Source organism: Anastrepha ludens, chromosome 5 (genome assembly GCF_028408465.1).
Source record: "Anastrepha ludens isolate Willacy chromosome 5, idAnaLude1.1, whole genome shotgun sequence".
NCBI lineage: Eukaryota > Metazoa > Arthropoda > Insecta > Diptera > Tephritidae > Anastrepha > Anastrepha ludens.
The window spans coordinates 99,527,421-99,815,778 of NC_071501.1; the positions used below are offsets into that span (position 1 = coordinate 99,527,421).

At 35.5% G+C, this 288,358-nt stretch overlaps 2 protein-coding genes across 2 annotated transcripts; one reads left to right on the top strand and one right to left on the bottom strand.

Annotated features, from left to right (window-relative positions):
- Nucleotides 1-98,559: 98,559 nt before the first annotated feature.
- LOC128863888 (neural-cadherin) lies at nt 98,560-240,218 on the top strand (the record flags this gene model as incomplete). The annotated part of the gene is made up of 11 exons (XM_054103292.1): nt 98,560-98,713; nt 99,200-99,315; nt 124,799-124,963; nt 139,656-139,793; nt 160,788-162,111; nt 171,491-173,792; nt 174,007-174,177; nt 185,229-185,470; nt 219,457-219,669; nt 226,864-227,034; nt 239,977-240,218. Coding segments are annotated over 11 exons (5,121 nt in total), but the record flags the coding sequence as incomplete, so codon positions are not given.
- Nucleotides 240,219-270,577: 30,359 nt separating this feature from the next.
- LOC128864821 (piggyBac transposable element-derived protein 3-like) lies at nt 270,578-274,381 on the bottom strand. The gene is made up of 3 exons (XM_054104577.1): nt 274,045-274,381; nt 273,600-273,947; nt 270,578-270,681 (listed from the first exon to the last, which is right to left on the bottom strand). Exons 1-3 carry the CDS (start codon nt 274,379-274,381, stop codon nt 270,578-270,580), a joined length of 789 nt encoding a protein of 262 aa, XP_053960552.1.
- Nucleotides 274,382-288,358: the final 13,977 nt, after the last annotated feature.

Below are 288,358 nucleotides of genomic sequence, written 5' to 3' on the forward strand. Positions count from 1 at the left end.
AATTCAAAAGTGCGATGAAACGTCGGAGTTCGAAGGCTTTTTCAGGTTTTTTGAACGTTTTGATAACTTCAACTTTGTCAGACAGTGGTATGCTTCCATTTTTTTTGATTAAATGTCCCAAAAAATTTATTTCGCTTTTACCGAAGGTGCATTTTGCTAGATTGATTTTAATATTTACTTCGCGTAAGCGTTCAAAAACTAAGCGTATATGATTTTTGTGCTCCTCGGTGTCTCTAGAGGCGATGCAAATATCGTCGATGTAGACTACTACGAAAGGTAAATCATGGAATAAATTATTCATGAAACGTTGAAAAGTTTGAGATGCGTTTCTCAAACCAAATGTCATTACATTGAATTCGAAGAGACCAAAAGGGGTAATAATTGCTGTTTTTTCTTTGTCTTCTTCGGCAATTGGAATTTGATTGTAAGCACTTACGAGATCAATCTTTGAGAAAATTTCCTTATTAGCACAAATGTGTGTCACATCTTGAATGTGAGGTAAAGGGTATCGATCAGGCGTGGTGATAGCATTGAGCATGCGATAATCGCCACAAAGGCGCCACTGTCCTGTCTTTTTTTGAACCATATGCAAGGGGCTTGCCCAAGGACTTTTGCTTGGTTGACAAATACCAGCTTTGATCATCAGTTCGAATTCCTTTTTTGCTATTGCTAGCTTTTCTGGATTAAGACGCCGAGCACGGGAGAAGACTGGTTGTCCACTTGTAATAATCTGATGTTTGACTGAACTTTGTTTCAGATTATTCCCTTTATTGAAAGTAGGGGGAAGCGTAAGATCTTTGAATTGTTGCAATAACTCGCTAAAAATCGAGTTGTCGTCAATAGTGTTGACTCTTTCATATTGAATTAATTGAGAATTGCATTTGGTGCGTAACTTAGTTTTCGCATCGATTAATTGCTTGTTCTTGATGTCAACTAAGAGGCCAAATTCATTGAGAAAATCTGCACCTAATATTGGCTTTGCTACATCGGCGATGAGAAATGACCACGTGAAATTACGTCGAAGTCCAAGGTCGACTGAAGAAGTGAAATAACCGAAAGTAGCTATGGGTGTGCCATTTGCGGCGAAAAGTTTATAGCTATCGGGAATTTTTAATTTATTGAACAAATTTCGAGGTAAAACGGAGAAATCTGCTCCGGTGTCAACTAAGTATTTGCGGAAATTTGAACGATCTGTGACAAATAAGCGGCGAGAATAATTCAGACCCACTTCGTCTACCGCAAATGACGAGGTGGAATTTAGTTTTTTGAATGTTCATCACTTTTATCGTCGGGCTTTTTGAATGCGCATGGCTGTTCACACCTGCGTGCCATGGCCCCAAAACGATAATGAACTCGACAATACGGTCTTTTATTACGAGATTTGGAACGTGGACGACTCGAATTGTGTGGCTTCTGGGATTTATTTGGACTATTGTTTCTGCTCGCTCTAAATTCGCGAAAAGATTTGGCTAATTCATCGATACGAGCGTTCAATTGAAGGAGTGTGTTATCCGATTTGATCTCCGAAATTAGTTTTGGGGCAGTCAATTCGACAACTTTATCTGCTAAGGTAGCACAGGTGTTGAGGTCGTCGTTTGAAATTGCTACGACGGCACGAACGTTTTCCGGTAAACGTTCAATCCAAAGGGACTTGATTGCCTCATCGGTGAGAGCATTTTTGGCTAAATCACGCATTTTGCGTAGCAAATGTGACGGTTTGTCATCACCAAGTTCGATTTCAGTGAGTAAAACTCTGAGTTTCCTTTGATCAGATTGAGTATATTCACTAATTAGACGGTTTTTAAGTGATTCATATTTCATATTATGAAACTTAACCATTTGTAACCATTTTGGAAGCGCAATGACTCCAACCCAGAACGAAAGTATTAGTGCCATATAGTAAAATTCCTAATTCTTTTGCATATTCGGGTAAATATTTGTTATAGATTAACTCATTTTTAAATTACGTACTTGAATGCTTTGCGAAAAAGTGGAAAAGTGGTTAAAATATTTTTTATTTTTCCATATGACTCCCTCTAGGCTTATACAATTCGGCCAATGCTGTTCTAGTTTGTTGGTTCCTTCCGATTAATAGGATTTGTGCAAGTCTGAAAAATAGCCATTCGTTTCTGCAATCACCTTCTTGTTTCAATAAATATACCGATCTGGCTAAAACTTGGTGTGTGTTCTTCCAAGGGATGCTACTAACTGAACATAACACTGATACGCGCCAATAGTAAAATCTCTCTGAGTTTGCACGGACTTTTCAAATTACCCTCGTACTTGGCATATGAGATTTCAGAACACTTGTTTCTAGAATGTGGCGCCATTTCAAGTAGATGAGAAAAGTATTTACTTTGGCTCACCTCGGCTTGACTTTCAGTTCGCTTTTACCAAACATTCTCATAGTTACATTTTAAAGTTTACGTGTACGTGAAGCACTTTGAAAAGTAAGTGCATAATAACTTTAAGATCGCACTGTACGACTCTTTTCCCTACAAGTCGTTAAGCGATTCAGATGGTAGCGAAACTCGGTCATCGAAGTAATGTCACATGATGTGAAGTAGATAACTAAGTAGTAATGGTCTATAAATCTGGCAGCCAAATGGTCAACTATTCCCTGCATAGAATTAAATTCAAAGTAAGCCTACTATTGAATTTATTTGGCGCATTTAAAATGGCAACACTCCCTATTAGAGTTACTGTAAACACAAATCAAACCAATTTTTGTAGCCTGAATAAATTATTCGATGTTCTGCTCTCTGGGTTTCATAGAAAGGCTAGATATATTCATAGATAGCGCACGAATACAGTTCGAACACATTTTCAAATAAATTTAATACTGCTCTAATGGACATTTGAGGTTCTTAAATTTCCTGTACATAAAACTACTACTCCTGCTTAATTTCCCATAAATAAGTGGCTATACTTTAATTCTGTGCTAAAGAAAGTCAGCTCTATTTCTAAACATACATGCAGACATAAATTTGATGAGCGTATCCTCATCAACGCTCATCAGTTCTCGTTTTAAAGTATTTAGTTTGACGTATACAGCATAAAAAATGTTTGGTAATAAAATAAGAATAATAAAGCACTAACAATTGAAATTTTTATTCTTGTGCATAAATTTTTAAAAATTTAACAATCTAAGTATTCTCCCTTTGTTTTATTATCGCATACTTCGCAAGTAACTTGTGGAATTATATTTTATTACAACTACAAAGAGTCCAGTAGTATTATCCCTGCACCACAACTATGCTGTAAGAGCCTTTTGCTGTATTTTCGCGCCACTGCCGCTAAACTATTCGCACCATTGCCATCACTGCCGCACACTCTGCCACTCCATTACTTGCTCACTACGCACATCAATCACGCATTACAATGTTGAGTAGTTTATTGACAATCACGGAAAGTAAGTATAAAGTAAAATAGTGGGGCATAAAAAGGCTACTAAAAACAAACTGCTATATCACTAAACTGGTGATAAAGACCTAGCAAAGCGCTATCGCTATCAGGCGCCTAAGTATATGCAACACAATCGTAGTTCATGTTTTTACTTGCTACCTTCAGTTGTTCGGTTGCGGTTCACTTTATAGCTTGTTTACAGTTTTAGATGTTTTCTTTTTCTTCTTGTTGTTGTTTTCTTTCTGTTTTCTTTCTCGCTCGATAAATTGTTTTGTGGGAAGTGATAAATTAATGATAGAAGTTGATTGATGGTAGCCATACTAGACCCCATTGACTTACGCACACATATATATGTATATACATAACCGCATGTACATATGTATGTGTGAATAAAAACATTAAATAGTGTTTTGCAAGCAAATAAAAGTGCAAGTGCTTCGTAAAATTTTTATTTTCTTATGCAACTAAGTAACTGCAGCTAGAAGCAGTCGATTGGCTGCTCACCAGTGTAACAAAATTTAAGTAGATAAGCATTTATTCCCACAGCCAAATGGCAATCAGAGCGCTGTGCTCGCTAATGATGCGCTGTAAACCGGTTGGGAAATGCCTCGCTCTTCTTTTAGTTGCATTAGCATACTTCGATATCAAGCTCATGCGCGTACAAAGTTACAGAAGTATTGCAGGAAACCACGTGGCTTACGAGCAGGCTTGGCAGAGGGCTTGCGTGGTTGCTTACCTCCCTATAAAAAGAGGGACTAGGTGTTTTCTTAGGTTCCCTATCATACTTGTGAAAACTGGCTCAGGTATTAACTCAGTCAAGAACACTCACAATTGAGCGCTCGAGTTCCTTTTGTGTAGATAGGAGGCGTTTGGGACATCTCTTAAGGCTAATAAAGTTACAGACATCGATAATGATAAGGAGCTTAATCGCATAATGTCCATTACTTATATCTTCGCATAACCCCACGTAAAAATGCTTTTCAACATGGTCTACGATTTGGGTGAAATGTTGCTTCTTCTTCTTCTTAATTGGCGCTATAACCGCTTACGCGATTTTGGCCGTGCTTTCTCGTGCTAACCGGCGTGCTCTTTCTCGTGCTAACCGGCATCAGTTGGACACACCAAGAGAAGCCAAGTCCTTCTCCACCTGATCTTTCCAACGCAGAGGAGGCCGCCCTCTTCCTCTGCTACCACCAGCTGGTACCGCATCGAATACTTTCAAAGCCGGAGCGTTTGTATCCATTCGGACGACATGACCCAGCCAACGTAGCCGCTGGATCTTTATTCGCTGCGCTATGTCTATGTCGTCGCAAAGCTCATACAGCTCATCGTTCCATCGTCTGCGATATTCGCTGTTGCCAACGTGCAATGGTCCAAAAATCTTACGCAGAATCTTTCTCTCGAACACTCCAAGCGTCGCTTCATCGGATGTTGTCATCGTCCAAGCTTCTGCGCCATACGTTAGGACGGGCATGATGAGAGTCTTGTAGAGTGTTAGTTTTGTTCGTCGAAAGAGGACTTTACTACTCAGTTGCCTACTTAGTCCAAAGTAGCACTTGTTGGCAAGAGAGATTCTACGTTGGATTTCAAGGCTGGCATTGTTATCGGTGTTAATGCTGGTTCCTAAATAAACGAAGTCTTTTACAACCTCGAAATTGTAACTGTCAACAGCGACGTGGGTGCCGATACGCGAGTGCGCCGACTGTTTGTTTGAAGACAGGAGGTACTTCGCTTTGTCCTCGTTCACCACCAGACCCATTCGCTTTGCCTCTTTATCCAGTTTGGAGAAGGCAGAACTAACAGCGCGGTTGTTAAGGCCGATGATGTCAATATCATTGGCATACGCCAGCAATTGTACGAGGAGGTAACAATCAGAAGAGTCCCTAACAAGCGACAATAAAACCTTATCGAAATCAACATTTTGATATCCGACTGGCAGAAGTTTGATATCGCTGAAATGATTATAAGTCTGACAGTATTTCAAATTGATTATCTCTATAATTTTGTCTACGAAATAACTTTTTAAAAGGGTCTAATTTTTAATTTTCGTGCTATACTCCAAAGCTAAAGTCATTAAAACTATTGCAAAATTGCATTTTAAATAAGATATTTTCCAAAATAGAGTCTCAAGGTGAGGTTAGGTTAGCCTGGTTGGCATCAAGCCACGCATAGACCTTATGGTACCTAGCGATACCAGATGAAGGCCGACCTCTATGAACACCGAAAGCACAGATCATGTAGGATGCCAACGCTTTTGGCGAATCTAAGCAGAGCTGGGAGATCCGCTTTTGAGATGTCCTCCAGACTCTCCAGCAATGGGGCTCCCACGCATTTTAAAAGCGTTTTTATCTATGCCGGACAGACGCACAGAAGGTGTTCTAAAGTTTCCTCAACATCCTCTCTGCATTTGTCCGTGTTATCAATCCCTATCTTGTACGCATGTGCAGCCAATAGATTATGACCTGTTAGCATACCTATAATAGTTCTGCAGTCCTTTCGCGAGAGCGTAAGTACGAATTGAGTCAGTTTTTTGTCGTTAGTTCTACTCATAACTTTTGCTGTTTTCCATGTGGTAAGATTAGTCCACTTAGCTTCCACTCGCTTATTCATAGAGTCTCAAAGTCTTCCGAAATTGTGTATGAATGTACATTTATTTAGAACCACAGTTCAGTCTATAAATGCAATTTTTGGCTCTACTTGTGCGCCACCTAGTAACATAGCAGGATGCTTCACTCTCCACAAAAAGGAAATGTACAGGAAACGTACAGGAAAGGTACTGTTTTTACAGCGAAATTATACAATTAACTTTATCTGAAGACTTGTGCCAAAATCCTTCGGAAAAATATTAAAATTTACTTTAAGACTTAAGACTCTTTATATCCACTAGGGTCGTTTCAAAGATTCGTGCAAAGTCAGAGAAATGAATAATTAGTAGTATCTCTCGGAGGAATACAGATCAAGTTTCAGCCAGATCGATGTATTTCTTTGTGTTTGGCATTGGTTTGAAGCGAGGAAGTCGAGTGGTTTTCTTTTTCCATCACGCCAACACAGCAGTCCACGCATTAGCAGTTGTGGCCGCAAGTTAAGGGGGGAGCCTGCTTTAGAGGCTTCAAAAAATCGATTTTTTTTTTGCATAAATGTCTTTCCAAACTATCCAAGAATGTGCCCTCAAAATGCCAGAAGCAAATTCAAAATATTTTCGGAGTTACAGAAGAAATTGTGAGCAAGCGTCGAGCACGTATACTAGCGGCCGGATCGCTCGAAGTGCGATTTCTCGATGTTTCCTAATTGGCGGGAAAGATAGGGAAAAAGTTAAACATCCTATCGAAACGAGATAACAATGATTGTATTCGGAATTAAATTCTCTTCTAGTTGAACCTAAAAAACATTAAGAAAGTTATGATTAACCCACTTTGTAAACAATCTAAAATGAATTTGTTTTTCCAAAAAAATGAGTTTTTTTCTTTAATTAGCGAAAAATTGTTGAACTTCTCTCTTTTTGTTTAATTTTCTTGGTTTAACTAGAAGCTATACTATTTTTTTGGGGTTTTGGTTTCTGATGAAAATTCCGACCTGCATCTTTCCCGCCGCACGACACATCCACTTTCGAGGCGCCTCGGCAAAATGCTTGTACCAGGCATAATATTACATATATTTTAATGAAAAAATTTGAGAAGACTACCGAAATAAATAACAATAAAACCTGAAAGTTTCGTTTCAATCGAATATTTCTTTCCTTCCCAAAAAAATCCACGAAAAAATCGATTTTTTGAAGCCTCTAATGCAGGCTGCCCCCTTAATGGAAATAGGGTTCGAACTCATTTCACATGCACTCTATACACCTTGTACGAATGACTATTTTTGAGTCTTAAATAAATCCTATTATTTGGAAGAGATCAACAAACTAGAAGAGCGTAGGGCGAAGTGTGTCAGCCTAAAAGGAGACCACGTTGAAAAATAGAAAAAGGTTTATCCTAAACAATTAAGTAGTTTTGATTTTTGCACGGACTTTTCAAACGGCTCTAGTACATAAATAAAGTTAGATTTTAAATTTTTTGTTTTCCAAAATATCACCTAATGAAGTAGCTTAAAAAGAATTTTTTATTGTATTGTTTTGTAGATAGGTTTAAGGAATTTTAACCCTCGAGAACACGCGCCTCGTAAGATAGCACGGATTCTCGCGCATGAGCATTTTGCTCACTTCATGTAAGAATGTAACTTTTTAATAGATTACGATTTTTAAACATTTCATTTTTAACATAGTTATAATACCAAGTCATTTTTTTGCAATTATGTGTTTATTTAAGAAATTCACACTGTAAAATTATATAAATACAATCAATCAAGACATAACCAAAAATTGCACATTCATACTTTAGTATATTAACAGAAAAAACTCCTTGTAACAAAATAAATAAATAAAAGACAAAAATCAGTCTTCGGTAAGATTGACATTTACGTTGCTTTCGAAGCAGGATGGGCACATATACTTAACATGTTCCGTGCAAAGTAATTTTCCACATAAAGTGCAGCCTTTTTTCGATCGTCTGTTTTTACTCCTGGGGCAAAGCTCGCAAAAGCCCGGTTGTAGGTGTTGGCTTTCAGGTTCTTTTGCTGGTACAATGCGATCCATAGTATTTCTTAAATCACGAGGTAAAGTTTTTATGGCCTGCCCATTAGAAATATGTGGCTTTATTAGCTCCAGTGCAATTTCCTTTAGAAACGTCCTCCTCTGGGTTAAATTGCCTGTATTTGATTTGTAAATAATTTGTGCGTTTATGCCAGTAATGTCACTAAGCGTGAAAAAGAGGCGCATTGGCCACCTGCAGGTTGTCCTGGAAACTGAATATGTGCCTTTCATTTGATCAACAGTGTCTACACCCCCTTTCGTCTGGTTGTAAAAGGTTATTACTTCGGGTTTGTTCTCAGATGTTTCATCATTAGCTTGGCCATCGGCATGAAGTGATGATAGCATAAGTACACCTTTTTTCGTTTTTTTCACTGGAACGTAAGAGACAAGAACCTTATTTTCGGCAAATGCAGTCATTGTATGTGGTTGCGGCCTTCCTTTTGCTGAAATAAATTGAGGTGGAATATCCTTTTTATTTTTTCTTATTGTTACCACAATGGTCGTTTTTATATTGTTTGTATAGTTCATCTGCTAAAGGTATTGAAGTAAAATAATTATCCATGGTAATGTTTCTGCCACTATTCAAAATTGGGGCAGCAACCCTTTTCACAACCCGAGGTTTTCAACAAAAAAGATAAATCAAGAAATACTTACATTGTTTCTCGCGCAATGAGCAAAATGCCGCTCTCAAAAATCAACCGTCTGCCTACACGTCCGATCGAGCACTAATCGAAAGAAATGCTCGTCAAAGTACGAAGGACAACTACTAGCGAAGGTACTCACCACAATTAGTGCCAGAATTAAATAGAACATAATAGGTCTATTTATAAGTTCGTGCGGTTTTACAACAGATGGCGTAACTTGATTATTATTCCATCGATCCACATTTCCAAACATTCATTGGAGAGCTACTGTCGTAAGGCACAAACGTCAGTATAAGTTTTTTATTTGAAGCGTAAACAACAATATTTTTACCACACTTGAAAATGTCGAATTTCGTGCCAAATAATGTGTTTTTGCGGGGAATTCTTCTTCATTATTTTAATATGAAGAAAAAAGCAGCCGAAAGTCATCGTATCTTGGTGGAAGTTTATGGTGAGCATGCTCTATCTGAGCGAACGTGCCAGAAGTGGTTTGCACGCTTTAAAAGTGGTGATTTTGGCTTGGAAGACGAAGAACGCGAGGGTGCGCCGCCAAAGTTCATGGATACCGAATTGGAGGAATTGCTCGATCAAGATCCGGCTCAAACGCAAGAAGAGGTTGCAAAAACTTTGGGAGTTGATCAATCAACCATTTCCAAACGTTTAAAAGCCATGGGAATGATCCGAAAGGTAGGCCATTGGGTGCCGTATGAATTGAAGCCAAGAGACGTTGAACGCCGTTTTATGGCATGCGAACAACTGCTTCAACGGCACAAAAGAAAGGGTTTTTTGCATCGAATTGTGACTGGCGATGAAAAGTGGGTCCATTACGACAATCCAAAACGTCGGGCAACGTATGGATACCCTGGCCATGCTTCAACATCGACGTCGGCGCAGAATATTCATGGCCTGAAGGTTATGCTGTGTATCTGGTGGGACCAGCTGGGTGTTGTGTATTATGAGCTACTGAAACCGAATGAAACGATTACGGGGGATGTCTACCGACGACAATTGATGCGTTTGAGCCGAGCACTGCGAGAAAAACGGCCGCAATACGCCGATAGACACGACAAAGTTATTTTGCAACATGACAATGCTCGGCCACATGTTGCACAAGTGGTCAAAACATACTTAGAAACGCTCAAATGGGATGTCCTACCCCACCCGCCGTATAGTCCAGACCTTGCGCCATCCGATTACTATCTCTTCCGATCGATGCAACATGGCCTGGCTGACCAGCACTTCCGTAATTACGACGAAGCCAAAAAATGGATCGATTCGTGGATTGCGGCAAAACCAACCGAATTTTTCACAAAGGGAATCCGTGAATTGCCAGAAAGATGGGAAAAAGTAGTAGTAAGCGATGGACAATATTTTGAATATTAAATTTGTAACCATTTTACGTCAATAAAGTTTCAAATTTCGAAAAAAACCGCACGAACTTATTCATAGTCCTATTAACAGCTAAATGGTGGCTGACTTAAACTTCTAGGATAGCATTGGAAGGGTGTTCCAGCAGGTTCTGTTATTCTCGTCAGAGTGAATTTCATTGACTTGATTTTGAAATCTCCCACTCTTGATTACCTGACACTTTTCATCTTTTGGAAAATTAACCCTACAAAATTCACGTTTCAAATTCTCATTTCGCAAATATCACTATTTTGATTCTGTTATTAAACCTTTTTAAATAATTTTGTGCGACGTTTTTAAACTTTAAATTTTCAATAACTTAAGCTGAAACTTTTCAATAAAATAAGATCATTTTTTTTTACAAAAAAAAATATAATTTCCCTCATAATCAGTTGATTTTTGGAAGTATATGCAAATCGCTTCTGTTCACTTATGTCTTAAATTTTTCTGAAATTTTGCAGCAAGGTTTTAGATTAAAAAAATCTCATGATTTCGGTGGAAAAACTGCTACTTTTGTGGTCCGGTACCTCAATGGTTCTAAAATGCTAGTACTTAACATATCTTACGTTGATCTGCTTTATTATAGATTATTGTATCTCGATATTAATTGAAAAAAAAAAATTAATTGAATTTTACATTTAAATAATGACAAAAAAACAGTGTTCAAATCTTTTCTCTATACATACATACAAACCTACACCTTATTATTAAAAATAAGTACATAATTATTCCACTATTGAATTAAATTTGCATACTAAATATATTTCTGTGAGGGCAGCCTCAAAAAATCGCTATAGCCATTCGCCTTCCATACTTGTCAGACATCCCCTTCACTATACACCCAGACACAACGCCCTTCTCAGCGTAAAAGAAAAAGCAATTTATCGCCTGATTGCAGCCTAACTGCGCTTTGAAAATCAGTGTGGGCGCAGCATTGATGTCAAGTGTCACGCCTCGTACGGTGTCACACTTTTCAGTCGACAGCTCTCCTTCCAACAGACATTACTTATTGAGGCATCCAATCAACCGCATTGATAGTACTTCGCATGACCACATCGCAAAAAAAACAACTAGAGAAAACAACAAAATGTATGTACACCATTCGAAAATAAAAAAACTCAATCACCGCTTGGGCACACTTTCATTCAATATATTCTAGATATACTCTATTAGTGTTTGTACGTACATATATATCTGTATTATATTTCTACACTTGACACTCTTCCAACTCATTTTGGTTACAACCACATTAATACACATCCCCAGCGCTGTTTGTTGTTTTTGTATTTTTTTTTTGTTTTGCAGGTTAGAATTTTATTTTCACTTTTCTATTCACGCTTTGTTCGTAAGTTAATAAAACGAAAGTTAGCAATCATTATGCTAAGTCAAGTGTCGGCAAACCTTTAGATGCGCGTACAATTTCCCCGCATTCAGCTGTTGCTTCGCCAACATGTTGAACGAAGTTTTTGTTTACCCTCTTTAGAAGCTCCCCTTTGTGTACGCTTAGCTCCACTGAAGTGCCATTAAAAGTTTAACAAAGTTTCGTTCATATTTTATACGCCACCAGCATACCGCCGACGGGCAACGTCAAAGCCAACGGAGGCTAGCATATGTCAAAGAGCAACAAGGGCTATGCGCTACCTCATTTTCCTCCAGCAGGTCGCAGTACGTAACCTGAGTTTCCCTGCAGTAGGTATCTGTATTGTTGCAAATTATTGAAGTGGCGTCAGTCGCTGTTGGTGCTTTGGCAGCCAACCCCGAAAATGACCTATTCTACTTGATTAGTTATCGAAGCATTCAACTGAGATTGCGGGCTAGAACAAAAATAGCAATAAAAGTTTGTGAGAAAAAAGGAAAATAAAAACTATCTACTTAGCAATCTGATATCAATGTATAGCATCAGCTAGCTTTAGGGCAAACTCTCATCATACATTTTGCCTTGCATTCGGATTAAGTAGCGAGTGTTGTTGTAGGGAAAATTTTACTGATGACTAGGAGTGCTGCTGGTTATTGGCCAGACCACCGCATTGGCAGTGCAATAACTGCCCTACGAACGAGCTACGGTGGCATGCACAAATATTGAGCCATGTGTGTATGTATGGGGGTGCACATTTTGAAGCTTAAAGCTTGTTGCCAGCATTCTTGTTGGCTATTTGTGTTTGCTTTGATGATATGGTATTTTGTAGCAAAATACTCAATTTCCCATCAAGCTGGTTTATTTCGTCCGGTAGAGTTTTGCCGGGATATGTATAGCTTCCTGTGTACAACAGTAACTATGCATCCACATTAGGGGAGACCAATTTTTTTTTCGACACCGTTCCTGACAGATTCGGATGCTATATAAAATTTTAAGAAACAAGTCAAGTAGAGCTTACTTAGCTCAAAACTCCATATCGAATAGTAATAAAAAAATATTTTTTTTTCTCGTATACGATTTTGCATTTTTTTTTTCATATAAACCAAATATCGGAAAATTTAAAACAATCATCGACATTTTTAATCGGCCTTAAGCCCTCTGTTGATTGCTTAAACAAGATAGACTATGAAACTAATATATATACGCAGAAGATTTTTTTAAAAACTGTTAAAACTTTGATGAAAATTTTCGAAATTTATTAAATTTTTGTGAATTTTTCACAATGTGTGGAACTTCGGTTCATTAGGTTTTAATTATAGAATGAATCATATTTTAATTGAAATTTAACAAAAAAAAAGAAAGCAGTATGAAAAAGTTTGTGAATATTGTAAAGAGATGAAGTGACTTAATTATGTTAGCACAAGTGTAGGTAGGTAGAAGTGATAGCCGCCCTCCAGACCAACTCATTTATACCGTTGCCAATCCATTGTGATACCACAGTAGCAGTTTATCTGCTACTACTTCCAAACGATTTTGCTTTTAATGCAAACCCATTGATCTGGCTGACATTTATATCCGTAAGATCATCAGTATCATTTAGAAACACTGAGCCAAAGTATCTAAAACTAGTGGCACGCCATGCGGGACAGTAACAGAGAAGGTGTCTAACGTACACATCCTCCTCCTCCTTATTGCAGCTTCTCCAATAGTTGAAATGAGGTACTTTGAATATTTAAGCATGTCGACCTATGATCTGTGATTAAAGCAAAAGCACAAGCTTCTTCTTTCAAAGTTTGTGCGATTGAAAATTATCTTTAGACTTGTGCTTTGGTGGACTTTGTTTCTTACTAATTTTCGTAAAATCCAAGCCGTTCCTAGCAGCGGAAAAAAATTGTTCCGCACAAATTGACCCGCCCTAATCTACATTTATACTTTGCCGTTTATGCATGATATGCAGACAATGGATGCTGGAATAGTTGAAAGTAAACAACAAAATAAAATAAAAGGTTTTCTACTAATAGAGGTCGCCCCTCTGCATAACCAATAGTAACCTCCGAGGATACTTATTGTATGCCATTGAAAAACTTCTCATAAAAGCTTTTTGGCATTCTTGTGGGATATAAAACTGATATAAAAAACTAATAAAGGGACTACTTTAGAGAAAAATCAAGAAGTATACCATACATTTTAAATAAAGTTCGGTCAGTCGCCGCAGGCAAACGGGTTTGTGCAAGATTAACATTCGGTAGGGCCCAGGTTCCGTATCCATTGTGAGCAAAGAATGAGTGAAGGGAACGGTTGTTTTTTTCCAATTGTGCTCGCCCATCGGCATAAAACTGCAAGTTCTTCCATTTCTATTAAGGTATACATATAGGGTTTTTCAGTAAGAGCGCTTCAACTTGTTTTTTGAATAAAACACAAACGGTTTGACTTTTTTAACTATTTTTTTTTTATTATCGAGTTTGAACATATACATTTAAGTATGAAATTCGATTTCTTTTGCATGACCACCGCGTGCACGTTTTACGAAGTCCAATCGTTGAACCCAATTTTCGACTACTCTTTTGCATAAATCGGCCGAAATTCCAGCAATTTCGCGTTCAATATTGGCTCTGAGCTCACAAATCGTCGCCGGCTTGTTACTGTAGACCAATGACTTCACATAACCCCAAAGAAAATAGTCTAGAGGCGTCAAATCATACGAGCGCGGCGGCCATTCGACCGGTCCATTTCTGGAAATAATGCGCTCATCGAACTTACTCTTCAACAAATCAATTGTAGCGTGTGCTGTGTGGCTTGTGGCCCCGTCCTGTTGAAACCACATGTCGTCTAAGTCCATACCATTCAATTGCGGCCAAAAATAATCGTTTATCATGTCGCGGTATCGATTTCCATTCACAGTAACGTGGCGATCGTTCTCGTTAACGAAAAAATATGGGCCAATTACGCCGCCGGCATGTAAACCGCACCAAACAGTGATTTTTTCGGTATGCAACGGTGCCTCATGAATCACGTGTGGATTGCTTTCTGCCCAGTAACGCATATTTTGCTTGTTGACAAAGCCATTGAGCCAAAAGTGAGCTTCATCACTGAAGATGATTTTTTGGAATTATTTGGATTTAAAGTAGCAGCAACAGAACGATTATTTTCATAAAAAATTTGCACGATTTGCAATCGTTGCTTAAGTGTGTAGCGTTCCATGATGAAATGTATACTAATGAAGTTTACAAATGACAAGCGAAAAATAAAAAATATTGCGTCGTTCGCCCTCCCTATCGGAAAAAAGTTGAAGCGCACCTATTGAAAAACGCCTTATTTTTATTGGTAACTTGGGCGAGCTGATGTCATTAAATAAATTTTATTTTATTAAAGACTGTTCACTGAAAAAAAAGTGTATTCTAATTTTACTGTCGTGCGCTGTTGCCGTTTCCATTAGAAGCATAACAAGCTTTAAATGCAAAAGCAATTTTGAATTACTCAACAACAAAAAACGAATTAGAACCATAGCTACGCCTGCGGCGGTCGTTAATAAAGTAATAGAGACAGACTCTATTAAATGGTTGTGGAATGCTTTTTAAATTATTTTTTGGGGGGTTAGTAAGAATTTTGGTCTCTGCTTTAATGATATAACTTAAAGTGATATTATCTTTAAGGTCTTCAATACTTTTGTATGCAAGAGTTTGTAACTCTTCATCTAAGAAAAATTTAATGAAAACACTCATCGATGTGCTTAAAATTTGCGGTATTTCGGCATGCCCTCTGAGCACAGCTGGTGTCTTCTTATCCTTCGAATTTATCATGAACTGTGGAAGCCTCAGCACAGCTGGTATATTTTTACTTACAAATATTAGCAATAAGCTGATGCCTGCGACTCCAAATGCTTGATTTAGAACATTAACCTTATAGGGGGTATTTTACTTACATTTCATTGAGCAGTAAATGGCAAACTGCTCAATGAAATGTAAGTAAAATATTTAGGTATTTTATGACTAAGCCCAGAATGGTATTGTGCTTGAAATTGAAACATATTTGAGAAATATTAATCAGAATTTTGAAAGATATCAAATCTATGATCTCTCTTGGGCTAAGTGCCTTTAAGTCTGTTGAGCTTTTACTTCAAATAAAAATATGTTTCATATGGAAGAAAACGCGCAATAAAACAACAAAGAAAAATGTTAAAAATCAATGCGAATTTTGAATTACTTCAAACTTTCACTTTATCATATTAAAATTTATTGTACTGCAAAATTGTATACTCAAAAGTTTTCTAAAAGTTCTAATCAAAAAAAGTGAAATTTTGAAAACTGGAGTTTGCAAACTTGATAATTGTTTTTTTTTGAATTTTATGCAAGGTTTGGAACTTTGATTCATATGGCTTTTATTACAGAATGAACCCTTTTTTCATTAAACATTAGTTAGAATTGAATTGAGAAAAGTTAAACGTCAAAATTTAACACACGGGGTTCGTGGACTGTTTTTTCGTCAAGGTGGCGCAAAATTAATCACCATATTGGAAGATTTATAATTAAATTTTTTTTTTTTGCAAATGCCTTATATGTATGAGCGACCTCGGTGGTCTAGCGTAAGTGCCTTCCATTCCGGAGGTTGTGGGTTCGAATCCCACGTAAAGCGTGATCCTCGCACTTTTCCAAACTCACCTACTTTCCCTGTTTCTAAAAAACAAATATAAAAAAAATCTCATTCTTCAATTTCAAAACCCTATCCATTCCATCCTTACTCCCACACAATAGTCAGCGCATTATTTCGCATTGTGGCTGCTAAAACAAACAAAAAGAAACAGGCAACCGCGGTAATAGCGCAGACACACCAAATTTAGCAAAGTCCTCAACCATCTGTGCAAACCTTCTGCTAGAAAAATGTGACACACAGATGGCGCTTCAAGCAGTAAAGAAGGCGTTGCTTTTAAGCAACGACAGGTGGCATTTCCAACACTTAGTACTGGTAGCGGAGAGCTTATCAGCTACCCTGTCAGAAAACAAATAGATTAACGAAACCAACGCAAGACAAGTCTTAGCGAGGCCCTATGCTCCCGAGAGGAGTGAACAAGGAAAAAAATATGTAAATGAATATCGAGATTCAACCAATTAAAGGAGAAAACTCAAATGTGAAATGTTCCTAAAAAATGGTGAAAAACATAATACAAAAACAAAATTAAATCACCGTATCAAAAGATTTATGAATATTTGGCAAATGGCGTCGTACGTCAATCATATTTGACACCTGTGGACTATACAGCTTCAGTATACAAACAGATGAGCGTTCGAGCGCATAAAGGTCAAAATAAAAATTCCAGCACTCAATATCATTTGATTTTTTATCAGGTGAAGAGGTTGTTAAAAAAATCGATGATTAATTTTGCGCCACCTTGTACACAGGCATTGGCATTAAAAACGACCATGCAGCGTAAAATAAAAATAGTTTTTTTTTACTATAAAGTATTAAGTAATCAAGCATGTGAAAAATTATTATTTTTTTTCATAAACACACTTTTTTTTTTTTTTAATATGACTCATTCAAGTTGCTCAAGTTATTGGCGCTTGAAAATTTTTTTCCATCTATTAATTTTCAATATTTTTCTCTCAATATTTGTTTAATGGAAGACCTACAATTTTGCGGGTCACTTGCGGATTATAATGCCAGCGTTGTGCACTCATAATTCATACGCGTAGCTCATTGTTGGTTGCCACATGCACATGGGCAAATATACACATATACATACATACCTTACATACACACCAACATAAATTCACGCACGTCCTGATTAATTGCACCAATTAAACCAATATTGCCACTAAGCGTTGCCTCAAGCGGCTTATCGATGTACTCGTAAGCGATATACGGTATTTTTCTGCGCATGTAATTAAATATTTTGATACATTGATATGTGCGGTTGGCAACCCTACTTAATACTAAAGTGGCACCTGCATGGCAATATATACATTTTTAATATCTGCATTTATTATTTCACGTAGCTTTACAGAAATATTTAAATAAATATTTGTAACACTCATTAGCTATGTAGTGAAAATAATACCCAGTACAACCAAAAGTGAAATTTCGCAAAGCGAGAAATCAAAGTAGCCTGCGTTTGATATGATTCTGTATCAGTAGCGCAGATTTGTTGCTTTTTGCACCACGCGATTACTCACTGTGGAACAGAAATGGATATAATAGGTAGAATATCCAGGCTCTTGCGAAAATGATAGTGAAATTTTGTATTCATTCTGATTAGTAGGCGATTCGTTTGTCAACTAGGGACTAAAATGGTCGTTTGCTAAAATGGGGACTAACTAAAAATACTCCCACCCTAAGTTCCTCATTGTCAAAAAACTGAAAATAATAATTAATTTCAATGAATTTACCAGGAAATTTTAATTAAATTCACTCGGAGTTGTATTAAAAAAGTACCCAAATAACTCAAAAAACACAATTAAATAGTAAATAAGTTTTTGCAGAGGTTCTTAAATTACATTTTGTCAATAAATATAAAGGGTCTTACAATAACAGGTGTATTTTATTGCTATCGAGAGATGATTAACGATTTTTTAGAGCCGGAATTGGATGGTATAGATCTGGACAACGTTTATTTTCAACAAGACGGCGCTACGTGCCACACAAGCAACGAAACCATTGATCTTTAACGGGAAAAGTTTCCGGACCTTCTTATCTCTCGAAGAGGTGATCACAATTGGCCACCGAGATCTTGTGATTTAACACCTTGTGACTTTTTTCTTTGGTGCCACGTGAAAGAGAAGCTCTACGCTAACAGCCCAGAGTCGATTCAAGACCTCAAAGATGGAATTCGTGAGGCTATCGAGGACATAGGGCAGCCACTTTGCAATTCGGTTATGGAAAATTTCATGAAAAGGATATTCTCTTGTAAGCGTAGTCGTGGTGGTCATTTGCATGATGTTATTTTCCACTCATAACGACATACCTTCCTCTTTATAATGAAATAAACATCCGATCATTTATATTAAATAATAGCATTTTTCTTTGAATGTCAAAATAACACTTCTTATGGGAAAACTCTTTATTTATCATTAAATCTATAAAAAAAGATGCTTTAAAATGCGTTCTATTTTCTTGGAAATCCGTTTAATCAGCGTACCCGAAAATTATTTTTGTAGAAAAGCAGAACATTTTACTGATCAAAATTGTTTCTTTTTACCGCTTCGGGTTTTGATCTTAAATATCTTTACAATTTTACAACCTTTACCAAAATTTTTATATTTGCCAATTTAGCTTCATTAACTCTATACGCCGTAGCCGAATGGGTTGGTGCGTGACTACCATTCGGAATTCAGAGAGAGAAGCTCGGCGAAACACCAAAATTAAGAAAACGTTTTTTCTAATAGCGGTCGTCCCTCGGCAGGCAATGGCAAACCTCCGAGTGTATTTCTGCCATGAAAAAGCTCCTCATAAAAAAAATATCTGCCGTTCGAAGTCGGCTTGAAGCTGTAGGTCCCTCGAGTTGTGGAACAACATCAAGACGCACGCAACAAATAGGAGAAGGAGCTCGGCCAAACACCCAAAAAGGGTGTACGCGCCAATCGGATTTATATATAACTCTATTAAATACGAACAAGACTTATTCTGGACTTATAGTATACCCAGTTTTTACTAATTGTTGTTTAAGATTTGAATAAAATTGGACAAATTGTGAAACACTTTTTCTTAAGTTTTGTTTAACCCTTTAAGAGCTCTGCAGTTAAAAAATAGTACAATTTTTTTATTAATTTTTGTTTAACCCATTAGGGGCCGTGCAAGCTTTAAAACATTTGGGCAAGGTGTAAAATATTTTTTATTAAATTTTGTTTAGCCTTTTGAGGAGTCTGTAAGCTATAAAAATGTTGGACGAATTGTATATTAAAAAAAAAAATATCTTTTTGTTTAACCCCCCTTTATGTGCAATCTATAAACAAATTGAACAAATGGTAAAATATTTTTTATTAATTTTTGCATAACCCTTTAACGACTCCGCAAACTTGAAAAAAGTTAAACAAATGCTATAGTATTTGTATTGATTTTTTTTAGCCCTTTGAGGACTCTGCAAACTACAAAAAAGACGGAAGAAATGTAAAATATTGTTGCTCAATTTGTTCACTATTTAACTGCTCTAACTGCTCTGCAAGCTTTTAAAAATTTCAACACATTCTAAAATATTTTTTATTCATTTTTCTTTAACGCTTTAAGTGCTCCGCAAACTATAAACAAGTTAGACAAATGGTGCAATATTTTTTATTAATTTTCATTATTTGTGCTCAGAAACGTCGATGCAAATCTGAGTTTTCAAAATAACAGAGGTATAAAACTTTATTAGTTTAGGGAGTGTGAAATGACCGAGAATGGCGCTCTGAACTGTCGGGTGAGATTATCTCACATTTTCTCTCGCAGAACTTGTTAAAAAAGACTAAAGGGTTGCAGCTACCTACCTTTTATAAAATTTATATAGCCTTGCGGCACGGAAAATCTTGTAATGAGTTTTGCTCCTAGTTCAAAGGCCTGATGGAAAACATGAGTGAAGAATGCGAGGAATGTCCAGGCTTTTAATTTACCATTTCATCAGACATTCGAGAAATGCAGATATTATTTACATCTAATCTGGCATCTAAATGGGCCGCCGGCCTTAACCAAATAAAATGGCAAGCAAAATGCGACATATACTGCATAAATTACTGCGAAGAATATTACATAAACAGAGTGTTATCCCCGCAGTGGAATAATCCAGCGTTACCCATACGATGGTTCCAAGTTCTGTTGGGTATTTACCTATACATTTTACATATAAGTTCTTATACAGTTTTCTACTTAAAATATACCAAATGTGCACTGTATATTCACTGAAATGATTGCATACATACAAGTGCGTCCATACATACAAGTGCGTACAGTAGCTCCACCAGTCCATTTTGCTTTCACCTATTCATCGCATTACAATGTCACATGATTAATTAAATTTGTCTACGGTTTCAATATCCACCAATTACGCGCTGACGTAGTTTTTATAATGGAAAGAAGAAAATTCTTTTAAAATACGTGCATTAATTACGCGATGCGCAGCTTATTGTTACTGTAATATCATTTGGAAAGTTAAATGATTGAATTTTACGTTTCCGTCGAAATTCATACAGTGAAAATTTATGGCGCTAAAAAGCAGACCAGCAGGAGTCAAGCTAGGAATATCGTATAATACACCGTGCAACAGTAAAATTTATGTAGGACAAATTGTATATGTACGTAAAAATATAGATTGTATACAGTAATTTGCATACTTAGTTTTTTTTTAGTTTCCTGATGAATTAAATTTTTTAAGGGACTCAAAGTTTTCAAAAAATGGTTTTAAATACTTACATTCTCTCCATGATGTTAATATGGATACCAAAAGGGAATAAAACCAGCTTTAAAAAAAAGTTTTGGTTTACTGTTTGCCAGGAAAAGTATGGTACCATAATGCCCTTTGAAAATTTTATTTGTAAATATTATTGAAAATTTCTAATGAATTATTTGAAAACAAAAAAATATATTTGTATATATATATGTATATATATATATGTATATTAAGGGTATTCACATACAGTTTGTCAAGAATATCTGTGCATAGTGAAGAAAAATTTAAAATTTTAGCTTTGATCGAGAATTCCAACAACAAATAAAAAAGCAAACAAAAAAAAAAAACACACATTACAAAAACAACAACAAAAAAAGATGTTTAGTCTATTTAAAAAGTGTCAAAAAAATCTTTGCATAACTGATGAAAACAACAAAAAATGTAGTTATTTTCCGCGAATTTCATTCATTTGGGTTTTTTTGCAAATGGTATGGAAAGTGAAAGGGGTAAGAAATTATTTAGTTATAAAGTGATTGTCTTCAGTGCTACAAGTGATCTAAGATTTGAATAAAAAAGTGCCAGAAAAACGAGTTTCAAAAAATATTATTCAATTAGTGTATTTCAATCACTACAAAGGCAAGTCAGCCAGAGAAATCGCCGATATGTTCTCCCTCAAAATTAGAACTGTAATATCATAAACCGTGCTGAAAATGAAGGAAGACTCGAGTTGAAACGATCTTCAAAAAAAGTGACGCAGCGAATTGAATGTAAAATTATAAAACTATTTAATAATAGCCCGCAAAGCAGTACAAGAGGATTAGCTCTTCAAGTGCAGAAGGACTACTGGTTAAAAGTTTCTCATAAAACTTTTCAAAAAGTGTTGCAAAAACACAAATATTCTTCAGGAGTGGCTAGGAAAAACCCCCTGTAATCAGCACAAAACGCTGATAAAAGATTGCGATTTGCCACCGAGCACGTATCACTTCCCACAGAGTACTGGGATGACGTTATTTTCTCAGATGAGACGAAAATGATGCTCTACTGCCATGATGGACCACAGACAGTTTGGCGTAAGCCTCTTACAGCACTTCAAAACAAAAATATTATCCCTATCGTAAAGTTTGGAAAACTGTCAGTAATGGTTTGGGGTTGTATATCAACCAAGGGAGTGGGTGAAATCAAAAGTTTGGTCGAAATAATGACCAAGAAAGTATAGCTTGATATTCTAAAAAACGAATTGACTTCCAGTATTAGAAAATTCGGCTTTATTGACCCGGAAAATTCGAACAAATTTAAATACAAATACTATCAAGATAATGATCCCAAACATAAATCTTATTTATGCAGGACCTGGTTACTCTACAACTGCACACAAAGTTTCTGATACTCCCGCCCAAAGTCTCGACATTAACCCAATCGAAAGTTTGTGGGTTCATTTAAAAAGAAAAGTAGGAAAAATATTGCCAACTAATACAACTGAATTAATAAGATTCATTAGAAATGAGTGGGAAAAAATACCATTGGAGTATGATACTCGTATTCCGAAACTAATTAAATCAATGCGAGTTCGTTTTCAAGCGGTAATTGATGCCTAAGGAGGACATACAAAATATTAACCCAAAAAGACCAAAAATTCCACCGAACTTGATTTTCAAACAACTGTGCAAACACTTTTTTGACAGCAGAGAAATTGAACTGTTTTTATATTTTAGTATAACATATATTATATTAGCATATTATTATCGCCTTAGAAGTTTTTATTTTAATATATTGGAAAACATGTTTTTGTTAAGGCCGGCGGGCCAATTAAAAGGTCAAAAAAATCGATTTTTGTTTTTCCTGAAATCAATAGCTTAGATATTCAAGAACATGAGACGCAAATTTTCAGAGTTAAATTCCAAGTATTTGCAGAGCTACAGAGCCGAGCGTAGTGCGGCGTCGAGCAACCGTGCGCTTATTGTTGAAGTTTGAAGCGCGTTTTCTCGGCTTCTCATTTTCACGATTTTACCTAATTTATGTACACGATTGCAAAAAAACTAAACGAGCTATCCATTTCATTCAAAATGCGTTATCTTCAGTATTGTTTTCTCTTCTATGTGAACTAAAAAAACATCCAAAAACTTTTTTTAAGGGACTTTTTTACCCAGTTGAAGAGTTTTTTTTTTTCCTTGAAAAACCACTTTTTTTTCTACCTTCCCCAAAAATTCGAATTTACGTGTTTCTCCCAATTTTCTTAGTTCACATCGAAGATAATTACATCAAAATTAATAATCTTTTTTTTTTTGTTTTCAGATGAAAATTGCAAGTTGTATCTTGTACAGAAGTTGGATACTTCAGTGGCAAGGCGCTCTGGGAATCTATTGATAACTCGGCTTACAATATATTGTTGGAGATTGTGCAAATTTTTTTTTTTTTAGTTCAAATATATATTAAACTATCCCCAAAACTTCATTTGGCTAATTGTTTTTTTTCTCATCCTACAACGCTTCGCGAAAACTACTGAATTTAGGACATCTAATTGGCCCGCCGGCCTTAAGCATTGTTAAAAAAAAAAAAATAAAAACAAGTTGTTATTTCAACGTAAATCCAATACATCTTTTGATTTTTTATTTTTTTTATTTTCATATGCAAAGAGTTTTTTGACAAACTGTATAAGTATTTACATATCTCAATATCTCAACTTCGTTATATTTGGTGTTGAAGTTTCCTCATATGAAATAAAGTATACGCCGTGGACGCCTCTATTTATGATTTCCCTGTTGAAATTGTAAAGCCTTTAAAAGATTCAATTGATAAGAAAATGAAAAATTTGGTATGCCAGATTACTGAATAAAATCTATAGTTACACGCGCAGTAGCAAGTTTGTCTGGATAACAAAAAAAGTTGATTATTGTCGCATAGTGTTTTTCATATATGCGCATATTTTTTTTATATAAATTCTCAATACAGGTAAGGACACTATTTTTTTAAGCGCATCAAATATTTTGACAAATTTTTTACCCATAGCCAAATTTTGGCTCAACACAGGGCAGCAAACCTTTACTGGAAATAAATCAAAATATCGAGTTCTAATGAAAAAACTTAATATTCAGATGATAAAATAATATGAAATTAATTTGAAAATCTAAATTAAAATTAAAAAAAACTATTACTGAAAATAAATCAAAATATCGAGTTCTTACGAAAAAACTTAATATTCAGATGATAAAATAATATACAATTAATTTTAAAATCTAAATTAAAATGGAAAAAAACATCGTTATCTGAAACTTTTAAAGGTATATACAACTGAAAAGGCTCATTGTATTTAGGTCAAATTTTTTAAAATTATAAAATATATGCAAGTATATCACAAATTTATAATTCTAGTAAAAAAGCGCAATTTTTTTTAAATGAAGCCTTAATGTGCATGGGGATGCCAGTCTGCATTGCATTAATTCTTGGTATTACTAATTAAATTTGCCATTGTTGCCGCTTTTCAAAAGTTAAAAGAGGTTTTTTTTGAGATTGTGATTAAAGTTTTCTGCCAATTGAATAGTAAATGTGTATGACAGGTGCTGTTTAAACAATTTCCTATCACAGCGAACGCATGTGCGTATTTAGGCGAAAATTGGAATGGACATAAAACTTGGGTGAACCCAAAAAAAAGGCGAGAAAAAAACAACATGCACGAACTTTAAATGCATCTCTGTTGTAATCGGCAGGAAGAGAAATAGTCGGCAAGGTATTTCGGCCAAAAAAGTGCGAAAATGAAATGTACTAACAATGTGTTTCTGTTGATAACGACCGAATGATGACTGAGTTACATTGGTATTAACCGATTCGCACTGCAGATGAAGCTCAGCAAGCTTTTAATATCAAGGCCTGCCATTTCAGTAGGCTGAAAGAAAAAATTAGAATCAAGATGTCTAAATTTTAGCACCGCAAAGGGAAAACAGCTAAGGAAAAGGTGCTAAGCTGATTCCACCTCATCCTCTATGCAGCTGACGCAAAAAGTACTCGAAGTGTTGTCACGTCTCACGACATGCGTACCTTGCGAACAATGTCATGTAAGAGCGACCACGAAATTCGAGAGCTGAAATTTTGTTAACCTCAGAAGCGCCTGTGTTTCATACGTGGCCAGAAAGATTTTGTGACCTTACGCTAAATTTTTGTACTTGTCCAGCCCTCGCTGAGTTGGCACAAAGCCACCTCTCTAAGAACACACCGCAGTTATTCAACGGTATCCTAATTCTCTCCTTTCGCGGAAAAACTATATCTCAGGTCTTTTGTCTAGTCAGCTCATCCCCTTCTCAGCTTCTTGTAATATCGCTATGATCAGGTACCCAGATGAGCCTTAAATCAAAGAATTTGGGGATTCAATCGAAAGGGAAGTCAGGCATTCCCTATCTATTTTCGAGCGCATCAACCTCGAATGCTGGGCTTTGATTACCACTTAGCTATCAGAGTAGATATTTACTTCCGCGGCGGTTGTGACACAAGTGAATAGCCAATCTGCTGCTTCTTTAATTGCCTCCGCCTCTGCTTGGAGTACGCTGTGTTTCGCATTTTCCCCATGTAGGTTAGGTTAGGTGATTGTGATGCTGCGTGCGGGAACTAGCCCCTATCCCTTCTGAAACCAATGTGTGCTATTCAAAAAATTCGCAAGATCCTTAATTTCGACAGAGCCGAGGTCTACGTCTGGGTAGAGCAGGACAGTGACACAGAAGGTGCGGGATCGTCTCTTCCTCTTCCTCGTCTAGACACTTTCTGCAGAAGTCATGTGTTTCCACACCCATTCTCTGAGCGTGCCTACCGATTAGGCAGTGCCCCGTAATAACTGACATCAGTGTGTTAAGACTACGTTTATCTCTTCTTAGTAGAAATTCTGTGCGTTTAGCATTGAGAGTCGGCCACATCTGTCGGGCTATTTTGCAAGTGGCTTCGTTACGCCAACTTTCGTTCGCTACTCTAGCAATTTCCTCGCGGACACGTAGTCTACATGTTTGCAAGGGTATACCTATATCGTTGTCTTTGTACTCATTAGTCAATTTGGTACCGATTTTCGCTAGTACATCGGCTCTGCAGTTCCCCTCAATGTCGCAATGGCCAGGAACCCATGCTATCATTAGGTGAAATGACTTAGCCATTTCGTTAAGACATGTGCGGCATTTCATGGCTACCTTGGAGATTGGCGACTGTTTTGTGAGGGATTTTATCGCCGCCTGGCTATCAGTGAAAATGTAGATATCATCTCCAGATATCGTATCACACTGTACTAGTGTCACGGCTTTCATTATTGCCATCAGTTCAGCCTGAAAAACACTAAAGTAGTCGGGGAGCCGAAAACTGAAGGAGATCCCAAGATGTTCGGAATATACACCTCCGCCCACCTCCGCCCACCCGCCCATGTGAGCCATCTGTGTATATTTCCCCATGTAACGAAAGTGCACGTAGAATCGTGACAAAAAGTTTGTAGAATTTTTCTAATTTTTATAGACAGTTTGAAGCTTGAATTTATATAGTTTCTGTTCGAAAATTAGCTGTACTTGTATTAAAAAATAATAAGCCTAAAACTGTGAGACAATAAGATAAATTGAGGTGTTAGCATCTGCAAATTTAAAAATAAATACTTTAGTATGGCCTCGGCAGTCGTATTACTTTTTTTATTTTTATCAAAAAACTAAAGAAATCTTATAGCACTTTTTCTTTTTATTAACCAAACGCTATATAATGAATCATTTTATAATCCCTCTATGCCTTGTTTGTCTGGCACTTCAACCATTTCACCTACCCATCTACCTATGCCTTGTTTGCTAAATGAATAAAATAAAAAATCGAATAAATTCACCTAAAATGTGTGTATCAAATCGGGCAAATCTGTGCTTTTTGAAGACAGTTTACTTATTTTTGCACAAAAGAAGAGGAGGGGAACAAAAATATGAAGTACCCTGAATCGCATTTCTTTAACGTACAAAAAGTACCGCAGCTGCGCAGCAACCAAAGCCGAGTTTTTTCTAATCTATAACCATTTGAATAAAAAAATTCTAAATATTTGTGTGCTACCAAATGTTTCCTTCAAAGCCATTGAGCCATTACTTAGCATAGCCAGGGTGTTTCTTTGCATTTGATTGCGCATTTCTTAAGCACAAAAAAAAAAGGAAAACGGAAGTTACTCATACCCAACTACTCAAGCAGAAAAAATGCGAGAATGAGAATTTAATGGTACAAATTTTCTTTGCAATTTAAAGATAAGCCGATATATGCAAATAAAAATATATACTGGGAATTTTTTATTTTTTATTTAGTATAAGTATGAACATAAAATACGAGTACACATATGAGCACATATGAGCACATACAAGGTGCCGCAAAATTAAGCACTCTACCGGAAGATTTGTAATTTTTGCAAATGGTGCCGAATGTCAATCATATTTGTGCACTAGCAGTTGCTGATACAAACGGACTAGCAATGGAGAGCGTAAAGGTCGAGATAAAGAGTTTAATCACTTAAAATCTTTTTCTTTTTATTTAGTTAAATAGTTGTACACAAACAAAATAGGATGATGAATTTTGCACCACCTTCCAATTTTTTTTTTTTATAACATTGTTGAACGCTGCATCTGATTGCTAAGCCAGATACGTTAGAATACCTAAGTATGTACCCAAAAAATTCACCTCTCTGTGAATTCCGAATGGTAATCACGCACCAACCCATTCAGCTACGGCGGCCGCCTAACCTAACCTAAATTAACCTAAACCAAATTTCAAAGGTGCTTATTTGGTGAAAATTATCCATAAGAGGCATTGGTACATTTTTTATTGGTTTGGGGAGAAAGAAATCCATTATTTTTAACTGTAGTAGACATTGATTCATTTTTGCCAGTACCTTGCTTTTGATGAAGAGCATACGACCTAAGGTGCACTCTGTTTCGTTGTATTAAAATCAAGTGAAGTTTCTCGAGCTCAAAGATTTTACAGTTCATCATCATTCACTAATGAGTTAAATGTTTCATATTTTTTCCGAGTTTCCATGCCAACATTTTTTGCAACTGATCTTTGAGAGTATAGAAGCTCTGAGTATAGAAGCGTGCTTTATTGAAGAATTTTGAAGAAAAATTGGGCAAAGTATATTTTTTCTCATTATTCTCATTCTCTTTTTATATATTTTTCGACCATTTTTCTTATTATTCTCATTTTCTTTTTATATATTTTTCGACCATCTCACTCTCAAAGCGCAAAGAAGAGAGGAACCTCGGCTGGCAATTTAAGTTTCTAATGGGTATTTATTTCTAACGACATTTTCGCAAATACTAAGTTGCCTCTGCTTATCAGTATCAGCTCATCTTTCTAATGTCAATGAATTTTAAAACCTCGGTGTCGTTCTTGATTCAGCTTTTTATTCATTAACCCTAAGAGCTTTATTGTACCGAACACCTGTTCTAGCTTTTCAGCAAATAATTATATTAGAAACACGCTTTACAATTCACTGATTACTTCATATTTGGAAGATGCATCAGTACTGTGAAATCCAAATTATTCCACGTATTCTCACAGAATCGAGAGAGTTTAGCGTAGATCCATTCATAGCATCTCTCGATGCATTGGTCACATTACTTTTGCGAAGTGGTCTATTGCTTTGAAGACCTCTTACCTTATCTCTAATTGTCGTCTGTGATCGGTTGGTGAATCTTTGGACTTATGAGTTACTTGATTGACACAAAGTTCACTTTTACTAGTCATTTTAATTATGTATATCATTTAGAAGCCTTGTGCTATATTAGCGCTTGTACAGTGCAGAATTTGCTTGCCTTTATACCCTTAAATTACTCTCATTCATTCATCATTTGCTCGTTCTAAACTGGAACATGCATCCTTTATCTGGATATTTTATCATGCCTGCCTGCTTGAACGTATACAAAAAGTTTTCTGTGGCTTCGATCTACCTTGCCTTTATTTTCATGACCCCATATCCTCAAACAATTCCAAATGTTTACTCATCAATTTGAAATCTCTGCAGCCTCGGCTATTCATTTCGTCTTCATCTTTCGTCTTGGATATTTTTCAAGCTATTGTGGATTTTGCCTACTTTCTTGAGTGAATCTATCTTAAAACCCTATCTAGAGCATTCCACAGTTTAAATTTTTTTCTCTATTATAAGAAACATCCAAAGATCGAACCCATCATGAGAACTCGGATGGAATTTAGTACATATTATCTACAAACCTCTTGAGATTAACTTTGCTTCGCCCAAATATTGCTCAATTAATTTTATGTTATAAATAGTTGTCTTATAAGTTTTTTTTAGTCTGTAGGGTACTTTGTACTGCAGATTATTAAAATAATGTAGATTTTTTAACAAAAAATGTTAATAATCTTAATAAGTAAGACGAATAAGTAGTTTTACTCATTAAGATTATTCATATTTTTTGTTAAAAAATCTACATCATTTTAAATTATTTTAATAATCTGCAGTACAGAGTACCCTACAGACCAAACAAAAATGTAAAGAAATCCATCCAAATGTGGCAACAAATATTAACTATCAATAAAAATGCAATATTAAGCAACTAAATTTAAAATTTTCACAAAATTAGGTCTACCATAGATAAAGCGAAATCAAGAAAGCAGGAATTGGATAATGAATTTTAGTCTCAAAGTGCGTGCGCAATAGGTGCATTACTAGCAAATTTAGTCTTTAAGCTTTCCCCATAAAAAAGAGAAAAATTCCAAAGACTTCTTTGTGAAACATTAAGGAGACAGATACCTGTAAACTGCCATATTTGCCCTGATTTTCATTAAAATTATTTAAAATGAAGAAGTCAATATATTTTTTTCAAAATTGGCGTACAGTTTATTTATGCATTAAAATAATATACAATTTTTTTTTTTTATTTTAATAATTTAAAATGGCGGATGCACACTCAATTCTTCCAGGGAAGTCGCAGCGGGGCTCCTCAATCGGCGGGCATTGTAGCATCGACGTCAGTGGCAAAAAAAACCAAACATTTTTTTGTTTATTAATGTCATAATTTCTATATGAATTAATTAAAATGGAAAAAAAATTAAAAAAGGAAAAAAAAATCGGGGAAAAAATGTTTAAAAAAAGAATTTTGGGGCGAATTTTTTCACTATTTTTGCTTCGAGAAAAATATTTTTTCGAAAAATTTTCGAAAACTTGTAAATTTACATAGAAAATAATATCATAGAAAAGATGTGTGCAAAATTTCGTATATAGTAGGTTTGAGAAAAACGCGTCTAAACTTTGAATACATGAAATTTCAACCTCTACCAGCGCTCGAACACAAAGAATAGAGTCGTCACAGTTGACGATCTATGATATAAGAAATACTTAAATTTACGTTCTAAAATTTGTTTGACATATTCTTAAAGAATTATATTAACATTTTATGAAAAACAAAAAAAAATTGTTTTTCGAAATTTTACAGGTATCTGTCCCCTCAAAGCTTTTCCGCTCAAGTAAAACTGGATAGTCGACGATGCCATTAACGGCACTCAAAATAAATGAATGTGAAAGGAGTGTCCTTCTGTTTTCTACAGATTTAAGATTAATTAGCTTTAGTCGAGTATTATAGGATGAAAAAGGAGCTATTAAGCCCTACGGGATCTAATGCGTGCTCAATTATATTTATCGAAAGTTTGTCGTAACGTCTCCAAACGTAAGGGACTCTCAGTAAGAACGAACAAGAGCCGTCAACAGCAGTTTAAAAAGATTACACGAATCAGAAAATTCGGATGTTTTGCAACGAATGAAGCCTAGAATCGACCACAAATTTTGAAGACTGAAATTAATGTGACCATTGAAGGAAAACTTCGAATCGAATAAGAATTCAAAATCCTTAAACTCTGTTACACAGGCCCGACGAGAGGGGGTGGATCGGATACTTTTTCCCCCGGGGCCGTATTTATATGAATTAGACATTATTGGAAAGGGCCGGCATTTGCAATTTTCCCCCGGGGCCCCGAATTTTCCCCCGGGGCCCGGATATGCTCTCTACGGCCCTGCTGTTACATAATTAGAAATGGTAGACTGTGTTAGGAAACTTTCTAATGGTTTGAAAATGTTAAATGAAAACATTTTTTTAATTTTCACTGGCAGACGTAACCATCGATTGAGATTATTCTAGTCGATTTTAAGCTTCTAAGCATGCACTGGGTTCTCAAAAGATGAGAAAAATATTTTTTTTATTAGCCTGTGAGACATTTTGTTTTACTGTTGGTTTTTCTTCAGTAATTAAAAATATACATTCCGCCAACAATATTAAAAAGTCTCCCACCGAATATGCTAGGACTGAAGGGCCAAATCAAATGCGTACTATTTTCTATCTGATGGCTCCATATAGGTTCTGTAGCTTTGAACGTCGTTCAATTGGAAAATTTTGATTTTCTGCAATGTATTCCCTTGCAGTAGCGAATTGAACGGCTGAGAACTGAATTGAACGGCTGAGAATTTAATTGAATGGCTAAAAATTGAATCGAATAGCTGAATCAACCGTTCACTATTGTTTTTATATCTGATGCCGAACCAAATTGCTTAAAATTTTCGATTAACTTGTTTTTATTCCCCGCGCTGCTGGGCGATTATAACAATCGACTGAGTACACAATTTTGCGAAACTGCAAGTTTTCTTAAATCCACTATTTTCGTAGTGAATTTTGTAATTATTTTCATGTGGAACGCATTTTGGCTCAACTTCATTTCGTCTTTCTAACATCTTAACATCTGTCAACAGCTGCATAAATCAAAAAAAAAAACTAAAACACTCGCATTTGAAACACCCTGTATATATACACCTGGCCATAACTTATTTATTTTATTAAACCTTCCTCTGAGCTCTTTGTGCTTTCGATTACAATTATGCACTACACACACACACATATATATATATGTATGTCTTTACATTTGAGTATGCCCATGTAAATCTAGAACTCTGTAGACAAATTCGCCATTATGGAATTTTCTATTGTCGGCTGATGTTGAAGTGCGTGTGTTTGTTACAGAAGCAGCAGCGGCTCAGCGCTTGAATATAGTTTTGACGTCGTTATTGCCGTACATTAAATTTTATTTGTGTACGTATTCAGTCATGTGCTATATGTACAATTGATATCAATTTGCCTTAGAATGTATAGAAACGCCTACAAAAAACATAGACGAAAAAAACCACACACACGAAAAAGTTACCTGCCTGCTACGTGTCAAGCGAAAAGGGAGCGGCGATTGAATGCGCAATATGAGATTCACAGAAACTTTTGCTATTATCGAAGATTGTGTGTTTTGCTTTACTTGCTCTACATGTATGCCTTTCATCGTATTTTTGCCAACTTACATACATGCATACATACATACATATAAGCATACCATACATGCTTATTCTGCATATTTTCCTCGTTACATTTTAGCCGCACCGTCAGTCAAGCATATGATTGCTTGTTTACTTAACTTGCCAAATTCTTGTTTACTCGTTGGCAAGGCATCACTTTTGGGGTGCAGGCGTAATAGTTATTGGCGAATTAGTTTGAATGAGTTATACAACACACAACCGCATATTTCAGGAATCATACACATATGCACATATACAATATTTGTGAAGGTATATGTGCGGTTGTGAATTACTTACAATAAATGAGCATCCATTTTTTTCGGATTAGTTGCCAAGCCAAACACCTTTATCAACAACTTACGATATGCATTGGTCTAATTTACAGTATTTTTCCACCACACTGGTTGGCCAACAAATGACAGCAATACTTTTCTATTTAATCTCGCTAACAACTAAAACATATTCGGAATTACACTGTGTTTAAGGGGGTAGTATGGTATTTTTTTTTTTTTCATTTTTTTTTTTTTTTTTTTTTTTAAATTATTCTATAAGATCTTAAGATTATTGTGTGAAAGTTTGAAGTGCATTAGAGTAAAATTGACAAAGACACAAAGGATTAAGTATCTACCTCTCCAACCGGATTTCACGCTGCCGAAAATCTTCACAAATCTTTAAACGCGTTTTTCTCACACTTGCCTTTTTTACGGTCGGTGTCCACTGTAGATTCATATCTACTGCACCGATTCTTTTCAAATTTGGTTTTTTTGTTTCTTTACTTTATTCACGAGGTAATGACGTCGAGTTTTTTTTTTTTTTTAATTTTGTCATATTTTAAAACAACAAAGTTTTCAAGTTTTTTTTATGAAAAATCGGTGTTTTGACTTCAAAGCGCTTTAAAAAATTAAAAAAAAAAAAAAAAAAAAAAAAAAATTCGACGTTGTTACCTGCGAAACTTTATTAGCTGATGAAATCAATTTGGTTGTTTGATTTTAGTTGATCCAGTAATGAGTTCTGAGGGACACCGCAATAAAACTTTTTTATGAGACGTCCGCGAAGATTCGCTGCCACCAACTCATTTCTTCACAAAAATCAATGAAAATTTCACACAATATTCTTTAAATATGACTTTATAATGAAGTAATTTTAAAATTTTGAATAAATCAACTGTGTCGACAACAAAAATTTCGAAAAATATGCTTGTTTTACACCGAATTAACCAAACTACCCCCTTAATAAGACACTTATTCATAAGTTTTTGCAATTTATTTGTTTCTAATATTTAATAATAATTTTTTATGAAAATATAGTTCCTTCTACTGCCAGGGAACATATAAATGTAAGTGCAAATTTGAAGAAAATTTGACAAATTTTAGACAAAATATCAAAATTTATATTTTGAGAAAAGTTATAGGTTGTCAAAAAAGTCTTGCGGTATTTCCGCAAGTTTGTCTTTGCAAGCGCGTAGTTCTAGTTGTATTCGTCGCATCGGTTCACGCTAGAGCTTTTTGGAAAGCTCTTTTCATGTGCTAACACGTGTTTGATTAATTGTTGTTTGCTTTTAGTCGTTCGTGAGTTATAGCGTCGCAAACATGGAGCAAAATAAAGAGAAAATACGGCATATTTTACAGTACTACTACGATAAAGGCAAAAATGCATCTCATGCTGTCAATAAAATTTGTGCAGTTTATGGACCCAATACAGTTTCCATTTCCACCGCACAACGATGGTTTCAACGTTTTCGTTCTGGTGCAGAGGTGATCGAAGATGCGCCACGGTCCGGAAGGCCTGTCGTCGAAAATTGCGATAAAATCGCTGAATTGATCGAAAGAGTCTGGCATAGTAGGAGCCGTAGCATCGGCCAAGAGCTGGGCATGAGTCATCAAACCGTTAAAAACCATTTGAAGAAGCTTGGATTCAAAAAGAAGCTCGATGTATGGGTGCCACACGACTTGACGCAAAAAAACATTTTTGCCCGTATGGATGCATGCGAATCGCTTCTGAATCGCAACAAAATCGACCCGTTTTTGAAGCGGATGGTGACTGGCGATGAAAAGTGGGTCACTTACGACAACGTGAAGCGCAAACGGTCGTGGTCGAAAAGCGGTGAAGCTGCCCAGATGGTGGCCAAGCCTGGATTGACGGTCAGGAAGGTTCTTCTGTGTGTTTGGTGGGATTGGCAGGGAATCATCTACTATGAGCTGCTCCCCTATGGCCAAACGCTCAATTCGGACCTGTACTGCCAACAACTGGACCGCTTGAATGCAGCACTCATGCAGAAGAGGCCATCTTTGATCAACAGAGGCCGAATTGTCTTCCATCAGGACAACGCCAGGCCACACACATCTTTGGTGACGCGCCAGAAGCTCCGGGAGCTCGGATGGGAGGTTCTTTTGCATCCACCGTATAGTCCGGATCTCGCACCAAGTGATTACCACCTATTTCTGTCCATGGCGAACGAGCTTGGTAGTCGGAAGTTGTCCACAAGAGAGTCCTGTGAAATTGGCTCTCCGAGTTTTTTGACAATAGGGAAGCGGGCTTCTATAAGAGGGGCATTATGAAGTTGACATCTCGTTGGGAACAATTGAAAATTCAATAAAAATACCGCAAGACTTTTTTGACAACCTTTATTTTGAAAATACGAGTACGCAGTTTTATAGCTCATTAAAATTTGTTTAATCAAACTTCTAAAAAAAAATACGAGAACGCAGTTTTATAGCTCATTAAAATTTATTAAAAATTATTTTTATTTTAAAATTATTTTATTAAAAATTTAAAATTTTTTAATCGAAATTCAAAAAAATAAAAAAAATACGAGTACGCAGTTTTATAGCTCATCAAAATTTATTAAAAAATATTTTTATTTAAAAATGATTTAATTAAAAATTTAAAATTTTTTAACCGACCAGTTTTAACCAGTTTTATAGCTCAATAAAATTTATTTAAAATTTAATTAAAAATTATTTTATTAAAATTTTAAACTTTTTTAATCTAAATACAAAAAAAAAATACGAGTATGCAGCTTTATTTTATAATTTTTATGTACAATTTTTAATTTTCATTTAAAAATTATTTACCCAAAATTTAAATTTTTTAATGAGAACTTAAAAAAAGTACGATTATGCAGTTGTCTAATCCATTAAAATTTATTATTATTTTTTAGTATTATTTTTTATCAGTTGCAATCATGAAGCGATCCAAAAATTGCGCTGATTTTTGATACTTTTTTTCCTAGTGGTTTTATGCAGTTTCTTTATAAAGTAAATGCTTGTAATTTTTATGGAAGAAAACATTAAATGTGGAAAGAAACAGCTAACACCGTAGGTAAAAAATAAGTTTTCAAGTTACTTCAAACTTGCACTTCGATGAATCAAAATTTAATAGACTACAACCCTGCATACCACAATTTTTCTAGAAATTCTGAAAAAATCGGAATTCTGATGAAAATTTAATCAGTTTTGTTGAACTCGCACAAAGTTTGAAGTATGAATTAATACCTCAAAGAATTACGTATACGTGCAAGGATATTTTCACGTGAAAGGCTATAAAGAAGCAGGAGAAAGGTTCAACCAATAATTGTATAATATATATTTAGGAAAAATAGGAACAACAAATTATACAACAAAAATTCAACTTGAGAAATTCAACAATGAGAACGTCCTCTAATATTTCAACACAGTATTCTGCGTTGGTTCTTGTCGGAATAAAACAAATTGGAGACTTTCCACCATGACCGAAAGCGGCCCAAATCATCAAAGACCCGCCACCGTGGTTCCACTTATGGCGCGTTTGCCGTGGTTGACTAAGGTCCCGCCAATATTTCTGGCAACCATCTGGACCATCTAAGTTGAACTTTTTTTCTTCCGAAAATGCAACGTTTCGGAAGTCGTTAGTCCAAAATTTATATTTTTCGGCAAATGCTAAACGAGCCTTATGTGGCGTGCGTGCTAATAGTCTTGGTACCGGCTCCCGTGGCCAATCCACTGGTCCTAGACGAGATATAAATTGCCCACCGAAACGACGACGCAGGGAATCCATTGCTTCACGGGCTGTATGACAAGTAGCGCCATCTTATGGGAACTAAATTGGAAATATTGTGAATATGACGGAAATTAATTTCCGGCATCAAAAAGTCATTTATCATGGCGCGATAGCTTTCGCCATTCACTGCTATATTGGTATCAGCCTCGTCTTTGAAGAAATATGTGCCGATAATTCCTTCAGCCAATAGGCCGCACCAAACGGTTATTTTCAATGGACGCAATGGCTGTTCTTGAATGACTTCGGGTTGCTCTTCAGCCCAAATTCGGTAACTTTACTTATTGACGTAACCATTAAGTCAAAAGCGAGCCTCATAGCTGAACATCGTAAGTTGGTCTAAGCACTCGATGAACACTTTGCACAGAGCGTCAGTTTTCGTAATACATTTCTACGTTTTGTAAACTTTGCTGAGTTGTCCATGAATGAAATGTATACAAAAAAAAAAAAAAAATGAATACAAAAAAAAAATTATGTATTCAGTTTAACAGTAGTCACGCATATTCTGTCAAAAAAAGCCAATTGGAAAAGTACGTCCAACCTGATCACCCTTTACACACACATGAAACATAGTTACCCTTGTTTTTGGTTTACAGGAGCTCCTACTCCAATTCGTTGCGTTCGTTTTGATTGTGTCCGACAAACGTTGTTTGCTAGAGTTTCATATAAACTTAAGAAGGCAGACATTTATATGAGAAGTTTTTGCCATGACAAAAATGTGCACAAAGCTTTGTCTTTATTGATCGAGGGACAACAGCGCTGAGGGAAAACATTTTTCTATAATTTCATGCTTCTCGAGTGATGGTCACATGCAAACCCACTAGGCTGTGGCAGCCGTCTATCCAACAATCATTCGTGAATCCTGGCACGACTCGTAAAATGCTGATACATTAAGGCAACATTTTTTGTTGCTATGGCACTGCTATTATATTCTCTTTTTCCATACATACCTACTATGTACTTTACTGTCCCTCCTTGTACCCGACGATCCTGGAAGGGCAACATTTTCCTCATTTGGCTATGTTTGTATGACAATTTAATGTCATTTGGTCCCTTGCCTGAAAGCTGCTTGTTGTCCATTTCCGTGCGAGTGTAACATTTTCTATTGTCCGTTTGACAAAATCTGGTTGTGGCCAGCAAAAGTTTTATTACGCTGCACGAAAGTTAACACTTCGTATATAAATATGTACATGTATGTGAGTTTGCACATGTGCTTGTGGCATACAAGTTAGTGTTTCTTTTATTGCACACAATGTTAGGTGAGTTTGCGCTTTTTGTAGCTAAGTAATTTTAAAGTGATTTTCACTTTTGTAACAAATAAACAATCTGCAACTTTCGAATTTATGGTTGCAGTTTGCGGTACTGAGGGATTTCATCGGTTGTTTAGGAATTCAACAAATTGACTTAAGGCTTAAGGGGATACACTTATATAATATAAAATGTATGCATACATACATATGTGTTATGTGAAGTTTGACGATGAAATCAATATAGTTGGGATAATCCAATTTATATAAAAAAATACAGTTCGCAAGCAAAGAAAGAAGTACTCACGTGGCGGCCTGCATTATGTGATCAACACTCTTAAAGGTTGTTCTACCAGAATGGAATCATTGGAACCCGTTTTGCTATGGCATAAGTTAATGTATTTGGGTCCATAAATAGCAAACTTATTCTTTTCGCCCACTCTAAACTTTCACTTTGATCGCAGTGGCACCGAAGAATATGAAAAGTTTCAATTTTTTATATTTATTTCCGAACATTGTTAAACACAACTGATTTCTTCAAACACATTCTTCTTCTTCTTCTTTCTTAGCTTTTGCCAACCTTGTCAAGGTTAACATCCACGTCTTCGAGCCATCTCTTTCTGTGGCGCCTTCTTCTTCGGCCTCTCAATAGGGCGTAACTCAACTGCCTTTCGAGTAGTTTCCTCCAGCCATCTTATAAATCTTATCACAATCTCTTTTTTTTGCTCGTATTTATATCTAATTCAATATATACCGCCTTGCAGTCTTACAGGTTCCTAATATATATTTTTCGCAATATTTTTCTTGCAAATATCATTAGCTGTCAGTAGTTTTTAGCGCCCATAGTTCGCAACCAAAGGTAAGCACGGGGCGGATCAAGGTTTTGTATATCCTCAGCTTTTGGTCGCGAGATCAAAATTTAGACTTAAACAGCTTCAAATAAGTAAAGTAAGACTTATTTGCTGTTAAGACGCTATCATTTATTGTCAATGATGTATCCTTATTGGCTGCTATTTTGATACCCAGTTATGTAAATTCTTGTACAGTCTCGAATGTATAGTCTTCGATAAGCAGGTCATCATGCCTTAAACCGGGGCTGGATCGGACCATAAACTCCGTTTTCTCTGAAGCACATTATGAACTAAATTGTCATATATGAGTCGTTCCACGTCAAGTGATCCAAGTATTTTGAAAACTGTCATCTATTGTTCGGGAAATTGTTTTATTTGTCGGCTTAAGTATAAAGAGAAGTGAATTGAAAAACTTTTGAAAAAAATTATATCATTTTCTGCATTATTCAATGTTGAGAGTTTAAATATAGAGTTCTTTTTCACTGTTTTATAAATTTTTATGATAAATTATTTGTTCTAAATTTTTGGGAGAACATTTTTTTATCATTTTTGAAAAACATACTCTCAGATTTTTTCTATTTTTTTTATTTTTCGTTTGATTATATCTTAGGAATGCTTAGCAACTCTGTAAAATTGTTCTAGTTATATGGTATTCAAATGCATGAAAGGGCATCTGCAATCGTAAATGAGCACCAAAACTTATTTCGTCCTTTTGTAGCCGCTCTGATGCTACTCAAGACTCGTTTTAAAGTAGAAATAAAAAATATACGGGTAGTTGTATCTACATGCATTTTCAAATATTCCGAAATAAATAAATACGATTGAGATTGGCCTAGGTATATTTGTATACCCAATATTCCACCAAAGAAAGTCTAAGTTAGAGGTTCCATGCTTCTCAAGCCCATACTAAAACTGGTAAGCGGAATTATTCATGAAACAAATCACTTGCTTAGTGTCGTCCACTGACCCAGATTCGACTAACAAAAGTTAGATTACTCTAAGGTGAATAAGCGTGATTAAAATATTTGCTTCTAAGTTCAAACATTAGAAGTTCAAATGGAATATAGCGCTGTTGGACTAAGGGATATAGCGCTGTTGGCGGAAATGGTATTATCAGTTTTTTAGAGAAGTACGTAGCCATTTTTCTCAATACCTCTCAATTTTTCAAGTAGCATCAGTTATTTGGAGGCTCAATGATTCTTACTCAGAATGAAAGCATTAGAACCTTAGAGTAAATCCCCCCAAAGAATTGTGTTCTTAGGTACAATTTTTATAGGTTAATTAAAGTGTGTGGAAAAGTGGAAAAATACTTAACTGTGTGAAATACCTAATTTGTGCGTTTACGTAGAATTTGTCGAGGAATATTTTTGTGAAATATTTTAAGCTCATAATTCCTCGAAATAAAGCCATTTGACCCTTTTTTGAAGAGATTTAAGAAATACTGCATTCTTAAGGCCGCTAGAGGATTGATAGATCTGGAAAATTACTCCTCAGAAAATTGCACTAGAGATCTTCTCAGACATTTTCTTCTTCTTCTTCTTAATTGGCGCTATAACCTCTTACGCGATTTTGGCCGAGTTTAGCAAAGCGCGCCAGTCGTTTCTTTCTCGTGCTAACCGGCGCCAGTTGGACACACCAAGTGAAGCCAAGTCCTTCTCCACCTGATCTTTCCAACGCAGAGGAGGCCGCCCTCTTCCTCTGCTACCACCAGCTGGTACCGCATCGAATACTTTCAAAGCCGAAGCGTTTGTATCCATTCGGACGACATGACCCAGCCAACGTAGCCGCTGGATCTTTATTCGCTGCGCTATGTCTATGTCGTCGTAAAGCTCATACAGCTCATCGTTCCATCGTCTGCGATATTCGCCATTGCCAACGTGCAAAGGTCCAAAAATCTTACGCAGAATCTTTCTCTCGAACACTCCAAGCGTCGCTTCATCGGATGTTGTCATCGTCCAAGCTTCTGCGCCATACGTTAGGACGGGCATGATGAGAGTCTTGTAGAGTGTTAGTTTTGTTCGTCGAGAGAGGACTTTACTGCTCAGTTGCCTACTTAGTCCAAAGTAGCACTTGTTGGCAAGAGAGATTCTACGTTGGATTTCAAGGCTGACATTGTTATCGGTGTTAATGCTGGTTCCTAAATAGACGAAGTCTTTTACAACCTCGAAATTATAACTGTCTACAGTGAAGTGGGTGCCGATACGCGAGTGCGCCGACTGTTTGTTTGAAGACAGGAGGTACTTCGTTTTGACCTCGTTCACCACCAAACCCATTCGCTTTGCCTCTTTGTCCAGTTTGGAGAAGGCAGAACTAACAGCGCGGTTGTTAAGGCCGATGATGTCAATATCAATGCCAATTTCAATTATCGCAGCCTATTCAGCACAACTGTAGGATCACTGAAATATTTCCTGTTGCTATGCTGCGATATCCAGTCCTTTTTTTAACTGTTGTAGCCTTGTTTTGTTGTGGACGTGTCTAATTTGTAGAAATGATATTTACCTTGCATGTTTCTTCGCGTAATTAACACCAAGTTTTTTAGCAGAGATAAAATGAATGATGATTTTCGATATGAATACCTCGGTATAAAAGCAAGTAGCGAATCGACTTTAATTTCCTTAATCGTGACCTTTAATGGTCAACTAGCTTCCGATTTTTGAGTACCAAATCTTTGACATCCCTGAGTGTGTTACTGCTATGAACAAATTCCTCAAAAAATTATTTGCCATTCGGAAGCGGTGTAAAACTAGGGGCCAACTTCAAGAGGTATGCCAGAAAAAGGAACATAGAGGGGAAATGAAATTGCTGATAAGCTTGCCAAGAAGGGGACTGAATTGGCCTCAGAGACCTCCTATCCGGTCATTGGCATCCCCTGACAGTTGTTAAAGGGAAAGCGCAGAAAAGATGGAGCACCATTTCTTCATGCGAAAACCCATTGGCCCCAGTACAATATACGAAGGGCCCTTTGGACTCCTTGCCTTTCAATTTCCAAACTCGTAGCTATGTTTACCGGTCACTGGACAATCGGTGCATACGCGAAAAAGCTAGGGTTACCATTTAACCCCCATTGCAGAAGCAGTGAGGACCTTTAAGAGAAGAAGACGCCAATCTAAATCCCAACAATCGACTCCATTATATCAACAGCTCTGGCTGAGTGTAGATATCTGCCTGTTGGAGGTCTCATAATGGTATCAAAACGGCGCTTCAGTGCTACTTGAGCAGAGCCAGACTGAGACTTCAACTATTTTACCTACCTACCTACAGCAGAAATAGGACGAGGAGCTCGGCCGAACGCGTAACAAAGGATGTAAGATCCAATTATTTTTATTATCACCATCACTCCTTATAATTGTTTTTAATAAAATCTAGTTTTTGAAGATTTTCTCCAACATTTTCAAAGTTTGTGCACTAGAAATCTTATTTCGGAAAGAAAATTTAGTGCAAAATCATTTCATTCTTCATGCAACTTTTTGTGCACAACCCTGTAACATTTTTCTTTTATTGACATAAAATTTGGCAGACGTCGATGACTGCATTAGCAACACATAGAAAAGCAGTGCCTGAATTGACAAGCCTGCCTTTATAAATTTAAAATTCACCTGAATTTCTAGATACGAAATGAGCCTCATAAGAGAAACACAGATCCATGTTGAGTAGTTTCAAATACTTGAAATTTTTTTCGCGAGATTTTGTAATGATGCAGATACTTGATTGGCATATACCCAATTTCTAATTATTTTCCGCAGGTGTCTTTTTCTGCTGCTTAACAGCTTAATTAACTTCGATGTGCTCTAATAATAGATGCTGAACGGCAGCAGTTATTTTCACCTTTCATTTATGGCAACACGAGTGTGTTGTTGTACATACATAAAGGATTTTATTGTACTGAACGACCACTGCAAGTGCGCAACTTAGATAATAAACAACCTTTTCGAGCTAAATTAACCACTATGCAAATTAGTAGATTTCCAATTTAGTAATAAATTCTCAACATTCTTCTCATTTGAATGCTCATTACAGCGATTTGTATTAAACATAATATCATTTCATTATGATTTTCGTAAATGTTGTAATATGTAACTGTATTTATATATATATATGTATGCTACTTGCGGTAGGAAATAACACAAAATATGACTTAATACGTATTTTACGTACTTTTTTTTGTTTGAATTTCAGAAATTAATTAAATTTTGTGTCCGCACACACGTATCTATTTTCATTTGTGGCATGAAATGGACATGTGTCAAGAGTGGAGAGGAAATATTTTAATGCAAGATTCCAACAAAAGTGTGTACACTTAACCACAAGCACAACAAGACTAAGCCAAAACAATATAATTAACAAGAATTTCCCATAAATCATTCAAAACCCTAAACTTGTGTGCAAACAAATATTCAACCGAACTGTTATTAACATTGGCGCGCATCACAGCATTTGCGCCTCAAATCATACATCATTTCGGCCGCAAAGCATAAACACGAGTGGGTCGGTTGTGTGCATGAGAAAACATTTGAAAATTCCCAAAGAATTTATAATTCATAGCTAAAACTGCACAAGTTTGATTTGGTAACAAAAGTTGCCGCCGCTCTGGAAACTTTGCAACTGCGTGTTCAAGTGGTAGAGAATTTCGTCGCGTTCAAAATGTGAAATGAGCGATTGTGATGTAGATAGTAAAGAATTTCTTAAAATCTACTAACTGTAGTCGACTGGAGACTAGCATTCGGTGGATTAAGGGCTCAATGCCCAATGCGGACAGAACAAAATATCAAATGATGTATACCACAAATTGCAGGAGAGGCTTCTTACTGCTTGGCAATACAATTTCCTGGCCACAGTCGTGCGTGGATTACAAAACAGAGCTTTTATGAAAATATATATATTTTTTTTTTTTTTTTTGTACGTAAATAATTTTAAAAATATTTCGATGCTTGGGTACCTGGAGAATAATATTTGGTTTAAAATTTTGATTCCAATTTCGATTCCGGCGTTCTCTCCGGAAAGTCACAACAGATTTACATCACGAAGAGAGAAGTCTATGTTTACTCCGATAGCCAAGCGGCGATTAAATTTCTTGGTTGGGTTGCCACTTATTCTATCATTGTTCGCTAATGCCGAGCGATTTTTAACGAGATGGCGGAATTATTCCGCATCCATTTGATATGAGTGCCAGAGTATAATGACACAGCATGGAATTGTAAGGCAAACAAATTAACAGGAGAGCGCACAACCACGCGCCTCCCTCTTGGCATAGAGATTGTAGATATGCCGCTCTCAACCTACAAACTGCGTGGTACAAGTGACCAACACGAGATGAGTCGTTAGTCTGCACAAAAACAGCTGATTAAATTTGTAAACAAAAAATCAGTTCGTATAAGTTCTATATTTTTTCAGGAATATTTCTCTTTTCGTTGGTGGATTGGTATAGGTGTTGTCTGAGCGACACAGTTCAGACCTAATTAGCACAAAATATGCCATTTTGATGCACCACTTGTAGAACCATTTTTTTTTTATTAGTCGAACCATCTTGAATTGACTATGAATCTACCCATATCGGCAATTTCCTTTTCTGCCATTTCTTTCAAGTTGACCATCGTGAATTCCCTCTGCATTCTATATCATAGAGCACCCATCCTTGGCGCTCATACAGAGAGTGAAAAACTGTTTGTTTAGATTCTTCTTGATTGCAGCTTTTACAATAATTCTTGTACGTCCACTCCATCTTCCTGGCATGGTCTCCCAAAGGCCAGTGGCCGGCTATTGTTGGCGTAATTCTGAATATGTGGGCGTAATTCTGCTCGTGGTTTTCCTAGGATTTCGTCAGTTCTGGATTTGTTGAAGTTGGGCCACGTTTGTTTTGTAATCGTGCATCTGTTTACGGCCTGTTTCTGGAATAGCGAGAAGATATCCCTATTGTGCACGCCTTGAGGATAGCCTACTTCTACAGCTTCGGACTCGTTATAGGATGTCCCGTGTCTTGCCAGTTCATCAACTTTTTCATTTCCTTCCATGAGATTATTGCCAGGTACTCAGATAAGAGAGATGCCTGTCGCGTGCGCTTAAATAAATAAGTTCTTCTTTACCTTATCTGTCTGTCTTTTTGGGTTGGTTGTAGATGACTTTAAAGCTAAGATGGCTGCTTGACTATCTGAAAAAATGCATGCTTCCGATAGTTGTTGCGGATGGTTTTATCCGTCAAGCTTCTCTTATCCCGAAAACTTCTGCTTGAAACATACTATTCTAATTCCCCAGGTGAAAGGACTTGGAAGTTTCGAGGTGGCTCGAATATACAGCGGTGCCAACACCGCATACCATCTTGGATCCGCCAGTGTAAAGTGCAGTTGTATTTTCTTTGACTACTGAAATCAAATCCCATTCACATTTCGTATCTCTCTTGTTTTTGTGCATGAAATACTGAAACTGAAATTTGAATTGGTCGAGCCAGGAGATTTGGTGGCTCCTAAAACACTTAGGCTAAAAAGCCCATTGTATTTAAAGCTCTGGAAAGATGGTAAATAGTCAAGGAGGGAAGAAGAAAAGTATCAGAGAAAGAGATAGGAAAGAATAGAGACAGAGAGAGAAGTAGATAGTCCTGTGAGAACTTTCCAGATTCTATAGGAAATCTGTAAATATTCTCCAGTTTTAGAGAGTGAATATTACTCATTATCACGACATTAGAACCCAAAACTCGTAGCCCTGCTCTAGCAAAGGCAGGGCACTCACAGAGAAAGTGCTCAGTCTCAGTGCTTCGCCTCCTCCAAACAAGACAGACACATTGGGTCCTCAATGATTCCAATGGTTGTCGTATGCTGACCCCGTGGGTTGTGTCCTGTAATAATACCGACCATCAACCGAACGTCTTTTCTTCCAAGTTTTAGTAGAAAGTTTGACAGTTTTCTGTTCGGACTTGTCACAAAACACTTTGCAGTTTTGCAGCGTTCTTTTTATGTAAATTGCCTACATAATCGCTAATCCAATTCATGGTTCCTGCGGAACTGATTCCGATTATTGGCTTTGGCCCTTGTGGAGGAACCGCTAATCCACGGTTGGCCAATTCATCGACAATTCCGTTTCCTTGAACAGCAGAGTGTCCTGGAACCCATATAAGTATCATACAAGGCTGTTCTGTCTTGCGACAGAATTGAGCTTCTTCTTACATGAACAATCATTGAGGTTTTCCTCGCGTTCTGCAGGGACTTCAGTGCAACCTGCTTGTTACTGACAACTCCAATCTGTTTCCCGCTCCATCTTCTCTCGATTATCTATTCGGCTACTTTGAGGATGGCATAAATTTCCGTTTGGAAAACAGTTGCCATTTCCCCATAGCAGTTAGAAATACTACTTCCCTAACCAATAATTTTTTTTCAGAACTCGTCGACTTTGAAGCTTCAATATACCCATCGCCATATGATTTTTGGGTTTGTTTTTAGTTTACAGTATAGGTGGTTTTCTTCCTGAATTTTAACATAAAATTCATCACATTTTTAACACACTTTTATTAGGTCGGGTTGTATGTATGTATGTATGTATGTATGTATGTAACGGAATCTTTGAGCTTAATTTTCACTGGCTTCTAAAAATCTGATCGACTTGGAATTTTGCACACCTATCAAGGACCGATGACAATTTGATAAAAGTTTTCCATTATCCTTATTAGGATTGCCAGGATTAATATTTTCTTTTTTTACCTGTGGGCAAAAAGTAAGGTGAATTTGGTTGTAAAATGAGAAATCTTTATTTATTCTTGTAAATCAATTTCATCCCCTTCAAAATAATCCCCTCTCTATGAAATACACTTATGCCAACGATTTTTCCAATCGCCGAAACATCCCAAATAGTCCATTCCCGGTATAGCCATCAGCACCTTCTTCGATTCAGCGTTTATCTCCTCAATCGACTCGAAACGCGTTCCCTGGAGTGGTCTCTTGAGTTTTGGGAATAGCCAGAAGTCACATGGAGCCAAATCAGGCGAATACGGTGGTTGCGGAACGGTATGCGTGGAATTTTTGGCGAAATGGTCACGAAGAACGAGTGCAATGTGAGACGGTGCATTATCGTGATGCAAAAACCAAGAGTTGTTGGCCCATAATTCTGGTCTTTTTAAACGAATTGCTCCACGCAAACGAAGAATAACGCTCAAATAATATTCCTTATTAACAGTTTGGCCAGGTGGAAGGAATTCATAGTGCACCACACCACGAAAATCGAAAAAAACTGGCCAATGGAGTGGGGTAGCCGTTTCTCAGGCTCCCTCCACGAAATAAGTTTTTCATCCCGATAACTTCTTTATCACGGCCGATAACTGCATAGCTTTCGACTCACAGTCGATAAGAAAGGAATTAAATATAACACGAATATATCGAATCATTAATTCACTGACTGCAATGATAACAATAATTTTCATTCATAATAAAAAATAGTTAAAAAAAAAACTAAAAAACAAGCCTTTTTTGCTAATCGAACTAAAAAGTAGAAAATAAAAAATAGTTTAAAAAAACTAAAAAACACGCTTTTATAGCCAATCGAACTAAAAACTATAAAATAAATTTTAATGGCAAAGAGACCTATAATGAAGTAATAGCAAATCGAACGATCAGTCATAGTCAACTACCTCAGAACAGAATTATAACAAAAATTAAGATACAAATAGAGTAATTCAAATTAGAGTTAAAAGCGTGGCAATAAAAGCGTGTTTTTTAGTTTTTTTAAACTATTTTTTATTTTATAATAAGGAATTTTTATATTTTTCTAATGTATTTTTATACTGATGATATCTTCCTATACAAATAAAATTTGGCTATTTCTTTAAATATAACTCAGCACATACTTTAATTATTAATTTAATTAGTATAAAATATTATGAGTAGCTAGCAAAGACGCCAAATACAACCCAGCCCGTATGCACTTTATCTGCGAGCAAGGATTTCCGTATAAAGTTTGCTTCGTATCGACTGCATAACCACATTTGCATTCACACAGCTGCATCTGCGTGCATACAAATTATCATATGTATAGGTATTTGTAATAAATAACTACATTCATAAGTTGTGAAGGTTGGGTCATTGCCTCTTGAATAGCAATTTGTATGCCTGCCATTCAAGTTTGATGTTGAATGTTTTACTGCAGTTACAGCCTTGTAATTACTGTATACCGGAAATATGCCGCAATATCCTTTATTTACTTATTATCGGTTTACTGCCAGTAATGACACAACTGCCAACCGAATAAAACATACTCTCGCAAATGCAGGTAAACTAATGCATGCATACATGCGTATGCCATACACTCAACAGTAATCAATGGCGCCGTTGACAAGTGTAATCATTCAGCTGCATTTTGTGAAGCTTGTTAATGTTTCATACTTCACACACACGAATAAATATGTACACATCAATGCACCTTGTTTACATGTGACAGATCTATGCCATACGCTATTGTAACTGTAAGTATGTGAATGGCTGCATCGTACAATGATCGATTGCGTACGAAGCCACATGACTGCGGCAATTTACTGATGTATGAAGTCAAGCTCATACGAGTAGTTAGTTAGCTTTCCATAGCTACTTATGCAAATACATTGTGTGTATATGTGTACATGTATGCATGTCTGTACGAAATTGTCCCAGTGGAAAAAAGAGTATTAAAAAGCCATTACAGCAGCACTTCTCTAGAATGTAGAGGGTCTTACTATCTGCATATTTTGCTTAACTACATTTTATACGAGTTGAGCGGCCGACGCAGCCGAATGCGTTGGCACGTGATTAACACTCGGAAGCGCACGGGTTCGAAACTTCGGTCGTGAATAATAATAATAATAATAATAATAATAGATATACAAAATTTTAGAAAAACATTTTTCTAATACCGGTCGCTCCTCTGCCAGTTGAAAAATATCTGCCGTTCGGAGGTGGCTTTAAACTGTTTTCCCATTTCTGGGAAAATATCAAGCCGCGCACCACAAATAAAAGAAAAAGCTCAGTCAAGTATCAAAAAAAGGTGTAAGCGCCAATTATATAATATATATATATTACAATATATATATTCACTTTATGGCACATTTTTCACAAGGAGTTCGGAATGATATTGTACTAAATCTAGCTAAGAATAGAGCGGAATTTCTTCTCTTCTTCTTAATTGGCGCTATAACCGCATACGCAATTTTGGCTGAGTTTAACAAAGCACGCCAGTCATTTCTTTCTCGTGCCAATCGGTGCCAGTTGGATACACCAAGTGAAGCCACAACCTTCTCCACCTGATCTTTCCAACGCAGAGGAGGTCTTCCTCTTCTTCTGCTACCACCAGCTGGTACCGCATCGAATACTTTCAGAGCCGTTTGTATCCATTTGGATGACATGAACCAGCCAAATTTTACCAAATAGAGGTACTTCTTCTTCTTCTTAGCTTCACAATCCGTGTTGGACCATAGCTTCATCAACAATTTTTCTCCACTTTATTCTATCCATGCTTCAGTTGTGTACGTTCATTTGCTTAAGATATGATTCGACGTCATCTAACCATCGCTTTCGTGGGCGCCCTCTTTTTCTTCCTCCAATGGGTGTTAAGATAAAAGCTTTCCTAGCATTTCGCTCTTTCGGCATGCGGCTTTGATAAAACGAATAGAGGTACAAAATGACTTAAATATAGCACAAGGGGGCGCAAAATCCCATTCAAATTAACCATTCAATTTTGTGTTGAATAAATTCTGTACTAAATATATTAAAAAAAATGATTTTGAGTGAGGGAAATTTTTATTTTCACTTTTCGCACTCCATTGATTCATTGATTTCAAACTGAAGCTGTCTAGTTCACAAGTTAATAGAAATGAATAGTTCCCAGATGTTGGCTTTAGCTCAGGTACCCAACGCTACCATAGACTCAGGCGTGCAAAATCACAGGAAGTTTCATATTCTTGCTGAACTAATGCTTGAGATTTCAACGTCTCTGAGTCCAATTTCCTAAATTTTGATTTTTCCTGTTTTAATGAGTTTTTTTGCTCCTCTGGTAAAACGTGTTTGCCCAGGTGTTTGTCATGTTGTTGGACCAGTGCTGGGCAGTCTTGGAACGTTTGATCGATCAGTAGCTAGTTTTACCAGAGGAGCAAAAAAACTCATTAAAACAGGAAAAATCAAAATTTAGGAAATTGGACTCAGAGAAATACTCAGAATCTATAAACGAGGCACTATAGAGCTTTTAGGTCGGAAAGCTATTTTAGGTTATGCTAGATTATCCAGGTTGCTTGTCTAAGACAAGAAACGCAGTGGCTCTAAGCGCCATTGTAATACCTGCATTTGATTTCCATCCCCTAACTAAATTGCTCACAGCACTTAGATCGTTTTAAGAGGGTTACTATTTAGTCCCTCCAGTGAGACATTTTGCAAATTTCCCAGATCTTCAAAGAAATAATCGCTAAAATATGTGGCACGGCTTCTTTGAAGTGCAGGACATTAACAAAGGAGGTATTGTACAGACCCAATTTCTACTTCATCTCCACAACTCCTGCATAAGTCATTGCGAGGTACACCCATTCGATTGGCTAGGGTGGCAATAGTGCAGTGATGCACTATATCCCCTGTGAGGAGGCTGGCAGTTGATCTATTGAATCAAAGCAGACATTTTGTCCTTTTAAGATTCAGTTTTAGCCAGAGCGCTTTGGAGACTGCAGCTTGAAGTCAGAGACCATCTTCTACTGGTTTCCGCGATCGCGCTCAAGGCAAGCGCAGTGTAGAGTTCCTTTAAAGGAATGCTTATGTCGTCTACCACTCGCTAAAGATCAAGCTCAGAGCCTTTCCTTGCACTCTCATCAGCTCTTTAATTTTCCTCCACTACAGAGTGGCCGGGGGCCAAACAAAGTGTGGTGTTGTGTTGTTTCGTTTAAGCGACAACTTACGCATTGATGCGCGTTGAGGCCAGTGATTTGATCGTTGCTTGACTATCAACAAAAATATTAGGGCTTTCTGGAGGCAAACCCATTAGTCTTTTAGTTTTTGCTGCTTTGTCTATAGCAAAGATCTCAGCTTGGAAGACGCTGCACTAGCCTGGGAGTCTAATGGAACAATTTAAGGATATTTGTTCAGATTGCACACACGATCCAATATCCGCATTTGCAGAGCAAAATCGCCTCATAAAAATAATAATACTGTTCACGGACTTTGACACCTTCACTGGCTCGTCAGATGCGTGCTGCAGTCCAGTTGGGGGAAAGAGATGTTTTTTCGTTGATAAATGAAATATATGTTGATTCTAATAAAATCTTAAACTTCTAATCAAATCTTAATTTGACAATAAACAAATTTTCATACCGCATATGCGCCAATTTTAGAAAAAAATTTCCGATGCATTTTTCTTTTACTTTTATTTTGAAAGTAAAACCATTACAAATATTTCTACTGTAATTTCGTATAATTCATTTCGTCTGCAGTCATTGAAAATCCAGGTTATATTAAGCATTTCTAGAATCAATCAAATTAGATTAGAAATATATTAGACTTGCAAACTCGGCCCCCTTCGCTGGGCACACTAAAATAGAATAGATATGGTTTAGAACAGAAAATATATGATTTTCATATCATTTATTTCTTTATTCTTTATTCAAGCGCTTTGGCATAAACAATATTTTTTGTTTTTCTATTTGTTTTTTAGTAAATATAAAATATAAATTGAAAATCAGGAAAAAAGAAGATTGTTTTTAAATTTCAAATCAACGCATATGAATAAACAATCGTCTTTTTTCCTGATCATCCATGAATTTTTCGTTTCAATTTATATGTTTTGTTAAGCATTGGAGCTTTTTTAACCATTATCCATTTATATTTTTCAAAAAAAAAAAAAACGAAAAAAATTGTTTTTTCCACGAACACATAATTTCATTCGGATTTCACATTAAATTCTCAAATTTCGTAAGAAATTATTCACTGTTCCAAAATCCACTCCAAAAAAATTCACAAACAATTTTTACATGTTGCACTTACGTTTTTTCCTTATGACATCCAAATCAGAAAGAAATATTGACACATTGTAACTCACACTGTCAATTTGACAGTTCAGTTCCGCCCCAAGCGTTAAAAAAGTAAGCGACATTATGGCTGGTTCAAAAGAACGCTGTACCCGTTGCCAATGCTCCGAATTACAACGAAACTTTACGAAACCCATTTTCAATACTTACTTAACAATGTGCGTAAGTTTGGTTTAATTCAGTGCAAAGACACGGCGGGTCCACGTTTTGGCATATATTTCGAGACCCTAGTCATCAATAGGTATGAAAATGACCCCGTATTAAAGCACTTATCAACAGCTTTCATTTGATACCCATATTGTACATACACAACCAAAGGTTACCCGGGTCCACGTTTTGACCTATATCTCGAGACCCTAGTCACGGAGCGGATGGAAATACTCTGAACTAAAGCATTCACCAACAGCTTCCATTTGATACCCATATTGTACAAACACATTCTAGGGTCCACGTTTTGGTCTCTATCTCGAGACCCTAGTCACGGAGCGGATGGAAATACTCTGAACTAAAGCATTCACCAACAGCTTCCATTTGATACCCATATTGTACATACACATCCGAAGGTTACCCGGGTCCACGTTTTGACCTATATCTTGAGCCCTATTTCCAAAATAAAATATAATCCATGTTACTCGTGGATGATGTAGCTTTCGAATGGTGAAAGAATTTTTAAAATCGGTCCAGTAGTTTTTGAGCCTATTCATTACAACCAAACAAACAAAGTTTTCCTCTTTATAATATTAGTGTAGGCAAATAAATGTGCCGGTATTTCTCTCAAACTGCATTAAAAACATTAGTCAAACAAATCTGAAGTATACAGGCGCCACACCACTTAGTTTCCAAGTAGAAGTGAAATTAGTTTAACCTCCTTTTAGAAACCCCTCTACTATTATTTCTAAAAACCTGCTAAGATCCGTTATTTCATTTCATCATTGCACTCAAACAGCTCCTCCAATGTAGCTAAAGCATCGCCTTAAAGCCGCAAACGCTTGTGGTTCGAAGTTGATAGCCATGAATTTCTAGCATCTGCTGAAACTTATGAAATTTCCGATAAGCGAATGTGTATTTTATTCAATTTTGCCTTTATGTATATCTTTTACAAATATGCATGTGTGCGTGTGCCTAGTGCGCTCTGTTTAAGAACATTATGTTATCCATGTCTGGTTTAGGCAAAAGTGGCAGATTAAATCTAATGAAATCCATTGTCAAAGTTACTGTTTATTTGCCTAATTCCTTAGTGACGGCATCGAAGTTGTCTCAATGCCATATGCGCAATGTCGCAGCTGTAGTCTCCTGCACTAATAATAATACAATAATACAGCAAACTTTTGGTAATGCATTTAAGGCTCTCCACTTTTGTTGTTTATTCTCAAACACGGGTATATGGGTGTATATATGCTGGCATAACATAAGCCATTCATGTTTATTAATTTAACACATTCATTTATATTATACGGGCATATACCTACTCGTATGTGCATCAGTGGCTTTCTCAATAATTTACACTTGCAAACATTTCTCTGTTCATTTCAAGTTTATTTCATTATACGGCGGCATATTATTCTGTGCGTATATTACACTGTGGTTATTTAGAATAAGGTTCATATGCACGTGAGAGTATAATAACTTTATATAGTAATGCTGCATACTTGGGTTTTTTTTATAATATTAGTATCAGTTTCATTTTTAAACGACTTTATAATTTTAAAGAATAAACATTTTCAAAAAATTGTTTTAATTATTTGTTCTCTCTCTCTATGATATTAATATGGATATCAAACAAATCAAGACGTATCCAGCTATTAAGAAAATATCGATGATTTTCGAGAAAAGTGACATAATTCAAAAATACAAAATACTGAGGTAGGTCAGTTTTCTAGATAATTGACGCGCCAATCCGATCACCTGACAAAACGACACTAACGCCATCTCTCAGAATTGCTTCAAGATTCGCTTATTTCGCTTTTCCAAATGAAAATATATAAACTCTGTAGTTGATTTTTGCTTTTAACGGCAGAACTCCGAATTTGAGTTAATTTTGAGTTGTGGCGCTTTTCTCGAAAACCATCGATATATTGTTTACCTTTCAACTTAGTTCTCCTTGCGCAAAAAAAGTTGAAGTTCTATTTAAAACAAAAAATATGGTAGTTGAGCTTGAATCCTATGAAATAAGACATATGCAATGGAGCTAAAAAAAAACTGCATTTGTTACTGCGAAAAGTAAAAAAAATGTTAAATAGCTGGATATATCCGCTTTCGTTTGATATCTATAAAAAGAGCGAGTATACATAAGTGCTTAAAATAATTCTTTGAAAATTTAGTCTTTCGAAACTTTAAATTCCTTTAAAAAATTGAATTTACGAGAAAATCAAAAACTGAATATACAACATTACCAAATAAAATCTGTAGTTTCACAGACATATGACATTTCTACTGGCTAACAAAACTAATTCAATTATATTGCACTGTGTTGTATATAGCATAAGCGTGCATAAGTAGCTGAATGTATGAACATATCCTGCAGGAAAGCGTGAACTAGTAGGATTACTCCAATTCACTTCCAGCAACAAACATAAGTCACTGAATTCACAATCAACATTTGTCTTACACTGTCAATATCACTGCCTAGCAGCCAAACCCATTACTTCTGAACTACTTTACTACCAGTTTGCTTTAAAATTGAAGAGCTTCGTCCTCAATATTCCCTCTCTAAACTGCTGTTATTTATTTTGAAATGGTGTTGTTCTACGAAATGTAATTAACATTGAAGTTATTAGTCCAACTAGTAAGCCTATATACTTATAAGCATTATACCAGTTACCAAAGTAAAGGGTGGTTAAGTTTCAAGTGGCGGTGTTGATTTTGAATAAAATACAATTGTTTTACAAAATTATTGTTATTTCTCCTCATTATGATAATATTGGTATGACTCAATTACGCAGAAAGCAAAATATTGGCCAAATAAACGTCGCGGCCTCGGCGACACACCTCCATCCAATGGTCCAAATTTTCGATGACGCTGAGGCATAATTGAGGTTATATGCCGTTAATGTGCCGAATTATCTCATCCTTTAGCTCTTGAATTGTTGCTGGCTTATCAACGTACACCTTTTCTCTGAAATAACCTCAAAGAAAGAAGTCCAACGGTGTCAAATCACATGATCTTGGCGGCCAATTGACATCGCCGCAACGTGAGATTATTCGGTCATCAAATTTTTCGCGCAAAAGAGCCATTGTTTCGTTAGCTGTGTGACAAGTGGCACCGTCCTGTTGAAACCACATATCGTCCACATCCATATCTTCCAAGTCGGGCCATAAAAAGTTCGTTATCATCTCACGATAGCGAACACTATTCACAGTAACTGCCTGACCGGCCTCATTTTGGAAAGAATACGGCCCAATAATGCCGCCGGCCCATAAACCGCACCAAACAGTCACTCTTTGTGGGTGCATTGGTTTTTCGGCAATCACTCTTGCCCAAATGCGGCAATTCTGCTTATTGACGAATCCACTGAGGTGAAAATGTGCCTCATCACGAATCGCGAAGTGCGCGATATGCATATTGATTTGAACGTTTTCATAATAAGCCTTAATAACTTTAACGCGTTGCTCGATTACGCATCTTTCCATGGTTCAAATTGAGTAAGTCTGAAATTGAAAAATGTTAAATGAAGTGCAAAAAAAAGCTTGATATTTACGTGTAGTTTACGTTCAACATCGGCCCTTTAAATTTAACCACTCTTTAGTTCATATTGAATAAATATAACTCATGATTGACTCCATCAATATATTTTTTCGTCTAATCCTCATGTCGGGCATTTTTAATGTTAGAATAACTATTTTTCATAGCAATTATTCTTCTTTCTTTTGCATACTGCTTTAATTGACCTACGAAGGGGTAATTGACTATTCTGTAACTGGTAGTCACTTCCATTCATCATTTTAATTTTGGAACCAGAATGAATTCCTACATCAAACACCAATTCTTGAGCAGGAATTTTGCTGAGTAAAATGACAACTGTGAACTATGAACAAAACTATGATTTAAAGCATAGAAGGCTGTTACACCATACAGGACGTCTCAGCTTGATTTTGGGCAGACAAATCAGTATTTTTTTTAATAATTAAATTGTGAGACTCAAAGTCCGCGGAGTGAAACTTCTTTGCAGAGGCGTGGCAATGGTAGCGTAAATCAAGAACCCCACAGGGTTCGATCAAGTGTATGTAGTACAAGCATTTGTGGAAATATTAAAAAAAAATGTATATAATATAAAATAAATATAATTTTTTTTTAATTTTACTTATTTTTATGTGGCATGGGAATAAGTTTCTGCCCTCGTAAACAAGAAGTGTCGCTGCTGATACTATTTTGGTGTTCGCTCTAGTAATACACTGGTGTATATGTGAAGTCTCGATCGCAGTAGTTGGCATTTGTTTGAAGTGTAAGGAACCGAAAATGTGTTTGATTATTTTCTGAAGAATTGAATCTGTGACACTTGATTGTTTTGCAGGGGCAAAATTAATCACGCCATTTTATTTTTAAATAAATTTTTCATTATATTGTATAAAAAAATTATTTTAAGCTATGAAAATCTTCATTTTGGTCTTCATGCACTCTATTGCTTATTTGACGTACGATGCCATTTGCAAAAATTATAAATCTACTGATTGGATGACTAATTTTACGCCACCTGTACCAAAGCTCGATTTTAAGCCTGGTTCTGATCTATCTAAAAAGTGATGCAAAGTGTACTAGTGTACAATTATCAAATTTAGTACTAGTGCCGAGCTACATATCATACATAAGTATGTACACATATAAAAAGCCATGTCGCATTTGAAAATCTGTACATCCTAAGGCATTATTGTGGTATCCCAACGGGCCTTAGGGCCATCGGGTGTCTTGTGTTAAACAAACAACCTCCCTAACCTAACCCTAAGGCAATATTGTATAAATTTCCTAGTTGCATCTACTTATTTAAAAACGAAGCAAGCTGAACTATTTGAGTTCCCTGCAGGGCATCCACTCCATCCAGTCACTTGCAAAATTGTTTATCAGCCATGTTAGCTTGCGGCAAAAGTTTCCAGACTTTTGAGATTATAGGCTTGAATAAGCAGTAGATTAATTTGCAAACATATACTAGTATATGCACATATACTTGTATGCTTTCATATGTTTTACAAATGCATGTTGCAGTTATAGACTTACAATCGCTTGTAGGCAAAGCATTTGCTTACTTATCTGTTCTAAATTAGATAACTTTAATTAAATTTAATTCTGTGAATACGGTGGATTGTCAAAGTGAACGAAATTTTAAGTTGTCTCACTTGCGGGTAAGATTACGCTCAATGGGAAGTAGATGAAAGTTGATTCACTAGCAAGAAATAATTTATGACAGATATACGCCCATCTTAACAGAGGGTCTTCAGAGTGGTCCATGGTTGAGAGAATAAAAAGGTTACGCATTTACGGAAGTGTTACATGACTCTCAGTGAATTTGATAGAATGAGGGCACACAACCTTATGAAGTATCTATCTATCTAGAATGAGCTGTAGACCTGATGTAGTTACACAGTTTTGTTAATGTTTTATGTATAATGGCTCTATTGACTATGCATATACCAACGACTTACTGCTGTTTAGCACCTCTGCTAACAAGTCGTTAAAACCACAGGTTTCGTTGGCATCAAAGCTGTTTCTTCGTTTCAGAGAATAAAATAAATAAAGCTTGCAAAAACGTTTGTGCTGACAAATTTAATTGCATTAAAAGTTCGGAAATGATATGACGTATACTGTTATATATTCGCAAATCGATCGAAGCGTAGCTAGGTACATAAGTAACTATTTACTAGTATGGACGATGGGGTGCACTAATTCGCTTGTAAGTATTTGCATATAACTCGAAAAATGGAAATTCCATGATGAAAATTGCGGAACTACTGACAAAGTATTAGCTCTTATTAAAAAAAAAAAAGGGGAAAAAATTGGAGGAGGATGGGAGTTTCTTTTTGTGTTGAAAAAAAAAAATTCTCTATACTAATTTTTAACAAAGAAATAAATATAAAAAAAAGTTTTTGTAAAGTATATTTAATCTTAAAACTACTACTACCACTGAGCATAAACTCAGCTCTGAATGTAAACAATAATCAAAAAATCTGAGGGAGGGCTGTTTACAAAAAATTTTTTTCAAAAAGACACAAAATATTTTTTTCAAAAAATTTTTGGAAAAAAAATAAATTGCGAAAAATTTTTTTCCAAAAAATTTTCTAAAAACCAAAATTCCAAAAATTTTTTGCGAACAATTTTTTTTCAATTATTTAATATTATCCTTAAAAATTACAAAAAAAGATTAAATGCGATAAACAGCCGAAAGTGTTTTACTTTAAAAAGCTCTGTACCAAGATTTTCACCATTGAATAAATATTATATTAAAATTATAAATAAATAAATATAAATATAAATATAAATATAAATATAAATATAAATATAAATATAAATATAAATATAAATATAAATATAAATATAAATATAAATATAAATATAAATATAAATATAAATATAAATATAAATATAAATATAAATATAAATATAAATATAAATATAAATATAAATATAAATATAAATATAAATATAAATATAAATATAAATATAAATATAAATATAAATATAAATATAAATATAAATATAAATATAAATATAAATATAAATATACATTTTTTTAATTGTTTCGTAAAAATATGGCAAAAAATTTCAACTGGTTTTTCGCTCTATTTCCAGGATGAAATTAGCACAGTATTAATTTCTCTTTTTTCATTTTCTTCTTGTTTTTAATTAATTGAAGCTTTTATCCTTTATAACAAAATAGATACATTTTCATGTGTACTAATCTTTAAAAAAAAAAATAAATGTTTAATTCTTTTGTTAACAATTTTAGCGAGGAATGGTTTTTCCAAAACAAATAAAAAGCACACACCCACCACCAATTATTTTTCCTATTGATTAATTAACACTCTTGCGGGCTTCTTTTTCACACTAATTTTTTTCATCCTCTTGTAATCCAGCAGGTGTTAATTTCATCCTCAACAAAATATAAATATTTTTATTACTTAGTGTACCAAACACTTTTTTTTCACAATTAACTATTAACTTTTGTGGAGAATATATACACTACGTTGAATAATTATAGTATCACGTCTTATTGACACGCTCCGACCATTTATTAGGTTGTAATTTATTTTTAATAATTTTTTATGACTACTAAAACCGCAAAAATACAAACTCGAAATTTAGTGCAAATTAAAAAAAAATTAAAAAAGCATCCAACAAAAATTAAAACTTTTTTAAAAAACAATATTATAGATATTTAAAGTACGGCCGCCGTAGCCGAAAGGGCTGGTGCGTGATTACCATTCGGATTTCACAGAGAGATCGTTGGTTCGAACCTCGGTGAAAGCAAAATTAATAAAAACATTTTTCTAATAGCGGTCGCCCCACGGCAGGCAATGGCAAACCTCCGAGTGTATTTCTGCCATGAAAAAGCTCCTCATAAAAATATCTGCCGTTCGGAGTCGGCTTGAAACTGTAGGTCCCTCCATTTGTGGAACAACATCAACACGCACACCACAAATAGGAGAGGGAGCTTGGCCAAGCACCTAACAGAAGTATACGCGCCAATTATTTTTTTTTTTTTAAAGTACGCAAGATTATAGCCCAATGAATTTTGGTGTACTAGAACTCAAGTTGAAATTTTTCTAAAAACCACATTGATTTTTGATAGATTTTTTTGACGGTTTTGGGTTTTTTCTTCCATATAAAAAAATGCCACGCATTCGTTAGATGGAGAGACGGCACAAGACCGCCAGCAAAAAGAAAAGAAATCTCAAAAATCAAAGCAATTCGTTAGCCACTTGAAACTAGCACTTTATTACATCAAAATTCAACGGGCTATAATCGGGAATTCTTGAAATGAACTGAATCAAGTTTGAAGTATTATAGAACATTTTTTAACTTTTTTTTTGTAATTTGCACAAAGTATGAAACTAGGATTTATATGGGTTTTGTGAGAGCATAAATTATAGTTTTACATGAGAAAATTAAATTAAAAACATGATTAGGTTAAATAGTGCTGGGCGATCTAAAAAAAGATCTCACTTAGACCCCTACGGTCCATGGTGTTACAAGTGATATAAATTTGGAGTCGAAGATATTATTTTATGTAATTCTTAATCCAAGTCTTCGCGAGTTTTAACAACCCGGTTACCCTTTCGTCAGCAATATCATACAAGGATGAAAGATAGTACATCTGAGGCACATTTGTCGAGTCCTATAAAGTGCAGGGCAACAACAGAGTAGGTACTCCAACATATAGTGTGCAGTCTTTCTTAGATAAGGATAAAATAATTATTTTGCAATATTTCCTAGATGAGCATAAAATAAAGTTTGCAGTTTTCGTATTCCAAGTCCTTAGCATAATTTTGGCGATTTTGTAAGAGGTTGAGTGTGCCCATATCGACTGCGTTTCCAGAGCTAGTTCCTATTTAGTTCTGTTTTCAGAAAAGAGAGTGATGGGTCTATGTCTGACATGTTCAATCTCGACAAGTGAGCGCATCGGCTCTATCATTTCCCTATTTTAATTTGTGTCTTGGTATCCAGTAAATAGTGGGCTGCCCATTTCCGCAGAGTTCATACATTTTGGATCTGCAGGGTTGAGCGTATTCCGAGTTAGTGAAGAGAGCCAAATAGCTTGGCTATCAATGCCAATGTTTGTCCGAGAACTAAGGGGAGTTAATTACAGAGCCAATTCAGCTGCTTTTGTTGCGGCATAGATCTTAGCTTGAAATATACTACAGTATTTTGGGTGTATGAAAGACTTTTGGAGATCAAATTCTCGACAAAAGACAGACGCTCCTACTCCTTCCGCCATTTGGTAATTGTTTGACTGGTATGCAAATTCTAGCCCTTTTCCATTTATTTTACTCTAGAGGGACGCTAGGATTTTTGCCAAATTCGCAGCAAAAATTGTCAATAAGTCCTACAGCTAAAGTTATTTGATGCAGTGCACTTGTGTGTATAATTTTGTGTTAATACTAGTCCACACATTTTAAAACCCAAAACTTTCTTTTTACTGCCCCTAATATGTAAAAAAATTACCCTTTCCTTCCGTTACTGCAGAAAAATGCAGGCTATTATTATTTTATTGTATTTTATTTTCTTTTACTTGTGACTATCGCAAATGGCTAATGAAATGCATGCTAAAGAGCCAAATGTAGTTTGAGAATTCAAGAAATTAAAAACTTTTGCTGCTTCTTTTCGACCCCAGCATTAAGCACTCGGAAATGACAATTTTCCAACAGATAATGAAAGTGTTGTTGTATAATTTACAAGCAGCAACAAATACGCATCATTACATTGGTTTCGCCATTTGGGTTGTTCGAATTTTTTTTAATTAAAAAAATTTATGACTGATTAATTGCGCAAACGAATACGTAGAATTGCGCTCCACACCGAACAGCGGGCAATTGCCTGACTGCCTGCCAGAACCGTTCAGCAGCTGGCGTTACTTTGGTGATTGCTCCCAGAGCCACAACGAATATATGCATATATGAATGCATGTGTATGTGTGTGCATACATACCTACAAAGAGCATATGGTGTATATATGCAAGTAGATGTAGCCGCTGATAGCTCGTCTTTTGCGTTTATTTACTACCACATGCACAGTTCGTTTGCTGCAATTATGCAGATACAAATACATACAAATGCGTGCGTGTACATATATTTTGGCATGCCACATTTTGTGCCTTATTTTTCTCGTTTTGTTTTTGGAATGCTTGTTAATTTATACACACCCACACGCACACACAAGCACGCTCGCGCAAAACTGCGAGTGGTAATGGCGGGAGGCACACTCGAGCGTGGTCGGATAATGAATTCTTGAAATGCTTGTTTGTTACGCATACGACACGTTGTCACCGTTATAGCTGTTACTGGCACTTAATGCTTTTGTTGGGGCTTTTGTTGTTGTTGCTGTTATTTTCGTGTCGCTTTAATATTAATTTCAATTTCTCCATACATCTGTTGTGAGCATATTTATGGACAAATGTATGTATGTATGTATGTATGCTTCACAAATATCCTCGTTTGTCTGCACATATGGATTTACATATACAGCTTTGTTCACAATAATGGCAGTGCGACATAATGCATATTTCGAGTATTTATTTAGGTTTATGTAATTAAAATTTTGTATAAATTTTATACTACAACAAAAACCATACAAATCAAAGTTTCAAATTTTAAACAAATTTTAAACTAAATTCATCAAAATTTCAGCCATTTTAATCAGAATTTTTAGAAAAATTTCGAGTTTGCAGTTGTATAGCCCATTGAATTTTAGTATGATACAGTCTTAGTTTCAATTAGCTGAATATTCTCGTAAGCTTCTGATATTTCTTTTGTTGACTGCGTTATGCACTTTTTTCCACACAAGGACTGCTGAAACTTTTTTTATATGCAGAAAATTCACAAAATCATTTTTAAATGCTTGACACGAATTACGCACGTAATGCTCCGATAGACTTTTCGCTGTCAAAGAATCAATTTTATAATTTTCTAAGGTCTGCAAAAACTATAATTACGTTTTACACTTCAAATAAACGAAAAAAAGTTATACAAATAAATTAGCAAAAATCAATGCGATTTTTGAACCACTTTAAACTTGCACTTTATTTTGCCAAAATTTAATAGTGTAAAAAACTGCATACTAGAAATTTGTTTTAGAAATTCTGGTAACAAAGTTTTTAAATTTTGATAGCAGTCAAAACTTTATAAAAATTAACTTTATTTATCAACGTAATTTCCATCAAGAACAACGAACGCAATCATTCCAGCGCCGCTCTAACATTTCAATACCAGTTTTATAGAAAGAACGATTTTGCCTCAAAATAGGCCTCAGTTTCAGCGGTAACCTCTTCATTTGAACGAAGTTTCTTAGCAGGGAACATTTTTTTAGGTCTGCGCACAGCTAGCAGTCGCTGAGAGCCATATATGGTGAATACGGTGGATGTGGAAGAAATTTAATTCATGTAGTTTTACCATTGTGTTGATTGACTTGTAACTGACTTGTTTCTGGTCCAGAGTGAGCAAACCCGGCACGCACTTCGAATGAAACTTTCTCATAGTCAAATGCTCATGCTTTGCTCAACACGTTTTGATATACCTGCCAGCCGATGTCAGCTGTTATATAACTAGACACTGCCTAATAGGGGGTTTTTCAAAAGACGCTCCTAGATGTTGTTTTAAAATAAATCATGTAAAAATTTAGATTCTTTGAGGTTTCAAAATACGGCTCTTAAAAATAATATGTGAAAAATTACATAATTTAAATTCCCACCGGCCTCGGAAGTCTAGTGTAAGTGCACTAGCCTGCCATATTAGAGGTTGTGGGTTCGAATCCCACGTAAAGCACGGTCGCACTTTTCCAAACTTACCTAATTTTCCTTCTAAAAAAGGCAAAAAAATTTCACTCCTCAAACCCTAAGTGGCGCTAGCAAGAGGAAGCGGGCAATCGCGGTAATAGTACAGACCCACCAAAATTTAGCGAAGTCCCCAACCATTTGTGTGACCCTTCTGACAGAAAAATGTGAAACATAGATGGCGCTCTAAACAGTTAGAAGTCGTTCTTCCTAAACAACGGCAGATGGGCATTCCCACTAGTTAGGACTGGTAGCGGCAGGCTAAATAGATTAAAGAAAGCAAAATAGATTAATGAAACCAACGCAATACTGAGTCTTGTCGAGGCCCTATGCTCCCGATTGAAGTGAACGAGCATACAAAAAATCACCACATGAATATGTCCGTCGCCAAAAAGTAAATTCATGAACGCCTAATTGATGAGAACGTCCAGATATCGATCAACGGAACGTCCAGCTTTTTTCTTGTCCTGCCTGTCAGTCCCTTTTCTATCCAATGTGAAACAGTTTCTTGAAACTTTTTCACCAACCTTTGAGTTTTTGACTCATTTGGATGACGAATTCTATTACGAATTTTTCGGAATGTTGTTCTCAAAGGTCAAATATTTTCATAATAAGTTTCACTTATTTTAAAGGATTGTTCAATCGAGTAAAATTGTGCATATCTGTACTTCATAAATGTCCACGATGCCATAAAAAAGGTACCATCGAGAAGTTATTCACTACTGACTTTTGAAAGACCTTTTGGACAGACACATCAAGAGGATGAGCGTGCAAACACATGACTTCTGTCTGGATGAGGAAGAAGAAGGGGTTCAAATCTGCATACATAGAATTTCGTCAAAGATTCTGACTAAAAGTTGAAATTTTTTAAATTTGGTTTCAATTTTGCACAAAGTTTAAAACTTTAAAAACTTTTGCTGGAGTCTGAACTATAATTTTATTATTAGGTGACCAATGCAAAAAATCATGTCCAGGGAAATGAATGTATCAGATCAGATCAGATCAGCTCCTAGACTAATTAGGGATGCTCTCCACATGATAGTCTGCCCTCGCCGAACTGGTTATCTTTTGACAACGAGCTTGAAGAAAATTAGACTCGACAGATATAAGCAGCTTCTTCGGTGGCACGCGGTCAACGACCATGAAAATATTAGGTGCGCAACTAAGTTCCCGCTGTTTGCCAATAGATGCCGCCAGCAGTGTGTGCTGGGCGATTCTAATATATATTAACATAACTTAAACATCATAAACCAAACTTAGACATATGGTAAACAAACTGCTTCGACACATTAGTGATTTTATTTTGGTATCATACACTTTTGGTTTTGTGAAAATGTCCGATTTTGTGCTGAATAATCGTCACTTGCGGGAAGTGTTGATTTTCCTCTTACATTCGCAAAAAACGGCGGCTGAAGCGCATCGAGAGCTACAAAAAGTTTATGGAGATGCCGCTTCAAATGAACAAAGTACCGAGATTAGTTCCGTCGCTTCAAAGACAGTGATTTTAATGTTGACGAACGTCCGTGTGAAGGAAGACCAAAAACCTTGGGAGACGCTGAATGGGAGACATTGCTCAATGAGGATCCGTGTCAAAGGCAAGAAGAGCTTGCTTGAGTACTAGGAGTTACCCCCCACTCCATTTCCAAGCGATTGCATGCTTTGGGAATGATTCAGAAACAGGGGGCTTGCGTTCCTTATGAGTTAAAACCAAGGGATGTTGAACGTCGTTTTTTCACCTGTGAACAACTACTCCAACGGCAAAAAAGAAAGGGTTTTCTTCATCGCATCGTAGTGGATGATGAAATTGGATTAATTACAGCAATCCAAAGAAAAGAAAGTCATGGTGACTGCCCAGTCATGCTGCTACGTCGTCGTATCGGCCGAATATTCACGCTGCGAAAGTTATGCTATGTATTTTGTGGGACCAAGTTGGTATTATTTATTAACAGTTCATCAAAACCAAGCGAAACCATCATTGGGGATCGGTATCGACTTCAATTGATGCGATTGAGCCGAGTACTGCGCACACCGAGAGGCATGAAAAAGTGATTCCACTGCATGACAACTCTCGGCCTCACGTTGCCAAGCCCATTAAAACCTACCTGGAAGCACTGAAATGGGAAATCCTACCCCACCCGCCAAGTTCTCCAGATATTGAGTCGTTCGATTATCATCTGCTCCGATACATGGCACATGGTCTAGCTGACCAGCAGTTCCATTCATATGAAGACATCAAAAAATGGCTTGATCCGTGGAGTGTCTGAGAAGATGAACAGTTTTACCGCGAGTGTATACGAGATCTACCAGAAAGATGGGAAAAAGTAGAAGCCAGCGATGGGCACTACTGTCAATGATTCACTTGTAACTATATATCTGAATAAAGTTGTATTTCCATCAAAAAAAAAAACAGCGAGAACTTATTTACGCACCTAATAAAAACAGTAAAAAAAATTTTAAGTCAAATAAACTTTTGCCATGCGCCGCGCTGCTATTATTATGAACTCAAGTGTATATGTACGTACCTATGTATGTATGCATACACGCAGAATTTGGGATTACAGCTGTTCGCAAGAATTAAATGTTAAATAACCAAAAACCCCACGCATTCTGAAATATTAATTAACGCTATGAAATGTAAGTCATGTAAACTGATGTGAAATCGCTATTTTTCATTAAGTATGCAGATGTAACAGAAATGTATGAACAGTGAAAAAATCTCCATGTAAATGCGGAGTTAACCCTTTTTGGGTGTTATTAACCTGCGTCTGGAATTTTTTTAATGTAATTTCGAAGTGCTCGAAAGCAGCAGTATTATCGATAAAGTGGCATTATTAATGGCTCGTGAGCATTGGCTTTTTCTTACTTTATAATTCTTCATTAGCCAAATGTGCGCATACATATTTTTGTGGGTATAACTTTTCCATCGATCTGTCCTACCGGCAATGCAAAAAATGTTGTTCTAGTGCGTCGTGGAACTCTTGTAAGTAGATATAGAAACACACACATTTCTTATCTTCCCACTTAGTTGAGTTAAACACACCACAAACATACACAAAAAGAGAATTTTTAATTTTTTTAATTTCGTTTTTTGTTTTCAAAATTTACATACAAAAAAAAAATAATTGGCGCGTACACTTCTGTTAGGTGTTTGACCGAGCTCCTCCTCCTATTTGTGGTGTGCGTCTTGATGTTGTTCAACAAATGGAGGGACCTACAGTTTCAAGCCGACTCCGAACGGCAGATATTTTTATGAGGAGCTTTTTCATGGCAGAAATACACTCGGAGGTTTGCCATTGCCTGTCGAGGGGCGACCGCTATTAGAAAAATATTTTTATTAATTTTGCTTTCACCGAGATTCGAACCAACGACCTCTCTGTGAATTCCGAATGGTAATCACACACCAACCCATTCGGCCACGGCGGCCGCCAAAATTTACATAGTAATAGGAAATAATTGATAAATTTAATGAATACAAAATGATAACAAACCTTTAAAAGTTTTACAGCAGGAAGACAGTAAAACAATCCGTTGACTCATTTTGATTTTATTGCAGTTTGAAAATGAATTTTATGATTTTTCACCACATTTTGTCACATGAACACGCCTCTTTAGTAAGTTTACGCATTTCACGTCAAAACGAACCTTCTCGAAGGTATTCGCTTCAAAATACAAAAAACCCAATGCAAATCGAAGTATTCTGTACATAGTTATTTGCATACATACAGACATATTTTGGAACTTTATTTTATAGGAAGTAGAGATGTACCAGTTATTATAAATTTTTATATGCAAAAGCAAATATATTGCACAAATATCCACATCTGCGTAAAAAAATACTTCTTAGACATGCATATATGTATGAATGTGTGTAGTAGCTACACTTAAGTAACATTTTCATCGCTTCATTTATTACTCGTACTCTTACTCGTATTTTAGCCTTCCTCGCATTCTTCTTCCTACCTATTTACATCTCTATTGCCACTCATGGAAATTGTCTGTAAGTGGCAAAAGTTTATCGCTGAAATTTCCACTCGAATGCATCGCAAAAGTAATAAATAGTCGTGTTTTTTTATAGGCAGTATGGTATCTTTCTTTTATTTCAATGCTTATTGCTTAACAATTTCCTTTTACAATGCTAAGGCGTTTCGTGGCGCTGACATTGTCGTGGTTGGTGTAATATTTTCCAAACAGTTATTGGCCGTTTGCCAATTTATTGTCAACCGCAGTAATCGTCGTATTCGCCGGCACACGGGATTGCAATGAAAATTTTTGCGCCAAGCCGCAAGCGTTGAAGCGTGTATGTAGGTATGCCTACACATCCACACAAACATACACAGCAAGCAAATACAGTAGACAACATGAATTTTCAACCCGAACTTGTACGATTTTCTTCCTTCTTATTTCTAGTTCTTAGTTCGATCTCCAAGTCGCAAAAATTAATCAGAGTAAGGAATTTGGGGATGGAAATCAAATGCAGGTATTACAATTGGTCTTAGGGCCGCCGAGTGTATTCTCTTAGACAAGCAACCTGGCTAACTTAATCTAAGGAATTTTTGCGTGAATTGCAAATAAAAAAAATTTGTATTATTTAGTAGGCATCCCAATATTTTTATCCATATCTAAAGCCGAGTTTAATGATTCGGATGACTAATATGTCCACCGACAGGATTTATATTAGCCTTCAACAATTTTCTTCAATAATAAGCCCTGAATAATTTAGATGCAATAGCTGATATTAAGTAGTTTGGCGAAATTTTTACCTTTTTGCTTCAAATAAAATGAAAAAAAAGATTAGTTTTTTTAAATTGCAAATTATTTTTTTTTAATTACAAAATAAATTTTTTTGAATATTTCAAAATATTCGTTACATATACAGGGTGACAAAAAATAACTGTATACAAACTTCTCTGTGCAATTAGATGAATGTAAAATTTTTTTAGCGAATGCTCTTATTTTGTGATTGTTGTGTGTGTTCTGAAGTACAAAAAAAGTATTCGTTTCTGTTCCAGCTTTTTTTAAATACTTTGTGCAACGATGTCAAGTAGTCATTCAGCTATTATAGCCCTGCATCAGCTAAGAGCACGCAACTGCGAAATAGCACGGAAGCTTGGAATTGCACGTTCATTGGTTTCTCGTGCAATCAAACGATTTAAGGAGCTTGGTAATGAAGGAGGAAGAAAACGAACTGTTAACACTTCCAACAATCGAAAAATCATCAAAAAAAGAGTTCAACGAAATTCTATGGTCTCATGAGGAAAATTGCTCGTGAGACAGTCATCAATCGTGAACCAGTTCGCCTTATAACTAGCAAAAAAAGAACTTGGACTTAAGCCTTATAAATTACAAAAATGCCAGCTGCTCACCGATGAAAACAAGAAAGTAAGACTCGAAAGATGTCGCTCACTCCAACGTCGGGCCGCAGGTATGGGCTGGGAAAAAGTCGTCTTTACGGATGAGAAGCTGTTTACCGTTGAACAAGCTCACAATCATGAAAAGGACAAAAATTGGTATACAGAAGCCCCTGGACCTTCGTCCATTGTTTCAACAGGACTCGGCACCAGTCCACAGAGCAAAAACAACCCAAAAGTGGTGCAAAGCTAATTTCCCCTCTTTCATTACTTCCCAAGAATGGCCACCAACTCACCGGATCTAAATGCGCTAGATTACGAGTACAGCGTATGGTCGATTTTAGAAGCAAGGGCCTGTGCAAAACGAAACAAAACTTTGGAGTCCCTGAAGCAAGCGTTGCATCGAGAGTGGGATCGCATAACGGTAGACGAACTACGGCCTATAGCCCAAAATTTTTTGAAACATTTGGGCTTGTGTATTCGTCGTTTTTGTCTATTTCCTTTATCACCCTTTGGAGCCTAGGGAAAGTCGCAGTGAAGTTTTTTAGTTGCACCAAACTGCTTATAAATCCTGAGTGCCCTTGATTCCCCTAACGTCCTGGCACGCGTTTTGGTGCCATTTAATAAACATAAACAGTGCTGCTAATAATATAAGTCTTTATGCATAGTTAGTATCTACATGAGTCGGTAGGCTTATGTCGTACGCACGGTAACGAAGGAGTACCTGTAGTGTCCATAGACTTACGAGAAGTCTACTACCAATATGCGCTTAGTCATTCAAGGTTGGTAGTTCCTTAATGCTTAAACATATCGCGTGAAATCCATGAACTTGGATAAGAGTTAATTTCAACATGAATCAAAATGTCTAGATTGGAAGGTCTTCAGGGTACAACTGCGTATCGAGCAACCATCTTGCTTAGGCAGCGTGCATATCATACTTGGAGGTGAAAAATTCATGAGGCATTAACAAGTTCATCTATAGCAAAAATTTTATATTTAAGATGGGCGGAGTTATTACTCAATTTTGATTAATTCCGATTTTTCTGGTACCAAAAGATGCTCTGATTGGGGTATTTGGATACTTTTATTTAAAAGTAAAATTTTTAAAGCACATCCCTCCATGAATTTATCACACTTGGCCGAAAAGAAGGTTCAAAAGTCCTTCCCTTACATTGAAAGGATTTCGACACCATTTTTTAGGATTTCCACAAACCGCCGAAATGTTATTTGTTAACCGAGTTCCGTTTTCTAAAAATTGATACTCTTCAAATTGAATCTCTAATCGACGGGTAGCTGACGCAACTATGTGAAAACAGCTTCAATCAGAGAACATTAAACTGAAAAATAGAACTCCGCCAGGAATAAATAATAAGAGAAACCAATGATAAAGTTAGTCAGTTGGCGGCCGCTGTGGCCGAATGAGTTGGTGCGTGACTAGCATTCGGAGTTGAGAGACGTTCAGACCGACGTTCTCGGTTCGAATCTCGGTGAAATATCAAAATTAAGAAAACGTTTTTTCTAATGGCGGTCGCCCCTCGACAGGCAATGGCAAGCCTCCGAGTATATTTCTGCCATGAAAACACTCCTCATAAAAAATATCTGGCGTTCGGAGTCGGCTTGAAACTGTAGGTCTCTCCATTGTTCCAAAAAACATCAAGGCGCACGTCACATAAAGGAGAAGGAACTCGACCAAACACACAAAACGAGTGTACGCGCCAATTATATATATATATATATAATGATCAAGTTATAATAAATAAAACCATTTCGGCGGTTTTTAGGAGGACCCAAAAATCCTCTCAACTAAGTAAAATCCTTTCAACTAAGCCTTAAATACATTTTTTTTTGTATTGCGACAGACACATTCTAATTTATTATAGTTGAATATACTTTCCTATACAGGTAAAGAATTGTTGGTTTTATTTTAATTTATTAAAAATAAAAAAAAAATTACAAATATTTACCCATTGCACTTGAAGTTTTACAACAAGATTTTGCGATGAATTTGCGGTTACAGCATAGGGACCAGAGCCAATAATCGGAATCAGTTCTACAGGAATCATGAATTGAATCAGCGATTATGGATGTATGGAATTTACATAAAGAGCGATGATTCAGTCAAGAATGCTGCAGAACTGCAAGGTGTTTTGGACAAGCCCGAATCTTGGTGGAAAAGAGGTTCGCTTGCTGATCGGTATTATTGCAGAACACAACCCGTGGGGTTAGCATATGATCACCATTGGAATTGTTGAGGACCCGATTTGCCTGCCTTGCTTAAAGCAGCCGGATTGCACTGAGCATTTTCTTTGTGAGACTACAAATTTTGGGTTCCGATGTCATGAGAATGAGTAAAATTCGTTTTTCCACACTGGAGGACATTTTTAGATTCTCCAAAGTATTTGGAAAATTGTTACAGAACTAACTGTGTCTGCCTCTATTCTATCCTATCTCATTTCCTGTGTCACTTGTCTCCTTTTCTCCTTGACTATCAACCCTTTTATTTTACAAAGCTTCGAATACACTGCGTGCCTCGATGCTTCTTGGCGCGCCTGTTTCAAATTTCAATTTCTCAAGGAGAGAAAACTGGTTCAGGCATGATTTAAATTCTTTTATTATACCTGTCAAACGACATTTTAATCATCACAATCAGTTAAGCTCCGCCTAAGCCATGACCATATAAAATGAGTCAACTCCTTAGAACAACGAAATAATTTGAAAAGAATTAAAAAAAAAATTCCTGGCAAAAAATCTTACCACTGAATCTGATATTTTTTTTACTGATTTTCAAGATTTTTTTATGCAAATTTTATAAGGAGCAAATAATGGCATTGCCTGTTGAAATTTCTTCTTCGTTTTGTTGCCCGGTGTTCTGTGCATACATTTGTATGTGCGGATACAATAAATAAGTGGAGTTGGCATTTGGCCCGGAGTAGTGTTGATTTCTAATTGAACAGATTTGCTGCAAACGAAGCTAGATAAAATTTGTACACAAACAAACACATTTGTTTGCTTTTTGTCGTTTGTTTTTGTTTTATTTTTTTTTTGGTTTGCTGCAAATTGTAGGTAATTTTTGCCAGAAACTTGGTATGATTCCAAAAAATTTTAAACGTTCGAGAACAAAACTTGTTGTTGTTGCCAACACATTTGCAGTCGTCAATTAAAAAGAGAAGCAAAGGCGTAAAAATGCATTCTGAACTTTATTATCAGAAGTCAAGAAAAAATATTTATTTGCTCAATTTCACATGTCATATGAATTGAAATTCATGATTTTAACCTTTTCTGCTTTGGCAACAGTATTCTTATCTTTCAAATTGCCATTCATTTGTTCTTTGTCACTTTGTTATTGACTGTCCATTAGCATTTGATAGGTGAAACGTGATTTTTGCTTTGACAGCAACTTTTGCTGTCATATATTTTTTTTTGTGTTTTTTTTTACTTTTATTTTTGTTCTTTGCATCGTTGCCCAACACTTTTATTTATTCTTAATTGAAGATCATTAGCGTGCGCTGGCTTTTTTTTGTCTTTTTGCTCTTCTTGTTGTTTTTTGTTCTTTTTATTTTTCGCTCTTTTTGTGTTTGGTTGTTTTTTTGTTTTACTGTAGGGCACGTTTGTGCTGTGCTGTAGTAGAAATCATGCAAATGACAATGCATCAATGTGCTGACGTGTTTCCTCTTCATTGCACTGAAATTTTCACAACTCTTTCACTTTAATTGTATGCTTTTGTTATACCCTTACAAAGTTTGAAGTTTTTACAATCGCAGTTCTTTTCTATGTCCACACATACATATATGGTGCGCTTGTTGCTACAAAATCACTTAAAAAAACGAATATATACATTAGGGTGGGCTGACAGTTTGGAGTGTCCGATCATAAAACAATTATGTAACCTTTTCTGAGCAAGCGAGCCTCCTGACTTAAGTCAATGGTCAATTGTCAAATTTTAAATAAATTTTTAGAATAAAAAATTATTATTTTAAATTCAATTAAAAATTCAATTTAAATTCAAAATATAAATAAAAAATGTGAGCCGTCATGGGACGCCTGGCAGATGTGAAACATCGTGTGTGTACAAGTAATATGCATAAAAGATAATATTTTTTACAGGAATTAAATATAGGCTAATGAAAAAATTAAGTATTACGAATTTCTTACAGAAAATGGTAACTTTATTTAATAAACATTTATTTACACGTGATATCAAAATTCGATATTAATATCAAGCCACAATTTAAATATTTTCATCTGTGACTTTCGTAATAGTTATATTCGATGTTTCCTCTGCCGGTATTACTGTGACGATTGGTCGATGATAACTAAAGTACGATACAAAACTATTGGATGAAATATTAATATATCAAGATATCTCACAAATACAGCATCTATTGTTGTTCCATATTTGGTAGTAGATTCTCTTGGATTGTTGTTGATTTGCAATTGAAATTCTTTTTGAAGTGTGCTTTGAGTGCTGAAATTTAAGGTGGCGCAAAATTAATCATCCAGTTTTGTATTTGAAAATTATTAAATAAAATTAAAAAAATATTAAATAAAAAAATGACTTTGAGTGCTGAAATTTTTTGAATTTTCAGGTGGCGCAAAATTAATCATCCAGTTTTGTATTTGAAAATTATTAAATAAAATTAAAAAAAAAATTAAATAAAAAAATGACTTTGAGAGCTGAAATTTCTTGAATTTTCAGGTGGCGCAAAATTAATCATCCAGTTTTGTATTTGAAAATTATTAAATAAAATTAAAAAAATATTAAATAAAAAAATGATTTTGAGTGATGGAATTTTTGACTTTTCAGGTGGCGCAAAATTAATCATCCAGATTTGTATTTGAAAATTATTAAATAAAAATTAAAAAAATAATAAATAAAGAAATTATATTGAGTGATGGAATTTTTGAATTTTCAGGTGGCGCAAAATTAATCATCCAGATTTGCATTTGAAAATTATTAAATAAAAATTAAAAAAATAATAAATAAAGAAATTATACTGAGTGATGACTTTTGACCTTTACGCCCGCCATTGCTTGTCTGTTTTTATACAGCAGCTCTACACTTCACAAATTTCAATTATGATTGACGTACCGCACTATTTGTAAAAAATATAAATAATCCGATAGCATGATTAATTTTGTGTCACTTTGTATGATAATCAAAATGTGTCTTTAAAATATACCTTCCTCCATAGGCTTAAACTTTTTATTCAATTTCAACTTTTGCTCATTACGAGCTGGCATATCTCGAATTTACTATTAAATAAGTTTACACTTTTCATTTCGAATTAATAAAGCAATAAATTTGGCATTGCAAAATAGTTCGACTTGGTTTAAATAATTGAGTAATGAAACTTCTTTCTGCTGTGGCTCTGCTTTCTGTGACCTTTTGATATTTTTCAACTCAAACACTGACCTTCGTCATTTCTTCGCACAGAGAGCGCGCCTCAAAGGTGCCCACTCTAGCCAGCCTTCCAGTTTCCCATGAATTCTCTGTAATCGAATTCCTATTATCTACAAAATTTACAAATTACCGAACACGTTCAAAAACACATAACGCACCAACATTTACTAAGCACTCACGAGCATCCAACTTGCCGCTCTTTAGCAACTCTACATTTGTCTCTCTAACATAGCACACATACTAACACACTTTAACCCACATCATTTGTGAGTTGTTCCTTTGAAATTGGCTTAGCACTTCTCATACTACTACACATAAAATATATATATGTATGTATACCTTAGTATAGCGTGGCGACCTGTCGCCACGGCAAGCGTCGCCACGCCAACGATTCGGTTTACAAGTGAGCCTATACATGTTTCACATCAATAAATTTTGAAACCATCGATCTTATTTAATGTTTCCATTTAATACAAGAATCTTCAGTTTTCATTGTTAGAATTGCATTTTTCTTTAGCTTTATATTTTTGGGAGATATCAAATAGTTCCGATAGTGTTAAACCGACTGCAGTGATTTATTTGGTGTGGCAAACCTTTCTTACACTTTTTCGCCAATATTTTGTAACATACAACAAAAAATTTCAAATTTGGAATTTCTTGATTTTTTTCATAACTTTTGAAGAAACGAATATTCAGTTAATAAATTGCTACATAAAATTTATACCACTTTTTCTTAGTTAACAACTTTCTCGTTTTCTCTTGACAAATCGGGTTTTTAATAAGAAACTCTAGAAATTTTGAGTAAAGTGGAGGACAAATTTCGTTTTCAGGAATTGGCTTCACATGCCATATTCATTCTGACTTAAATCAGATGATAACGAGCATTTTTCGGTGCATTGCGCGCGAAAGGTGGCCTTTTTGTTATTCTGAGCCCAATGCATTCCAAATATTGCTTACGCAAGTACTTAAATAAAAAATAAAAATAAATAATTGGCGCATACACTTCTGTTAGGTGTTTGGCCGAGCTCCTCCTCCTATTTGTGGTATGCGTCTTGATGTTGTTCCACAAATGGAGGGACCTACAGTTTCAAGCCGATTCCGAACGGCAGATATTTTTATGAGGAGCTTTTTCATGGCAGAAATACACTCGGAGGTTTGCCATTGCCTGCCGAGGGGCGACCGCTATTAGAGAAATGTTTTTATTAATTTTGCTTTCACCGAGATTCGAACCAACGACCTCTCTGTGAATTCCGAATGGTAATCACGCACCAACCCATTCGGCTACGGCAGCCACTTAAATACTAGGCTAAAATTGCATGAGTTACGAACAAGAATTCGCTTGGCAATATGTAATTAAACACAGTTCGCACGCAACCTTCGTGGTAACAAGCAAACAGATGAAGCTGAGTGACTTTGCCTAAGTGACGCATCAGTGGAGAATTTAAAAAAAATGTTGATGGTGAGAAGATTTTGAATAAAATCACATTTCGCAAGAAGCCACGACAGGGAGAAGAGTTGGGTAGTCTTCACGAAGACAAAACATGTTTCCAATGAGGCTACCTTCTCACGTGTAAGTGAAATGTTCAAAGGTGGCTTAACAAAGCCCAGTACCAGCTTTTACTTTTTTGCTACTATTTTTACTAAAAGGGATTTAATGTTTTCCACTTTTTCAATCTATCTTTAGTAAGGGAGTGTCAAAAGTATAATGTCACACGTGAGGAAACTTTTTATCATTGAATCATGCATTCAATATACATGGCTGAACGAGCTTCTCCAATTCATTTGGTCTCTAAACTATCAAACTTTGATTACATTTACATTTCAATGCATGAGATGTTGTTTATATACGGGTGCGTACGATATTTGGGGACAACTTGAGAATAAAATTAGTAAGTTTTTATTTTGAAAAAAAATTAAATCAAACTTCGCAAATTTTCTAGACAATATTAACTTATGATATATCTACAAAATGATTCAATGAAATTTCCATTAACTGCAATAGACCTCTCGATCGGAGACCGGACACAATTGTATACTGGAATCAAATGCTACTTATTCAAATTGACCCTAGCGGTATTAATTATAGCCGGTGTTATGGGAATAATTTGTGATTTCACGCTAAACTGCGACCCATACGTAGTAATACAGGCGGCTATAAGTGCGGTGTTAAGGGGGGAGCCTGGTTTATGAGGTCTAAAAATTGCATCTCTTTGCGATTTTTTTTTTTTAAGGAAAAAATTAATTTAGCACTGAAAAGTTTTTTCTATCTTTTAATGAACATTTAAAAAGTATACAAAATTTTTGTACTGGTTAAAATAAGTTGAAAAAAAATGTTTAACATAGAAATTAGTAGAGCGCTGCAACGCTGGAGTTTCCAACTGGCGTACAAGATACAGCTCGTAATTATTATCTAAAGCAAAAAATTCAAATGGATTTCTAATTATCAAGATTTTTTATTCTAGATGAACTAAGAAAACTGAGAGAAATTCCAAAATTTCAACTTTTTGGAAGTTTTAAAGAAAAAAATGCCTTTCAATAAACAAAAATTCACTCCAACTGGGTATAAAAATCTTGAAAAATTTTTTTTATCTATTTTGTTAGTTCAAATAGAAGAGAATTTAATACTGAAGGGAACAAGCTATGATTTATTTCAAAAGGTTCATTAGTTTTTTTTCATTCATGTACGCCAATTCAAAGAAATCATAAAAATGAAAAGTCGAGAAAAGAAGATAAAGTTTGTACTATAGCTGTCCGGTCACAGCGTAACTACCTAACGCTCGCCTACCTTTGGCTTTGTATCGACGGAAATATTGAGAATTAGGATCTGCAACTTTGTGTGAATATTCTGAAATATATTAGGAATCGCTTAAAATGAAAAAAAAAATTGAATTTGATTTTGACCTTATAAACCAGGCTCCCCCCTTAAGTGGTCATGGAAATTTTCAGCCATCCAATCTTATGTCGCCAACGCTTTGTATGAAGAAGCAGAGTCTTGCGGAAAGATGTACGGACTATCATCACGTACACTATCAATCTAGGGCTTCACTAGTGTCTCATGAACCTGATATGTGCAGCAGAATTGACTCAAAATACTTGAGTAAAGAAATGTGGTGGCATGTCCTTTGTTGCCCACAACACCTAAAAACTGACTCGAAATTTCGTACGCACGACAACAGGAACCTCTGTAGGTTTGGGACATAGGCATCTGTTATTTCTGTGGTTGGTCTTTTGGTCGCCGTAAAATTTTCTCTGCTAGTGTAAGCGCAAGAGTGTACAAGTATTTTCAACCACTGAGCTCTTTTTTGCACTTATTTTTGGCTATAGACTCTTACTTTACCTTGAACAAGTAAAAATATCTACTCCGCCTTTTGACTGGACTGGGTATTTACGCTTAAATTATTTTTTTTTTTTGTATTGGGTATTAATCCTTATTTTATTATTTATTTTTCGTTGTGGTACTCAAAACAAAAATTTTTTGTACTTGAATTACATAAACGAATATTACATTTTGAACAAAATGCCTGAGTTCCAGACATGCAACCGCTCATTTTGCAGCGTTTTTTGTCCGATCGATATAACATTTTACACCAGTGGTCAATCTGGTCGTAATCAACACCGTTTGTTGGAAAATAGGTTTTCTTCAACACCGATCGCTGTGATACAGGATCTGTATTTCAAGACAAGAACTGTTTAATACCAATATAAGAAGATACCAAACGCACTGTTCTTGTATTGCGCCATAGAACATTTGATATGTCAACACCGAAAGTTGTACCCACAAATTCTTCGGAATAGCCACGCAAAGCATTTCTTGTAGTAAGTGCAGCATCAGTAGATAGGATTTACTCGCACAGTCCCAAAACTGCAGATACCGCAGCTCCGAAGGTAGATAACCAAGCCGAGCGAAGTGAAAAATATCATTAAACATCGTCAGGGAAGAAAATACTAAAATTTGGCGAGAATTTTGGTATACTTCAAAGTTTCACTTTAATGCACTAAAATTGAATTGGCTACAAAGTAGAGCAACAAAAGTTTACTTAAAAGTTCTAATTAAAAAGTTTAAAGCGTTGAGTAAAATTTTTCGAGTCTTCGTAAATATTGAAACTTGGTTCAATATGGACTTTTTTTATAGAATGAACTTTATTTTTATACGAAAATAATTTAAATTAAAAAAGCTAAATAAACGAGTACTCAAAACACGTCATTATGTGGTTTTTGATTTATAATTTTTGTAACTATTTCTGCCGAGGAAAGCAAACCACCCTGATAAACACAATTACTACTCACGACGGTAGTTAAGGTAATTAGTGAGAAAGAAAATCAGATAATGCGTACAGCTTCCAATATATATCAGTATATTTTGTGATTTAGAAATTGTTGAGCTGAATGCTTTGTTGTTTCTTGTCAAACGATACAAATCGACCTGCTCTAATGCATGCAAATACTCGTACATTGTGCAGATGCATGCATAGTTAATGTTGTTAGTTGTAGTTGTGGTAATTAGTGGAAGAACAAATTAGATTTCTAAAATCGTAACATTTGTTTAGTCAGAAATTGTCAAGCTTTTCATTTTGTTATTCTTTGACATTCAATAAACAGCATCTGATAACTACAAGCTCTTAATCACGTAATTACTTAGTGGCAGTAAAGATGCTCGTTAATATCTCATTAGTAAAACTGGCATCATTATAAAACTTAAATTTATTGCAAGCAATAATTCGATGAAGATTTTGCATATAAAAAATTATCTGAAAATAATGTAGGATATGGTCGGAATTGTTCGGGTAAATAAAATTTCCTCTTAAGGGATCTTTCAGATGCAGGTATCTTTTTGAATCATGTGATACTTTCACGTTCATAACTCTTTTCTGCTCAAAATCTCAGCTGAAAACTATTTTTATATTATATATATATATATAATTGGCGCGTACGCCCTTTTTGAGTGTTTGGCCGAGCTCCTCCTCCTATTTGTGGTGTGCGTCTTGATGTTTTTCCACAAATGGAGGGACCTACAGTTTCAAGCCAACTGTAAAAGACAGATATTTTTATGAGGAGCTTTTTCATGGCAGAAATACACTCGGAGGTTTGCCATTGCCTGCCGAGGGGTGACCGCTATTAGAAAAATGTTTTTCTTTATTTTGGTGTTTTCACCGAGATTTGAACCAACGTTCTCTCTGTGAATTCCGAATGGTAGTCACGCACCAACCCATTCGGCTTCGGCGGACGACGTAGTAAAGTAAAGTGAAGTAAAAAACTCTAAGCGTTAATTATTGTTTCTTTATTTCTATAAAAAAGCAAATACGATTCTCATGATTTTATCGCCGATTGACTTACCAGAAAGTGCTTTACGACGAAATTTTTGGAATTAATGCTTTGTTGTTGCACTCGAAATCGCATTAGGTCCATAAAAAACACATATTTTCCGGACCGCCTGTTCCGTCTATTCACTTTGGAGGTAAGGCACTAAAGAAAGTGATGCAAGTATTTGGGACTTATTGATTTATTTGTAGGCTTGCGTATAATGAGAAGTAAACCGAAAATTTTTGAAAATAAAATTTACTTATTTTGAGATTCAATGTTCCAAATTTTATTATACAGTTTCTTAAAGTGAAATATTAGTTAGGGGAAAAATAAATCCATAATTTGCTCGTTAGGTGGCTGTAGCGATCGATATCGTGTAAAGTATTGATAAAAAAATTTAAAGTTTATGCTCGTTGTCAAGCTGACATTTTACATTAAAAAAATTCGATTGCTGTTTTTCGTTCCTTCCATTGAGTTGTGAGTTACAGGGTGTTAACAATGGAAGTTAAAAAAGAGAAAATTCAGTACATTTTACAGTTTTTTTGATAAAGGCGAAAATGCAAGCCAGACCGCTGAAATTGTGAATGGTGGCGACACTGTAATAGCTAAATGCGTTCAATTTTGATTTTGTTGATGCCATTCAGGCATTTTTGATGTTAAAGATGCACCTCGCATAGGCAGGCCTGTCGTCGAAAATCACCGAAATAATCGTAGTTGGCCGGCATGTTAGTAGTCGTAGGATCGCCCAAGAGCTGAAGGTCAATCATAAACCAGTTTTAAGGCATTCTCTTGATAAAATAAAAATAATGGATTTTTAATACTTTTTTAATCTTTTAGCATAAAATGTAATTTTAGGAGAAAAAATAAGAATTTTTGATAAATTAAAAATTTTTGGAAAACAAAACTTTTTTTTTAGTTTTTTAGCATCAAATATAGTTTTAGGAGAAAAAATTTTAAATTTAACCAATTAAAAATTTTTGCAAAACAAAATTTTTTTTATTTTTTAGCATAAAATGTAATTTTAGGAGAAAAAATTAGAATTTTTAATACATTAAAAATTTTTGGGAAAAACATATTTTATTTTAATTTTTGGTATAAAATATAGTTTTAGGAGAACAAATTTAATTCTTTTGATAAATATCAAAATTTTTGGTAAAAACTATTTCTTTTTATAATTTTGTAGCATAAAATATAATTCTAGGAAAAAAGAATTAGAATTTTTTGCTAATTTCAAAATTTTTGCAAACAATTTTTTTTTTAATTTTTGGCATGAAATATAATTTTAGCAGAAAAAATTAGAGTTTTTGATAAATATTAAAATTTTTGGTAAAAACTATTTCTTTTTTTATTTTCAGTATAAAATATAATTTTAAGAGAAAAAATTAGAATTTTTGATAAAATAAAAATTTTTGCATAAAAAAAATTTTGAATTTTTAGCATAAAATATAATTTTAGGAGAAAAAATTAGAGTTTTTAATAAATTAAAAATTTTTGGAAAAACATTTTTTATTTTAATTTTTGGCATAAAATATAATTTTAGGAGAAAAAATTAGAGTTTTTAATAAATATCAAAATTTTTGGTAGAAACTATTTCTTTTTTTTAATTTTTAGCATAAACTATTCAACGCTAAAAGAGCTAACATGGCCCTCACGTTAAACAAAAAGAGCATCCGCACTCTCACAGGCGCCCTCACGGGTCACTTCACCTGCAATAAACACCTACATAAATTAGGCATAACTAACACCAGCACCTGCAGAGTTTGCTGCGAAGATGAGGAGTCTATAGAATTATCGAATGTCCGGGGTTGACGCATAGAAGGAAAAGGTTTTTAAACAAGTGCATGCTTACAGATGAAGACCTTCAATCACTCCCTCAGAAGGAGCTGGTACAATTCATAAGCATACCTACTTAACAGTCAATAGACAGCATAGAGTGCACAATAGATCAATATGGTCGCAGTGCTAAAGAGCCATACCCTAACCCTTTACTACCATTAACCATTAACCATTAGCATAAACTACCTATAATATTATATTAGGAGAAAAAATTAGAATTTTGGATAATTTCAAAATTTTTGGAAAAAAACCTCTTTTTATCCTTTCTGAAAAAAAAACTCGTTGTAAATTTGTTTTCTATTTTTACAAGTCTCATAATGGTATGGCCGTAACTTTTCGTATTATATTCAAATACATACAGCAACAATCAGTGCAGAGCCAGTGTCAGTGTCAGTACCCAAATTCGATTTGTGCAGATGCAAATGTGGTAATTTACAACCGACGAGAAAACCTGTGAGCATTCTGAAGTCAGGATGTCAGTCGCGAGATCGCGCGATTTCGATATTCACTAAAAAAAATTTTAAAGTAATAGTGTTTTTAAATCAAACAATGCAATTTTTCTATCTCCATTTAAAATGCTTCGTAAGAAATTACATATCCCGAAAATATCTGGATTGTTGGAAAATTCCGAAATTATTTAAAGTTTTTTTTTTGGTAAATATTATTGTAATTTAACTCTAGGTTGTCTCAACCATCCATTATTTGCATAAGTAACTAAATGTTTAGATGTAGAAAGTACACTGGCATCTTTTCGGGCTCTTTTCGTTTCTTGCGTGGCAGCCGATTAGGTAGAGCGAGAGTAAAAAAATCGAGTATTATTTCAGAAATCCCATCGTAAAAAAGTCCAATAACAATATACAGGTATGACGTGTGCACTCCACTACTCCTTTGCTAAATAATATGCGTGCAAAATGCTTTCAACGAGAAATAAAATTTCTACTAAAACGAGCACCGCTGTATCGACTGCTGTCACCGATGTGCCATCTATTGCCGTGGAAATTGCTGCTGAAAAATTGACCGCTTATTAAATTGTCGAAAATACCATTGATGCTCCTAATGTAGGTGATAACTTACGACCCTGTAAGCTATGCCACCGCTGCCGTACGACATTTTACAGCTTAAAAGGCAACACAACTTAAACTGTTTAGGAAATATAGAGAACTTAGAATGATTTTGTTTCTTTTTCATTATGTAAGTATGCTTCTGTAAAAAGTTACGCTGACTCACTTTATTTTTTATTCTAACGTAAATGAATATAGTCACATAGCAATGCTTCTACTACAAGCAACACTCACTTCCTTACTCGTTCTCTTCTTACCTCTCCTACCTATATTCTCCCATCTCTCTTCACGTAACCTTGGATATCATGGATAAAGTTACGTGCGAAAAGAGCGGATTATTATTATACGTATTCAAGCCTACCTCTTTCCGCTTATTTCGCTTGAATTGTACGAGATTAGAAAATCAGATAGGTTTGCGCTAAACTATTACCAAATTTGTATACATTCAACTAAATCTTTTGGTTTGTTACTACAGAAATAATTTTCACTTTAAATAAAAAATTATATTTCAACCCATCTATTTATGGTAGGAGGGATTTTTAGGGAATATTGATAAAATTTTTTGGAATTAAGTTGTTGCAAAATAATAAATATTTAAATCCCGTAAATCCCGCGACCGTAAAAGTTTAAACATTTTTTTCCTTGGTACAAATGAATCGATTTACGACATTCCTATCAGAGTGATATCCAAAAAGTTTGATTATCTTACATTTCGCCTGGATTTAACGTCACGAAGAAAGAAAGAGTTGCATAAAATGTACTTGAAAGAGTACTTAATAATAACATTAGTTTGTTTATTAAAATATTTTCACGTAAATTATTCCTTCATTTGCTTTAGTTAGTATTCAAATCATCAAACAGCAGAAATCCTTCCCCAAGCAACACTCAAATAGTTCAAGATATCATACATTTCTCAATAGTTTCGAATCCCTTTGAAGAGTTGAATAGAAGCTTAGTTTGCTTAAGCCGAAAACGCTTAAATGCTTACTCTTTGTTTAGTGCTAATACTTTAATTAAAACGAGCTTATACGTAAGTGTATGAGTGCATGTGTGAGTTTGTGCTAGCGATCGTCCTCCAAATGACTACTTCCAATTTGACCTAGATTTACGGTAAAGCACAAACAAAAACATTAGCACAAACACATAATGAAACAGGCATTTGCAAGCCTTAGAAAGCGCACCGACACACATTCACACACACACACACACACACACACACACACACACACACACACACACACACACACACACACACACACACACACACACGGAGAATGCAAATACAAACACTAATTTTACCCGAGGGGAAATCAAGTTAAACTAGTAGAGCAAACAACTCAAGCGATCCGGTTATCTAATTGCCACAACAGGACTTAATGCAAATATAATTCAAATTAAAACATAATCACAAGAATGCAAACATATTGGTGAATGGGATGTTTTGTGTGAGTTGTGTTATTTGGTCCACATATATCTACGTGCATATACTACATAGTGTAAACATACAATCCCATAATACATACGAACATATATTTGTATGCTATGGATATTTTCATGGTAATTCCTTGAAATTTACATATGACCAAGTGCAGGCAATTCTGCAGTAAATTTAACTCCGTTCATAATAGCACAGAACTAGCCTGTTTATGGGCAGCACTAGTCCTCGCTTAGTGCTAGTAACTGTCTGTTTTCGCTGGGCTTGGCCATTAGTAACACAAGCTCCACCAATCTTGTGCTGATACTCACTAACCTCCCACGCTTAGCGTTCTTCGCTTCTTCACAACTGTTTTTCAAGAAATCGAATGGTTATCTACCTTAAGTTGACAGGTAATTCTTTGCAGCTGTGTTTAAAAAAAAAAAATTTAATTAAAAAAAATATATTTATCGTTTGCGTGTTTTCAGCATCCCTACAATGAATTAAGTAATTAACAATCTTGATTTTTGTAGGGAAATTAGAAGAAGAGAATAAATTATTATTTTTTGTTGACTCTACTTGGGAGCACCTAAACAAGCTATGAGGAGGCCTAAACAAGACGCAGTCTTGCGTTGGTTTCGTTAATCTATTTTGCTTTTTCTGGCAGGGCAGCTGATTAGCCCGCCGCTACCAGTTCCAAATAGCGGGAATGCCCGCCTGTCGTTGCTTAGGAACAACGCCTTCTAACTGTTTAGAGGGCCATCTGTGTTTCATATTTTTCTCTCAGAAAGATCACACAAAAAGGATGAGAACTTCGCTAAATTTTGGTGTGTCTGCGCTATTACCACGATTGCCCGCTTAATAAAAAAATTTTAAAAAAATTTGGGCGGAGGGGTTTTAAAATATATCCAAAAACAACAATATTTTGAATGTAGGTAGGTCGGTAAGATGGCAAGAGTTCGCCAGGTACACTACAAGTAGCACTTACGCGCTGTTTTGATGCCTTAATGTGGGCAGAGAAAACCTTTTACAGCCATCCAGTGCTGTTGATGTAGTGGAGGAGAGAAAAGGGATCTGGGCTGAAGAATTAATTCAAGTCATCCCCAAAGGGCACGCTAAGGAATCTCAAGCGTCTAGCCGCCAGAGCCGGACATTTGCAGAGAAAGTGTTCAACAGTCTCTTTCTAGGATCTAGGATCCCCACAGCTTCTGCAATAGGGGTTGTACGAAATTTCAAGCCTCTCCGCATGAGTAGCGATCACCCAGTGACCAGTGAATACCGCAATGAGTTTGGAAATTAAATGGCGGTGGATTCCAAGGAAAAAATATATATTTTTTGGGAAAAAATTTGATTTTTTATTTATTTATTAAAAGAGTAACAATTATAAATAACTATTCCACTTAGAGAGCTAAAGCACTGGCTACTATGGCCTTCGGCTATTAGTATAACAAAGATGACAGCGTGTCTTATAACCTTAACTTACATCTAGATAATATACATAGTCACAAATCTTATTTAAATTGTATACCGTTGTCTGTTTGAGGAGTTCCGATGGTTTGATGCTTGAGAAAAAGGATGTTCTGATATTTTGTAGGGAAGGACAAAAATTATAATAGTTTTTTTTAAAGTATATTTTATCTTCAAGCATAAAAATAAAATTTAAAAAAATAAAGAAAACCGAACTTAATTTTACTTTGAAAAAATCTACGCCTCAATTTTCAACATTCAAGATATGTCAAAATTATTTATGAAAAAATTTTAAAATTATTTCACATAACTTTTTTATATATTCAACCTAACAAATAAACTTATTTTTAAAAGATTTGGCGACAACGTCGAAACAATGGAATCTAATGAGATGAAATGGCTCATTAATGTAAAAATTCGAAGTTTTGTTGAGCAACAATAACTGAACTTTTTAATAAATATACTATTATATATAATACTATTTGACAACAATATACAAACTTCTACTACTCGATTTAGAATAAAAACTTATAATAATCATTTATAACTATCAAGCTCTATTTATTTGGACCAGTTGAGGGTCAGCCAGGAAATGGGTATGCAAGCACTACTCAATTAGAGTTCTACCTTTTTGTTACTGCACGAAAACCAAGTAATGACCGCACACGGATAAACGGACAAGCTGACAAACGCACACACTCAAATGCAACCACTTACACACAAACACATACAACCGTATGCCCATTCACTTCAATGCAAACACAAATTGTAAACTATTTAAGTCTTAAGTACGATTTGCTAAGGGCGTAATACAGAGCAAGAAACAAATAAGACAAACAAAGCAAAAAAGAGAACAAAAACAAAGCACAAAACACAAAACAAGACTAATGCAACAATGCGAGTAGCAGTAACAAAAACATTGACACTTCGAATGTGCGTTCAACTTTGGCTTTCACTTGCATAAGTATACGTAATTCGAATTTATTTACATTTGAGTGGAGAGTGTTGCAACAATTGTAGCACACGAAACTTTACAGATGCAACTCCACCAACACCATGTTGCATGACTTTAGCAGTTGCCTTGGTGATATTTTAATAGTTAAGAAAACGATAAACAAGTCAACTGCACAAAAGTATACAGTACATTGGGTATGCATACATGTGTGTGTGTGTGTGTGTTTGTACGTAGGCTGGTAGTTGTGTAAATAAAATATGCCCAATTTACCAGTCCCCCTGGGCCGACACGCCATTACCATTGAACTGCTCTGTATCCTTCCACTCGGAGCGGTTATCTCAGGCGAGGCAATCATGACAATACGGAGAATATTCGTATATCGCAAAGCTCATAATTCACTTTCGTTCTTTGCTTACTTGCCTGCACTCCTGCCAGCCAGCTAGCCTGTTTGTGGTAGCTGCCATTTGCAACTTGCAACATTACTTACACAGCAGCAGTAGCTAGTATGCACTTATTTATATTGTATGTATGTGTTTTTATATGTATGTGTGTGCTCGGTGTGTGGTTTATTGTTTATGTGTATTTGCAATTCAGTAAAAACATCCACGCCAGAGGATATGCAAAGCCAGCGTCTGACCTTTTTAATTTATTCCTCTTTTGTTTTTTTTTTTTTTTGGTTTTTGAAAATATGAAAAATAGAAATACGTCATCTTTTATATTTTTTTTTCTTAAATATACATACACACATATTTTCATATGCATATCAGAGCAAATTTAGCACAATTGACTTTGCTGACTTTAAATCGGTGACCTTTTAGTTGATGCTCCTCCATGCGAAGAGTAAACGGAATGGAACTAAAGCAAAACTTAAATTTTTTTTATATAAAATAAAGCCGTGCCCAAGTGCATATTTTCCCACACATGTAAGGTATAGGGTGTTTTCTTAAGAGAATAAGAACTCAAAATGATAATTATCATCATCTATTAGCGTTACAGCTCGGGGAGGGCTTTAGCTGTCTCAGCAATCTTCCGCCTTTCAAACCGATCGAGCGCTGGAGATTTCCAGTTTTTGACGCTTAATTTTTTCAAGTCCTCGATGACGTTATGCAGCCAAGTTGTTTTTAGTCTGCTACGGGCTGTTGAGCATAAAGGATTGTGGTCCAGCAGAAGTTTTTGTGATCTACCGTCATCCATGCGGATGATGTGACCTGTCCACCTGATGCGTAGCGACTTGATAAATCTTGAAATATCTGAAATATTCTCAGGCGCTCCTCATCTGCAAGATTCATGCTCCAAATTTTTGGGCCGTAGGGCAATATGAGTCTGATGAGCGATTTATAAATAACCAGTTTTCACCTACGTGTGAGAGATCTTGATTTCAGGAGATTTATGTTAGCGAAGTATGCACGATTCGCCGGTGCTGTTGTCGTTACTTATTAGTGTCATATTCCGAGACATGTAAATTTGGACAAGCTCGCAAAACTGAAGTCTTCGATGTCAATAACGCCAGGCGCTTTCCTTTTCACTTTTGACATCCTCATATATTTAGTTTTGTTTATGTTTATTGCCGATCTTACCAATCTCGAATTTTTTTTCTATCGCTAGGTAGCGTCTACTACGGCCGACAATCGCTATATCGTCTGCGTATGCCATAGTCAGAGCGGACCTGAAAATATATAGTCTTTAAAAGTCTATAAAGTCTTTAAAAGCAAAATGCAAAACTAGATTAAAGATAGTTATTGAAAGGGCATTCATCACCTTGTTTTACACAGCTATCACTATTAAATGACATTGCAAAACGGAAATTTTGTTGAAATCAATTTTGTTGAAATCAAATGAGCCTAACCACCAAAAATGCGACGCAAGCGAAGTTCCATTTGGCTTTAATTCGAGCTATGTTTTATAGATGTGTAAATCAATATTTTTACCTAAAATTGTCCACGTACATGAAGGACAAAGGCAAGAAAGTTGAGAATGGCGAAGATTCGATATTGCGGTGTCTTCTTCAATACTTCGCTCTATGAACATCAAATTTCCACAATTTCAAAGCGTTGTTTTGGCGTTAAACGTTTCATGACGACTTGCCAAATATTACTGAGCAGAAATGTCAACACAGTTTGCCATTGCTCAGCTGTAAAACCATAGTTATCGATATCGACTTTTCTCACGCAGCTAAAAAAACACCCAATATGCGTGCCCCAAAAGCGATGAAGAATAGAGCGGCACTTAAATTTTGGGTATTTATTTCTCATCAGTTCATATCGAGAAAATTTTCAATAAACGACCTGTTTCTTTTTTTTTTTAATGCGCTAAAAATACGAAATATCGTGAGGAAAAAACTTATCAAAAACCAGGGAAAGTTTTGAGCTTTTATGGGCTCTAAAACTGCGTACCTGAATTAAGAAAAAATAAAAAAATATTATTGAAAATTTTTCGAATTTTTATAAATCTTTTACAAGGGTTTGAAACTTGAGTGCACTATATTTTAATAAAAAAATAAATGATAAATAAGTAAATAGTCAAAACTTGTCAATAAATGGTGTGTTTATAATTAAGGGTGGTTAAGTTTCAATGGCTGGTGTTGATTTTGAATAAAATAAATTTTTTTTAGGAAATTATTACCATTTTTTCTTTATTATGATAATATTGGTATAGTTCAATTACGTATGGAACAAAATATTAGCCAAATGGCCGCCGAAGCCTGGGCGGCATACCTCCAAAGACCACCAAATGCAAGGAGATCCTTATCTGAAGGGTGGTTAAATTTCGTATCTGCTGAGATATGCTTTCTTTCAATGTTATGTACAATAATACATTGGGAAATTGATATTCATTTTACTGGTGATGATAGATGCTTTACCACTTTTTATTTCCATCAACTAACTCGCTTTCAAGTGTCGACCCAGACGGGTCATGCTTTATATAGGTAGCTGCTGCTGTTCGAAATATATTTGTGGTATAAAGCTTTGTTATAAAATGGAATGGAAATGGGATGGTTTGGAGTTTGACCCTAAGGTCTTTTGCACTTTGTTATACCATAAAATATTGACGATTTAAGTTTGTGGAATTTTATGTTTGCTTTCCTTATTCATAAATGAGTTCAATTTATTGTCTTACTAAATATATTACATGAAATACAATATATTTTAACAAAAACAAAGGCCCTTAATTTCGGCATAGTTCCGGAATCTCCTCACTACAAAACAAACAAAATCCTGAAAATTCTGGATTTTGAATATTGTGAAATTTAAAAAGGTCTAAATGTTCTTTCCGGCGACAAAAAATGTACTGAAATTAACTCGAAGTCAATCGAAAGAAGATAATTGGTACTTTTAATATGTTTTGTATGGTTTAGAGAAAAAAATCGCGTTTCTTGCCTTTGTAGTTTAAAATATCTAGGAAGCTACCAAAGCATCCTAGATTTTGATTCAGCAAAACATACACCGGTTTCTGGTAAAATACTTTAGGCCATATAATTTATGATTACCCTACAAAAATTTTCTGCTAGGAATGATTATGAAGAAAATTAAAGGCTGTTTATAAACTTAAAGAGAACAAGTAAAGAAGAGTCCAGCAAATGTATTAAGTGAAGTTTTATAATCTTAAAGTATTCACTTATGTACATACTTACTCTTTCAAGTTCGAGGTAGGGAGAAACCCTTAAGCTGAAATCGAGCACATTTCTTACGGTTAATTTATCTACTTATTCACATGTAAATATATGTACATACAAATGGGCATCGAAATAGATTTGCGCTTTCATTATGCCTCTCTTAGAAACCCTCGTCACTATTGGCAAAAAAAAAACAATGGCAGTCGATATTTACAAGCTTCTGTGAAGGGAAATTTGTTATCAACAAAATCATAAAGTAATCATCATAATGGTTGCTTATAAAAAACTCCTATCAAGACTCCCAGGGCTTCTAGCGAGGCGCTATCGTTGAGTGCAACTTATCTTTTTCCATCGGCCTACTCCTGTCACTAATTCAGACCAAGCAATCGTTGCTCCATACCCAAATGGGGCAGCTTACTTCAGATAATTCGCCACAAATTTCACTACACAAACAGCAAAGCCACCTGTCGTCAATTACTTTTTTGGCCACCGTTTGTGCTGGTTCACCGCAATTCGAAATCAATCGCGTTTACTTGACGTTGTGGATGGCGACCCGTCTTTCTTCACTTGGAAAAGTGGGGATATTTTCTCTTTGTAGGTCTCTTTTTTAGGCAGGTACGCAATACTGACTTCACTACTTTTGTGTCCCGAGCTTTGATTTAAGGCTCAATCCAATAGAAAACTTTTCAGGGGGCAAGTTTCGAAGCAGGAGTGCAGCAAAAATACTCAGTTAAATAAAAGCTATGTTTCGAAGGTGAAATTACTTCAGGTTAATTCATAAGAATTATAATATGGGATGAAATTTACAAGATTTGGCTTTGCGAAGGAAAATTATTTGAGAAACTTTTCCTGCTGTGTCATACCGAACTTGACAGCACAGCTGTGCGCTCGCGCGTATTCTTACGCTTATCCAAGCAGTCGTTGTTTAGACGATTCGTGTATGACCAACACAATTTCAGTTCTTATCGACCTCTGTCATATCCCATTATACGTCAGCAAATCAGTAGATTCCTTTAAATTCTCCGATAGTCGATTAACAGTTTGACGTTAGCCACACCTTGGCTTTCTATACTTCGCGCCTCATTCTTATAATATCTATCTTTGAGATGAGCACTCTCAAAATACTCCAAGGGCGTTTAATCGGGCAATCGATGGAGCTTAACGGCTAAAAGCGATATTAGACTTCCAGATAATATCGCTTACAATATATTGATTTTTTCGTTGACTGTGCTGCGTATTGCGTTGTCTTTATCGCCAATCGCCAAGACTCAATCGCCTCGAAAAAAGTATTAGCATGGGCACACTACTTTTCAATGACATTCAGTTGAAGTTTGTTGTCCTTCTTCAATGCATTACAGCAAAAATACTTTGAATTGAACCGCCGGATCGAACAAATACAAGTTTTTTTATGTCTTGCGAAATTGCGAACTGCCACAGATGCACCATTTTCCTTGTGGATTTTAATTAATTTTATATGGATCTCTTACTAAAATGTAAATGTAAAAGTGAATTGTAATTATTTTTCTGTTTAAGATTTGTCAAAAGCGACTATATTGAAGAATGTATGGCTCAGCAGCAAAATGCGGCTAAAAAAATATATGTATATATACATATATATATATATATTCACTTAAGCTCGATATGTTCACCTTTTGCATTGACTATAGCCTTCAAACGGTCAAAAAATTAGTTGCATGCTGCACGAATGTGATCTTGAGGTATTTTGGCCCATTCTCGTATAATCGTTTTTTTCAGCGCATCCATACTGGCATATTTTTAGTTCTCACCTTGCTCTCCAACATGGACCAGATGGAATAGTCCATCGGATTTGCGTCTGGCGAATTCGAAAGCCATTTTGTGGGCGAAATGAAGTGTGGAACATAATATTTTAACTATACTTGGTTCACACGAGCTTTATGAGACGGTGCCGAGTCCTGTTGGAACGTCCATGCTCTACGACCGAAATGTTTGCGTGTCTCTATACCAGCTTCTAAATTATTTTTCCGATAATAAGTCGCATTCACTTTGACACCAGGCTCGATAAAAACGATTGGAGAGCGTCAATCAGCGATCACTGCGGCCCAAACCATTACTTGCGATTGGAAATTGCTTCGAGGCCATACGTAGGCTCAAATTCTCGTATGAGCGTTCGGTCAAGTAAACACGATCGTTTTGAGTGTTTATGAATTGGCATTTTTTTTCAGGGGGCAAGTTTCGAAGCAGGAGTGCAGCAAAAATACTCAGTTAAATAAAAGCTATGTTTCGAAGGTGAAATTACTTCAGGTTAATTCATAAGAATTATAATATGGGATGAAATTTACAAGATTTGGCTTTGCGAAGGAAAATTATTTGAGAAACTTTTCCTGCTGTGTCATACCGAACTTGACAGCACAGCTGTGCGCTCGCGCGTATTCTTACGCTTATCCAAGCAGTCGTTGTTTAGACGATTCGTGTATGACCAACACAATTTCAGTTCTTATCGACCTCTGTCATATCCCATTATACGTCAGCAAATCAGTAGATTCCTTTAAATTCTCCGATAGTCGATTAACAGTTTGACGTTAGCCACACCTTGGCTTTCTATACTTCGCGCCTCATTCTTATAATATCTATCTTTGAGATGAGCACTCTCAAAATACTCCAAGGGCGTTTAATCGGGCAATCGATGGAGCTTAACGGCTAAAAGCGATATTAGACTTCCAGATAATATCGCTTACAATATATTGATTTTTTCGTTGACTGTGCTGCGTATTGCGTTGTCTTTATCGCCAATCGCCAAGACTCAATCGCCTCGAAAAAAGTATTAGCATGGGCACACTACTTTTCAATGACATTCAGTTGAAGTTTGTTGTCCTTCTTCAATGCATTACAGCAAAAATACTTTGAATTGAACCGCCGGATCGAACAAATACAAGTTTTTTTATGTCTTGCGAAATTGCGAACTGCCACAGATGCACCATTTTCCTTGTGGATTTTAATTAATTTTATATGGATCTCTTACTAAAATGTAAATGTAAAAGTGAATTGTAATTATTTTTCTGTTTAAGATTTGTCAAAAGCGACTATATTGAAGAATGTATGGCTCAGCAGCAAAATGCGGCTAAAAAAATATATGTATATATACATATATATATATATATTCACTTAAGCTCGATATGTTCACCTTTTGCATTGACTATAGCCTTCAAACGGTCAAAAAATTAGTTGCATGCTGCACGAATGTGATCTTGAGGTATTTTGGCCCATTCTCGTATAATCGTTTTTTTCAGCGCATCCATACTGGCATATTTTTAGTTCTCACCTTGCTCTCCAACATGGACCAGATGGAATAGTCCATCGGATTTGCGTCTGGCGAATTCGAAAGCCATTTTGTGGGCGAAATGAAGTGTGGAACATAATATTTTAACTATACTTGGTTCACACGAGCTTTATGAGACGGTGCCGAGTCCTGTTGGAACGTCCATGCTCTACGACCGAAATGTTTGCGTGTCTCTATACCAGCTTCTAAATTATTTTTCCGATAATAAGTCGCATTCACTTTGACACCAGGCTCGATAAAAACGATTGGAGAGCGTCAATCAGCGATCACTGCGGCCCAAACCATTACTTGCGATTGGAAATTGCTTCGAGGCCATACGTAGGCTCAAATTCTCGTATGAGCGTTCGGTCAAGTAAACACGATCGTTTTGAGTGTTTATGAATTGGCATTTTTTTTCATCAGAAAACACAGTGTTAGGAAATTCGCCTTTGTGCAAGCGCAAAAACTCCTTTGCTCTTTCGCACCGAACTTTTTTTGCTGGGGTGAAAGATCGTGTGCTTTTTGGAACTTGTAAGCCTTGACCTTGAGCTCATTTTTCAATATGCGTCGAATGCTGTCTTGCAATATTTTCAGTTCTTTGGGCATTTTTCTTCCACTTCGCCGTGGATTTCGTTCCAGTCGAGCCTTTACTTTCCGAACCATTTCTGGCGTTGTTGCGGTTTTTTTTGGTTCACCTCCATAGCGTTTTGCAATGCTACCAGTATCATTGTAACGTTTTACAATGCGATACACCAACATTTTATTCACTTTGAGGTGACTGAGCTCACGAACAATGGCTGGTTGTGATTTTCCAGCCAAATATAACGCAATCACACTATTACGTTTGAGTTCCATTACAGAAAAAAAAAAATTCAACAAAACTGAAAACTGAGGCGCAAATGCTTTTGATGGCTTATAAACAATATATTGAACTGTCATTAGATCAATTTTGACGTTGATGTCATCAGCTGTTTTACAGATACAAGCAGTGGAAAGTTGGTAACACTTCATATCGGTCACTTCATAGTATCTACCCGCACTTCTTACTTACTTATATATATATACCTATATATATAAAAAAAAAAAAAATCTTACTTACCTAGACTTGATATTTCTTTTATGCATAGCCAATTTTTTCAGTGTATGTAAAGTGTATTGCCTACGCAGCTTCTGTATCAGACAATTGTAATGAAAAGCAAATGACTTTTTTCCATTGTTTTTTTAAAGTACTCTAAAATCTGAAAGGCCTTCTGAGGCTGATATTTTTGATTTAATTTAATTTGGAAATTTTATGTTATTACATGAAAATATTTCTCAGTGTCGTATTTGTATTATTTTCATGTTGCAGTTAAATTTAATTAACCATACATTTTTATCATACAAATGCCGCTTCGCTTTGTCATATAAATTATGGCATATCAAATTCTGCCGGAATTATTCAATAAAATTACAAACACAAAATCAAAATCAAGCGGATTGTGACATTTTTTTTTGTCTATGTGTCATTTTTCACAATACACCCTGCCATCTTTGTACACTTTGTACTGTGCATATGAATGGTTGTGTGTGTGTGTATGCATGTACATTGCCACAATTTCATTTGATATCAATTTTTTATTTGCCTTAAATGCCAAATGTTTTCGTACACTTGTACATAAATGATGTATATTTTATTATCTCCATTAATATTGATGTAAAAATATTTATATGTATATGTATGCATACCTACAAATAAATATGGGTTTGAAAAATATGATTTTAAGCGAAACCGATTTCACTTTTATTTCTGCTCTGTTTTTAGAAAAAAAACAACACAAAGCGTCTAAAATATTTATTTGAAATATGAATAAACGCAAAAGTTTGTTGTGTAGTATAATTTTTCATGAAAATCCATAAGGGAAGGTATTTTTAATAAGAAGGGGACATGCGGCAAGAGAAATAATTTCCAAATGATTTATTTGAACATTGCAATTACTTTAAACAAGATTTTATGTTTGCCTGTATGCCACTGCAGATGTGCATGGATTCGTGAATATTTGAGGGGAAAATAGCAATTTTTTTGGTTACAAATAGCGCCGTCCGCGATGAAAATTTTGTCCAAGTTGAACCACACCTTTCTCTTATAGCACTCAATATAAATCACTTTACTAAAACCTCAAACATTTTAATCAGAATCTTTAGAAAAATTTCGAGTATGCAGTTTCACAGACCATTGAATTTTGGTATAATATTGTGTTTGAAAATTCGGGCTGATTTTTTATAATTTGTTTTTTTTTTTGCTGGCGGTATTGCGATGTTTCATCATACAACGAATGCCCGATTTTTTTTTTTTTTTGTGGAAGAAAATGCATTACACCGCCAATGAAACAAAAAGTCATCAAGCATCAATGTTATTCACGAAATAGAGTGTCCAAGGAATAAAACACACGACCGTCTCGTTTAAACAATTTTAATTGTGTAAAAAATGCAATATTTTTCAATGACAATATACAATAGGAATACTTGAAAAGTAGCTAAGTAGTTCTGTAGTTGAGTTTTAATACAGAAAACTAAGGATTACATTAAACTTGAGTTATATTATTTAAATACCTGTATGAAAATTGAGTGGACGAAAGAGCTGCATACTCAATATTGAATGGGATATAAAACTGCATACCCAGAATATTTTTGAAAATTCTAACTGAAAAGCTTGGAATTTTGATGGAAATGCTTTTATTGAATTTGGAACTATTGCAAGTGCTGAATGCTGAGATTTTATTTTATAAATTCTGCTTATTTGAAAACTTTAAACTTTACAACGCACAATGACTCGTTTCCACCCGTTCAAACCAATGACTGGAGCGACAATCAGAAAACGATGCGCATCAAAACACAAAAAAAAAAAAAAAAAAATATTTATAAACAGTAGGTATATTTCATTTTTGTTCTCTTTAGCGAGACATTTGCGAAGCTTCAACTTTTTTCCTTCCGCAAGCTCCTTCCCACTGCCTTCCATTTCTTAGTTTGGTGATGGCAAATGGCTTACAAGCTTACAATTATAAGAACTTATAGGAAAATATATTAGTTGCCATTTAATTAAAATACTCTTCAGTGCATTACATTTTTTTTATCTATTTATTTATTTATTATTTTTTTATTAAAGTCTTATGCAACAATTTTTCACCTGTACCTAAACTGCAAAAATTTATGCAACACTAAAACTAGAACTTCACAACTTGGAAATAAATGCTTTTACGTATTGAGGCCATCTGATACAAATTAGCTGCAAAAATTATTTAAGAGTATTAGAATTTTAAACATGGAAGAAAATAAGTCAAAGACTAAAGACTGAACAAAGAAAAGAGGGCAAAGAAGTATTTGACTTTTCTCAAAGCTTTAGACTCGTAACCCATTACCCATAACCCATTCTTTTATAAAAAAAAAATGGTTTTTTTTTTATTTAAAAAAAAACTTCGAAACTTTGCAAACTTTCGCAGTGCTTTTATTGCGACCACCTCTGAATATGTAGCCTAAGTTCTTTCTCAAGTCAATTTAAGCTACTTTTGCTTGTAAACGCTTGTACTACCTTAACAACCGCGAAATGCTGCTAGCAAAATTAAAGGTCAATGGAGAAGAAGCGTCAAATTTATGAGTATCGCCCCAGATGTAATAGGCAAATTTTGGTAAGAAAAGTGTTTTTCGACAAAATTAACACACATACATGCATAAATCTACATAATATATATTGACACAAAAAATATGAAAAAGTTTTACTTACAGTCATTGCGAAGACGTTTCGTTTAAAAATGACATGACTTTGTAGTTTTCGAACTCAGACGCTAGTCAGTTCTCGTTCAAATTTAAATGTCTTATGCAAATTAAATAAGTGTCCAAACATGCTGCTGACATCATGTTGCTAGAATGTTGCGCGGTGTTTTCACGGCGCGAGCTGAGTACTAACTTTGCAGTGAGATACAGCAGTGCAATTTGTATGGATGTTTTGGCCATTTCACGTGAAATGCGATATATTTTTATTATATTCGATTTATTTTTTTTTACATTGACATATTTATTTTTTTTTGGATTTGATTTTATTGTTTATAAAATAATAGGCATGTGCAGCATACCTTCTTACAAGCTTGGGTACATAGAATATGTGCAGCCTGCGAAAAAAAGCTAGTATCTGAATATTTTCACAAGTTTTCACAATTTATTTATTTATATGTTTTTTAATTTAAATTATTTTTTTTTTTTTATGAATATATAACTAACTCAATTGTATAATGAAGGAGGCCCTATGTTTCCTCTAGGAACTATGGGATGTATATATATATAATGAAGATCATATTACGCCAAGTTTGAAACTTTGTACAAACTTTTAAAAATTGAAAAAAAAAGTTGATAAACATTTTAAAATTTTTTAACACAATTAAAAAAAATTTGGTATGGACTTTTATAGGCTATTAAATTATAGTATAATAAAGTGTAAGTTTAAAGTAGCTTAAAATTCTCGTTGATTTTGGATAAAAGTTTTTACTGGCAACGTTGCCTATTTTCTTCAAATAAAAAAAAAAACAAAAAAACATTTGTTGGATTTGTTATATGAAAAAAATACGCAACACCGGGAAAGAAAGATTTAATAAAATCAACGGGCTTTTCTAGCAACTTCAAACATGCACTTTAATAGACTATAAATGAACGGGCCATAGAACTGCGTACCCATTTTTTTGTTTGTTTCTTAATACCGATTTAAAATTCTGAAATTAAAAATTTTTGATGAAAATCCGTCCAATTGTTCAAATTTTCTGATTCGTTTTTTTTTTAATTAATTAATTTTTTGAACTTTTAATTAATTTTTTTTCATTAGAAAAAAATGCGCACATACCATTGCTCCGACGGCAGCTTTGATGATGCATGAGGCATTTTATATCCTCTCATTCTCAAAAATATGAAATTAGACACAGTTTGTTGTCTTATGAAAAAGTAATGAATATTAAAAGAAAAGAGAAATAATCAAAATTGTTGCAAATGTTGAGGTGCTAAAGATTGTACATATAATGGGTTTTCAAATAAGAGATGTTATTTTCATAAAAGATCAATGGTTTCACCGCTTATGTGGCACGTAGTGTCGTTTTGTTGAAAATTAATCCATCTGTCATGCAATTCCAGCCGTAAAAAATTGTTAATCATCTCTCGATAGCGCAAAGCATTCACCGTAACTGTTGCTCCTGCTTCATTTTCGAAAACATAAGGTCCAACGACTCCACCGGACCATAAACTGCACAAAACAGTCACACGTTGAGTATAGAGAGGATTTGCAACAATAACTCTGGGATTTTCTGAGCCTCAGATCCCACAATTTTGCTTGTTGACGAAGCCACTGAAGTGGAAATGGACCTCACCACTCAAGATGATTTTTCGATGGAATTCCGTATCATTCTCATGCATTTCAACGACCCAATCAGCAAAGACACGACGATGTTGATGATTGGCCGGCTTGAGTTCTTGTGTTAACTGGACTTTATAAGCCTTAACACCCAAATCTTTATGCAAAATACGGTGTAATGACGTTTGTGGAATGCCTAATTCCAAAGAACGACGAAGAATGGACAAACCTGGGTTCTCTTCAACACTTGCGGCTACAACAGCAATATTTCTTGCTGCTCTTGAGCGACGTGCACGGGTTTTATTCTTCACATCACTAACTTGTCCCAGCAGCTCAGCAATTTCTGTATTGCGGTCCGACAAGGTGCTTCACGATGACCCAAAACTGTTCGAGTTTTACGAACCCTCTCTGCCGTCTCTGAATTGTAATAATTTCAATGCATTGTTTAAGCGAAGTATATCGTTCCATTTTTATTAATGGTGTAGTTTCTACTTGTCAGATATCAAAAAATGGCAGCTTCAAAGGTGACATCAACCGAAATAGCGGGCTATTCAAAATAACACCAGTTATTGGAAGACTCTTTATATTAAGGCAGCTGTCTATTATTACACATTTGTTAACTAGATCCAGAAGCGTTCATAGCTGCCAAGTATTATTTTCTTAGATGAGTGCAGCGCGCGTTGGTGCACTCTAAACAGTTTGATTTCCCGCCATTTATCTTATTACTGCACAAACTTATCTTCTTCTACCTTTTGCTCTTCATTCGACTTTATTTACAGTGACAAAATTCATACGCATTGGCATCGCCGATAAGAACGACAATCCGCCCTACTTCGACAAGTCACTCTATGAGGCGGAAGTGGACGAAAACGAAGATATCCAACATACTGTATTAACCGTTACAGCGAAGGATCACGATGAATGTAAGTACACACTTAAGAGGTTATGCATATACACATACATACATACATATGGTACATTTGTATTTATACGCTCACTAGCGCACATTGTATGTGAGCGCATAAGAAAATGATAAGAAGATGAAAAGTAAAATTACTATAAAAATTATTATTTCTTTCCACGAATTATCTCTTACACTCCTTTACTCGTACACATGTACAATAACAACAAAAAAACACATGAATGATTCGCTGGTTTGCGTCTTGTTGGCGCTGAATATAATGGAACTTCAACTGCTGCTGCTGCTTGCTGCCCCTTGAAATATGTGTTAATGTGTTTGTGCGTGGCTTACTGGCGCGCTCACGCGTGGACTGTCACATGCGTATTAAAATATCACATGAAATTAAAAATGTCAACATCAAACACCAACAACTACAATTTTTTACATTACTGCCACTGTTGTTTACGCTCCTGCTGCTGCTGTTGACTTTGGCTTTGTTTGTGTATAGCATCACGTATACGTTACGAAATTACGAGTGGCAACATTGGTGGCGCTTTTGCGGTTAAAAATATGACTGGTGCCATTTATGTGGCGGGTGCGCTTGATTACGAAACGCGACGCAGGGTAAGTTGACAACTTCCAATTATTTATGCATAGAATTTTTTTGGAATTTTATATGATTTTTGATTTTTTAAGATACTATTTAGAAGCTATAAAAGTGATTTTATGAATTATGACATACAAAGTGAGTGAAGTAATGGTAAAGTCACCAGATATTGACCGATTTTCCACTAGTCCTTTTTTGATTTTTGTACTAAATTATTTTTTATAAAAATATAGTTCATTCTAGAAGTGTAAAAAAATAGCTTAAATTAATTTCACTTCATTTCATCGAAATTTCAAGATTTTTTAACAGAATTAAAAAAAAATGATGGGCCAACGACTGCAGGAATACATTTTTTATATGGAGAAAATCCGCAACAGCGTCAGGAAAAAATTATAGAAAATCAACCAGAATTTGGAAATAGCACTTTATTATATGAGAATTAAATAAGCTATAAAACTGCATAGGTAGGAGGTACGTTAGATGGCAAGAGTACGCCAGGTACACTACATGTAACATTTACGTGCCGTTTTGATACCATACCTGCGAAAAATTTAGAGAAGGGAAACCATCTACAGCCATCCAGTGCTGTTGATGTAATAGAGGAGAGAAAAGGGATCTGGGCTGGAGAATTTTCTCAGGCCATCCCCCAAGGGCACGCTAAGGAATCTCAAGCGCCTAGCCGCCAGAGTCGGACGTTTGCAAAGAAAGCGCTCAACAGTTTCTTTCTCTGCAGGATCCCCACAGCTTCAGCAACGGAAGTCCAAGCTTCTCCACATGAATTCCGATCACCCAATGACCAGAGAACACCGTATTGAGCTTGGATATTGAATGGTGGCAGATTCCCATCACCTTAAGCGTCCTCTTTTTGTCGTTTTGAGGCCATAGTGCTATTGAGATAGCACACGATGAGACAGACCTCCATCTGTCTTGCACTTTTTTGAGGAAAAAATTGTGGAGTTTCCCTCTAACAACGGTCAAGGGGACACCGAAGTCTGGGATGGGGACAACTGAGACCGGTTCTGTCGACCCCTTCCTGGCAGGCTAATCGGCAATTTCTTTTCCCTTTATATTCCTGAGCCCAGGAACCCAGATAAGGGAATGTTTCTTCCACGTTCAAGACGTTTGAGATCCTCCTTGAAGGAGTTGACCAGAAGAGAACTGCAATACGGCGGCGACAGAACCTCAATCGCAGCTTGAATATCGGAAAATATACTAATGTCGCCCTTCCAACAGCGATCCCTAACCATTTTGCATGCTTGCAGGATTGCGAAGACCTCTGCTTGAAGACGCTTCCCAGCAGCTTAAAGAAGACTGAAATATTGGCGGATTTAGAGAAAACGCCCGCTTCGTAGGTTCAATCTTGGATCCGTCAGTGAAAAGAGAGGTACCTATATCCGTGCCTACTCTCCCCTCCTTTCAATCTAGCCTACTCTGAAAGATAGCCTTAGCGCAACCCTCAAATCCAGTTTGCGCATGGAGAGATCTATACGAAGTACAGAGAAGGAAGGGAAGATCTGCTTCAAGAAGCTTCCATATTGTAAAGGAAGTTCCTTCCAGAGGCCAATCTCCTTCAACCTAAAAGCGTTCTGAGCAGCATTGGATTTAACTTGAAGATCTACGCGAAATAAGTGCAGTATGACGTTGAAGGCAGCGGTGGGAAAAGTTCTACATGTCCCAGTTATGCCTCCACAGGCAGTTCGCTACACTCTCTCCAATTTAGTGGTGTTGTAGACCTTCTGAAGAGCTACCCTAAAAACTAGGCAACCATATGTCAAACCCATAGGCAGAACCACTAAGTTGTACATCCAGAGTACGACATGTGGCTTGAGACCCCATTTTTAGCCGAACATAGATTTACAGGGGTAGAAAACTATACTGGCCTGCTTAACTCGATATTCTATGTGCAGCTTCCAGTGGAGCTTTCGGTCAAGTAGTACACTGAGATACTTGACTTCCGACGAGAAAAACTGCATGTCCAAAATTAAGTTTTTTGATATAAGTTTTATTATTTTTTTCTTCAAAAATTTTGAAATTTGGATGAAATTTTTTTGAATTTTTATAAATTCTCCACAACGTGAGATACAGGCGTGTATGTGTGTTTTTGTAGTGGAAGAAATATTTATATTTTTATAAAAAAAGTAATTAAAATTAATTTGAAAAAAATACGGTCAAATATACTCTGACTCCATCATTATTCCACTCACTTTATTTTCATACATTGGAGGCTGTATTTTTATATTATTTAAAAAAATATATACCTACGCACTTACTTTATAAAAATAGCTTTAGGTTAAAAAATAATAGCATAATCATCATAATCATCGCCAAAACTCGCCCGCCTTGCCAATATGTTGCAATTTACGAGTACTCGGAATGGCTACTTAACTCTAGTCAGAAAGCCACAAAAAGTTTACTGATCTATTATTATTGTTATTATCTCTAGTTATGTACTACTTTATAAGTTATCTTATGGGTGAGCACTAAAAGGTTTATTCACATTTTTTATGCAATGTTTTTATTACGATTTAATGTCGGGTTGTGAAATGAAAGCATACAAAGAACAACTGAAGCTTGCCATCAGAGCAGCTAATCTCACAAACTCCAGTATAATTCGCATTAAACTTCATTTTACTGATTGCTAAACTACGTTTTTAAGAATTCCATTAATGACACCTCTTATGTCCCCATAAAACTAGAATATCTTCTTCTTATGACCACCCACCAAATAGGGCTGAATTGAAGGATAATTTCAATGCAGTAACAACGCGCATACTTTCCACACAAAGTGTAGGGCATATTTGCAGTAAAATTGTATTGTAAAAAAATTCAAATTTATCCAAGATATAGAATTTCCGCCTTTTGATGTGCCAGAACCCGCTAAATTGGAAAAATGTGCGCTTATTATATTGATGATGAAAGTAATATCAGATAGATGAGATATCGTCCGTGTACACCAACAGCATTGTGCGGGTTGGTTGAAAAGTAAGCAACCAAAATTAAAAGAATAAAAAGTTGTAAATGAAATAAGTTTTTTATTTAATATAACCCCACCAATCTTCAGTTAATTGTATACCATCTCTGTATATAAGCGCGTTTGTTCTACAGAAAATGCTTTACACGAAGAAATTGCTTCAACTTTCTGAAGAGGCAGTGATCGGTGTGAGCCAAATCTGCTGGGAAAATTCGTGCTCTATGTAACGCATTCAATATTAAATAAATATATACAATATAAATGAACACTCCATGGCAAAAATATACTAAGAAATTTGCTTCCACTCTCGATTCGCTTTTTGCTGAATTGTTTACGAATGCGGCACTAATTTTCCGAGCAGTTCTAGCGTATGAATCTTTTCATGTAAAATACGGAATACCTGTTCATTTGAGTTCGCAATGGTACCAAAAACTTCACAACTAGCCATACCTGGATCTTCACAAATAATATCATATACTTGATTTCAATTATTGATCTCAATGACTTCTAGTCAAGGAAATATGTCACAACATCATATTCGGTTCTTTCTATAGAAAAAAATATGCTAAGTTTTTCTATGAGTTTTGCGGTTCGATAAGAAAGTCACAATTTCATGATTTGAAATGCACTTTACTATTCAACATAGTCTGCCTGAGCATCAATACATTTGTTCCAACGAGATCCCAATTTATGAATACCATCCCTGAAGTGAGAATCTGGAAGGGCTGCAAAATACGTTTCCACAGCTGTTATGACCTCATCATTTGATGAAAAGCGCTTTCCATGCATGAATTTTTTTAGATTTGGAAACAAATTGCAAGGTGCTAGGGACCAAATCTGATGGATACGGCGTATGCGCCAACAATTCAAACTTTAACTCGTGGACTTTAGCCATTGTCAAAATGCTCTTGTGATACGGTGCGTTTTCCTAATGAAAAATATTATTTTCTTTTGCTATTGGATCTTTTTCACGATTTTTTCCTTCAGCTGGTCTAAAAGGTTCAGAATTTATTGTCTTACCAGCATACAAATAATCCACACACAAAATTTCTTTCGCTTCTAAAAAACTGATTCTAACTCCTTCTTGGCCGATTTCTGGACACGAACTCGTTTCGGTGCCGAAGAACCAGGATCACCCTTTAGCCACTTGTTTTGATTTATAATCATGGTAATGTATGCAAGTCTCATCCACAGTGACCAATCGATGCACAAAATCTACTTTATCCTTTCGAAAATGCTCTAAATGTTGCTGGGAAAGTTGCCTTTGAATTTGTTTTTGTTCCACTGTGTGCGAATAAGGCATCAAATATGCTTTCACACAGCTTTCGAAACCCAATACTTCGGTGAACATATTACTTACACTGCCCAGTGAGAAGGCTGGGGCTCCTACTAAATCTTTGTCAGTCACTCGACGATTTTGCAGTCAATCCTGTATTTTTTCTACGATTTATGGTGTTGTTGCTGTTTTTGGAAGTTCTTGAAGTAGATCGTCTTCAAGGCTTATACGACCAAGTTTATATTCAGGAACTTCCCTTCCAAAAATAAAAATTCAATCACTGGGTTTTTCTATTGAAGAAAATACTGTGATATGTCGATACTAATTGGCTTGTAAACAAAGAATGAATTGGCAGATTGAAGTGAAACTTCGCATAAGTTCATTTGGGAAGGTGTAACAACATAACAGAAAAAAATTTGGGCTATTAATATAACGCTTTCAAACTTCAAATGAAAAAAATGCATGACAGAGAATGTACTTGTCTAAAACCTTGCTTGGTATCCAAGTTTCGCTGGCACCGAAAAGCTTGTTCGAAAATTTTATGAAGCTGAAATGGCGCTTCTGGGCCAACGCCTTTCCTGTAAATTCAAAACTTGCGTTGTGTCATAGTAGATGAAGTAAAGGGTTTTTCAGTAAGGGTGGGTAGATGTTGAAATGGAATAACGTGGCGTTTGCTGTGTGGCACGTAGCGCGGTCCTGCTGGAACCACATGTCGTCTAGGTCCATATGGTTCAATATGGGCCATAAGAAATTGGTTATCATCGTTGTGTAGCGCTCGCTGTTGACGGTGACCGCCTCACCAACGTCGTTTTCAAAAAACGTCGGCCCGAAATCCACACCAAACGGTAACTTTTTGAGGATGCATTATCACTTGGTGAACCTCGTGTGGATTGGTGTCGTCCCATATACGGCAATTTTGTTTGTTAACCCAGCCATTCATCCAAAAATGCGCCTCGTCACTAAAGATGATTTTTCGCCCAAAACTGGGGTTCTCTTCCAAACGATTCGAAGCCCAGTCAGCGAACAAACGGCGTTGTCTATGGTCATCAACTTTGAGCTCCTGGGTCAGTTGGATCTTGTACGGGTATAGGCCCAAGTACCGACGCAAAATTCCGCACGTTGAAGTCTGCGAAAGGCCAAGTTCTTGTGCACGGCGAGGAAAAGACTGCCTCGGGTTCTGCTGTACACTTTCACGGACTGCGGCAATGTTCTCGGCTGATCTTGCGTTCCTTGAACGTACGGGTGTTGGCTGATTGTTTACTGACCCGGTCGTCTCAAATTTGGCCACCAAACGTTGAAGAGTTGACTTTGAAGGGCCACCACGTCTACTGAAAAATGGGCGCAATGCGCGCAACGTTTGCGTTAATGAACACTCATTTTGATAAAAAAGTTGTATCATTTGAACGTGCTGTTCAATCGTGTAACTTGACATGATGATTTGGCATAAAAAACTGAATAATAAACAAAAGATATGACAGATGTCACCAAAACAAAATGGCTGCCACAGGGCGCCAAAATCGACACGCGCCAATTAAAAAACCCTTTAGATGAAATATTTCCCGCATCAACAATAACAATTGAAATAAAACAATTGGTGGCTTAAACTACACAGAATAATGATTAAATCCTTCTCCCAAAACAAAATCGAAATCAAAACCCCTATGGTTATGAATAAAAATTTAGTATCTATAGGGGGCTTAATGAGGTTCTAAACCCCATCGTTATTGGCGGTATCTACGCCGCACTCGTCTTCAAAAGACAATAAAATAATAAAGGAATAATATCTTCCGACAAATTTTATTAATTATTTTTCTAACAATACGCAATCACCAGTGGAAAAGTTAAGTAATTTTTGAAAACAAAATGCGGATTTGTCCCAATAAATGTAGCTTAAACAAATAATATAAATATACGAATTAACAAACTTTAGGTTTACTTTCCTTTCGTAAAATATGGTATACATATAAAAATTTAAAAAATTCTATATAAATTCGGTTTTCCTATTTCGCCTCTCAATGGGCTACAGAGAGTTGAACAGATCAAGGTTAAGTTCTTCCAAAATTTCCTTACAATTTTAGTTCTAAAGCAACTCCCACCTTTAATTGAATACATGCCATGAACACTCGAACCAAAAGTGCAATAAAAATCAAGCTCTCTCAAATCAAACTAAATGCTATTTTAAATGTGCACTTTTAGATATTTGATGTGTATGTATATTTTTTTTTTTTTTTTTTTTTTTAAATTTAAACAATAACCTCACACAACCCATCAATCGATCAGTTCGACAATTTCAAAACTTTAAATTACCTATCAGAAAACTTTTTATATTAAACCGCAAGCCAAAGCGCGTCCAAAGCGTGCATTATAACACCAACAAAAACTGTGTGAAATTTAATTACTACCAATTTATAAGCGACATGTCATATCACCAGGGTTACAAAATGAGAATTTAATACAAAAGTCTGCGCAAATTGAAAGCGCTTTATTTCTGCGGAGTGTTGGCTAGACAACAACGGAATGAGAAATTTGTTCAAAAGAATTGAAATTTTTGGCTATTCAAAGAAATATTCACGTTTGGTTCAAATTAAATTTTCAGAAATATAAAAGCGGCAACATATTCAACACATGTATGTACCACAACACCACTCATATCACTTGCACACACTCACAATCATAGTAGAGCATACCTTTAGGAAATGTAAGCAGCGTATAACGAAAACAATTCACGGAATGAAAGAAACATGAGCGGTTCCATGTTAAGAGATCCAATTATCTTGAACCAATCTTAAATTTAAGGCTTGAGTATAATAAGAAGTAAATTGAAATTTGGAAAAAAAATTAATGTTATAATTCCATAGTTTTCCCAATTCAAATAGCTTTAAACATTTTATTTGTTTTTTTTTTTTATTTTCAAAGATAAAATTAACTTTGTAAAACATTTTTTATTTTTTTTGTTTAAAGTTTTTGGGAACATTTTTTTGACATTTGTGAAAAACACTCCCCCTCAGATTTTCTTTAATTTTTTTTTCATTAATAATAGGTCTATTTATAAGTTCGTGCGGTTTTACAACAGATGGCGTAACTTGATTATTATTCCATCGATCCACATTTCCAAACATTCATTGGAGAGCTACTGTCGTAAGGCACAAACGTCAGTATAAGTTTTTTATTTGAAGCGTAAACAACAATATTTTTACCACACTTGAAAATGTCGAATTTCGTGCCAAATAATGTGTTTTTGCGGGGAATTCTTCTTCATTATTTTAATATGAAGAAAAAAGCAGCCGAAAGTCATCGTATCTTGGTGGAAGTTTATGGTGAGCATGCTCTATCTGAGCGAACGTGCCAGAAGTGGTTTGCACGCTTTAAAAGTGGTGATTTTGGCTTGGAAGACGAAGAACGCGAGGGTGCGCCGCCAAAGTTCATGGATACCGAATTGGAGGAATTGCTCGATCAAGATCCGGCTCAAACGCAAGAAGAGGTTGCAAAAACTTTGGGAGTTGATCAATCAACCATTTCCAAACGTTTAAAAGCCATGGGAATGATCCGAAAGGTAGGCCATTGGGTGCCGTATGAATTGAAGCCAAGAGACGTTGAACGCCGTTTTATGGCATGCGAACAACTGCTTCAACGGCACAAAAGAAAGGGTTTTTTGCATCGAATTGTGACTGGCGATGAAAAGTGGGTCCATTACGACAATCCAAAACGTCGGGCAACGTATGGATACCCTGGCCATGCTTCAACATCGACGTCGGCGCAGAATATTCATGGCCTGAAGGTTATGCTGTGTATCTGGTGGGACCAGCTGGGTGTTGTGTATTATGAGCTACTGAAACCGAATGAAACGATTACGGGGGATGTCTACCGACGACAATTGATGCGTTTGAGCCGAGCACTGCGAGAAAAACGGCCGCAATACGCCGATAGACACGACAAAGTTATTTTGCAACATGACAATGCTCGGCCACATGTTGCACAAGTGGTCAAAACATACTTAGAAACGCTCAAATGGGATGTCCTACCCCACCCGCCGTATAGTCCAGACCTTGCGCCATCCGATTACTATCTCTTCCGATCGATGCAACATGGCCTGGCTGACCAGCACTTCCGTAATTACGATGAAGTCAAAAAATGGATCGATTCGTGGATTGCGGCAAAACCGACCGAATTTTTCACAAAGGGAATCCGTGAATTGCCAGAAAGATGGGAAAAAGTAGTAGTAAGCGATGGACAATATTTTGAATATTAAATTTGTAACCATTTTACGTCAATAAAGTTTCAAATTTCGAAAAAAAACCGCACGAACTTATTCATAGTCCTATTAGCTGAAACGTTGTTTGTTAGCGAGGCTTCGATCGATTTGCAGAGGGATGTAATGAGTAAGTGTACATGCCAGCACTTCAACAGAGCAGAATTTTGCACAGATTTTTTCACATAGAACCCCACTATGCAACTTTCTGGGCTTAATGAGCATAGTTTCAGCTGATAACAAAAGAAATAAGAAACAAATTTAAAAGCGAGTAGTTTTCACAAAATTCTCAAAAATATTTAACCAAACAAAGTTTTGGAAAAAAAAAATTTGGGAAAAAAAATTTTAGAAAAAGAAATGTTGAAAACAAATTTGGAAAAAAAATTAGAAAAAAAACTTGAAAAAAAAATGTCAAAAAAAATTTTGGGAGAAATAAAAATCCGCAAAATAATTAAATATAAATAATAATAGTTTTGAAAAAAAAAAAAATTTGGAAAAAAAATTTGAAAAAGAACTCTTACCAGAATTTGCGAATAAATCTAAATTTTTACAAACTTGGTTAGTCTGCCTAATGATCATGAAATTGCTCTTGTGACAAGGTACCTGAAACATGTCGCAGAATCTAAGATCCCGCGTAGGACAATAGAAAAGAATTAGCTCAACTAAGAAGTGAGAATTGATACGACTCATATCGGGGTACCTCAAACACACAACCAAAAAAATTTTTCTACGCATTTCTAATGTCAGCAATGCCAACTGAAATTACCTACCTTTATAATCAGTCATACCACAATTACAAAGAAGAGAGTGAAGATATGACATTAACGTAAAGTAAAAGACATTAAGACATTTCAGAATCTTTTGTACACTTAAGGTGGAGCCAGCATAGATAGGATTCCAAATGATGCTGTAATACTCAAGATTTGAGCTTACAAAAGAAAACTATAAACTCCTGAGTGTGGAAATGTACCAGCATTCATTTGAATTCCTTTTTAGGAAGCCAGGCATAGACCTAGACTTAGAAATCATAAAATCATAATACTTGATTACATGCCATGAAATCGTTCGCGTTCTTCTTTGTTGGCCAATCCATTTCTTTTTAACACACGATACCTTTGGAAGAAAGTATTCCCACTCGCTAAATACAGGAAGTATACGGAAGCATTCCGAAAAGCAACTCACAATTAGTGCTTAATTCTTCCACACAGTTTCTTTCAGAATGAATATGGAAACATTTCCGAAACCTTCTAATGGAGTGTATACGAAAGCATTCTAGTTAGAATTTAGTTAAATAATATTGTAACACATAGGCTGAAAAGCCCCGGGTTTAACAAAGTAAACGTTGTTGTTTTTTTTTTTTGTAAGAAACTAGCTTTATTCATCAATGGAATATCCATCAAGAACAACGCAATTACTCGAACGCCGCTCTAACATTTAAATACCATTTTTGTATCTTCATTTGAGCGAAATTTCTTAGCGGTGAGAATTTTTTTAGATCTGCGAGCAGTCAAGGGAGCCAAATCCTACGAATACGGTGGAAGACAGAGCAATTAGAAGCTCATTTCATTGGGGGTTTTCCATTATTTTGCCATCATAAACACGTTCTCGTTCTAGGTCAACAGTGAACAAACGCGGCACCCACTTTGAACAGTGCTTCTTCAAATGCTCATGCAATACAAAACCAACCCGTTCTTTTGATTCTTTCCGCGACTACCTTTGAAGTCAGCAAAGCATCGTTTTATTATTGTTTCTGATGGAGCGGAGTACCCATAATAAAGGGTGGCAGCCATTTTGTTTTGGTGGCATCTGTCAAATCTTTTGTTTATTATTCAGTTGTTTATACCAAATCATCGTGGTAAGTTACACGATTGAACAGCACGTTCAAATGATACAACTTTATTTCAAAATGAGTGTTCATTAACGCAAACGTTGCGTGCATTGCGCCCATTTTTCGGTAGACGTGGTGGCCCTTCCAATTTCTTATGGTCCATATTGAACCATATGGACCTAGACGACATTTGGTTCCAGCAGGACGGCGCTACGTGCCACACAGCAAACGCCATTTTATTCCATTTCAACATCTACCCGCCGTTATTGAAAAACCCTTTACTTTTCAACCCTTTACTTTTCAAGTCATTGCTTTGCTTCAACGGTATTTTTTTCCATTTTCCCATTAAGAAGCAGTGTAAAAATAAAAAACGAAATTCTTTTTGATCCGTAGTTTTGAAATTAACAAAAGCAACCTCACTATTAGCACAATAACTCACGAACTAATAAATAGAATATCATGGAATTTTTTCAACTGCATTTTAAGGCTTTTACTGAATAAAAAGAGGTGAATGTAATAAAACTAGGTGCTACGTCCGGCTCCTTTCAGCCCATGTGTTATTTTAGGTGGATACATTTTTTTCATTGTTCATTTATTCAATAATTATGAAAGATGACGCCTCCCACACCAACTTTGCCGAAGATAGTATTAACCTCGAGGGTCGAATTTTTTTTCCACAGAGGTAACAAATCTAAACGACTTCAAATAAAATGCCTATAGATCTATTGTACATTTAACCCTCTAAATCGCAATTAAAGAAGCAGCTGACTGGCCACTTACTTGTCTAATAACTGTTAAGAAGGTAAATAATTACTCCGATAGCCAAGCGGCTATTAGGGCCCTAAGCTCTATTATGGTGCATTCGAAACTAGTCAGGGATCTGGCCTGATCTCTCTCTCGATTGCATCAGAATTCTTCGATATAAAGATAATTTGGGTACCTGGTCACAATGACATTGCTGGAAACTGCGAAGCCAACGAGCTGGCTAGACAAGGGACCTGTGAGGCGGTGTGCCCGCGAAAGGAGAGGAACGGGATCCCCTTAACAACCTAGGCTCTACTCCTGGAAGGATGGGCTTTATACCAACTCAGCGAGCGCTGGGTAAGTTCATGAACGTATAGGGTTGCGAAGTCTTTCTGGCCACGTTTGGATAGGAGGCGGTCGAGGAATATTCTGAGGATGACAAAATCTCATCTCTCTAATTTCGTGGGCATCCTCACGGGACACTGCCCGTGGGGTACACATGCCATGAGACTTGCTGACATAGCAGGTCTTGATAACAAAAATCTGATGAACTTCATCAGCAGCATAAAGAGGTTAACACAACCGCAGACCAGTCACCGTTCATAGTCCACAAACACTCAACCCTCCCCATCCCTTTCTCCTTTCGTCCTAGCGTCCTTTTCCTTCACCTCTTTTCCCCCTCTTGCAATGGTATCACAAAGGATGAACCAAACTTCTTTCGTCCAAGTGGGCCCACTCTCTGGGCAACCATCACTACCTACCTACCTACCTACTCTCTAAATCCTACTTAAGTGTGCTTTTTTGACCCATTCTTACAATAGTGATGAAGAAAACTGTAAGCAGGCGCATTTATGGGGGGTTTGCCGAAGATTTAAATCTCATGCGGATTAAGATAAATGCATAAAAACTTAGTCCCAGCAAATGCTCAACTATCCGGCATAGATGCATTGCGGACACTTATACTTACGAGCATTAGAGCGAATCGATTTCTAATGACATGCAATTTTTACATTTTCTTCACCGTATAGAGTGAATTAAAAATGAATTTGAAGTAAATTTACTAAATAAATAGCAGATAGTAAATGAAGTACAAACAGATAGATATCAGTACTTCTTGGTATGGGCGAGTAACTTTTCGAATAGGAGTTTCCGCAAAAAAATTATAAAAAAAAATTTCCATTCCACTCATTTCCAAGTGGAGGCATTCCCACATTTTCCCAGCGGGATATGCCTCATCCCCTGCTTATAGGTATGAGTGTATATAGGTATGCATGGATATGTGCAGGTCTATTGATTACATATACCAGTTGATTGCTCCAAGTTTTCTCGACCTATTCGATAATTGAATTGTAGTCATTCACGTTAGTTGTGGCTTGTGCGCACACCTACGCATGCACCTAGCCACATACACAAGTACAATAGCACATAGAACGCCCGTAATTGTTTATATAAAAATTTCACAAACGTGACCCACTCCAACAAAGCGGAATATAAAACAATTGAAGCCAGTACGTGACACACATTTTTCTAATATTTCTAAACAGTGACATTTGAGGTGGACATACAGTGATGGCGAAAATGCAAGCAACACCTTAGCACTTTTTTCGAAAAACACAATTTTTATGAAATTTATGTTTTTCAATTATATTCAAAGCTACTGTTTTATCTGAAATATTACAATAGTTGTTGACAAACAAACACTTTTTATACTGGGTTTTATAAACACAAAATTGCATTTGGATAAATATTTGAAAATTCGTTATTAAACGCAAAAAAGCTGAGGCAACGCCTAAAATGTTGTTCCAAATTTTGAGGTGACTGCCGCTGCCAGGAGTTTTATGTGCGACTAACTTTTAATTGGCTTCAAAATGTTGCTGAAATAATGTGGAGCTCAATAAAAGTCAAAACTGCATACAAATACAAGAAAAAAAAAACAGAATGTGTATATTTTCGTTAGGATTCTGTTCGTTTAATTATTGAATAGCAAAGCTCGTGTAAATTAAAAAAAAAAAAATATTAAAATATGTGTGCTGTTATTGGCAGTGAAATGTTGATGTGCCACTTATAAAATATAAGTTTATGCAAACTCAATACTCCCAATTAATTAGGCTGAGCTTAAGTGCCTTTCGACCGGCCGCATCTTTTGCTCTTTCATAAAGATTCAAATATAATTCGTAATCTTGTGCTTCTGGGCGTTATAGTTCAGATTGGGGAAAAAGTCATATCATGCAGTTGTTTGGCTCTGGTAGAAGAGACATCACACCCTTTTACGCAGCCATCCTGTTATATATCCTAAACTGTTCTCTTCCCATATCATCTATCGCATTCAAGTGAGAACTAAAATGGAAAGTAGTTGCAGTACTTGGGAAGCCTATTGAGAGCACACAAAACAAAAAACTCTGCAATTTGATAAATCGAACCATCACCTCCTATCGCCTCTATGGGTATATTTTCACCAAATGAATGAGTAAGATTAGACCGTAACAAGGGCTTTTCTTAATTTCTTCACTGCAGCCCCACCTATCGGGTACACTTTCTTCAGAAACATTTTCGTTAAAATGGTTAGGGAGCAGCCTGCGATAATTAATACGCACGTCAACACTTCCACCAGTTTTGACTATTTTTATTTTATTTTTTTTTAATGTGCCTTATTTATATATAAAAGTATAGTTCATTATCTAATAAAAACCTCGTAAACCGAAATTTAAAATTTTACACACAATTTGGAAAATTTCCTCAAAATTTGCATGCCAATTCCTTGACTTTTAATTAAAATTTCAAAAATTTTATTTGTATGCAGTTTTCATCATCATAAATTCCTAAAGTTCTAGTGTGCAACATAGGACCACAACGAATTCCTTCTATTTGGGTCTGTTTTGCAGAAATCTCTTAACTTCATTCCAGCTAAGCTGCATGGCTAGGTACGCCTAAAGGATGGGGTGCAAGAACATGACTACTGTAGAAGTTGTCTTGATGAGGAAGAGGAAGAGACAATCTTGAACCTTTTGTGCGATTGTTCTGCTGTATCCAGACGGAGATTTGCTATTCTAGGCAGACAATTTTTAAATAAATAAAAATATGTCCCACAGGACAACCTAATCTAAGCTGCATGGCGCGGTTTTCTGACTCCAGCCGTCGTCTCCTGGTATTCGCTGGTGTTTGCCGGCTGCGTCTTCCTTATAGGTTTCAGTCAATGACGACCCTTGTTAGGTCACCATGGCTGATCCAGCCCCATTCTCTTTTTCGGATCTTTAATAATATGGGCTTATCGCTGGGTTCTGATCCATAAGTCAACATTCGAGATAATATTTGACCAGAATATTTTGAGAGTTTTTCGAAGCCATCTGTTTACAAAAACTTGTGTCAGCTGACGTCGCATTCCACGTTTCACAACCAAAAAATTAAGTCGACCGTACATTGGAGTTCAAAATTCGCAGTTTTGTGCGCCGTGTAGTGTGTGATGCGTTCCAAATTGCTTACAGATAGCCAAATGTTGTCACAGCTTTCTTTATTCGGCTATTGATATCATCGCTCGAACCTCGAGAGACTGATATTTTCTTTTCCTTGTTCACTCCTCTAGGGAGCATAGGGCCTCGGCAAGACTTATCTTGCGTTGGTTTAGTAAATCTATTTGATTTCTGACAAGATAGGTGATAAGCCTGCCGCTACCAGTCGTAAGTAATGGGAATGCCCACCTGGCGTTGCTTAGGAACAACACTTTCCTACTGCTTCGAGCGCCATCTGTGTTTCACTTTTTCTGGCAGAAGGATCACGCAGATGTTTGAGGACTTCGCTAAATTTCGTTTGTCAGCCCTGTTGCCGCGATTGCCCGCTTCTTGCTGGCGCCACTGACGCAATGTGTAACTGTGTGTTTATCTTTGTTGTTGTTTGTTTTAGCAGCCACAATGCAAGTAATGCGCTGACTATTTTGTGCGGGACTGAGGATGGAAAGGAAGGATAAGTTTTTGGGTTTGAGGAATGAGATTTTTTTTTAGAAACAGGGAAAGTAGGTAAATTTGGAAAAGTGCGAGGTCCGTGCCTTACATGGGATGCGAACCCACAATCTCTGAGATGGCAGCGTAGTGAATTTTCGCTAGAATACCGAGGCCAGAGACTGATATAACGCAGCCCAAATAGCAGAAAGACTGAACATCTTCGAGATCGCGACCATCAATTGAAAAATTTTGCATATTTCCTATGTTTATACACATGACTTTGGTACTCTGGATATTGATCTTCATGCCATATGCAGTTCTAAATTCTATTAAATTTTTATTTACTAAGGTGCGAGTTTTAAGTTGTTAAAAAATTCCGTTAATTTTTTATAATTATTCCTTGACGGTGGTTCGTATTTTCTGTAATATTGTCTTGTAAAAAAATGTTTGTTTAGATAAGAAAACGAGAAAACGCGCAAACAACACCAGAGAAAATTTGTTAAAAATTAACTAGTATTTCGAGACAAGTCAAAGTTAGACTCTGTTTACTAGGATTTTTGTTTCAATTTTAATTTTTAATTAATAATATTTTTTTAAATTCTGATTAAAAACTTAAAACGTTGATGAATTTTTGTAAATCTTGTACAAGGCTTTAAACTTTGAGTTATTTGATATTTATTGTAGAATGAACTATATTTTTATAAAACAAATTTAAATTAAATGTCAAACAAATTTATCGTAAAAACTTGTTGATAAGTCCCTGTGCTATATTTTTTTAACAAAACCGCTTTGTTGAAAATTTTTTTTTTTTTTAATTTGAATTAAAACTAACAAAGTAAAAAAATAAAAATAAAATGAAATTTTTGCTGATTTTTTTTTTTTTAATTTAGCTTAAAACTAACAAAGTAAAAAAATAAAGATAAAACGTAAAATCAAATTAAAAAACATAAACAAAAATAAAAATTGTTCAAACTTTGAAAAAAATGGTATTATACGATACAAAGTAACCAATTTATGAGCGTTTAATTTTGGCTAGTACTGTATTTGGCGACACATGAATACAAATAAATTTGTCGGTTTTGTAACACCCCACAAATTCAATGCTGCGCGTTTCTTCTCCCATTTTAGTACTGGATATTTGTTCCAGCAAATTGCATTTCAGTTACTTTTTAGTTTTATTTATTCACAATTTCGTTTACCAGTCTATTTCGAATGATTTGCATACATGTGTTTGTGCGCATGTATGTGTACGTGCCCAAGTATCTGCCTGCAAAATAGTAACTTGTACAGTTCCAATATAAAGCTGATGATATTTTATGCAACAACCAAAAGTGAACCACCAGTAAGTTCTCGCTATTGTCATGACCATCAGTAAGGAGGCACAGTGGTACAACAAAGCTAAATGTGCAACGAATATTTCAAAAAACTACCACTTAATTAAAAAGTTTCCCTATATAGTAACAGCTCTCATTAATTGTAGACTTTTCACTAAATTGTCTGGTAGCAGTTCGGGCGTTTCTCAGGTTCGCATATATTGAACTTTTTCCTCGCGTGGAGAATTGTGAAATATTGCTTACGTGAGACAGTTCGTGCAGCAGTACTATCTGAGCACATCAGCCGCAGTGACGAATCTGCTAATGACTGCTGCGATGCCATCGAGCTTTCCATGTGATGCTAAAAGTAATACTTTGCAGTCCAAAGGTGTGAGCAGATTATGATTGTAACAAACTAGTCATTCTAGAGGTTATTTGCTCTTCAAGACGTCTATGTATCTTAACTGCTACAAGCGCGCCTTCTGCTTATAGCTACGTGAACGTCTGGATTCATATTTCTCAATCAGAGGATATCCAATGTAGATTGACAAAACTTTTAATGCCTGCACCTGTTGCAGAGAACATTATTTTTTTTGGGTCTTTGTTTATCGATCTAAGCCCGTTAAAGAAGGTTTTATCGGTAGGCTACATGTCCTTCCTGTCCACTTCCTTGCCTACCTGTTGCATAGAGCCCTATTTTGTTTGGGTCTTAGTTTATCGAACTAAGCCCATTAAAAAGGGTTTTATCGGTAGGCTGCATGTCCCACTTCCTTGTGATTCATCCTTCTTTCAAGGCGCGTAGTGAATACAAATAAGTGAGACGGAGAAGAGTCTCGTTTTAATGGAGATTGCGGCCAGATGCTTCTCTATACTCATGAACCGAGGTACATGGCGCCAAAAACTCTCTTGCATCACTAATCTAGAAACAGATTTGTGCTGCTTTACATTGCAGCTGCACTACAAGTGATAAGTTCGGATGATCTTCTTACCTTTCTTATATATAATCGCTTGGGTGGTAATAGTTTTACGAAAACTTTCTAGTTTCTGCACAAAACTAAACTTTCAGAAATCCAAGGGATACAACCTGGGATCTCTATGAGAAACTCTTGCAGAAAAATCTGGGTAAAGGCTTACGGATCCCTTACAGTGATCTAATGCCGAAATATGAATAGAATTCTACGGCAATTCAAGTTTACCATAATGGCCAGAATGAAAAACTATGAATATATGCTGGAACAAGCCTACCGATAAACCAAGAATAATGAGAAATGATTTAATTAAACTCAAGGAATTGAATGATTCTGATGAATGCTAGTATGAGTACAAAACCCTGCCATCTCAATCTGAGAAATAGGGGAGCCAAGGGAAGATATTTGTAGGCCTTCTGTGCATTGACAAGACTTCTTCAGCATCCATACCGCGAAAGATTTTTGATAAGTCCTCCACGATCTTTTAACTCATTCAAAAAGTGAGCGGTGAATGGATTAAATATAGCAAAGAAATACTAAAGACACACTTTTGGAAAGTATAAATTGTACTCGAACTTTAGATGACTGGGCCAGCATAAGCAATTGGACAAGCGAGTGTTTAAAAACCATATTGAAACCTTATTGATTCAAATATGCTCTAAGATCGTTTGACCCGTGAATGACCACGGACTCTTATGGCATCTGACAGCATTTATTTTTACGAGGATATTTAATCTAGAAGGAGGCAGCTAGCTGCCTCATTATGATGCTCTATTTCCATGTATTCAAATGATAGTCCGTAAAGTATTTACCGCTTTCATCATCACATAGAGAGTGGTGTTTTATTCAAGGCTTTGTGAAATCTTTTATTTTTACTTGATGGGTGGTGAGCGCGTAAGCCGAATACGTTAGATTGGACACACCAAAGTTCTTTTAGCTCATAACTGATCGATGTCTTCAGTTGTGAGCTGTTTAATCATCGTTTTTGGCTACTCCAAAACTGCATGCCATTATCCTCACTAGTGCGAACTTTTACCCACGATACCATCCTCCATTCTAATGTTTACTCTCCTTTTTTTTTTTGATTTGCTTCCAAAAGCACACTGTAATTCGAAAACAGTGCAATGTGAGACTGTTGGACATCAATTTGCTTGCCTTTCACAAACAATGTGCTAACAAAGGGAAAATGTCAATGGACGTCATGGGATCGACATCAGCCATCAAACATCCGCTGTCACGTATAATAGTGTTCTACTCGTACATAAGTAAGGGCGAGTGGCAACGCAAACTATAGTGACGCACATGTTTTCGCACCATTTTTTAAACGTCACACTCCGTTGGAAATGAAAGGCGAGTGAGACTGGCGCAGAGTGCATGACAGTTAGTAGTAGTTTATTATATGCCAGGCAATAAAGAGCTGCGTTCGTATTAGTGTACAGTGACTGCGGCGTGAAATGTTATATTGTGAATGTACTCGTACAACAAATGGCTTCCATGTGGAAGTTAGCTGAAAATATTAGCGCGTGTGTGTTGGATGTTTCAGTAAATATTTGCATATTAAGCAGAGAAATTTATTTCAATTACTGTTGCCCTGCGTTGGCCGTGGCATAGGAAACCAATGGCTATAATTTTTTGTTTTTTTCAGTACATTTTTTTTAATTTTTTATTGGCTATACGGCGGGCGATGCGGCGAAAATGATTTGATGAATTGTTGTTATGTATTTCACTACTATGAAATTCATTGAATGTTAGATTATAATTATTCTATATTAAATTTGAACATATATTTATTGTAGTATAAGCTAGAAAATATTAAATTCCGTTGGGTATTAAAAAAGCGAATATTCTTATAATTTTAGTAATTTAAAATAAATTTTAATAAATCTGAATAACAAATATAGAACTTTACAGCTGAGGTGTGTTCCTTGTACTGTTTCTGTGTACCGACATACAGTCTTGCGCAAAATTTTAAGGCCACAGTAGTTTATATAACTGCATGCATGCAACAACTCAGAAAATTTTTATCATATTCAAAATGTAATACTATTGTAATTCTTAAAAGTAAAGTACATTAGACTTGAAGCCGATAACCCCTGCTGCACATTTTATATAAATAAAAAAATGAATAAATAAAAAAGCATTCAAAGAATTTTTTTTCTTGTTTTTCTGAATTCACACGTACTTGGATTCACCAACAAAATACATATTTGATATTTTTAGCCCTGCGCAAAAGTGTTCGGCCCTATTTTAATTAAAAATAACTTCGTGAATTTACTATTTAAAATATGGCCTTTATGCAGAAAAACACGATTTAACGTTTTGGGGAATGGGATAGACCAAAATTTCGGTTCCTCTTTGAGTCACTCTTTTCCTCTATTTAACTAAAAATTGTTTCAATTGAAAAATATTCATGAGGTTCAGCATCGCAATCACCAAAATCTTTCCCGCATTTTGCAATAATAAATATTTAGCTTTAGTACACAGGGAATTATGTGGTTTTGCCTTGTGCTGCTCAAGGCATTTCCTCTTTAACAAACGGCTGTGGGAAATTATGGGGATTTTCGGCAGATGTTTCGTAGCTAAGCGTCCGGTGATTAATGCGTAGGTCGAAGAAACCAATAAAAAGATTTTAACTACCCAAACAGTAAACTTCCTTTCTACATCTTCCGATTTACGGTAGATACCTAGGAAATGAGACTATTTCTTTCAATTTCAAACGTTTATTAACAAAAAATGGTTACAAATTTAATCTTCAAAATAATAGCCATCGCTAGCGACACATTTTTCCCATCTCTCAGGCAATTTGTGGATGTCGCGCCAAAAAAATTGGCCTTTTTGGCCGCAAACCAATCATCGAGCCATTTTTTGGCTTCTTCGTGAGAATTGAAGCGCTGCTCGGAAAGTGCGTGGCCCATCGATGCAAACAAATGATAATCGGAAGGCGCCAAGTCTGGTGAGTAAGCCGCATGCAGCAGCGGTTCCCAATCGTACGTCTCCACCAATTCCTGGGTCGCTCTTGTTCGATGTGGCGGTGCATTGTCATGAAGAAAAATTACTTTGTGACGCCGATCGACATATTCTGGGCGTTTTCGGTGTATAGCGCTGTTCAAATCGGCCAATTATCGTTGTTAGCGTGCACCGTCAACTGTTTCACCTGGTTTTAATAGCTCGTACCAAATCATACCACGCTGATCCCAGAAAACACACAGCATTGCCTTGCGGCCGAAGCGATTTGGTTTGGCCGTTGTTTTTGGCTTGTGGCCGGGCGGACCATACGATCGTTTACGCTTTGGATTGGAGAAATACTCCCATTTTTCATCACTCGTAACGACTCGATGCAAAAAATACTTTCTTTTGAATCGGGAGAGCAGCATTTCACATATGGTTTTTTGGTTCTCTTGCTGCCTTTCAGTCAGTTCATGCGGCACCCAACTTCCGACCTTTAAAATGATGCCCATGTCTTTCACACGTTTGGAAATGGTTTTTGGGTCACTCCCAACTGCTCTGCCATTATTTCTTGCGTTTGACCATCATCTGCATCCAACAATGCTTGCAATTCGGTGTCCTCAAACTTTTTCGGTGACCGGCCACGGTCCTCGTTCTCTACGCTAAAATCACCACTTCGGAGAATCAAACCACTTGAAGCACTGTACTCTACTTAGAGCATGTCCACCATAAGCTTCTATAAGCATTTGATGAGCTTGAGAAGCGTTTTTCTTCAATTGATAACAGAAAATCAACGATGTCCACAAATCGTAGTTTGAAGGCACGAAATTCAACATTTTTAAGAGCGACAAAAATACATTGTTGTATGAAACGTAACAAACAATAAACTGAATGTTGTTGAAAGATGACAGACGAAAAAAACAAGACATTTGAGAAGGTTTAAAAATACTCCTAGCGACACATATAGACTAATAGCGGAAAGTCTCATTTCATCCGGCGCACTTCGGATGGAATCAATCAACCTGCGAACAGCGCACTTTCTTTCATTAGGGGTAGGCCCAAAAATGTGATTTCGTCTGATCAAAGAAGTTCTATTGATTAAGTTGCGAGTGGCGCTGCTGTCTAGGATCTATGATCGTTTTATTTTTATTAAAAAAAAATTTGTCACTTTTTTGCAGCAGAACGGCAGAATGGCAGTTTTTGAAGGTGAACAACGAAAATTGATTTTTGAGAGAATGAGAAAGTGAAAGCACCATTTGTATTTGATTACATGTCATTACATATTTCTCCTCAACTCGCAAAATTCAGCACCTATACTGTTCTCTAAGTGTTGTCTATCATCCTGAACGCGAGTTTTAATGCAGTGATTCCATGGACTACTTACGTACTTCAAGTTATTTGAGAATATTCTTTGGGAAATATAATATTGCATACAGGTTTTTTTGTGCAGCACCAGAATCCAATTCTTCAACGACAAATATCGATAAATATCATTACAACAATAAAAAAAACATACCCGAAATTGCTTGCCTGCTAAAGAATGCCTCTGTGGCAAAAGACTACAGATAGAGTTGCCCAAAAATGTTATGCTTTACTATGTAGCGAATAAATTGTGCAAAGGAGGGAGAGGAAATAATGAGTAGTTGTCGAGATGTAGAATTTAAAAATTTTCCTGCTTCTGTCTTTTTTCTTTGAATTGTAAGTCAAATCATTGTCGGTCTAAGGGAGAACAAAATATATTTTTTTTATAGGATTTTCTCTCAGTTTTCCTATTAAATTAGGAAAAAATTAAAAAAATTTTTTTTTGGTTAAAACATTTCCCTTTTAGTTTTTATTTCTTTAATTTCAACCTATTTGATGTTTTTCAATTAAAAATTAAAATTAAATTTGTTTAATGTTTTGTTTTATTAGTTTATTTTGTTTTGTTATTTTTGGTGATTATGCGCGTATATTGGACTGGAATGTTTCCATAAAAATGGTATTTATTTTTTTATGGAGAGAAACGGTTTCACGATTGAGTTTTGATCTTAAACAAACTCTTCCGCCACAGTGCGGTGTAAACGATTGGCGAAGAGTGTTTGGAAAAAATTAAGAAAATCAAGAAAGTGTCCAATAGTTTCTTATAAATTTTTTTATTTGTTTTTGTTTTTTTTTTGTTTTTAATGACTAGACGTTGGTTGATTGCACGGTGCCGTGGCGGAAGTGTGCGCTTGATACCAAAATCCAGTCATAAAAATGTTTCACTTCATTCCTTCATTTTAAAGAAGAAATTTCTTGAAGGCCTTAGCAGTCAGCGCCTGTTATTTTGTTTTCTCTTATAAGGGGAATAATTATTTATAATTCTTTCTCTTTTCAATATTGTAAATAAATAAAAAATTATTGTAAAAATTTAAGTCTTCATCTGAGCTTAATTAAAAAATATCAAATATGCTGATTTATTAGAAAATTTAAAAGGAAAATGTTTTTTAATTTTTCTTTTTCTTTTTTTTAATTAAAAATTGGAAAAGTCTTTTAAATAACAAAAAAAAAATTAAATAAAATAAAATATACAAGATAATTAAAAGAAAAAATTAAAGGTAATTAAAAAAAAAAATTCTGGTTTTTCAAGAATTTTAGAAGACTCCTACAGATTACATTTGTTTTGGTTTTTCTTACAATAGATATATGGCTACTCGACTTCTAATTCAATGAAAAATACATGCACAAAATTTTTAACCTCTACAACTCAGCAACCACTCATTATTTTCTTCCTCTCCGCTTGCAAAATTTATGCTAATCTGTAGTAAAGCATCCTCATCAAATTCATCAAAATTATGTGGAAGTGTTACGGTGTTCTACCCAGTATGTCTATTGATCTACGAACCACAGCTCCACAACTTTTGATAAAACTAGCTCCTGCTTGTGGGTACTTGCTTTCCAACTGATAAAAATATATGGGCCGAAAGTTAATTTGAATAAACGCTTACAGATTAATAAAACTTTTTGTAATTCTGCATAGTAAAGTAAAGAGAGAAATAAAGCAATAAATAATTGATGGATGCTGGTTTCTACAGTTGTATTCTTTCGTACCAGTATTGAATTTGTTATTGTTTTTTTTTTTGTTTATTAATGCATCTTGGTTAATGGTTAATGCTAGTAAAGGGTTAAGGTATGGCCCTTTAGCACTGCGACCATATTGATCTATTGTGCACCCTATGCTGTCTATTGACTATTAAGTATGCTTATGAATTGTACCAGCTCCTTCTGAGGGAGTGATTGAAGGTCTTCATCTGTAAGCACGAACTTGTTTAAAAACCTTTTCCTTCTATGCGTCAACCCCGCACATTCGATGAGGAGATGTTCTATAGACTCCTCATCTTCGCAGCAAAATCTGCAGGTGCTGGTGTTAGTTATGCCTAATTTATGTAGGTGTTTGTTGCAGGTGAAGTGACCCGTGAGGGCGCCTTTGAGAGTGCGGATGCTCTTTTTGTTTAACGTGAGGGCCATGTTAGCTCTTTTAGCGTTGAAACTTAGGAACTTTTTGGAGTATCTAAGACCCTCTACGTTGTTCCAATGCTTATTTAATGGAGTTTTGGCCCAGTATTTTACTTTTTGTTTTAGGCTGTTTTTATTGAATCCAAACATAGGACTAGGTCCGATGAAGTGTACATCTGCCCCTTTTTTTGGCTTGAAAGTCTGCCTTTTCGTTGCCGTCATATCCCTCATGTCCTGATACCCAAATTAATGAGACATTGTTTTTGGGTGCCAGGTTATTGAGTGCCTTGTGGCATTCTAAGAGAGTTTTTGAGTTGTTGGTATAGCTATCTACAGCTTTTAGAACTTATTGGCTGTCCGAGAGTATTTTGAGCTTTACTCTCTTGTGGTTTCTACGTTGCAGGCTGTTTGCTGCTTCTATTATTACGTATAGTTGCGCTTGGAAGATGGTGGTGTCCCTGGTGAGAGTGAATGATTTGTGGATTCTGGGCCCACTACTCCTGCTCTTAAGGAGACCGTTGAGCATTTTCTCTGTAAATGTCCAGGTTTGGCAGCTCGAAGACTAAGGTCACTGGGAGCTCCTTTCTTCGACAGCCTGGGGCAGTGCGCCAACCTAAATCCAATCAATCTTCTCCATTATATCAACAGCTCTGGTTGGCTGTAGATATCTGCCTGTTGGAGGTCTCATAATGGTATCAAAACAGCGCTTTAGTGCTACTTGAGGAGTGCCAGGTGCACTTCAACCATTTCACCTACCTACCTACCTACGCATCTTAAAGTATAAACAGAATAACGTTTAGAAATTACAACTAGTACAACTAAATAAAAATACTAACGAGCAATTTTTATTGAACATATATAGTATATTAAAAAAGGAAAAACTAAGATGCCTCAATATTCATAAATTCATTATGAATGTAAAAATACGAGTATATGAGGTACAGCTGCTACTGGGTGCCCATCTGGTCTAAAACTGTTTTACGCTTGAGCCGCCGACGACGAGTATTTGGCCAATGCTTCAGCTTTGAAATGTGTACTTAAACGTTGTCTGTGAGCCATGGCATACTTTTTCGCCACGTCAGTGACGAGTCGCATACCAAGATCACGATGAAGGTCGAGATTTCTCACATAGTACGGGGAATTGACGATGTTGCGCAACACTTTATTTTGGAACCGTTGGATTATAGTCAAGCAAGATTCGCTTGAGCATCCCCATAGCTGAATGCCATACGTCCAGACCGGTTTACGAATTTGATTATATAACAGTAGTTTCTTGTTTGTTGACAGAATAGAGTGTCTACGAATAAGATATAAAAGGTTTTTTGTTTTTAATTGATTGGATTGAATGCTTATTGAAAAAGTATAAAAAAAAAATATTTTGGTATATTAAATTAAATATTTTTCACTTCAACTCTGGTGTTCTTAAACTTATGCGCAAGACTGTACATACTTTTATAAGCCCCTATTCGCTTAGCACCCCAATTTATTGTATTTATTTTTTCATAGACAAATACATAAGTGTGACTCGAAGAGATTTCTGCATATATTTATATACATACATACCATGCGATACGCTCAAATAAATATATTTTACTTCTAACTACATAATTTTATGCACTTTATTTGTGAGTGTTATCAAATAAATAAGTTTATAATAATTTAAATTTTTTATGTAAAAATTGTACTGCCCTCTTCTAATATGTAAAATAAGAAAATATAAAATTCAAATCTCTTTCGCCCAATGATCCTCTACCCAAAATAAAAATACCTCCACATCCATGTACACACACATTTAGTATGAGCTACGTTTAGCCGCCTCTGATAACTTGAAGGAAAACTATACGACCGTTATAATTCACGTCAAGGATGTCAACGATAATCCACCGGTTTTTGAGCGTCCCACCTATCGCACGCAAATCACCGAAGAGGATGACCGCAATTTGCCGAAACGTGTGCTTCAGGTTATTGTCCACTTAACCGAAATTCAGATGTATATGTATATGCACACAAACACACACGCACACTTATAGATGTGCAGCTAAATATTAGTAATCAATATGCAATGCTTGTTTTTGAACTCTGCTCCTTTCGCAAAGAAAAAAAAAAGTAGAATTTAATAGTTCAGTTTAGTTGAAGCTTTCGTGCTTCGTTTAGTAAGCATCATTTTAGTTCTTGTTCTTGTTGTTTTTGTTCCTGTTCCACTTGTTGTTAATGTAACTTTCGTTAGTTTTTGCTCCACTCGTTTGCACGTTTGACATCGTTTTCCTGTCACTTACTGACCTTGCTCCTCAAATACTTTGCTCTATTGTTGTTTTTTTTTTTTATAATTTGATTTCCATTAAGGACTAAAATTTATTGCATGAATTAATTTACAGACATTTGCAGTTTAAGTTACATATAATGGGCGCGATTTTTACATTTATGAGAATATTGCATAGAATAACTTTAGTATATCTGGAGCAGTTAAAATAAGAGCTATGAACCATTCAGTAGGAGAACCTTTTCCTAATAAGAAAAATAGTATTTAAGTTGCCTTAAAGCTTACTTAGGCAATGATCTGTTTATAATCACCTTAAAGTTATATTTATTTCCAGTACGCTGACTTCTATTCAATAGCCAAATAAAGTCTTAAAAAATCTTTGAAGAATTCTCAAAATAAATATAAATTTTAAACTTAGTACCTAGTAACACAGCCTTAATATGTTTAGTGGCTACATTTTTGCATATTTATTTTTTTTCAAAGTACGCCAGAAATTAAAATAAGCTGGCGCAAAATTAATCAATCGCAAGATTTATGATTTTTGCGAATCTCGCCGTATGTCAATGATATTCGATAAATGTCAACTGGACAGCCCCAGTAAGTGAGCGCGCAAAGGTCAAAATAAAAATTTCCATCACTCAAAATCTTTTTTTGTTTTATGTAGTAAAAAAGTTCTCGAGAAATAAAGGTCAACATACAAATTTCCATCACTCAAAATCTTTTTTTGTTTTATGTAGTAAAAAAGTTCTCGAGAAACAAATTTGTGCGCCACTAGCATACATTTAATAGCTTCCGAAAAGGATTAATTAAAACTTATCGTAAATCTGCAATTACACCGCTGGCTTTACAAGGCAGGCTTGACTGCGTAAAGAGCTAATTGCCGTAGCCTATTAACGTTGACGCATTTATTATATAAACAATTTTTTATAATGCAATTTTTTATAATACAATTTTTTATTGTATATTATATGCAATTTTTTATAATAGAATACAATTTTTTATACAATACACCTTTTATCTTTAGCTTATTTATTGATTATTTCTACTTTAATGAAGTTCATACGTGTATACCATTTTTGATATGATTTATGATTTATTTACTCTTATGTACACTTTCATATTTTACGTACGAGTTTTTATTTTGCTTCCTTTTGTTTGGTTTTGTTTTTCTTACTTTTTCCCGCTTTTTTAAAGTACGATTTAAAATTGGTTGCCTCCGATAGTTTGAATGAGAATTCAACCACAATTGTGATTTATGTACGCGACGTTAATGATCTGCCGCCCGTTTTTCCGCAAACTCTGTATGAGCGCACGCTGGACGAGGAGCTGAAAGCGCCATTTACGATAATGCAGGTCTCTAAATTTTTGCAAAAAATAAAAAAAAAAAAATGGTTTAAGAATTTAATTTTAATTAAAATGATGTACAAAATTCATTTATAGTTTTAGTTTACTTTTTTAACATAATTTCTATTTTTTCTCCAAAAACTTTCTTGCTGTACAAACGCATTTTGTAAATAACTAATTTTCAGAGACCGTAGAACTTACAAGCTGTAGTTTTAGATTAGTTCAAAAAAGATGTTTAGAACTCAAATTTATAAAACATAGTTTAATCTCTGTCATAGTCAGATTAAAGTGCATTCGACCGCAAAACGAAATTTTAACTTTAAAAGGGGGAGGACGTGATTTGAAATGTTAAAGTAAGGTTCTAAGTTCTTTCTTAGTAGCTTTTGGCTTCTCCGTTTTTAAATTTAAATACAAATCAACTGACACAAGTGCACGAATGTAGTCATATTTCTTTTGATACTACCGAGCCAATTTTTCCTGTTCATATGGATCTCATTTTTATTTGGTACTCTCTTTAATCTCTCTCATTTTAGCTAGAAAATAGTTTTAGCATAACAATGAAATCGAATAAGTTAAAAAAAACTGATTTTAAATTAGAATTGAGTTTTAACTAAAATGTGTTTTAACATTGGACCATGACCACGAGCCTATAAGTTTTATTTCGAAAATTAATACTATTTAATATTGATAAATAACATTTACTCAGCAAGCACAAACAAAAAAACAACTCAAAAAATAACTTTTGCAACAAAATTCATAAATAAAGCTTATTTTCAAAAAATTAAATAAATGGAAATAACTTATTTTACTAGCAAAAAATTAAATAAGTGAATGTAACTTATTTTCTGAGTAACAAAATAAATTGAGAAACAATTTTAATTTTCTGAACTCCAAATAAAATTCAAAACAAAAATTTTGTTTCTGCAGGAAAAATTTTATTTAAAAATATAATTTTTGTTATCTCACTAAAAAATGAAGGTAAAATGTAATATTTACTTTCGAGCAAAAATTTAAAAACTTATAAACTTTATTTTATTTTTGTAGCAAAAAGTAAAATGAAAAAATTTTTTTATTTCTCCACCAAATAATAAAATTCGAAATTCACTTTCCGATTAAAAAATACAACCAAAAAGTAACTTATATTTTCGAAGCAAAAATTTAGAAATTTATAAACTTTATTTTAACTTTAATGCAAAAACCAAATTCTAAACAAGTTTTATTTCTCGACCACGATTAGATTAGATTAGATTTGCGTGGGGTTGGACAAGTCCAAGCACTCAGTCAGTAGACCATTAAACTACACGCGGATAGATATCAGTAGAAAGAATAGAAATAGGAAAGATAAAAAGTGGATGGTAAAACGGATAAATTAGTTTGAGGTCATTATTCCAAAAATGTCTTGGATTCATTGATGAATTTTAAGAATTTTAAGCACTTTGTCCACACTCAGTGTATCGCAACACAATATCCTAAGTCTGATTCTGGCAAATGCCGGGCAGCTACAGAGAAACTGTTCTGTAGTGTCGTCATCTTCAAGACGGGATAAACATATCGGGCTGTCTACGACCCCCATGGTAGCCATATGCTGACCACAGACGTTGTGCCCAGTGATTACACCCACCAGTACTCTCAGGTCCTTCCTGCTGAGTTTTAGGAGAAAGGTCGCTGTTTTCCTGTTTGGTTATTTCACAAAGCACTTGGCTACTCTGCACGAGTTCAACTCAGACCAACGACCTATATGGGTAGAACCTCTGTGGGTAGACCTCATGAAGTCGTCAATTCGTAGTTGAATCGATGCCGAATTAACACCTAGAAAGGGTTCAGCGCCTAGTGGCATACTTGCAGAGCCTCCATTTGCCAATTTATCAGCTAACTCGTTCCTTGCAATACGACAATGTCCAGGCACCCAAATAAGACTAACTTTGTTGTGTTTTGCCACACTGTTCAGTTTTGTCTTACATTCACCGACTAACATCGAAGAGCACCGTGGGTTAGCAAGGGCTTTCACTACAAATTCCAATACTGTTGCCCCGCCACTTTTTTCAATTAGCCAGTACGCCACATTCAAGATGGCATAGACTTCCGTAAGGAATACCGTGGCCATCTGTCCTGTGGCGTAGGAATACTTAGTGTCTTCGTCTAAGTACCATCCAGATCCGCTTCCATCACTGGTTTTGGATCCGTCGGTGTAGAAAGTGTGCTGGTATCCCATTAATAGGTTCTCATGACTTAACCATTTATCTGGGATCAAAACATTATACTTCCTACCGAAGCCAACGACAGGCACCCGATTTTTCACCGGCATCGAGAACAGTGTGCACCACTCCAACCATTGGTGGTATGTCTGACAGTGGTCAGTGCTTACTTTATTTCCCCAGACTCCGTTTAAATTGAGCCTGTACACCACCTTCATTGCTTCCTTTCGAATTTGAAGATCTAGAGGTTGCAAGTTCAGAATGACATTAAGGGCATCACCAGATATCGTACTCATGGCACCTGTGATAACCAAGGGCGACAAACTAATAAAATTAACAAAAAACATATCTTTCGTTTTTTGATGTAAAAATACAGCCAAACAGTCGCCTTTAGTTTCGAAGCAAAAATAAAAGTAAATAAAAGTAAAAAAATTTTATTTTCCGGGCAAAAATAAATTCAAAAAATTACTTTTATTACCTTAGTAAATTAAAAACAAAATAAGTTTACATCTCTATGCAGGCAAAATTTTTAATTCAAAACTTAACTTTTATTTCATAAATAAAAATAGCTCAAGAATTTTTAATTAATTTGTGAGCAGAAATTTGGTAAAAAATGTCATTTATTTTCGGAACAAAAAATAAAATCCACATGTAATTTTCATTTGCCAGGCGAAAATTAAATTGAAAAACTATCTTTTATGTTTGGAGTAAATAATAAATTAAAAAAAAATCTATTTTCCATGCCAAAAAAAAAAAATGAAAAATAACTCATTTCGTTAGTAAAAAAATCAGGAAATAGCTTCGAAGTAAATACTCAACAAAGATCCAATAATAAAATTCAGAACATAAATTTTATTTTCTAAGCATTCAATCAAATAAAAAAACGTGTTAAGCCACAATTAAAATTCCAAACTTTATTTATAACAAAAAATATAAATAAAAGCATTTTATAAAAAAAATATAAATAATAAAAAATAAAGGTTAAGAAATAAGTTTTGATTTATGAGTAAGCAATTTTTTTTGAAAAAGGATGTTTTATCTTCGGAACAAACAAACAAAAATAAATAAAAAATTACTTTTAATTTCTGTTCCATAAAACTAAAAAAGTAATTCTCATTTTCTGGTCGAATAATAAAATGCAAAAATTAACCATAACTGCCTGAAAAAAACTTAATTCAAAAAATTAATTTTATTTACTGATCGGACAATAAAACTAGAGAAATAGCTTTAATTTCCTCAGAAGAAAAATACGAGTATAAAAGAAAATTTTCCTTAACCAAAAATTGATAAAAAATAACCAAAGAAAAACTTTAATTTTCGAAGCGACCGAGAGAGAGTGAGAAAATAGTTTGTATTTCTTAAGCACAAAATATAGTTCAAGTACAGCTTTAATAATGCAACTTTCCTAAAAATTCTTACTTAAAGACAAAACACGCAAATGTGCCTGCCAAAAATGTTTATTCCTTCTTTTATTGAAATTTGGTGAAGGTGCTCTACCACATAGTGGCAAAAATTGTGGGAATGTGGGAGGAAATAATGAGTGGTTGCCGAGATATAGAGATGAAAATTTTGATATTTCTTCTGCAAGTCTTTTTCCTTTGAACTGTGGATCCAATAAATAACATACATTTTTTCTGTACTCTTCAATAAATAAAGTAAAAAAAAATCGAACAAGTCTTGAAACTCTTTTTTTTAATTCCGACTTTGCCAATTAAGCTCAACTCAAAGCTCATTGAACAGGGAGCATCAGTAGAATTAGCTACTCTTTGGTTTTTTTTCGTTTTATTTGGTATAAAAGTTGTCAAATTTTGTTCAAATTGTTCTCAATTGGCCATTTTGGTTTATTGATTTAGAGGTTCAAAGGCCCAAAAATAAAAACAAAGTGCATAGATTTTGTTATTTTTGCTTAGAGTAAAAGAAAAAATATTTTTCGGGCAAAAATCAAGTTCAAATAATAACTTTTATTTCCTAAGTAAAACAAATATAAAAAACTTTAAATCTCTGAGTAAAAATAATAAAATAAAAGCCATTTTCGCTACTACTTGTTGAATACACATAGACCCAAATTGTGACTCGGAATTTTTCCTTTCAATAATATCTATTATAACTTTTTATGAAGAACAAAATTTCATGACAGAAATTTTATCTGAAAAGCGCTCCTCCACCACGATGCAGGAAACGTCTGCATGTAAATTAAAAAAAAGAAATCGTGATCAAGAAATAAAACTAGAAAAAAAAGTTATTTTCTGAACGCAAAATAAAATTGGTGACTGTTTTTTTTCTCGTTTTTTTTTTTGTTTTTTTAATCAAAAAACAAAACTGAAAAACTAATTTGCAGCGTTGACTTTTTTTAGTATAACTTAGCTAATTAAAAAATAAATGCCGCTACAGGCATAATTCAGCATAATTTTTTCAATTGAAATTTGAAAAATAATCATTATTTGCGGTCTCTGCTAATTTCTATTTAAACAATATTTCATCGCAATTATTTTAAACATTTTAATCAGCTAAACACTTTATGTAAATAAGTATAATAAAAGTAGTTGGTGGCGTAGGTCGCTGTTTAACAATTGCTTCGGCCATATGAGCAATACTTGCTCTCATAACATTCCATCTATGTACAATATGAGTTATGTTACATTAATTTTTAATTAATTAAATCGTTTATATTGGTGTGAAAATTGAATTTTCGTCAAATACTTTATTGTTTTTAGAGTTGTGGTTTACTGTTTAGGCTTGCGAAAATTTGCATGCAAAGTCCAAAATATTCATGCCCTTTGCACGTCGACAATCTCATTAACTAAATGACTTTAAATTGTGTGCTAAATTTTAATTAATTTATTATCATGGAACATAGTACACTTCAGCTCACACAATCCCACATATACATCTATGTATGGATAGTTTTAAATAGGAAGTGACACCATGAAATGCTTAGGTATACGATTAAATCTGAACTCTTTACACGAACTTTTGGTTATGGATTTATTGGCACGGTAGCCACACTCTGTTAATATCGCAAATTGTAATCCTGTTGCTTTTCTATTGTATTTAATTCTAACTTGATAACATTTAATTAAGTGGTTGTTGCGTTGTTACATTTATATCAACCACTTCCATACATGTAATTCCAATAAATGTACTTTACTTCATAATTCCATTTTACTTGATATCAATGCTTGACTTTTGCTCTTTTGTATTATATTGTCACGGAAGTTGCATACTTCACTAACACTAACACTCTTTTGCGTTCTCCCTGCAGGAAAAAAATAGTAGGTAATTGTGAAGTAGAATAATGCCAGTTGATTTTTCAGCTCAACCAGTTCATGTCCTATCTTTTTTCCCATATTAGGAAGTGATATTTTTAACACGGCGATATCCTAGGGAATGGAAATTGTCTGGCCATGCATTGGCAAAATATCAGTTCTTACTAGCCAAAAAGAAGTATACTCCAATGGGTTTCTAAAGTAACCAGTTTTAGCCTAGTTAGAATATGAAAAAATACCAATCTTTTAAAATATTCTACTTTATTTTCATAAACCAAAACAAAAAATTTTACTCCAATATGTTTCTAAAGTAACTAGTTTTAGACTAGTTAAAATATGAAAAAACCTCCAATGTTTTAAAATATTTTGTTTCATTTTTATTTGCCAAAAAAACAAATTCTACTCCAATATGGTTCTAAAGTAACTAGTTTTAGACTAGTTGAAACGTGATTAAATACCAATCTTTTAAAATATTCTATTTCATTTTGATTAGCCAAAAACAAATTCTACTCCAATATGTTTCTTAAGTAACTAGTTTTCGACTAGTTAAAATATGAAAAAATTCCAATGTTTTAAAATATTTTATTTCATTTTTGTTTGCCAAAAAAAAAAAAAAACTACTCCAACATGTTTCCAAAGTAACTAGTTTTTGACTAGTTAAAATATGACAAAACTTCCAATAAATTAAAATATTCTATTTCATTTTGATTAGCTAAAAACAAATTCTACTCCAAAATGTATCTAAAGTAACTAGTTTTAGCCTAGTTAAAATATGAAAAAACTTCGAATGTTTTAAAATATTTTATTTCATTTTTATTTGCCGAAAAAAACAAACTCTACTCGAATATGGTTCTGAAGTAACTAGTTTTCGACTAGTTAAAATGTGACAAAACTTCCAATAAATTAAAATATTTTATTTCATTTTTATTTGCCAAAAAAAAAAAAACTACTCCAACATGTTTCCAAAGTAACTAGTTTTTGACTAGTTAAAATATGACAAATCTTCCAATAAATTAAAATATTTCATTTCCTTTTTATTTGCCAAAAAAAAAATTCTACTCCAATATGGTTCTGAAGAAACGAGTTTTAGACTAGTTAAAATATGACAAAACTTCCAAAATTTCAAAAAAAAATTCTACTCCAATATGTTTCTAATGTAACTAGTTTTAGACCACTTGAAACATGAAAAATATATATTCCACTCTATTCATTCCACCGTGTTAAAATATTTTAGTTATTTCATATTAAGAAGCGTATGCAGAACTTATTTATTTTTGTAATTAAATGAAACCTCTTTCAGGTACAGTATCTGATAAAAAATTCAAAAATGGTTCAAACCTTCATTGTAAACAAGTACTAAAAAAAGGATTCTTTAAAAAAAGTAATAAAATTTCAGGTATTTACTTTAAGAACATAAATAAAACTAATTCCAGCATAATTTTGGGTTAATTCTTTTATATTCGGTTGCTGGGAAGATAATTCAGCGAATACTATTTTTTTAGAAAATCCACTTACTTTGATATTATCTAAAAGTTCATAACACAAAAGGAACTTTTCAACCCGCCCTCGTACTAAAAGCCTTTGAAGTAGCTCCAAACTCGACCTTTTCATGCTTATACCTTCTGCTCAAATATGAACGAGACGTTATCAATAAAACGGTCCGCGGATGACATATGGCAAAAATAAATTTTTTGTTTTTTGGTAGGACTGTTATAAGCTTACATGGCAAATTTCAGCGTGATATGTCACATAGTTTGTTTTCTGTGCTACTGTAAACAAGTCAAGCTCGAGTGTGTTCTTCGAATTTAACGATGGAAATTCAAGTTGAACAAAGAATTTGTTTGAAATTTTGTTATTCCAACAAAATGTAGGCTTCAGACGCCTTAAAAATGTTGCAGACAACCTATGGGGACTCTGCTCTATCGCGTGCATGTGTTTTCCAGTGGTACAAATCGTTCAAAGAGGGCCGTACATCGGTTGAAAACTTGCTTCATGAACGTCGTCCAGCAACATCGGAAAAGTAAAGGAAATTGTGCTTGAAAATTGTACAAATCGCAAAATCAGTTAACGCTGAATATTATTTAGACGTTTTAAAGCGTTTGCGCTAGAACATTCGTCTTAAAAGAAAGGAATTGTGGGACAACAAGTCATGGTTCTTGCATCACGATAATGCACCAGCTCACAAATCACGTCTTGTTCGCGATTATTTGAAGAAAAATAATGTTAATATCGTTCCGTAAGCACCGTACTCGCCTGATATGGCTCCATGTGACTTTTTCCTGTTTCCCAAGCTCAAGTTGCCGCTCTGTGGAAAACATTTTGAGACAATTGAAGTCATAAAAGAGAATTCGAAGAATACACTCGAGCTTGACTTGTTTACAGTAGCACAAAAAACAAACTATGTGACATATCACGCTGAAATTTGCCATGTAAGCTTATAACAGTCCTACCAAAAAACAAAAAAATTATTTTTGCCATATGTCATCCGCGCACCGTTTTATTGATAACGTCTCGTTCATATTTGAGCAGAAGGTACATAGGTCGTAGGCTCACATCTTCCTTCAAATGGATCACTGCTTTTTTACCTTTTTATACAATTTTAAGAATTTGTAAAGTAAAGTAAGCTCTGATAAGGTATATTAAATTGTTTCAATACCTAATATACCATTTCCAAGCAGCTCCGACTTCCAATTTCGATTTAGAATAAAATTCTAACAATAAGGCTGCCAATTTTTACAAAGTCACAAACTTCACTGTGACCAGAGTTGAGATTGTAATTACAGCTGGTATTTTTACAAAAGCCGAAATCATCACACCTGAGAGCAGAGACACATTAATAAAAGCAGCTATGAAAATTCACAAAAATAGAATAAAGTTAGCCTTCATTTAAAGGATTTCAAACAAAACAAAAATGTATATTATATGTCTGGTTAGTATGGCATGTTTGGTTTAGTAAAACGGCCGATCTGGCTTTTGCTTTGCGCCATGACAGTGGTACGTTTGCTATCCCCAAGAGTGTTTTTATTCAAAATTTTCATATTAACAAATTGCTTGACCAAGCGACGATTTAGCAATTGGACGGCTTCATATCAAGTGATACAAGTTATTTGGGCATTGTCTTGCTGTCCTGCTTTTAAAAAATTTTATATTCGCAATCCTGAGTAAAATAAAAAGTAAATTGCAAATGTTTTGAAAAAGTTTAATAATTTTGAAATTTATTCCGTGTTGAAAATTTTGATACATAGTTAAAGCGAAATATCATTTTAATATTTTTATTGATTTTATTTTTGATTTTTAGAATAAAATATACTTTTGAAAATTTTCTGTTAAAAAATGTTTGCTTGTCATTTTTTGAAAAAAAAAAATTCTTCAGATTTGTCTTATTTATTTTTTAATATTTGCTTAGAATATGCTCTGTAATAACTGCAAGTTTCATATTGGGACTCCTATAACTTCACGAGTTATATTCAAATATGTACAGCAAACGATCAAAGATATTTATGGTTAACAGATATTCATCGTTCATTTACTCTTCTACTCTTGTATCGCACCCCACGTCAAAAGTCCCTTTTTCCTTTTTTCACAAGTAGAAGAGGAAGTAGAACAGTTGTCATATAGCATTGTTGAGAGAATATATTGTAGAAGGTGAGGTTTATAGCTCTGAGGCTCTCAATGTATTTGGCAGGCTTTGCTTTTGAGCTGACGTAGTTCTAGTTTAGAATTTTTTGTTTCAAAAAACAACTTCATTCTTTTTATTCTCTCTTCCACTATTTTCCTTGCTAATACTAAGCTGATCTAGATTTTCATTCTTGCCTAGAATTTTTGCCTATTTGATACCTTCTTCTTAGTTCTTCCACACATCTCATCTAAAATTACGTAATAGCAAAGTTACGCTAATTTTTTCAATTCAGTCTGCGTAAGGAAACGTTCTATAATATTTAGGTTTATATCAAAGAACTACTCACCCTGTTGTGGTGAACTTAATAGGGTTTTAACGAAGCTTTTCGAGAATAAAAACATACAAATTATTTTAAGAAAAATCTCGATGTCCGTATACCATTCCACAGTGATGCCAGTGTCTTCCAATTATCTCATCCTGCATCCCTTGTGGGACCAGTTACAAGATGGTCAACAAGTAACTACTATAGAAGTAGTACGATTTTCTTCAGACCACAATGCATAATCAGAACTGTAAAATAGTTGGTGTACTATATACATGTACTAGTGCAAATATAAAATAGTTAAAGCGTAATTCGATAAATTACTAGGTAATTGATGTAAATTGGTGCGAAAGCAAAATAGTCATTCGGTCAATTATGAATCGAATTAAATATAAATTTTATTAACAGCTGAAAGACAGATATTTATTAAATAAAACTATATAAACGCCCAATATTTAGCAACATTGATTTAAACAAGCTTCCACAGGGTAGACCAAACATTGAATCGTTTGTGAATAATGCACACAACATAGTTGCTTAACAGCACTTCCACAAAAACATCTAACGGGGTCTAAAAGAGAACTGCTGAGGATTATAGGGTATATGACAAAGCGCGACTTCGAGTGGAGATCAAAAATATTCCAAATTCATTTCTTTAATAAATACCCCAAATATATTCCGCTCCAAAGGTGGTTACTCGAAGTATTAGTTTCCCCACAATCACATGCAGACTTTCCGATCCCCATATTGGGCTTTTTTTCATTGTTATATTTAGAAAAATTCGGGATCGAATTGGTGTTGTTGAAAGGTCCAGACTAACAAGCGATAACGAAGCTGCTAATCGTTTGTCTTAAACTTTTGAGTCAACTATACCTTCAAAGATAATAAGTAGAGGTTCTTGTGCAAAATTCGTATCAATGTTCCTATGAGAGCTGCTCACCAGCTTTCTAGTCCCACGAACTTTTAGCAAAAATACAAAGTTTGAGCAAAACAAATTACCAACCTTAAGTTAGTTATTAGTTATGATGATACCTGACAGTCAATATTTCGAACGTGAAATAGCTGCTATAGTCAAAATTACAATTGATACCGATATTGGGATCACCTGGCATATATACCTGGGAGAACCTGTAATAAATATATACATATGGTTTGTTTTTTAATTGAGTTCCCTAGAATTTGTGCTATGAGAAAATTTAAGCTTGATTAAATCGTTAAAAAAAGCGCACCTTTACGCCTCAGGCTCAACGGAAAATTCTCAAATCCTGCTCACTCGAACTTTTGAGTTGAGTACAGAAATATTTTAATGAAAATAGACAACAATGTAAATAATTACAGTGGGCAGTGAGCTAACAATGGAGTCAGGGTTACTGCAATGAAAGTTAGATATCTAAAGGTTGAGGAAATGTAATCCCATGCTGATGGTTTAGTTGAATCAATATAATCCTGCCTAAGAGGGAACAAATGTAGATATTTATGAGTAAAAGTATGTTGTATTACCGCAAGTTTGAGAATAAAAGATTGCGCAAATTGTACTGAAAAAATCAAATTAACTTTGATATAGCGTAATTGTAGATTTTGTTTTTAATATCACTAAGACGAGAATATCGAAATATTCATATTTTGTTAACTAAATAATTATTATTAAATTAATCGAAAATAATAGAAAGAGAAAGAACAAAGTTGTTTGTAACAGAAAAAATGGTAATAAATATCTGCAATTTTGTCAGCTCAACAGCTGATTCTGCCACGTCTATTAAGAACTGAGTGGCGGTACTATGTTATGCTAATCTTTGGCATACTCTCTACCCTGTAACAGAGGAAATCAGGGCTTATCTGAAGGCTCGTATCAAGAGCGTTTCATGCTTTCATATCCTCAAAATTGTATCCTTTCAACTCTATGAAAACTATTTTTTCACACACAGTTCCAGCAAATGACTTTCAGTCACTTTTTAAACTCCATGTACCTTCTGTTGACAGCAAACCCAACAAAACAATTAATAGCTGCCACGTCAAAATTGAGGTTACTATTTTAAAACATTTTTCTAATAGCGGTCGCCCCTCGGCAGGCAATGGCAAACCTCCGAGTGTATTTCTGCCTTGAAAAAGCTCCTCATAAAAATACCTGCCGTTCGGAGTCGGCTTGAAACTGTAGGTCCCTCCATTTGTGGAACCACATCAAGACGCATACCACAAATAGGATAGACAATTTTTAGCGGTAATACGTTTTGCTCACTTTTTAAAGTGCCTATACATGAATTAGGTTTGGTCATCCGAAGCCAAACTGTGAGAGTAACTTTGAATGCTATGTCATGGGAGACTTGTCAGCACAATAATGCCCTTTAATTTCACACGCATTCTTACACTCTTCCAATCAGTAGTTGTTTAGACTACAACGAAGTAACATAGGCAGTGGCTGCATTGATTATTTCGCACATGACGAATTATAAATTCAGTTTTCGCCTACCTTTGTAAGACAACCAATCCGCTGATTCCTTCCAATTCGCTGAGAGCCGATTACCGATTTAATGAGCGCCACATTATTGCACTCTGTACTATCGTATTGTACTTCGCCTTAACTTTCATTGAATGATGTGCGTGGTCGGTATCTTGCAATTGCGTTCGTTTTACATTTTTTATATCTCAGAAATGTTTAATTTAAAATAAAAAGCAACATTTTTTATTTTTTTGTAATTTTGTATACATGTAACATACATATGTAACTATTTATTTAGCCATTTGACTATTACTCCGGTATTTTCGTCACATGCACAAAACGTGATTGCATGAGTTTATCCAGCACTGTTGTAGAGACGAGTGATAGGCATTGCTTGGCTCTCTTAGCGCTCTTTCATTCACCTACATATATTTGATTCGGAGAGGCGAAGATCATTGAAAGTAGTGTATGACCAAAGAGCAAGCGAGAAAGAAATATTTGAATGCATTGATTGGCGAGATCATTGCTCTGGTTCAAGAAATTATTTTTACAAATCAATATAACAGTAATTAAGTTGCCTGTTAACATGAGAAAGGTAGCTCATGGGTATTATGCTGCTACTCACATAGAGAGATTTAGATTGTAAATTTAAAATTTAATTTTTTCATTTCTCTGCAACTCCTAATTGCTCAGTACTGAAATATTAACAGTGACCTTAACTAGCTACAACTATTTTAATTAATTTAATTATTTAGCAAAATATTATATTCACAAATATATTAAACTTTCATAATCACTTACATTTGTATGCATTTCTTGTGTAAATAAATCAATACCACGATTTTTAGTAGACTCTAGAAAAATAAATATACAAATGTGCATGTTCTCTGCTTACTAAAATAAATTAAATTAAATGCATTTCCTTTTATAGTGATTGTAATGAATATACAATAATAATGTCAGAAGCATAACAAGTATTAATTAATATGTTCACTGCATGCAAGTAGCTATGTTACATATGTGTCAACATAAATATAATTTTGTTTCATATACAATTGAGCTTCATAAATGATTGATGCACTTTGCCCTTTTAATATAATAAAATATATTTATTAAATTATCTTCATAAGAATTTCTATATTAATAAAAAATCATTTTTTTTTATTTTTCTCACCGCCGTGAACTGCCTTTGATTCGGACTGCATAACAGGTGACCGCCACCGATGGCGATAAGGATCGTCCGCAGAATATTGTTTACTTTTTGACAGGTCAAGGCATTGATCCAGATAATCCTGCCAATAGCAAATTCGATATAAATCGTACCACAGGCGAAATATTTGTACTGAAGGTGAGTACAGGAAAATTTAATTAATATTTTAAGTGTCAATGAAAGGCCATTTATGCAGATATTTATTTCATGTTGCATTGAATTTAGAGTTAATAAAGTGAATTTTGCTACAATAATGATAATGAATAGACTACCGAGCGTGAAGAGTGGATGATTAAGCAGAGTGGAACGGCTGGTATTAATTTATTCTCTGATGTGGGTAATGGATAATGAGTGAATAATGAGCAATGAAACCTGCATGATTGAATTCTCTGCTTTGGATAAAGATTCTTGTTTGTGGCAAATGAAATGTAAGGAAGTTTAGAGCAATGAATTCTCTATCAATTATAATGTCAATGTGAATTATGAATAAATGATTGATAGTAAATTGCAATTGATGGCTTTTGACAGAGAAATATTGTGTCGATAAAAATATGGTAATATTGATGAATGGTGAGGCATGAGTGATGTATAATGGAGCTAACAAAAACAAAAAAAATATTTTGGCTTTTGCATATTATCTGACCGGGGCAACTAAAGACATCGTTGGCATTTCACACCGGGACTGTAGATGTCAAGAAGTCTCAATGCAATAGTTTTCAAAAATTCGCATGTCTTGTAAATTTAAAAACTTTAAACGTTAATGATTTTTAAACAATTCTCTGAATATAATTTCCTCATGAGCTTTTTTATACTCTTATTTCTCTAATTTACTTCAATAGTACAAATAATGGGGGAAAAAATAAAAAAATTTAATTTAAATAAAACCTTCGATTTTTAAATATCTCGTAATACTTGGTACTCAAAACCCGATTTTCGCAAAGAAAAATCGGCAAATTTGTTATTACAAGTTTAGTTTTAATTAAACAAAAAAAACAATAAAGTATTCCTGATGTACCCTATGATCAAAAAGTACCGGGAATGTTTAATTTAAACGAACCGCGCACATGGGAACCGGTCCATATTTTTTTCTTATGTTGGTAGGACTGTAAGACACAAATATATCACTTTTAGCGCCATCGGATCCTTAGTGTCTGCCAGGCGTTTGTTTATATCAGTCAACTTTTTTCAATTTGTCGCCTTTTACCATGGATAATTTTGTTGAACAAAGAGTTGTTTTGAAATTTTGTATTTCAAACGAAATTTCGTGTGCAAAAAGCATTTAACGTCGCTCTATCAAGAGGAAGAGCACCCGAGCAGTATATAGACTTTAAAAGTGGTCATACAGTGGTAGAAGATTTGCCTCGTTCCGGACGCCCCTCGACGTCGAACACCGATGAAAACGTGAAGAAAATGAAAGAAATCGTGCTCGAAAATCGTCATATCACGGCGCAACACATTGCGGTTGATGTTTTGGGTATGAGACGCATTACAGCCAGGAGTACAAAGAGAATGCGATGAAGGAGCTGAAGACCATCCGCGTGCGACCTACCAGGGGTGCATGGCGGACTGGTTTAATCATTGACACATGAGATAAAATGAATTTGCCTGAAATTTAACTCCATTTTGTTTTATTTAAACATTTCCGTTACTTCCTGATCATAGGGTATTATGTGGGGTATTATTGTCTGGGCAAAATTTAAAAATTTGGTACAATCGATTACGAATTATGACGTGCACGGGCTTCAAAAATAACAAGTTTCAGAAAAACGCTTTAAAATCCTGCAGGTTTAGAAATCTGGCCTGGCCTAATCTTAACTTGGTATATTTTGATTCGATTGACTTTACATTTTAGCGCAAAACTGAACTGTGATGCAAACAACTTTCAAGCTAATTCATTAATTTAAAAGCGTTTTTAAGTAAAACATCTGCAATTCTTCTCCAGTCCTGGTTAATGTGTTGTTCTTCTGCTATTAAACACAATTGAATTTTTCAATCGACCAGCACCAATTTTTGGAACATTTCTTTTATCGGGTATTTGCTTCAGTCGCTACTGACTGTTGCCTTCAAGCCCTTCATAGCCCAACACATGTTTTTTTTTTTTAATTTTACCGTTGCGTGTGGCAATGTTGAATTCTCTAGAAAGGATGACATTTAAAAAGAAAATAAACGTCATATATCTATTTTTAACTAGAAAATTAATTTCCGTGGAAATAAATTTGTGTGCTAAAATTTCCAGCCTTCGTTAGCATTTTTTTATTATTTTTTGTCCGGACAGACTAGCAAGTACAGCACTCAGACAACATTAAGTCCTTTGCACTGCACACTGGTTCCCTTTTGAATTTTCTTTAAATCTAACCGACTTCCGAAGAAATCTGAGTAAATCTTTTGGTGCCAAGGAACTAAGTTGGTCGCTTCCTTACTTATCAGTGCCAAGGACCTCAAACCTGATTCGAGCGATGGCCAGGCAGATGCACAGAGAGAGCTCCGCTGCATCAACCACCTCTCCACATGCTTGGCAGAGTGCATAGTCTGAGTTGCCTACCTTTTCCCTCTGCTCCGCCCATACAAAAATGGCCCGTCATTAGACCAAGTGGGTGTCTACAGTACCTTCTGCTTAATGAAAAGAGGATCTGCTACAGTCAGTCGGATATAGCATAGTGTTTTTGCTTGTTCCTTGGATAACTCAACCAAATAAAAATGGTAGTGCTATTTATACCTATTAGTACAGGAATTGTTTGCTGTTTTCCACAGCAAGAGAATCAGAAAGCACTAAGCACCTGAAAATATAACTCCATACCAAACGTTCCAGCCGCTATGGCCTTCAACACTTCATTCAGTTGGCAAATCTTAAAGCTGTATGAGGCACTGAACCCACATCACCTGTACGCTTGATATGAAGTTCTAGCTTTCTAGCTCGCAAAATTATCAGCAACTTCTCGCACTTACCTGAATTAGTTTTTCATGAAATTTTTAGTTTGACCTCTTTTACTTGACCTCTTATTCGGCTCATGAATTATATAAATTCTATCGGTTAAGTTTGAACACTCATAACTCAGACTAATTTGATACATTTTTCTTTGCCATTAATCGTGGTAATGTTGTTCTCAAACTTCCCTGCCCCGCTACTGAGCTTCAATTTCCGACCAGCCTTCATTTATGCGCGCATCATTCACCTAAAGATTTACGATAAGTACATATACATGCACTTATGTACTCTTCTTAATCAGGCATTCATTACTTTTGAAAATAAACGTTTTTCTTTCGTATCATTTTAATCGCGCTCCTTCCTGCACTGTGATTGATTGATTCATGAATGCAATTATAAGAAATGAGCGTGCATGCCTACGAGAAGCGCTGTAGAATCGTGGGTTTTGCCAACTGCTTAAAATAAGTGAAAATCTCATTAAAAGCAAGATTAAGCGCGCACGAAAGTAGACTATAAAATTGTACACACGCATGTATATATGTATGCACGTGTGTGTGTGGGGTGATTTTTGTGTGTGGGCAAGTCAAATGCCTTGAATGCTTGCAATACACGAAAACCATTCACTCTTACAGATAATTAAGTAGAAAAGGAGAATGCAATGGAGTGTGCGCGTGCAGTAAGCAAGCCACAGCAGATGATTGCCCGATTATCCAGGGCTATAAAGGCCTACAATAAAATAATTGCAGGCGGTAATGGAAGAACGCAAAAATAAATTGTGAAAATTGTACTGCAGTTTGTCTTTCAAGAAGGATGAGCGCTTAAAATGCAATGAAATATAAAGAAGTATTGGGCAAGCAAGAGCATGTATGGAGGCGTGTGTACGTACACCTGTGTTTACAATAATAGCAGCTAGGCATATTGGAAAGCTTCGCTTATTTTTTTTTAATATTTTAAAATAAATAAATGAAATTTTTAAAACAAATAAATTCTACAATATAAAAATTTTGAAATGATTTTTAAAAATTTTCTTAAAAATTCCAAAACCTTGTAATTAACAATTCTAAAAAATTTTGTGTAAAAATATAGTTACACTACAACGAAAAACGATTCCATTCAAAGTTTATAATTATATACAAAAGTTAAAAAAAAAATTTTAAAATTTCAAAACTTTTAATCAGTAGTGAAGGCCAGTTTTTAAAGTGGTTAAATTTTAAGGGCCGATGTTGATGTGAACCACACCTAAACGTCAACGACACCGTTGGACTTCTTTCATTGGGGCTATTTGAACGTACGTCCATAAGCCAGTAACAATTCAAGAGCTAAAATATGAGATAATTCAGCACATTAACGGCATAGAACCTCAATTATGCCTCAGCGTCATCGAAAATTTGGATGGAGGAGTGCAGCGGTGGCCATTTGGCCAATATTTTGTTCCATACGTAATTGAGCCATACCAATATTATCATAATAAAGAGAAATGATAATAGTTTTCTAAAAAAATTGTATTTTATTTAAAATCAACACCGGCCCTTAAAACTTAACCACCCTTTATTATCATGAGACCTCCAGCGGACAGATATCTACAGGCAACCAGAGCTGTTGACATAATGAAGAAGATTGATGGGATTTAGTTTGGCGCAGGCTATCGAAAAAAGTGACCTTAGTCGTCTAGCTGCCAAACCCGGACATTTACAGAGAAAGTGCTTTACAATCTCCTTCTCTGAAAGGTCCCCACAGCTTCTGCAATGCGGTCAAATGGTAACCTTAGCTTTTCCGCGTGTGTGCCGATCGACAATGACCGGTAAACACAGCTACAAGTTTGGAAATTGAATGGCGAGGAGTCCAAAATACCCTCTGAGTCCTTCGTCTATTGTACTGGGGCCAAAGGATTTTCGAAATAGCATATTAAGGAAAAGAGTTCTATCTTTTCTGCGCTTTCCTGAGAAATAATTTGTGCAGTTCCCCTTTAATTGCTGCCAGGGGATGCCGATGACCGGGTAGGAGGTCTCTGAGGCCAATTCAGTCCCCTTCCTGGCAAGCTCATCAGCAATTTCATTTCCCGCTATGTTCCTATGTCCTGGAATCCAGATCAGAGAATGTTACCGGCACACCCAAGAGATTTGATCTTCTCCTTACAGGAGTTCACTAATTTCATTCTGCACCATGGCGTCGTCAGAGCTTTGATCGCGGCATGACTATCGGGGAAAATGTTAATATCTCGCCAGCGCGTTCCCTACGCATTTTGCATGCTTGCAAAACACTACCAGTATCTGCTTGAAAAACACTACCAGTATTCGGAATAGAAATATAGTTTAAACAAAAACAAACATGTAATTGAAAGTTTCAAATTTTATACAAAATTTAAAAAATGTTCATAAAAATTTCCAATCTTTTAATCAGAGTTTCTAGAAAAGTTCTAGGCCAACAGTTTTGTAGCCCATTAAGTTTCTGGCTGCCTGTTTAAAGTGGCACAAAATTCGGGTTGATTTTTGAGATTTTTTTTCTTGACCTTGACATGCATTTTCTTTCATAAAACGAATGCGTGAAACCCATGGTAGAAAGAAATAGATAATGAAATGGCGCCTATCGTGGTCCCGTTACTTTGCTCTCAGCGAATTTGACAACGAGTTACGTGATTTTAGCACCAGTATGGCCAGATTACCATTTTCGTAACTTGATTTAGCTTTTTTGTTTTTGTTATATAGTCTCGTAGTTTTAGTTCTTTCTTCACCACATTTTTCCAGCCTCTTCTAATTAAAATATAATGTTTATAATTTTGTAAAATACATATTTTTTAATAATTAGTTAAATAGTTCACTCAGTTTTATTAAGCTTTACTTTTTTCTTAACATCTGGTGGCATCGCCCGCGATTGCAGGTGTTGTTGGTGTTCTACTGCTTTCGGCAGTCAAATCTCTCTCTTGCTACTGCAGTGTTGCCTAGCTTTGGATATAAAAACGCACTAAAATGCCCATTTAAAGAAAATAAAACACCAAGTTTTTATTGAATCACTTAAAGAACTTTGTATGCGTGACAAATTGTTTTTAGAATGTGAGTTTTTTTTTTAAAAAATGTGTTATGTAATTTAATTTATGAGTTAAGGGAACGACTTATTTGCTATATTTGAGGTTGTGTAACTAGATAAGGTACTCTTTTTGTAAAAATGTCAGTATGGTTTCTTTAGTATTTTCTGGTATTTTGTGGCTTATTTTTACAATGAATACACCTCTTGAAGCCCTATGTCCCACTAAGGATTGATGGCCGGAGGAAACGATTACACCTCTATGGTTTTAATCCACATTCAATAAATTCAAACGCCTTTTAAATTGTGTAGAAAGGTTTTCAATCTTAAGAAGAGTTGAGAGAAGGGCATCTAATATTCTTGCATAACCTTAAAAGGAGCAAAAAATAAAATTCACACTTTCAAAATATCAAATTTTATAAGAACCAACTAATTTTCATTAGCACTAAAACCTTCTCAGAGTGGCCTTTTTTAACCTTCTTTTGTACAATAATACAGTTTTTTTTAACTTAAGGGGTTACATGGGTTTCGTCGGGTAAAAAAAGGCCTATTTTCAATATTTTTTTGTCTATGTAAAAAATTATTTATTTAATTCTAACTTTTTTCTGTCTTATAATATAGAAACATATGTATTTAAAAAATAATTTCTGAAATTTTCAAAAAAAAAAATTTAAACTCCTCCCTTGTGACGTCATTTCCGGTGACCTCCCGAAAAAAAGGTGCGTCCTCGTTGTCAGCATAACTCCTGGCAGGCTCATCAAAAATGAAAAAACAAAAATAAGTGCTTTAGTTAAGACCATAAACTCGTGATTGAACGAAGGAAAGAAAAAAAAAGTAAAAATTGGAATTTTGGCAGACATTTTTGCACAAAAATGAAAATTTCGGTGAAATTTGCTAGACATCTTGTTTTTTTTTAAATAGTTGTAATTGAAAAAAAAAACAAAATCCTTCGTTCAAGCACGAGTAAATTGTATTTCGAACACCTGTGTAAAATTTCATCAAGATCGGTTTAGTATATTAGTTTGCGAGAACAAACGCGTTTAAAGTTTTGAGTAACAATAAAAGTGGCATGGAGCGCACACATTCCAAAGGCTGTATCTCCGAATTTATTATTAATTGGAATCGACTTGAAAATTTTGGATAATATTCCTGAAAAGTTGTAAAAATTAATAAGCAAAAAAAAAAAAATAAATCGATTTTTTTAACCGTCCGTTGTGTGATATGGCCTACGCAGGAAATTCCGAATTTTATAGGGGTATATTTTTTTTGTTTCGTTAAGTTTTCAAAACACGGCGAAAATATACCATACCGGTCTGTTAGATGAATCTTCTGAAAATTTTATAACCATTTCCAGCGAAGTGATTATGAAAAAAAAATACATTTTACACGAAAACTTCATATGTTAGGGTAAATGGCCTGCACAGGCCACCACTGCAATTTTAGTATAGTCATGCACCGTACTTGGTCTTCTGACTAATTAGAGTACAAGACAGAGTGAATACGGTTCTCTCTCACTTAGAAGTTGAAACTTTAGTCGCTCTTTTGCTCTCACCGCATTTTCGACAGTTTTACTAGTTTTAGTAAAAAAAAAACACGAGAACAGGCGCCAGATATATGCCGTTCGAATTGAATTTGGTTCTATTTATTACAGGTGCACATTTTATTGTGTATGATTGATTTTGCTTTTTCCAATCATTTTTGTTTGAGTGGAGAAAAGTAAGTATTTATTAACAATTGAAATAGTGATCTGTATTATTCATAAGGTGTTTTGTGCCGGAACAGAAATGTCACTTTCAAACGAAGTAGATAGGGCTCTGTTAGCTATCGGTAGAAGAAGTAATCGTCTATCAAGTGAGCAAATGCGCCATCACGAGGAAGTGTTGAGCAAATTTATTGCAGCGGAGGATGAGGAAGATGATCCGTTTGTCACCGACGACGATAATGATGAGGATTATGTTCGTGTTGATGACGGAGAGGTGTCCGATATTGAGAATGAGCTTGAGGTTGAAGAAGAATTGCCTGAAAACGAAGAAATTTATGAAGTTGAATGGGATGAAGTAATCGAACCAGAGTCTAGTGTCTCAAATCTTGCAAGTGGAGTGAATCGATTACTAGGTGAAAAAGAGCAATGTTACGAGTGCAAGATTGACAATATGTTTTGGAAAACGAAACCGCCAGCACCATTGGAACCGATTTACCAGTAACAGCACCAGACCAGTGGGACCTGCTCATCGATTTCTGCCAAATCCAGTGTCTATTTTTCGTGACATAATGTCACCTGAAATAGTCGATATAATTGTTCGTCAGCAGGAAAGCAGGAGAAATGATAAAGGCCTGGAACGAGGCTAATCCAGCATGTAAACCAAAAGAGTGGAAGCCCACAGACGAAATGGAAATGTATGCTTGGTTTGGATTGCTATTATTTTCCGGTGTGTTACTGTAATAATATGCAAGCAAAGGATCTATGGCATTCTCGGCATTTTGATATTTATAGTGCAACAATGTCGTTAGATCGATTCAAAATGTTGCTTCGATTTGTTCGTTTTGATGGAGCTAATAATCGTTCTGAACGTATGCTGTTGAGATTATCTGCACCAATCGACGACATTTGGGCTATGATGAACCGCATGATAAATTTCTTTTAACACAAATCAATCTGTTTTTTTTATTAATCGGTATTACACTTAAATTTATTACAGACATAATTTTCGTACCAGCCTATAAATAAAGCACGTGTTCTCATAGGTGGCCTGGCCAGGCCATTTTAAACAACGAAAGAATATAAAACTTTCACACAACGGACGGTTAACCAACGAAACCCATGTAACCCCTTAAAGTTTCGATAGCTTCAAATTAAAAAAAGAAAAGAAACAAACACAAAACTTCAAAATTTTCGCATTTTCGGTATATAAAAGCGCTAAATTTATTGCGAAGAGCAAATGTTTGGCAATACTGCACAACTTGGAAAAACGTGACGTCACGCACTCTCTGATGGGCGCAATCTTCTTTCTATCATTCTTGCGTGAAACCGAATGCAAAAATAAAATTTTCAAAAATCAACACGATTTTTGAGCTACTTCAAACTTACACAATATTTTACCAAAATTCAGTGGGTTAAAAACTGCATATCTGGAATATATTTTAGAAGCTCCGATTAGAAGGTGTGAAGTTTTAATGATTTTTTTTTTTTTTGATTCTTTTATAAAATTTGAAACTTTGAGTTATATTCTTTTCGTTTTATAAAATATGTTTTTACACAGAATTCTGCTAGAAATCCTAATTAAAGGATTTGAAATTTTCGAGATTTTTTTTTTATTTTTTCTAATTTTTTTATAAAATTTTAAGCTTTGAATAATTATAGGTATATTGTTTTTGTTACCGTATGAACTAAATTTTTATGAAAAATTAAACAAAAATAAATAAATAGCTAAACCCTTCCAGAACGTCGTGCTGCTGTTATTTTGAACATAGGTATATGTATGTATGTACGCACGTATGTATGAATATTGAATATGCCGCAATACGCGAGATTTGCGTGTGAATTGCAGTAATATATTACCGTTGTAAACGGAGAAGAATAATTAAAAGTATGCCTTCTCTTCTCAGGTGAAAAGCGTAAATATTGGTAAAAAAACACAACTTACCGCTTGTTATCTATAAGACAGAGCAAGACCAGCAAGGAAGTGCAGCCTGCCACCATTCAGTTGGCATCGGTGAAAAATGTTCATTAAATTTAATCGGCTGACGCAACCGGCATGCAACAACCCATATCATATTTCGGTTTAAACTGTATGCCAAGAATTTCATAAATTAACAGGACTGCAACATTAATACCTGCATACCACATTTATGAACGTCCTTAAGTTTGCACTAAATATACCAAAGGGAATATTTTCGTGCATCTAATAAATTGAGCCCGAAAATCCGCAGCTGGCATGCCTCTGCTGCTGTCCGCATACCCTCTATTTATGAACGCCTTCTCCGTCGGCAAGTCAGCGTGATGTATACCAGGTACATACATACGCGGTATACATATCCAACTGCTATATAATACTTACAATGTGCATAAGTGTATTTGGCGTAACCCAGTGCTCGCTTGCCACAGCTGCAGCGCTGTTGTCAATTCAGTCGTGTAGATTGCGGTTGGCAAATTTATGCGTTCCAAACGTTGCACAGACATTCTGCGCTGTGTCTTATTTATGTGTGTGTTAGCACAAAGTTTGTATGTGCCTGTTTGTATGTGTGTGCGTGCCACACTAAAACTCGCATAAAATTAAATTCAGCTACCAAGGCAATGAGACGAGGCACTGCTTGAAATCTTGTTGTAGTAAGAGCCTGAAATTTATCAAACGGCAGTTCCTTTGCCGACATTGCAGTTAGTCAACAAATAAAGCAAAAATTGGTACAACAAGAAAAAATAGAAAAAAAAAACACAATCACAGAAAAAAAATTCTCTTCCACCTACATTTCAAATTGCTTTTGAGTAATATGAGCAATGCAAATGTTTGTATCTGCACACATATGAACACCCATAAATACGTGCATATGTGTTAGCAGAGATTTGTCAAGTAAATTATCACGTCAGCAACAGTCAGCAAAGCGGTAATCCTTTATGTTTTACCGGCGCATATCCTCTTTCATCAACTGCCATTGACTGTCATACTGGGTACTACTCGTACAGCACAGTGCCACTAATTTACTTGCTTATGCACTTACTCGCATATGTAGATGTGTATATAGGTATGTGCATATGTATATCGAAATCAAAGCATTGGTCTGCTTATTCTCCAAATGAGCTTTACAGGTCGCAAAAGCTCCAGCTTATGGGCATGTATAATAAATGTAACAGTGCATACAGAGTGCGACAAATTCATCTGGTCAGTTAAATGCTCAATAGATTTAGAAACTTGGCAGTTTTTTATTAACTCTTCCAGGTTCAAGCGGAAGTAAGTCGAAAAACGCAAATTTTTTTTAAATTAAGTTCTATGTGCAGTAGGGCGGGTCGATTTAAAAATCGCTCATTTTTCTGTGAAAATCGTATTCTAAGGATCAAAATAAGAAACTTTGCCGAAGGAACCATACCTCTAAAACGAATTCTGATGTCCCCCAATTTGGGTCGAACGAAAAATCCCACTTTGACCCATTTAGAGTGCTCCAATCGAGTCCAAATGTATGACCGACCCCCACTAACTTTGGACGGCCGATCCACCCATGCCAGTGGTACACCCCCTGGAACTCCCCTGGGAGGCTCCCCATACAATCATTTCAAAATATCACCATTTTTGGCCTTTACATGAGAAAAGAAATTAAAAAGTTCGACCCAAATTGGGGGACCTCAGAATTCGATTTAGAGGTATGGTTCCTTCGGCAAAGTTTCTTATTTTGATCCCTAGAATATGATTTTCACAGAGCAATTGGCGATTTTTTTGCCTCCCAACAAATAAACCCGGCCTAATGTGCAGATATCTTAGTTTGATATCAAAAAGTAAAGGAATAAAAATTTACTTTATTTAACACATTTTTTTTTAAATTTTGTTGCAAAATAGTAAAAATGTAAAACAAATAGAAGAGAAATTTCGCTTTTTTACGAAAATTAAAAAAATTATTGTATCAAATGTCTTTTATGGCATATGAATTTTTACCAACACTGTTAAGACTGTTTTTTTCTTTTTTAACAATAAAAAAAGGCAATGATTTTCAACGTATTCGCCATTTTTGTTCAATAATTACACCAGTGTCGAATTATTGACAACTTCTACATTTCTTAACCGAAACGAATTATTTTCGTATGGTGGCAAAAAAAAAATTCAGGTACCAATTCGTTGAACGAAGTTGTAGGCGAAAGGTCGTTAAAGGTCGTGGCACTATGACAAGAAAGAAGTGAATTATTTATTTAAAACAAATTGCGCACTTTCTTGTTATTTATGTCTTATTAATATTATTATAAATGGCTCTTTGTGCACTGCGACCTAAAAAGATGTATCGTGCAGCCATGTAGCCTAGGCTAATAATATATCGTAAAACTGCGGTGGCGCAGAAGCGTGGACAATGGCAATATCCGTTGAAGCGACGCTCGGAGTGTTTGAGAGAAAAATTCTGCGTAAGATTTTTGGACCTTTGCACGTTGGCCAGGGCGACTATCGCAGGCGATGGAACGATGAGCTATATGAGCTTTACGACGACATAGACATAGCGCAGCGAATAAAGATCCAGCGACTACGTTAGCTGGGTCATGTCGTCCGAATACAAACAAACGCTCCGGCTCTACAAGTATTCGATGCGGTACCAGCTGGTGGTAGCAGAGGAAGAGGTTAGCCTTCTCTACGTTGGAAAGATCAGGTGGAGGGTTTCACTTGGTGGGTCCAACTGGCGCCGTTTAGCATGAGAAATAAACGACTGGCGCGCTTTGTTAAACTCGCCCAAAATCGCATAAGCGGTTAAGAAGAAGAAGAAGAAAATTGCGTTAAGCTTAATTTCTGCCACGAGGTTTGGATCTATAACGCCGCTACGGAGGTAATTTAGTCTGCCTCGTATCACTGCTGGGTAGTGCTATAGAACATGGTCTGTTGTTCCTCGTGCTTCTCTACAGAGTCTACAGAATTATTTTCTATCACACAAACTTTTTTCATGTGGTAATTATGTTGACAATGTCCTGTTATTATTATTATTTATCAAAACGGCGCTTTAGTGCTATTTGAAGGTACTGGCACTTCAACTATTTCACCTATTTGTTACTAGTTCATTGTCCAGTTACATGTACTTTCCGCTGAGGTTTAGGTTTGCCTTTACCTTTATACGTTCTGGATCAATGTGTCTTTTTGATTGCCGTATGCCCGTTAGAGCTCTTCAAAACTCGATAAAGCCTCGTTGCTCCCGCTCACGTAGAAAAGCAATTTTGAAACTGTTAGTTACCTCGCAGAAAGGTTCAGAACATATGAAGGGCGTGTTTGCACCCTTTTTTGCTAAAGTGTCCGCAATTTCACTACCTTCATGCCCCTTGTGTGCCGGTACACCCGCATCAGAGTAATACATTTCCTTGATGCTAGTGTATCGAACTAAACATTCCCAGGCCTTGATTGGAATAAGAAGCTACCTAGCAATTTTAGAGCTTCCTGACTATCAGAGAGAATATTGATATTTGGCAATACCTCTGCAAAGATATTCTCTGACACCCTCTAAGGCGGCGACCTCCAACTGAAAAGTAGAAGTTCGCTTTTCTTATATGTATATGAAAAGTTTTTTAAATTTAAATTTATTAACAAATTTCAATTGTCAAATTACAAATGTAAATAATACGTTTCGTTATTTAATTTTGAGCAGACATCTGCATATACCTGGCGAAAGAAAATACAGATCAGCTGGTTTACTGATGTCACCATTAAAGATTCGCCTTGATGTAGGGAGTTGAAAGTGAGTTTAATAAATATTTTTCTATTAAAAAAATAGATGTAAGGAAAGGGGCATAAAAGGTATGTCAACGCATTTTATAGGCTACAATTACTTTGTATTGAAAAAAGTTACTTAGACACTCGTCAACTGTGCGTGACACTGGGAATTCATGGTTTAAATATACTATTTTACCTATGAGGTGGTTTACGCGCGAAGAGGATTGAGGTTCTCTTGGCCTCTATTTACCTCTATTCCAGCGAATCGAAGTTCGTTCGAGAAGACTTCTAGGGCTAAAAAAGCCAGTCACAGCTCCCGATTGTTGTCGGAATTCTATCCAAGCATTGTCCGTTAATCAGCCATTATTTGAAGTTCCTTTCGTGGTAACTATCTGGAAATTGAAATTGGACAGCACATTTTTTCAGCCATCCTGCTCTCGTGAGACTAAGATTTTTACATCTTGTCTCTCAGGGTATTCCTATGCCTGTCAAAATTGCAGGTTTGAATATCATCATCAGAGTTTCATACGCATCGCGTATCGGTTAACACAGCTGCAAATAATAATCGTTCATTATTTCACCTTCTTATCTATTCCTCTGTCACATTGTAAAGACATCTCAGCGGTGAATAAAATTATGGTCCAAATTAGGTCTCGCAACCTTGGTGGCAACCATATAAAATGCTGTTACTATTTATATATTCTCAACAAGTTTCTAAGAAGAATATTGATTAAGTGAACGCCGAGTTCTTTTTTTTTTTGGCGCTTTCCATCACTTATGCCTTTGATCTTCAGCTGATTAGCTTAAACTTTATTCATTAAGTAAAAAAGTCTGATGGTGTCTAATTCGGAGGCCTTGGTGGCCAGTAGATATTGCTTTGCTTTTGTTACACACGTCTCGAGAACTTCCGTCGCAAAGGGTCCATGTTATCCTACGGTGCAGAGCATCACAACATCTAGTTTGCACCATCAGTTTTCCATAAGCTTTTCACACATTTACGGTAAACGAGATATGATAATATCCATATACATCTATCACAGTTTGATTTTTTATTGAAAAATCAGGCTATGCGGCTTGTCTATTGTCAATAATCTTAGGGTTAATTGCACTTCGCATTGGCGGAACACCTGATGACTTTGCTTCAGAATATTTCTTAGAGCGGTTCTACTGAGGTATACCTGCTGAACACGGCGGCGATATAAGATACTTGGATTTTTCCTAGCAGCTTCAATATATTCATTGGAATAAAGAGGGCATTACCATATTGTTGAAGATCTGTAGTAGACCTCTTCTCGATAAACTGACTGATAAATTTCTCGAAAAAAGAATATTATTTCGATGAATTATTCCGATGTATGTATGTCTATAAATGGTTGAAATTGTACTGAAATATCATTTGCTATGAGTAATTCATGACACCGATCGGTTCAGAGCTGTCAATGTAATTAAATTATTCCACTAACCGAATTGAGGTGGCACACCCTGTATCTAAGTGGTCATGTATGAAAACGAATATGTAATTCCTCGTACACTTCCATACTTTGTTCATATCTATTTGTCGGAAGTGAGCAACATACATTTCTGTTGGTTAACATTAGAGTGATATTTTGTTGAAAATTTATTAGCAAATCTTAGCAATGCCAACAAGCAGATTATAAACAACTCAAAATCTAGATACTGAATGAACTACATTCAGAAGCACTTTCCATCATGCCATGGCTAGTAAGCTGACAAGTTAGTCCAGTACAGTGGATAGTATCAGTTAGAATACACTGTACTTTTGGTAAGATTTAAATTTGAAGAAAAGAGGAATTACCCAAAATAGCTTATGGAGAAAGAGGCAGAGGTGGAGAGGAAAGAGGAAGAGAAATTTCGAATATACAGGCAAAGGTATAGAGTTGAGAAAAAGAGAGTTTCGAAGATGCAAAAGTTACCCAAAATAGCTTAAGGAGAAAGGGGAAGGGGTGGAGAGGAGAGAGAAAGAGAAATTTACATCTACTATGGAGTTTGATTAACTTTTCTGAGAGTGGTCGCCAAGGTAGAGAGATAAGGAAAGAGAGAGATGGAGAGAGATAAAGGATGAGGGAGATAGAAAGTGAGAGAAATAGAGTTAGAAAGAGATAGAGAAAGGTATAGAGCTGGAAATGATGAGAGAGAAAGGGAATGGCGTTTGAATTGATTACCTTTCAAAAAAAAATTTAGCAACACTCAAGAAATTTGATTAGCTTAGTGAGAATGGAGGTTAAGAAGGAAAGGAGAAAGAGAGAGAGAGAGAGAGAGAGAGAGAGAGAAACAGGGGAAAAATGTAATGGTATTTCAACTATTAAATTAAGAAATTGAACCAAAAAAAAAATTGGCTTTTTCGAGTGCAAAAGAGAAAGGGAAAGAGAAAGCAGTACTTACGTTGATTCCCTCTAGTTGTGAGTTTATTCGTTGACTCCGAGATGAGTGCATCTGTTCTGTAGACTCATTCTTGTCTACAAGATTGCAGTCATCAGAAAGGCGTGGCATTATACTGATGCAGTTGCGTGAGAGAAATGTGAAAATGCAAGAATAAGAGGAAACTACACAAACAACCCACGAATAAATTTCGCGAGTGTGTGTGTGAGAGCCTGATGGCGGTACGAGATGGGTGGAACGTTTTTATTCTGAACATCGTTGCTTGGAGGTCTGAATGATAGATTACAAGATAACGATATCCGCGTGAGTATTTTTCGCTATGACGTAAAAATTTAATAAACGAGAAAGAGAACGGCGTTTTAGAGGAAATTTACCTATGAATAATAATAATAAAAAAAATGCAAATATTCAATTATTACGTCAGTAAACTCATTGAGAGCGGGAACTTTTTGTATTCTCTCTTACGGATTTCTGTTACGCCTTGTCTTGTGATAGGGAAGGGGAAAGATGGAGAGAGGAAGATAGCAGTCTTTGAGTTGATTACACCACAGTTACTCATTTATTTACCGCACTCAGAGAGGAGTTCATGCTATTGTAGACACATACCAAGTCAGCAATGCATTTCGTAAGCCTGGTGAGAATTTGATGCATGAAAGCGCACTAATGAAACACTTTTCTAATTAATTTATTGCTCCAGCGGTGTAACGTAGAAGTCGAATGGAAGAATTTTCGCTCCTATCGGTAAAGATAAGCTCCAGTTACCGTTGAATGCTATATAATGCCCGAAACAAAATAGCAGCGGACAGAGGGAGACAGTTTGATCTACGCCTGTCGGAAAATTTGATTGGTTAAATATAATTGCGATGGAACAGTTTTTAGCTAATATTTTGTTTGAAGTCAATTTTGTAGAGGAATTTTTTTCGTTTTTTATATTTGTGAAGCAACTCATTAAAGCTCATTGTAACAAACAAAAAACAGATTCTCTTTAAATTTTTCGATATTTTGTGGGTTTTCTTGTGCAAAACGTATATTATTTACTATATTATTTGCTTAATATTTGCCAGCTGTTGCTAGTTTACACAAATTACAAATTATCATCAAATTATATGAAAAGAAACCCTTAGTCTTCAACACGGCTGGGTTGTTAATATCTAAATATTTTCCTGCCGTAAATATAGCAGATGGCAAGAAGCACCAAAGCAATTCTGTGTAATTTCATGCGATTAAAATTTATTGGTTGGTTGGTTGGTAAGAGTGGTGATTCATCCAGAATCCAGCTAGCGCTTCCGCACCATTTTGTTGACACATCCTCGTTACCAACTTGTTTAACAGTTATTTACAGCAAGACTATATCCAGTATGTGCAGTTTAGGAACCTTATTAGGCTGTTCACGCCCAAGCCAGACAGTTGCTTGAGACTCTCGAACAGCGGTTTGCCCAGGGTTAACATTCTGTCCTTCCATGGGGCATGGTATGCACAGAAGAAATGGAAGATTGTTCCCTTTACAACTATGACAGTATGAGTTTTGAGAGATGCCCATTTGGGGGGCTTGCTCTCCGATAGACCAAAAGCTAGTTATGACTTTCATTAGTCTCTACGCATCCCGTCGTTTCATGTTTATCAATGTCGACGATTGTTTGAAGTTGCAGGTGACCCTAATGTCCTGCTGATTTTGCATTTCGTCTGGTCTCTCCATCAACAATCTGCCATTCGAAAGTAATTTAGGGAAATTGCATTCTTGACTGTACCTAATGGTGCGAATACCGGTACTGAAAGAACGTTATTCATGGCAGATCCCCCTCTTGCCAGTTCATTTGCCTTTTCATTACCTTCAATGTTCTGGTGTTCCGGGACCCAGATTAAGGATACTTTATGGTTTTCACTCAAGGTGGTAAGGCTATTTCTCCCTTACTCCACCACTTTAGAGGTTATTGTAGCCGAATCCAGTGTCTGGATTGCAGCTCGGATAGCCGAAGGATAGCGATATTGTCGTTAAGAGAGAAATCTGTGATTAGTAGCCTACAAGCTTGCCAAGTCCATGAGAATATTTACCAGCTCCAACACCACAATCCATTGTACTGCCAACTGTATAGACTGTAGTGTCGAAGTTGTTAAGTGAGAATTCCTTATTCCATTCCTCCTTAGATGGAAAGAGCGTGGCAAAATTCCTGTTGAAATTTACCGATGTAATCAGTCCTCTCCCAGGTTAACTCCTCAATCTTCTAAATCTGACTTTATCAAAAAATCTTCTACTCCACCTTTAAATGGAAAATGGTTACAGCCCGTTACCCGCTGGCCTCTGCAATTCTGGTATGCAGGTTCTGTATGCTTTTAGTACACCATTCCATAAGTCGGTTTAGAGGTGCAAATGGGTACTAGGCGAATGAATGGTTAACCCATTTTCGGCAGTTGGTCGATTTTTCGACTACCAACTTCGGACTCCAATATCTCATAAACTAAATGTAAATTTATTGATCAATTTTCAGAAGTTTTAAATTTGGAATTTAGTTAATTTCTAGAGCATAATTTTTTAAGAAAAAAAGGTTCAGGGCAGATTTTTGTAAAAGAATAAAATGATCACTATTTTTACGTGTTTTTTGTGCAGATGGAAAAATCATGAAAAACAAAAAAAAAACAAGTAATTGTTACTAATTTATTGTGAAGAGAAAAGATGAAATTAAGATAATCAAAAAAGTAACATATCGATATTGCAATAATTTTTACTGTTTCATGGACGTAAACTTTAGTGGTCGAGAAATCGACCGCTGGCCAGGAACTGTCATGTAGGATAGAACAAAATCTAGCAATATGTTTTTCTTATTGAAAGAGATGGAAGTGAGTATCTTTGTGGAAGAAATGTTTTCTGAAATTGGAAGAAATGTTTTCTGAAATTGGTAAGCAATCAATCCTTTTTGTATACGTACCTATATATAATTGCACCATTTTGTAGGCTCAAAATCCCCCTATGATCTCTTTACATTGTTTTTTGATAATAATATTATCACAAATATTACCACTTTCACAAATGAGTATGCACACCAACACAATGCTCCAATTAACATCACGCCAATCGAAATACGTAGGTTTATTGGAATATTGTTCCTAATGGGGGACCATACTTTGCCACACATTGACCACTACTGGTCTGTTCGACCGGACATGGGGGTTCCAATTGTGAAGCAGGCTATGAGTCGTAATCGGTTTAAAAAAATTCGGCAGTTTTTCCATCTCGCTGACAACACGAATTTAAACGCAACAGACCGTTTTGCGAAGGTTCGTCCTATTACTGACGCTCTCAACAAAAAGTTTATGCAGTTTGTAGTCTTTAGCCATAATCTCTCTATAGACGAACAGATGATTCCATACTTTGGACACCACTCCTGCAAAATGTTTATCAAGGGAAAGCCAATCCGGTTTGGGTTTAAAACATGGTGTTTGTGCTGTGAAAGTGTGTACTTATTTTCTAGTTCATTGTACGGGGGAGCAGCAACCTCTCACGGTAAAACTATTGGTCTAGGCGCACAAACAGTCTTAGACTTAGTTGCCAACGAATCTGACCCTGAGTGCCACATCATTTTCTTTGATAATTTTTTCTCTTCATACCATCTAATGTGCCTTCTGAACGAACGTCGATTTTTTGCAACTGGTACTATACGCGAAAATAGAATGGGCGATTCTCCTTTGAGAAATTTAAAAAAAGAAATATGAGGAACATTTTACCAACTACTTGATCATCAGCAAGAAATATTGACTGTTCGGTGGAATAATAATGCTGTAGTCAATGTTATAACTAATAATTCCACAGTCAATCCAATTATTAGCACTAAAAGATATTCCCGGAAGAAAAAACAAACTATCACTATCCCGCAGCCAAAAGTTATTCAATAGTATAATCATGGCATGGGTGGTGTGGATCTCCATGATAATGCGGTGGCAAATTATAGAATATGTATGAGAGGAAAAAAATGGTGGTTGTCAATATGGACAAATGCTCTTGGTAACGCAATGGTCAATGCATGGAAACTTCATTGTGTCATAGCAAAAATTGAAAAGATAAAACCACTCTCACAATTTGATTTTCGTTCCAAAGTCACAACAGAATTATTGAATTACGACAAGGACGAGGACGAGTATGAAAACGAACATGGAGATGAAGGTCCATCGAACCTTCCTTGGATCAATGAAAGGGTACACGCCGTCATGAGAAGCATTAAAACAAATTTCGGCGGTGTAAATTTTGCAAGAAACATACTATTTTTACTTGCAAAAAATGCAATATTCATTTACATACCAAATGTTTTGATGATTATCATAAAAATTTGTAAGCTGACTTTTCTATCAATAAAACAACAACAAAAAATTTGTATTTGAAATAAAATGAAATAAATTGACTTCGTGTGCTAAATTTTTTTCATAAATGTTGTATTTCTTTTTTAATATATTTGACGGTTTTTGGCCAGCGGTCGATTTTTCGACCAGTCCATATCTAAAACACCGATGGTCAGAATTTTTATTTTTTTTTATTTTTCTTGATTATGGTCCTATAAGCACTGACTAAAAAGGAAATGGAAAAATTATGTCGAATTCTTGTAGCGGCCGAAGATGGGTTAAGCAAGAACAGCAATTTACTATTAATAATAGCATACTTTAAGGCGCGGTAAATATATTAGCAAGCAGCAGTTGCTTCAATAAAAGCGAATAAATAATAAAATACTGATATTTGTAGATTTTAAATTTGACAAAATGCACTTTCCATCATTTTGTGCATTACTGGGATTACCAATACCAGATTGACGCTGAAAAAAAAATTGTCCGAAGTACTCAAAACGCTCTACGCTGCTTTAAATTTTTTCCATAGCGCCATATTTGTGTGTTTGCCTGGGAAGAATTATTAGATCCACCAGCATGTTCGTATGTTTTCATGTGTGTGTATATTAGTGAACCATACATACATACATATGTGTTATGGTTGAGCCCTCATCTGTTTTGACAAATAATTTTGAGCTGTGTGTAGCTGGCAAAAAATAGGTGGAGAGTAGTAATGATTTTAATGTCAAATGCAGAATTCTATGAAATATCGCATGAAATGCATATTTACATACATGAATTCATGGACCACAGAACACACATATGTGTGAATACCATAGTTACATGGCACATTTGCGAGTACATTAATATGCGCATTATTGTTATACTTTCCCCACCACACAAATTTATGGCTCACACAAATCTTACATAAATAATGCATTTTCACGAAATGTGTGAAAAGCTCAAAAACTCGTTAAGTACATATTTTACACATATCTATGTACGTTTGTTTATATATTAGTATTATATATTTGTAAGCACATTTCTACTCATCAATTTACCTTCCTCTCTTTCATTCCTCTCCTCACACAGCCTTTGGATCGAGATCAGCCGAATGGTCGTCCGCAATGGCGTTTCACAGTGTTCGCACAAGATGAAGGTGGTGAGGGACTTGTGGGCTATGCTGATGTGCAGGTGAACTTGAAGGACATCAACGACAATGCGCCCATCTTTCCGCAAGGCGTCTACTTTGGCAATGTCACCGAAAATGGCACCGCGGGCATGGTGGTGATGACAATGACAGCTGTGGATTATGATGATCCCAATGAGGGATCTAATGCAAAACTCGTGTACTCAATTGAGAAAAATGTAATTGAAGAGGAAACTGGTTCACCGATATTTGAAATTGAACCCGATACGGGAGTCATTAAAACGGCAGTTTGTTGTTTGGATCGTGAACGCACACCAGATTATTCCATACAAGTGGTAGCGATGGATGGCGGGGGGCTAAAGGGTACGGGGACGGCTTCGATACGTGTAAAGGATATCAATGATATGCCGCCACAATTCACTAAAGACGAGTGGTTCACCGAGGTGGATGAAACGGATGGCACAACGTTGCCCGAGATGCCTATACTAACGGTGACGGTGCACGATGAGGACGAAACGAACAAGTTCCAATACAAAGTCATCGATAATAGTGGTTATGGTGCTGATAAGTTCACAATGGTGCGCAATAATGATGGCACTGGTTCGCTGAAAATCGTGCAACCGCTGGATTATGAGGATCAGCTACAAAGTAATGGCTTTCGTTTTCGCATACAAGTCAATGATAAAGGTGAAGACAATGACAATGATAAATACCATGTGGCCTATTCATGGGTTGTGGTTAAATTGCGTGACATTAACGATAATAAACCGCATTTTGAACGCGCCAATGTTGAGGTGTCCGTATTTGAAGATACCAAAGTTGGCACAGAGTTGGAGAAATTCAAGGCCACCGATCCCGATCAGGGTGGCAAGAGTAAAGTGTCGTACTCAATCGATCGTTCCTCGGATAGACAGCGACAATTTGCAATCAATCAGAATGGCTCTGTGACAATACAACGCTCGCTGGATCGCGAAGTAGTGCCACGCCATCAAGTGAAAATATTGGCCATCGATGATGGTTCACCACCTAAAACGGCAACGGCTACGCTGACGGTGATTGTGCAAGATATCAATGATAATGCGCCGAAATTCTTAAAAGACTACCGACCTGTACTGCCAGAGCACGTACCGCCCAGGAAGGTGGTGGAAATATTGGCCACAGATGATGATGATCGCTCGAAGAGTAATGGACCACCATTCCAATTTAGATTGGACCCCAGTGCCGATGATATCATAAGGGCTTCCTTTAAAGTGGAGCAAGATCAAAGTAAGTGGATATTTCGTATGAAATTTTATTACTAGATTTTATTTTTCAATATGGGCAAGCACTAATAACTATAAACGAAGATGTCTTCGAGACCAATTCTGCCGAAGACACTACTAGTCCAGATGGTAGACTTTTTTATAACAGGAGACTACTCTTTTAACACTAACATTAACATTAACATTTTTACTGATAATGAAATTGATTTATCGAAAATATCTAGCATAAAATCATGTTAAATAAAGTGTCTGCCTTCAGACTTCTACGGTAAAATTCAGTGAAAAATTTTTGTAGTAGATTTTCACCCTCTAACTCTTACCTAAGTGGGCTTTTTTGACCCATTATCTAAACAGTTGTGATGAAAAATCGATCACAAGGTAATTAGAGGGTTAATATGTTCTATGGAAATTTTAGGCAAACTATTTTACGGAGAGTTACGGAAGACGAAAAACTCATAAGCGCTCAGATAGGTGCGTACGGTTTTTTACGAGGAGCTTTTTCATGGCAGAAATACCCTCGGAGGTTTGCCGCTGCGTGCCGAGAACGACGGCTATTAGAAAAAACTTTTTCTTCAGTTTGGTTTTTCACCAAGATTCGAACCTATGTTCGCTCTGTGAATTCCGAATGGTAGTCACGCACCAACTCATTGGGCTACGGCGGCCGCAAGGCTTAGTTCAGGCTAATATTTACACTTTTGGCATAAATACATTACGAACAGTTAGACTTATGGCACTTTCTGCCAATACTTTTAAGTTTCAAAAGTGAGGATATTACGTTGCTTGTTGTCCCATGACACCATTCTGAGAATTAGTTACTTTGTTGAAGAAACCTTCAGTTAATATTCCTTTCGAGTGGATTTTATAAGTATATTGAGTGACATAATGAAAAAGTTACCACCGCATATTGATTTGGTGTGACTTGTTTTTTTTTATTTTACTTATTTTTGTATAATTAAATTAAATTATTTTTTTGTGAAATAACTTAAATTTTTGTTTTTCTCCTAATTTTTTTTTTTTTTTTATGTGAAATTAACTCAATTTTTTTTTTAACTTTAACTATTTTTTTTTATAATTTCGTTTAATTAATTTTTTGCGAAATTAACTTAAATTATGTTTTAACTTTAACTATTATTTCTTGATAATTTCATTTAATTAATTTTATATGAAGTCAACTTTCATTTTTTTTATAATTCCGTTTAATTAATTTTATGTGAAATCAACCTAATTTTTGTTTTAACTTTAATAATTTTTTTCTTATATTTTATTCAACATTTTTATGTAAAATTAACTTAATTTTTTTTAACATTACCATTTTTTTTTATTTAATTTAATAAATTTTATGTGAACTGAACTTAATATTGTTTTAACTTTAATTACTTCTTTTTATTATTTCATTTAATTAATTTATAAATATAAATATAAAATTAATAAACTAAATTTTTTTTTCACTGTACTTTCTTACTTTAATAGCAAAATGTGTTCAAGAACATAGAGTACGGTCTGGTTTGTGAGCAAAAAAATTGTCAATGATTTGTAAACCTACAAACCTATGGCATCAATAGTAAAAAAATACCTGAAACAATTTTAACGCGAATATGTCACAAATGCCACATTTAATTTTCAGCGCCCCATATATTACTTGTGCATTAGTATGCAACACTCTAGATACAAAAAAAAAAATCTCCGGTAGTGTCTTTCCATATCAATTAGAAGATTGTAATATATTGTAAAATTTAAAGTTTCGACAAATTTTGCAACGATATAACAATAATTCGCGAACATATTAAAGTTTACTTGAGCCGGATCGATTTGAAAGCATCTTCAAAAATCAAGTTCTTTTTTTATAAGTAAAATTAGTTTTTGTTTTGTATTCTCTTCAAAAAGCAGCTCAGAAGGTGGAAGAGATTAAGTTTTAAAAATCTGCATACAAATTTTTAATAGTGCCTACAGAATCAGTGTGGGACTCTTATATAGTAGTACATACCTACCCATGCTAATTCTGTATGAACATCTTTCGCTCGGAAGCCATTTTCTGGACATTTGCTTTGTATCGGTGTATGGGCGCACACACCAATTGACCTAGGCAACCAAATCATAAAATCTATTCCATACTGAACTACTACTATCTCTTTTATATAGTTCGATCTTCGAACCAAAAAAAAATTTTTCCATGATAGAATTTTTTTGTGAAATTTCTTTAGGATATTTTCAGTAGATACTTCAAAGATATAAAGATAAAGATATTATTTATACTCGTATTTTGAAATTCGAGCAGTAAAACGTGGTTAAGTTTCAAGGGCCGGTGTTGATTTTGAATAAAATAAATTTTTTTAAAGAAATTATTGCTATTTCTCCTTCTTATGATAATATTGGTCAATTACGCAAAGTGAATACCCATGGGTAATCAACTCTTGGATGGGTTAGTTCTGTGAACGCTGGACTAGAGGATTAAATAAAAAGTCTAAAACTCCACATCCATTGGAGGTAATCGAAGGAACCACTGGTAACACTCGTTAGTGGTGGAAATATATGGAATGCATGCAGTGAGTTTCAACATAACTTAAAACTCATGGTGCATGGAAGATGAGCGCCTTCTCCGCTTTTTGTGCTTTTGTGATTCAAACAATTTTTCAACTGAAGGGTGGTTTAGTTTTAAGGGCCGGTGTTGATTTTAAATAAAATACAATTTTTTGAGGAAATTATTGTCGTTTCTCTTTATTATGATAATATTAGTATGGCTCAATTACATATGAAACAAAATATCGGCCAAATGGCCGCCGCGGCCTCGGCGGCACACCTCCATCCGATGCTCCAAATTTTCGATGACGCTGAGGCATAATAGAGGTTCTATGCCGTTAATGTGTCGAATTATCTCATCCTTTAGCTCTTCAATTGTTGCTGGCTTATCGGCGTACACATTTTCTTTCAAATAACCTCAAAGCAAGAAGTCCACCGGTGTCAAATCACATGATCTTGGCGGCCAATTGGCATCGCCGCGACGTGAGATTATTCGGCCATCAAATTTTTCGCGCAAAAGAGTCATTGTTTCGTTAGTTGTGTGACAAGTGGCACCGTCCTGTTGAAACCACATATCGTTCACATCCATATCTTCCAATTTGGGTCATAAAAAGTTCGTTATCATCTCACGATAGCGAACACTATTCACAGTAACTGCCTGACCGGCCTCATTTTGGAAAAATACGACCCAATGATGCCGCTGGGCCATAAACCGCACCAAAAAGTCACTCTTTGTGGGTGCATTGGTTTTTCGGCAAACACTCTTGGATTATCATTCGCCCAAACGCGGCAATTCTGCTTATTGACGAATCCACTGAGGTGAAAATGTGTCTCATCACTGAAGATGGTTTTCTTCGATATGCATTTCGATTTGAACGCCCGTTTTCATAATAAGCCTGAATAACTTTAACGCGTGGCTCGATTATGTATTTGTATGGTTCAAATTGAATTAGTCTGAAATGGAAAAATGTCGAATGAAATGCAGAAAATAAATTCAGTATGTAAATTCATGTTGTCGAATTATATCAGCTTTGTTTATGTCTCACTACTGGAGATATAAGATATGTGCTTACCTTAACTGATTATAAAGGTTCGTACTTAAATCGACAGGAATAACAGCTTTCATTTCATACTTTGGGAACTCGTTCTTCATATCAACACCGTGCGTGTACTAGACAGAAATTTAGCGTTTTAAAAAATTTTGGTTCTCTAATTTTTTTAAATTGTTTTTCTAATCCTTTTGAATTCAAAATAATATTTTTGAATCCAAAATAATATTTTTGAATCCAAAATAATATTTAAAAAAAATATATATAATATATCCCTATATATACAGTGGCTCAGCTTCTACTAATTGCACCTCTTAATTCATCCGCCTCAAAAAGTAAATCTAAGAAATTTTCTGAAATATAATAATATATCAAATTTTGAAGAAATATGTATGTAAAAAAAAACAAAAAAATCTAATCGAAGAAGTCTTACAATGTACATATTTACGCTTTCCTCATACAGAGTAAATAGTTGTGTAAAACCTAAACTACAGATGTGGCTAAGGAAACCCCATCCGGCTGTTTACATACATATCAGAAAATTGTAAGCAGTTTACTGAATTTATTCCATTTGAATCGAAATTCCTTTGCACGTATTTGCAACTTACAGTTTTTGTTATTCAAGTATTTTTTTTTTTATTTTCGTGGTTTGGAATTCGAACAGTATAAGAAAGGAAAATCGGCATTTCAGTATGAAAATTCATGTTGTCGAATGGTATCAACTTTGTGTGTATGTATAAGTATACTTGTAAGTATACATCCCACTAGACCACCTGTGCAAACTTTCGGTGAAACCAAAATAGTAACGCACAAAAATTCACAATTAAATCTTGCATGAATAATGTAAATGCTGAGTTACGCTTGTGGAATAAATTGAAAATTTACCTAACTTACAATTCATTGCACTCATACATGCATACGTACTTACAGACATATGCGCATAGACATCTCTCAATGCATTTTCTTTCGTGACAGAAACAAAGTACAATGCAGCAATTTAGACATAGTTGTGTGAAACTTTTTGGAAAAACCGGTTTGCCCATAGGTTTGCAGGCATCCAAAAGTAGAAACATCTGGGAACAGAATCAAAAACAGATCAGAAATTGATTGTGACAATGTGCGAAAGCATGTAATAGTATGAATAAATAAATTTGAACAAATCATAAAAACAACAAAAAAACAATAACAAAAACACACATCATGTTGCTGTAAAGTTTACGCCTTATACGATTTCCGTTTGGTTGCTGCTATTGTAAAGTAATTGTGATTGTATGGGTATGGCTCGAGCAGAACTCGCATTTCCTCTAACTACAGCAAATTGCATATATGTGCATATATGTAAATTTGTTAACATTTTTGTAGTTGGAGCACACCTCACATTTATCCTTGCCTCGTCATGATGTGTTTATTTTTGCAACTTTAAATGCATTTGTTAGATTAAAAAGTAATTAAAACACAAAAGGTTGCTTTTCAGGCAATGCAGCGGTGTACCTGGGATGGCAGTACGTGCGTTTACGGCTCCATTGCTAAGCGAAATGCTATACACACAGATATATTTTTACCCAGCAAACATTTGGAGTCATAAAAAAGGGTAATTAAAGTGTCCTATTTTGGAGCCAATGCACTCAAAGTGAGCTCGTTGAAAAGTCTAAAATAGAAGTGATTACCATCCTGCAAAGGTCCGCCTAAATATGTAACAAATATGAGCTAAAATCCCTGCATTGCAATATGAGTTATATGCAACTCTAATTGTCATCATGTGCCGCTTATTTCGGACTCTTATTGGTCACATAATCGACTCTTTTTAGGCACTTTTCAGATTCATTTTCGATACCCAATGGCCTTCAAAATTTCTTAGTCTCCATCGAAGCAACAGCCAGTGGTTCGGTGTATTAGAAATGACTGTAAGGCTGTGTAAAATTATATTAAAACCGATGAAAACTTTTATCACATAGAAAAATTCTCTGCGAATCCATTAAACGCTCACTTTATGTGCCTATGTAGACCAAAAATCAATAAGCAAATTTCCAATTCGAATTGTGAAGTTGTAACGTTTCGGTATTTCCGCAAAGTGTCAGCTCATAATTTGGATCGTATGTGTGTCCCACATGAGTTCTACATCATTTTACTCATATTTATCACTTAGTAGAAATCTTTTCGGACGCATGAATTCTGAGGGCTCTGAATATGTACTCGTACAGGTTTCCCCAATACGTACCTGATGACTACAGAGCAAGCACTCTGACCCTCAAGTACTCATTTGCGATAGCGTCAAATTTCTGGTGAGTTATTTAAGCCCACTAGGTGACTTTGAAGTTCGAGATATTGCTAAAAATCGTGCCTATATATCTGATTAAATACTGAATTTATGTTTGGGAACCTAAGAAATAATGTTTTTGCAAATTGGCAATGGCGTCTAGTAGCCCGTTTCTGTAGCTGTTCTCGGTTAAGTTCTCAACTCAAATAGTCGATTTGATGTCGCAAAGCGGTCACTCTCACTTGTTGGTGTCTTTCAAAGAAAAATACATCCTTGGTAGTTAACTGGAATGCCATATGAATGAAATGGAACAGTATGAATGCTCGATTGAAAGCACTTCTGTAATCAAATTGAAAGAAATATTGTCGTAACAAACGTCTCCCCATATTTAGCACAACACAAATTATTTATCACTACTATTTCTATATACACCCTTTGGTTTCCACGCTTTTCTCAATGTTGCCATACAAAATTGTTGATTACATTCACATTCAGTCAAGGCGAATATATGAACGGTGGTGTTAGTAAATCAGCTGATTTGTTTTTTTTTCTTTCGCTGTGACCATGTAGGTGTCAGCACAGAATAAAACAAGGCGAATTAATTTTTTTGTATTCTATATTACTTCGCCAACACCTTTCCGTGACAATCAAATGTACAAAACATTGTTGTTGGTCTAGTGCCACAACTTTCAATAAATGCGCCTTGCATTCAGTAATTTTCAAAGCATTGACGGCACGTCTAAATATTTCATCAAAAAAATATGAAGTAGTTTCCTCATTTTTTGCGAGACAACAAATTTTTGGGTAGTAACACAAAAAAAATTGCTTTTTTGATATCCTAATTCCAGGGAAAATTGTAGTTTTATGTATATGAGTCCTTCAGTGCCAGTTTAGTAAAATACACAATGGCGCAAAATTAATCACCCAATTCCAAAATGAGGCCGGATAGGTAGTTCCTGTGAATAGTGTTCGCTATCGTGAGATGATAACGAACTTTTAATGGGCCGAATTGCAAGATGTGGATGTGGACGATATGTGGTTTCAACAGGCCGGTGCCACTTGTCACACAGCTAACGAAACAATGACTCTTTTGCGCGAAAAATTTGATGGCCGAATAATCTGACGTCGCGGCGATGTCAATTGGCCGCCAAGATCATGTGATTTGACACCGTTGGACTTCTTTCTTTGGTTATTTGAAAGAAAATGTGTACGTCGATAAGTCAGCAGCAAGTCAAGAGATAAAGGATGAGATAATTCGGGACATTAACGGCATAGAACCTCAATTATGCCTCAGCGTCAACGAAATATGGACCATCGGATGGAGGTGTGCCGCCGAGACCGCGGTATTTTATTTTATACGTAATTGAGCCATACCAATATTTTCGCCATTTATTGTTATTATTATAAAGAGAAATGACAATAATTTTGTAAAAAAATTGTATTTAATTCAAAATCAACACCGGCCCTTGAAACTTAGCCACCCTTTACTAGATTTTAATGGATAATAAAATTGTATTCTCAGAAATTTTGTACAAATTCTATTTACAAACGTAAAAATGTTGTTGCTAATTTTATTAAATCAATTAATTCAATTTTTGTAAATTTTGTACAATACAAAGATCCAAACTTTGATTAATACGGTTTTTATTATACCATCCTAACCTTTTGTAAAGAATTTACTAAAAAATTTTAGTTTCAAAAATATTCCGAATATTTTAAAAGCATGAAGTAACTTAAATATGAGAGCCACAGTACACCTAATCTCTTAATGAGTCTAAAAGTAATTTTTGCAGATTTTCCTACTTGCAAAGTTTTCGGTTCTTCTAAAAATCACTCGCTGTGCATATTTGAAATATTTAGTATTCGAGTTGGGCAGGTACAGCTACATTTGGTATGTAAATTCGTATGCTTGCATGCAATTCGCATAGTTGCTGACCATTTCTCTGCTATTCTTTTTACTACATATGAACACACAATGAAGTTAGCTTTTGTATTCAAGTGTAAGTGCTAAATAGTTAATGCATTTAAATGAATTGCGAGTTACAACTTTTTAGTTTCATTTGTGGGCTTTATATTTGGCATAAACTGGAGATTCATGTGGAAATTATTCATAAGCATAGAGAAAATTTAAATAACTTAATAAATAACTTAAAAGAGAGGTAATTATTTTAGTTAACTTTTTTTTGTTTTTTGTATTCTATCTGTCTCTTGGTAAAGTTAAAAGGCTTTTAGTAATTTTTCGTTTCCTTTCGAAGAGTAAATTAACAGAGTTAGGATTGTGTGATATTCACCGCATTGCTCGATGAGTTTATAAATTTTGACGGCAGTTTTCATAATTCTGCGATTCAAGAACTCCCATTGTTGTTGTTGCTGTAACAGCATAAATATTCGCCATAAATATTTAGGAGATGCTACTTGAGTGGAGTTTTTGGTCCCATAAAAATCTGGCTCGATCCGGTAACCAAATAATTGAAGAGCTCTGGTTCTCCTAGCCCATTTGGAAAAGTCTATCCTGAGACCAAATTTGTACCATAAAGAGAATACAATTGCTTGAAAAGTTGAAAATTCCTTGAACTTGACTGTACGTCGGGTGTGATAGAATCTTCCATTCTACCTCTCGAAGCTTCTAGTGCGACGCTAAAGATCTATGCGGCCTTTTACGTACTTAACCCTCCGTGGGACACTTTTTTAAAACGTTCGGTTGGGCATCCGTCCTGTTCGAGGGGCCTTTATAAAAGGTTATAGCCATAAAACGATCCAAAATTAAATTTTAGGAAGCCACCTGGAAGCTCAAGTCGTTAGCTGTAAGAGATATATGTTAAATTCACGTCCAAAATCGAAAACGCCTGTCTGGCCAGTCCCGGGTGCCCAACGGAATTCACTTATTTACTGCAGATTTCCAAAATGAGTTTTTGTCTCGATAGGAGCAGCTTATTATGGGTAGTTACCTTCTAACCTTACCAAATGCCGCGTAAAACCTTTCTGGCCGTTATTTCGAGCCTGCAGATCATTTGGAGCGGCTCACTGCTGCTTGGGCATGATTTTATTCGAGTTTTGTTCTCGTGGGTAAACCATGTTCCATCACCAGCTGCCATTTGCTTCGGAATGCGTCAGTTTTTTTATGTTTAAACAAAGAATCGCAGGCATCATTTCGGTCCGAAAGAGTTCTAAGTATGAATCTATAGGGTACCTCGGGTAAATGAGTTAAGGCAAATGCTTTCAAATAGCTTTCTGACTAATCGTCAGTTTCTGGGCATTGGACAAGGGCTCGAACGATAAGTGACATCACAATTTCCAAGGTTTCATCAATATTTTCGTCGATTGCCTTACCAGAGCGTGTCTCATATCTGAGATTTATATTGTATTATAATACTATAATGGAATCATTGGAACCATCACTTTCTCTATTGAGTTATTTTGGGCCACAACTGCTATATTATAACTTCAATTTAAAATTTGTCTTACCGATCATTAGATAACACTTTCAAGTGCTCCTTAATGTTTTACAAATTACCTAATTTTCTCTTCCAATCTTTTCTTTCCTTTTATCTTCCCAACAGAGGGCGCCAACGGCGACGGTATGGCTGTTATTTCGTCTCTCCGCTCTTTCGATCGCGAGCAACAGAAAGAGTACATGATCCCTATTGTGATCAAGGATCACGGCTCACCTGCCATGACCGGTACCAGCACACTCACTGTCATCATCGGCGATGTGAACGACAATAAAATGCAGCCAGGATCCAAGGATATATTCGTTTACAACTATCAGGGCCAATCGCCGGATACACAAATCGGACGGGTATATGTTTACGATTTGGACGATTGGGATTTGCCCGATAAGAAGTTTTACTGGGAGTCCCAAGAACATCCACGCTTCAAGTTAGACGAGGATACAGGAATGGTGACGATGCGTGCAGGTACACGCGAAGGACGCTATCATTTGCGCTTCAAGGTTTACGATCGCAAGCATACGCAAACTGATGTGCCAGCCAATATAACGGTGACAGTGCGTGAAATCTCACACGAAGCGGTAATCAATTCAGGCTCGATACGTGTGGCCGGTATCACCGATGAAGACTTTATACGCGTCTGGAATTATCGCACACAGAGTTTGAGTCGCTCGAAATTGGATCGTTTTCGTGATAAGCTCGCCGACTTGCTGAATGCGGATCGCGAGAATGTTGATATTTTCAGTGTGCAACTCAAGAGGCGTCATCCACCACTCACCGATATACGCTTCTCGGCGCATGGTTCACCCTATTACAAACCGGTGCGTCTCAATGGCATTGTACTGATGAATCGCGAAGAGATCGAGAAGGATGTGGGCTTTAATATTACCATGGTTGGCATAGATGAGTGCTTGTATGAGAATCAGATGTGCGAGGGCTCTTGCACGAATACCTTGGATATCAGCTCGTTGCCGTACATGGTTAATGCGAATAAGACCGCTTTGGTGGGTGTGCGTGTCGATACGCTTGCTGAGTGCACTTGTGGCGCGCGCAATTTTTCGAAACCCGAATCGTGCCGCAATACACCTTGCTACAATGGTGGACGATGTGTGGATACACGTTTTGGTCCACACTGTTCTTGTCCGGCGGGTTACAATGGGCCACGTTGCCAGCAGACGACACGCAGCTTCCGCGGCAATGGTTGGGCTTGGTATCCACCATTGGAGATGTGCGATGAATCGCATTTGAGTTTGGAGTTTATCACGCGTAAGCCCGATGGTCTTTTCATCTACAACGGTCCCATTGTGCCGCCAGAGCGCGAGGAAATGATCATTACCGATTATATTGCGCTGGAGCTAGAGCGTGGCTATCCACGTTTGCTTATCGATTTCGGCTCTGGCACGCTGGAGTTGCGCGTGAAAACGAAAAAGTCACTGGACGATGGTGAATGGCATCGCATCGATGTCTTCTGGGATACGGAAAATGTGCGCATGGTTGTAGATTTCTGCAAGTCTGCGGACATTAGCGAAATGGAAGATGGCACACCGCCCGAGTTTGATGACATGTCTTGCCAGGCGCGCGGACAAATACCACCTTTCAACGAATACCTAAATGTAAATGGACCACTGCAGGTGGGCGGCATATACCGCGACCTCTTCGATCCCTCACTATACTTCTGGCACTATGCGCCAAATGCTAAAGCCTTTGATGGCTGCATACGCAATTTGGTTTTCAATTCAAAACTCTATGACTTAGCGCATCCAGGACTATCGCGCAACAGCGTTACGGGTTGCCAACAAACGGAGGAAGTTTGCTCACAATCAGAGCAGACGGCACGCTGCTGGGAGCATGGCAACTGTGTTGGCTCGCTTTCGGAGGCGCGTTGCCAATGTCGCCCTGGGTGGACGGGACCCGCTTGCAACATACCCACCATACCGACCACGTTCAAGCAACAAAGTTACGTTAAGTATGCGCTTAGCTTTGAACCGGATCGCTTTAGTACACAAATACAATTGCGTTTCCGTACACGCGAACAACATGGCGAACTGTTTCGCGTTTCAGATCAACACAACCGTGAATATGGAATTTTAGAAATTAAGGATGCGCGTCTGCACTTCCGCTACAATCTCAATTCGTTGCGTACCGAGGAGAAAGATTTATGGTTGAATGCCGTCGCGGTGGACGATGGTCAATGGCATGTTGTGCGCATTAATCGTTATGGTTCTGCGGCGACGTTGGAGTTAGATGGCGGCGAAGGACGACGTTACAATGAAACATTTGAATTTGTAGGTCACCAGTGGCTATTGGTGGACAAGCAGGAGGGGGTATATGCCGGCGGTAAGGCGGAATATACGGGCGTGCGAACATTCGAAGTGTATGCCGACTACCAAAAAAGCTGCCTGGACGACATCAGGTGAGTGCGGGGGTGAGGGCAAAAGGATGAATGGTGGTGAATGTGTGTAAAATTTATACACACACTCGTACATGTTAAGAAGTGCGCTAAGCCTTAGTTGCATTTATGCGGTTTACCATCTACATATCCAACAACATCGCTTTCTAACTTAGGTCAAATTCCATTTTGATTTGTGCCTACATATGTACATATGTCTGTGTGTGTCTCTTTGCAGGCTTGAGGGTAAGCATTTACCCTTACCACCGGCTATGAATGGCACGCAATGGGGTCAAGCGACTATGGCGCGCAATCTGGAAAAGAACTGTCCATCCAACAAGCCCTGCTCGAATGTCATTTGCCCTGAGCCATTCGAGTGTGTGGACCTGTGGAACGAATACGAGTGCACGTGAGTTGAATAAATTTTATTTACTATTCAATTGGTACGCAAGCACATCAATTTTGGTTTATTTTATTTTATTTAACTTTTTTCATACATCTTTTCATTTTGTTGTTCACTCATAATTGTGCACTCATCCTAAATACTTGAAGGGAAAACAAACACGATTTAAAAGCCAAATTTGATAAGATGAAGTTCAAGAGAAAACTGACTTTGTTTTATTTTTCTTTGAATATTTTTGACTCTCACACTATTCATCATAAAATTGAAACACTTACAGGGTATGACACACAATTTGAGTAAAAAATTAAATTTTTTTCCAGTATGCACACAAACCTTTTTTTTTTTAATTACGTGAATGAGTATTAATTTTGGCCTGTACTCGTACATATTTCAAAATAAATTGACTGTCAAAAAAAAATTTTAAATGGAGTTTATTGAAAATTTGTTTCAATAGGTTCAAATGCGACCTCAAAATTTCTAAGACTATAACGGTATATTTTTTTTTTAAAGGCTGAAAAATATTCGTGTTTCGAACGATAAGTTAGGTTAGGTTGAGTGAAATGGCTGCCTTTCGACGCACATATGTCAGTTAGTGATCCCTTGTGATACCACCGGAACTATCCTATCCTTACTCGAGTTGGTCCTCTTTAAACCATTGTATGGCCTTTAAAAAGCTGGCTATCCTAGCTGGCAATCCTAACTGTTGAGACTCGCAGCACCCGGAATGTTGTCCAGAAGAGCGAGACCGAGCAATCCCACTCGTCTTGTACACGGAGCCATGTTCGACTGTCTCTTCTTCTTTTGTATCCTAGCAGCTTCTACAATAGTCATTGGATGGCGTTCCTAATCTTCTGGCATAACCTCCTATTACACAGTGCCCACATAGGACACTTACCACGATTCTCGGATCCCTCCTTCTTACTTTAAGTAGACACTTAGTGCGACCAATGTTCCGTTCGTGCCACGTTTGTCTACTGATAGCGCAGGTATTTAACTGTTTCCAATTGGAATTTGCAACAGTAATGGTCTGTATGTTTATTAAACGTTTACATGTTGTCAAAAGCTTGGGTATGCTACTCTTGTTCTGACTAATTTGGAGCGAGGAGCCCAGTCTAGCTAACTCATCTGCCCTTTAAAATTACTATGTCCTGGCAGCCAAAGTCGATTAACAGAAAAATACTGTGCAAGTGCCCGTAAAAGCGGGAAAGAGTAAGCTTGTCTCCCCTAAGTATGTCAGACCGATCACTCTTTTATCGTTCCTGCTGCAGGTCTTGCAGAGGCTGATTAATCTGTAAGTAAAGTGTGAAATTGCGGTCGCCTATCGGCAGGCAATGGCAAACCTCCGAGTGTATTTCTGCCACGAAAAAGCTCCTCATAAAAATATCTGCCGTTCGGAGTCGGCTTGAAACTGTAGGTCCCTCCATTTGTGGAACAACATCAAGACGCACACCACAAATAGGAGGAGGAGCTCGGCCAAACACCTAACAGAAGTGTACGCGCCAATTATTTATTATTTTTTTATTTTTTATTTAAAGTGTGAAATTCCTCAGGGTTTCTCGTTTCTTACTTTAAAGACAGATTCCACTAAATGTAAACTATTGTAGAATATATTGACGATCCTTGACAGAGGGTTAATATGAACTCTCAACATTGAAGAGAGGACCAGGAAGGAAACAGTCTAACAGTCGCTTTGTATGGATGTAGGGACGCCATCGTACAGGGATGATGGATGCTTCTCACCTAGAGTTACATTCTGGCTATACTCGTATAGCGTAATTATAAAGTAAATTCTGTTGAATGGGGTTCCTCGCCTGGTAATGAAGAGCATTTGAAGGTGGTAGTTGCAATCAAAGAAGCAGTTGATCGGTCGCTTACTTGTGTAACTACGATGAGGTAAATAAGTCTTACTCTGTCTCCAAGCGGTAATAAGGTGTCTAGGCTCTTTGTTGGTGCACCCGAAATTAGTCGGTAAATGTCAAACACTCTCACGACTTCATCCGAATACTTTTATATCAAACTCATTTGGGTTCATGGTCACAGGGATTTAGCGTAATCTGTTATTTAGCTGAGGTAGCTACACCGAGGATACTCGAGGCGGTTTCTCCGAAAAATGAAAGGATGAGGGTTGCCTTAAAAATATCTACCCCGCTCATAGTCGGCTTCGCATCAACTAAGTGAGCACTGAGTTAATGAACAAACATAGAAAGTTTCGAGATCATTATGGCCACGGATAGATCGAAGGCGCTCGGGGGATGGTTGGTTGATTCAATGAAGTGGTGATTCACCAATAATCCAATAAGTGCTTTCACACCATTTTGTTGCCACAACCTCGTTACCAACAAGTTATACGTTTATTCTTTCATTACTATATCCAGTCTGTGCGATTGAGAAACCTTATAAGGTTATTTACGGCGCCTCTTCGAGGTTTCCAAGGCTAGCCAAGGGTTAACATCCTCGCCTTCCATAGGGCAGAGCATTTGCAGGGGAAATGGAAGATAGTTTCTTTTTTCGCCGGTTGATTACAACTATGCCAGGATATATTGTAAGAGATATCCATTTTGGTTGCCTGCTCCCCTATGAACCAGCAGCCAATTATCACTGCCGTGAGTTTGCAGATATCTCTTCGTCTAATATTTGTCAATTTTTACGTTTGCTTGGGGTTGTAGATGGGCCATAATATTATATTATGTTAATTTTACATATTGTTTCACCTACAATCCGCGATTCGTAGATATTTTGAGGAGATTGCATTCTTAATTGCACCCCCGCTTGAGTGAACTTATAACTATAATAAAGCCGCAGCTGTCGAATTTTGTCCATTTCCGTCCCTGAATGTCTGGTAAATTGTCCGTTAGGTATCTAAGTGGTGTGACTTGGTAATGCTTCGAGACCTTTCTGCAGTAAATGCCTGAAAGGTGAGGCAGAATTATCTCATCACCTTCTCCTCAGCAGTCCTGCTCTCGCGTGGCTGAGATTCAGACATCTTGGCTCTCAATTCTTTTTCTACACGGGCGAAGGTAGCAGGTTTACATATCACACATCCGATGAATTTCAACAATAACTTGAAGCGGTTAATGCAGATGTAGTTCAGCCATCGTTCGGTCATCATTCACTTCTCTACTCGCTGGAGCATTCCGCTGCTCGCCAAGCAAAAAATTGTATATGTGAATTTAGAAAGAATTTAGTGATAATCAATCGACTTTGTTTATTGCCGCTTAGCTCACAAGCTTAGGTCAGTGCTTCCATGTATAAGAAGGTATATTTTTTCATTATATTTTGCATCCTTTTGGCGCAATTCTTTGAAAGGCAATGGAACTGCATAACAGTTTGAGAGACATGTGATGAGAAGCTGGACGTTTGTCTTTTAACCGCTCTAAGATACGAGTAACCAATTTTGCGCTCTTTCAAGTTGGGTGCTTTCAAAAGTAATGCCTGCATATAACATTTTGTCAAAACAAAAATAATGCAGAGCTGCTAAATCACATCCGACGTTGCGTTCAAGGGATTTTTATGTTTTATTCACTACTCACTCGGTGTTGGTGGATCAAATAATCATTAACTTGTATACCCATAATATAAAAATATAAAAAAAGTTCGGTGTTAAACATATTTTAGCAAATAAATAATAAAAATCTTGGCGAATGGGGAAATTACATTTTTAAGAAATTAAAAATAAAATTTATTTGAAATTAAAAACCCAGCAAATTTACAAAATTTTTCAACTACGAGTATCTTGTGCTTACTTGAATTTTACCAATTTCATCGCCTTACATCGCGCTTCTCGTAAATTCATTCACTTTCGAACTAATATAGAATTCACAAAACAGCTCGAAGTGTGAGCTCGACTTTCGACGCAGTAGTTCTGTGTACATCCGTGTGTGTAAAGGCTTGTACACTTGCAAACCATGTCTGCTCTTCTTTTTTATCATCAAAATTGTTCGCTTTTTTATGTCAAACCAAATTTTATGATGCACTCACGCCAATGACGCATACACTCACTCGTGCTTAAAACTTTCCATACATAAATACCTGATGATACATTTCAGTGACTCTGAGAAGTTCACCATCTTTTCGCTTGTATGTAGGTAAATCTAGAATAGCTGCCGAAAAATACAATTTTTTTTAATAACTTTCAAAAATCGCAGGGCAGCTAGTCTTATGCAAATTTTGCACATGAAATTACGATAGCGCGTCAAGAATTCGAGTGCTTTAACTAACATAACTATGGTGAAAAATAAATTTGTGAGGGGAATCTCGGATGCCACTTCACGGGGGATTCGACAGCCGAACTCTGCACGATCACGTCACATCTACTCACACCCTCACCCAATCAGTCGTTGTTCAGACGGCAATGAAGTGACATTGTGTTAATTTTTTTCATGCATCACAACATAATCTTAGTTTTTTCGTAAAAAAATCTCTTCGTGACCTCGTCAGCCTATCAACTGATTTTGTCAAATTCGCTGAGAGCCAGATAACGGTCTGTTATTGGTCACACCTTCCAAATTTTTTCACCTCGCATTCGCAGCCAAAAATGTGTCATCTCTCATACAATCAAATTATCTTGTAATTTCTCTCACTCTCTGATAAATCTGAAAAGTTTTTCGAGGGACAGAGAATGGAGCTGGCTACGTTAGCTATATAAATATTAAGCCCATGGGTTTTGTGCCGCTATCAAGACAACCATAAATTGTAGTTACCTTCTGAGTGTAATGAAAAATTCGGCGATCACGTTTGTACTCAGTTATCATCATCAATGTGGGTCACTTTGACATATAGCTTCTTCAGAACTGCTTGTTCAAAAGTGAGTTTTAAGAAAATTAAAAAAACTAAAAAAAATCGTGATAAAAGTGTATGGTAAATTAGATTTAGCATGGAAGGTAATTTACACGTTAAAATATAAAATTTGCGACATAAGTTTGTTTCTATCAGCTTTCGGAGGCTCCAAAGAAAATTTCCATGTGCCGTTATCTCGAAAACTGAACTCAAAAACAGGAAACGTCGTTGAATTTAGTAGGCTCCAAATAAGTAAGGCTAACTATCAAAACCTTTGCCCAAATTTTGAACTTACACAATGTAATTGGTTTCGGCCACAGTAGGTAAACTGTCGGGTAAGAAACGAATTTTAATGTACGAATTGCTAGTTTGATGGGAAGCTCTTCGGATGTGCTATAATATCACTAAACCAGGGAGGGTGCAAAGGACTGTTTAAATTGGCATAACCGCAGCATGTAGAACTTGTCCCAGTGCGGCCCTTAATAACGACTGGCATTTACTTCTCATCGACTGTCACTTTATTCCCATCGCTGCTCAAAGTTCAATCAGGTTAACAGCGGTTCAAGGGACATGACAGCATTTTTTGGACAAATAATACCGCATTTCTCTGAACGTCGTACAGATCTCTCTAACCGCAAACTGGAGTTTGAGAGTCGTGCCAGGACAATCTTTCCAAGTAGGCGCAAGATGGGAACGAGGGGAAAACCTGTACCGAGACTGTTACCTTTGTCTTCGTGGATGACTCCAAGATAGAACCGGCAGTCGGAGCAGGAGTTTTCACTAAATCAGCCAATCTATTGCTTAAATCTACCGAATACTCACAGGCGTCTTTTGCTACCCTGTAGGAATGCAGAATGCTTAGGGAATATGAGAGTGAAAGAGATATTAACATTTTTTCCCATAGTCAAGCCGCGATCAAGGCTCTGATGGTAGGAGATAAAATCTCTTGGGTGTGCTAGTAACATTTCTCTGATCTGGGCTTCAGGACAAATAAGCATAGAGTGAATTGAAATTGCTGATGAGCTTGTCAAGAAGGAGTCGACTGGATTGGTTTCAGAGGTCTCTCACCCATGCATTGGCATCCCTCTGAATGTTGTTAAAGAAGAATTGCATAACTTATTTCTCAGGAAAGCACAGCTCAGATGGCGATTCAGTTTTTTGTGTGCTATATCGAAAACCCCATGGCCCTAGTAGCATCGACGCAGAACGCGGATAATCATGGCGACATTACGCCATTAAATATCCAAACCTGTAGCTGTGCTTGCCGGTCATTAGATGATTGGAGCTCAAGCAGAAAATCTTGGTTTACCATTTAATGCCTATTGCAGAAGCTGTTGTGGTGTTGGGGGAAACTGTTGACTACTTTCTCTGAAATGTTCAGGTTTGGCAGCTGGACAATTAAGTTGTCTGGGTGCTTCTTTCTTCGATAGCCTGAGGAAGTGTTCCAACCTAAATCCCATCAGTCTTCTCCATTATATCAACAGCTCTGGTTGCCTGTAGATATCTGTCCGCTGGAGGTCTCATGATAGTTTAAAAATGGCGCTTTAGTGCTATTTGGGGAGCGCCAGTCGGGTACCCAGAGTTGGGCATTTTGCACTACCACTGAATTGCACTATCACTAATGGTTTAGTGGTAGTTGAATTAAGAGTTTCGTTAACACTAAGTTTTCAGTTTTTCGTGTTTTAATTGTCCGCTTATGGCACTAATTATTTAGTGAACTATGCCCAAACCTGCTGGTATCTTAGCTACAGATCCACTGTTGCCACACCATTACCCAATTTGTTACGCTGAATACCACAGGGTGCTGGTACCAATGCAAGTTCTAGCTTGATTCGCTTCACGATAGGATTGCATCTCATTTTTCCATCTCTCTAGGCCTACCTAGTTTTCACTGCAGCCTCTTATCTGCAGCCTCTTAGTTGCTGCCTCTTACTTGCACCTTCTACTGGCAGCCATTTCCTCTTATTATCTATTATCTGCAGAGACTATTGCGAAAACTGTCCGCGAACCCAAAAATGTATTCGTCCATAAGAATGCAAGCACTTTAATCTTTAATTCTAAAGAAAGCAATTTGAATAGAGCAATAAGAGCAGCTGCGGAGTCCTCTTAACAAACTACATTACCGAAACAACGCATATTTGTATCCACCCAAAATAGTTTCACTCCAGCAGCATTCCTTGAACATTTAGGGTGAATCTTTATGCATTGCCAACACCCTATATGTAATATACAGCTACTAACTTCTTTCTGAAAACAATCAAATAAAATTTATTAGTAAAATTTAAAAAATTATTTGATAAATTCCTTTTTTAAAGTAATAAAAGTAAAAATCTTAACTAAACCACAAAACCACAAAACTTTTTCTATCAATGTCACATCTTCGGTTTATTGTCGGTTTAAATTTGCTTCACAGATTTCATTTACTGCATTTTCCATAGAATCTCATTTTACTGTTGTTGTTACTTGTAAGTACATAGTAACATGCACCTGCCACTATTCAAGCAAACTTTTGCTTCCTAAATAATTAGGGAAAACATGCAAAGCATTTGAGATGCATTCAAAAACTTTCCAACTAACTCAAACAAATGTACGAAGACTTCAAACTGAACTAAATATTTGAACCGAACAACTACATAATGACAACAAAAGCAAAATCTCTTGTAGTGAAGTGAAAGCAATAAACCACAGTTGAAGCAGATTCAACTGAAGTTCATGAAGATAAAATCGTGGGTGGGAGACTTACATAAAAATAGGTAAGGAAATTGCGTAAAGGAAAATTGGGATTTGCTGGCGCGCAAACAATCACTCCGCCACATTAAAACTGACGCACAGAGATATAACTTATAATTTTTTTTTTGAGAGGAATAGTCTTTGGTATAACTTTTTTCAGTAATTTATTTTTTCTCACTTATAATTTCTTTATAACCAAGCTGTATAAAAAATAATGAATATTCATGAAAAGAAACTGAGGCGTGACGCGTTTCAAAGTAAATAAAAAATAGGATTTTTACAGAGAATCATTTCGTATGCGTCAGGTGAAATATCATAAATCACGACTTTGTTTAAATATTTCGAATCAATAAATACTTATCGCTTAAAAAGCCTAAGATTTAAAAAGAGTTTTTTAGTATGAAAGAAAATAGCGACAGCGCCACTTTCTCTCGTCGAAACTTTTGTTTGAATATTTTGTTTTTGACCAATTGGACATTTTTATTTGACGCGAACAAAGAAAATTTCTCGATCATACAGTCAGTTAAAAAAGTTTTGAGTGATTTTTTTTACAATAATAAGGCGCTCACACACTTTGTTGGGTATTTGACTAAGCTTCGACTTCTAAAAAGTGGCGCAAAATGAATCACCTTATTGGAAGATTTACTATTTTTGGAAATGGTGTCGTACGTCATATTCGACACTTGTAAAGTAGACAGCTGCAGTATAGAAATATACAAACAATGACGTCCATAAAAGTCAAGATAAAAATTTCCATCACTAAAATTTATTTTTTTGTTTTATTTATTAAAAATTAATAAAGAATAAAATTGGGTGATTAATTTTACGCCACTTTGTATTTGTTGTGTGCGCCCTAATGTTTTTTCTTAGAATATTGAAAATTAGTTGCTCAGTATAATAAAATCCGCATAAATCGCAGTCTCAACCTTTGTCCCAAACTCAAAAAAATTCATCAAATTTCGAATCTTCGAAATTTTTACTCAGAATATACATTTTTTTTTTCTTAATTGCAATTTTATAGCCCATTTAATGCAAAAGTAACAAAGTGGAAAGGTCTCTACGTTGGACAGATCAGGTGGAGAAGGACTGGGCTTCACTTGGTGAAGAAAAAGTACAAAGTGCGAGTTTGAAACTGCTGCAAGCACCCGTTAATTTTTAATAGTATTTCATCTGACGGTCTCTGCATTTGCTTCTCTTCAAGTTTTCAAGCGTGGAGTGGAAGAATATAGATAAGCCCCCCGCAAAGAAAATTAAATCGAAGGGAATTTTCAACAACTTTTAATTTTGGAAAAAGGGATGCAAGCGGTCTAGTTTCCATCTGTCAAATTTCGTTCTAGTTCCGAACTAAACAAATTTTTTTTTTTTTTAATTTTTACAATTAAAATTGTTGGGAACTATGGGAAAAGGAATGCAAAACGGACTAGTTCTCATATGTCAAATTTAGTACTAGTTCCTAACTAAACAATTTTTCTTTTTTTTTTAATTTTTACAATTAAAATTATTGGGAACTATGGAAAAAGGGATGCAAAGCGCATTAGTTTCCATCTGTCAAATTTCGTTCTAGTTCCGAACTAAACACATTTTTTTTTTTAATTTTTTCAATTAAAATTGTTGGGAGCTATGGAAAATGGGATGCAAAGCGGACTAGTTCTCATCTGTCAAATTTAGTACTAGTTCCGAACTAAACAAATTTTGTTTTTTAATTTTTACATGTACAAATTTTGAGAGCTATGGAAAAAAGTATCCAAAGTCAACTAATTTTCGTCTGTCAAACTTATCACTTGTTCCGAACTAACGAAAAAAGGATGCAGTTAGGGGAAAATGATCTTTCATGGAATTTTGCTCTAAAAGTTAGTTGGAATAAAAAGCCGATATGACCTTAAATTAATTACGCGCATGTAAAGTAGCGAAAACAAAAGTGCGTCGCACACCCTGCCAATTTTGCGAGACAATTTCGAAAAAGAAAAAAAGGTTTTTTGTTTTGGCCATATATAGGAATCGCCTTGCCTCATTTTTCATCTTCAACATTTTCCGTGGGATATTGAAGTCTAATATATCCATGTTTTAGTTTCGAGAAAAGCATACTTTAGTTCGAAATCTTATTGACTTTAAGTACGCGGTTCTAGGACTTACTCACCAGATCTCAGTTTCTACCACCTTAATTTATCACTTGAATGCTAGTAAATGAAAGCACACCAAAAATCATTAAACTTTTGCTATGGAAGCATTTTATAAAATATATTTATTCTTAAATGTAGAAAATTACTTTAGGAACGACATACCACGAAATACTCGTATCAATACATAAGCCCTTACACGTATCCAATACATGCGCAAAAATTGCATACATTGACATTGCGCATAGCTGCTCTAAATTCAATATAATCACATCTCACTGCTACTAGTGAATTTCCTTGCTGGGTGTCTCTGGGTGTATAATATAAGCGTAACATGTCGGCATAAGAACCACGAATGGACTTTTACTAGTGCAATTTTATGTAAACATGCAATTTCAAATAATTTGCGAGAAAAATTACTGCAACTTCACTGGCATTGAATTTGACAAGAGAAGCCTTTCGAAAAGTTTCACAACACAATTCAGTTTCCTTATACGAGTGCGGATGCTGTCACATGCATTGTTGTACATTACTATGAATATGAGCGCCCATATGTATCCAACGAAATCTGCTGCCATACGGGCATTTTTTTTGTATGTAGATTTCTGGAAGTTTTTGCAGTCAGCCAAGTTTTGTAAGCATCCTTTGGGAGTACCAATACTTGTGATGCACAAAAAAACAAAAAAAAAAGAAACACAAAGAGAAGGAAATAAAGCAACTTTTTCATGGGAAAAGGAAAGTGGCTAAATTAAAAAAGAAAAAATTCATAAAGTAAAGAAAAATTAAAAAACTCTACTTGAAAACTGAATTATTTATTGGCAGCCACAAAACCCTTACAAACATTTTTTTCCTTTTTACTTTTATTTTCTATGCAAGTGCTCAATATTTTGTGTTGTATACAAATTTCTTTTCTATATTCCTCACCACCACACACACCGCTCATTCGTGCAACCATTGGCGAGCATTAAGCAGAACATATACCCGCATATTTTTCAAACACACGCTTACCACATACTACATACATACACACATATGCATAGAAGTGTATGTGAAAATTCCCAAATCTCAAAATCATCATATTCATGCTTTTGTATTCGTTTTATGGCAAAATTTCTAAAAGCAAAAATTAAATATTGAATATAAGCATATTTCATAAGCATATATCACAAACATATATACATATATATATATATGTATATATCTCATATATATATTATACATAAATAAAAATAAAAATTGTATGTATGTATATCTTTTCCACCACCACCACAACTGCCACCATCGTCGTGTCACCGCATCATTGCTGCATACAAATAAATTAATAAACAACAACGAATCCAAACAAAAATAAAAATTAAATTTGAACAAAAAAAAAATCGACATCAAAACATTTACAACTCATTCATTCACTGACCAACCAACAACGTCTTGTAGTTGCGGCGAAGGACGTGTCATGTCACCGGACGCCAAAGGCTGTATGGATCGGAATGAGTGCCTGGACTTGCCATGTCTCAATGGCGCCACTTGCATCAATTTAGAGCCACGTTTGCGTTACCGTTGCATCTGTCCGGATGGCTTTTGGGGCGAGAATTGTGAATTGGTGCAGGAGGGACAAACGCTGAAATTGAGCATGGGCGCCTTGGCGGCCATATTGGTTTGCCTGCTGGTCATACTGAGTGAGCATCCAATGAATATGAGAAGCAAAAAAACAACAAAAAAAGCGAATTATAAAAAAATGCAGGAAATGCTTCAAAAAAAGTATTGCAAAAAGCGTACGAAGAGCGACGGCTTCAAAATTTAGAATGACAGCAGACACGTAGAGAAAATGCAAAATACCAGTGCTGCAGCTATGCAAAGACTACTAACAGTAATTATGCAATGCTGCAGGCTATTTGCGTGTCTGCCTATCTGTTACTGCTTAGGCTACTTGCAACAACGCTACTGCGCGGCTGTGGTAAATGCGCAAACTACATTTTTTGTGTGTTTTTTTTTGTTTTGTTATGTTATGTTTTTGCCTATTCAAGAATTCTGTTCATATCGAACGTTGATTTTCAATTCGGATAAATAGTATCGTAAATTTATTGCTCACATGGTTTTTTTTTTTGTATAGTTTGAGCTATATATTTAGTTTTAAATAAGCTCTTTGGAACAAAAATGTAATTGAATACTAGTTTTTCTTTTTGCTTTGTCCTTTTGGCGCTAAGCGCATACAAATTTAGCTCCATTTATGTTTTTGGCAAATTATTTTCCATTTATTTCGTTAGTTACTCGATTCGTAGCGTTGGTGGTAATGCTCTGTTGGTGTTGGTGCTATCATTAGTTTAAAAAAGAAGTAACAAAAAATCGGTGCCAAACATCAATGTATATTTATCTATAAACATTTACCTACTCGCACTCATGCATTTATATATATTTCATTTAAATATTCCTAAATGTATTCATATGCGTATATTCATAGCGTTTCCATTCATCTTACGCCTCATCACTGCCTATTATGCCCTTAAGTTACGTGTACATACGTGATCATAATAGCATAGCAACACTCTTGGCACGTTGTGACTATTTATTTTTTTTTTCTGACAAAGTAAAAAAATTAAAAATAAAAAATAAAAAAACATAAAAAAAAATTTAATTCCACTAAAGTTTCAAACTTTTCAGTCAGAATTTTTAGCAAAATTTAAATTTCGGGTACCCAGTTTTAAAGACCATTGAATTTTGATACAATAAGGTGCAAGCTTCGAGTGGTTCAAAAATATCGCTGATTTTTTACAATTTTTTTTGCTGACGGTGTTGGGTTTTTTCTTCCATATACAGGGTTGCCCATATTCGACGGACCCATTTGGCAACCCTGTATCTTTTGACAGAGACGTCAGATCGCTTAATGACATACCGCGTTGGAAGCGTCAGTCTAAGCAGATTTTTACCATGGAACAGTACACGCCACGTGAGCGCTCTCAAATTGCTGAAATTTACATTCAACAAAAGCAGTCAAAAGAAGAAGAACAAAAGTCACTGTTTGGTGCGGAGTTAGTGCGAAAACGATTAATGGGCCGTTTTTTCTTCGAAAGTGAAGATGGTCAAGCTGTTACCGTCAATCAGGAGCGTTATCGCGATATGATAACCACTTTTGTGATGCCAATTGCATACCCGAAATTTTTCTAAAAATTCTGAGTAAAAAATTTTAAATAATGATGAAAATTTGCCGAAGTTTTACAAATTTTATACAAAGTTCGAAACTTTGATTCATATATTTTTGTTGATGTGGTGTGAAGTATATTTAAAACAACATAATTAAAATTAAAAAAAAAAAATAGTTCAAAATAAATCAATAAATAGTAAAATCTTATCAATATGTGGTGTACACTTTTTTTGACGTTGACTGTATGTCAATATATATAATAATACAATAATTTCACATCGCTTGATATTCGCGTTGCTTTTTGAACATATATTTTTTTGTTGACGGTGGCACGAATTTGTTTTTCCATTTAAAAAAATTACGAGCATTTGTTGCATGGAAGAAAATATCGTCAACAAGAAAAACAATATGTAATTATAAAATTAAATTTTCCTGAAAATTAAAAAAAATTAAATTAAATTAAATTTTTTTTTTAATTAAATTAAAATTAAATAGATATATTTTTTTTTTATTTTTGAAAAGCTTGAATTTTTTTTTTTATTTTGTACAAACTGTGAGGCATATGTTTTTCATTTGTTGAATGGAAGAAAAGTCTGTCGGCAAAAAGAATCATGAAATTATAAAATTAAATTTCCCCAAAATGCTGCTTAAGAAAATTGAAATTTCGTTAAAAATTTGTAAAATTAAATCAAAATTAAAAATTTTTATTTTAATTTTTCAAAAAAATTACGGAATTATAAAATTAAATTTCCCCAAAATGCTGCTTAAGAAAATTGAAATTTCGTTAAAAATTTGTAAAATTAAATCAAAATTAAAAATTTTTATTTTAATTTTTCAAAAAAAATTATGGAATTTTGAATTTAATTTCCTCAAAATGCTGACTAACAAAATTAGAATTTCAATAAAAAAAATAAAAAATTGTAAAATTAAATCAGAATTAAAAACTTGTATTTTAATTTTTCAAAAAAATTACGGAATTATAAAATTAAATTTCCTCAAAATGCTGATTAAGAAAATTGAAATTTCGTTAAAAATTTGTAAAATTAAATCAAAATTAAAAATTTGTATTTAAATTTTTCAAAAAAAATTATGGAATTATAAATTTAAATTCCCTCAAAATGCTGACTAAGAAAATTGAAATTTCAATAAAAATTTGTAAAATCAAAAATTTGTATTTTAATTTTTCAAAAAAAATTATGGACTTATAAAATTAAAACTTCCCAAGAATTAAAAAAAATATTTTAATAAAATTAATTGGAATATTTTTTTTATTTTAATTTCTTAAATTTTGTTTTAAATTTTGTACAAAATGTGAAACTTTGAGTTTGCTGTTCATTTGTTGGATAGAAATGCCGTGAACCAAAACACAGTAACTAATTATAAAATTCAGTTTCACCAAAATGCTGACTAAGAAAATTCAAATTTTATTCAAATTTAAGTTTATTTCAAAATGTAAAATTTTAGTTTTTTAATTTTATACAAAATGTGAAACTTTGAGTTTGATTTTCATTTGTTACATGGTAATGCCGCGAACTAAAAAACGATCTAATTATAAAAATAAATTTCACCAAAATTCTGATCAATAAGATTAAAATTTTGTTCAAACTTTAAAAAATTTAAAATTTTTTTTTTTGATTTTGCACAAAATGTGAAAAACTCTGAGTTTATGATTTTCATTCCAGTATAACCAATATATCCATAAAATAATAAAAAAAAAAATAATAAATAGTTGCAACTTGCCCAAATGTCTCTGTGCCAGTATTATGACCACTTCTGTACGCATTCAAACATCCATACATAAATGCATACATACATACATACCTTGTCTCATACGCCTTTCATTCATCTCTAATTCATACTCACTTAGCCACTTAGCAACTTGCATGCGATTTTGTGAAGCGCTTAGCGCTGAATTTTTTTCCATTCATAGCCATTCATAGCCAAACAAACCTATACGTACAATCATTTCTATGTATATACATGCATACATATATGCATAATTTTTTATCCTCACGTTCCATTCAAATATTTGTGCTGAGTTCATTTGTTTTAATTGGGTGTGTGTGTATGTGTAGTCACGAAATTGTCGCATTTGCACTTTATCTTGTTTACATGCCACAAATTCTTGCCATCACATGGGTAATAATGTTTTTTTTTCAGCCTTTATAAATACATACATATATCCATTTTCCATTAGCCATATTATATTCATAAAATAAGCATTAATATGTATATGTGTGCACTACATATGCGTATGTATCTGCATATTTAACATAACATTTTTTCCCAAAGTGTAAGTATCTTTTTTCGCCTCACTCATTTCCCTCAACGTATGGTAGCATTCTTGCACCTAAAAAAATATCTTAAAAAATCTCTAATTTTGTTCATTTTTCTTTGATGTTTTTATATTCGTAAATATATTTACATACCAGAAAAAAGATCGCCCCATTAAATGTATGTTTAACACATGGCGTATTTACATTCCGTATCTAAAAAACAAAAAAAAAAAACAAATACAAAAACAATGTGTCGACCTTTAGTTTTTTTGACTATCTACTCATTGTGTGGTTTTGCTTGGGCGTTGTTTATAAAATATAAATATTATCATATATAAATATTTATATCATGATATATTTTTGTTTTTAGTTCAGTAATATCAAAGTGTGTGATAACAACGCCAACTGGTCTTTACTTCATTTGTCAATATTGGTTCGCAGAATTTTTGTTTAAAACGCAAACAGAAAACAAAGTATGAAATTTAAATAGGCTAGTGGTTTTATACATAGGTATTTAAACAGCGTCGTTATTTGATATTTAAATGGGCTATTTGAGCAAATTCACCTACATGGAACAGTCCGAAAATGCGTCATTTGGCGTCTCCGTTTGTTTTTAACGAGAGAGAGTTGAAGGTTGCAGGAAGCGTTTTATCATTAGGTCAGTCATTAAAAAAAAGAAAATAAAAGAGAGTCAATGCAATATGAGAATGCATAAACGTAGTACTACGAAATTCACTTTTTGTGGCCCCATATCCTTTTACTTAAACTACAACTTTGGCGGGCTAATTAGCGCTACAAGATGTGGAGTTAAGTTCCTGGAATTTGTTAAGGTGTTAGGGGTAGTCAGAGGCTCGAAAAAATAATGCTTTTCAACAACTTTTTTTTGCTAGTCAGTTGCTTTATTTTACAAAAATAAAAACACACCAATAATGCTTCATGATTCAAATTGACTTTAGCAAAATTTCAAAAAAAAAAATAAATTTATTATTGTAAAAGTTATCGCTGTTTGATTGGAGCCCGTTTCTCCAGAAGTCCCCTGCAGTGATCATCACAAGTTCTTGGAGATTCATCTAAAATCAATTGCACAAGAGAAATAAGATTTATTAATAGATAATCTTGTGCCTGAACGAAGCTTTTTTTTCAAAATTAGCAATATGGCGGCCTCATTAAATATTTTTTAGACTTTCGAGAAAAAAACCGACAAGAAATTGTTTAAAAGAAAGTCGAAATTTTTGAAAAAAAAAAATTCTTCAATCAGACTCGATTTTTTGATGTTTTTCAAAAGCAGTATACATTTTATTGAAATCCACCAGGCCATTTTTAAGTTACAGTGATCACCGGTTCAAAAAACATAGTTTTGGGAAAAACGCATTTCAAGTTTTTCGAACGCTCCGGAGTGCCCGAGTGCCCTTTGTTGATTGTTGAATAACTCGAAAAGTATTTGTAGTATGCACTTCAAATTTTCACACAGTATTTCTAAGATATTATACTTAAAGAAATTGCAAAAAATCTACTAGCAGAAAATTCTGACTAGCCCTAATCTCTTAATGAAACAGAGGTGAAGGTTCTTGGCTTATTCACTGAACTCAATGCGATATTGTGTGAGCGAGTTCTTGAAAATTTTAAGTCTCATAGACAGCCTGTATACGTGCTCAGGGTTGACATATATTTGGTAAGAGCAGTATTTTGAACAAAAATACTGAAACCTGAAGTTTACAATTTTTATAATAACATCTAGGCGCGTCTTTTTGAACCCTTGAATTGTATTACCGACATTCTTAATAGCCTTCCTTTCGAATGCTGCCACGCGATTGTTAGTACCTCTTCTTATGTTTCTATATTTTTCCAAGTTAACCCATTCGGCACTGCGTTACAGCTTCTGTGACTTATTTCACGCCACCATGATGAGTTTCCTTGAGATGCGACTGAGTCTAGCAAAAGGAAAAATGGGCAGGATGGGCTACCCTGGAATACCTCTTTAGCTAAAAAAAACTACTGCAGAAAGAATAAGAAATGTGCTGGTACGTTTTCGCCGAGTTCAGTGAGCCAGAATAGTAGTAACTGTCCAGTCACTATATGTCCGTCCGAAACATGTTTGCCATGAATACTGCCGCGGGAATCGGAAAAACTATCAATGCTGTTTTCATTTCCGACTTGGACATCCCGGCTACCTTTTGCCACTGACGACCACTTTTCAACCCTCTCTGGCTTTATTAAGGGTCTTCGGATCAAATTCAAGGAAAATCTCCCGTATTGACCTTTGCTATTTATACTAAGTTAAAGGTCCAAACTGAGCGACTGCCTGACTGCCTGATGGCTACTAATAGGCACTTAAGTTTTTTTTCCAGTAACAACTAACTGCAGTTTCATTTCAATTCAAGGGCAGTTGGATTTTGATTATTTTTCAAACAGAAAGGATTAGCCTTTACTTTAACGTTACGTCACGCTTGTCCCCTTGCTCGAAATATATTGCAAAACCATTGCTTTTAACAATATTTATGGAATGCAGGTAGAAATTACGCATCTAAGTAAATGCCATCAGTGGATCATACCACAGCATGGCGAAGCATCGGTAGTTGGCAATTGTGAACAGGAATAGCTCCAAATGGTACAATTTTGCATATTCAAAGTCATAGAGATGTACTTAGATGTAGAGTTGACTGGCACCCTCGTATCATATCCGACTAGATAATATAATATATTAGACTTGCTTATCACTCTTCTGAGTGATTAACGTGAGAACCCTTAGGTGATTAGGGCCTAGTTTAACAAACCCAGTCATTTTTTTCTCGTACTAACCCGCGCCAGTTAGACATATCAAGTGAAGCCAAGTGCATCTCCACCTGATCTTTCCAACGCAGAGGATGCATTAGTCTTCCTCTGCTACCACCACTGATACCATCGAATTTCAAAGTCGAGCCGCTTGTATCCATGTGAGCCTCTTCAGACGAGTTCGTGTCCTCATGACCACAGTGAGTCTTAGGTGACAGAAAGTCTAATTTCAAGTGTTTTATTTTTCACAACATTCACTTTTAAACGCAAAGTGAATACCTTCCTATGGGTAATCAACTCTTGGTTGGGTTAGTTCTGTGAACGCTGGACGAGAGGATTAAATAAAAAGTCTAAAACTCCACATCCATTGGAGGTAGTCGAAGAAACCACTGGTAACACTCGTTAGTGGTGGAAATATATGGAATGCATGCAGTGAGTTTCAACATAACTTAAAACTCTTGGTGCATGGAAGATGAGCGCCTTCTCCGCTTTTTGTGCTTTTGTGATTCAAGCAATTTGGCGCTAATTTTTCAACTGAAGGGTGGTTAAGTTTTAAGGGCCGGTGTTGATTTTGAATAAAATACAACTTTTTGAGAAAGTTATTGTCATTTATCTTTATTATGATAATATTAGTACGGCTCAATTACGCGTGCAAAGAAATATCGGCCAAATGGCCACCCCGGCCTCGGCAGCACATCTCCATCCGATGGTCCAAATTTTCGATGACGCTGAGGCGTAATTGAGGTTCTATGCCGTTAATGTGCCGAATTATCTCATCCTTTAGCTCTCGAATTTTAGCTGTCTTATCGACGTACACATTTTCTTTCAAATAACACCAAAGAAAGAAGTCCAACGGTGTCAAATCGCATGATCTTGGCGGCCATCAAATTTTTCGCGCAAAAGAGCCATTGTTTCGTTAGCTGTGTGACAAGTGGCACTGTCCTGTTGAAACTACATATCGTCCACATCCATATCTTTCAATTCGGGCCATAAAAAGTTCGTTATCATCTCACGATAGCGAACATTATCACACAAAAAAAATTCGGCCCAATGATGCCGCTGGCCCATAAACCGCACCAAACAGTAACTCTTTGTGGGTACATTGGTTTTTCGGCAATGACTATTGGATTATCATTCGCCCAAATGCGGATATTCTGGTTATTGACGAATCCACTGAGGTAAAAATGTGCCTCATCACTGAAGATGGTTTTCTTAGATATGCATTTCGATTTGAACGTCCGTTTTTATAATAAGCCTGAATAACTTTAACGCGTTTTTCGATTATGTATCTTTCCATGATTCAAAATGAGTTAGTCTGAAATTGAAAAATGTTAAACGAAATGCAGAAAAAAGCTTGACATTTAGGTGTGGTTCACATTCAATATCGGCCCTTGAAATTTAATCACCCTTTATTTTGAAGAGCTATGAGGATTTCTTTTTGTTTTTAGATTTTAGTTAGAAGTGAAATTTTTGTAATTAGCGTGTTGCATTACTCCAGCTCTTGTAGTTGGTCGACGTTCAAATATCTTCTATACCTCATTACCTGTTTCTCAGTTCTCAAATGCAGAGACCTACATTTATAAACTTCTCCCGAACGCCAGTTGGTTTTTTTATAAGGAGCTTTTTCATGGCAGAAATACACTCAGAGGTTTGCCACTGCCTGCTGAGGAGGGAATATTTTTTCTATCATTTGGTGCTTCAAGCCCAATATTTCGAATTCTGATAAAATTTCATTTCGTTAGTTGTATTTTTGTGAAATTTTGCTCTTGTGAGTTTCTTAATTTAATAAGTTGAAGGAAAAATCAGGAATATTCGTGTATTCAAATTAAAGCTTGCCTTGCATAAATGTGCGCCCATTTCCGTAGTATTCCAGTCTCGTTTCTTGATTTATTACAGCGTACGTGTATAACCTGTCAGAATCTGTCATCATTTTGACTTTTATCAAAATGTCTTCAACCACATTACGGCATACTTAAGTACTTTTCCACAAATGCCGCTCTTGAAGCGAGATAGAAAATAAAATGAAAATAAAGCATTCAACTTTTCAAATTCACCAATCAAATGGCTAAAGTAGCAAGTAAATTTTCTATCTATTAGATTTACGGCGAATTCCCAGCTGAGCGCTTTAATTTTCTTACACTTGACAGTACAGCCACAATGCCACCCATCGCCTTCGCCAATTTTTTTTTATTGTTTTTATTTTTTGCCATCAGAGATTTACTCTTTTCTATTTATATGTATATTACACGGTTTATGTAGGTATTTATGTATTTATAGAGTATCATTTTCAAAATGCTTATACGGAAATATTTTTCTTTCACTTTTTTGTTGCAAATACCCGTATCTCACATAATGTTGCAGCATTTTGAATAATTTATGGTAGTAGCTTGGCGTCACATGCACGCAGCCAAATGCTCGACAAATATATTCATGTACATATAAATATCTATGTACACACCTCTATTCAATCGGATACTAGTGAGCAGCTGCATTTGAGCGCTGTTATCGCACCTAAATGTAAACAAATATAGTTTTAGACAGCTTGTGCGATACGTACTTACATTTGTACGTAGTTTAGACAAATATGTATGTATGTGCACATCCCTGCAATACTTCAGGTAGCTGAATATGTCTGTCAAGCATAGAAGTTGGCTTTAAGCGCCATGAAATTCCACCTAAAAGTTAACAAATCCACTGAATACGACACGGAATAGAACTGCAAAAGGCCTGTCAGTTGCAAGCAAAGGATGCGTTGCCAAAGGTATTACGAACTCACGCTGTGATTCCCCGCTATCAAATGCTTTTGCGCTGGTTCAGCTTCAAGTCGAGTGGTTTTTTTTTTGGTTTTTTGTTGCTTGTGCTGCATATCTTTAAATTCTTCGCATTGCCACACTTCATTGCCTAATGTTGGAACGTTGGGAGTGGAATTTCTTTGCAGTACTTTTCAGAGTTATTTTTTCTATATTAAAGTTTCTTTTTTTTTTTGCTCATTGCCTCGGAAACTGTCAGTTCTACTTTAAACAAAATATATGCGAGTCGTTTAACAGGCAGCAGTAAATAAAGTAGCAAGCAGCAACTACTACTTGAAGAAGAATTTGTTGCTCTACTTCTTTCTATGTGACTACATAGAAAATTTCGAAATTTCGCCCGCAAATTCTAATATATGTAACTCAGAGAAAAAAATTTGATAACTTTGGTGCGAAAGAAGCGACGAGAAAAGTGTAAAAAGCGCAAAGTATGGATGGCATGAAATATGGCGCCGCAACCGTACCCTTGTACGTTGAAAAAAGAGGCGAGCGTGCGAACGGAGGTGGGTCAGGCGTGGCAGCGTAATGCGCCTGCCTTAAGAAAATTCGAATATCGCCAGTGGCGGATTTACACTAAGTGCCAACGGTGCCTGCGCACAGGGCGGCAGATTCTAGAAGGGCGGCAAAACTTGGAGAAGAAAATTGAAAAAAAAAAATGTATACTCGAGGAGCGGCGGGTATTAGGGGCCACCTTAGGGAAAACGCTTATGGAGAAAATAAGAAGCTCATCTCGAATTAGTTTCTAACAGTTAGTGAAAGTTTAATCATTCATCTATGCGAGAAATAATTGTAAGAATAGCAAAGTTAATTTCTGAAGGTTAATTATACGTTCCTAAAAAAAGTGTTTTGGCCCACATTACCCGACCGTGTCGGAAATTGTGAGAAACCAAACCTTTTATTGAAAAACGTCATGGTTTTAATGTATAAAATAACATTTTTACTTAAATTACGTAAAATCTCTCGAATGCATTAGTGTGTATGAAAAAATGAAGTACTTCTTTTCATATATTATAAATATATATAATTCGAGTGACAAAAACTGTTATTTTGAGAATTACTTATCAAACAATGTTGATTCATGGCAATTGTTGTAATTAGTAGTTTGTTTGCAATTCCATCTTCAGAAACCTTCGTGCACGCAGAAATAATCGTTATCTATGGTTATATAATACGTGGCCCACAATACCCACCAGAGCGATTTTATTCATTGACTTCTCTAGGGCATAAAAATGGATTTTATTCTCAATAAAAACAATATTTCGAAGTTGGAGAGAGTCCGGTTAGCGCAAATGTGGCGCAGGAAAAAATTGATCACTCATTCGATTTTGTATATTAAATTGTTAAAAACCGACAGTCCTTCTAAAACAAGGTTAGAAAGCAGGTGCATACAGTAAAAGCATTCAAAAGCTTTTTTATTAACATATGTTCTTAATAATACATAGATAACCGTATTGATGTAACAAAATATTTTGTCTACTATCTTTGCCTACTATGGCAAAATCATTCAAACTCCGATCTTATTCAAGGAAGATGTAAGTGAGAATGCTATAACACGACAAGAAGCTAGAGTACTGAGGATTTAACTAGAGAGACTTGAGATAACATTCATGCACTTTCTTTGGCATTTTTTACTTTCACGATTCCTCGCGGTTAGTAAAAGATTACAGAAAGTTGAAATCAACATTACTGATGTAGTTAATGACTATCGTGGACTAATAAAAGTAGTAGCAGATACACGAATGCAATTTGAAGTTTATGGAAAAGAAGCGTTGAACATGTCAGAGAGTCAAGAATATCAGACGACTGTTTCGAGAAAAAGAAGAAGAAAGTTACAAGCTGACCGGTTGACAGGAAGCGATAATTTTCGAGTAAATACCTTCAATATCATACTAGACAACGTTGATTCAGAATTAAGAAAGAGAAGCCAAGCATATGAAAGGTTATACGAGAAATTTTCAGTGATTACTGATTTTTGAGGTTTGAATTTCAAAGAGCTTCGTGAAAGATCGGAATATTTGAGGAAAGCTTATACTTCAGACCTTGAGATTTCATTCACTGACGAAATGATTCATTTTCACGCGTACTGTTCTGAACGAAAAATAGAACGTAACTCGCCATCCGACCTTCTGAAACTTCTGCGGACGAACGAGTTATACACTGAGTTTCCAAATGTGGAGATAGCATATCGAATAGTAGTCTGGTAACTTACACGTTTTTTAAGGGCATGTTTGGGAAATTTTTTGGAAGGGAAAATAAAATTCAATCGGCTTGATTTTCTGATATGTTATTAAAGGTATCAGAAGGTGTACAAAAAAATTTTTTTTTTTTTTTTTTATGTTTTGATACCATTTTTGTACACTGCAGCAAGCGGCTTTTTTTTTTGAAAAAAAGAGGTATAGTGGCTGGCCGGCGTGATTTTTGCTTATTAATCAGTGTGCTTGTCGTTCTGGCGGGTAGTAAGATCAAATGACTTTGACAAAAAATAACATATTAACAATAACATAATAACAATTCTTACTTCGTAAGAAAATGGCCTTTTTTTTTAAGTGGAAATCGGACTAAAAAATGGAAAGTTAGGGACGAAATAAATTAAATCTACTACCCGCCAGAACTATTGATGTGTAGAACAACATATCTAAATTTCAGCTCAATCCGTTAGATAGAAAATGTGTTTTCACGACGGCCATCCGGAAAAACGTTGTTTTGAGAAAAACGCGTTTAAAGTTTTAGCGGCTTAGCGCGCGCAAGTACGAGCCGCTCTCATGTATGTGCTATAATTTCGTCAATATTTCGAATTTCGGTCTAAGATTTGTACAGTATATTACCAATATATCGCACTTTCAAAATATGTAAAAAACCGAAATTCGAAATTTTCAAAATAAGTTACCAAGTTACAAACTGCAGTGCAGAACGTTCATTTTCTGTTTATTGTGTAACGACTATTTTCTCTACTATAATACAAACACGCACACACAAATTTAAAAAATTAAGGCGGCATTCTTCATGGTGCACAGGGCGGCATTTTGTGTAAATCCGGCACTGAATATCGCGCATAGTTTTGGTCAGTTATGCGTGATAGGGGATACGAAGAAAAGTTTAGTTTTTATTTATCTTTTTTTTTCTACAAACCAACTTTCTACTGACTTTATTTCGGCTCAATATATACACATTGTTGTTGCAAATTGTTGTCGTAAACTACAATATAAGTGCACACTAGGGAGCTCAGATATGACGCTGGAGTTTTAGGTTTTTCCCACATGTTTGTATGGAGTTGTGTAAATAAACATAAATATATGCATTAGGGCGGTAAATTTTTTTCAGAATCCTTTCTAAATTCGGATGCTACATAAAATTCTAAGATACAAAGTCTATCAAAACGTAGCTGTAAACTCAATTGCGAGCTCTCTGAATTTGAAAAGGAGGTACCTTCACTCTACAGGGAAGGATGTCTAGAAAACTCGTTTCATTTAAATTAGCCCACCCTAAAATACATACACACATAAATGAAGAGGTATATGTAAATACAGATGCGTGAGTTTGCTCTGAAATTTGTGTTAAATATTGTTATCCAGTTGGTTAGGAAATGTTACAGACACTTTGAGTTTCTAAGCCACTGTTGGTCATGCAAGTAGAGTTGCAACTGAATGCGAATAATGGCAGTAGAGGGTACTGGTCGTAGTTAATAAACAACAACAAATGTAAATCAGAAATTACCAGGAATTAAACATTAAATAAAACAAAACAGAGTTAAATTTCAGGCAAATTTATTTTATCTCCTTCAAAATATGACCCGTCAGAAGCAACACACATGTACCAACGTTTAACCCAGTCCTCCATGCACTCCTGGTAGGCCGACGAAGGGATGGCCTTCAGCTACTTCGTCGCATTCTCTTTGATCTCGTCTATCAACTGAAATCTCCTTCCATGAAGTGGTATCTTCAGCTTGAGAAACAAAAAGAAGGCGCACGGAGCCATATCAGGTGAATACGGTGCTTGCACGATGGTATTTACTTGATGCTTGGTCAAATAATCCAGCACAATTTTTTTATTCCTTGATATCTCTTATCAAACTAACAATAAATAGTTTGTACATGAAATGATTTATATAGTTATATGAGGAAATACCGCTCTTAATGAGAGCATAGGGCGGAAACAAACTCAGACCAACGTGAGCGATCTTGTGCAATTTTTCGAATTTTATGCCAGGAACATCTTGATTGGTATTCCGCGTGTGATGATCGCATCCAAGTTGTCCGTGGTCGTCCTCTTCTTCGGGAGCCTTGTGGATTCCATTCTAGGGCCATATTTGCGATGTCGTTATCTTCTTTGCGCAAGGTGTGCACAATCCAACGCCATTTTCTTTCTTTGATATCAGTTGCGATGGGCTTGCACATTGAAATACTTAAAAGATTTTCGTTGGTGATAACTCTTGGCCAAAATATGCGGAGAATATCTGTTGTTAAATGTTTGTCGGCTATTGCATATGGTATCTGCGACTTTCCTTGTTTCGCACGCATAAAGTAACACTGGTTTGATGCTTGTCTTGTTTTTGTGCTGATATGCCTTGATGACCAGATTCGATTCATTCTGTGGAAAGCGTGGCGAGCTTTGTTTATGCAGGAACTAACATCAGCTTCCGCTCCACCATTTTTTGACACTATGCTGCCAAGGTAGCAGAAGTAAGCTCTCAATTGTAACCGGCATGACACCCACTTCAAGCGTCAGTGCGTCCTGGTTTGGAGTTTCGATACGTGTAAGCTTCGTTTTTTTGGAGTTGACTCGCAATCCAACTTGGCTTGCATATCGTATTAAGGCAGTAAGTTTAGCATGTGCTTCAGATAATTTGTGTGTCAAAAAGCATAAATCATCGGCATAATCCAGATCGCAGAGCTTCTGATATGGGCGCAAATGAATGCCCGATGGAATATCGATATTTGTTTTTCTTATAATGTCATCAAGTACAGTGACAAACAGCAGCGGCGACAACACACAACCTTGAGGCACACCATTGTGAATACTGAACAACTCGCTCTTTTTACCTTTGAAGAGTACACTGCACACAGCTCCCTCATAAAGTTCTTGAATGATGGTGACGATTTTTTCCGGTACTCCATTAGTCCTCAAGGAAGACCAAATTGCGCGCCTGTTCAAGGTGACAAAAGCGCGCTCAAAATCCACAAAGAGTAGGTACAGTGGCGACCGCCATTCTGCTGACTGCTCTATAATTATACGCAGCGTGTTAATATGATCTACACACGATCTTTTGTGTACAATATTATTGTATCGTGCAAAATCCAACAATTCTTTGCCCACATTTCCGGCCGGAAAGTATGGACCGGTTCCCACGTGCTGGGTTCGTTTAAATTAAACATATATACACCGATGCTTTTTAATCATAGGGTATAAAAAAAATTAGTTTTTAACCCAAAAAGAATGTCTCATCCCTAACGCAATGGCGATGAAGCGCTTGTCGCATTAATATTAAATTTCAAGGAGCCAGATTAAATTTAATATAAAGCTTTCAACAGAGGAATTATCATTAATCCAATGTAGTTAAAAGTATTTGCTTTGCCTTTCTTTAAAGGTTAACTATTTTCATGGCATTAGTGGCTGTCATAATTTTTTTTTTTTTTGTTTATTTTTTTAATGGAAATACTTTATTTGCAATCTATCTTAGAATACAGATATTCAGCAAAAGTGATCTTATTACCTAATGACAGCATAGTATTTACACTGGTGCAAAACTACATAGAAAACTATAGAATTTTTTCTTTTTACAATTCTTATGTCATAATTGAGTGCGCTTTTGCGTCACTTACTAACCGTAGGGATCTTTCAAAGGAGTAATGGCTAGGTGACAGTAGTGAAAAATTCGGTAATGTTTTATGGTATGTATTTGGTAAATTTTTTATGCCATCTTTCTGACTGGTCAAGTTGACAGACATGCAGTTTTAAGCGATAGAACAACTCGTTACAATTATGGAAACCTATTAAGAAAATAGTCCATCCTTAAGAACAACCTATCGCAAATTTAATGATCTTTTGGTGAAAATAGTCATCCGAATGAGTCGACAATTGAAAAATTGGTGAAAAATTTAAAGCAACTGCTTCAGTTGAGCATAGAAAAAGGACTGGAAGACCAGAAACTAATTGTTGTGTTAAGAGTATTGCTGCTGCAGCGCAAAGTGTTGCTGAAGAACCTTCAATATCGATATCTCGAGGTTCTCTAAAATTTGGCGTTCATGCATTGACTATTTAGCGCAGTTTAGCTGCAGATGGGTGCGCGCGTGTAGGTCATTTAAATGATGTAATTTTTCCACAATATGATTGCTAAGAGTCGGTTTTTGGAAGGGAATAGTAAAACCTGAAAAATATTTTTTTTACAAGACGCGTTTTTTGAAATAGCAAATGGAGAGTCTGCGGGTGTATTTCTGTGCAGAAAAAAATAGTTTGTGCCGCTTATAGTTATCATTAGACTGAATGTATATAGAAACTTGCGGGGCAATACTAAAGAGGACAAAATTTTGAAGAAGAAAAGCTCGATCAAGGATATAACAGGTGGCCCAAAAGTAACCTTGCGATGTTTTTTGGCTGTAATTTAAAAAAAAATCAAAAACTTTGATTCTTCTTGTGGATTATTTTTATTTGGTCTTTCTATTTTTTTTACATAAAGTCGAGAATATGATATCATGTAAATGGCCGCCGCCACAGTTGATTGCCATTTGACCCCTTTTTATGGCATTAGACTGAATGTATATAGAAACTTGCGGGGCAATACTAAAGAAGACAAAATTTTGAAGAAGAAAAGCTCGATCAAGGATATAACAGGTGGCGCAAAAGTAACCTTGCGATGTTTTTTGGCTCTAATTAAAAAAAAAAAAAATGAAAAACTTTGATTCTTTTTGTGGATTATTTTTATTTGGTCTTTTAATTTTTTTTACATAAAGTCGAGAATATGATATCATGTAAATGGCCGCCGCCACAGTTGATTGCCATTTGACCCCTTTTTATGGCATTTTCCATCACTTTGGCCAAAACTTCCGGCGATAGGTCCTCACATTCTTGACGGATATTGTCTTTAAGAGCTGCAAGAGTCTGAGGCTTGTTGACATAAACCCGCGACTTTAAAAAGCCCCACAAAAAGAAGTCTGGAGCGGTAAAATCAGGCGATCTTGCTGGCCAGTGCAAATCGCCAAAACGGGAGATTAGGCGCCCGGGAAATGCATCCTTCAGCATATCGGTTGTGGCACGTGCAGTGTGTGCCGTTGCACCGTCCTGTTGGAACCACATGTTTTCCAATCCCAATTCATCAAGTTGCGGCAAAAAGAACTCGTTGATCATTGCTCTGTAGCGCTCACCATTCACAGTAACCGTTTGGCCCGCGACGTCTTCGAAGAAAAAGGGTCCGATGACTCCTCCAGCGAAAACAGCACACCATACAGTGACTTTGAGCGGGTGTAATAGCTCTTCGTGGGTTACACGCGGATTTTCAGTGCCCCAGAAGCGTAAATTTTGCTTATTTACGTACCTGCTAAGATGGAAATGGGCCTCATCACTCAACATTATTTTTGATGAAAAATCATCTTCCTCTTGGTGGTGATTAAGGATGGCTTGAGCGTATGTTAGACGCGATTGGCGGTCAGCAACAACAGCTGATGCACCGTCTGGACTTTGTACGGAAACATCTTCAAATCTTGTACCAAAATTCGCTGTAAAGACCGTCGACTGATACCCATTTGCGTAGCACGTCGTCTGGTCGATGTCGACGGCGCTTCCATGACATCCTCGGCTACAGCAGCAATATTCTCTGCAGAACGGCTACTCCGAGGTCTGCCACGCCTGGCAGCATCTCGTGTCGTGCCAGTCTCTTCGAGGCGAGCGGCTAAACGTCGCAGTGTTTCACCAGTAGGCGTTGGACGGCGAGGAAATCTGCGACGAAATTCACGTTGTGCCAAAGTCACCGACCGATTATTGGTCAAATAAATAGTCAGCAATATTCCGCGTTCTGGAGTAGTGTAGCCTAACATTGTTTATCAACGTGTATTTCGCATGTGTTTACTACACAAATGTCAAAACAGAACTGACAGTAGGGGCCAATCGCAAAATGTATAGCATTTTCTGATAGGAGGATTACTTTAGCGCCACCTGTTACTTGCATATCTGCTGTAAATCCCAACTTAGCTGTAAGATATCTGCACCACCCATAGTTGCATGCATAAATGATTAAATGCTGAGGCCTACCAGGAATCCAGTTGTATCTTGTTTCTTGAGTCGACCATCTTCTCCGCCTCCTTTTCTTCTGCGGTTGAGCAAAAGTTGATAGAGGACTCAAGAAAAGAAGAACGGGAATAAAAATCTACATTAACTTGTGGAATCATGCCTTAAACAAACCCGATAACAATTCTTCAGTCGATTATTAGTATCAGTTCTATGGGTTTACTGGTGAATAATGATTTCGGTAGTCATATGCACCGCTGGAATGCCGGAGTATAGATATGTCCTCAGAGAGCATACATTTTCGACTACTCTTTCGAGGATTTTTAATAGCTCTAGGCCTGTTGGAAAAAATAGTAATTCACAAATTTGAAGTAGTCTGCCAGCCTTGTGTCTGGCAACATTCTTAACACTGAATACCACCCTCAATGGATGGATAATTTTTCAGTAGTATTTCATCTGTAGCATGCGTAGCTGAGCGAATTTTGGTATGCTTACTACGCTATTGGTCCGGATTCAATGCCCAATGTATTAACAAATAAATGAATATAACATAACAGTGGCCACTTGCGGTGAAGAAGTTTGGCTTGTTTTTGCCAATAGCCAATAAACAGCACCAAATAGTGAATTTTGTGTGGTGCATCTGTTGCTGATGAGTCACCTGTAATATTTTTATTACTCAAATAGGCACTAGACCTGGATTTAGTCTCAAAAGTAAAGAACCTAAAATAGGTAAACAACTTTGTGAATTTTTCTTTTATTGAATACTAATTTCGTACAAAAATGTCGACTATTATTTGTATAAATTTGTAGTTTTATTTCAATCCTCCTCGTCGCTTTATAAAAATATTAAGAAATAAAAGTATAAAAAACTTGAAAACGCATCTTTGATGTCTCGCTCTCTTCCGGGTTATATTTACTGAAATATCAAATGAGTCTCTATCACTATGGACACATATTCTTCAATACCTTAAATATAGGTTTAAGCTAAGCAAACAACAAAACATATTTATTCAAAAGCAAACTTGCAGCGAAAGGTTTCAATTGCGGAACCATGAGTGCCACCACTAAAGAAGGATCTACTTCAAAAGCACGACTTCCTTTAGAACTTATCTTGCAAAAGACTTACCTTGAAAAACATTTTTTGGACATGGGAAAGGCACCTTGCCAAACAATTGTCGGTTCATTATTGGTCTTTGGATTATCAGAGGAATATCATTGTGTCTAGTTTAATGATAGAAAAGTCTCTGTAAATATTTTTTCTCTTTCTTATAAACTCCTTAACAAACTGAGATACGTATGTATCTGCTTGTGCACTTGTGTACTTATGTACTTATGCACTTATGTACTTATGTACTTATGTACTTGTATACTTATGTACTTCTGTACTTATGTACTTCTGTACTTATCTCCTTATGTACTTATGTACTTACGTATTTAAGTGATTATGTGCTCATATATTTATGAACTTTCGTGTTTGTACTAACGTACTTATGAACTTAAGTACTTATGTACTTACGTACTTACGTACTTATGTTCGTATTAACGTACTTGTGAACTTATGTAATTTTGTCCTTATATACTTACGTATGTACTTATGTACTTACATATGTACTTAAGTGATTATGAGTTAATGTGCTTACATATTTGTGAACTTTCATACTTGTGTACTAACGAACTTATGTGCTTATATATTTATATGCTTCTGTACTTATAAACTTAAATACTTATACACTAATGTACTTATACATATGTACTAAAATATGTACCTATGTACTTATGTACTTAAGTAATTATATACTTTTATACTTATGTACTTAAGTACTTAAATGCTCATGTATTTATGTACTTATGCATTCGCATAAGAAGCCTTTCGAGTTACGAAGTTCACTCAGCTCAATTCATAGCTGTAACCATTGCCAAATTCTTGCGAATACGAAAAAAGTTGCTATTCGTTAAATAAATTTCCAGTAATCGCATTCTAATTTTTCAGGATATATTAAAATAAAAAAGCAAAAAAAAAATAAAAAAAACTGCTTCATCAATAGCTGTGTAGCACGCTCATTTCCTCACGAACATAATTTCTCCAAGTTCGTTTATTTTTACTACACATATGTACATATGCTGCCAAACATAACTACACTTGTAAATGCATTCATACATTCATACACACACTCAAAGAAATATATATTTTATACACAACATACACGCATACTTCTACATATAAGCACATTTTTTTTTTTAAACACTTACATATTTACACCAGAAGAAATTACAAAATTTTTCTCCTCCATATTATCCTTCCCAACAAAATCAACAACAACAACAACAACAATATATTTAGGTGTCCTGCTGGTTACAAAATTTCGGGCAGTCAATGTGTCAACGATAATGAATGTTTGCAATTTCCGTGTCGTAATGGTGGACGTTGTCGTGATCACAATCCGCCAAAGAAATATGAGTGCCACTGCCCGATGGGCTTCACCGGCATGAATTGTGAACTGGAACTGTTGGCATCGGGTGTATTAACACCATCACGTGATTTCATAATAGTGCTAGTTTTATGCACCAGTACGCTGATACGTAAGTACACGAATTACAATAACAATAAAATTAAAAGAAAAAAAATTATATGAGAAAATGGGGATAATAGATTTTTTTTTTGGTGAAGGTGTGGATTAAGCGAATGGCGCGGAAGTGATGAAAACGTTGGTGAAATAATTAAAATACTAAAATAATTTAATAAAAAATAATTACCATAAATTGAAATTATTAATTATAGATTATTATATGTATTTAATAGTTTTTATAACTCTTTAGCACAGTTTGAATTGCTTGTAGATACTTTTTAAATAGTTGTTAGCCAGGTTTTAAGCACCTGCAGATTCTCATTAGTTTTTTGCATGTTAACATTTTACAAATTTCATGTTTGTTTTTCTTTACTGCATATTTGTGTGCATATATATAAGCACGCTTTGTATGCATATATGATGAAATAAAATATATTTTTTTAAATATGAAGCCATATACGAGTATGAGTTGAAAATCCAAGCCAACGAAATTCTGACAAGCGCTTATAGTATGCCAAAAAAGCGAACTTCATTTTCGGTACATCGCAAAGCGGGTGTTAATGGGATATGACAACGCAAGAGAACTAGCAAGAGGAAATCAATTTTGAATATCTTAGAAGCCCGTTCCTATAAAAACCAAAATCGCCTCTGAGGATGAAATTCTTAAACTAAAAGAACCATCTTACAATTATAAAGTTTCGCAGAAAAACATGGCACAATAAAAATTATTTCTTTTACATTAGTTTTTTTGTTTTAATAAACATTTTTCAATAAGAATTAAAAACAAAAAAACTAAATTAAAATTTAAAAACAATTCTACGCAGTACTTTATTCAATAAAAGTTTCAAACTTCGTACAAAAATTAGTAAAATTTTCTAAATTCAATCAAAATCCTCAACTTTTTAACCAGAATATGTTAAAATTTTTCTGGGTATGCAGTTTTATATCCCCTTATAGCCCTTTGAATTTTAATATCACAAAGTGCCATTTTTATGTCATTACAGTTACTTTTTGGTGTTTTTTTGTCGACGTACAGGCCTTTTCCTTTAAATTTTTTACATAGAAAAAAAAAAATATGGAAATAGGTCTTTTTTTACCCGACGAAACCCATGTAACCCCTTAAATAAAGTTCGAGCATGTATTTTATTTTATAGGTCGGACTAAACGTTTTCTAAGATTTTGTTGCGTGTTTTACATTCGAGGTTCGTATTATCAGAAAGCAGTCATAAGAACCAGCCATTTGCTATATTGAACGCCATTTTGTGCTTCTAACGGAATTACAAGGGGAACGAAACAAAAGTTCTGAGTACCGAGGTCGTTAAAAGCCAGTTCGCATAGTAGCAGCCTATGTACTATATCTGGACCATCATGGCTATGAGGGAAGTTTTGCGCTTTTCTGGTTATAACAATAACTATTTAAAATAAAATCTTGTCCACTATTTTATAAAATGCTGACAGTACAGATTTGATAAATCATTTGGAAAGGCAGTCAACTTTTCAAATCCCATCAAATACATAGCCAAGACTTTTTTGGTGACCATTTGAAAAGCCTCGGCTTACTTCATATGCGAGCATTTTTCTACTTAGTAATAATTTTGACCGCATGGTTTCATTTCAGTTTCTTTCGCAGCTGCAAATTGATTGATTGAATTTCTCTCTCCTTTATCTCATCGATCAACCACACAAAGCGCTTATTCTACTATACACACCTTCTCATAAGGTTCGTATGATAACAAACCTGGTAATTGCTAGTGAATGTTTAATTTTCATACGGTATCAAGTTTCTAACTACTTTCGCAATACCTTATTGCCTTCTACAGTACTTTCGCTAATCACCAAAACAGTAGGCCTTCCTCTTTACTATAGTTGGTCTTTAACCTTGTCGAACCAGAGTTCTTTTTGTTGCTTTGACTTGGTTTCCATTTTCGCTTCTAATCACGTTGGATTTATTCCAGAAGTATATAGACGCGACGTAGTATCTAGGCGGCGGCCGCCGTAGCCGAATGGTGTGTAACTATCATTCGGAATTCACAGAGAGAACGTTGGTTCGAAACTCGGTGAAACACCAAAATTAGGGAAAACATTTTTCTAATAGCGGTCGCCCCTCGGCAGGCAATGAAAAGCCTCCGAGTGTATTTCTGCCATGAAAAAGCTCCTCATAAAAATATTTGCCGTTCGGAGTCGGCTTGAAACTGGAGGCCTTCCATTTGTGGAACTACATCAAGACGCACACCACAAATAGGAGGAGGAGCTCGGCCAAACACCCGAAAAGGGTGTACGCGCCAATTATATATATATATGTATATATCTGACAAATTTTCGAAAGTATAGTATCAGCTATTATTAAGAGAAATAAAAAAAATGTAAAGAGGCGCGGTTTTCAAAAATTCCAAAATAAAGTACAAAATCCCAAAAACGTGTAAAAAGATTAGTATTTTTACCCCAAAAAATTAATAAAAAAAGGAAAAACCTCTGGCGGTCGCTTTTTAAAAATCTCAAATAAAAAAATCCAAAAAATGTCCACCAATTAATACATTTTTTTCAAAAAATTGATAAAAAATATTGAAAAAAACCTTACGTTTGATGAAAATTACCGAAAATCTATATTTTGCCCCCAAAAAAATAGCAAAAAAAAGTTTGGAAAAACCCTTCCCATTTTTTCATAATTTGCTTGCTGCCCTGCTTTTCAAAAGTTCCATTAAAAATTCCGAAAAATGTTTACCAAAAATCAATTTTATTTCGAAAAATTTATAAAAGAAATTAACAAACCCCGTTTTTCAAAAATATATAAAAAATACCCAACATTTTTTGACCAGAAATCAATAATTTTATTCCAAAATAGTTATTAAAAAAATAGGAAAAACTCCTACGTCTTACAAAAATTACCAGAAATCAATATTTCTTCCTAAACAATTAATAAACAAATAGGAAAAACCACTGCTTTTCAAAAGTTCCAAAGCAAAGAACCTCAAAAACGTTTACCAAAAAATCCATAATTTTATTTCGAAATAATTATATAAGAAATCGTTTTCAAAAATTCCAACTAATTCCGAAAAATTCCCAAAATTATCAAAAGTCAATAATTTTTTTCCAAAACATTTATTAAGAAAAATATGAAGAAAACCTTACGTTTTTCGAAAATTTCCCTAAAATAGCGATAAAAAAAAAGTTTTTTCCCAAAAAAAAATAGCAAAAAAAAGGATAAATCCCTTCCTATTTTTTTTTTAAATTTGCTTGCTGCCCTGCTGCCCTGCTTTTCAAAAGTTCCATAAAAAATTCGGAAAAATTTTTACCAAAAATCTATTTTATTTCAAGAAATTTATAAAAAAATTAAAACAACCCGTTTTTCAAAAAAATATATAAAAAATACCCAAAATTTTATTACCAGAAATCAATAATTTTATTCCAAAATAGTTATTAAAAAAATAGGAAAAACACCTACGTCTTACAAAAATTACCAAAAGTAAATATTTTTCCCAAACAAATTTTCCCCAAATAAACAAACAGGAAAAACCACTGCTTTTAAAAGTTCCAAAACAAAGAATCTCAAAAACGTTTACCAAAAGATCCATAACTTTATTTCGAAATAATTATAAAAGAAATCAATTTCTAAAATTCCAACAAATTCCGAAAAATTCCCAAAATTTTCTACCAAAAGTCAATAATTTTATTCCAAAAAATGTATTAAGAAAAATATGAAGAAAACCTTACGTTTTTCGAAAATTTTTCTAAAATGGCGATAAAAAAATAATTTTTTCCCAAAAAATTGCATACCAAAAAAATGTGTAAAAATATGAAAAAAAGCCCAAGATTGTACCAATATTTGAAAAATTAATAAATTTAGGAAGTATTAAATTTTTTTCCAAGGATTTTTGTTTTTATAGGTATATGCATATAAACATATAGGTATTATACCTAAAAGATGTGAAAAAATGTTGAAAGAATTTAGTGGTTGCCATAATACTTGGATTAATTCGCATGAATCGTTCAATTAAAAGATGTGACAGCTCTGACATACAGCTCTGCCAGATATCAAATATATTGCATACGAGATTGATGTAGTTCAAGATTATTTATCAGTAATTTGTTACCGAACATCTCGGATGACCCAATATAACATATCCAAACTACTCTTTTATGAGCATAAAATTAATTGTTTTTTATGCTCATCAAATTCAAGCTAAATTATTCTTGCACCACAAATGCCAAACATTCGCTATTTAGTTGAAATTTTTTTTTTAAGATTTTCATATCATATTTACAATTGCTAACCACGTCCACAAGCCACAATGTACATTAAAATAAACGCTCTTGGCCATACAACCGCAACACCATAATTTTTTACATCCGCACAAGCGAATACACGCACGAAAAAAATTCACTTTGATTAAAAAGCAACGCACAAAGGCTCAATGGCGACGAAATGTCGAGAGAGAGAGAGAAAAGTAAGAACAAAAAGGAAGAGGTTCGGGAATGTTTAATTGAAGTAAAAAGTGAAAAATTAAAAAATTGAAAATAAAAATATTGAAATCAATTATTTTAATTTTTTTGAGTATTCACACAGCACATGAACATAAGTACCAAGCAAAGTAATCGCGCTTCCTTGTGAATTGAAAGTTAAAATTTCACGCACTGCATGCGAGCCATCATGATCACTTTTATTGAACTGCATGGGTGTTATGCTCTCAATTGTGCAAAAGTGCTCATCAATACGCATAGTCTCATTAATATGTATGTGTATAAGTACCTATAGATGTACATATAGATGTATGCAGCTACCTACACACATTTATGGCCATTCGTGTAGGCAGAGATAGGCATCGCAAAGCAGAAAAATGAAAACATCCAACTTGTTTCTGCTCTTGCATTGCATTTCCAATTGATATTAATTAATTTTTATGGTAATGATTTTTCATAACATTTACACTTCACTAGTAAATGCATGAGACCCTGTAGTCCAAATTACTAGTTCTGAATTGATTGAATACCAGTTTGCTTTGCAGCTTTCGGTAGCTTTCTGCTATCTTTTTTCGATATCAGCAAATGGTATTTTTAACACGAGAATGTTCTAGGAAATGCTAATTTTCCGCCTCTATATCAGCATTCTATCTGTTAGTTAACCAAAAACTCCAAACACCGGTATCATATCACTTAACGAACTAGTTCATAATGGATAAAAAAATAGTTAATTGCACCCATCAGAATTTATATTGCTCTTATACTGATTTCGTGCATCCTTACAATTTAAAGCATTCACATTTGTAATAATAGAAGAATATTTCTCTCGCATACACCTCCAATCGGTCATTCCCCAATTGGTACAGTTCTAGTCACTCTCGGATCAGTACGACTTCTATCATTAAATATCAGCACATGAACTGTAATGATGGCTGAGTTGTTGATTTCCCACTGCAGAGGAGTGTTTCGATGGCACTCGATATACATGCAAACTGATATACTGTAACTGTATTCATGGTTAAAGAGGCCAAGCATTGAAAGTGCCAATTCAGCATAATTGTAGATACTCGAAGCACAAAGTGTGTGGACTTGGGCTAGTTCGCGCATCAATGGAGTTCGAGTTGTAAGGCTTGTAGTAGGCAAATATGTGCATTTAATTCAACTTAAATGGGTATATGAGTGCATAGCTGACTGCTACTTTGTAGAATAAGCCCTATTTAAGTAGAAGAGTACTAACACTTATAGAGCTTTTAGACTGTGAAAAGTTGGTACTCATGAACAAATCAACTAAAAGCGCCTTGACGTAAGGGCGATCAGTACATTGGCCAACATACTATAATTAGGTTAGGTTAGATTAAGCTGAGGTAGTTACTCGAGTAGGGTACAAATGTGCGACTTGGGTTGTTTGTGATGCCACAAAGAGTACAAGTCCTTCTTTTTTCTTTAAGTACCTCGTTGGAATCCATGAACATAGGCACTGAACTCACTTTTAAGCCCATCACTGCTCTAAAATGATTGTCCGTTTCTTCACATTGCTCATTTACTGGAAAAGTGTCATTATTCAGAAAAGCAACATTTTGAGAAAAACGGCTTCAAAGGTTCCAATTTACTACTCGTATGCCTTCTTAAGTAAAAGTAAAGCCATATTTTTATGTCATGGGATACTATCCTTCTTCTTCTTAATTGGCGCGATAACCGCTTACGCGATTTTGGCCGAGATTAACAAAGCGCGCCAGTCGTTTCTCTCTCGTGCTAACCGGCGCCAATTGGACACACCAAGTGAAGCCAAGTCCTTCTCCACCTGATCTTTCCAACGCAGAGGAGGCCGCCCTCTTCCTCTGCTACCACCAGCTGGTACCGCATCGAATACTTTCAAAGCAGGAGCGTTTGTATCCATTCGGACGACATGACCCAGCCAACGAAGCCGCTGGATCTTTATTCGCTGCGCTATGTCTATGTCGTCGTAAAGCTCATACAGCTCATCGTTCCATCGTCTACGATATTCGCCATTGCCAACGTGCAAAGGTCCAAAAATCTTACGCAGAATCTTTCTCTCGAACACTCCAAGCGTCGCTTCATCGGATGTTGTCATCGTCCACGCTTCTGCGCCATACGTTAGGACGGGCATGATGAGAGTCTTGTAGAGTGTTAGTTTTGTTCGTCGAGAGAGGACTTTACTGCTCAATTGCCTACTTAGTCCAAAGTAGCACTTGTTGGCAAGAGAGATTCTACGTTGGATTTCAAGGCTGACATTGTTATCGGTGTTAATGCTGGTTCCTAAATACACGAAGTCTTTTACAACCTCAAAATTATAACTGTCTACAGTGACGTGGGTGCCGATACGCGAGTGCGCCGACTGTTTGTTTGAAGACAGGAGGTACTTCGTTTTGTCCTCGTTCACCACCAAACCCATTCGCTTTGCCTCTTTATCCAGTTTGGAGAAGGCAGAACTAACAGCGCGGTTGTTAAGGCCGATGATATCAATATCATCGGCATACGCCAGCAATTGTACGCTCTTATAAAAAATTGTGCCTGAGCGATTAAGTTCTGCGGCTCGTACGATGCTCTCCAACATCAGGTTAAAGAAGTCACACGACAGCGAGTCACCCTGTCTGAAACCTCGTTTGGTATCAAACGGCTCAGAGAGGTCCTTCCCAATTCTGACGGCGCTGCTGGTGTTGTGCAACGTCATCTTACATAGCCGTATTAGTTTTACGGGGATACCAAATTCAGACATCGCGGCATACAGGTAACTCCTTTCCGTACTGTCGAATGCAGCTTTGAAGTCGACGAAAAGATGGTGTGTGTCGATTCTCCTTTCATGGGTCTTTTCCAGGATTTGGCGTATTGAGAATATTTGGTCAATGGTGGACTTTCCAGGTCTGAAGCCACACTGATAAGGTCCAATCAGTTGGTTGACGGTGGGCTTCAGCCTTTCACACAATACGCCCGCTAGAACCTTATAGGCGATATTTAGAAGACTAATCCCGCGGTAATTGGCACAAATTGCAGGATCGCCCTTCTTATGGATTGGGCAGAGCACACTTAAATTCCAATCGGCAGGCATGCTTTCATCCGACCATATTTTGCATAGGAGCTGATGCATGCACCTTACCAGCTCCTCGCCGCCATGTTTGAATAGCTCAGCCGGCAGTCCGTCGGCGCCCGCGGCTTTGTTGTTTTTTAGCCGTGATATTGCTATTCTCACCTCGTCATGGTCGGGTAACGGAACGACAATTCCGTCGTCAACGATTGGGGTATCGGGATCTTCACATTCTCTATGACATGCGCAGCTGTCACTGTTTAACAGGTTCGAGAAGTGTTCCCTCCATAATTTAAGATTGCTCTGTACGTCAGTCACCAGATCGCCGTCTTTGTTCTTACAGGAAAACGCCCCGGTCTTAAAACCTTCTGTAAGCCGCCGAACTTTCTGGTAAAATTTTCGGGCGTTGTTCCTGTTGGCCAGCATCTCAAGCTCCTCGCACTCACGTATTTCGGCCTCTCGTTTCTTCTGTCGGATAATACGTCTCTCTTCCTTTTTCAGCTCTCTGTAGCGATCCCACATGGCTCGCGTTGCGCCCGATCGCAGCGTGGCTCTATAGGCGGCATCCTTTCTTTCTGCGGCAGCATGACATTCCTCGTCGTACCAATTGTTTTTTCGGGCTCGCCGGAATCCGATTTCTTCTTCGGCGGCGGTACGTAGTGAACGAGAAATGTTGCTCCATTGCTCGCGCATGCCGGTTTGTTGGGCAGTGCTCTCCGAGAGCAGGAGTGAGAGTCGAGTGGCGAATCTTCTGGCTGTCTGTTGTGATTGCAGCTTTTCGATGTCGAACATTCTTTGCGTAGGTAGATGTACGTTTTTTGCTGCACAGAGGCGGGTGCGCAGCTTGGCTGCAACAAGGTAATGATCCGAGTCGATGTTGGGCCCTCGGATCGTACGTACATCTAATACACTAGAAGCGTGTCTTCCATCTATCACAACATGATCGATCTGGTTTCGTGTTTTTCGATCAGGAGACAGCCAGGTGTATCTTTTTATGCTGGAATCTGGTGCTGCAGACTACCATGTTTCGGGCCCCGGCGAAGTCGATCAGCCTCTGTCCGTTACCGGATGTTTCGTTGTGCAGGCTGAATTTTCCGACTGTGGGACCAAAAATTCCCTCCTTGCCCACCCTGGCGTTGAAGTCGCCAAGCACGATTTTTATGTCGTGGCGGGGGCAGCGCTCATAGGAACGTTCCAAGCGCTCATAGAAGGAATCTTTGGTCGCATCGTCCTTCTCTTCCGTCGGGGCGTGGGCGCAAATTAGCGAGATGTTAAAAAATCGCGCTTTGATGCGGATTATTGCGAGACGCTCGTCCACCGGAGTGAACGACAGTACTTGGCGACGAAGTCTCTCTCCCACAACAAATCCGACACCGAATTTGCGCTCCTTTACATGACAGCTGTAGTAGACGTCGCAAGGTCCTATGGTTTTCTTACCTTGCCCCGTCCATCGCATCTCTTGGATGGCAGTGATGTCAGCCTTTACTCTCACGAGGACATCAACCAGCCGGGCAGAGGCACCCTCCCCATTAAGGGACCGGACATTCCAGGTGCATGCCCTCAAATCATAGTCCTTAGTTCGTTTGCAGGGGTCGTCATCAGTAAAGGCAGTTCTCATCCGAGGCTTTGTTGCTGTTTTCATTGGGGGGGATTTTTAAGTGGCGGGTCCCAAACCCAGCGCACAACCAGCTATTCTGGATTGCTTCGCCTTCTCACGTTAGCTCACTCCCGAACGGGTGTTCGGGAGCTACCCAGAGGATACGTGGGCTAATCCCGGCCGTTGTGAGCTGCTTGAACCATATGTAGAAGAATCGTCCTGGCCACTCCCAAGTGAATGGCGATCAGTAACTTTCCCCACTTGCGTGGACTTCTACACATGGAACCATCCTCCATGGGATACTATTAGTTTGGGGTAAATGAAATCCATTATTTCCTCGGTAGATGGCTGTGGTAATCGATATCTCGCAAAGTATCGATCAAACAATTTAAAGTTTATGCTCGTTCTTAAGGCGATATTTCACACTAAAAAAATTCGTTTTTTGTTTTTTGTTTTTTTTCATTCAGTTATGAGATACGAGGTGTTACCAATGGAAGTTAACAATGAGAAAGTTCGGTACATTTTACAGTTTTTCTGTAATAAAGGTAAATAAATGCAAATCTTGTGGTGATTTCTGCTTACTTTTCCAAACCATATTTCTACTACGACACTATTGAAGTAAATGTGCATTATGCAGAGCAGGAGAAACGCAAATAAGATGCCTCTGTGTATTCTAATAACATTAAACAGTCGCTGTAAATTCTTGAGAAATACTACTAGCTTGGCTGAGTAAATTGAATCGAATAGATGACTGCTTGCTTATGGACATAACATAATAAGAACACTTACTAATGATTTAAGTTGGGGCGTAACTCGATTTTGGTCAGTTTTAAAATAAAAAAGATAAGAAAATGTCACACTCCCCTATGAAATATGACAAACTAATCTTTCTTCCAAAATTTAATTTTTTTTTTCCAAAAATTTAATTTTTTTTTCCAAAAATTTAATTTTGTTATTCCAAAAATTAAAGTTTTTTTTTCAAAAATAAAATTTTTTAATTTTTTTTTCCAAAAATTTTATTTTGTTATTCCAAAAATTAAAGTTTTTTTTTTCAAAAATAAAATTTTTTAAAATTTTTTTCCAAGAATTAAACTTCTTTTCCAAATAGAAATACGAATAAAAAGATCAGCCGGTCTCGATGGAGTAAATTAGAAAGTGAGTTTATTGAAAAGTTTGCTTACTCATAAGTAACGGCAAATTATATACATATGTAAATATTTAGGTGCTTCAATACTTCTTACCTATTACAGAGAAACTTTCTTGGAAAGTATGAAAAAAACTGTGAAAACGCTAATCGACAGAGAATAGGAGAATAAGTTAATACAATAAACGGTAAGAGACTTAAACATTAGGACGCTTAACAATATTTTTAAATTAACCGAATCTGAGTAAATCTCAAAACTAAAATTTATTCTTAATTTTTTTTTAATTCTGCTTCTTACTATTAGCTGGGGGAATAAGTTCGTAGCGTTTCCACCGAAGACTTTTATTTAAGCAAAAAACAATAACTATATCAGTGATTTAATCAAATAAATATTCGCCGTTGCTGTATACAACCTCTTCTCACCTCTCGGCCAATTTGTTGATGCCGATGAGAAGTTGTTGGGCCAGTTTTTAAGGACCTCTTTGTTATCGAAGGGCGTTATTATACGATTTGACAGGGAACAGAAAATATGGTAAGCGTTCTGGGAAAGTCCGAAGAATATGGCGGATGCTGAAGGACCTCCCATTCGAGCTCGTGGAGTACGGCTTTCACAACTTGTGCAACATGGGGCCTGGTGTTGTTGTAAAGCAGTACGGTTTGACCATGTCGATCAGGTCTTTCGCGCAATGTAGCTGGGCTAAGTAGAGCTCCTTGTTGACTGTGGCATTCTTTTCGAGAATTTCCCAGTACACCATGCCCTCCCAGCACATATTAAGATCTTTTTTGGATGAAGGTCGGGTTCGACACATGGCTTTGGCGTATCTCCTGGAGCCACCGACTCCTTCCTTTCCTTCATATTGATTTTTCTTATCTCCCGTGACAATTCGGTACTAGAAGCTCTGTTTATGACCGCGTGTTGAGAATCGTTTTATGATCGCAGGTCATTTCTCCTTCAAAAGTGAACTGAGACCTTTTTCATCGAATTTAGAAGGTCTTCCGCTGCGGGATGCGTCATTGACGTTAAAGTCACCATTTTTAAACTTTGCAAATCATTTACGTGCTTAGACTCGCCTATGACACCTTCTCCATACACGTCCCAAACGTCCCGAGCTGCTTTTTAACCTCGATGAAAAGCAAAAAAGCGCAGGTATCGAATGTGTTGTTTTCTGCCTCCTGAGTATTCCATTTCTAAGCCTCAAAAGTTAAATAAATTAGAAAACTCAGAAATATTGCAAAATTAATATAGTTTTGTGGAGCAGAAAGATTTCTATCGAATGATTACTTAAACTTTCCCATACAACAAACAAGTCGTTGTAAAATAAAAGAAAATATAGAAACGCTATGAAATTATTACTCAACCCAAGCCGCAAAGGTGCGCTCAATCTTCATGGAGAGTCGATACCCGCTTTCTCGCGACTTTGCTTGCAATCTTATTTCCAAAGACAATGCGACCCGGTACTCAGAAAATCCAAGCCTGATTGGTCATGTCGAAGTGTTAAGCCTGTTAAGGTACTTCAGTTCCAATATCGAGATTACTTGGTGCAAACTAATAACCTTAATAGTCGCGTGGCTGTTTTAAAAGTGTAACGATATCGATAAATGCGCCTGATATTGAAGTCGGCAAAATTGGGTCTAGCTACTTCTGCCTGAATAAAAGGCACTTCTCTTCTCACGGTTTAAAATTATCTTAACCTGTACACGCGAGTTTCTGGACGTACTAAATACGTTTCATATGAAGTTTAATTATTAATCGAAATACGTGGCAGGTTCCTGCTTTTAGTTGCCAATATAATACCATTTTAATATGATTTAAATTGTTTTACTTTTGTTTTGTAATATGTTAATTTTTTTTAAATAATTCTTTTTTTTTTATGCCCTTAAAAAGTTCAATTCACTTCGGTTCAGTTTCGGCTGAACAATGAAAAAATTTACTAAAGTTCGTTTTCGTTTTGCTTCCCCTTAAAAAAAGCAATGTTCGTTGTTTCTCCATTAATGAAATACAATTTGCTGTGGCGTATACGTAACCTCAGCTCACACCACCCCATACCAAGGAAATTAGTAAAATGAGTAGCAAATTGCATTGAATTGAAGGAATGAAATTCAAACCAAATTAATATTAATTAATTTTGGGTAGTAAACAAAAACAAACAACAAAGAAAACAACAAAAAACGCACAGCCATTGCATTTGAGCCACAAGTTTAGTGCAAAAAAGTGAGCTATTTATTATCAGTCTGTCCATCTTACTTCAAATGCGTCCGAAAAGCACCGTGTGTTAGCGGTGGTGGAATATTAGAATTTCAAAGTAGTAAAGGGCTTAAGAGTTATGCGAATTTATAAATGGATTACTGCACCACAAGTTGCGAAATTGCAATAATGGCAACTTTCATTCTAACGCGCTGCCCGCTGCCATGATGTTGCAACATTGTTAATTTAATGCATTGCATATTGCATACTCTCAGTGCGTAACGATGCAAAACAAGATAAGAGAACACCAGCAGGATCAAGTAAGTTCGTTACGCTGTGTGTATACAATTTTCAGATATGTTTTTACTTGTTGCAAGTAATTAATGTAACGCGTGGAACTGGCAGCGTGTAGCCAACACCACTACCACAAACCATTGCAGTTCATTTGTGCATACACAAAAGGGTGAACAAATTTGTAATTTATGCACACACACATGCACTTATTTAAAAATAAATATACATATTTACGTGCATACAAATTCGTTTGTTGGTTATCTTGCATTTGTTTGTGGTATTTGGTTAGTTACGAGTATAGGAGCTGTATTTGGTTAGTTTACAAACGCGCGCTGCATGTTGCATAATATTTATGTGCACACATACATACATATTTGTGAATACAGGAGTACTGTGTGTGTATGGGTATGTGTTGCAAGAGCGCTTTAAAGCACGTACAAATTGCGCACTTGGGTTTGTTTCTACATATACATGTATGTATGTGCGTATGTGTGCATATTTGTGGGTTTTATTATTTTAATATTTTTGCTGAGTAAAATATTTGCTTGCATCGAGCGTTAACGCAAACGCTTTTCAGCTCATACTTTGGCTACATAACTTAATATCTAAGTGTATTTACTATTTACGCATAAATTCATAAACCATTAAACTGCACTTATGCACTTATGCGTGCGTGCATGTGTACTTATATGAATATGAAGAATATATTTGCATGCATTTTTGTATATGTGAAAGTGGTAGTTAGTACTAAAAAGTGGTTTTTCGTATATAAAATTTTACATTTTTATTTATCAAGTACACCCACTTACATAGCCATACGCCTGCCGGTAGTGTTGTTGTCAACATATGCACGCATATTACAAATACATATATAATATTTTACAACTACCAGCAATAACAAGTAGCTGAATGAATAGGCTTTGCGGCGCAATAAGTACCACAGCCGAGGCCGTCGCGGTCGCCGCCGCCGCAGTTCGTTGCAGCAAAACGTTGAATCCTGCATTTGAAATTTATTAATTCCACAACTACAGATGTCTATACATATATACGCATATACATATAAATACGCATTAAAACCATTTTTACATGTAAATACTAATAACGCTTTTTCACTTCCCCTCTCCCCACCCTCCTACTTTTACTTTTTCTTCCACTATTTATAGTTCTGGTGCTCGTATTCGTCGTTTATAATCGCCGTCGTGAGGCGCATATTAAATATCCTGGCCCGGATGATGATGTGCGAGAGAATATTATCAACTACGATGATGAAGGTGGCGGCGAGGATGATATGACTGCATTCGATATTACACCGCTGCAAATACCAATTGGCGGGCCAATGCCACCCGAGCTGGCGGCCATGAAAATGCCAATAATGTGTAAGTACAAATAGTGCTAATATTCTATGTGCATATTAGGGTGGGTGAATTTCTATGGAATTTTTTTTTTTTAATCTACCTTACAAATTTGGACTCTACATAAAATTCCTAAGAGACCTACATTAAAGCATAACTCTAAACTCAATTTCATGTGCCACAAATTTAAATGGAAACTATCTTTAAATAATGCGAAAATACTAAATGAAGCGCAAGATGGCGCTACAAAGCAAAGTATATGAAATTGCTTGCTCTACTATGTCTAAGTCCGAAAAAAATGATTGTATGTAGGTAAAATTTAATTTAATAGGCAGAAAAGTGCTCTGTTGTGAATCAAATCTAAGCGCCTGTTCCAATATATTTCGCTGTGAGCTTCTTCTTATTCTACCCAAGCTCCAAAAGTGATTTGAGGAGCATTTATGCTCAATTTTTAGCGACTTTTCCAGCAATTCTATTTCCTTCATAAAAGCTAATCCGAGCCGGCATGTAGAGCATCCAAATCTGATTGGTCATGTGAAGTGTGTTGAGCTTGCCAAGGTTCGCCACTACCAGTTTAGAGGTTACCTGATGGGAACTGAGTGTCATAATTGTCGCTTGGCTGTCCCACAAGATTAATGGTATTGGTAATTTCTAGCTAACGATTTTGGAGCTATGACAAGTTACTCTTTTGTTAGCTCGTTGCGTTTTTTGTTGAATTTCAACTTCTGCTGGAATATTTTGAATCTACTGGATCGTAATCGAATTTATGGCGTTTTGAGGAATAATTTCCGCAAGCGGCTTAGCAAATCGTTTTGAATTCAAATCATACGATTTATAGAATACGTCTCAATGATTTGAAAAAAAAAGAAAAATTTTAACTAAAATTAAATAAAATTTTTTTCAAATATTTTAAAACTTGATAAATTTTGGTTTACTTACAACTTTGAACTTGAATAGACTATACACAAAATTACTTAACCCAATCTTAAAAAAATCCTTAGAGAAGATGAGGTTAGGTTAGCCTGGTTGGCAATAGACCTTTTAATCCCTAGCGATAACAGATGGAGCCCAACCTCTATGAATATTGAAAGTAGACATCATGTAGGCTGCCAACGCTTTTGGCGAATCTAAGCAGGGGTGGGAGATCCGCTTTTGAGACGTCCTCCAGACCCTCAAACAATAGGGCTCCCACGCATTTTAAACGCGTTTTTAACAATGCCGGATGGACGCACAGAAAGTTTCCTCAACATCCTCTCTGCATTTCCTGCATTTGTCCGTGGTAGCAATCCCTATCTTGTACGCATGTGCAGCCAATAGATTATAACCTCTTAGCATACCCATGATAGTTCTGCAGTCCTTTCGCGAGAGCGTAACTCCGAATTGAGTTAGTTTTTTGTTTTTAGTTCTACACCTTACTTATGCTGTTTTGCATGTGGTCAGATTAGTCCACGTAGCTTCCACTCGTCTTTTCATGTAGTCGTCCATTTCATTGTACATACATTGTATTTAGCACTTTTTTAACGGCACTTTTTGCTATCTCATCTACTATTTCGTTCCCCATAATGCCTTTGTTACCAGGTACCCAATAGATATGCAGCCTACTGTTTGCGGCTAGCCTTTCTATGGCCTCCCTGTTTCGTCCAACATTTTTAGACTTAATACAATATGAGCTTATTGCTTTTATTGCTGCTTGACTGTCCACGTATATATTAATTGTTGAGTTCTTTCCTGTTCTTGTGTAGGCTAGCTCCGCGGCTTTCCCCACAGCAAAAACTTCCACTTGGAAAATACTGCTGTGGCCTGGGAGCTTGATATGCTGCCTTATTCCTAGTTTTGAGCAGTAAATGCCCGCTCCCACTCCATCTGAAGTTTTAGAGGCGTCTGTATAGATGTGAAAAGTTCTATAGCGAGGCTTAATGCCTTTGTGCCATCCCTCCTCTCCAATTGTAGTGCGCAACCTTCTCTCCCAATTAAGGTACGGGGTCATGCAGGCTGTGCAACCTGACCTCCACTTTCCTATTGAGCTGTGCCCGAAGGTTCTACAGGTGAATACCCCAGCAGCCATTAACCTCCTCGCAGATTTCGCTGCCAGGTTTTCCGCCATAAGGTCAATAGGTGGCATGCTGAGTATCCTTTTCAGTGCCGCCGTTGGAGTGGTTTTTATCGCTCCTGTTATGCACACTGCAGCGAGTCTTTGAATCCTTTCCAGGGGCATTAAGTATGCCAGTTTTCTTGTCGCAGTCCACCACCAAACTAACTAACCACCATACTAAGGCCCATACAGCAATATCGGTCTAACTACTGCCGTGTAGCACCAATGCATCAGTGAGGGTGATAGACTCCAAGTAACGCCCAGCATTCTTTTACATGCGTATAACGCGTTACTGGCCTTTTTCACCCTTTCCTCAACATTGTGCTTCCACGCCAATTTACTGTCTAGTATTACTCCGAGGTACCTTGCATGATCTTTGAGAAATAGTTCGTTGTTGCCTAGCTTCGGGAGTTTCCACGTCGGGACTTTATATTTCCTGGTAAAAAGTACCATGTCCGTTTCTCAGCGTTTATCTCTAGCCCTGCGGGAGATGTCCATTAAATATAATTGGCGCGTACACCCTTTTTGGATGTTTAGCCGAGCTCCTCCTCCTATTTGTGGTGTGCGTCTTGATGTTGTTCCACAAATGGAGGGACCTACAGTTTCCAGCCGACTCCGAACGGCAGATATTTTTATGAGGAGCTTTTTCATGGCAGAAATACACTCGGAGGTTTGCCATTGCCTGCCGAGGGGCTACCGCTATTAGAAAAATGTTTTTTTTAATTTTGGTGTTTCACCGAGATTCGAACCTACGTTCTCTCTGTGAGTTCCGAATGGTAATCACGCACCAACCATTGTGTATCGTTTTAAGTGTGTTATTCATCACATTACTGATGGTGTCCCGTAACTGCTATAGCTATGTCATCTGCATATGCCACTAGTTTTGGAGCCACTCCGTAAAATTTCTTGAACAGCTCATTTGCTGCCATAATAGCGGCGATCCTTACAGAAAGTTGTGCAAAATTAATTATCCAATTTTGTTTTTAAATAATTTGTTTACTAATTAAAAATATTAAAGTTAATTTTTTTACTGAATATAAATTAAAGTTAATTTTTTTACTAAACAAAAATTTTTTTTTTTTATTTAATTTTTTTTTTAAATATTTTATTTTTTTACTAAATAAAAAAAATTATTTTTTTTTACTAAATAAAAAAAATATTTTATTTTTTTACTAAATAAAAATTGTGATTTGGAGTCTGGGAATCTTTAGTGCTTAGCTTTTATGCGCCCCATTGCTTGTCTGTTTGTATACTGCAGCTGTCTAACTCGCAAGTGTCAAATATGATTGGCGTACGACGCAGTTTGCAAAAATATAAATCAAAAATAATCAATTCGTAATAGCAATTCCCCTAAATTTATGTTCGAAAAAGTAGCACTTATTGTACTTTAATAAATATCGATATTCATTTAGCTTCGAAAACAGCTCATATTAAAATTAGGGGCTCAAAATTGACTTTGGATGCTCCATTTGTATTCGTTTTTCTGAGAATTATTCTAGAGTCCGAATCACCTAAGAAGGATGTCGCAAAATAAATTAACCCACCCTAATGTTTGTGTATGAATGTATTCCAGTATACAAACACATATATGCAGTATTTTAGTAAAGTGTTATTACTAATCCGAAAATGGCAAATGAAAAATTTTATTTAACAATAATGGAGTGGCATTTAAATAGCTTTGCTAAGAGTGGAAATTAATTGCTTATCCGTGAAAATTTTTGTTAGCCATAGTACAGAGGCATTTAAAAAGGAAATATTGATTATTTTCGGTATTTGATGCAAATACAGTTGGTAAACCAACAAACTAATGGGCAGACTTTAATTGAAAATTCGAAAATTTATAAAGCGCAACATAGCGGAAAATTTTCTATTTGTTTAAAATACAAAATTGAAAATAAATAATGCGTTTTAAATATATTATTAATATTCTATAATAGAAAAAAATGAGAAAAATGAAAGCTCTATGTGAGCCAATTCAAAATTTCATTTTATTATAAAAAAAGTCCATGTGCTCTAAAAATAAGTACTCGAAATTTCTGTAAAAGTTATGAGAAAAGTATGAAATTTTGATGAAAATTTGTCGATTTTTTTAATTTGCGCAAATCTTGGCACTCACAATTATATAATTTTTTTTTTAGAGTGGACTCTGTTTTGATAAAAAAAATTGTTAAAATTAAATGGGAAAGAAATAAAATTTGCAAAAACTGTAAAGAAATCCTAGTGTCTTAGTTACTAAACGCGTTTAATGTAGTAATGCTGCATACTCAGTGTTTCATACGCTCAGCAATTTATTGCTTGAAGGGTTTTAAAGTTTAAGTCAGAAGGCAAAGCGTAAACAGAGGAAGCCACTGCGTATGATTTACTTCATAGGAGGAAAGCTCAACTTTTCGTTATGTATTTATAAAACAGCAGGAAAAGCGGAGTTGAGTTATTTACTGCTACATACACAGACGACCGCCGTAGCTGAATGGGTTGGTGCGTGACTACCATTAGGAATTTACAGGGAGAACGTAGGTTCGAATCTTGGTGAAACACCAAAATTAAGAAAAACATTTTTCTAATAGCGGTCGCCCCTCGGTAGACAATGGCAAACCTCCGAGTGTATTTCAGCCATGAAAAAGCTCCTCATAAAAAATATCTGCCGTTCGGAGTCGGCTTGAAACTGCAGGCCCCTCCATTTGTGGAACAACGTCAAGACGCACACCACTAATAGGAGGAGGAGCTCGGCCAAACACCCGAAAAGGGTGTACGCGCCAATTATATATATATATATACATACACATGTACACATATTAATATTGAATATTCTTTGAGAAATTTCTGGATAATTAAAAATCAATTTTTCAAAGGACATTATTGTACTACATTTGACCTGGCGAAAAGTAAAGATAAATATTTTTTTTTTGATAACTGAATATATCCTCCTTCGTTTCATATTCACATTAATAGAATGAAGGGAGCACAAGTTTTTGAAACACTTATTTGAAGACTTAGTCCACTGAAATTTTAACGCGCTTTCAAAAATTAAATTGATCAGAAAAAAAAATCCGAGCATGCAGCATTACTCTAAAAAATCTATAAATTCAATTTTCAAACTAATTTTTTCCAATTGATTTCAATTCCCACCGCGAAATCTCTTTTATGGCTGCTATCGACAGAAAATGAGTGCCCCAGAAAAAAGAAAAAAGTCACAGAAAATTATAGGAGACAAAAATCAGCTGTAAATAAATCAACTGAATACATTTCGATTATATTTTTTGACTGCTTGGGCAAAAATTCCTTCACAATGAAGGTGTTGTGAGTTTGCGTGCTGAAGAGTTCAAGGGTTTGCTTGCACACAACTCTAGCGGTTTTTCAACGAATGTGCTCACTCAAGAGCCACATAAGGCCCAAATAATATTTGTTGTTCACCCCCTGACTTTTTTTGAATAACTTTTCTATTAATAAAAAAAAACAGGATTTTGAGTGACGGAAGTCTTTATTTTGTCCTTTACGCGCTCCATTGCTTGCCTTTTTATGTAACGCAGCTGTCTTTTTCTCAAGTATCAAAAATGATTGACGTACGAAGCCATTTGAAAAAATTATAAATCTTTCGATAGGATGATTAAATTTGTGCCACCCTGCATATATAATATATGATTGGCGCTTTCAGTTTTCAAAGCTTCTCTCTCAATTTGATTTGCGCGTCTGGATGTTTTCCACAAAGAGACCTACAGTCTTTTGCCATCCCCGAAAGGTCGATGATTTCTAATGATGAGTTATTTCATGGGTTGCCCATATTCGACGGTCCCGTGTGTTTTTTGGGCCCATTCCAATCGACAAGGCTTGTCCGCAGGCAACAATCTTTGCGTCAATTGAATCTTATACGGGAATAAATGCAAATCAATGCGGATAATTTGTTGTAAAGTGGTCCGAGCAATACCCAACTGCTGAGAACGGCGATTTTGGGATGTCCTTGGCGACGTCTCAGCACTGGCCCGTACAAGAGTAATATTCTCATCCGATCGCCTTGGTCACAGCACCAGTCGAAAACCTTTCGTACAAACGTTTAATGGTGTTTTTAGAAGGCGCACTTTTCACATTATTTAACTTTTTATACGCACGTTTAGATGTCATAATTGACTTCTTTTGGTGAATGTAAATTTTAACAATTTGAGAGCGCTCACGTGGCGTGTACTGTTCCATGGTAAAAATCTGCTTGGACTTTGTCGTTAAGCGATCTGACGCCTTTGTCAAAAGATACAGGGTTGTCAGATGGGTCCGTCGAATATTGGCTACCCTGTATAGTACGTCTGAAAATCGGGCACTAAAGAATGTTAGTCATGCACAAATCAATTCGGCTGCGGTGGTCGGATTTTATAATTGGTCATTTAATTTATGCAGATACTATTTTTGACAGAATATACTACCTAAGAAAGGCTGTAATTATTGAATTGTTGAAATTATATAATCAACTCTGCGCCTTCAAATTTATGCCTGAGTACAAAAACAACAAGTTTTAAAAATCCATTATTCCAACATTTCTTAAATTAAAATAGAAATTATTGTGTATCTGCTGTCTGTATACTTTGAAAATTTATAAATATTTCAAATAGATTTTTATAGTTAACTTTTTAACTAATAATTTTCCTTTATCTTGAGGCTACTTAAGGCTCTTAACTTTGTCGAGGCCAATGCGCGCCTCTAAATAGTAACACAAACTTTTCTGTACATACAAAAAAAGTAGATCGTATTTTTTATTCCCTTGTGTACCGTCCCTTCTCAGAATCGATGTACGCACACAAGTTCGCCTGCGACAGCATTAAAATTGTAGGAAACATGAATTTGCACTTCAGCTATGCGTTGTTGTCCTGCCTCAAAACTGTTCCACTGACTTTTTCACCTCCCTACACCAAGGGCAACTTTAAAAATGCTATGAGATGGGTATTTTTTCTTGCAAGGCACAAAAATATGTTGAAATTTTGTTGTCGCTTAGGCAGTCATTCGCCACTGAGCGCTGAGTTCTACTTCTTCTCCTTCTTCTACTTATAGCTGCTTATACACTTACAAATTTCACTTACTCATCTCAAATTCATACTAATTTTATTTCCATTTCTTCTACTTTCTCTTCTAATGTAATGCTGCAGATCCAGTGATGACGCTAATGCCCGGCCAGGAGCCAAACGTGGGCATGTTCATTGAGGAGCACAAAAAGCGTGCCGATGGTGACCCAAATGCACCGCCTTTTGATGACTTACGCAACTATGCCTACGAGGGTGGTGGCAGCACAGCCGGCTCGCTGAGTTCGCTTGCCTCTGGTGAGTACTTAAAGCAAAAATAAATAAAAGCAAGAATAGGAAAGGAAATACAAATAGCAAAAATGTGTTAGTTAGTTTTGTTTTTACTATTTTCAAATGTATTTATTTATATTTTTATTTACTTTTACGTTTTCTATAATATCGTGCCGCACTTTGAAGCTTTTGCACCCAATATTCGCTCCATTAGTAATGAGAGTCATCTCGTACATTAGCTAATAGATCGGATAGCAAGTAATGCTAGTGAATTGAAAAATAAGTGAGCGGAGAAAAAAATACATTTCTGCTTACGTAGTTACAATCAACTGAATAGATTTCAAACGCTTAGGTTTTGGCAAATTTACTCATTAAATGATACAGAAATATAGTTAAAAGGTCGTATTTTCTTTTAGGTTAGAGTGCAGATAATAGTCAGTAGCCACTATTAGTGACTACAAAGTATCAAATCAACTGCTATTTGATATCTGTGACAAATATTCTTTAACATTAGTACTTGCGCAAACACTAGAGAAATATTTCATAGCCAAAAAAATTTAATTCTTAAAAGAAATTTGTTATATGCGAAGAACATTAAATTACTTATATGTTAAGAGGCAAATATAAATACCACTACCGTAAACACCTTTATGCTTTACCCTACAGCTAATATTTTACACTTTTTAACTTAGAAATATTCACTAATTCTAGTCAAAAATATTTATAGTTCAATATATTTACACAGTGCCCCACTTAGCAGTAACTAGTTGCGATAGTGTCTAATAGCACAGTGAAACAATTCTATAAAAAGTTAATAAACACAAGCAAACACTAACTATTACGAAAGAGGATACCCCAGAGTCAACGTGGCCGAAGACAGTACTAGTCCAGAGAGCACGAGTTTGTTTTTAGGAAGAGTTAAAGTTTAATAATTTTTTGCGAAAGTGCGAATAATTGATTGAAAATGTTAAGTACAAAACGACTTCAAATATAATTCCTGTCCCCAGACTTGTATAAGAGAATTTAACAACAATTTTATTGTAGTACATTTTAACCCTCTACCTCCTACTTAAATGGACATTTTTGATCCCATCTGCAAATAAGTATAACGAAAGTACAGTAAAAAAGACGTTAACAGGGTCACGTTGTTCCACAAAAATTTTAAGCAGACAATTTCACTGGGTGTCACCGAAGATAAAAAATCCATGCGGGTTAAGGTGAGCGCGCAAGAAAGCTTTGTCCAAGCTAATGTGTACACATTTGGTGTTTATACATATATTAGAAAACGTTGTTTTATGGAAGGTCCATAGATGTTGTATAAGGATGATGGTATATAAAAATTGCAAATCGTGAGCGTTTTTGAATGACCAAGAAAGAAAAAATTATGCCTATGAAAAAAAAAGCCCAAGTGAAGCTCAAATGAAGCATTAATGCCTTCCACAAAAGTGTAGGTCGCAGAGAGTCGCATAGCTGTGAACATCTTGAAGCACATGCTTGAGCCAACACTGCTAGTCAGCTATGTACAGATCTGTCGTAAGAATCATGCCGACTAACGTATAGCCTTGCTCACTACAAAAATGTACTCTAAAAAACGAAAATATTGCTTTGGTTCTACTGAAAAAAGCCGTTTTTTAGACGACTTCAAAATTAAGTTCACGAGAGCAAATGGTGGCGAAAAAATTCAATGAAATGGGTTGGCAACTAAGTAATTGTGGAAAATGGAAATTAAAAAATTATGGAAAATTTTTTCATGCAACTAAATAACTTTAAACTGTATTGCCCATTTTGGTCAATGACATTTTGCTATCTTTCAGGCAGCACCATAAGGCCACGTTCATAAAACTTCTGGTTTTTATTAGCAAAAAACTGAATCAAGTACGATTTGTCATCATCATCATTATAGAAATTTTTACCATTAAAGAAGTTTTGCAAAGATCGAAACAAAAAAATAATCAGATGGTGCAATGTCAGGACTATATGGTGGATGTGGTAAAACATCCCACTCAACCTCCAATAATTATTGCCGAGTGGCCAAAAATGTGTGTGGCCTTGCATTGTCATAATGGAATACAATATTTTTCGATTTGTCAATTCGGGTTGCTTTTCTTCAACTGCATTGTTTAATTTCGTTAGTTGTTCAATGTAGATATCAGGATTGATCGTTCGGTTGGGTGGTAAGAGTTCAAAGTAGACAATTCTTTTGTAATCTCACCAAACTGATAACAAAACCTTCTTTTGATGAATATCAGCTTTTGATGTTGTTTGAGTTGGTTCACCTGGCCTGCTCCACGATCTTTTCCACTTTTGCGTTAAATGCGATTCTTTCAGTTCGTGAGGAGTTCATGTATCGAGTTTTTGAACACTGAAAAGATGTCTTAAGTGATTTTCAATGCATGTATGTGATACATGAAGCTTCTACGCAATCTCAGGTCTTGTACTGTGACGATCCGAATCGATTATTACTTTGATTAGGGCATCATCAAGTTCAACTGGATGACCAGAGCGGTTTTCATCTTTGAGTGAAAAATCACCAGAACGAAATTTGGCAAATCAATTTTGACACTTCCGTTCTTTTAAGGCTTCGTCACCATAAACAGTACATACGTTTTTATGAGCTTGCGATGCGGTTTTCAATTTGCGGAAATAAAAAAGCAAAATATGACGAAAAAAAAATATGCCAAACGAAAACTACGCAACCGATCAAAAAGCTTTTTTTTACTGATTGGCAACTGAATTAGCAACTAACAAATAACAAAATGTGTTTTACATTTGTACTACGTCTTCAAACCTAAAAATTCAACTGAAGCCATCTATGAGTGAAATACGCAATTACTTAGTTGCCAACCCAATAAAATGACTTAACAATGACGATATTCTTCCTAAAGTGCGACTTTTTTCATACATAATAATTTGGTATTATATTATGCGCCTTCATTTTTACACAGCCCCCGTGCGGCAAGTGGATTTACAGGAAGCCTTTCATGGCAAAAATACACTTGGAGGTTTAAAATGTCTGCCGAAAAGCGAGTGACTACACTTTCTAGCACTGGTTACTCAACACGAGCAAAAATTATATTGACCATTTGCACTAAGAGCTAGACTATACCTCGCTGGTTAGATGTTTGACTTGCTGAACTCAAATCTGTACTCAACGCAGTTTCTGACAAGTTTTCGATATGTTTATATGTATGAAGTTGTATAAGGACGGGGTTCGAATTAGTTTTACTGTATTTACACAGCTATGCCTCGTATTCTGGCAACTTATACAAAAATTGTACTAATGCGCAATAATCACTTGACCCACTTCATTATCTGTCCTACTCTACGCACATAGTATTTATAAACGTATCTAAGGGGTCTTACAAAAGTGATGTCTAGATGTATGTAGTGAATGATTTCTAAACGGTAACTCTTATGTGTCTTCTTTTATATTTATCGCAATAGAACAACGCATTAAAATTATTGAAACTTAATATGAAGGTGGTAGAAATTCAAAAGCAACATATCGGAAAGTTCGTAGTTTTTTTGGTCGAAATAATCTTCCGAATTAGTCGATAATTCAAAGTTTCAAGAAACTAGTTCTGCCGAGTATGGAGAAGGGACAGGCAGACCAAAAACTGGACGTTATATTGAGAATATTGCTGCTGTAGGGCAAAGCATTGCTGAACAAACTTCAACATCGATATTTCGACGTTCTCACGATTTAGATATTCATGAATCGACAGTTTGACAGATTTTTCCTGTAGACGTTCTCATGCTGGACATTTAAAATATGCCATTTTCCAAGTACAAGGTGAAGTCCAAAATAAACGAGACTGAGCTAAAACAGAAACGCTTTATTCTGATAACTTTGAAGTTCATTTATTCAAAATAGTTCCCTCTGTCCTCAATATTCTGTTTTCCGCGATCTAAAAGCTTTTCGAAAGAGTGTTTCAGGTCATTGTGGGGACATCCTGAAGGGCCGATTTGGATGGCCTCTACGGACGCAAAACGTTTTCCTTTCATGCTCAGATGCAATTTTCCCAATAGGTAGAAGTCACACGGAGCCACATTAAGCGAATACGATGAGTGATTGTTGGTTAAAATGCGATTTCTAGTCCAAAAATCAGTCACAGTAGTGGATCTATGAGATGGTGCATTATGATGCAATAAACGCCTCCTTCGCGTGTTCAAGGCAAATGCGATGCAACAAACGCTTTAAAACGTTAAGATAGAAAATTGCATTGACGGTTTGGCCCGTTGGCACGAACGCCTTTTGGACAATTTCCTTGGAATCGTAAAAACAAATGAACACTGACTTTATGTTTGACTTTTCCAAATACGATTTTCTGTGTGGTGGCTCGTCTGTGGCCTTCAATTCGGCACTTTGACGCTTAGTTTCAGGTTCATGTAGGGAACACCACGTTTCATCACCAGTTACAATGTTGTAAAGGAAGTTCTTGTGTTTTCCTTGAATTCTGAGCAATTTTTGGCCCTCAGTTAACTTTTGTGAAATTCAATGTGCTAAGACCTTTCGTAAGCCCGAACGATCAGTTAGAATGTGATAAATCGATGTTTTAGAGATATTCAACTCCGACTCCATGAATTTCAACGATGATTTCCGTTCATTTTTGAAAATTTACGAACACTTTCGATGGAGTTTTCGAGTTTTCGGTGATTACTGATTATGGGTGGCCCTGAAATGTGTAAATCACTCATGAACTTTGGTACGAGATAGACATAAGCTTTTTTCATCAATTCAAATGTTTCGGTAAACGTTTTACCGATTTTAAAACAAAATTTGATGTTAGCTCTTTTTTCGAAACTCATTTTTGTACCGATGACAGAAACATACTGACACTTTAGGTGCAAGAACTTCGCTTCCACTGAACCGAATGTCACCAAGCTTTCACTAGAAGTCAGCTAGGGATGTTATTTCCAACACACTAACTCATTAAAAAGATGGCGCCAACAAAAATATTTTTATCACGCTAGTCTTGTTTATTTTGGACTTCACCTTGTAAAGGGTGATTTTTTAAGACCTATAGTTAAAGTCTAAAGTTTTTCAAAAAAACACAAGTAAAATTCAGAAAACTTCATGCAATTTTTATTTAAATCGATACTACAGTCCATATAATTTAATGTTTGAAGATTATTTCATGCAAATGTTGACCGCCACTGCGCTTCAAATGGTCCATCCGCTTAGTCCAGTTTTGGCATACTCTTTCCAATGTTTCGGCCGGTATCTCACATATAAATGCTTTAATGTTGTCTTCCAATGCGTTAATTGAAGCAGACTTGTCTGAATAGAAACGAGCTTTAACATAGCTCCACAAAAAATAGTCTAAAGACGTTATACCGCACGATCTGGGTGGCCAATTGACAGGTCCCGAACGTGAAATAAAATGTTCACCGAACTCGCCTCTCAATAAGGCCATTGTTACCCGTGCTGTGTGGCATGTGGCACAGTCTTGCTGAAACCACATGACATGCAAGTAAAGCTCTTGCAAAAAAAAGTTGGGTATCATTTCACGGTAGCGCTCACCATTCACAGTTACGTTACGATTCGCAGCATCTTTGAAGAAGTACGGTCCAATGATACCTCCAGCCCATAAACCGCACCAAACTGTGACCTTTTCTGGATACATTGGTAGCTCTTGTAATTCTTCTCGCTGATCTTCACTCCAATATCGACAATTCTGCTTATTTACGTAACCATTGATCCAAAAATGAGCTTCGCCGCTGAACACAATTTTTCGATAAAAAAGTGGTTCTTAAACTTTCTTAACAGAACACGCATTTTTATAATAAAATTCAATGATTTGCAAGCGTTGTTCGTTTGTAAGACGATTCATGGTTAAATTATAAAGCAAACTGAAGATGTTTGAAACGTGCGTCAGCTATTTAAACCAACTGTTTAAAACGATAATAGCTAAAAAATCACCCGTTATTATTCATAAAACCTGTAGGGTGGAGATGGCGCGAGTACTTTCGGGAATCAAATATGAACAAATTTCGGTGTTGTTTCGTATCAATAGTTTTTTTTTTTTCTAAAATCTGTCAGGAGCTTTCACTTGCAATATTAGATCTAACAGAGAATCTTGGAAAAAATAAATCAGCTTAGAGCACTTCCGTGATATTTTTATATGAGGAAATTGATTTCTTGTTACATATTTTGCTGTCACGTGATAATAGTTGAAACATTTCCTTGATTAATTACTAGGGACTATAGTAATGAATATAAGCATAACAAACTACGACTTTTTTGCCTTACCATACGACCATCCTTAATTGGTCTTAAATGCTCTTCATGCCCTCTAGACGCGAGTTTTAGCATATAATCCACAGGATAAAGTACGGCTTTCTGACACCCTATAGTTTATAAGTAAAATACGCATTATATAAAGAGTATAAAAAATATACCCCTATACCTGCAATAAGCCGCTAGTTAGCTTCCTCTACTTACGTACTTGTATTTAGTTCCTTTCTATTTGGTGAATCATACACGTAATTCATGTTCAAAATGTGTTTTTCCATTTAAATTTGCAGGACTGCGCTCCAATACCGCTGAATATTGGGTGTAAAAGTGAGCAAAATGTTTTAGTTATAAGATAAATCCCCACCTTATTTGTGTATATCCATATGTGTGTATATAAGTACAGCCATACGTTATAGAGAAAAAATGTGAAATAAATATGCAAAATGAACTTTATCACTTCACTTGGGTAAATTTGGCTTAAAGCGATGATATTTGGCGCTACAAAAAATTGCACATCTTTATAACATCAAAAAAAATTGTATGAAAATAATTTTTATTTATAAACTTTTCGCTACTAACAAAGCAAGTTATGCCGATTTACACCGTTCTAGCAGTGAAACATTAAATTGCTGATTTTTTCAAACAAAAAAAGTTTTATTTTTTGGTTGTTCACTCCTCTCGGGATCATATTGTCTCGACAAGACTCAGTCTTGCGTTGGTTTCGTTAATCTTCAATCAATATATGAACTTTCAGTCTCATGTAGCCTTAATTTTAAAATCCATTTTAAAGAGATTTTTAATAAAATATTTAATTTTTTCGTAAAAAGTCATGACTTGTGGAATTGCAATCAAAACCGACTAAAATGGGATATGCGGTTTTAACAAAAGTTCACAGTCTTGTTTAGGGTTTTTTAAAATTAAAAGTCGCATGTAACCCACAAAATTTTTAATAGAAAATATTTTTCCAAAATTTTTTAAAAAATCAAACCTGCCACCCTTGGCTCTAATATTTTTCAAAAATTGCCAAAAACGCTGTACTTGCAGAAAATCTTTCAACCCTTTTCAAGTTTGATGTTACTCGAACCCCCTTACCATGAACTGCTCACCAAATCTACCTTAAATCTGATTACATCACTTGAAATATCACACTGCAGTGTGAGTTTTCTCGACATATGCTTCCCTATACGCCCCGTAAATTATCCCAACCGACCTCTATAACTGATTTAACGAATGTTGGGAATTAACACATAATTTGGAATTAAGTCCTTACGCTCCAAGTCCTTTTAAAACTACTTTTTCCCCACTTGGAAAGCAAGCAACTTCTTGAGAACTTGATAAAATTTAATTTTCCCAACTATCAAGCTGCTATTCGTTTGACTAAAAAAGATTTTTTTTAATTTTCCCTTTGCTTTTCGTTTAACGGCTTAAACAGCTTTTGCAGGCGCTTTTGAAAAGCGCTCACCTCGAATTTTATTTTTGATATTCGGGAACAGAAAGAAATCAGTAGATGACAAAATGCTGATCTTTTGAGTGCTCAAAAACTCTCTTGTGTGAACCGATATGTGAGAGCTCACATTGTGTTAGCGAAGGATGATTTGTCTTTTGGTTTTTCCCAATTCTTCTAAACACAAACAAATGGTTGTGTATAACTCAGAATTGACCGTTTTAAGTTTATCTACGGAATTACTACATTTTCCGAAAAAAACAGGCGACCATATGCTTTGAGATGAGGCGGCCGCCGTAGCCGAATGGGTTGGTGCGTGACTACCATTCGGAATTCACAGAGAGAACGTAGGTTCGAATCTCGGTGAAACACCAAAATGAAGGAAAAGTTTTTTCTAATAACGGTCGCCCCTCGGCAGGCAATGGCAAACCTCCGAGTGTATTTCTGCCATGAAAAAACTCCTCATAAAAATTTCTGCCGTTCGGAGTCGGCTTGAAACTGTAGGTCCCTCCATTTGTGGAACAACACCAAGACGCACACCACAAATAGGAGGAGGAGCTCGACCAAACACGCGCCAATTATATACATGTGAGATGGCCCTTCCTTTCCGCGAACAACTCGTTGGATTTACCTCATTTGGAGCTCTCAGTCTATGAATTTCTAATTTGTTTCTTCCTCAAATACATAGATGTACTTTGAACCACCGCTGCTTAATTTCTTTAACATTTCTAAACACCAATCGAAACGTGTCCTTTTTTTGACAACAAAATACTTATCTAATAATGAATGTATGCTGGCCTCACTAATGTCCAAGGATGCCTTCATCTCGTGCCTATGTCACATGATGATCTTGCCTTGGAACTCATCGTTGTACCTACGTCTCACAGCAGCTAAATGTGGTGCTTCAAAATTTTGTTGCACTGCGTTATTAAACCCAACAGTTGCTTTCCTGCCGTCCACGGGACCTACTGAAAAAAATTCATCAGCTAAATACAAAGCTGGAGATTTTATATCTGTACGTCCCGCAGTCAATCATTTATTGGAAGAAGATAGTATGGCTTTTTGATGGGAAAAAGTAGTTTGTATTGAGAATTTCTAAAATTTTTTCGAGAAAAAGTTTAAAGAAAATGTTTTTCAGTAATTGATGAAATTTGTCAAAGTGATTTATTGTGCTCGAGTTCATTTTGTGTGGTATCATAATATTTTATATTTGTACATACGTACATACGTATAGCGTTTTTCAGTAAGAGCGCTTCAACGTTTGAACTGTTTTGAATAAAACACAAACGGTTTGACTTTTTTAACTTATTTTTTTTTTTATCGAGTTTGAACATATACATTTAAGTATGAAATACGATTTCTTTTGCATGACCACCGCGTGCACGTTTTACGAAGTCCAATCGTTGAACCCAATTTTCGACCACTCTTTTGCATAAATCGGCCGAAATTCCAGCAAATTTCGCGTTCAAGATTGTCTCTGAGCTCACAAATCGTCGCCGGCTTGTAACTGTAGACCAATGACTTCACATAACCCCAAAGAAAATAGTCTAGAGGCGTGAAATCACACGAGCGCGGCGGCCATTCGACCGGTCCATTTCTGGAAATAATGCGCTCATCGAACTTACTCTTCAACAAATCAATTGTAGCGTGTGCTGTGTGGCTTGTGGCCCCGTCCTGTTGAAACCACATGTCGTCTAAGTCCATACCATTCAATTGCGGCCAAAAATAATCGTTTATCATGTCGCGGTATCGATTTCCATTCACAGTAACGCGGCGATCGTTCTCGTCAACGAAAAAATATGGGCCGATTACGCCGCCGGCCCATAAACCGCACCAAACAGTGATTTTTTGGGGATGCAACGGTGCCTCATGAATCACGTGTGGATTGCTTTCTGCCAAGTAACGCATATTTTGCTTGTTGACAAAGCCATTGAGCCAAAAGTGAGCTTCATCACTGAAGATGATTTTTTGGAAAATTTATAAATTTTCATAAAAAATTTGCACGATTATTTTCATAAAAAATTTGCTCGATTTGCAATCGTTGCTCAAGTGTGTAGCGTTCCATGATGAAATGTATACTAATGAAGTTTACAATTGACAAGCGAAAAATAAAAAATATTGCGTCGTTCGCCCTCCCTATCGGAGAAAAGTTGAAGCGCACCTATTGAAAAACGCTGTATGTACATTTCTGTTTACAAAAAAATTGAATGACCCCTTATGTTGATATATAAAAAGTGAATGACGTAATGAGAAGGATCGTATGCTTACGTTTCCTCCATATTTTTTTTGTGTCAAATTAATGTTATTTTTTTATAAAAAAATGCATCATTGCATAACAAAAACCACGTGATTTCAAGTTTCAAACTTTATGCAAATTTTTGAACATTAATGCGATATCCATAAAATTAATTTTTTTTTTTTCAAAATTCGAAAACAATTTTAGGTTATGCGGTTCATATAATTTCAGTGTAAAAGAGTGTAAGTCTAAGTGGCTTGAAGTTCCTGCTGATTTTTCATATTTTTTTATACAGATCAAATGGGAAATATGGTCAGAAAACAAATTACGAAAAATCAACAAAAGTTTTCAACCGCTTCAAATTTGCACTTTATTCAAATAAATTTTAATGAGCTACCATATAAAGGGTGGTTAAGTTTCAAGGGCCGGTGTTGATTTTGAATAAAATATAATTCTTTAAGGAAATTATTTTCATTCCTCTTTATTATGATAATACTGGTATAGCCGAATTACATATAGAACAAAATATCGGCCAAATGGCCGCCGCGGCCTCGGCGGCACACCTCCATCCGATGGTCTAAATTTTCGATGACGCTGAGGCATTATTGAGATTCTATGGCGTTAATGTGCCGAATTATCTCATGCTTTAGCTCTTGCATTGTTGCTGGCTTATCGACGTACACCTTTTCTTTCAAATAACACCAAAGAAAGAAGTCCGAAGGTGTCAAATCACATGATCTTGGCGGCCAATTGACATCGCCGCGACGTGAGATTATTCGGCCATCAAATTTTTCGCGCAAAAGAGCCCATGTTGCGTTAGCTGTGTGACAAGTGGCACCGTCCTGTTGAAACCACATCCATATCTTCCAATTTGGGCCATAAAAAATTCGTTATCATCTCACGATAGCGAACACTATTCACAGTAATTGCCTGATCGGGCTCATTTTGAAAAAAAATACGGACCAATGATGCCGCCGGCCCATAAACCGCACCAAATAGTCACTCTTTGTGGGTGCATTGGGTTTTCGGCAATCACTCTTGGATTATCATTCGCTCAAATGTGGCAATTCTGCTTATTGACGAATCCACTGAGATGAAAATGTGCCTCATCACTGAAAATGATTTTTTCGAAAATTGGTCATTCACGGTTGCCATTTCCTGCCACCATTCTGACCATTGACGACCCTTGAAATGGTCAATAAGCTTTAGTTCTTGCGTCAATTGCACCTTGTAAGCGTGTAAATGCAAGTCTTTATGCATAATATTCATCAACGACGAGCGTGAGAATTGCAATTGTTGGGCACGACGACGAGTTGAGGTGGACGGCTCTTCAACCACACTATCGCGAACAGCAGCAATATTTTGTGCAGTACGAGCGGTACGCGCATGCACTAGTGTTTTCACATCTCCTACAGACCCGGTTTGCTCAAACTTTTGCACAAGTTCTCCGATTGTACGCACAGTTTGAGATTAAATTGACCGAAAAAGTCACGAAGTACGCGATATGCATTTTGATTCGAACGCCCGTTTTCATAATAAGCCTGAATAACTTCAACGCTTTGGTCGAGTATGTATCTTTCCATGTTTCAAATTGAATTAGTCTGAAATTAAAAAATGTCAAATGAAATGCAAAAAAAAGCTTGACGTTTAGGTGTGGTTTACATTCAACATCGGCCTTTAAAATTTAACCACACTTTACATAAAACCGGGTACTAAAATTGTATTTGAATTGTGATTAAAAAGGTCTGAAATTTTATTTAATACGTTTAGATCTTTTATAAATCTTGTAATTAGGCACCGTTTGGTTGGTCATCATCCTCCAATCCAATCCCATCATCTTCCCCATCGTTTCTTTTCTCGCCCCCTGTCCTCTGTATAGCATCACAATTACCGAATTTGGTTCTTTTCCCAAGTGGGCCATCGCCTGTGGAAACAATTTCTCCCAATATGAGCTAGTTCAGATTCGATTTCCATTGCCTAACTAAGTTGCTTACAGCACTTACATATTTTTAAGAATGTAACTATAAGTATTTAGTCCCTCCAGTGGGACATTTTGAAAATTTCTGAGGTCTTCACAGAAATAGTCGCCAAGATATTTAGCACGACTTTTTTGAAGTGCAACACAATCTAGAGGAGGTGTTGTATTGACTCAGATTCTTCTTCATATCCACATATCCACAGCTACTGCCATTCTATTCGCTAGGGTGCCACTAGTGCAATAACCCATTATAACAGCTGTGATGCCTTCCCTCCTCTGATCTGTTGGAACGAAGCAGATATTTTTTTTTTTAAGATTCAGTTTTGGTCAGAGCACTTTGGAGACCATGCAGTTACTAGTTAGTGGTATCTACCTTTTATTGCTTTTCGCGATTACGCTCAAGTCAATTGCAGAGTACAGTTCGTTCGGAGAAATGCTTGTGTCCTCTACCACTCACTGAAGGGCAAGCTTAGAGACTTTCCTTACACAGTCATCCACTATATCATTTTGCTCCACTCCAGAGTGGCCGGGAACCCAACAGAGTGTGGTGTTGTGTTGCTGGATAAGCGAGAGTGACCTGCATTCTTTAGCACATCTTCAATTGATGCCCGCTTAGTCCAACGCCTTGTCCGCTGTTTGACTATGAACCTGACCTAAATCTTGAACAAAATTTGAAACTTGGACTGATAAAGTTTTTGTTACACATTGAACTATTTTTTTATACAAAAATATTTTAAATTAAAATTAAAAAAATTACAACATAGTCCATTTTTTTTGTTGTGTTAAGAAAAAATCTTCAAACAAATAATGGATGTGTAATTTAATGTACTGTAAATGAGTAGTAATTGTGTGTCTTTCTAGTTGGTGTAAAAAATACCCACTCATACACATACATATTTATATGTATGTATTTTTGAGCCCATATGGTGTACTATATACCTTTTATTATTAAGTTGTATTTTAATTCATTTTAAATTTTATTTTAACATATTTCAACCCGCTCCAAAATTTCTCCATCTTCCCTTTGCTGGTCACATTAATACATTTGCATTTTATTCCCCTACTTTTTCCAGGCACTGACGATGAGGCGCACGAGTACGATTATTTGGGTTCGTGGGGGCCACGATTTGGCAAGCTCGCCAATATGTATGGCGATGAAGCGAACGCCATAGCTGCACACCCCGAGTTAGGATTGTAAGACCACAAAGAACAACAACAAAAACAAAAAAACAAAGAGGGAAATATTTATTAAATAAAAGCAGCGAAGTAAATAAAACGAAACACAAACAACAAAAAAAAAGAAAAAAAAAACAAAGACAACCAACTAAACAGACACACTTACAAAAAGGCGTATGAAGTTATGAGCAGTAACTAAATTATTCAAATAGTGTAGTGCAACCAAAGACAAAAGAATGTAAACGAAGTGAGAAGAAGAAGAGGCAGCCGAATGATTGAAAGGAGCTCGCGTAATAAAAGCCTGCAAACTATGGAAAATTTAATTTACGGCGACAAAAATGACAAACATACATACATATGTAAAAAAATACTCATCCCCATACCAATTTTATATAAGACGACTGTACGTTAAATTTAGGCAGAAAGACAGAAATTAAGGAAAGTAAGGAAAACAAAAGCAAAACTTCAGAAATGTGTCACTACAACCACACCTACATACATACGAAGATGCGTAAAAGCTGACAAGACCAGTTGACGCAAATATTGAAAAAGTTGCTGCGATTGTTGTGCTGGGCGAATAAATGTTAATGAAACCAAAGTATTTACGGCTAAGAAGAGAGAAAGAGAAAAACAAATACACACGCAGAAAAAAACAAAAAACAGTAGACGTTAAAAGTATGCGTACATATTATACTCATCACTAGTTTTATAAGTGCTGTACATTTCCTTTTTGATATTATTTATTACAAATATAAATATTTAAGGTGTAAACATACTTAAAATTTAGATTTAGTTAAACGTTACAAAGGGTGGATGGGTGCCTAGCAAGTAAGCGCAAGGGCAAGAAATAACGGGTGGCAAGATAAGGAGCCTAGTGCGCGTAGTTAAATATTTATGTGAACGCTACTATAGGCTGCTGACAGGTATTTCTGAAAGCCTTGCACACCGAATAAAAAATAATAATTTGCACTTTGACGTTGCACGCATTCAAAGCTACTTATGTAATAAGCTTTGGATTAGTAAAACAAAAACAAAAAAGGCGAAAAATTCAACGGCAACGACAAACAAATACGGGCAGGAATTGAGTTAATTCTAATAAAGTTAATGCTAACAATAAAAAACACAAAAATACATAGGTGTAAGTGCAAGCATTTAAAAAAATATTCGAAAAAAAGTATTTAAAAAGAAAAATGCTGAAAAATAAACTTTTTTTAGGGAAAAACAGCATTTCGAAAGTCCTTAAGCCCTAAAATATGCACTAAGATCTTTATTTATCTAATATCATAGTGGTGGGCTCTGTGCACTTGGGAGACCCGGCAGTGAATTATAAGCCTCGCTAGACAAATTTTTAAATTTGATTACAAATTAGTGGCATAAAGGGAGCAGAACAGTTCTAAGTAAAGGAAATAGACTTTTCACATTTTTGCAGGCGCTTACAAATTTATTAATTTTTTTTCATATTTCATATTTTTTATTTTGTTTTTTTAATTTTGTTTTACCTAAGAAACGAAAATGGTTTCTTAACATTTTTGCAGGCGCTAACAAATTTATTTGGTTTTTTTATATTTTCCTTTATTGAAATTTTTCTCTAATTTTTTTATATATTTTTTTCTAAGCAAAGAAATTCTTCTTAAAAATATATGTAACTTTTATATTTTTCTAATTTTTTTATTTTTATTTTTTTAATTTTTTTATCTTTTTTTCTTAAAAAAGAAAATGGACTTGTAACAGTTTTGCAGGCGCTTACAAATTTAATTAGTTTTTTTTAACTCCTTTTATTATTTTTATATCATTATTATTTAAATATTTTTTATATTTTTTTTAGAGAAAAAAATTGACTTTTAACATTTTCGGAGGCATTTACAAATTTATATAGCTCAATTAACTTTCTATTAGGTGCAGTCTCTTTTGCAGTAGACACAGACGAAAAGAAATAAAAACAATGTTAAGTTAAAAAAAATTGTATTATACTTTTGCTCAAATATGAACGAGACGTTATCAATAAAACGGTCCGCGGATGACATATGGCAAAAATAAATTTTTTGTTTTTTGGTAGAACTGTTATAAGCTTATATGGCAAATTTCAGCGTGATATGTCACATAGTTTGTTTTCTGTGCTACTGTAAACAAGTCAAGCTCGAGTGTGTTCTTCGAATTTAACGATGGAAATTTAAGTTGAACAAAGAATTTTTTCATCGGTTGAAAACTTGCCTCATGAATGTCATCCAGCAACATCAGTAAATGACGAAAACATCGGAAAAGTAGAGAAAATTCTGCTTGAAAATCGCACAAATTGCAAAATCGGTTAACGCTGAATATTATTTAGACGTTTTAAAGCGTTTGCGCGAGAACATTCGTCTTAAAAGGAAGGAATTGTGGGGCAACAAGTCATGGTTCTTGCATCACGATACTGCACCAGCTCACACATCACGCCTTGTTCGCGATTATTTGAACAAAAATGATGTTAATATCGTTCCGCAAGCACCGTATTCGCCTGGTATGGCTCCATGTGACTTTTTCCTGTTTCCCAAGCTCAAGTTGCCGCTCCGTAGAAAACATTTTGAGACAATTGAAGTCATAAAAGAGAATTCGAAGAACACACTCGAGCTTGACTTGCTTACAGTAGCACAGAAAACAAACTATGTGACATATCACGCTGAAATTTGCCATGTAAGCTTATAACAGTCTTACCAAAAAACAAAAAATTTATTTTTGCCATATGTCATCCGCGGACCGTTTTATTGATAACGTCTCGTTCATATTTGAGCAGAAGGTATAAATACAAAATTATTATTTTGAAAACAATGGAAAACCCTATGGAGTTCCAAGTATATTTAAAAAAAATATTCAGAAAAAATTTAAATACCAATGAAAGATTACGAATTGATGGAACTTTACAGCAAAAAAAAAACAAAACAATCGTTTTTGTTGTTGTAAGAGCATTAAACATTTCCCATACATTTTTCGGGAATACTGCTGTAGTAGCAACCCCTGGCGGCCACATAAATCTGGGAGATACCGGTAGCGTAGAATTATGTGTCACCAAAAAAAATCGTAGTTTTTATCAACTTTGATCAGCTGCGCCTAACGGAAGGTTAAAATCATGTTCTCACACCAATAGAATATTTTTGCATATTCAAATTTTGCTTAAGATCTAAAAAATAGAAAACCCAAAAAAAGAAGACCATCTGTAGTCTGCTTTTTTAGAAAGAGCCTTTTAAGCGGTCAACTTCGGTAAGGTAAAGTCTTCTAAGCAGGCACAGTTTGTTCACAACGTCTTTTAAGAGGCCAACTTTGTCCGAAAAAAGCGTTTGAGAGGTCAACTTTTGCCTCCTTTTTTACTTTCCAGAGCTAAAAAAGAGCAAATCTGTCTAATAGAAACCTTTCGAACGACCACCTTTTGTCAGTTATATCACACAAAATCTTCTAGCAATCCACCTCTGTGTAGAAAAAGTATTTCGGTAGCCACTCTTTATCAGTTTTACCACAAAAAATGTTCCAGCAACGACCTTTGACTAAAAAAAAGTCTACTAGGTGGCCACCCTTTGTCAGTTTTTCTATATGAATTTTTGTAGTAATCCATTTTTGCTTAGAAAAAGTCTTCTAGTTGGCCACTCTTTGGCAATTTTTCCACATATATTTTTGTAGTAATCCATCTGTGTCTAAGAAAAGTCATTTAGGTGGTCACACTTTGTCTGTTATAGCACACAAAATCTTTTAGTAATTCATCTCCGTGAAGAAAAAGTATTCTAGAAGGCCACCCTTTGTCAATTATACCACAGAAATTTTTCTACTACCTCATCTCCGTGAAGAAAAATTCTTCTAGGTGACTAATTTCTGTCAGTTTTCCCTAAAAAATTTTTCTCGTAATTCTTCTCTATCTAGAAAAAGTTTTCTAAGTGGCCAATCTTTATCCGTTTTTCCATAAAAATTTTATAATAATTAATATCTGTGAAGAAAAAGTCTTCTAAGTGGCTTCTTTTACCCTTGTTACTATATAAAGTTTTCTAGAAATCCTCATCCGTCGGTTACACCACACAATATCTCCGAGGAATGAACCTCTGTTCTAAAAGGCAATATTTTTTCTACTTTAGCACATAAAGTATTCTAAGTGACCAACTCTGACAAAATCTTCTAATTGGCTAGCGTTTGTAAGTGATTTTCTAACAATCCCTTCTCTCTGTCTAGCAGAGCCATACTTTGTGAGTTTTACTACACAAATACTTCACTAGCATGATCTTTGCCTCCCATAACTTATTCAAAACTACTGCTGACTTTCTTTGGACCTGCCCACTGCCAGTTTTCTCATTGAACTCCAACTTACAGCAAGGTCAAGGTTTGATTATTTTGCTGCAAAAGTGTTGGTGATAGTAGTTTTAAATATTTCAAAATTTCAAAAATCTTGAAAACCAATTTTAAATGACTTTAATTCAGTTCGATCCTGGTTAACGCAGGCCCCATAGCTATTAGTAGCGATTTTCAGCCGATCAAAGAGTAGGCGCACTCTACCTTGCCATTTCTACTGGTTTGGCGGTATGAATTTTCAATTAGCTCATTTTATACTCGGGGTTTCCATTACTTCCCTTTTCCTGCAGAAGAATTACTAATAAAAACTGCCAACTTACAGCTGTGTTCGCCATAGTCATCTGCTTCCCAAAAAATTTAAAAAAAAGTGTAACTAATTTGTATGCAGGGCAAATTAATTTCTCGCCACGAATTTTTCGCTTTGCACAATTTGGCTACATAGTTTATAAACGCCAGCGCTCATGCGGAAAATGCCACATCTTTTTATAAGAATTTCCATAAATTTTACGCGTTTTCCTTTGAATCAAATTTTTTTGACATTTTGACATACAGACTTACCGACCTGACCAACTTACTGACATTCCCAATACCATAAATCATATTTAGGCACATTTTGCGCTTCTTTTGGTTTGCTTGAGGCACTCTTAGTCCAAAACACCCAACATCCATCCACACACACACGCGTACATGCATGCATAATTTCTATGTATTGTGCATTATTGTATCTTTTTAATAAGAAAAAAGCAACAAGAGGATGAATTTGTAGCGTATTTTACTTAATTAGGTCAAATGAGTTCAAGTCCGCGAGTAAGTGAAAATGTGTGTGTATGCATTATACCTAATTGAATAATTATGAATTATTTTCAATTTTTATGTAGTCGTAATTGTAAAACGTAATGCGTATGATTAATTAAAATTAACTAAGAACTTAAGAAAGTAAAAATAAAAAATAAAATAAAAATAAAGTATGAAAAGTAAATAAATTCAAAAGTAATGAATACCCAAAGACTGTTTTCGTTCCATCAAGAATGTGAAAGTGAACAACATACACACATGCAACCATACATATAAACTTAAATTTAATTAGTTATAAAAACACGAATGAGCAAGAAGTTGTACTAATTGTTTAAGTAATTATATAAAAGCAAAATATAATAAGAAAATAAATTAAAGAATAAATGAAATTGTGGAAATTGAAAACAAAAACCAAAACTGACATTCTTTTTTACACAAAACTTAGAAATTAGTAAGTGGCAAAACCTGAATATTGAGTTGCCGATATGCGGGGTGGCGGTGAGTTATTATGAGATATTTAAAACTCAGAATTTCAATTATTTTGTGGTGTAATATTTTTGTTTTAGAATTTCATGCGACAACTAAGGTAAAAAATAGAAAAAAAACACACAAAAACACCTGCAAGTGTTGAATTTGAACCGCCCCACACAAGCGTAACGGCACAACCAACTAGCAAAACATGTTGAATTCTAGCAAAATATTTTAAATATGAACAAATTGAGTAGCACAGAAAAATAACTGTACAAGCAAGCTTCAGATCGAAGGTCTCCTTCATACATATTAACAAATCACTAATACAAACATACATACATAAATAAGTAAGTAAGGAAAAAGGCGCGGGCGAGCAGCAATTTAATTAAGAAAACTTGAATTAATTACAACAACAACAAGCAAACAAGAAATTAAAAAAACTAATACAAAACAATGAAAATGCAAACGTAAAAATTACCTTCAGGTGAACTTAGCGCAATTGAAGTAAAATAAATGTATGAATTTGACAAAAAAAGTAAAAGCAAAAATTCACTCGAAAAAATTAAGGCAATTTATTATAAATAGAATAAACATGAAAAAACGACAAAACAATTTGAATGCAATGTAAATAGTTTTCGCATATGTAAAGGACCAAAAATGGACAGACATACCTTTGGACTGTGCGACCGAATTTACCGCTAGAGTGTCATGAATTAAATAATAAAAAAAGTAGCAACTAAAAAAAAAGAAATACAAAAATATTTATAAATAAGAAATAGACAAACTCTAATGGTTTTAATTAAGTCACACGCAGCGCGGCGAGGGAATGAAAAAAAAAATAATAAAAATAAAATAAAAACAATTAGTTTAAAATGAGCAGCAAATAAAAAATTAAGCAGTATTTATATGTTTAACGGCAACAAACTAAATAGTTTTTAGAAAAAAATGAGGGGACAAAAATTAGAACCTAAAAAACTATATATTATAAAACAAGACAACAACAACAAAAACCCATATATGTATGTACAACTAAGAGACTACTACAACTCCATGCGGCAGATGCATTTCCAGCGAACATTTTTAGGCAGTAATTTTAGTTTTTAAAAATTAAAACATTACTTGATAATAACAAAAATAGCAAAGTGAAAGTAAATTGAAAATATATAAGATAAGGAAATAACAAAAAAAAATAATAATAGGCAAAATATGAACGAAAGCGAAAAGTAACAGAAATTAATAACAAACACAACAAAAAATAAAAAGAAAAGTTAAACGAATAAAGTAAAAGATACCAACAAGAACAAAGGCAATAAGAAAATAAGAAAATCTAATTCAGATAAGGAAATAACACAAACAAGAAATTAAAAATAACAAAAACAAATAAGTTAAAAAAAAATATATAAGCCAAAGCAAAAAGTAACAGAAATGAAAAATAACAACAACAAAAAATTATAAAAAATATTTAAGCCAAAGCAAAAAGTAACAGAATTGAAAAATGACAACAACAAAATTATAAAAAATATGAACGAAAGCGAGGAGTAACAGAAATAACAAATAACAACAAAAAACAAAAAAAAAAAATTCAAACGAAAGCAAAAAGTAACAGAAATGACAAATAACAACAACAAAGAAGTATAAAAAATATGAACGAAAGCGAGGAGTAACAGAAATTACAAATAACAAGAACAAAAATAAAAAGAAAAATGTAAACGAAAGCAAAAAGTAACAGAAATGAAAAATAACAACAACAAAAAAGTATAAAAAATATGAACGAAAGCGAGGAGTAACAGAAATTACAAATAACAACAACAAAAAATAAAAAGAAATATGTTAACGAAAGCAAAAAGTAACAGAAATGACAAATAACAACAACAAAAAATAATAAAAATATGAACGAAAGCGAGGAGTAACAGAAATGAAAAATAACAACAACAAAAAAGTATAAAAATATGAACGAAAGCGAGGAGTAACAGAAATTACAAATAACAACAAAAAATTATAAAAAATATTTAAGCCAAAGCAAAACGTAACAGAAATGAAAAATGACAACAACAAAATTATAAAAAATATGAACGAAAGCGAGGAGTAACAGAAATAACAAATAACAACAACAAAAAATAAAAAGAAAAATGTAAACGAAAGCAAAAAGTAACAGACATGAAAAATAACAACAACAAAAAATAATAAAAATATGAACGAAAGCGAGGAGTAACAGAAATGAAAAATAACAACAACAAAAAAGTATAAAAATATGAACGAAAGCGAGGAGTAACAGAAATTACAAATAACAACAACAAAAAATAAAAAGAAATATGTTAACGAAAGCAAAAAGTAACAGAAATGACAAATAACAACAACAAAAAATAATAAAAATATGAACGAAAGCGAGGAGTAACAGAAATGAAAAATAACAACAACAAAAAAGTATAAAAATATGAACGAAAGCGAGGAGTAACAGAAATTACAAATAACAACAAAAAATTATAAAAAATATTTAAGCCAAAGCAAAACGTAACAGAAATGAAAAATGACAACAACAAAATTATAAAAAATATGAACGAAAGCGAGGAGCAACAGAAATAACAAATAACAACAAAAAAAAATAAAATGTAAACGAAAGCAAAAAGTAACAGAAATGAAAAATAACAACAACAAAAAGTGATAAAAAATATGAACGAGAGCGAGGAGTGACAGAAATTTAAAATAACAACAACAAAAAATAAAAAGAAAAATGTAAACGAAAGCAAAAAGTAACAGAAATGAAAAATAACAACAACCAAATATATAAGAAAAATATAAACGAAAGCAAAATATAACAGAAATGAAAAATAACAACAAGAACATAATAAGAAAAATATAATCGAAAGCAAAAAATAACAGAAATTAAAAATAACAACAACAAAAATTTTTAAAAAATATGAACGAAAGCGAGGAGTGACAGAAATTAAAAATAACAACAACCAAAAATAATAAACAAAAAATATAAACGAAAACGATATATAAGAGAAATTAAAAATATTAACAACAACAACAAAGACAATATAAAAGCATAAATGAAAACAAGAAGTAACACAAATAAAGCATAAAAACAACAAAAAATAATTAAAAACAAAATTATACAGAAAGCGAGAAATAACGAAATAAGAAATAACAAAAATCGGAACAAAATCATACAAAAATATAAACGAAAGCGAAAAGTAACATAAATCATAAATGGAAGATAACAACAACAGCAACAAAAGCAATATGAAGTCATAAATGAAAACAAGAAGTAGCACAAATAAAAATTATACATAACAACAACAACAAATAACAGAAACAATAATTAACAGCAACAAAAAATTTAAAGAATAATATCAACGCATGCGAAAAGTAATAGAAAGAAAAAGAGCAACAACAAAAAATTTATAAAAAAATAAAAGAATTATAAAAAATAAAGCGAAAGCGAAATGTAACAGAATAACAAAATCAAAAGATTATATTAAGAGTTTTCCACTAACATGTGTTACAGGTGGATGGATTGCGCCATCGAGAGATGATTAACAATTTTATATGACCGACATCAGATGGTATTCATCTGGCCAACGTTTATTTTCAACAAGATGGCGCTACGTGCCACACAAGCAACGACACCAATGATCTTTAACGGAAAAAGTTTCCGGACCGTGTTATCTCTCGAAGAGATGATCTCAAATTACCACCGAGATCTTGTGAATAAACACCTTGTGACTTTTTTCTTTGGTGCCACGTGAAAGGGAAGGTCTACGCCAACAGCTCAGGGTCGATTCAAGACCTCAAAGATGGAATTCGTGAGGGTATCGAGGACATAGGGCAGTCACTTTGCAATTCGGTTATGGAAAATTTCATGAAAATGATATTGTCCTGTAAGCGTGGTTGAGGTGGTCATTTTCCTGATGTTATTTTCCAATATTATCGGCATACCTTCCTCTTTATAATGAAATAGACATCCGATACTTTATATTAAAAAATAGCAGTTTTCTTTGAATATCAAAATAACACCTCTTAATGGGAGACCCTTTGTAAGACAAAGCGAAATATAACAACAACAAAGAAATATTACAAAAATAAAAAAAAAAAAACGTAATAATAACACAAATCTTAAATGAAACATAACAACCACAACCAATATCAACAACCCAAATAAATCAGTAATTAAAAAATTATAAAATTAAGTAATAATAAAATAAATAAAGCAAAAGAAAAATTAACTCAAAATTATCAAAAATAAAACTTAAGTATAAAAAAGTACTATAACAAAATTCAATTGATCAGTAATCACTCGAAATAAAAAAACTAAAATTGCCTGAATAAATCCATAAAAAATTCACTTAACTAATTTCAACTAAATTATTTAAAGAACAGTTTTTCGGTGCGAGCTAAGCCAAAAATGCTTAAAAACAAGAGAAAAGGGCGCATAAAGGCAAGAAAGTGCAGTTCCTGACCCGTTCTACTAAACTAATTCGTAAAGGAAATTGACTACCCAAAAACCAAATGGAAACTTGAATTTTGTGAGTGAGCAAACGCTGCTTATCTTTGTATGCCCTTTGAATAAATCATTAGAAAATTATGAATTTAATTAGTTTAGCTGGAATAGAGTGGAAATTTCGCAGTGAAGACTTATCTACCTTGAGAGTACTCATGAGCGAATTCTGAACCAAAAGTTTGCTCAATTAGGGTGTTTAAAAACCGAGATACTGTACTAAGTTTAATGAACGGTACTGACCTTGCTAAAAAACGATTGATTCAAATATACATAGTTCCTTTGGCCCCAGTATAGTGAATGTCTTTCGCGTTTCGTTATGGCATTGGTATTGGCAAGGAAGAGACGGCTTCCTTGCAACTTGCTTATAACATTTTATGTAAAGAAACCAAGTCCCAGCATAAGGGGATGATATAATTCTAGGTAAAAATATTCTAAAGGCTGCAGATAATATAATGCGAACGAAGTTTGATGCAGTTCTCGTTGAATTTGCCGTCATGGTTGTAAAAAATCGCACCTTAACTCACTCCATTAGACTCCTATCATTGGAACCTTGAGCACTAATTCAATGACACCTTTGGGGTGAGAGATACAAAGACATCCGGATTTTAGTTCAAGGTTGTGGAGAGAAATAACGAGGACTAACTTTTCCCATTTCATTATTCAACTTTTATAATATACCATCTATGATTATATAAGGCGGGAGGTGTTAGAACTCGACCTTTTCTGGTGTAACGTAGAGCTGAGGCATGGATTGTGCAGCATTTAACCGTTTTCGTTACCACGATTAATAAAATCTCAGCCTCTTTGGCGTCCGTATTCTATCAACTCCAACCTTTTAAGAAATGGTTCCTCTTCTGGTTATGCAGAATCGACAGAAATGCTTCCGCTTATTGTACCTCTTTGATGCATTCATTGGATTCCTCTATCGATACCTGACCACTCATAGGAGTTTTCAAACTAATCAATCTACATAGTCCTTTGCAATTGTCCTTTTTTAATTGCTAATCCGGACTACTAACACACTACACACAGTTAGGTGTGCGCTACTAGATCGAAAATAGGATGTAATTTATGAAAAACTTCCTAAGCGAATCCCATGGAAGTGAAGGAAGTAAGTAAGTAATTGACAAACAAAGTATTTCAATTCAGTTGACTGCATTTCATAAATTATCTGATTTCATAAGTGATTTTGTCTTTCCATCCTACGAAGCCTTTACCGGACTATGATTGATGCTAGTCGCTTCAGTTCTCTTACCCGTTTGCACCTTTTGCACCCTTAAAACCTTTCGTTACTAACTTTTCAACTGCTTGCTGCCTAATAGAAACTAGGGTATGGCTAAAAACCACCTTTTCTGAAGCAATCTGCGTAATGCCTTGCTCTCTTTGTAATGAAATAAATGGTTATAGTTGCTCGTTCATATTACCATAAGTTGTGCGAAAAGGTTCACCAGAGCAGAGTACTTAGTCCATATATATAGAGCTAATATCCTGCCTTTTCTTGATTGTCCTCAGCATAAGTAGCTTTACACTTTGATCCTTCCAGTGTGTGGAGTGCGATAGAAAGTAGAAAAAAGGAGCTAAGTGGGGTATAGCTTAGCAAACCTAGTTATTATCCGAGCGCACTACTGCTTGCATTAGCGCAATGGCCAGCGATCCGAGAACATATGCTTATATCAATGTGTCTGCCAAGTGGAGATCTTATGAGACATATCTTTACAGTATTCTATTAGATAACTGCGAAGCCGACAAGCTGCCCAGATAAGGGACCTGTGAGGTAGTGTGCCCGCGAAGGAGAGAATCGTGATCCCCTTGACATCCCGCGCTCTACTCCTGGAAGGTTGGACTTTGCACCAACTCAGTGAACGCTGGGCAAGTACACGACCCTGTAAGGTCGCGAAATCCTTCTGGCCATGTTTGGAACGAAAGCGTAGGAGGGATATTCTGAGGATAATAAGATCTCAGCTCTCAAATTTTGTGGGCATTCTCACGGGGCACTATTCGTGAGGCATACATGACATGAGACTTGGAATTACTTCGAGTCTTTTTTGCGTTAGCTGTATGGATGATGAGGTAGAATCATCTCAGCCTCTGCGGCTTAGCTGCCCTGCTCTCGCGAGACTAAGATTTAAGCATCTTGGTTCTCACTTCTTTTCTGCGCTTGCTGACATAGCAGGTCTTGATATCAAAAATCTGATGAACTTCATCAGCAGCATAAAGAGGCTAACACAGCCGCAAATAAGTCACCGTTCATAGTCCACAAATACTTAATCCCCCCACCCTTCGTCCAATTGTTTTCTTTCACCTCTTTTTTCCACCTTACAATGGTATCACAAAAGATGAACCAAAATTCTTTCGTACAAGTGGGTCCACTTTCTGGGCAACCATTACAACCTAACCTATTAATTGAATACTGGTGATTCGAGGAAGTAATTTGAACATGCCTGCGAGAAAAAAGTATCTTGGGCCGTATCAAGTAAATAAGGGGAAGGTGAATATGCAATGATATTTGTTGGGTGCTTGGCCAGAAGTGCGTTCACTGTACAAGCCTTGGGAGATGGTGTGTTGTCAGGGTGGTGCAAAATTCATGAGTCTTTTCCCAAAAATCTGATATTTTTCAACGAATTGGTTCTCTTAAATACTGCACAGTGCACAGACAACATCTTTTCATCACCGTCAGACTTTTTTTTTGTTTTTTTGAATTTCGAAAACCTTTTTAAATATACTCGGTAATAGAGAATAACCAGTTACTTTTTTTTACTCGGACTCGATTTCGAGTGGACGGCCACCGGCCTTTTGGCTATTGTTCTTTAAGCATTTTTCGCCAACTACGCTGTGTAAACTTGCGAGCTTCTTGCAATTTTTAATGAGTACTTCTAGTTTAAAATATTTAGGCGTATAAATATATATATATGTTTATATAATATATGATTTCAGTTAATTTTTTATAAAGAAAATATATAGGAAAAACTAAAATTAGCTTGAGCTAAACCACACCCAGTGCAATTTAACATTTATATAAATATTATACATACATACATACAAATACTTATACACAAACATTTTACATACTTAAACGTAGGCAAGACATACCATACATACATACATATGCTCCATATACCTACATACAATTGATCGTAGAATTAGAATAAAAAATACCATATTTAACCCTAAGCTCCAAGCTCCTACATACTTATATATGTACATATGTGTGTTACGCAGCAATCGAAAGGCAGTTATTAATAATAAATAAACAATTGTTTTATTGTTATTTTTTCACTAACACTGCATATAATTAATCATAAAGCCATTTGCATAAATAACTGTAATGTACTTGTTTATTCAGTTTTCAAATACATGCCTACATACATACATACATTCATACCACGCACGCACCGTGCGTGCCATAGCCAATGTAATTAAGTCAGCCAAGTTGTTATATTTGTGTCGGTGGAGAGTTATGAAAGGAGTACTTGTTACTTACTATACTAAGGCACACACACACACACACGTACGTGTACATGCAAATACTGTCTAATACACATATGTCTAACATACATATATTTGATCTCAATTATTTAATTTACGCTGTATGACTTTTTGAAATAAAATTTAATTATACCGGAAATCAATTGCTCGTATAATTTTTTGCATCGAAGGCAGTGTCGCTGAATCGTAGGGCATTCACCAGGAGATTCGCTAACCCACTACTACATCCCGCAATCAAGTTGGGATATTTTTTATAGCATCTGCTTTCGAGAGATTTCAAATGGTTGCTACTCGAAATTTTACATGCAAGTGATTCCATGTGAAAAGATTCAACTAATTGGTAAATTGTCGTTAGTTCTTCTAAGGATTGGTTAATTTGATTTATTTTTGATGCATTTTGAAAAAAAAAACAAATACTCGAATCTAATAAAGGTTAAAAATTTTTATAAAGAGTGTTTTAGAGTGAAATATTTCGATTATTTTTAACATTTTTACAAATTATTAAATAATTAAATATTTCAGATAAATATGTTAAAAAAATTTTTTTTTGGAAAAAAGTTACATTTTTTAGCATCTGATTTTAAGATATTTCGAACGGTTGATACTTCAACTTTTACATACAAGCAATTCCATAACAAGTAATGAAATTATTTTATAAATTATTATTTTTTTTTAATTTTTAGCGTAAATATGCTTTAAGAAAGATTTTTTTAGAAAAAAGTTATATTTTTGAGCGGCTGGCTTGAAGGGATTTCAAATGGTTGCTACTCAGATTCTTCCTCACCAGCAATTCCATGTCAAGAGATCCAAGTATTCTGGAAATTGTCGTTAATCCTTCTAAAAATTGGTTTATTTGCTTTAGTTTTGATGAATTTTGTAAAAAAAATAGTACTGAAATTTATTGAAGGTTCAAAATTTTGGTACAGAGTGTTTTAAAGTGGAATGTTCTGATTATTTTTAACAATTTTTAACAAATTATTATATATATTAATTAAAATTTTTCGGATAAATATATTACAAAACAAAATTTTTTGGAAAAAAGTTACATTTTTTAACATCTGACTTTAAGATATTTCAAATGGTTGGTACTTCAACTTTTACATACAAGCAATTCACAACAAGTGATGAAATTATTTTATAATTTTTTTTTTTTTGTTTAATTTTAAGAGATTGAACTATTTTGGAAATTGTCTCTAGTTCTTCTAAAAATTGGTTTATTTGACTTAGTTTTGAAGAATTTTTATAAAAAATTTAATAGTTTTGAAACTTAAATTTTGAATTTTATTGAAGGTTAAAAATTTTGGTACACAGTGTTTTTAAGTGATTATTTTTAACATTTTTTACAAATAATAATTTGTTCAAGGGGGGAAACCGGCTTAGAAGACCAAAATGTTGGTGTTTTTCGAGAATTTTTTCAACAAAGAATAATCAGAAATTGTTTATATTTAAAGCATATTTTACTTCCATTTTTAGGTACACTTTTAAATTTTTTTGAAGCTATTTCCGCGGGAGATAGTGGCGTCAGAGCGTGCTGTCCATGGCCGATCGCCATCCGAATATCTTGCTGGTGGGAATTCCTGAAGTTGCAATTTCTCTCTGAAACCAATAGCAATCTTTTTGTTTTTACAAAACATATTTTCTAAGAATATGAACCTAATTGTGAAAAAAAATTGAAAATTGCATGCTTTTGAGGCGCTTGAACACAAAGTAGTTTTATATACCATATTTTTCATCTATTTTGCTTAAAAACCATATTTTAAATAATAATATAATCCCAGAATTAGGTTCATATAGTGTTGGTTTGATTTATTGAAATAGACTGAAAACATAAGCAAGCGCGTATATGAATTCAGGAATGAATACAGGAAGAGAAAAAGAGATGAGGATAATAGTGATGGGAAGTGTTACCACATTTATAATATATATTTCCAACATATAGATTAGAATTGAATTAAGGAAAAATTCCAAAAAATTTTAGAACGATTGGTCGATAACTTTTTAAGCTAGAATGCCCACCAGTTGAAAAAATTAGTTTCGCGAAAAACGTCGTTCTAACTAGCGCGCGCTACGGTGCGGAACCGACGGGCAGTCACTTAAGTGCTAATAGATTCGGGAATAGTGCGAATTTCGCTATAAAATTTTTACCACATATTCTTGAGTAGTTATCCTAACGATTTATGCAATAAAAAAAATCGATTGTTTGATCGATCTAAACCGGTTTCCCCCCTTAATTCAGGTTTGGATACTTTTTATAGCATCTGATTTTAAGGGATTTGAAATGGTTGCTACTCGGGTTTTTACGCACAAGCAATTCCATGTTGAGAGATCCAAGTATTGTGAAACTTGTCGTTAATCCTTCTAAAAATTGGTTTATTTGACTTAGTTTTGATGAATTTTTATAAAAAATTTAAGAGTTTTGAAATTTATTGAAAGTTGAAAATTTTGGTCAAGAGTGTTTTAGAGTGAAATATTTCGATTACATATTTTTAATATTTTTACAAATTATATTTTTTTTTTATTTTTTAGAGTACACGCACTTTAAAAAAAAATTTTTGTTCTATTTTTGGTAAGCAGTTTTGGTTGTTCTTTTTGAAAAACACCCAAAACCAAATTTTTTCTTATTTTTTATGGTGGTTAAGGTTTAAGGGCCGGTATTGATTTTAAATAAAATACAATTTTTTTTTAATTATTGTCATTTCTCTATATTACGATAATACTGGCGTGACTCAATTACGTATAAAACAAAACATTGGCCAAATGGCCGCCGTGGCTTCGGCGGCACACGATCATCCGATGGTCCAAATTTTCGATGACGCTGAGGCATAATTGAGGTTCTATGCCGTTAATGTGCCGAATTATCTCATCCTTTAGCTCTTAAATTGTTGCTGGCTTATCAACGTACACCTTTTCTTTCAAATAACTCCAAAGAAAGAAGTCCAACGATGCCGCTGACGTTTGGGTGTGGTTCACATTCAACATCGGCCCTTGAATTTCACCACCCTTTATATGGCCATATATATACTTTTATATATATATATAACTCTCAAAAAAAGTTGTTTTGTAAAGAAGTAATATGTTGTTTAAAAAAAAAATTGGGAAAGAATTTGGTTGTCATTTTAGAAAACCACCCAAAAAAAATTTTTAATTTTTTTTTTAAAGCAAAAAAAAATTCTTTTGAAAAAAGTAATGTTTTTTATTCAAAAATTATTTGTGCTTTTTGAAAAACTCCGAAATCAAATGTTTTTCCTATTTTTATTAATAGCTAAGTCTGTGCGCACTAATCACTGCAATACCTGAATAACTTGGCGTGTCATCGCTCATACATTTCAGTACTTTTTTCAGGCTTATTACATACAGAGGATTGCTTTCTACCACTTCGCTACTCGTTAATAATTTAAATACCATTTACTAGCAATGTGTCGCAAAGTTCCGCGTAGGATGCTCTAGTCATTTAATTCTAATAAAATACTTTCTTCATTTAGTTTCTTCATCTCCGCTATGTCCTTTTGACAATCCGCTCATTGTCCTTGAACGCCTATATATATAATATTTATACGAAGTCTTGGCGTTTAATAGCTAAATGTGTCCGATGCCCTAAACATGTGCAAATTTACGCCTTCACAAAGTGTAATTGCTACTTTTTGAAATATGAAATAGTTTGTATATCACTGTCGAACCTAATTACTTCTAGCGCCTTAAATCTAACTGATCTTGTCTTATATCATAATATTTATTTTGTACCTTGCTTTTAGCAAAGTGTGCACAGCAGAGTTAACTGAAGCTATTTTTGTGATGGGTGAATGGAGGAAATGGATTCGACAACGTTTGAAAACATGGAGTCCTTATGCTGGTAAGATCCTATGGATCTAGACGGCTATGATAAGACTTATTATCACCTATGCATCAGTGGTCTGAATGAGCAGACTCACTCTCGTGGGAGTCAAAAGGACCTTATCGAGACTACAACGCACTGAGGTCATCTGTTGCGCTAGAGCTTTTCCGATTCCTTCATGCTCAGCATTGGATGCTCTGGTTAGTCTACCATCACTTGATGTTTTCATCCAAGGAGTGGCCTTGAAGGCCATATGTAGACTGAAACACAATGGAAATTGCTACGGCGCCTGTCCGGCATTGGACAACAGAGTAGGCATGAACTTCGATCTAACGACCCTCGCCATGTCCCTTGACTTCATGCCAACCAGAGTCGTACTTAAAAAGAGATGCAGTATGGTGCTCAGTTGTGGTCAAACTCTGAAAATGAGCCGGTGAAACAATGTTCTCCATTTTCACGGATGACTCCAGGACCGAGCACGACTCCGGCTCTGATGTTTACACCGTGTTTCAAACGGAGGTGTATGCTGTTCAAGAATCTATGAACTTTGTCATGGAAAACAGATGGAGAGGCAGATCTGTATGTGTCTCCAGCGACAGCAAAGTTGCGCCGCCCGACCACTTCAAGGGTAGTGGAATACTGTAAATCGAGGTTGAACTATGTCAGCAGACATAATAGCCTGATGCTAACATGAGCCCCGGGACACGTGGGTATAGCGGGTAACGAGATATCTAACTAGAATGGGCTCTGAGGTCAACTTCCTTGGCCCGGACTCCGTTTTGCCACTCCCTTCTTTAGCCATCAAAGTCACGGTTAGTAAATGGCTTATGGCAACCCACAGACGAGCTTGGCTAGTTGACCGCGGATGCGGATGGACTAAACTGATGTTACCTATCATGTCCAACCGACTGTCGCAGATCCTCCTATCATCCAGCAGAAGGGACTGTAGGCAGCTGGTTGGACTGATGACGGGCCACTTTCTGTGGGCGAAGCATATCGAAAAGGTAGTAATCTCAGCCAGAGCACTCTGCTAAGCATGTGGAGAGAAGAATGAAATGGCCGACCATTACCTGTGCGTCTGCCCAACTTTCGCTCGAATCAGGTTTGAGGTCTTTGGCACTGATGTGTTAAGAAGCGATCACCTTGGCTCTTTGCCACCACAAGTTCTACCAAGATTTCTGCGGATGTCGGATAGGTTTAAAGAAAATTAAAAACTGCATTACAATGGACTTAATTGTGTCTTAGTGCTGTACTTGCTAGTCTGTCCAGACAAAAATTAAAAAAAAACACAGTGACTAAGTAAGGACATCCTCTTAGTCAACAAGAAAATGTGTTTTCTACAGTTTCAATAGTGAGCAAACCTTTTAGCAAAAGCCAGAACATTATTATTATTATTATTACGAGAGAGTTTAGCATCCAATTTCGACATTGAGACAAAAATGAGGGCGAAAAAAAACACTACATAAATATTTAAGCCAAAGCAAGCACCAAATCCATGAAAATAAAAACTCTGCAAGCAATTGTGATTCACTTACCGCAATGGCCGGCCGTTGGCTAGAGTGGGTCAATTTAAAATTTTATTGCGAGCAAACTAAGTGGCGCATGGAATATTGGACTGTTGTAATTTATTTATTTGTTTTATTTCTTATTTTTTTGGTTGTTTGACTTTCATCAATTCGAAGCAGAAAAGAAACTACGAAAGGATGAAGAAAAATTGGCACATACACATACATATTTTAGTATCAACGGCGACTCTCGCTTGAGCGCAAATGAAAATGTCCACTTGCATTTAAATAGCAAACTGGTAAACATCAGCAGCAACAACAACAACGCATTAGCTATAATTTTTAGATTTAAACAAAATGCCATACTAATAAATATATTTTAATAATTAAAGGGAGATCAAAGGAAGCTAAACACAAAAAAACAGAAATTATATATTAATATAATAAATTAAATCTAATACTTCGGGCAAAACCATTTAAGTAAAAATTAAGCTGCAAGTGCATTTGCATAAATCGTTAAGCTTCTAGTAGTTACATAGCAACAACTAATACAACAAAGCACTGCCATGCATACATCCAACGCGCGAAATTTTATTACTCGCATTTCTTTTTTTTTTTTTTTTTTGTGCTTTAGGAAGATTTGATTATCGGAATTTTATTTTGAATATTTTAATACACAGAATTGTAGAATTTTTATGGAATTTGTATAATTATGCCTTTTCGCCAGAGTGATAATTTGGCAAGTAAGTCCTGAAAAACTTTTTTACATAAAAATGGATTTTTTTCAAATACCTACAGGCATTTAAGTGAATTTTTTTCTTGGTAAAATTTTTTGTGGTAAATTTTTTAATTTCATTTGTACATTGCATACTTTGCACATATACCTATACATATTTATGTAAACAACTTATAGGTGCGAATTTTAGACTTACACATTTTCTCTACTTCTAGTTTCCTTTCGATTTTGGTATTTTCTAAAAAATTAAAAAAAAAAATACAATTAGAATAAAATAAGACATTTGGAAATTATTTGCAACAAACTTTTTTACTTTTTTGCACATATATATTACTTTAAGGCTTGACGCATATGAAATTTTTTTTTGTTTTTTGGAAAATTTAAAGTGGAAAATTCAAGCTTAGATATATTTTTCAGAAAAAAAAATTAATTAGCTGAGCAAACTGTGTATTTATAACACAATAAATAGTAGTGGTGGCTTCCATAGTCCCCAACTGGTTTGTGTCTGACATGCAGATACAAAAAAAAGAGCTGGATTGAATAGCCACAGGGTGCCTTAAAACTCAAGCACACGTTTCTTTTTTACATTCAAATTAGCTTAGCTTAGAATATTAATTCAAAAATGAAAGAAAATTCAACTCAGTAACTCAGTGGCGGTTTTAATGACCAGAATGTTGACTTTATCGACAAGCTTCGTTAAGGAAAGTGCGTTAAGTATTCGATTATAATATGAAGTGGCATGCGCTGTCAATTTGTTATTTAATAAGCCGGTTAAGAAGTGCACGCACAGGTTCGCTGAGTGAATGGAATTATGAAGAATGCATGCAGCTCACTAAAAAAGTTGGCAAGCGTAAATAAGCGCATTATTTATGTGAAACAGTTTCAGTCATTACCCAGCTTAGCGTGAATTCGGCTGACTTCGCGGCCTCGACAAGCCAATACTGCAAATCTTATTGACGGTTATTGAATCTCTATCGCATATTAGCAGGATCTCAGTCGACTGAGTCGTGTTTTAATTACCTTCCTCGCATGCCGTTAACATGCTACATATGACTACTGACTTAGCCTAAACACCTGCTGGCAGTGTAAAATATTCTTTGACTCTCCACACAGCAGCAAGACTACACTTCAATTGATGTTAGACAAACATGATTTGCGTACTTATTGTTGGTCTAATCTCAAGATGTGCTGCCTTGAACGAATACTGCAACAAAAATGAAATAAGAGTTTAGACTTTATATGAAACGTGCACGCAGGATGATGAGATTACAATCCATTAAATATGCGAATGCTTAGTCTTTGGTCAGATAAGTTGCATGTACTGTTAAATGAAATACACTTTAATAAGCCTTTTTTGTTTTACAAAAGCAATTCTCTACCTACTTGAGCTACTTTGAGAGACTTTGGTAGCCTTAAGTTAAGCGGCTGGTTAGTACTCCGATTTATGCGGCAATCTGGACTCCATTTTTGAAAGGAGCGAGGGACTTTGTAGGGGTACAAGTGAAAAGCGTTTAAGCGCTTGCAAAAATGAAGTGCTCTCATTCTCAAAATAAAGCAAAAAACGCCCCCACTTCGCTTATAAAAAGTTCAGCGCATTGATGTCACAACTTCAAGTACAATGAAGCCAAATATTATATCACGTTTGTGTTAGGCTGTATGCAGGAAGTCTCCTATTGGCGAAACGCATAATTGTTTCAGTTCATACAACTTAAATTTCAAGAACAAAAAAATCTTATTGACTGTGGCAAGGTAGCGATCAGCATTGGTCGATCCCGCCAGTAGCACCATCGAAAAGACCAATAATGGCAGTAGTTTGGACTATGCACCAAAGTATAATTTTTTGCATCGCAGCGATGAAAACGCGCTTCATAAGAAAAGAAGATTTTCAGACAAATTTTTCTACCCACTTTAGTTTGAAATTGAAATTTGAATATGTCGAGCCATGGAGCACCACGAGATTTGGTGGCTCCTAAAACACTCAGGCTAAAAAGCCCATTGCATTTAGAGCTCTTAAAAGAGGATAGATAGTCATGGAGGGAAGGAGAAAAGTATTAAAAAAAGAGATAGGAAAGAAAAGAGACAGAGATAAAAGTAGTTTCTTTGGAAAATCTGTAAATATTCCCCAGTTTTAGAGAACGAATATTACTCATTCTCACGACATCGGAACCCAAAACTCGTCTAGCAAAGGCAGGACACTCACAGAAAAAGTGCTCAGTACTATCTGGCCCCTGTGGTGGAACTGCTGATCCTGACTCCGGAGTGTCCTGAAACCCGGACAAACTTTAAGAAGTGGATGATGGCTCTTCGTCTTCAATCACTGATTATAAGCGGCCACAAAGATGAAATAAAATGAGATTTTTGGAATTCTCATTCAGTTAGTAAATGAAATTTTGTATTACTGAAGGTTGAAATTGATGGCCGGTAGATATTTCTGTGTGGAGCTGCACAATCTCAAACACGGCAATCACATTTTCGCCGATATGCTTCGTATAATGAGTTTGGCGACGAGCTGGGGTTGCTAGCAAATTAGTCTCATCAACTATTTGCAAAACCTTAATGGCTTAGTTTTCACAGAAAATTATTTAGAAATTCTATTACTTGAAATTAAGTTTAAAATTTGTCTTAACGCTTTTCAAGCAACCGCAAACTTGCGATACGGATTACGTGGCAGGCGTTGAGCCACTATTAAAATAACTTTTAGTTCAAAAAGAAACTTGTGCTTGCATCACCCTGTATTTATTACACTTCAATTGCTCAGAAGTTATGATCAAATAGTGAAATTAAATTTAGAATAAACGCAAACTAGCATCAAAAATCATGCTTGAACATTAGGGTGGTCAAAAAAAAAAAAAAAGGAATACTAAATAAGTGTGTCGCAGCACTGTTGTTCTGTAATGAAAATGAACGGCATGCATTGTTTAAGTTAAAATACGGAATTTGCAGAAAAGGGGGCGTCCATAAATTACGTGAGATGTTTAAGGGGGGGAGGGGGTCGAGTCAAATCTCATCTAATCTTACGTTGGAGAGAGGGGTGGTCTCGGCAAATATCACGCAATTTTTTTCTGATTGAAACAAAAAAATTTTACATGCTTAAGATTTAATCTCAAGCGTAATCGTAGTATGATTAAGATCATTCACTAATTCGTTCGAAAGAAAATAATTTCATTCATACTTCGACGTTATACATTACTACTGTCAAACCACCATATTTCTTTTATACCAAATAGCTCAATTTAATCTGAATTTGCGGTACAGTGTAGCCCGTCGGTTGTTTTCGCGCCACTATGAGCCGAACGCCCTATCACTCAGGTTGACGTTTGACAATTCCGGACTTTAAAGAACATGACGGAAAATCATTTGCTCCATTTCTAATACGCGTACCGATTGAACCGCTGAATGCCTTCATCAGCACGCCTATTGATCTCTATTGCCCAAGTATACGTGATGATTTAGAGAAAATATGCTGCAGTGCATGCGGTATTTACTTCGCATCTATCACAAGAGCTGCAGAGCACAGAAGAGCGACTCACATTGCACCAGCTAAGCAACCGTGTATGTTCCGCAAAGTTCGACCCTCACGGATTGTCACAAGACGAGCTAATGAGTTACTGTGCGCAAGCATCAACGGCTTAGAGTGGCTAGATTAGAACGAAGTTGAAGGAGTACGTGATTTTACTGAAAATCATATGGACATGTTGGTCCCAATAGTCTCTCTTGAAACCGCGCATGATTCTCCATGGACTGAATTAGAGTAGATATTCTTTTTTTAATCGCAGTAGTTCGATTTAAGTTTTCTATTGTTAAATTTTTATTACACTTATAACTCTCAGCAATATTGATTACTAGTCTTAACTAATTGTAAATAAAAGCAGGAAGCAACTTTTTTTTCCTTTTACAATAACAATCCAACGCGTTTACATATGAAACCCACATTTTGAAAAATCTCACGTGAGATTGGGGGATGGGGAGGGGGTTGAATAAAATCTCACGACATCTCACCAGGGGCGGAGGGAGGGTCAGAAAATTGAAGAAAACACCTCACGTAATTTATGGACGCCCCCAAAGCCCTTTTCTCATATAAAATACATAAGAAATTGCATAGACTATCATTATACGAGTATATCGAACAATTTCAAATTAAAATTTTTTTTTTTTCAACACAGTAGAACAATTGTGAAGGTGTGTATTCCCTATGGGTGTCACAATAAATATTTAGCACTTCAATTTTTTTTGACCACCCTAATGCTCATTTGTACATTATTTAATTTTTCACTTCTACTTCAACTCATATATACATACACATATACATATACCTATATTCACATTATATTCAACTTAGTCAAGCACATCAACGCAACACAAAAAACAACAAACCCACTTAAGTGACTATTTATACCCTTCACAACTAGAATACACTTATACCTACTTACATATAAATATAACTGCAAACGTTTTGAGAACTTTTATTATGTATGAACATTTTTTACAATGAAACTTTAAAAACAGATTAAAAACTAGACCTACAAAAGTATAAAAAAAAAACACAAAACCTACACAAAGATGAAAAACTTCAAATTTGGGTAAGGAAATAAGGCCTATAAAGCTGACCATGTTAACTTTTTAAGATATCTAAATAGTGAAGTACATAGAAAAGCATAGAAAAACAGAATATGATGATGAAACGAATAAAATCAAATTAAAATAGAGCAATAGTGAATACTTAAAACTGCGAAGAAGAAGAAGAAAAAACAAAAGAAAAATGAGAACAAAAAATTAAAAGAAAAATAAAAATTAAAAGAAAAAAAATTAAATTAAATAAAATTAAAACTAAATATAAAAATAGAAATAAGCATAAACAATCTAACAAATTTATACTTAAGTGCAGGCAGCAAAAACAACAAAACCAAAACCAAGCACACGAATTACTAGTAGCGATAAAAAATATACCAATGAAAATTGCAACAAAACTAAAAAAAAATTACTAACTAAGTAAATTTAATTATGTCAAAGTAACGTTGAAATTTGCTACTGCATAAAAAATAAAATGAAATAAAAAAAGCAGAAATGTATTCTCGAAACTACAATTAAGCAAAACAAAAATGTGCAAAAAACAAACTGAGGCAACAATTAATGAAAATCGAAGTTGAATTGCATACCAAATATAAAATTACATTACACATATACACACATATAGACATAAATATGAGATTAAAAAGCATGTAAGCGCGTGAGAAAATTAATATTAAAAAAAGGAAATAAAATAAAAATTTTAATGTTATATGGAAAATGTAAGTAAGCGACCTTGGTTTTATTTCAAAAGCAACTTTTAGAGAATGCCTGAGGAGCTGCGTGAGTTTATTTATTATTAGAAGGCCATTACGCATTGCGACCAGAGCTGATCTATTGTGAAAGGCCTATTTTTGTAACCCTAGACTTTTAGGCTTTTCAAAAATTTTGGCACAATTTTGAGTTTGTTGTTCCAAAGATTGCATGGAGATACTACGATACCACCAAGGTGATGAAGTCTCTGTCTGCCCAACGCAGTACAATCACAAAGCACATGTTCTGAGCTTTCTATGTCCATTTCGCAAAAGCGGCAGTCATTGGTCTCAGATAGACCAATATTGTTTAGATGGTACCTCAGGCTGCAGTGACCTGTAAGATATCGTGTTAAAAGACGCAGATCTACTCTGTTTAGTGAGAGAAACTTGTCTGATATTCCTTTTTTGGGACTTATATTAGAAATAGTTTGGCTTGACGCTGACCGGCATAGTTTAGCCAGTGTGCAGCAAATTTTCTTTCTTTACATTTCCTAAGGAATTCATTAATGTGGCCTTTTTTGAGTCAACAGAGAGGCTCAGGACCAGTAAGTTGCATATTTGCTCCTTGTTTTGCAAGCTCATCTGCCATTTCATTTCCCTCATGTCCTGCATGTCCCGGAATCCCGCCTAGTGTTACCATGTTGTGGTTTCCTAACGTGTTGAGAAGGTTTAGGCAATCGTTTACCAATTTAGAGGTGATGGTTGTTGATAGAAGGGCTTTTAGAGCCGCTGGCTATCCGAAAGTATGTAGATGTGAGTACCTCTCATTTTCCTGCTAAGGCATTCTCTCACACATATTTCAATGGCATGTATTTCTGCCTGCAATATTGTTGGGTAGAGTCCCATTGGAATCGAGTTTTTGAATTTAGGCCCATTGATTCCTGCCCCTGTTCTACCATTTTCCAATTTGGACCCATCAGTAAACCATAGCAGAGAGCCAGGTTTGAAAATGATAGAATTAGTTCTCCAGTCTGTGCGTTCATTAATTATAACTTGGAAGTTCCTGAAGAGTATTGGTTTTGGTGATAGTATATCATCCCTATAAAGAATGGGACTATGTAGGAAGTCTTCTAAGATCTTTAAATGTCCTTTCATATCCCCACTTTCAAGTTCAGATATACCTTTTAATCTTAAGGCATTCGAGCGAGCTTCCCTTTCATTTAGAATTGGAAGCAGTGGTATGTTCAGGAGCACACCGAATGCATCCATGGGAGATGTTTTCATAGCCCCTGTAATACCAACACATATCAGGCGATGCAGTTTGTTTAATTCGTTTACTGCTTTTCTTTGCTTGACCTTGGGCCACCATGCTAAGGATGCATAAGTGACTATGGGTTTCACAACTGTGGTGAATGTCCAGAAGGTCGTTCTAGGATTTAGCCCCCATGTCTTACCAAAAAGCCTTGTACAGGCAAAGAATGCCCTTGTGGCTTTTGAAGTAACTCTCTCAATATGGCAATTCCACGTAAGCGTTTTGTCAAGACTGACGCCAAGATAGTTCGCTTCTGTCGAGAGTTGAAGTGTTATTCCATTAAGGGTTGGACATTTGAGATTTATGTTCCTTCTCCTAGTAAACGGTACGAGTGTTGTTTTGGATGGGTTAATGGAAAGCCTTTTTCCCGTGCACCATTTGTTTATTATTGTAAGGGTTTGCTGCATGCGATCCGAAATGGTTTCCTCATACCAGCCTAATACATAAACTACTAGGCCATCAGCGTAGCCCTGAGTGTGAAAACCTAGGTTGTTCAGTTTGTGGAGAAGTTCATCTATAACTAGAGTCCACAAAAGAGGAGAGAGTACGCCTCCTTGAGGGCAACCTCTTGTGGCTTTGATAGATTTGATTGTTCCTCCTAGTTCGGTGCTGATCGTCCTAAATTTCAGCATGAATATTATCCAATGGGTTCAGGTACCTCCTTTAGATATAGGGCATTATAGATTGCCTCATAGGAAATGTTATCAAAAACCCTGATATGTCAATAAATGCACATAGAGCTATCTGTTTGGAGGTACTGCACTGGTAGATCGCTTGAGAAAGCATTGTACTGACGTTACCCGACGTACTAGGAGGAGCAAAATTAATCACCCTATCGGAAGATTTATAATTTTTGGCAAGACATGGGGTCTAAAACCGGCGATAGTACACTGGTTGTACATCCCCCTGATTATACCCATTATAACATACGCCTCTGTAGTATAGTGAAAGGCTACAATGGTTAATTCCAGAGTAAAACCCCTAAACAGGCTACAGCGAATTGTGTGCTTAGGTATCACAGGTGCCATGACTACCACATCTGGTGATGCCCAGAATGGCATTCTGAACTTGCAACCTCCAGATCTTCAAATTCGAAAGGAAGCAATTAGGGTGGCGTACAGGCTCAAGTTAAACGGAGTCTGGGGAAATGAAGAAAGCACTGGCCACTGTCAGATATACCACCAGTTGTCTAAGTGGTGCACACTGTTTTCGATGCCAGTGGACAATTGGGTGCATGTCGTTAGCTTCGGTAGGAAGTATGATGTTCTGATCCCAGATAGAGATCAATTATTAAGTCCAGAGAACCTATTAACGGGCTATCAGCACACTTTTTACGCCGACTCATCCAAGACAAGTGATGGTAGCGGAACTGGATGGTACTTACACGAAGGCACTCAGTACTCTAACGCTACAGGACCAATGGCTACGGTATTCTTAAAAGAAGTCTGTGCCATCTTGAAGGTGACGTACTGGCTAATTGAGAAAAAGTAGTAGTATCGGAATTTGTAATGACAGTCAAGCTGCACTGAAAGCCCCTGCTAACCCACGCTGCTCTACGAAGTTAGTCGGCGAATGTAAGACAAAACTGAACAGTGTTGCAAAACACAACAAAGTTAGTCTTATTTGGGTGCCTGGACATTGTGGTATTGCAGGGAACGAGTTAGCTGATAAACTGGTTAATGATGTCAGTTCAGCATCGATTCAACTATGGCTTGAGGACTTTATGAGTTCTACCCATAGAGGACGTTGGTCTGCGTTGAGCTGGTGTCGAGGAGCCAAGTGCTTTGTGAAAGAACCAAACAGGAAAATAGTGACTTTTCTCCTATAACTCAGCAGAAAGGACCTGAGAGTACTGGTGGGTGTAATCACAGGGCACACCGTCTGTGGGCAGCATATGGCAGATGGTTACGTCTATGGGGCAGCATATGGCTGCCATGGCGGTCGAGATGCCTATCCTGTCTTGAGAATGACGACACTGCAGAACATTTTCTCTGTAGCTGTTCGGCGTTTTCCAGAATCAGATTTAGGATATTGGGTTGCGATATACTGAGTATGGCTAAAGTTCATATTCCTCCTTCATCATGAATCCAAGAGATTTGTGGAAGAGTGACCTCAAACTAAAGGGTTTTCCCATAACAGGTGTCATTGGTGAATAGATTGTGCTATCGAGAGATTATTAACGATTTTTTTGGCCGGAATTGGACAGTATTGATCTGGACAACGTTTATTTTCAACAAGACGGCGCTACGTGCTACATAAGCCACAAATCCATTGATCTTTTACGGGAAAAGTTTCCGGACCGTGTTATCACAATTGGCCACCGAGATCTTGTGATTTAACACCTTGTGACTTTTTTCTTTGGTGCCACGTGAGAGAGAAGATCTACGCCAACAGCCAAGGGTCGATTCAAGACCTCAAAGATCGAATTCGTGAGGGTATCGAGGACACAGGGCAGCCACTTTCCAATTCGGTTATGGAAAATTTCATGAAAAGGATATTGTCCTGTAAGCGTGGTCGTGGTGGTCATTTGCCTAATGTTAGTTTCCCCTATTAACCGCATACCTTCCTCTTTATAATGAAATAAACATCCGATCATTTATGTTAAAAAATAGCATTTTTCTTTGAATATCAAAATAACACCTCTTACTGGTAAACCCTTTATCTTACAACTTCAAAATCATAACGGCCGACTGTTTGTTTGATGGCAGAAGGTACTTTCTCTTGTCCTTATTCACCACCAGACCCATTCGATTTGCCTGAACAGCTTAGAAAATGCAAACCTAACAGCGGCGTTGCTGAGGTTCTTATAATAGATAATGTCTTACCTCTCCGACTCCCAAACACGCAACTAAATAAATAAGAATGTTGTGATTTCCTGACCTCTTCCGGTTTGTTTAACACTTGTAACCATCTTTTGTCAATGAATATATTTCCCAATTATCTCGTAGTCCCATACATGCATATGTGTGTTTGTGTGTATGTGGCTGTCAGATTTAGATACTAGAATCATTTAGCCGCAATGAAGTCCGGTGTGAAAATATAATTTCATCCACCTACTAGAGAGCATAAAATAAAGTCATAATACACACACGCACAACCAGTTAAACGTATAAGCTGAGGCAGCGTATCGCCTTCAGCAGCTGTAAGGTGGAATTGTCGACATAAAATGCTTATGATATTTGACTTTCCATTAAATATTAACCCAGATATGCCGCCTACACACGTCGCACGACTTCCGGACGTCGGAAGCAAACCAGAAAATAAACACAACTACATGCATACATACATACAAACATGCGTACGTATGTATGGCAATTTACGCCCGCTTGCATTTACAGTTACATTACTTATAGCTATATTTATTTCCATTTCAATGGATTCCGATTTCTGTATTACGACGTGACAATATTTTTAAAAATCCCCTACACGAATTCTCACACACACAAAAATCGCTGCTGAAGCATGCCTGCATATAAATACATACAAATAAAATAGTAAACGCAAAATGTTCGTGAATATAGGTATGTATATATACTAGGGCGGGTCGATTTAAAAATCGCTCTTTGCTCTGCGAAAATCGTATTCTAGGGATCAAAATAAGAAACTTTGCCGAAGAAACCATACCCCTAAAACGAATTCTGATGTCCCCAAATTCGGGTCGAACGAGAAATCCCACTTTGACCCATTTAGAGTGCTCCAATCGAGTCCAAATGTATGACCAACCCCCACTAACTTTGGACGGCCGATAGACCCATGCCAGTAGCACACCCCCTGGAACTCCCCCGGGGGGTTCCCCATACAATCATTTCAAAATATCACCATTTTTGGCCTTTACATGAGAAAAGAAACTAAAAAGTTCGACCCAAATTGGGGGACATCAGAATTCGTTTTAGGGGTATGATTCCTTCGGCAAAGTTTCTTATTTTGATCCCTAGAATATGATTTTCATAGAGAATGTGCGATTTTTTTGCCTCCCCACAACTCGACCCGGTCTAATATATACATATACACACTTTTGTACGTTGTAGTTAGATATGAGTTGATGTGCGTCCCGCAGCAGGCACAGAGTTGCAACAATTTATGCGAATCTCCAATGCAGTAACTATACAATTTCGTTACCGCTCTGCACAGAAAAAATGCTAAGAGCAAAACTATTGTATTTTAACGTACGAAAGTAAGCAGTTATTATTTGTGTTGCGCCTGTGGTGAGAGAAAAATAACAAAACACCGTGATTGTGTTACACAAAGCACCGTGGGCGAATGAACAAGTAGACAACACCCTGTAGTATATTTACGATTTGCGTTTTATTGCTACCAATTGCAACAACAAAATTCGCACACAAGCTTGTAGGCGCCTATGGGGCTTATCCGAAGAAACTTCAAGCCAGCCGCAGGCTAGAAGATGTAACGAATTTGGTTAGAAGTAGGAATATGCATGTACTTATACAAGTGTATGTATGTTTGTGCAAGTATGTATGTATGCATGAATAGATGGGGGTACGAGTATGCGAATTCGAAGCTTTACTGCTTTGCATGTGTGTCACATAATGGGATGTTTGCTTTAAATTTCATATGAAATCAATGAATTTGAAATGCCGAATTCAATGTCTCCGATGGGATAAAAGTCCAGAAAACACCAAAAAACAAAAAAAAAACACCAACGAAAACAACGACGAAAACGCAAAAGCAAGAAGAAGAACGTAGAAGAAGCGCATATTTAAAAAAAAGCAGCAAGAAAAACAAACATAAAAACTTGACTTTGATGACCTTTTATTATCAGTAAGGCAGCAAATGTGGAACTAATTCACTGTGGGCAAACATTGTTCAATGTGCGTGTACTTTAAAGTGTGTTTTCGTTTGTAGATATAAGGTTTTGAAGCAAAAATGTTTTTTTTTATTAATTTTATTTGGAGGTTTGACGGATATTTTCTTTAGCTATGGATCCAAGAATGAAATAGGGTCTAGAGCCGGATGGTACTTAAACGATGGTAATAAGTATCACTATGCTATGGGGAAAATGGCAACTGTTTTCCAAACGTGGAGCGGGAAACAGATTGGAGTTTTCAGTGATATTCAGGCTGCACTGAAGTCTCTGGAGAACGCGAAGCAAACCTCAAAGATTGTTCAAGAATGTAAGAAGAAGCTTAATTGTGTCGCAAGACAAAACAGGCTAGTACTTATATGGGTTCCAGGACACTCCGGTGTTCAATGAAATGAAATTGCCGGTGAATTGACCAACCGGGGATCAGCGGTTCCCTCACAAGGGCCAGAGCCAACAATCGGAATCCGTTCCGCTGGAATCATGAATTGGATCAGCGAATATATATGCAATTTACATAAAGAGCGATGGTCCGGTCCAGAACGCTGCAGAACTGCAAAGTGTTTTGTGACAAGTCCGCACAGAAAACTGTCAAACTTTCTACTAAAACTTAGAAGAAAAGACGTTCGGTTGATGGTCAGAATTATTACAGGACGCAACCTGTGGGGTCAGCATATGACCACCATTGGAATCATTGAGGACCCAATGTGCCTGTCCTGCTTGGAGAGGCGGATAGCACTGAGCACTTTCTCTGTGAGTGTCCTGCATTTGCTAGAGCAAGCAAGAGTTTTGGGTTCCGATATCGTGAGAATGAGTAATATTCTTTCTCTAAAACTGTAGGATATTTACAGATTTGCCAAATAATCTGGAAAAATCTAATAAGACTAACTACCTTTATCTCTGACTCTAGTTTTTCCTATCTCTTTCTCTGATATTTTTCTCCTTCCCTCCTTGACTATCTATCCCCTTTCCAGAGCTTTAAATACAACAGGCTTTTTAGCCTGAGAACCAAATCTCTTGGTGCCTCTTGGCTCGACCTATTCAAATTTCAATTTCAATTATATTATTACAAATAATTTCTAAATTTAAATTTACTTCAAAATTTAAAAACATTTTTGTTTATAAATAATTTAAATAATTGAATAATCTTATTTTTTATTAACCCATCTTCTACCGGTAATAGATTCCGTGTAGATAATTGCGTGAAATTTTGTCTGGTTGGTATTAAATGACTCCTGATCACCTTTACAAATTTTTAGACCGATAGGTCTTCCGGATGCACCAGGACAGACTGTTGCGAAAACGCAACGCTGGTTGAAACGCTGTGATCTTATTCATAGAAATAATATAACTTACGCAGAGTTGTAGTTGGGTATTTTTTTGAATTTTCTTTATTAATATAGTTGTATTTTGTTAAGTTTACAATGTAATAGTTTTGCAATATTTAAAAAAAAACATTATGTATGGTATTCATCAAAACATTTTGCATGTAATCTCAAATTACATTTTTTACATTCATAAACAGTTTGTGAGTGACACATAGCACCTCTTTTACGTTTGTTGCCTGGAGGTTTCCATACGACATGATCACGAACATTTATGCGAGGTAAATGGACTGGTCCCTCCTTGCTCTTCGATGACTGATGAATCACTTATTTCATCAGAAACTTCTTCACAATATAAAAGTAAAGATTCTGCAATTTCAGTTTTAAAAGAAATTTGAGACATATGGCGAGTTCCTTCTGCCTTATAAATCAGGCAATGAATTTTCGATGCGTTAACAGTGGTATTATTGATTGAATTAGTCCATAACGGCTACCACCATTTTTTTCCACGAATACCAACGCGATAGTTAGCTACGGCATTATCATGTAGGTCTACCCCTCCCATGTGTTGATTGTACTCATGAAGAAGTCCAGGTTGTTCAACAGATACTTTTTTCTTCTCGGCTTTGCACCAACGTTGTGAGACAGCTAGTGGGTCGACCGACTTGAAATTAGAAATGACTGTCACTTCTGCATTATCTTGCCAACGAGCAACAAATAATTTATTATTTATCTCGGAGCAGTAGTCGTATTAGTGTTTTTTCAGTTTTTTCCAGTGCTTAGCAATTTCTTTGCACCTCTAGGACGATTTCATCTTACAGTTCCTGTTGCTCTGAAACGTTTTTCACTCAACAAACAAAACAAATAGTATGACGAAAAAAAATTATCAAAATATATGGCATGGTTATCTGCATTTCGAACGTTTTGTAACAATGATAGAACAACAGAAGCGCCTAAGCCCACATTCTTGTCATAAGGTACACTCGATCCTCCATATGGTGCTACTGCATATAAATAACCGCTGTCTGGACAAAGAGCCCAATACTTGAAACCAAATCGAATTGGTTTGTTACGAATAAACATTTTGCACGAATGTCGACCAAAATATGGTATCATTTGTTCATCAATTGACAGAAACGTTTCAAAAACTCCAAACTGCATGTACTTACGATTCAGTGCATCAATAAGTGGACGAACTTTAGCAAACCTGTCTGTGGCATCAATGCCATAATTGTCCATTAGATGAAATATTCTCTTGATCAACTGGAAGTTATTACGTGATAAAGCTTGCTTTACTATAGGTATACCAAGTGTTTGCTGTGAACTCCAATAATCAACGTGAGGTACTTTATGATAACGACTTAGTTTCAAAACTCCAATGAAACGATATATCTGTTGTTTGCTAATATCCACTACGATATTATTTTGGTGAGCATACATATTTGTATTCACGACCAGCATTTCCATTATTTCTTCGTCGAAGAACTGCAGAAACAATTCAAATGGTGTTTTGCCACCTGAAAGAAAAATTTTGTGAGCCAAAAATTATCATAGGAATAAAATATTCATATTCACTCATTGAATCAACAATATTGCTTTTTAAAGATTCCACACCTGATTCGTCAGGGGGTCCAAATTTAAAATCAATTCGTTTGGTTTTTTTCCAGTTTGGTGTACCGAAATCTTTTTCTGCTGTGTACCTAGTTGTTTCTGCAGAACAGGATGGTCCATCATCAGGTATTCCAACTAAGCATGACGGCGGCGACGCAAAATCTTCCACATCTGATTCATGTTCGACCTCCAACTCTCCACAAACATCCGTCATAGCTGGTATCTCTGTTATCATCTCATTATCGTCAATAAGTTCTTCGTCACTTACAGCATCAACCTCTGCTGGTGGAATATATACGACAGAAGTTATGTTTTTCGAAATAGGCTTAACAATTTTCATTCGTTTAGCTGAAACTACTTCGCCTTCATCCTCACTGCTCGAAGTATTTATGTAGGATTCTATTTCCCCAATGGTTAAAAAACGTCGACGATCCATTACTCTTCAATAAAGAATTAAGTAAGGGTACAAAATTTTGACAAAAAATATCAAGAGCACATTAGTCTTACCAAAACGATAAAAGCTTTCAACGAAATACTTCTAAATATATTTTTACTTGCACAAATAAAAATTATAGCACTTATAGTACAAATTGCCATATGAAAATGACATAAACATCAATTTTCCCGCCAAAAATAATGTCATCAAAACGTTGAAGTCATATGTGTCGTTTCAACCAGCGTTGCGCTTTCGCAACACCTGTTTTTAAGAGTTTATTTTTGCAAGAAAACTTCAGCTGCATTAGCAGCTGGTATGATAATGTTATTATTTCATATCTTATTTTTAAGAAAATAGTAGAAAACGTAAAAAAAAACTATTCTTAGTTCTCAAACAGTTTTATGAAAAAGTTATTATTTTGCACACTTTTTTCTACACTTGTCCTGATGTGGAACAAATCCGCACACAAAAAATCTTAGAGCATAATTATAAAGCCAAAAGTCCAAATTCCGATATAAAATATAACATTTTAGAGATATCTTTTTTTTTACTGTAGCCACAAAGGTTCAAAGTTGCTGTTGCGAAAACACAACGGCGGTAGAAAATGGGTTAATAAGAAACAATTTAATTAAAATTTTGATTTTAAACTTAAATTTCCTTAGTTATATATTTTCAATTAAAATTCTACTTCAGTTTTTATTTTAAGTTTAGTTTTAACTATAATTTTTAGTTCAAAATGTAACTAATTTTCCCTTTAATTTAAATTTTAATTTAATTCTAATACTAACTTCTATTTACTTTCTCACAAATTTGAATTTGAATTTTCACTTTAATTTTAATTACGTAATGAATTTTTTTTTGTATTAAATTATTTACTAAATTGTATTGTAATAAAATTTATTTTGTTTTATTTCAATTTTAATTTTATGCTTTAATTTAATTATAACTTTAATTTAGTTGTAACATCAATTTTTATACAATTTGTTGGCTTTAATTTTAATTTTAATTTCAGTTTTGCACTAACTTTAATTTTCATTATTTTGAATTTTTTTTTTAAATTTATTTTATTTCATTTAATTTTTGTATTAATTTTACTTTCAGTTTGAATTTTGATTTTGGTTTTTCTTTCAATATTTATTATGATTAAATTTAAATTTCGCGTAGGTTAGCGATTTCGCATATTTCCATATCCCGTAAATAATCCGAAAGTGGCTGCAAAATCAACGGCCGTCAAATCGAGGAAGTACATTAAAGTGTACTTTGGTGAACCGTCCGATAAACTTCCTCCAATTCGCTATTCTTTTGACTTGACATAAATTTAAAATACTAAAGCAAAACTTAATTCACTGAAATAAACCACAGTAGAAACAACAAACAAACGAAAAAAGACGTCAGGCTACGGCAACGCACTGGTATGCTTACAATTTCCGATTACCGTTGAATGTGAAGATAGGTAAAAAATTTCGGGGTTTCAAAGCAAAAAATTCACTCGGCTATTATATATTTTTTCAAAAGCGATTTCAAGCTTTTGTGAATGTAACACGAAAAAAATTTCAAAGTTTTTAATGTCATTACAGATATTTCTTGCTGATGCTTTTGCATAGCACATTTGATTTATGGTCATTGATTGCATAACTGATTTTTGTATTTTTTCTCTTTTTTCGTAGAATCATAGCAATATTATACATACGAAACTCAGTTTTTAGGCTATATCCGGGTATATGGGTCATTTCAATTTGTTCTACATGGCGTATGAGCGATAAAATTACGGGTAAGCAACCAACGCTACTCGTGTGACCTTTACAACTGTGTTGGTGTTGAAGTTATGTGTTCTAATGATATATTGCTTCTAATCTCAGATTCTTCTTCTCTAAACATTCACCCTAACAATTCATGCTTCGGCCACTTTGCATTTACTGCAACTCATCCCCTTTCTCCATAATTTTCCATTTACACATTTTGAATGGTTTGTGTTGTTCGCTTTTCTGGAATTTTGTCACAATTCTAAATTTATGCACGCATACGTTTGCCCAATACGATATTTATGAGCTTGTCACAATGTACGGGGCTCACTTGCTCATATGCATGTGAGCCTCGGGGTGTGTGGGATTTTCATGTTATGGTCTCTGCCATGCATCAATTTATTTTTGCTTTACGCCCAAAATTAATATGGCCTACTAGATCCTGCATAAATGCAGATGTAGAAGCTCATCTACATGGACGCATCTTTGACTGTATGAACCGCTGCATGTATTTGTGTGTGTTTTTTGTTTTCAATATTTAAATGTGTGGATAAATTAATATTGCTTTTGAAGGAATATGGTGAATAAGGCTAAGAAATAGAGAGGGTTCAAAGTATATTCCTTCTTAAGATGCAATAGAAAGATTCTTACATCTGTGGTAGAGAACATAGGTGGTCAACAATTTTGTGTGCTCTTTAGGTATTAAACCCCTACCCTTTTATATATAAATAATTTTATTCATTTTCAGGAGGATAGAAAAACAACTTTAAAAGAGGTATACATATTTAATTAGATCCATTATGATATGTACTCATACACACCCCGTGTCAAAATTAGAAACACATTACTATTTTTCTAATGAAAATACATATAGTTCAAATTATAAAGAACCCATATAAAGCTAAGTTTAAAATGTTTTGCGAAAATTTTCAAAATTCCGCCAAAACTTTCCACTTTTTAACTATAATTTTAAAATTTTTCTGGGTATGCAATTTGATAGCTCATTTAATATATTTCAGAGTACAATCTTCAACTGGCGGCAAATTAGTGCTGATTTTTTTTTTTTTTTTTTGGCGGGGCTGAGCAGATCGTGCACAGTAGTAAATTAATCTGCAGGGCACATACTTGAGCAAAACCCTAAAATGGTGCATAAATGCAAAAGAATCATGACTAACTATGTAATAACGGATTACACGTGGAATTACTGCGGTTCGGGCGCGATAATAAAGTTTCACTCAGAAATAGGATTAAAAACAATCTTTGAGCTGTTGAAGGGATAACAAAAGCGGGCTGTACCTCAAACTATATTACTACTTCTTTACCGCATTATATTTTTTTGTCACATGAATCGTAATAACATACACGTTATAATGTTTTCGAAAATGGCTTCAAAGCGAACAATACGGCGCCAGAGATGTGGCCCTGAAGCAATAATTAAAGGTGATGTAAGTAGCCTAATTTTCATCCTGTGTTAGCCATCTTGAAGCTACTTAATAAATCCGTGTTGTCCTCTTGGAAAAGCTACTTTTTATTTCAGAGCAAATTCTAAAGAAAAAGTACTCAAAAACGTAGAAATTAAAACTTTTGCTGAAAAAGTTAGCAGGCAATACTGGTTTGCCTATTCCATTTTGCTTAGACTTTCGCATCTTTCAATTCTATTGAAAGTTCTGTGAAAATCATTGTGAAAATTACATTGCATTAATTGCATTTGAAGTTTTGGGACTTATATAGTTATGTTCAGGAAAAGTACTGCTTTCAGTACATTCTGACTTATCGATTAAATCAGGATGTACTGGAGCATTTTTTCGGGGCGATGCGTGCCAAAGGGGGGTTGTATGACAATCTTAGTCCTATGGAATTTAAATATAGATTATGAAGATATTTATTAGGTGGATTAATGCATATATTACTTATTTCTGAATAACTTAACGCTTTCTATTAACAGCACGAAATACTTCAATATTAGTTGATCGTGGCAATGTTGAGGCCGACGAAACTAACTGGCTCCGTCTCAATGATACTTCTTTAGAAACTTTACAAAGTTTGCTAACAGAAGATGAGATAGTTTCCGACGACTCTCTCTTCGCCAACGATTCATTAAATGAGGACGCTGACTTTGATAGCATACATGAAGATGCCCTTGAATATATTGCCGGTTACATAATACGCAAATTAAAGTTGACCGATTGTTCATGCAATGAGCCTACATTTACTTGGGTTGACAATAAATCTAAGGGCGGATTAGTTAAACCAAGCACCGAGTTCTTGGACAAAATTAAAATGTTGGAATCAGCGTTTAACCAGTTCAACGGCAGGGAGCTTTACGGTGGGATATCTTTTTTTCCAAAAATGGTTCACATTAAGTGAAAACGTGAGTTTACGCGATGATGTTAAACGATTTTTTTTAAACGCCGGATGCACTTTCGAATAAAGCATCTTAACCGGTGCAATAAACAAAAGAAGAGAACAATGAGCATTCGATAAGGTAATTGTAAGTAAAGTATGCAATGCTTTGGGCGTCTACTTGTGTTTCTGCGTATATATAAATTTATCTTTTTTTAACACAGATTTTATACTTGTAACTTTGCAGGTAATCTCATTAAAAAATCAAATGTATGATTAGCGGACGTGACGAAATAAAAGTGGTTTTTCCTCGTTAAGAGTTTCCACTATTCTCAAGTTGTTTTATTTATTACTTCAGTGTAGGTTTACAAGTGGCACATATAGATTCCAATCCGATGCATGCTCAAAATACATATATATATGACACAAATCCATGGGAATAGTTGAGTTAAAAATATAAATAATTAAGTACCACTTATAAAATAACATAAAATTATTCTATGGCTTACAACGACCTTTTTCAATTTTTTACTACATTTTCAGAAAGGGGATAAACTTATTCCCTTTTTTCCCTTGCTTCCAAATTGCATCAATGGATTAAGTAGCATCCGAAATCAGTTGTCAAACTTTACTTAACCTTGTATAATTGAATCATGGATGTGGCTATGAGTATTTCGAAAATGGCTTCAAAGTAGCCACATCCCTTGCGCCGTATTGTTCTCTTCTATGTATACACAGAATTTAGAAAAATAAAAAATTTATATTTTGATAAAAAGAGAGAGTCAAAAAGAGTAACTTTAGAAATTCTAAGTACTCTAAAAATAGAAAAAGAGCCCAGTTTTCTCAGAAACTCTATTCCTATTACTAAAAACAACGTCAAAAAGCAGAAGGCTTCCTTTAAGGGGCTACATATGTCCAGAATTTTCAAAAAATCGATTTTTTTTACAGATTGTTATCCTTTATAGTTTTAGGCGTATTTCTGTGGAAGTCGATTGTAAAAATTTCCCATAGATACAAGGTTATGGTAGAAAATGTAACTGCCAGACGAGAGTTTGATGCGCGCAGGTGTCCTTTGTTTGGGGCACTTGAAACTTTCCATTCGTTTTTCTCAAAAATACTTTTTCCGGCACGGTCTGCATGATAATCTATACAGTTTTTAATATTTTTTGATCCGGATCAAAAAACCGGCTTGACAGACTATAACTACAACTTTATTTTACAAGATTTTTTTACTTTTTACAGATCTATCAACATTTCAAGGAGAAATGATGGAGACCGTGAAGCAACTTTTTTTCATTGTACTTTGGATCACGTGACTTTTATATACTTTTAGGTGCGCAACTAAGTTCCCCATGTTTTTTAGATGAAAATACAACTTCATTTTAAAAAAAAAGGTTACAACTGAATCATTGAAAGTATTGCCCATCGCTGGCTACTATTTTTTTCCATCTTTCTGGTGGATCTCGTATACCGTAGCGGTAAAACTGTTCATCTTTTGAGGCTATCCACGGATCAATTGTAAAAAAAAAATTTAAATAATTGTCTTTATATAGTTTAAGTACTAATAAACAATGTATACAATTTTTTTTATATTTATTTCTATTGCTATATCTTCTAAAAACAGTTTTTCCTTTAGCGCAACCCCCTGACAAAGAAATATGCAGCCATTGGCAAATAGAAATTTGCACAGTCAAAACACTTACACAGTTTGGAAACTTGGCTCAATAAATGAAAATTAATATTAATCATGAAAAGTCTATTCATGTTACATTTACACTAAGAAGAGAACAATGTTCTCCATCTTGATCGACGCCTCACTTGGAAAAATCATATTAAAGCTAAGCATCAACAGCTTAAAAATAAAACCAAAAGAATGTACTGGCTACTTGGTGGCAAATCTCAACTTAGTCTACAAAACAAGGTTAGATTGTATAAAGCTATATTGAAGCCTAATGGACCTACGGTATACAGCTTTGGGGAACGGCTAGTAAGTCCAATGTGGAGATTTTGCAACGCTACCAGTCGAAAACCTTACGAACACTTGTTAATGCACCTTGGTTTATCACAAACGAAGCCATACACATGGATCTAGGTATTCCATTTGTTAAGAGAGAAATCTCAGTATATTCTAAGAGATACATTGAAAGATTGTCAAATCATGTAAACACAAATGCTATTTGCTTGTTGGACACAACCAATGAAATTAGACGATTAAGGCGCAATCATGTCTTAGACTTGCCATTCCTTTAAATTTGTCAATTTAATAATAATAATAAAAAAACAAAAAAAAACAAAAAACAAAAAAAAAAAACAGAAAAACAGGGCTAAATATGAAATTGTTAAAATCCTCCAATAAATTTTAAATTTCTAATATAAGTTATACATGAAGTAAGTTATACAATTTTCGAGTAAAAATTAAATCTAATAACATAAAATATGCATGAGAATTGTAAAAAGAAAAAATTCTATAGTTTTCTATGTAGTTTTGCACCAGTGTGAATACTGTGCTGTCATTAGGTAATAAGATCTCTTTTGCTGAATATCTGTATTCTAAGATAAATTGCAAATAAAGTATTTCCATTAAAAAAAAAAAAAGTATATATATTTTTGAGAAACATTGAAATCACCCAACTTTAAAGTGTAAAAAGAACAGCGATATCCAATTTATGCAGAGAAACAGAATCGAGCAATTGAAATTCAGTATCGTGGAATGCGCAAAAGTTGCACAGAAAAATCGTTCAATTTGAATCACGAGAGTTATTTTACATTAAACGCTCCGCAACTGCTAGAAAAGGATTCTGTTTTACAGAAATATCATATAGGTATGTAACCCGTAATCATCTGATGCCAGATATAAATATTAAAACAAGTTTAAGGCAATATTTAGGTATGCCTTATATCTAATGCTGTCTCTGATAAAGAAATTTTGTAGCCCTACTTCAAGCAGTCAATTAGATTGGCTATCAAAATGATTGTTCTGCATAAAGATACTATTTATTCATCACTCTATCGTTATCGCCATCAACGATCCCACCTACTCTCGAAGAAACTGAATGCTATCAAAGAGTTAAAGCGCGGAAAAGCATCAGGCAAAACAAGCGATATGATTTCCGCTGAAATCTTTAAATCTGACCCAGCTTCAACGGTGCGCTATTCGAACAATTTGACATAACGAGAAATTACCCAGATGATTGGATGAGGAGCAAACTAATGCAATTAACTAAAAAAGGCGACTTTTCTCTCTATAAAAACTACAGAGGCATCACCTCAATCCGCATCCGCTCATAAATTGGGTCTTAGCAGGATACAAACACTTTAAATAATTTGATCTATACTTTACGTGATATCGATCGCTAAGCCAACTAAAAAAAATGATTTATTTATTTTTCGACAAATTAAAATAATGTAAGCGTCAGCTTTGAAGCACAAAACGAGATATTTTTAACTTAAAAAAATGTGATTTTAGTATTTTAAAGCTACTTCAGGAAGTATTTTTTTAAAATGAATTTTCTCCTAATGGGCCTAGTTCAAAAACTAAAGAAATCATTCCATTAAATTCCTCTATTTAAAAATTAAGTTTTTTGCTTTCACTTTTCATATCTGAAAATTACTTTTATTCTACCCTTGATTAGGCTTTGATAAGACACTGTGCAGCCATGCCTCACAATAACTACAACTCACCATCCTCCGCCAAATACATTGCTCCATAGAAGCGTCGTTCATTATCCCCTAAAGCACCCCAATCGATTTTATGAGAAGAGAAGTGAGTTAAAGGTTTAATAAATTTACATAGGCGGCTATGCGTAAACAAAGTTTAGGTTAAGCCAATGCGGCTGTGGTTGTAATTTTGTTCAAGCTGACAGAGCAAAGACGTTCATATTCGCGCTAATTATGCAAAGTTAATTATCAAAGATAATTAAATTATATTTGCTCTCGTAATACCTATCCAAACATTTCGATTTTACAGCAGCAGTAATTAAATGATGTTCTCAAGCTCATCTACAAACATATCTATATATTTCAGCTACATATTTCCTCTACATATATTTGTATATAAATATATAAATTTGGCGCTTACATCCCTTGTTAGGTATTTAGCGGAGCCCTCCCCAGCTATTTGTGGTATGCGTCATGATGTTTTTCCACTAATGAAGCTATCTTCAGATGGTTTTATGCCGAACGGCAGATGGTTTTTTATAAGAAAACTTTCATGGGAGAAATAAACCCGCAGGTTTGTCATTGCCTGCCGAGGGACGAACGCTATTTAAAAAAGAATGTTTTATGAATAGGTGCTATCGTGCCCACTATAGGTTTCGTAGCCGGTCCCTATCTAATAGGTATTTACGCTTTCAGCAATTCTACTAAAAAAATAGAGCAAACGTAGATCTATTTTTTTAAATTAAATATCATATTGAGATTCTGTTAGATATTTACTATAAAAGTATTGAGTATTGTTGGCAAAATTTAGTAGAAGTTTGAATATTAAATGGAATGAAAAAATGTTTTTTTTTTTTAAGAAATTCGCTTGTAAGTGTTGACAAAGTATCTCAGTTTATAAATCTATTTCATTAACGACGACCCAGCCATACTTGAGCCTCCTTTGGCACCTCAAAATAAATAAATAGTGAGTTTTTCAATTGAAAATTTTTGATAAATCTGTAAAGTAGAACTAGTAAAATTATGTATTCCAGCTACTACAAATCTTCCTTACAGTGTCAACCATTTCCAAACAATTAAAGCTCTATTTCAATATTTTACGCCGCATTTGAACTGCTCTGGAAATTTTGTTGCCTTTTTCCCTTCAAAATCTATATATAATCGCACTCCCAATGGAACTTACTTTATTCACAGAAAACGGAAAATAATTGCGAAATAACTCTAAGAATTAAATTTTTAAGTTAAAATTTGTTTGTCATTAATTTATTTGGTTGAAATTATTGCAGTTAGTTGTTCAATGTCAGCTATGAGAAAAATATGCCTTGGGGAAAATGCAAGCAATCCCACATTTTGTTTTCTGTAAAAGTTTGTTTGTGTTTTTTCCCTAAATTGAAATAACTGAGGAAAACAGAAGTGGTTGTGCCTTCTCCACATTGACGTCGTCTACGCTCACACTACATTATTGCAGTCATCAGCATTAGAGCTCAACACTGAGAGTACAGTCGGATTTTCATTGGGTGATACGATGATAGGCGAAGAAAGAGACACATTAACCCAGTGTTGCCTTTGTTGCTGTCTTTGCTTTAAGAGATTAGATGTTTAATTTTTACAGTCAAACATTTGCTATTATATTAGCTGCACTATGATTGGTTGTATTTGCATAGTTAGCAACAACATTGCGTTAGAGCGCAGAGCATTCAAATTTTTGCATTAATGAGCATTGTTATATGTTGAATATAGGATTTATCACGTGAATTGTCACTATTCTCCGAGTTTTTATTAGCAACAGAGACGGCAATAGGGGACGGAGAATGAATACATGCCCGCCGCTCAAGTGATTACGAATTACAATAATATCGTTTATTTGATGTGAGCTGCAAATCCAGATCAGTCCATGACATATTAACATACTTATTGCAATTGAAATATGTCATTGCACTTGCACACAACTCCTTTCGTTGATTACGATCAACTTTTTCACGGCAAGCACGCTGCATTCTGAATATTATTTTGTATACTCAGTTTTTATTCATAAGAGAAGTTTGCTAGGATTAATTTCCAAAATAGAGTCACTGTCCCAAAGTGTGATATAGGCACGAATTTAATTAATATTGGCGAATTCACTAGGAAATAAACACAGACTGAGGAGCGAGCCAAAATACGTCCGTATACTGCAACATTCACTTTACTATTGCAGGAGACAACCTGTTGGCTATTTTTTTTAGCTGCATGAGCAGTATCGATATCGATAACCATAGTTTGACAGCTGAGAATGGCAAACTATGTTGGTATTTCTATTCGAATCATCATGAATCATTTAACTCCAGAACAACATTTCTAAATTGTGGAAATTTACTTATAAAAAAATAAATCTACTCGCGAAGTTCAGAGAGCACTTAGTCCATTTTACGGTCAATATAATAGGCCTCATGAGCGAGCAATTCGTGCAGTTATTGATCGCTATTGCACTAATTGTACTCTTCTCGATTCAAAACCAGCAACAAGCAAAGAATAGTGCGTACCGAAGATAATATTGCTGATGAAGCCGCCGAAATGTCGAGTGGTCGTCATTCTCAACTTATTCGCCTTTTTTCTTCGACTGCGTGGAAAATTTTATTTAAGAATCTTGGCTTTCGTAAATATAAAATACAGCTTGTGCATGAATTGAAGTCAAGTGACCATCGTTTGTGCCGCATTTTTCCTGATGGGGCTCATTTGAGAATGGTCAAGGATGGGCTTTTTTTATTGAAGAATGTAGTGATGAAGCTCATTTCTGATTATATGGAGTGAATACATCCCCAAGCCGTTAACGAGTCACAATCACCGGTTTACTTACTGGCGGTATCATCGTTCCTAATTTTTTTCGAAATGAGGTAGAAGCTGTTATTTACAATGAATGGCGAGCGCTATCGAGCTATACTGAGTGAATTATTGTTTCCAAATTATAAAAATATTGTATCATAGCTAAAAAATAAATGCCATGAAATTATCTAACAAATTACAATACAATAAAAAAATTCATTCCAAAAATATTTCTGTTTTGTATTCTCATATTAGCTTTGCAAGCTCTTAAAAACCCACTTGACTTACTTATATGCAACTATGTCACCAGGTATTTGATCCAAAATAGCTGCATTTATATCATTGACGTCCTTATTTTTCCCAGCTAAAATTGCTCTTTCGCTGTGCCAATCATGGTTTTTGTAATGTTGAACTATGTTTGGAAATACACTCTGTATCAGTGCCTCTTTAGACTGTGCAAAATGGCAGAAATTGTTAGGCAATGTAATCATTCCTGTTGGATCGACAGACATTTGGACATTTCCGATTTTCAGTAATTGGTGTGAAAATTCAGCTGCTGACGGATCGTTCTGTAGTTGAACACATACGTTTGTAGCAAGTGTAAGCGTGTTTACATGTCTCCATAAATATGATGATTTTAAACATGCATTGATTTCATCTGCAGCCGTAGATTTTGGGATCACAGGTAATGTTTGCCTGAAATCTCCAGCCAATAAAATCATGGCAGCTCCAAAGACTGTTTGGCGTCCTCGTAGATCTTTCAAAGTTCTATCAAGTGCTTCCAATGGTTTCTTGTGTGCCATAGTACACTCGTCCCATACGATGAGCTTACATACTTTAAGAACTTTTGCCATTCCAGATGTTTTCGAAATATTACATGTTGGTGTTTCATTTACCTGCGTATTCAAAGGCAACTTTAATGCAAAATGTGCTGTGCGTCCGCCTTCCAGTAATATATCCGCAATTCCGGAATAAGCGAGTGCCAATGCAACATTATTATCTGATCGAATTGTTACTAATATCAATGAAATCAAAAAGGTCTTTCGTGTTCCCCCAGGAGCATCCAAGAAAAACAATCCACCAGTTCCATGGCTAACATTATTCATGATTGTATCATAAACATGTTGTTGTTTATGTTTACTCTCCGTCGAAAAAAATTTGCAACTTAGAAACACGACACAAATCGTTGCACAATAACGAAAATTTCGCATATTTATTCAAAAAACGTTGTACATATAAAATGAACGTTAATTCGAATCTTAATCAGCGGCAATTTTCACTAAAAACACAATTTGTACAAAATTTTGATTTTTTTCTTTTTTTATATAATATGAAGAAAATATTCAAAAAAAAAATTTTTTTTTGCTAAAAACCTTCCCCTAGTGGATCCCTATAATATGAAAAAAGAACGAATAAAATTGGCCTCGTATCGGCCCAAAAAAAATGCGTACAAACGAACATCATTTCATTTTTATATATATAGATATATATATATAATTGGCGCGTACACCCTTTTTGGGTGTTTGGTCGAGCTCCTCCTCCTATTTGTGGTTTGCGTCTTGATGTTGTTCCACAAATGGAGGGACCTACAGTTTTAAGCCGACTCCGAACGGCAGATATTTTTATGAGGAGCTTTTTCATGGCAGAAATACACTCGGAGGTTTGCCATTGCCTGTCGAGGGGCGACCGCTATTAGGGAAAAACTTTTTCTTCATTTTGGTGTTTCACGGAGATTCGAACCTGCGTTCTCCGAATGGTAGTCATGCACCAATCCATTCGGCTACGACGGTCGTCGTTCCAAGAATACTTATAAGTTAAAGCTAATCTTTGTTGTATCGTACATATAACTTGAGAGTTCGCAGTATATTCCTACATTACCGAACTTTGCGTGTCGCCTAAAAGTATCTGCCATGAAATCTAAATTAATATGTATCACTACTGCTTACGTAGATTTTTAATTTTTTATAAGTTTCCGTTTGAACAGTTTTACTGTCGGAGATTATTAGTTGTGTTTGAAACCTATGCACAACTATTTTCAATATTGGAAAGAGGTCGGTCTGCTCTTCTAGCTGGATATGAATTGTTGCAGTTGAGCTGCCGATACTTGAGTTGCAAAACAAACTGGTAACAAGGTTGCACAGAACTATAAAGTTTAACAGCAAAGTGCCTTTCATAAAAATAATTCCATTGGAACCCCCACAGATTAGATCACTTCAACTAACCAAATTAAGAAGGCGTACATAACTAATATACATCGACCTGAATGAAAAGGAACACAGTCGGGATCAATCATGGGTTCTTCTGGTTTATGACCTAATCACAGTAATACTTACGTATGTATGTGAATATGTTTGTTTATTTGTTTGTTTACTTTCAAATTGCTCCCCTTTATAATCGTCACACTAATCGCACATTCAACAAACTTTACGGTCCCACTACATTTAGAAAAGTAATAACAACAAATATCAAATTCAATAGCATAACCCATTACAATTTTCTCTCATCCTCCCATTACCATTTCTAAGTTAGTTTAGATATACGGAATGGGCCATTACCATTACGATTTCATTGGCTTGCGTCGACACAGTTCTGAAAAGGATTAAAATGCATTTTGGCTTAATAATAATAATAATAATAATAATAATAATAATAATGGACGATGACTCTAGAGAAATTTAAAAGCCGTAATGTGAATCCGTCCCTGCCTTCTCACACACGCACACACAGCAGCTGTAGCAGCATGCCTGCGGGAAAAAGTGTCGGTTGTGGAGCAGAATACTGCTAGTTCACTTTTCAGTTCAATCTGTTCATGTTTTAGCTTTTTCACACATTAGCAAATCGTAAAAAAATATTCACCAGCCAAAAACAAACTTCTACACCAATATGTTTCTAAAGTAACCAGTTTTAGACTAGTTACAATATGAAAAAAAAAATATTCACTAGCCGAAAAACAAAATTAAATAAAATATTTTATTTCGTTTTCACTAGCCAAAAACATTATACTCCAATATGTTTTTAAAGTAACCAGTCTTAGACTAGTTACAATATGAAAAAAAAAGAAAATAAAATATTCACTAGCCAAAAAAAAAATTAAATAAGATAAATTATTTTATTTCGTTTTCACAAGCCAAAAAAAATTCTACACCAATGTGTAAGTAACCAGTTTTAGACTAGTTAAAATTTGAAAAAAATATACACTAGCCAAAAAAAATTAAATAAAATAAATTATATTATTTCGTTTTCACTAGCCAAAAAAAATTCTATACCAATGTGTTTCCAAAATAACCAGTTTTATACTAGTTAAGATTTGAAAAAAAAAATATATAAAATAAAGTAT

What these genes read in the sequence shown, in the direction of transcription:
- LOC128864821 (XM_054104577.1), bottom strand. Translation starts at nt 274,381, where the DNA reads ATGAAAATTGTTAAGCCTATTTCGAAAAACATAACTTCTGTCGTATAT. An exon ending in TGGACCCCCTGACGAATCAG is followed by an intron (nt 273,948 to 274,044) that starts GTGTGGAATCTT and finishes TTTTTCTTTCAG; the next exon opens with GTGGCAAAACACCATTTGAA. An exon ending in ACTTATTGATGCACTGAATC is followed by an intron (nt 270,682 to 273,599) that starts GTAAGTACATGC and finishes TACATCTTCTAG; the next exon opens with CCTGCGGCTGGCTTGAAGTT.